Genomic DNA, 288,358 nt, shown 5'->3' with positions numbered 1-288,358 from the left:
TTAAACAGGACAATTATCTCTCTAGGCAGGTGTTCAGTATTCTGAGGATATTCTCTGTGCCTTGCTTTGCTCTTTGATAGAATGTTGACTGGGTTTTACTGGATATGTTGTGATTAGTAAGGATGTAACAATGTCATATACAAAAACTTGACACTTATTACACATTCAGACCCATTCTCTTTGGTCCCTGCAGAGTACAGAAATTCCTGTGTTGTCAATGTTGACCCAGCCTTGCTTCTAAAGCTATGGCTGCTTCTTTTAAAGAGTGATTGCTGCTGCTTGCACACCCAGGGAATCACTCACCCACAGATCTGCCCAGATTATTGACAACCAAGCATTCTCTGGCTAGTGCCAAAATAGTCCAATAAATTGTAGCTCCTTTAATGAACCCGTTTCTCCTAAATGAATGCCAGATGTTTCATAGGTGACCTGAGAGAATGCCACAATTCCCCGATTCCCATAAATAATAGGAAAGCTGTCAGGAAGAATCAGCAAAAATAGATCATTTTAAAGTCCATCAGTATCCTGCTTTTTTAACTCTTTGTCAACTAAAAAAGCCCTATTTTTTTATATTAAAAGAAAAGAAAAGCTAATAATGGATGACAATTTCCGCTTAATGATTTTATGTAGTAGAATAAATGTGGGTTTAATCTTGGCATTAAGAATATAAAGAGATCGCCCCACCCCCCGTGGAACGCTGCTGTGGGGGAGACAGAATGCACTGGTAGGCACAGGGGGTCCATGGGTGCAGTGGCTGCCCACTCAGGTACGTTTCCCTGCTTCTTCCTCTGCTTCTTGGCCTGTCTTACTCTGCCTGCTTCTCTGCATGACCCAGACTAATACATACCCCTGGCCCTATAAACTATGCATCCCCTCTCTCTACACACCTGTTTTATTTTTTCCTAGAAATTGTATGTGAATGATATCATACAATATATAGTCTTTTGTGTCTGCCGTCTTATTTTTTGCATAACGCTTTGCAATCCATCCAGGCTGCTGAATGTACTGGCAGTGTTTTTCTTAACTAGTAAATGATGTCCCATGGTAGTTACCACAGCACGATTTGTTTATTCATTTATCTCTTAGCGGACATTGAGGTTGCTTCTAGTTTTTAGCTCTTAAGGACAGTGGGGCTATGGATGGTCAGGTGCACAAGTTTGTGTACACAGGGATGACATGTATCTGGGGTACATTCCTAGGACCTGGTTGCTGGGTCGTACAGTGAGTAGATGCTTCTGTTTTTAGGATAAAATGTACTCTTTTCCATTCCCACCACAGTGTATAACAGTCCTCATCTCTCTGCCAAACTTGATAATGGTAAACTTTTGGGTTGTAGGTAGTCATTCTAGTGGGCGCTTGGGAGCACCTCATACGGTTGTTTTTGTTTCCAAAGGATATTTTCATTGGGTATAGAACTCTTGGCTGACAGGATTTTTCTTTCAGCCCTTAAGCTATCGTGTCATAATCTTCTGGCTTGCGCAGGAACTGTCAAAAAGTCTGCTGACAACCTGACCTGTGTGCCTCAATATGTGATGGTCTGCTTTTAGATTTTCTCTTTATCACTGTATTTCAGCAATTTGATTGTGATATGCCTTGGTAGGCATAGTCTGTGTGTCTGTGCATGTGTACATGTTGTTTCTTTTACTTAGGACTTACTGAGTTTCCTGCATCTGTTGATTTAAAGTTTTAATCAAATTTAGAAATATTTTTGACCACTATTTTCTCAAATGTTCTTGCCTCTGAGATTCCAATGATAAGTTTGTTATACCTCCTGATATTATTCTACAGGTTTCTGAGACTATATTTTTATTCAGCCCTCCCCCAAAGTCATTTCTCTCTATGTGCATCATTTGGGATATATTTATTGCTTTTCTTTAAATTCACTAATCTGTTTTAGAAAACATTCGGTCAAACTCAGTTTTCTACCTTAAGAGGATAGGACTTAAAGCTAAAGCCTCATCACTAAAATGGCACTTACCTAGGAAAGGTATAGACAAAGCAGGGCTAGCGGCCTGTTTTTGCTGTTGTTGTTTAACTAAAACTTTATTGAAAAAGAGCCATGCTCATTCACGTATGTGTTCTCAATGGCTCCTTGTGAGCTATAATGACAAAGCTGAGTAGCCACAATAGAAACCATGTAGCCTGCAAAAACTACCATATTTGCCAAATGATCCTTTACATAAAACATTGTAAGAACTATGATCTTGGGAATTCTGGAGGGGATGTCCTGCATTCGATACGTATATGAACAGTTTGGGCTTTGTCTACTTTCTGTCATGCTAACACCACTCTCTCCCAATTAAGTGTAAACTGGATCTTTCCAAAAAGCGTGAGGATATTTAGTACAGAACACAGTGGAGTATATACACTCTGATGGGACTTGTTTCCGTCACCACATTTCCGTTATGAACAGTCATTGCCTGGACTAACTCTGGTTCTCTACTCCTCTATGAAGCAGGCTTGGTGACATCTCCTAGTGAATTGCAGCGGAAGTGTCAAGAAGTCTCCTAACACATGCACAGTGGTTCAAGTGCTTAGAGCTCAAGTGGCACTTTAGCCTCTCGGCTGAGGCTGTCACCTTTGCAAGTTTATAGCTGCCGGCAGAGAGGGCTCCCTTACTGCTGTCAGCTGCACACAGGGCAGCTGCACACAGACCTCTTGAAGGGAAAGAGTGGGGCCTGGATGCCAGGACTGGCTTATGTCTCACGTGAGGTGAGCTGTTCTAGAAGGAGAAGCATTTAAACACCCTGTGAAATGTATCAGCAGGAGGACATGACTTTGGGGATGGCTGTTTAGCACTCTTACAGTTCCCTAGCAAAACCTTTGCATGACAGGGCATCTGTTTTCCTTGGTAACCCCCCATTAGAGTGTGGGTGGGAGACAGAGGGCGACCACGTCAGCACAGACAAACCTTATTTTTCACCTGGAGGAAACTGCTCCTCATCCACAGGCATACCTCCATGTGAAGAATCAAAGTTAATATGCTGCCCCTTATCTTTAGTGTACTCTCCGGAATGCAGTCTGTCTTCTGCCACTTTTCTAACACACACAGTGCCAGAACATTGTTAAATCTTATTAATGACGAGAAGGGCAGCTAGCCATTTTTCTCTATCTCTGTTTGAAGTATAATAATTTACACGTGTCATACGAGTGCATCTTCACTGCTGTCCTTTGGGTGGAGGATGGTATTTACTCCTGCGTATAAACATGGAAACTGAGGCCAGCAGAGGTGAACAGACCCAGCTTAGAACTGCATGTGCCGTATGTCACTCTGTTGAATGAACAGGCAGCTGTTTTCTCGTGTGTGCACAAATATTGAGAGTGGCGGGAGAACAGACAGAAAAGGGGAATTCTACGCAATTCCATACTTTATATCAAATCAATGACCTTGTTTATAGTGCTGTTTCTTAAATACTGTTTTACATTCTGTAGCTTAATTAAAAAAATAAACGTTAAGGGGCAAAGTGTCACAGTTGCATTATCCATCCTTGGGTTACATCCACTTGTGCTCAGGGAACAGAGGTTTGAGCAGGGTTGGGGGGAGCCCAGCAGATCTCCTGCGTGGAGACAGTCAGCGTCCATCCTCACCCGCCCACAGAAGAGCTGTGCTGTGAGTGAACTGCCGGCATGTGTAGTCTTGATCCAGAATGTTCCAGGCCAGAGATGGTGGTCAGTGTTCATATCCCATTAAAGAGCCTCCCCGGTCCAGTGTGTTGACAGCCACCTCGGGCTGCCGTCAGTCTGAACCCCGATTTCCTGAGGCCGGGCAAAGTTTTGGGACTGGGTCTGCCATGGCACAGGGACCAGGCCTCTCCTGCACACCCCAAAAGGCCACCAGGGTCCTCCAAACTTCTGAGAAAATGCAAAATGTTTTATCAGATACGTAAGGATGCAATTTCATGCATGGCAGCTCAATAAAGCATATTTAATGCATTCATTTCTTCAAATTTAAACCAGACACCTGGCTTGAGTGAAATTTCCAGTTGGGTTTCTGTCCCTCCAAGCCTCTGACATTTGTAACTGCTCACATGTTAACGCAAACCACTCACTCACTCACCTCAGTAAAAGCGCATTTGGGCATTTTATGTGCTGGGATAGGACATCAAAGAATTGTGCTTTACTATGGAGCGTTTACTAGCCAAGGCTGAATTTGGAACAGACCTCCCGCCCAGCACATGGACCTGGCCAGCAGCTAGCGCAGGCATGAAGCAGGTGAGCCGTGACCCGCCAGGCTCTAACCGAAACCTCCCCCACGGGGAACGTTCAGGAAACATCCCTGCACATCTTGTTCATGAATGCGTCTTCATTGCTCGGTCACCCTCCCTTTCGTTTGCTCTCAGAGGAGACTCTTCCCTAATCCCACCAGCAGTAGGACGCCCTGAGGCATCTGCAAGGTCAGAGATTCACTGTCTGTGAACTGCAGTGCACAACTGTGGCTTTGACTCACACAGAAATGGGTCGAACTCAATGGCAAAATAGAACAAAAGGCCCTTGTCCGCTGTGGACACCCTGCCCACTCTGAGGTGACCACCAGCTTTGTCCTGCAGGGCAGCTGCTCAGGTCACCTGGGAGCGAGCAGGGAGGGGCAAGGTGGCAGAAACCCAGACACATACGTTTGGTTTTGCTCTTGCTTTCCTAGTCCAAACCCCTCCAGACACCTCTGGAAACTCACAAACCGGCCGGCTCTGTTGAGATGCTGGAGGCCAGCTCCTTTGTCTCCTGGTCTGCTGGGGGAGTCTTACAGACGCTGTCATCCCACAGGGGTATCACACGGCCTCTTCTCCCCCTGGAAACAACACGTGAGGAATACTGTCTGGTTCATCTCCTAATTGTACAGAGGTGAAGCCTAAGGTTTTCCTTGAGGACAAAATTGAGGAATCTGTAAATCACAGCTAAGGTTTTGAAGCTGTTTTTCCTGAAAATTCCAACACAACATTCACTGTTAAATGTCCTGCATGACTGAATAAGAAGGGCTGCCCAGTAGCACGGAGTTGTCTGTGATGAATCATCCTGCTTTAGCCCCCAGCCCCGCTCAGCAACACCGGGAACGTCAAGTCCTCCTGGCTCCCCAAAGTCCACGGCTTCGAGAAACACTTGGACAATCGCTTTTCCTTCTTTTTTAAAAAACTGCTGTTTACAGTTAAGTGCAAAGCTGGACGTAGACCCAGCAGAAGGAATTCCGACGTGTGCATGAAGGTGAAGAGGGTGACCTGGGTGGGCGTTGCCGGTAGCTTGTTGTCGTCAAGGATGGAAAGTTTTTCATGAGGAAATGTTAGGAAGTAATTATTCTACCCACAAAGGTTAGAAAAAGAGGAAATTGACTTAAACCAAAAATAAAAGCTTTCAGTTTTACGTAAGGGAAAACTTGACTGGGAGAAAAGAACAAACGCTGGCCCTTGAGGGTGTGCCAGCGCTATGCTGGCAGTGGCCTGCACGTCAGAGTCTGCTGTGTGGGGCCCTGGGGGCACCCCGAGAGCACAGAGGAGGGGAGCGCAGGCTGGGGCTCAGCCAGCCTCGGACACTCAGTGTTAATACGTTTAACTGATGGGAAGTGATGCCAACAGGTTGGGGCAACGGGCACCTTGGTGAGGTAGACGGCAAGGTCAGGTCACCCCTGGACAGGGAGGACCTGGGGCCCCTCGTACCTGCACCTGGCAGGTGGATGGTGAGGTGACGGAAGGCTGTGCTCTGAAGACTTCCCAAGAAATGAAAGGTAAGCATTGTGTATGCGTGTTGTTCAGTGACTCACCTGCCTGATAAGACTGTTTAGGAAATGAGTGTTACCTTTGTTACACTTGACCATGTGGACTCAGAGTAACAGAATTCCTGCATGTTTACCTGGGGGGGGGGACTCACTCCTATGTGTGAGCAGAAGCCCCCAAATTGCTAAAGCTTTACCTCATAGCAGGCTTCTCTTAAGTTCTATGTCAAAATGGATACCTCATAAGTTCAAAGTGAAATATCATTCTTATAATCTCATTTATTTGAGGTCTCAACTCAAAACCCATCACTTTCTTAGGGCATATAATTTATCAGCCTTTATTTTAACGTTTATCACAATCTATGGACTTCGAAGGGGCAGAAATCTAGAGAAAATGTGGTTTCATCTACCACACCGCATCCCCAGATTTAGATAGACTTCCCATAGAAATTAGCTGCCCTTCCACAGCACCCACCTTATCGAAGCCGAATGAATGGCATCCCTGTTCCTGAGAAGAAACCTGAAGTTTAACGTCCCATGTAGGTGCTCGTGACCAGGACCCCAGTGGCACAGTGCATGGATCTTCACCAGGTCTCATTCACAAGCGTGCGTGTCCATGCTGGTCCCTGCAGTGCCAGCGGGAGGGACACACAGCTTCCATGCACACAACCGGAGTGTAAGTGTCGCACGTAGGACCCTCCATAAAGAGGCTCTCATCTCCTGAAAGGACAGATCTAGAAGGTTCTACAGGTGGCTCATCTGAGGAAGGACAGAGAGCATCTGTGATGGACACTTCTAGCCGGTCAGTCGGCAGCAAGTACCGAGAGGCCTGGCTGGCCCCCCGCAGCCACAGACTAACTGTCAAGTGGCAAACACCAAATAGGCCCATTTTATTTCCCAGGCAAGAGGCTCCTACCTGGCTCCAAACCTCCAGCCTGCTCTCAGCACCTTCTACCAGGTGAGGGCAGACAGTGACCAGTTGTCTGAGATATGGACCAACCTCAGCATTAAGGTGAGATCACTTTCAAAAACCGGAAATTGCAAAATGGTCTTTGTCCTTTGAGACACTGGCTTCCTGCCGCTCCCCCCGCCTCTAGCTCTGTGAGAGGACCCTGGTCCACTGGGCATTTGGCTCCTGAGATGGATGCCCCATGGTGGCATCTCCTTGTCACACCACGTCTGCTCGCCCCACGCAGCCTGTTCTTTCTGGGCTGGATTCATCCAGACTGTCAGGCTCCCCGACTTTACCGTCGTCTTATAAGAAGCGTCTGGAAACAGAAACATATCTAGCACTTGGTCTGGGCTGAGTTGAGCAAACTTCCCTGCGAACGCTGACCATGTACAGGGTAAGCAGGGGACTGTCCCCGAGCATTCCCCAGAGGTGAGGACAGGGTCACTGCCTGCTGACCCCTGCCTGGGACACAGGCCCTAGTGCCGGTCACCGCGCGGGCCTCCTCTCTGAGCACCTCGTCCGTGACCCTGCGATGGCTGCCTGGCCGACATTCCCCGTGGACACGCGGCTTCGCCGACGCTGGTCTCAACATCCAGCTGCCTGGGCTCCATCCTTGTTGAATGACGTAGCCTGTGACACGTTCCAGAGGCAGAGTGTGCCCTCAGTCCAGCCGCCGCCAAAGACAACGCCAGTGACTGTGACACTGTGGAAACAGCATGCTTACAGCGTCTCCTGGAGAACAAGGGACCGTCTGTGACCAGCTCTTGGCGGAAAGCATCTCTTCCCTTTGAATGACCGCGTTTGTTTAACCCGGACAGCAGGGGGCGCTATTGCTTCTCGCAAAAAACATTAACACTAAGGGTCCATGGCTGTGAAAAGCGATTTATTTCACTAGTTCTGGCGATTACAGATAAAAGCTTAATTAATGTCCAGACTTCCATTCTCACTGTACATTTTCACTTAAAAACAGCAAAGCTTTTTCAAAACCTGTTTCTGAGTTTGACACTTACTATAACCGTAGTCCGTTAGCTGGAGCTGTGCTGGGGGAAGAAAAGGGTCCGGGTCCCCAGGAGACGCCCGATGTTCCCTGCGGTGGATGGGGAGCCCCACGGGAGCCCTGCAGCCCCTCGGGGCCGCCTGTGTGTCCAGGAGTCGTCCGCACTGCGCCTGCTGCACCGGGACAAAGAAAACACGTGAAAGGAACACTGGGGAAGAGGAAAGGTCTTTGCTTTCATGCTCTTAGCAAAGGTCTGTTTTGCTGAAAGGCGTCTGAACATCTGGGCGGCCGAGCGGCGGACTCGCCTGGACAACGTCTTTCAAGCGCCTTGAGCGGCAGAGCGGGGCCTGGAGCGCAGCCAGCGGCCCGGGCAGGTGTCCGCACGCCTGGCGCTCCAGCCGCGGGGGCGTGAAAACACGCGTCCCCTTTCATGTTTGGGCAAACAGTTCCCAGTCCTTTGATTCCTTATGTATACAGCAGGGCCCGTGCTGTGTGAGGGCCCAGCGTGTGACTCCCTCTGACAGCGCCCGCCAGGTCCCCCCAGACGTGACTTCGTGGCCTTCCCCAGCGCTGACAACGGTCTCAGCGAGGTTTCTGAACATCGTCAAGTCCACTGCACTTCCGTTCAGACCCCTCGGCCTCTGCAAGTGCCGGCTGAACCCTGGAGGTGCATCTGAGAGCCGGGGAGGGAGGCACGGTGGCCTGGCCTGGGCGTCCGGGCGGTAGATGACAGCGGAAAGCGCTGCGGCGTGAGGGTGTCCGAGGGGTCTCCCGCAGGGAGCTCCCCTCGCCTCGCCCAGCTGGTCACTGTTGCTGTACGAAACCTTCTGCCTTTAATAGGAGCATGAAAGGGGCCTTTTATGTAAAATACCTGATTTCCAGTATGTTCCTTAAGCAAAACTAGCCCGTGGCTGACCACAGAGGACCCTTGGTTTGGCGATTTGCAGCTTCCTGTCTAGAGTTCTTCTTGCTTATAAACATTTTTGTAGTTGTTTCAGGTGTACACAACAATGTAATAGTTAGACATTTCACCCCTCCCAAAGTGGTAACCCCGTCGCCCAATCTACTACCCCTCTGACATCGTGTAGAGCTGTTACAATTCCATTGACTCTATTCCCTAAGCTGTGCTCCACATCCCATGTGTGTATATATATATATATACAGTTTGTAAACATTTTTCAAATGTGGAGTCTACTTTTCAAATCGAGTCATGCATGAAACCCTGAAATAAAGCTGATAGAAATACTTTCCACTGACATAAAATTATGTTTATGTTTAGCTTTATCACATTTATTTATTAGAATTGAGAAAATGATGGCACTATTCTGATAGTCATTTAAAAGTTAAAATCTTGGAGAAGAGATTGCAATGCTGTTTCACGTGGCGTCAGCTTCCAAGTTATCGCTACATTTCTTTTGGTGGCACTATAACAAGAAAACTCAGATCCACATGGAATCAGAAATACAGTTGCAAAGAGTGATTCAAAGTCTGCCTTACAGTCCGGGGGTCCTTCCGAAGGGGGCTAGGAGGAAGTGTTCACTCTGAGGCAGGCCAAGTGCGAACCAGCGCATCTCCTTTCCTCCCACAAAAACACACGGCAGCCAAGAAGACCCCAGAACTCATGGTCATAGCTGATGGATACATAGATAGATAAATACATAGATATAGAGATAGAGAGAGCGAGAACAGACAGATCATTGTCACTTGGACCTGGCTTTTTAAGAAGGAAAAGAAATGACGGTTGGGAGAGGCTGTGCCTGGATACGGAGCAATGACATTCCATGAGCCTCACTGCTTCTCAGCTGGAAGCAACTGCCAATCACTGATTGCATTGGGACTTTCAAGGTCATATCACTTGAAGGAGTTTGGCTCATGATTATGATGAAGCAGTGTTAACATCTCTATGCTTTTATGTGTTTGGTCCATGATACAGATTTGAAAGTCAAAACCAAAATGCTGACCGCTTCCACTTGTGTAAACATGTAGCTGGGTGAAGAAATAAGCACATGACCTACTTTAGTCACCTCCAGTCCGTGTTGATGTGACCCAGTCACAGGACGGTGACCAGCAGAAAATGGCCGCACCTAGAGTTGGTGTTAGCCATTCGCTGGAAAGTGTGTGAGCGGTTGGAAAACACTGGTAAATCACCCTCCGCAGGGAGAAGTCCCGTGGAGAGGAAGACAAGAGCTCCACTTGGCACGCCTTCTGCCCCACAGTCAAGAGCGTGTTTTCCTGCCAGGTGACCTCCTGGCCCTTCCCACCTTTCAGAGGGAGCATGGAAAGAGTCAGAGGTATGAGGTCTGACAATGAAGTTTGCGAACTTGCCCCCGTGCGCTTACATCGGCAGCGCTGTACACACAGCTCGGGAAGGTGTCATCACCTTGGTTTATCAGTGTCTCATAGCTGTGCCCGTGTTGACGTGTGGCGGTGTCTTGCTGAGTGGCGTTCATTATTGTTGTTGCGTGTTTTTGTGTGCTGTCACGTGAATGTCTGAGCTTGAATTAGAGCCATGGACAAACATTACATTTCTTGTTAAACTTGGCCAGAGTGGAAGTGAAATCAGGGACATGTTAGTCCAAGTTTATGGGGATAATGCCATGAAGAAAACGGCAGTCTACAAATGGATTAAATGTTTTTCTGAGGGGAGAGAATGCGTCACTGATGAAGGGAGGTCAGGGCGGCCAGTAATGAGCAGAACTGATGAAAACATTGCAAAAATTAATCGAATTGTGTGTCAGAATCATCGGCTGATGGTGGGAAGCCCAGCAGACCAAATAAACATCGATAGAGAAACAGGAAAATCTTAACTGAAAATCTTGGCATGAGAAAGGTGTGTGCAAAAATGGTCCTGAAGCAGCTCACTGATAAACAAAAGCAAAGGAGAGCTAAAGTTTGACAAGACCTTTTGGAGAGGCAAGACTATGTTTTGGGCCATGTTATCAATGGTGATGAAATATGGGTGTACCAATACGACCCTGAAATAAAGCCTCTAAGTGCACAATGAAAGTCAGCCAATTCTCCACAACCAAAAAGTTCCGTCAGTCCAAATCAAGAGTCAAAACGATGTTGCTAACCTTTTTTTGATATCAGAGGGATTATTCATTATGAATTTGTACCAACCGGATGGTTAACCAAGTTTACTATTTGGAAGTGCTGAAAAGGCTGCACGAAAAAGTTAGATGATCTGAACTTTTTACCAGCAATTCATGGCTCTTGCATCACGACAATGCACCAGCTCACACAGCACTGTCTGTGAGGGAGTTTTTAGCCAGTAAACAAATAACTGTATTGGAACACCCTCCCTACTCACCTGATCTGGCCCCCAGTGACTTCTTTCTTTACCCAAAGATAAAGTAAATATTGAAAGAAGACATTTTGATGACATTTAGGACATCAAGGGTAACACGATGACAGCTCTGATGGCCATTCCAGTAAAAGAGTTCCAAAATTGCTTTGAAGGGTGGGTTAGGTGCTGGCATCAGTGCATAGCTTCCTAAGGGGAGCACTTGGAAGGGGACCATAGTGATATTCAGCAGTGAGGTGTGTAGCACTGTTTCTAGGATGAGTTCTCGAACTTAATTGTCAGGCCTCATGTATTGCCAGCTGGAATGTACAACATTTTCGCCATTTTGGAAAACAGTTTGACGGTTTCTTAAAAAGTTAAAATTACCATTTGACCTAGTAGTTCTACTCCAAGACACTTACCTACCTGACGGAAATAAAGACATGTCCACATGAAGACTTGCACACCAGTACTCACGGTGGCTTTATCTGTAATAACCAAAACATGGAATAACCAAAACGACCATCAACTTATGAATAAAGAAATGTGTGACTTATCCACACAACACAATACTACTCAGCAAAAACAAACAATAAACCACATGCTGCAGCATAGTTGAAAGTAATGTGCTACGTTAAGGAAGCTAAATCCAGAACAAAGAAGAAAACACAAACTTACCCTGTGACATGTCCAGAAAAGGCAGATTCGTAGAGCTGCAAAGTGAGTGAGTTGTTGCCTGGGGCTTTCGGTGGAAATGAGCATGGGCTGTCACACCCACGAGCATGGGCTGTCACACCCATTACTATACTATAAGACAAGACCGGGTCTTACATTAATTTTTGCTCCAAAAGACGCATTAGAGCTGATGGTCCAGCTAGGTCTTATTTTAGGGGAAACATGGTAGGTGCACGAGAGCTTTTGGGTGACTGGCTTGTGGGAATGGTTGTACAACTGTACGTTGATTAATAAATCTTTACTTTGCACACTTAGAAGGTGTGAATTTTATGTCATGTAAATTAGACATCAAAAGCTATTCAGACAGAAGTCCAGGCACCAGCAGATGGGAAGAGCCCATCATCTGAGTCTCAAGGACGCAGAGTTTATTTGTCCTCTCCCCCCTCTGCTGTATCAGCCGCACCCACTGATGAGGTCCATACAAGGCATAGAATTAAACTGACAGCAGAAACAGAGCTCATGTTTGAGTGACGGGGCTGCACACATGTAAGGTTGCTGGAGCACCTCAAGGAGGCCGAGACTCGGGGGACACGGGGGCCTGGCCATCCTGCATCTCTGTGGTGCTCAAATGCAGCTGGGCGGGGTGGTGGGGGGTTGTCTGCCTTTCTAGGTACATATAGGAATGAATCAGGACAATGCTGGTCATCAAACACCTAAGATTCACGGCCGCAAACAGATTAAATGTAAAAGGGTGGAAAACATAAGCCATGCAAAAACAATGCCCGGAATGGAGAGAAAGCGGCTAGACCGGGTCAGAGGCAACAGACTTTGCAGACCTTCCACCTTCTAGCCTCTCTAGATTGAAAACATGAAACAGGAATGCTAGTGCCATTAAAACATATCATTGCTGAGACCATTCCAGCTCATAAAAAGCATTTGATAAACTGAGATAAGAATTCAAACTTTAGTGCAGCTTTAAAATGGGCTGAGATTGTATGTGTTTATTTCTTGCAATTTTAAGACACTTTGTCATGGGTGTGTTAAGGTTATGTGTGTTCATTTTATTTAATTTATGAAGACTTAGTGATCGTATCACATTGCCCCGTCCCCATTAACTATGTCATACTTTGTAGTTTTTAGAAATTTCTTTTTAAATGCAGTGTTTATTCTCTGCCATAAATAACTATACTAAATGGTCTTCTAAAAATCTAATTTTCAACTGCTAAGCAATAACATTGTGAAAAAGAGCCCCTGGGTAGCTACGGAAGACTCAGCCTTTTCAAGCGTCTACCAGAACACAGAACTGGGGACAGAGCCACCATCCCATTTCACAAAATCATTGCCAAGACCCTTTGTAAGAGTGATCACTCCCGGAGATATGCAATTAGTCTGGTCCCTGCACGTCTTGGGTGGCTGGAGGCTTGGGGCAGGCAGAGAGCCACATAATGTCCCCACTGCACACCTCAGCTCTCACAAAGCCTGCTGTCCTTGAGGTCTGCAAGGTCAAAGACAGCCAGGGGCGTGTCCCTGCAGCTCTCTGCGAACATCCCCAAACACTAGGAAGAGGGCGTAAGCAAAGACTAAAGGCAGCAGGACACTTCCCCGGAGCATGTGGCCTCCAACACAGCAGCACTGGGGTTTGCTGGCTGATCCCACAGAGTGGGGAGAAGAAAAGCGTTCGCCTCGAGTCTGTTTTCCTTAATGCGGACCAGCAATTTTCAGTTATTTAAACAAGATAAGTATCTCTGTAAGTGTTTATAGTAGTGCGGTTCAATGTCATCATGCCCTTCCTTACACACAGGGAAACATGGTGTAGACTCGACTCAACTGTGCTGCTCATCTCCAAGCTCGGGAAAGTGCCCACAGAGCACCTTTCTAACAGGAGATCTCAATGACCAGCTTGCTCTCACCCATTTCTTCTCGTCTGTGTGAGGACCAGCCATGAATCAATGATTCATGGGGTCACGGGTGGCCTCACCAGCAGGGCCCTGCTTGCTGCCCCCTGGCACCCTCTATCACGCCCTGCTCCCCTGTTCTCTGCAGGACAAGGACCCAGGGTGTGCTTTCACCTTGTCCACCCCCTTTTTGACCGGGACACACCCTGGCAGGAATGGCAAACCCCCTCCCCTCCCTGAGGCCTGCCTTGCCTTCGCAGTCCAGCTCCCATTCCTGTCTTCCATAAACTTGACCATTGTTCTTGCTCCATGACCTCTGTCTAGTGGGGTGTCATGGCTTGCAGGACTGGTGCCGTGGTTCTCATGCGTTGGCTGTGCGGGGATGCAGGGGCATGGCTGCCTGGTTGTCCAGCCCAGCCCTTGTGAGTCAACCAGGCCCTCTCTACATGGGAGGGTAACAGAGCCCAGCGTCTGCTCACCACAAGGTGACAAAGGGAACAGTTAAAGCTCCCAGAAGAGTGCCTGCACATAGTGCTTTCTAAGAGAAGCCAGTTGTGGAGGTGGTGGTGATGATGGAGGTAGTCGTGATGAAGAAAGTGGTGGTGATGGTGATGATGGTGGTGATGGTGGTGATGGTGGTGGTGATGGTGGTGATGGTGGTGGTGATGGTGGTGGTGATGGTGGTGGTGATGGTGGTGGTGGTGGTGGTGATGGTGGTGGTGATGGTGGTGGTGATGGTGGTGGTGATGGTGGTGATGGTGGTGATAGTAATGGTGACTGTGGTGGCAGTATTACTAACAAGACATTTTCAACTGCAGGTAACATAAAAACGCAGCACAAATGTGCTTAAATCAAAATGCAATTCCTATCTCACATACAAGAAGGGCAGCTTCCTTCTCGTCCTGGCTCTGTCCTGTTGGAAGATGACCGCCAGTCCCTTGTTCCCATTCACATAATGAAGGGGGGTCAGGGAGAAGATCACATGTCCCAGTCGTCTTGGCCACCACCACAGACATCACAGACAGGACGGCTTAAACCACAGACATTTATTCCTCACAGTTCTGGAGGCTGGAAGTCCAAGACCCAGGTGCTGCAGGGTTGGTCCCTCCTGAGGTCTCTCTCCTTGGTGTGTAGACAGCCGCTGTCTCCCTGTGTCCTCGCATGGTCCTCCCCCTGTGCATATCTGTGTCCTGACCTCCTCTGATAAGGACACAGTTGTAATGGATTAGTGGCCCACTCTCGCTGGCCCACTTATATGACCTCATTTTACCATAATTGCCTCTTTAAAGCCCATCTCCATAAACAGCCTCATTCTGAGGTCCTGGGGTTAGGGCTTCCAACTACAAGTTTTTCTTTTCTTTTGGGGGGGCACAATTCAGCTCATAACATCCCTTGTCATCAGTCACCACAAAGGAAATGGAATCATTATAAATAACAAATGGGGTCAGCTTCCTCTGAGATCAGTGACGATTGGGCAGAAGGCAGGTACTTTAATGAAACCAAGGTTATACTAAGAGGATAAAGGGATAGTGACGGGCATGAGACCATGTCGTGCGGGAGACCCTGCTCGCTGCGCCATTTGTCGTGCGCGGAGGCCTTCTCACCGCACCATCTTTCAGGCGGGGCGGCCTGCGGGGTCTCTGCTCCCGCTCCCCACACAAGAACGCAGGATATGGTGAGGCCAAAAAGGAACACCCACGGAGCCATAGGTAGGGGAGTCATACCACTATGGTCTCACTGGAGGCTGGGCCCACCGGACGCCGACCTGCCGTCCGCTTTTCCGCCAACCGACCGACCAAGGACTCTTCTCCACTCTCTCCTCTGTTCCTCCCTCTCGGCTCTCCTCTTCCGCTCTCCTCGGCTCTGCTCGGCTCCTCGGCAATCCTCGGCAATCCTCCGTAGCCGCAGCAATTATACCAGCGGCCAATTGGCTAACCGGCCACAGCCTTCGGCCAATCAGCCACAGCCGGCGGCCATTCACCACCCGAGCCAGCACCTTTCCACGTGAGGCCGAGAGCCTGTAAACTACTCTCTGGGGCTCTGTCCCCACAGACCAGAAGTATTTATTCCCTAGTTTACATTATTCCTTCCTTTATGCATTAATTCTAGCTCCTTAAACAGGGGTGTCTGCATCAGAGTTGAGGCCCCGCCATCACTGACGTGGGCAGTGACGCTGAGGGTGCCGCTTGCGGGATTTCTCACCCCACCTCCCCTCCATGGGACCCTACAGGTGTCCTGTATTAGCTGCAGGCCCAGGATTCTGGAACTTTCCTGCTGCAGCCCAGAACCTCTGGAAGTGGGGCCCACAGCCTGCATTTCATCTGCCAGGCACCGCAGGACTTAGGCCTGTCCACTGCTGATGCTTCCCACATGTACCCCAAGACCTGCAATATCAACGTCAGAGGCTGTCTGCTGTCACTCATATGTCGTGCAGCTGAAATTCATTCATTTTTACCACTTCATAGTACCCTATTGTGTTCATACACGGTAACGTATTTGTCCATCTGGTTGCTTCCAGGTGTTGTTTTTACAAACAGTGCTCCCACAACGTGGGGTATGTGCACACACACTTTCGCACACTCGTTTCTCTGAGTCCCATACTCAGGTGCAGCCGAGTCAGAGTTTGTGCGTATCTTCGAGGTTCCTCAATGAACTCACTGTGTGTTCCAGGGCAGTTGTGCTAATTTACTCTCCCTCCCACAGTGAGCAGGTGTTTCTATTGTTCCACATTCCTTCTGCCTCTCAGTATTGCCTCACATTGTACATTTTGCCAATTTGATGGATGTGAAACGGATGGATATGGATTCCAATCTATGTCCGTCACATGTGCGGTGAATACTCTGTTCCATTTTGTGCCTTGTTTACTTGACTGTCTTTCTGTTGTCTCTAAGTGAAGAGAAGTTACTAAATCCATTGGAATTGAGAACGTTGATTTTCTCTCAGTGTTACCTGCCTTATTTAATAAAACTTTCCCTTTGTATCCTAAATATAACACCCAGATTATCTTCTACGAGTGTGTTTTGTCTCTCACTTTTATTGCCTTAATTCCTGTTCATGGCGAAAGGGACGGGTTCAGTTTCACTTTATTCCCCCCGAGGGTGACCAATTGTTTCAGCGTATTTGTTGAAGTTCATCCACTTACCTGCAAAGTTAATTCTGTCTTAAGTTACACTTTCATATTCCCATAAGTCTGTTTCTGGATTTTTTTGTTCCCTTCCATGAGTTAACTTTTCTCTCCCTGTCTCAACACTGCACTGAAATCATTTTCTCCATATAAGTTCTGCACACCCGTCATATTTATTCCTAGAGACCATGTTGCTTTTGTCTTTTTAAAAAACAGTTTTTAGTGGCCTTTTATTAATGGTGAACGGTGTATAACATCACACTTGATGTTCTTCATTCTGTCAAACAAGTTCACTAATGTCCTTTTGGTTATAAGTTTATAGGTTCTGTTGAAACTTCCATGTAGACAATTATATCACTCTTAACTATAATACCTTAAAATCTTATTTTATCATCCTTACTTATCCATAAAAAATGCCTATTTCACTGGTTAAAATCTCCAGAGCAATACTAAAAGGACCTATGAGAACAGCCATGCTTACCTGACAGTGAACTCTTGACATTTCACGTTCAATAGTTGCTGTAGGTGTTTTGAGATGTGCTTTATCAAATTTTGAAAATTGCCTTCTCTTTGGGGATCACCATACAATTGTCTTAAACCCGGACACTTTTAAGTGGAAAAGGGACCCAATTATTGCACAGATAACACATTTTTAAACAGGCCAGTCCCGAATAAAGCAGAACATCTGGTTATACTTACATTTATGCTGTATTTAATAATGTTTATTTAAACTGTTAAAACACGATTTTATTTCTATATGATAATTCAAATATCTTCTGTCCTTTGACATTTGTTTTTCTCTCTTTTGCTTCTTGCCTTTATTTTATGTGTTTGTTTCATTTTTTTTTTTATTGTGAGCCATTATTGCTTCAAATATTGTGAAATTACTTTCATCTGCCCAGTGCCAGGGGCACGTGAGCCAGTCATTTTCTTCAGCATTTTTGACAGCTTTACTGACGTGTAATTTATGTACATTAAACAGTACATATTAAAAGTAAACGATTTGATGAATTTTGACAAGGAAGTACACCCAGGAAATCATCACCCCACTCAAGATAATGGGCATACTCATGACCACTAACAGTTTTCCGTGTGTGTGTGTGTGTGTGTGTGTGTGTGTGTGTGTGTAATCCATACCTTGCACTTGCTCTTATCACCACGTAACCATTAAACAGCCTTCTTAAGCTACACATCAGTGTATTTTTTTTCTAGAATTTGTTATAAATGGAGTCAGGCAAGTATGCGTTCTCCTTCTTCTCTGGCTTCTTACTCAGCAAATCACTTCCACATTTACACACAGCATTGTGTACCAAAGCTCATTCTTTTTATTGATGATTAATATTTCCTTGTATGGATGTAACTCTCTCTGGTAACCCATTTATCTGTTGATAACATTTGCATTATTTCCACATTCTATTACAAGTATTGTTGTGATAAACACTCATGTATGAGTCTTTTTACAGACATACGTACACTGTCACTTCTCTTTCACAAATGCCTTCAATTGTAAGCTCAAGGTCATCATAAGGAAGGTGTCTGTTCCTCTTTCTAAGAACAGTTGAGCTGTTTTCCCAAGTGGTGGTACTGGTTTCCATTTCCACCAGTAGTGTCTGAGAGTTTTGTCCACATCTTTACCAACACTTGTTATTGTCAGTCTTTAAATTATATTCTTATGTTTTGTGCATAGTGGAACTCATGGCAAATTGACTTTGACTTTCACTTATGACTAATGATGTTACTTGTCTTTTCTTGTGATTAATTGCATCAATATTCATTCTATTATGCAGTGTCTGTTGACATACTTGGCCTGTTTTTATGACAGCTTTGTTGAGATATAATTCACATAACATTAAACTCACCCATTTAAAGTGCATAATTCCGTGGTATTTTCATATTTTCAGATAGCTGTGTAACACCTGCATGTTCATGGCTGCGACGTTTTTTCTCTCTGACGTCTTGATTTGCATTTCTCTAATGGTGGTTGATGGTGACGGTTTTTTCATATGTTTCTTGCCATTTGTATGTCTTCTTCAGAAAAATGCTCATTTTAATCTTTTGCTCATTTTTCATTGTGTTGCCTTTTTATTTAAGTTATGAGTTGTGCGTGTATGCTGAGCACAAGCTCCTTACCAGATGTATTTTATTTTAAATATTTATTATTTATATAATTATTTTAAATATGTCCTTCCATTGTCTGCATTGCTTTACACATTCTTGATAGAGACCCTTGAAGATAAGAAGGTTTTCATTTTAATAAAGTCCAATTTATCTATATTTGCTTGGTGGAGTGTCTTATGGACGTCTGTTAGATCTAGTTGGCTTACAGCATTAAGTCTTGTGTTCACATGAACTTCAAACCTAGTTTTATCCACATTGAAAGTGATGTATTGAAGACTCAAACTTTTATTTCTTTCCAAAATATTGTGATGAGATTTTGATTTAGATTCTTTTGAAATTGTAGATTGATTTGGGAAGAATTGATATATTAATTTTTAGTCTTATAATCCATGACTATAATATATGCTCTGTTTTATTATTGTTATTATTAGTAGTAGTATCTTTTTACTACTAGTAGTAGTATCTTTTTACTATTTCAATGTATGGGCTCTGAATAACTTTTGTCAAATTAATTCCTATGTATTTCATATGTTTATTATATTTACTTTTCTCTAATTTCCAATTGTTTGTTGCTAGTATGTAGAAATACAATTGATTTTTGTGGATTGATCTAGTATCCTGAAACCATTCTATATTTATTAATTCTAGTAGCTTTTTGTAGCTCCCCTAGGACTTTCTACATAGACCATCATACTGACTATAAATAATTTTATTTTTGTCTTTCAAAATATTTTTTTCTTTCTGCCTTATTGCACTAGGCATGATAGGTACAATGCTGGTTACAAGTGGTGAAAGCACACACCCTGATTTCAGTTTTGTTTTGGGGGAAGTCATTCAGTCTTTCACCATTAAGAATGATGTTAGCTACAGATTTGTATTGGAAACATTTTATCAAGTTGAGGAAGTGATTTTTCATACCTAGTTTTAATCAGGAATGGATATTGGATTTTGTGAAAACCTCTTCTGCGTCTAGTGACATGATCATGTGATTTTTTTCCTTTTAAATCTGTTTATCTTGTGAATTATACTGACTGATTTGCAAATATGAAACCAACATTGTACTGCTAGATAAAGCCCACTTGAGCATAATATCTTATTCATTTATTGTTGGATTCATTTTGATAATGTTTTCATAACATTTTTGTTTCTATATATATGGAGGGATACTGTTCTACAAGTTGTTTTTCTGAAATGTATTTGACTATTTTTTTTTTTTTTTTGAGGACAAAGGAAGATCAATGTAAAACATCAGGATCAATTGATAATTTATGATGTTAAACAACAAAATTCAACCAAGGAAATTTGAATATCTAATTGGCTTTATTAAGAGCTCCAAGAATCAGGCAGCAACCCATCCAGCAAATACAAGGGGCTCTAAGGGGTTGTACAAAATGCAAGATTTTGTAGGGAGAAAGGTGGGGCAGGGAAGTTAGTAACAAAAGAAAAGAAAGAATTATATTTAGGACATCGTCTTTGGGGGAGAAGGGAATGGCAAGGGTTTCATTGTGCAAATTGCCTCTTCTTTCTATGGGGAATGGTAACCTCACTGGTGTAGGCCAGAGAACTCCAGACTGGTTGACTGAGATTACATTTCTGGGAGAGGTTGGATCAGTAATTAGGTCAGGTATTCAATCTAGGTTTGGTATCATGAACTTTACCACAAGGGAGGCCATTTTGGGGCCTTGTTGTTTTCTCTTTAACAATGCTAAAATAAAGTACATAAATAAAAACTAACACAAAACCACATGACACTGTAACATAAGCCAAATAATATAAGAGTTGCTATTTTAAGTACTTCATGTTTGTCCAATATTAAAACAAATTCTAGTGTCACAGAACTTGCCATGGAGCTGAGACTGTGACGTGAGTCGGAGGAAGCAAAGGGGCTGAGGAAGCCATGACAGTCCAGCATCCCCCAGTTCCTGGAGGGCAACCTTCCAGTAATTCCAGCCTCACAGAAGAGACACAACTCTAAATAGTGAAAAAGGCTTCTTCACCCTTGAAATAGAAAATCGAGTCCATATGCTGAGGCCAGTTCCATGACAGATTCCTAATTAGACTTCCCCATACATTGTGATATGCAGGTGTGACGTGTACCTCAGTTCCAGAATCTCTCAAATTATAGAAATTGTAAAACAACAAGCTAAGAGAGCGGAGGTGAGGGGCAGCCTCACTGTCAACAGTTAAGGTAATAGACAGAAACAGGAAACTGAAGAGTAAAAAAAAACCAAACAAACAGAATGTGTTATCCCATAGTGCAAGAATGGATGTTGAAAATCATGCTTATTGTCTGAAAAGAGGTTACATTGTTCTGATGGCTTAACTCTCAAAAGCATGAGAAGAGTACGTTACATTTTTGAATGATTTTAAAGCGTACAAGAGATTGGGTAGTGAAATTGTAAATGGTTCTCCAGAACTTCATTTGCCAATTTTATGAAGTCTAGTAGGAATATCGTAATACCTGTAAGCCACTGCAGACACCTATGAGTGCAAAATAACTTCAATATTTGTTGCTATTAGCTCTTTATGATGTGTGGAGTTGATGCTTCAGCGATCAAATAGGTAATTATTCCCTCCATGGAATAATGGGTACTTGTTTCCCACTGGTAGTTTACTGATGACACAGAGAGAAGAGAGAGATAACAGCCGTTTCTTTATATAAATTTAATAGATTTGATCTAGTTGCTAGATGGCAATATAACCATTAAGTAGAAAGATTATAGGTTTTTATATAATACTTGTCAAAACTTTTTCTCATTTTTTTAAAAAAATGCAGTGTTTAGCTTTTGAAAATAACAAATAAAATGCAAAGCAAATAAAATTTAAAACCATTTTCCACATGTTAAAATGTCATGATGAAGCTATAATTTGTGCTTATGCTATTTCATTACAGTCAGCGTCTCAATAAACATCATACTAAGACTTAGGAAGAAACAGAATGCCAGTCAGCTAGACTAAGAGAGACAAATGAACAGAATAAGACAGAGGCAGTTATCCAAAATTTGGCAATGGAATGATTATATCAAGACAAAATATTTGTCAAAGAGCTTAATAAACTTTAAAATATTTTGCAAACAAAGTACATGTGCATAAGAAAAATGCTAATTTCATGGATATACAATTAAGCCTAACAAATGTTTTAGTTAAAGCTGCAACCATGTCAGTAACATGTCTCGAGCAATTTATTTCAAGTATTATTTCCTCCAATGTGGATATTATAAAGGCATTTTGCAGAGCTTCAGCTGATGAGCCAATGTTTTAAACATCTCACAATATTAGTAGGCTTTGCCCCATAAAGAGGATGAAGATCTTGCAAGCAGTAGGCAGTGGTTGGAAGGTACAGTCCCACCTCCCATGTTGAGTGAAATGGGATCACAGTGACTCACACCCTATGAGAGCAACTGACGTCTTGCTCTGATCTGTGGTGTTGTGATTTATGATGTAAACAAAATTCATTTTAGACTATAATAAACGATAAAAAAAGAGCTGCAGCCAAGAGACACAGATCCACGCAACAACCTAAACTGTGTTCCACGGAGAAAAAGCGGGAGGCTGCCTTTTACAGGAAAGTTCTCAATTAGGTCCATTTTATGTAAATGAGGTATCTAAATTATGCAGTTGTGATTGGTCCAAGTTGTGCCGTTCTGATTGGTCAGTATACATGCAAATGAGGACACAGTTTGTGTAGTTGTGATTAGACAGGGCAGGTCTAGTCCTTTGGTAGAAGCGGGGAAAGCAGGTGGTGTAAACAGGAAGGAAGCTGTGAGTCCAGCCTGAGGCTCTTCCTGGGAGACAGAGCACACAAACTGACGCTAGTTACTAAATGCTCACAATATGGTAGGTACTGTCACGTATGCCATCTACACAAATCCTCACAAATGTGACAAAATATTAGTAGCCCATCTTTTTATTTTACAAATCAATGTTATTGAGGTGGAATTTACACACAATGAAATGCACTCATTTTAAGTTATAGGGTCTGATGTATTTTGACAAATGTATGCATATGTGTCAACACTTATTACAATGAAGATAGAGAAAATTTTCATTGCCTCAAAAATTATCCCTGTGCCCCTTCAGTCAGTCCCCCTACCACACCCTTGGCCTCGGAAACCACTGATACACTTTCTCTCACCATAGGTTAGAACTGACCTTTCTGGAGTTACATGAAAGTAGAAGCATATGGTGTGTGCTCGTTTGTGTCTCTTTTCTTTTAATCATCATTATAATTTGGAAATGTATCTATGTCATTCCTGTATCAATAGGTCTTTAAGGATTTTTTTTTTTTTGAGTAGTTTCCACTATGTAGATATATCACAACTTGTTTGTCCATTCAACTGCCAATGGGCTTCACTTTGTTTCTAGTTTCAGCACTGAAAATAATCACCCAGGAACATCTGGAAACAAATCTTTGTGTGGACACTATTTGATTTCTGTTGGATGAGGATCTAGAAAAGCAATTGCTGGATCATTTTTTAGGTGTGTTTTTAACAACAGGAAACTGCCAAGCTAATCTTCAAAGAGGTGACACTAGATTACGTTCCCACCAGGAGTAGATGGGAATCCTAGTTGCTCACTCTAACCTCACGATACTTAGTATTTTCATTCTTTTTTATATTAGCCATCACAGTTGATATGAGGCAGTATCTCATCATGCTTTCACAATTGTATTTTCCTGATAATAATGTTGAGTTCTATTTAATGTGCTTATTTCTCATTCTCATATCTTCTCACATAAAGAGTTTATTTAAATCTTTTCCCTCTTTACATTGGTTGGTTTGTCTTCTTTTTCTTGAGTTGTGTTTTCTTTTATCTATTTTGGATGTAAGTCTTTTATATTGATATGGTATAAGACGGAAGCAAAATAGTGTAAAGTAAGGAGCAAGCAGCTTACCATTGTTTTAAAAGAGAGAAAGAGAATATTATTTCAGAATAGACAATAGGGACAATGAATCAATATATTTCCAAATCACTTTGTGGTTCTCTAAGACAGCAGTCTATGGGGCGAAGCACTGGAGCAGGAAACCATGAGTCTAGAACCTAAATTACAGAGAAATGATGAGGTAAGACAGCAAGGATTCAGGGGACGATGAGGAAGAAACAGAGAGGGTAGGTAACCTGGAATGGAACCGATGCCACCAATTTTCACTTGGGAAAATAACTTGTCTGCATCTCAGCTTCTTCCTTTGTAAGAACGTTTTCTGGGATCAGTATAAGAAATAATATATGCGAAGCACCAAGCACTTAGTGGGTCTTTAGAAAATGGCAGCCATTCCTGTTCTGACTGTGCCATTAAATTGCCTGTAGAGATGGAACTCCAGGTAATTCCATCATGTCCTTACCACTCTAAAGCTTCACCGTTCTACAGCTGGGATTTATTGAGATGCACAAAGAGTAGGGCACTAAATGACATTTGGTCACGAGTAAACATTTTCCTGAAACAGCGGACTCAATACAAGAGAATGACTTGAGGAAACTCAAACTCAAGATACCATTTTATTCACCATATTCCTAAGTTTCTAAGACACACATGTAACATATTTGAACAGTAACTAAATATTTTATACATGCAAAAGGAGAACAAATAAAATTCTGTTTTACCACTTCAAAATAAATAGAGACTAAAATGCTTCATCTAGAAATGTCTCTTATTTCCCCTGGCACTTCTTTTGCATTTCCAATCTTTGCTCTTTCTGATGCCTTACTATTAATTTACTGAAGGTTTTGAGGCAGGCCTGTGCTTTGCTCATAAATAATTATTAAACCAGCAAAGTGAAATGTAAACTACAGTTTTCCTTCCAGGGAAATAACATACTCTAAAACAACACAAAAGAAAAGAAAAGCCAAAATAACTAGAAAGAAACCCATTTTAGGTGTTAAGTCCTAAACATTTTAGTGAATCAAAAGACGAAGCATAGAAAGTCACTGTTTAGACAAAACAGGATTCTCAGTTCAGTTTCAGCATCCCCACACCTCTTTACTATGTCAAGTCAATCACACCGAAACGTGCTAGGAGGGTAATGCTGATGCCTTCAAGGAGAATATCTCACACCTCTACCAAAACCCCAAAAAGTCTTAGCCGTAATTCTGACATAAAACACTCACTGTGAGCTTTTATAGAATTAACTTAAGTGTATTCTCCTCTCTCAGCCTTCAGGGAGCTCAGATTAACTATTATTTTTAAGAGGATGATATTGCTTAGACAGCTGCACACAAATGAATAAATGCTGTTACACTGATCGGAAGGCAAGGCCATGGCCAAAATGAAACTATCTGTTAAAGCATAAGACATGTTTTGTCCTTCAAGTGCTCACAACGTAGTTGGGGGAGAGAGCACAGAAGCAAACGGGATGTTCACACACAAGACCTTTCAATGTAAGTCCCGGAGGTGTGTGACTGGGCTTGAACGATCACAGACACGCAAGTTCTGTGAAAGACCTAGGGCTGAAAAGGCAGCAGGAGAGAAGAGGGTTCAGGAAACCCTCTGGGTCTCAGATCACAACCCAGGGCTGTCCTAAATCGTCCAAACATGGTCTCCTGCTACTGCAGGAAAGGCATAACAAAGGTGAGCTGTTTGGATCCAAGGTGGGAAAATTCCAGCAATGCGTAAAGCATTGGTGTGTGAGCCACGATTGATTCAAAGGTGTCCACAGAAACTGTCCATGATAGACCTTCAGGTACTTCCTACTCCTGTCCGCACCTATAGACAGCTAATTTGAAAGGATGTCTCAGAAGGAGGCTATGACTTCTTGGCTTGCTCCAAACTTGGCAATTGACATAGTTTAGGCCATCTATTTTTTTTTTTTTTCCATCATTTTTTATTTTATAGGAAACAGCACAGATTTCATTCAAAAAATGAAAAGGATGATGTTAGGGCTGTAAAGATTCTATTGCACTAAGATTTTCATTGTTCAAGCCACAAATTTGAAGTTTTTTTCTTGCTAAACGTAATCAAAAGCGTGGTTTCCTTTCTTTGTTTTAATTGCTCTGCTTTTCATTATGTCCTATAAGTTCTGAGTGTGGAATCTTCCAGCACTGAGTCTGAGCAATTCCATGAACTGCTGAGGTTATCCATGGTTCTCCCTTCCTCATGCATTAAATAACAGGCAAAAATAGCACTTAAAAATACTAACTGAATTAGCTATATAAAATAGTTGTACTTCACTCATTACAGTCAATATTCTGTTGTATGAGAAATAAAATATGTGTGTGTTAAAATCCTTTTAGACTATTTTATTGTGAATATGATAATCACATCTATAAAGAAGTAAGTTTTCTTGGAAGTTTACAGCATAAAATAAAAGCAAAATTTAAATGATACAAAATTCCCAGTTTTTCTATAATACATTGAGTATAATGTATACACACCATATTGGTTTCTTTTTTCTCTAATTTTTTTGTCTTTAGATTAGTAATCACAAAATACCGCTGAGAGAGACTGGCTTCTGGAATGCCAAAGTGAAGTCCTCACTGAACTTTCTTTCCCTCTAAAACAATAAAAATAGTGGCAAAACAATTAAAATAAACCATTTCAGAATTCTAGCCATTAATCAAAGTGATCAAATGAGCTGAAATTGTCCGTCCAAGAGGACTCGCTGAAGTTTGGTAGAACAGTTGGGTAGGCACAATTAACCTGTGGCTATTCCCACCCTCCCTTCCTCCCAGCTCATCGTATGGTAACCAAGGCCAGCCACTTCACAGACGACGGAGAAATCTGACCCATGACGAAATTCCATTAAAAGTACCTCCCAGCCCACCATTCGCATTTTGTACAAACTTGAAGTTCCCTGGGGAATCTCTGCTTCCGAGTGTGGTGGCTATTGGATTTGACTCAGACCAGCTTGGGGTGGTGGTGGCACAGACCCTACCCCAAGAACATTACCAAAACAACAGGAAACTTCAGGCCACCTCTCCACTGCCTGAGGCTGTGATTTCAGTTGGGGCAAACTGAGAACTTGGAGGAAAGTTAAAGGAAATTCTGGAAACGAGATGAGCATAAGGGAGCTGAAAACACTCCGACATGTCCCTGGCTATCTACATGGCGGTGCATATCTGCAGGACTGTGTGTGTGCCCAGGGAATGCTTGGGAATGAAGGCAGCAGTCACCTCTAGCTGACCTTGAGGCCTGCGCAAGGAGGAAGAGAAAGCTAAGGCTGTCATAAACTGCCTGACGTTTGAAGGCCAGCCTCTCACACAGATGCCCCGAGACACACATGATGACATGTAAGGAAACTTCTGAGTAATCATTGGTTCACCACTAAATTACACTGACCCACGTGTGACCTCTAGGAAGCTGAGTTTAAAAATAAAATCAGGAACATTAAAAAAGTGCTGACAGAACACAGTCACCAAGCGCTGTAAGGAACAGAAGATCCACAGAAGTAGTTGAAGTAAGTTACTAAACAAATAAGCAGCAAGAAGAAACACAAAATAATAATAATATACACCAACAAAAATCAGCAACAACAAATCTTGGTCAGGGGTTAGAGAAATCCGATACCAGAATTTTTACAATATATTATCTGAAATGTCCAGTTTTCAATAAAATGTTATAAAATATGTAAAAAAAAATAGGAGAATATGCTACATACAGAGAGGAAAAAGCAGCCAACAAAAGTGTTCTTGGGAGGGCCCAGATTTTGAACTAAATAGAAGCAGATTGTATGTTAGTTATTATAAGTACATTTAAGGAACTGATGGAAACTATGTCTAATTAATTAAAGGAAAGCATTACAATGATATCTCTCCAGAAAAAGCACATTAATAAATATATAGAAACTATAAGAAATAACCAAATAGAAGTTATGTAGTGAGTTATAAAGTACAGTAGTTAAAATAATTTTAAAAAATACTACAGGTTCTTAACACCAGACTTGAGTAGGTAGAATAATTGGAGAACTTGAAGGTAAGTTAATAAAAAGTTACTCAGTCCAGGAGGAGAAAGAAAAGAGTGAATCAAATGAAGAGAAACTGCGAGAGCTGTGGGACAACACCTCGTACACCAACATGGGTTTCATGGAGAGAGAGAAAGACGAGAAAGAGAGAAGGCATCAGAAACGTGAAGAGACAATGGCTGAAACTTTCCCAAATTAGATGGAAGTGTTCATATACGCATCTCAGGAGCTCAACAAACCTCAGTAGAATAAACTTAAATAGATTCACAGCTAGACACCTCACAACCAAACTAACAAAAGTGAAGGACAAAGAGAAAATATTTTTCCAGCTTTACTGAGGTATAATTTGACAGCTAAAAATTAAATATATTTAGAGTGTACCACATGACGATGTAATGGATAGTAAGTCCTCACCTAACATCGTTGGTAAGTTCTTGAAAAGCCGTGATTTTAATTGAAATGTGTAACGAAACCAGTGTCACCCTGGGCTAATTGATATAAACAAGAGGTAGGTTCCTACAACATATTTCTGGTACAAAAAAATCACCAAACTTCTAAATAAAAAGCCGAAACATTTCTAATATTAAACATTGAAAGAAATGTGAGCAATACGTACATTTAAGAAAGATGAATAAAAAACAAGTAAGATCATTATTTTCCAACCTGCTTGTTCCAGTTCAGGCTCACAGGTGGCAGGAGCCTGCAGCTCAGGGCCAAGGGGGACCCTGACCTGGACATGATGTCCTGCCACCGCAGGGCCACTCACACACACTCAGATGGGGACAATGGAGACACGCCATTCACGTCACATGCACTTTGGGATGTGGGAGGAAACCCATGTGGATGGGGAGGACGTGCACACGCCACAGAGAGTGAGCCTGGCAGGAATGATTTTGTTTCTCTCATCAACATTATAACAAGATGGTGTTGAAGAAAATGACGTTATTCAAGGACCTGCTGTATACACGACAGTAAAATCCTGTGTATTGTGAAAGCATTGCCACAACGAAGTCACCTCACACACCCATCACTTCACGTAATTCCCTTCTGTGTGTGTGTGAAAAGAACACGTGCGACCTCTCTCTCAGCCAATTTTAAGTATAAACTATTGTATTATTAATCATGACCACCATGCTGTATATTAGACTCCCCTCGAATTTATTGATCTTGACAAGAGAAACTGTAGAAGCAGGAGGAGAAAAATGACACACTGCATAGAAATGATGCTCAGTGAGATTGAGACAGGACTTCTCAACAGAAACCAGAAAGGCCAGAAGAGAATGGAGCGACAGCTCAACATGCTAAGGAAAAAAAAATGAGCCAAAGACCTTAACAGACTCCTCAGCAAAGGTGTGCAGATGGAAGCTCAGCATATGAACAGACGTTTCACACTGTGTGTCAGCAGGAAAATGCAAAGGCAGACAAGACCCCACCACACACCTACTAGAACGCCCACAATCCAGAGCACTGACAGCACCAAACGCTGACAAGGCTGTGGAGCCACAGGAACTCTCGTCCATGGCCGGTGGGAACAAAAAATGGTGCAGCCAAAATGGAAGGCAGTCTGGTTGTTTTTCACAAAATTAAACACATTCTAGCATATGATCCAGCCATTGCACGCCCTGGCATTTTCCTACCATTACCAGAAACACAGTCAATCCAGTCGGGAACTTGTCTCTTCCCTCTGCCTTGTCCTGACATCCAGTCTGCATATCTTGTCTATTCTATTTCTACTGAACGGCTTCATTTCAACGCTTAGTTTCATAACTTGTAACTCATTCACTACTTCTAGTCTTCTCTGCTCCTGCCTTTTATGTTTTTACCAGAGTTGTTTTCTAAGACCTGGGTCTCAGTGTGTTATTACCTGTTTCATAACTTCAATGACTCCTCAGTTCCAATAAAATAAATCACGAAATCTGCCAACCAACACGTAACAATAGGGGGCAACACATCTGGAGATTCAGGTCCCCAGTTTCAATCCTATTTCTCCAGGGGTCCTACTGTCATGACCTGAAGAAAGTGACCCCACGTTTTCTGAGTCTGTCTCCTTCATGCACCTGGTATAGAAACACCTAAGTAGAAGATTCAACTTAGATAATGCAAAGTACGTAACAGATTATCAATAAATTATCTAAAATATTCATATGATCATAGCATTCATAGGCTTTGGCAATTTAACCTATTTCCACTCTCACGAATTGTATTATACTTCATGAAGTGTGTTCTTTATCCATAGTTGGAGACTAACATTTTCTCAATAGTGCAAGCAAGTTTTCAGTACTCAAGTTGGGAAAAGTGTGGTTAACTGATTAGTGCGTATGATGGACATTCCATATTAATCCTGGTTTGCCTGGGAGAGTCATGGTTTAAGCCTGTTGTCCCACAGGAATACTCCTTTTTCCATTCTTGAAAGTGCCTTGGTTTGGACAAAAAAAAAATTAAAAAAAATCCTATGGTTGCTCTGGTAAAAGCACAACTGTGCTAAAGAGCTATCACCCTTCAGTCAGAAAGGAAGACCAAGCACAAAAGGCAGGTCTCACAGACGGGCTCACTTCAGGGCCTGGCGATCTGAGGCCATCTGGTTCCCCTCTTCGTTTGTTTACCACTGGAGTTTGTGAATTCCTTCACAGTAAACTTTCAAGGTCAAGGTCAAAAATACCAGAGCAGTCCCAGGCACCTGAACATCTGAATTAAAGGGCAAGAGATGCTTTTAGGGTTCTTTTTTGGTCCATTTTAACAAGAAAATGATTACGCCAGTGTGATAAATGCAGCTTAAAGCTACTTAAACCCTTAACATATTTATTGTTAAAATACCTAGACGAAGAATTTCTAGGTTATTGCCTATCATAAATTCTCCAACGCAAGCCTCTTTTATCTCATTGAAACTACGGTTTCAATAAATTAAGCTTTGTTAGAAAGTCAGCTATGCCTTCATAGCAGAGCAGACTACTTACTTTTCCCTCAGAAAACCATGCATTTTATTCCTTGTTGATTGAGTAAAAATGCTGCATTTTCTCCCATTATCAAATCCCATCCCAAGACACATGTCAGTTCTTCCAGAAAGTGTTTTCTAACATGACCTGTCCCCCCCCCCCCACGCTGTCACCTTGGTCATTGTCTATTGTGTTCTTCTAGCCACCCATTCATTCTTTCAAAAATACCCATTTGGTCTGCTGTCCGGGTCTGCTCCGTGCGGTCGCCACAGGGTGCGCTGCTGTTTCTCAGCACACCGGCTGGTGCGCAGTGGATGGTCGCCGCTGTGACTGACTCCATTGGCTGTGGAAGGGAGGCCAGGGCAGAGGAGGAAGAGTGACCCGGGACACCAAGAAGTTTGTAACCTAATTAAGGGGTTGGGAATTTAGATTCTAGGGAAGATGGTGGGAAAGGCAAAGCCATGTTCCAGAAATATAAAATGCGTAAAAAGGGCAGATGGCTGGGGCGAGAGGATGGGGTGCTCAGGGGACTTTAGCAGAGAATGGGGACAGAGCGGGCAATGGGTCAGCATCAGCCTGGGCGTGAGTGTGAAGGGGTCAGCGGGGTGCGTCTGCACACACGCTGCATCACCACGGAGATGCCTGAGCGGACTGACATGACAAAACCTGGCCCTTTAAGAGGACATCTCTCTGTGCATGTGTGTGAGTGTGTGTGTGTGTGTGTGTGTGTGTCTGTGTGTGTGTGTGACATCCTGGAGGGCTGGAGGGTAGGGAAGGGAGAGCAGGCAGAATAAATAGAACAGTTTAACCCTTGAAATGGCATTGGATTGAAATTTGCTGAGGTGATTGATCAAAGCATAAACTCAAGTATATGGACCCACACTACATTATAAAATTATTAGTAAATGCTGGGCATTGAAAACATTTTTAAACATCAATGAAATTTAGTCAGCACCTGTTTCAGCACACCAGATCCAGAGATGAGGTCGTCAACTGTTAAGTTTATTGTTTTAAGTAATGTTCAATAACAGGCAAAGTGGTAATAAAATACTGCCTAAGGAAATTAAAGTGGAGAGACATTTTATAGAAAGCGTTTAGAACACAGTATACACACATGCAAACTTTCAGGATCTCTGTATCTGCCTATTGTCTGTCTGTCTGTCTATCTATCTATCTATCTATCTATCTATCTATCTATCTATCTATCCATCCATCCATCCATCCATCCATCCATCCATCCATCCATCCATCCACCTACCTACCTACCTACCAACCATCTATCTCATCCACGTATCATCTGTTTCTATAGTTTGTCATCTCTATCTTTCATAAACGAAAGGTCACTCATTATGAAAAGGCCCCTCAGCCCTCCTTAACCCCAGCTCAACTGCCATCACATTGTCATTTGCTGTCACCCCATAACAAACTGGGCCATCTTTTCCAAAGGTCAAGTGAGGACTCAGGTGTCAGGTCTCAAGGCATCACCTGGTATTGTCAGGTAGAGGCCTTGGAAAGCTCATTGTTCACTAACAACTTGACCCATATGAAAGCCACGATGTCAAGACAGACCAAAGGGTGATTTCTAATGGGTTCAAAATAATCTACTGGAGGAGGGGCTGTGGCGGAGGTGGCAGAGGGGACAACACTGGCCTCCTGTCAATACTTGTTATGAGCACATGCTGGGTACAGGGAGGTTCATGACGCTGTTGTCTCCACTTGGACATGTGTTTGCAATTGCTGATCGTGATAAGTTTAGGTGGTGGAGGGGGCGGGGGCAGAGGCGTGGAGTGAGAGAGAGAAGGCAAACTGCCAGACTCCACAGACAAAGTGATGACTGAGACATCTTCACGGAAGGTTTGAGCAGCCGAGAAAAGTGCGTTTTCCTGATTTAGGAACAAATGACGCACACTTTGTAAGACAGCGCTGGCTAAAACTGCACTTGTGCACAGGCCTCTCCCCAGCCTCCCACCAGCTTGTGGTGGTGTCTCTGCTCCAACAATCATTGTGCCATTTCCCGCACTCAGGTGTCGCTCCTGTGCCACTGCTAATTTGTCACACAGGAATGGCCATGATAGCTATGCCTTCCGGTGTTTTCTCTTCACATACACGTCTGCATTTTCCACTTTTTCCCAAATACTCCACCAATGCCATTTCAGTATTTGTAATTTATCTGACTCATCCTACCTGTTTTTTAGCTAAGAGTGATGAAAATTAGTATCAACATTAAAAATCTTTAGCACTACACATATGTGTCAACTTACACAGTTTTATTTAAAATGCCACCCTCTTAAAAGAGTAATGCCTTTTAGGCAGTGTACGCGGCTAACACATTCTCCACACTGGGTCATACCATTCGTGGGGCCAAGCTTCTGCTTACAGAGGTCCCCTGGCTTAGCTCTGATCCAGATTCGCAGGGACTGTCCCCGAAACCGTCACTGTCTTATCCTGATCGGACCAGCATGACAAACGCCACAGACCAGGCAGTTTAAACAGCAGGCATGTATTTCCTCACAGTTCTGGAGGCCAGAAGTCCAAATCGGGGTGTGGGCAGGGGTTTGCCTCCTGGGCCTCTCTCCCTGCATGTAGACAGCTGTCATCTCCCTGTGTCCTCACATGGTTGTTGTTGTGCAGGGTGTCATGCAGGGTCTCTGGTCCCGCTCCCCGCACAAGAACGCAGGACATGGTGAGGCCAAAAAGGAACACCCACGGAGCCATAGGTAGGGGAGTCACACCACTACATTCTCACTGGCGACTGGGTTGGAGACACAGGAAGCAGGAGCCACACGATCCGCAACCTGCCATCTGCTTCTCTGCCAACCAACCAACCGCACTTGCTAGCTGCAGTCCACTGTTGCTAGCGTAGTCACGGCAGTTATATCAGTTGCCAATGGCTAACAGGTAACAGCTGATGGTCAACTAGTCTCAGCTGAGGGCCATTTACTACCTGAGCCAGCGCCGTTCCATGTGAGGCTGAGAGCCTGGAAACTGCTCTCCTGGCTCTGTCCCTACAGTTGTCCCTCAGCACATGTCTGTGTCCTGATCTCTTTTTATAAGGACACCAGTCTTACTGGATCAGGGCCCACCCTAATGGCCTCATTTTAACTTATTCACACACTTTACAGGCCTCATTTCCAAATATGGTCACCTTCTGAGGTATCAGAGGATAGGACTCCCACATGGGAATTTTGGGAGGACACAGTCCAGTCCGTAACAGTAACTGAGACATTTGCCAGAAAAGGAACCAGGAAGCAAGGCTGCCAAGCCTCTCGGAGCCATGCCCTATATGGAGTGTGAGCTCACTGCTTTCCAATCATTAAGCTATTTGCTCAGTAAAGCATAACAAATGCTCTGACAGCAAACCAAACGAGAATGAAGAAGAAAACAAAGGCCATGCGTGCACACCACCACCCGGCTACAATTACTAGTGCTATTTGCTGAATTTCCTTCTGTTAGCTGAATATTACAAATGAGGGTACGCTGTATGTGTACCTTCGTGTCTTGGCTTTTCCATTTAATATATTCATAAGAAGGTTACTACAATGTTAAAATATCTTTGTAAACATCAGCTTTAGTATTTACACTCCCCCACAATATAAATATAGTACAATTTATGTAATGTTCTCCTAATGTTAGTCATTTATATTCTTTCAAAGTTAGCTCTGCTGTAAACAATGTACTATCCATCTTAGTGCAGACACCAATTTTGCTTCATTTGTACAGCTTCCTAGAAGCAGGATTATCAGGTCACAGAATAGAACCATTGTAAAGGAAACTGGTGCATATTGTCAACTTATTGTCCAGAAAAGTATATAAATTATGTTTTCCACCGGAAACATGGAGGTGTACCTATCTCACCATCCGTTCACCCTATGAGGGACATAACTTCAATTATCTGCTAACTTCACAGGTGACAACAGTATCACATGACATTTTCCTGAACACTTGACATGAAATTGTATTTTTCAGCCACTTGAGTTTATTCGTGTTCTTTTCTGTGATTATTTTGCTGATGTCATTTGTCAACTTTTAATGTAATTTTACTATTTTTGTTGGTTGTTATATGTTACTTATTATCGAGCATTATGCGCAGTTATTGTTTGCAACTGAGCTTATAAAGTTTAAATACATACCTTTTTGTTTATAATAGTAAACGAGTCAATATTTTCTTACTGTTTCTTGAGTTTATACTTGGGACGTTCTTCTACATCTTGATTTAAGGTTATTATGTGTTCAGTTCTTAAAAGAGTTTCCTTTTGATCTTGGTCTGGAATTTATTTTGAAGAACAGTATTAAATAAATATTTAATTGTATTTTTGTATAAACAACCATTTTTTTCACAGCATGATTTATTGTAATCCTTTCCTGACTTTTCCAAGTGAAATATTATTTCTTTATGTATGAAAACATCTTGGAATCTATGAAGGACTATTCACGTTTCTGTGTATTTGTGTTCCGCGCTGTATATGTCTCAAAGTCACTACCATTGCTCATTACCACAGTGTGGACGACCAATTTAGATCCAGCTCTGTGATCATCATTAAGCCCTTGTCATGTCTTGACTGTGGGTTTAGTTATTCTGCACGTCCATTTTCATGGTGTGTTCCCTTTATTATGTAGATCGCTGTTTTCACTAGTCACATGACCACAGAACAGACTTTTTCTGCCCCACCGCCTCCCCCTGCTTCAGGGAAATGTGGACAAGCTCATGGCTGAGGGGCCGGGCAAATGGCAGACCTTCCAACACCATCTGTTCATCACTTATGGATTGGTTCTGCATTTCAAAGGCGGTGTTTTAGACATGGAGGACTCAGCAGTGAATGAAACAGACAAAAATCTCAGTTCCAGGGACCTTGAGGAAGGAAGTAAGGAAAATGCTCATGCTGTTGCAGGGTGAGGGGCAGAGGCAGAGCTGGTCTGCGGCCTAGCAGAGCTGATGGCCAAATTTCTCCCAACCTAGTAATCAGTGACATCACAGTAATAGTGTGAAATAAATTGGCCGTGGCAGGAGAATGTTTCTGCCAAAGCAATGCAAATGCTACAAATCGGCTCTCTCTTTTATTTTTTCCCCAGAAGGAAAGCTGACTTATCAGCACTGTCAGTGACAAGTGCTAAAGAGAAACTGAAGGAGGGATGGGAGCTATGGTGTGCTGGGGATGCAACTGGCATTTTAGATTTGAACACGGGGTCCAAGAGCCTACCTGAGGATGTAACATTGGAGCAAGAACCTGTGGGAAAAGAGGGAACATGCCATGCAGATATCTGGGGAAGAGGATCCAACAGAGGATGGACACGTACAGAGGCCCTGGAAGAGAGGGTCTGGCGTGTGCAAAGGGGGTCAGTGTTGCTGAAGCAGAGGTACAGGGGGCAGGAGTGGAAAACAAGGTAAGAAAACAGAGAGGACAGCTTGAAGGTCATCGTGTGACCTTGAGTTTCCACCTGAATGAGGTGGAAGCCAATGGAAGGTACCCAAGATAGCCCGTAGTCCTGTGTGCTTGTATTTATCCTTTTGTAGTTCCAGCCCCATCGGATTATTGCTGACCTGGGCCACCAAAGTGGTGGTGTGCCTTGTGAGACTAGATCAAAGGCTTGCAGTTTCCACCTGGTGCTCTGGGTCACTCTGCAGGAAGCCAGCCCCTGTGTCAGGAGGGCACTTGAGCAGCCTCAATGGGGCCATCTTCTGACCGTAGCTCCAACGTGGGGCCACGGACACAAAGACTCCCACCCTAACGTGACATTTCCCACACTTAGGATTGATGGCAAGGCATTTCTTGCCATGAGGTTAATGTCACATAAGTCTTCAATTTTCACTTAACATCATTTTAAGAGAAAACTGATAAGATCTAGAAAGAGATAAAGAGGTGTAGGCAGCCTCCCCCATAGACCCTACAGGATCCCTGACTTTTCCAGGTGGAGTTAGAGTATCCCACGAGGGGTCACTTATGGCTTCTAGACGCACCTGGGCGGCAGCGGCTGAGGCAGCAGATAGAAACCGGAACCTGGCTGTCTGATTGCATCCATGGTTATCAGATTGGAGGCTGGTAAAATGACCCGATGTTTTATAAAAACACAGCTGCTCTGGTCCTGTCCCCAGGGAGGATGCGCCAGAGCCCCCGGGGTTAAGAAGCAGGAATGTGTACTAACAAGACTTCACCGAGTCTCACGGACCTTACAGGTGACGAACATCTGGCTTAATCCATCCCAGTTCTTGATGGACGTTCCCAGCGACCTTTGTGCTGTGTGCAGGCCTTTAGTTTTGAAAGGACAAGTGTGTCGCTAGGTCACAGTAAGCATAGCAGCCCAATCCATTTTTCTGTTAAGGACGTGGGGACATGGGGAGGCCTTCAAAGCAGCGCAGCTTCCGCACACGACACCTTCTCAAACAGCCGGGGATGAGGCCTCCTTTCACGTCCCTGTCCTCACAGCCAGCACTGGGAGTGGTGTCCAAAGTCACGGGAAGCTGAGAGGGCCTGCCCCCAGGAGGGAAACTGAGGCGGCTGCCCCCGCCTTTTATCCACAGTGGCAAAGATTCGAAAACAAGTGAACAAAGACATCTGGGGAGAATTTGAACCGTAATAAATACCTCGGATTCACACGAGCCAGCCAGCGCTCTGGGAACGTTCCCTGCGTTAGATGAGCCGGAAACACGTGGCCCGACCCCGTGCAAATGCGCGTCCGGCTTTGCGGGGAGCGCACGGCTGCAGCGCGGCTGCGGGCACCGTCCTCAGCGCCCTGGACGGCGGGGGCGCAGCGCCAGAAAACTCCGAGGCTTGGAAAGAGGCTCCCGAAATAGAGCATTTCCCGTTCCCAGACTCGCAGCCGCTGGAGACCAGACGCAAAGACCCCCGAGCGAGCGCGAGCTGCGGCTGGTGCCGCCGTGGGAGAAACCCCGCTGCGCCCGCCCCACCCGCTGGGGGCGCAGCGGCTCCTGTGTGAGGTCCCTCCAGAGGCCCGGGCGCGTTTCACGCACGTGTGTGACATGTATTATAATAGGCGACTTACATCAGACGGATAGTGCGGCAGTTACTTACCCAATATGTTGTGCACCGCATTAGTGTATTGCATATAATCATTAATAATATTAGTCTATTCGTGTCTTCATACAATGTTAATATATAATATATTCATGTCCTTTATAATTATTATGATATTATACGCTATATTAATAATTAAGTAAGTAGATCATGCTTCGTGTTCCATATGGTGCATCTCTTTAGTGGAAACATGTACCTCTTAGCAATGGCCAACTCCTGTCCTTGACAAGGTAGGAAGCAGCCACATTTTGCCATTTTAACCAGTAATTTCAATGGAGAAATATTTCTTTGCTTGCCAGAGAAATGACCTTTTTTGTGTACCTTTTGCGACAAAGGACGCCGTCTCCAGTGAACAGGCCACAAGAATCACCTGTTTAGAATGACAGGGAGCCATCTGGACTTCTTCCTGATACACAGCAAACATCAAGTTTCATAACATTGCTATGGTCACTTTGGAAAATAGCTTAGTAAACAGAAAAGTCAGTAGAAGGACAGTGCCCCCAGTCCAGAAACAGTCCGTTTGGTAAACCAGAAGTCATTTTTGAATGTGCAGTTTCCAGTAAATTGCAACTAAAGCACCTACACTGTAAACACATGATTTTTTTACCTGACTGTGCTGGGGGGCCCTCCCTGTCCTCAGACACACACGACCCCTCCTCTCTGAGCTTCGCAGAAGTGCTGAACCGTGGCCCTGGAGCGTTTACAGACGGTCCGTATGCCCTGCCTTTCGGGCCTTTGCCCCCTGCGTTCCCCCGCCCCACAGAAGTCCTGCTGTTGCTGACAGTGCCCTAATGTGAGGAAGCACTGGGCTGCTGGATGTACTGTCTGCTGTGTGGTCACCGCTAACAGTGGTGGTCCTGCTAACTGGCCCGAAAGGCGGGGACATTCTTGCCGCGTGGGGGTGGAGCTCTGTCCCCAATCCTGCACTGGCCTGTCACTCACGCCTTGAGTGGCTGCCAGTGCCCAGCATCTCACAGATGGTGTCCCATCACTAATACCTTGATTGTTTCTTGTGGAGCATGAATACTGTTTGCCACTCTTTCTCCCATTACATCCCTTTTAGATATTAAAGTTGCAGTGACAGGTAAAGAAAGAGTTATGAGTCTGTAGGAGCAAAGAGAAGGCCCGGAGGAACCTTTTCCCTGATCCCCCGCTCCCTCTGCCACATGGATGGTTATGTCCCCTGCCCTCAGGAGGGACAACACACATCTAATTGCCAGCACACCTACACCTCTGCCACCTACACCTTGCCATTCTTGGAGCAACGTCTGTACCACTCAGGACAACACAGGGGAGGCCATATTAGCAGATGCTAAGTGCCCATCCTAGGCTGGCAATGGGAGTCCACTAAATCCAGTCCAATGAGGAAAAACAGACTTAAGGTAGTATCTGACGTGTCTGAGTCCTTGAGGACACACTATTGAAGAATCTGTTGAAACATTTGGTTTGAAATGAAGACGATGCTATAAAATACTGAAGCCAGCAGGAAGACCAAGTTGCCACGGTGTTGCAACTAATTTTAGGAAAAGTTGGTGCAAAGGCACGTGAGTCATGAAATCTTAGCATCAGCGTAAGAAAGACAGACTAGCCAATCAGCGCGTGCTTCTCACGCCCCACCTTTCCTCTCACTGTGTTCTCATCTCATTGTGTGATTCCTCTGGGCTTGTTTCATCTCCAGGAACCATGAAGTCAAACAGAGTTAGTTCATCTGGCCACTGAGTCTCTGGTTCTTTGCACATGACAACTACTTTATCAGAGATTTACTGATACAAATAGGCATATATCTTTGTCAATTTTGATCCACCTTTCCTGGAAGTCCTAATTAATCTTGTGAATGGAAATTTACTTACGAGTTTTTACTGTGAAGCAGGGTGGATGCGCAGAACATGGATTACAGAAAAAAAGTTGTCACACATTTGTGCTAGAAAAAAAGCAATGACTTTCCCTAGTTATGTCCATGGAATAAATCAGAAGATGCTGTGAGTCTTGTTCTGGGAGGCCTGTCAGAACCAGAGATTAATACTGCTGTGAGTCTCAGATTGGCCATGACAATGTCCTTTCTCTGTCCCCTTCAAGACACTGTTGGCCTCTGCCAGCATCAGCCTCTGTCTCCATCCTAGCCACTCCCCCACCCCATCAATGGAGGGGTTACTGAATTGCATAGCACGGCACAGATTTGGAGCTACACTTTGGCCACAAAGCTCGCACCCGTTGGCTCCCTTTGTCTTATGTTATTAGGAGGATGTAAATGTTTTCAGTCCCCACTCGCATGTATTTCCATGACTTGCTGACTCCTGGGTGCAGATAAAGAATAAATATTGTGCTTCTTCTTGAAAGACGCAGGACAAACATAACTAGCTTTTGATTTGAGCCATATATGCACCAAGGTCACTGGGAACTGTCATTGTTCACAAAACCTGCTGCACTTCTTTTTCTTCTCCAAGGGGAATCTGTGTATAAACTCAAAACTTATCTTAAAATCGATCTACAGATGAGGCAGAAGTGGAAAGGTGAGATATCCCTCTAGACAATAAGTTATTTGCACCCAGCATAAACTCTTCAAGAAGACTCGTAAATAGCAGAATGAAGTCCGTGGGGGACGGTCCCACCTGTACCAAACGCTCCGGCCATTTGTGCCAAACAAACAAACCTGTTGATGCCTCTCTCAGCACATTCTGGCCTCCAGAACTCGGCCAGTGTTTAACAGCCTGCATGTATTTTTTTAGAAAGAGTTCCAGCCTGTCATTATTTACATACTTAAGACTGTTTGATTCCTAAACCACAGCCCAAATATTTTCTTTTAAAATCTCTGTAAGTATCAAGACGTATTCCACAAAAAGGGCAGTGTGTTCTCCCTGAAAACAGTTGCATTGCAAAATACCTGCCTTGTTTTTTAGAAAAACACTTAAATCATTTCTTGAGGTCCAGCCATCAATGCATTTAGACAGAAAATGCTTTCTGAAGAAACAGTCCTTGTTAAATTGTTTTTTGAAAAAATATGGTGCCTTTGCTGGTATTAGAAATCCCCCCTTGGTGGAGGTGTACGAGCCCTTCCAAAAACCATCTTGGGTTAAAATGATTAATTATCCCTAATAGACTCTTTTAGGGCAGTGTTTATCCTGCCATGTGCAACACAGCAGGAGCCCAGAAATTGCTTCCAAACCCATCGCTTCTTCCAAGAAAATGGAGGAGAAGCAGCAGCTGGCACCCAGGCTGACACTTTCCAAGTCTGTCATGGTATCTGTTTGCGCCAGGGAGCTCTGCGGGTCAACAGGCCCTGTGTCCATACAACTCTCGTCCGCACTTGCTGGCCTCTGCCACCACTCACGTGTCTCTGAGAGACCGGATTCAGACTGGCACGTCACTCCTGTTAGAAGCCAGGTAGGCCCTGCAATGCCAGGGTACCTGGGGTCAAACGCTGGCAAGGCCTCACCAGGCAGCAGGTGCCCTGCCAGCACGGAAACACAGACGAGGCTGTTGGTGACCGCTGGCCGGGGCGGGCCCACGCCTGTTTGCATAGACCTTGGCTTGGCAGCTGTGTCACTGCCACCTAAATCCTTCAATTCAGCTTCAGCTTTCGCTTTTGCTCTTGGCTTGGATGAAACCCTCTTTGTCCGGGTAATTTAAGACCTGGAGGTGTATGTGTGGTGTTATTATTCTCGCTCTTTCACTGCATTCAATTTTCTGGGAAAGGCTCATAAACTAAGATGGCAACTAATCCACACAGAAACTTTAATTCTTTAATTTTACTTTTGGATATCCTTTCATTTATTTCCCTTTGTTCTAAAACCACAGGCCTGTGTAAGACAAAACTCTCCGTGGAACGATGCTGTTAAGACGTAGAAGCCTTTTCAGGTGAAAAACTAAGTCAGGAAAGGCAGAAGTTTCTAGAAGTCTATCATTGTGTCAGAAATCTGTAATAATCAGTAAAAGAGACACTTTTCTTCATACAATATTTTATTTTTAAGAAGAAACATGAATGTTGAGGAAAAACAAAGAAAGTAAAGAAAACATCTTACTGAATTAAAAACGGTCTTAGCTGCTACTAGTTTGGTACCAAAAATTCTACCAGATTTCCACATCCAGACGGACATAAACAGTTCTAATTGTGTGTGTGTGTGTGTGTGTATGTGTGTGCTGATTAAATGTCTACCCTCTCAAAAAGGATTTCAGTTTGCAAAAGACTAAGTTTCTTAGTCCTCTATTTATTGATTTACTTAGGCCATTAATATTTATTGAATGTCTACATTTACTAGACACTGATATTACAGGGAAGGATACAATAAAAATAGAAGATAAGTAAATGAATGCATAAATAAAATAAAAGCTCATTGAAAATGTGCAATTACGACTAACGCAGGCCTGAGAGAAAGGATGTAAGAGGGATCTGCCGTAGACTGAGATGTCAGTGAAGCCCTCAGGCAGACACAGAGGGTCGCCCCCAGCCTCAGACCTCAAGGTGAAGATGGCGTGTAAATGGCTGCATTAAAAGATCACCCCAAAACACAGTGGTTTAAAACAGCATGTAAGCTCTCACAGCTCCTGTGGGCCAGGGATCCGGGTTTGGCTGTGCAGGCCCTCTGGTCTGGGCCGTCTCACAGGCTTTAATGAAAACACTGGCAGGGGTTGTGGTGACATCTGGAGGCACGATGGGGAAGGATGTGATGCTAAGCTCACTCACGTCCGCTGGCAGGATTTGGCTCCTACAGGAAGACTGGCCAGAAGCTGCTATGAACTCCCTGCTTGGGGGCCTCTCCCCAAGACATGTCCCAAAAGAGCAGCTGGTTCTCTCAGAGGAGAGAAGTGAGAAGAGCTCTAGAAGTCACAGGTTTGGGTGACCAACTCTCAGAGGTGGCATTCCATTCTTTTTTCAATATTCTATTCAGGAGAAGTGAGGCACTAGGTCCAACCACATTTAAGGGGAGAGACCACACGGGGCAGCAAGGCCAGGAGATGGGATTCACAGCAGAGCTGCACCCAGCACAGGAAGAGCCCAGGGAAGGAGGTCGGTGGCACGAGCACCTGAGACCCTGCAGGGGAAGGGTGACAGGTCAGCTCTGAAAAGTCTGAGGGTAAACCTCGCTAGTGGTGGTTTTGGTGACGACAGGCATAGGCCCAGGAGCAGTCTCAGACAGCGACTGACTCTGAGACAAGGCCATTAATAGAAACCATTTTTCCTTACAATCCCTTTTCTTCTATTTGTTTTGGAGAGCTGTGTTTTGACACATCAGTTCATTACTCTTAAAAACACCTGCTCTAAAGCTGTAACCCAAGATATATTAAATATAGCTGATATTTGTTTAGCACTCCATAAACTCTTCATCATTTCATAACTGTTTATTAACTTTGCATTTTTAGAGTTTACAGAATCCTATAAAAGCTCTGGTTTTATTTGCAGACCCATTAATATTAGTTAACAGACATTCTGTTCCAACACCACTTTTTTTTTCCTTTTGGCATAAGGCTCTGTAATCTTCCACACGTGACAGATGCATGTACCGTCCACTGCAGCCAGGATACAAAGCACAGGCTTTGCCTTTGGAGAGGTTCTTTGTCACAGGTGCACCAGCTGTGCAGCACGGCGGTTCCCAGAGCTGCTGCAGAAAACATATGCACCATATTTGATTTGAAACCAGACAGTAGAACTTGAGGAATGGATGCATGTTGGGATAACTAAGATCACATAATCCACAACATTACCTTCTGAAGGCACGTTTTCTGGTATAAAATAATTTAGTGAGACTTAAATCTTAAAGACGTGGAATATTTCAAATAAGTAGTATTAAGTGGTAGGCAATAAATATAATTTAATGCGTACCGTGATCGTTTTTTTTAATTGAATTATTTCTATTTCTATAAATAGAGAGAATATTTCTGAATTTGGTCAAGAGAAAAATCATGTGCTCCTTTGAATGAGACAGAGATAGAAAAAAAACTGTCAGACTGAAAGCGATGAACTGCAAAGGAAGCCGGAGTGCTGCAGAGGCAGGAAGCGGCAGCGGCACAGCAGCCTGAGGCGCGGGGGGAGGAGAAGCCCGTGACACCCTGGTTTTGTGCCCTGTTCTGTGACACGAGGAGCAGAGGGGGGCATGGGCGTCCTGGGAGCCCTGTGCGGACGCTAGAATCCCCTGGTGTCGGCTTGTCGACCTGGTGAAGTGGCCTGGGTTTTCTGACGTCCTCATTGACTTCTCTGCTGCTGAAATGCCTCCTTCAGAACTTGGTTGTGAGCATAACCTGTGGCTGCAGAGGTTAAGGACCTAGGCCAGCACGCAGGCTCAACGTCACTACAGAGGTAAGGCCGGAGACCCTCCAGTGGCCTCCAAATGCCAACGCCGGCTGCCACAATGGCCCCGCTCCCTCCCCCCTTTTCCTCCAGCCATGCGGCTGACCCCTTACTGGTTCTTGAGTTTCTGCCTCAGAGACACAGCACTGCAGTACCCTCCACTTGGAGAGCTCTTGGCCCAGACAGATACCGGCCTGGTTTTCTGTCCTGTGTCCTTCAGATTCTGCTCCAATGTCATCTGTGTGGAGAGCATGTCCGTGATGGTGCCCCCGCCCCATGTTCCCGATGTCATGGCACCTGGGCTGAGGCTCCTGGGTTGGGTGTTGCTTAATTCATACATTCAATTCACGTGTGTGCTTGGGCGCGCATATGCGTTTCCAGGTCTGGGATGTGAGAAGTGGGGGAGCTGTACAAGGTCTCTCTGCACATGGTGTACTTCCCATAAACTTGCCTGAGGTTAAACTCCTCCCAGCCCAGCAAACAATCCTTTTCCCATTGTTGCCCACTGGACCCAGAAAGAACACAGACTATAAGTTGAAAGGGTTTGGGCCCCGGGGTGCAGGGTGGCTGTGCACAGACCCAGTACCCAGGGCTCTCCACTTCCTGGCGTTAAACCTGACCTGGGAAGCAGAGATGGGCCCTGGGGAAAGAGTGCATCCACGTGGGGCTGGAGGGCCGGGTGACAGAGTGTTGTCTCAGGCTCACAGGCCCAGACAGGGCCCCGGGGTGGTGTCCATCCCTGAACACCCACCGCCTGCAGCAGGTCAGCACTGCTCCCCACAAACAGGATGTACAGTGAGAGCGAAAGGACCAGAGAACCAGAAGACACATCACCGTCTGTGTGTCATCCCCAGCCAGGTCCGTGTCTCCATCTGAGCTGGACTCGGGGACGCCTTGTGACCTCATTGACAGAAGCATTTCGTGTGGGAAGATCACACTTTACCTTCAGCTCAGGGGAACGTCCATTGTTGATCACCCAGCTTCTCAGAGCCTTTCAGATGGTCACACAGGACCCACTGGCCTCCAAAAAAGCCGGAGTGTCTGTCTCACACACACACACACACACACACACACACACACACACACACACAGTGGGGTCCTGAGCTAACTGTCACGTTTAAACCTCAGAAATCACTTATGGGCTCCGTCACACAACATTAAAACCATCACCCACCCCTAAAATGACTTTCAAAAACCAGACTCAGAGTTCAACACTGTCGTGTCCACTCATGCTAACTTTATAGAGCACGGTGAGGCACAGAGAGCGCACTCGTTCAACAGCCGCAGGAGGGGACACAGTGAGGACTCCACTTCCACATGGCAGCACGGGGGCGGGGGCGGGGGGGGGCTCCGTGAACACACTCCCAGCAAAACAACCACTGCTGCTCAAAGTTGTTCTGAAAACGATTTAAAATCCTGGAAATGCCCCCACAAGGCACAGAGCAAACGCACGACTTGACTTACGGACCCTCCCTGACCTCAGTAGGAACAGTGAGATTTGATGGCCCTCATGTTCTCCCTCCAGCCCAGCCCCACAGACGCCCCATGTGGGGGGAGCAAAGAGATGGGCTCCCTCTCCCCAGCCCCCAGGCGAGGGCGAGCCACGCGTACGTGCACAGGGGGAGAGGACACATACGCATAAACAAAGTTTGCAAACCTCCCACATTTGATGAAAAATATTGATGTCAACATGCAGGAGGCTCAATAACTCCAGATAGAAGTCACGTGATGCAGAGGGACCCTCTTCAAACACGCTGCCCATCTGATCTGCACTTCCCAGGTCCGCCCCACCCCGTGTCATGCACGCACGTGTCTTGCACATAGTAGGTATTCAGTATTATTTGTTGGACAAAGGCAGGAAGCAGGGCAGTGTCTGTGGCAGACCTAGAGCGATAGCACTGTATGGCGACTTGCGTTCTGTTTCTACTCGTCTGCTATGACCCACGGACTCTCATTTCAGCCGTGGCTTTGATCACTCCCTGAGTCTGTCACCGATGGCTCTCTGCTTGCCTCCCATGCGTCTGCCCTGTGTGCCATTCTGTAGGGTCTCTCCCTGAAACGTCCCGAGAAAGATGGCTGTGTGTTCCTTCTCCCCCGGCAGGCAGAGCACTTCTCTGGGCAGAGCTGTATCACCAGGACATGTCACCGGCCACTAGGCAGAAGACCCCGGGCAGAGCGGCTGTGTCAGGTGTGGGGTCCCGTGAGACGCGTACTAGTGGATGGACCAGGGTTGCCTAGAAAGCAAGGGTACGAGTTTCAGAAACTCTTCTGAGAGGGAATCTTGCCCACGGTCGGCAGGATCCCGACAACGTATCTTAGGAAGAAGTGGAAGGAGCCTTGGAGTAAATCACACACGTGGAAGCACCACGGTCCCTGCGAGTCTCAGGTGTTCCATTAGCTACGTGAGCGCGGCTGGTCGGCGTGAACGGCCTTCCAGAGTCTGAATGCATCCAGGTAGCTTTTTCCTGCCTGTTCCTGCACTTCCGGACCCTGCCAGCTCACACACTGGAAGCAGGACCCTGTCGTGAGTCTAGCCTCTTGCTATTCGTACCTTAGCTAAAAACAGAAACGACCACAAATCTCATGAAACAGCTGCAAGATTTCCAATTTGCCACATTTTCAGGCCCAAGAAATTGAGCGGAGATTTGGATAGTATCCAGTTAGGAAGGCGTGTCCTGCCCTAATGTTTTTTGATGCTCCTCCCAGAGTTGATATGAAGAGGATTCACGAGCTAAAGTTAAGATGTCTGAGGTCAAGTATCAGCGCTTTACAAATACCGACAGATGTCCGTATATGTTGTGTCTTCAGGCTATAATTTGTATTTGGTTTATAATAATCTATAATCTAGTGTACATATGACTAATCCTATTAACTTGTTAAGAATTATTTTCATGCGTCCTGTTCTATTTGTTTCATTTCCACACTTATTCTCACAATTGACCCGATTTTTAAAAGTAAATGGCCAACCATTATGCTTAGAGAAATGAAACTTCAACAACTAAATTGGAAGAAAACATTGTATGAGTTTTTTGCCAATTTTTTTCTGTACATGTGAATATTGAGTTTCCGTTTTGCCTTCTTGCAACGGGCGTAGGAGGCAGTGCCCTTCAGGTTAGCGACACTGGGAGAGCCCGACCCCCAACCTTACCAAAGTATCGTCGGCCTATTCATACCTGAAAGGGTTTCACAGGCAGCTTTGTGTGCCTGAGTTTAACACCCAGATGCTTAGTAAGAGTCGATAGTGAGGGCTCAGATTCTGTGCTCGCGAGCTCTCAGGGCTGCTGGTTCCCCTGCCGTTCTTCTAGAAGTAGATTCCCACTGAAAGGGTGTTTTCTGGCCTGGGTTTGATCCTAATCCTACACAAAGACTTCCACTGACATTGTCAACTGAAGTGCTGCCATCTTCAAGGAAAGGTATTGTAGGGCTTTGTCTCGTGGAGAACACACCTGTATGTAGCAAAGTTTGTTCCGATCACAGACCTGTCCTGACTGTGAGCCAGACACCAGGAGCCTGTGCCCCTGGCAACCTCAAAATTAGCCCAGTAAATACTGGTTCTCAAAATGATTGTCTACGCGCGGTAAGGACAGTGCTGTGTGACGAGCCCCTCACAGCGGCTGCAAGGGAGAGCTAATTTTGGGGCGCCTACAGCACAGGCAGCCACCTGGCCAAGCACGAATGCAGGAATATAATTAATGGGAAACCAGAGCCAAGAGCAGGCTTCTTGCTCATGACATGAACCCTAGTACTTGTCACCTATCCTGTGTCCTCATGTTCCCTTCAGCCCTCCAACCTGACAACAACTCCAGCACGTGTCCCAGGGACAGCTGCTGTGCAGACAGACTCGTTCCTTGGCCATATGATGTGAAGCCATTGGTTTTAAAGAGCTGCTAAAGTCCTACAGAGCCCGGTATCTGCCAGACTGGACCCGCTGCCACCTGCCGCTGCACCTGCTGCACCTGCTCGGGGACCACACTAACCTCGTGTCCCCCTGACCTGACCATCCCTCAGCCTTGGCGTCTGTTTCCTGGATGAGCACAGCTGTTACTCTTGGGAGCACGGTCTGGTCCTGTTTGGAACTGGATGAAAGTGCAAATACATTCATAACGTCAGGGGTATGTAGCTTCCAACACAGAATGCTTTTTCTCCCAGGTTGTAAAGGTTTTGTCCCTTTGGTCCCGTCATTCAGGACAGAGCCTGTTTGTTTTCGAGTGTGGCATAGCCTCACTTTTCTTATTTCACACTGAAGTGTACTAGTATACTGGGCAAGCAGCACACACGCACATTCTCTGGGCTTTTGCTGCACAAATAAAAGTAATTACAATTGTAAGAGCATGGTCGATATGTTTAATCCATCTGTTGAGGAAGTGCTGAGCTACTTTTCTCAGAAATCACCAGAGCATAGCTCAAGGTGGGCCTTCTGCTAACACACGTCCATGAGCAAACTCACCGCACGGTTCTGGAGGCTGTTTATCCCAGTAATTCTTAGACACCGGAGAGCACATAAGTTTGCCCCTTGCCAGGCACCTGGCAGGAAGGGACAAGCATCTGCCTTCCACTCCACCTCGGCTAAGATGGCGGACACGGGAGGCGGTTGCTTTCCTCGTGGTTTTGTCTACTTATCCTGTTGGGAAGCAGGCCCCAGCCTCGCTCACTTCTTCTGTGTGCTACCCCTCCATTCTTGAAGTATCTCTCTAACTCCCAAGTGTGTTAGACAACTACTTCCAGGCAGGCATTGCTGTCTCAGCTGGGTGCACCTGGGCCAATCACGTCTCATTAATCTCTCAACATGTCCCCCCACAGGTTTTACTCGGACCCTGACTAAGCATCTCACCTCTGAGCGAGCCCCTCTGTGCTGCACAGAAAAGGCAGCCCTGTGTTCCAGACGCAGTCACATTTGGCTCTTCTACGTTCTTTCTCCAGGGCTGTTTGACATCTAAGGAGGGACGTCAGCCTGTTCCCTTCGCCCCTCCCCCAGTACAGCAGTAACGAAAGGACCCCAGCCTGGTTCTCCTGTGAGAAACCACAAGACCTTAAGTAGATTCAAACCCAAAAGAAAAACCAACACAAAAATCTTTCCCCATAACATTAGAAGTTTGTGTATCCAGTTTTAGGAGAGGGTAAGGAAATCATGTGTAAGAATGTTGTGTGCTGGAGGATTTTGTTTGCTTGAGTACGGCCTCACATTCAATAGTTTATTTAAACTAAATATCAAATAGTATTAAATAAGATTTTAAATCATAAACACACACAATATCAAAGTTTCAGAAAGCAAAATAACAGGAGAATATCTTGGTGGATATTAAGAGAGGTGAAGTTGTGAAAACACATCCAGACAAAACCCATCAACACCGAGTCATGTACACCAGCAAGTTGGGTTATGTCTCCGGCTCAACACCAACCAAGGTCTTGTCTCCAACCGTCACTTAAGGATAAAGTGCTTTCAAATCTCACAACGAAAGCATTTACATTTCTCTAAGGCCAAGCGCGTGAGCAAATTCAGCACAGATTCAGTCTTGTCTTTGCATTGGGTGTTTGGGTAGCTTGGTTGTCAAGTTCGCGATGTGTTAACATGCCGTTTTTGATACCTCTTTGAAAATGGAGCTCAGTGCTGGGTGACGGGTGGCCGAGTCACAGGAGCCCTGAGGGAGAATGCCGGGACTTCAGCCACCATTTGCTTTGCCATCTGGCAAATGGGTCATTGCGCTGTGGACAGTGGTTTGGTTCCCGACGGGCCCCTGCTGTGAGCATCACAGGAGGAACGGGTCCCTCGTCATTTCCGAGAAACACGCCATGACACATCTCACCCACAGAGTGATATTTCCCAATGAATCTCCAGGATGAGGCCGTCGGCGCCAGACCTGGCAGCCGTGCCTCTCGTTGCGGTGCTGTCCTGGATGTGGCCTCCGCCCACTGCCGACATGGTGAGGCCTCCCGGGGAAGGGCAGAACTCAATCCACATGCTGCCCACTGGGTTGTAACTGCCCTGCGGCCCAGGGAAGGGCATCATGGGTTAACCAAACCGCATCTCAGTTTTTCCCTGAGCACCAGGGTCTTTTCTCAGGCTGCGAGGTCCTGGAGGGATTGACATGTAACTCGTCACAGGCTCCACAAACTCAGAACTGTGGAGCAAAGAAGTGAAGAAAGATGTTCTCTTTTTTCACTGCTAACCGGTCCCCTAAAATGTGTCTCCAGGGCGTCCACGTTTTCCCTGAATTTTGATGATCATGAAGAATAGCCTTTCTCTTAAAACATGTTCTCAGCTGGCAGATGGCCCTGGACCGAACACCAGCCTTTGAAGCCCTTTACACAGCAGTCCAGAGCGAGACTGCCAGCCTCTGGGAGCCCCGGTGATGGGAGCCTTCCCAAAGGGACACTGTGCAGCAGGCTGAGCTGCTCGTCCAGCAGCAAACCCCGCACGCTGTGCGCTCTTGGCGACAAGCTTTGTGATGTTTCCCAAATGTGGCCTGTGTTCAAATCGTCTTTCCAGTTGAATCAGACTCACTAAGATCAGGACCAGGTTCTTGGAACGTGAGAAGCACCTGCCACTGTAGGACTGTTCAGACAGCACTTCACCAGACGGCCCCTCCTTAGTGGTCCCCAACCTGTGCCAGCTCCATCCAGACCCCCAAGTGTCTCACGTCACCTGCCCCAGACGTCTGGCCCAGGGGACCACGCTGTTCCCACATCAGCAAACTGTGCTCTTGAAAACAGCCTATTACACTTTCCCAAATAACCCACAAGCTCAATGGGTTTCCTCTTCTAGAAGTGTTCCATTCAATAGAGGAATCGTATCATTTACTTACTTCCTGGTTGTGAAATAAATGCATATTCATCATGCAAATTGTATCTGTGAGTGTGAGGGGACACTCACATTGCCTCTCCTCTCAGCCCGAGGTCCCGCATCAGTGCCATGTTCCGTGAGTACTTCTACCACACGCATGTCTGTTTGCACGCACCCTACGCTGTCTTCTTCCTGAGGGTCACCAGGTCATATTGGAAGGAGCTCCCAATCTGCTGCGTTGGTCAGCTGCTCTCTGGGACTCTGTCCCCACATTCTACATTCCAGGCTCTCGGCCTCATGTGGAAAGGTTGAGTGCTTATATCATGAAAAGGTGTAGCATTTTGTTAAATATTTTCTCTGCATGTGTTGAGATGAATATGTGCTTTGATTCCTTTATTCTATTAAAATGGTGTGTTATATTGATTTATTTTCAGGTGTTAAACCAACTCTACATTCCTGGGATGAATCCTAGTTGATCATTGTGTGTAATTCTTTTTTGCGTAATGCTGAGTTGAATTTGCTAGCATTTTGTTGAGGATTTTATATTCATAAAAGTTATCGGTCTGTAGATTTCTTTTCTTGTGATGTTTTTGTCTTGTTTGGAATCTGGGTAATATTGGTACCAAAGAATGAGACCTATTTTCTTGGATGAGTTTATAAAGAATTGGTATTAATTCTTTAAAAATATTTTATAGATGTCAATACTAAAACCATTTGGTCTTGGGCTTTTCTTTGTGAGAGAGTTTTAAAAAGTATTAAATCAATCTCTCTATTTGTTATAGAGCTGTTCAGATTTTCTATTTCTTCTTCAGTGGCCCTTAGTAGTCTGTATCTGCTCTTACCTTTGTGATTTCCTTCTTGTTCTTGCTTAGAGTTTAGTTTGCTCTGTTTTTCTAGTTTCTTAAAGTGGGTATTAGTTTATTTATTTGGAATCTTTCTTCTTTTTAATGGAATTCATTTAACTTGGATGTGTAGTTTAAAGTTTTTCATCAAATTTGGGAGACTTTTAGCCATTATTTCTTCAAATATTGTTTCTGATGAGAAATATTTTGCCATCCTTATGTTCATTCCTGTGCATATTCCTTGGCTGCTATTAAGGTTTCTTTCCCTGGCTTTCAGAGCATTGAGTATGATGTGCATTGGTAGAGTTTTCTTCATATTTTTTGTGCTTGAAATTTGTTGATCCTTTGAATGTGTGGGTGTATAGTTTCCATTAAACTTGGAAATGTTTCAGGCAGTATTTACTTAAATACCTTTTCTGACCCCTTACCGTCTTCTCTTTGGACTATTCCAGTCACAGGAGTATTCGTGTGCTTGAAATTGTCCCACAGCTCACTTATACTCTTTACATTTTTATTTTCTCTCTCTGTGGTTTGTTTTGTTTGGGGTAGTTTCTATTTCTAAGGTTTTGAGTTCACTAATATCTTTTTTTTATTTTAATTTTGATGTCTAATCTGCCATTAATCTGATTTAGTGTATTTTTCACTTCAGACATTGTATTGACCAATTCTTAATGTTTGACTTTTGTCTTATTCACATCTTTTATGTCTCTTTGTACATTTTTCAACATTCAAATTCTATTACAATAATTTATCTTATAATTCTGCCATCTGTGTCTATTCTGGGTTAGTTGTACTTGGTTGACCATTTTATCCACCGTGAATCACGTCTTTCTGCTTCCTAGCTGGCTTAGTAGTCTTTGAGTGGACACCAGAAATTGTGTATTTTACCTTATTGGGAGCTGGATATTTTTGAATTCTTGTAAATATTCTTGAGTTTTGTTCTGGTTGAAGTTAATTTACTTGCAAGCAGCATGACCCTTTCCAGTCTTTCTTCCATGATTCATTAAGTGAGTCTGGAGCTGTGTTTATTCTAAGAATAAGTATTTCCCACTATTGAAGCAAGACTTCCTGACTGTTCCAACCGACATCCCATGAATTAGGAGTTTCCCAGCATGGCTAGTAGGAAAAGGCACAATTTCGGGTCATGTGTAAGTGCCAGCCACTGTTGTCCCTAGTCCTTTTGGATGGTTCCGTCCCCAGCCTCTTGCATATGCACTAACTACTACTTGAGAGGGGATCCTCTCAGATCTCTGGGTTCTCCCTAAGAGTATTGCTGTCCTCTCCAACGCTGTGTCTGAGGAACTTCACTTGCCTTGGTCTTATCAAACTTTCAACTCTATCTTCTTGACTAAGGGATATTGCAGGTTTTGCCTAGTTTTTCTTCCCTGGGACACAGTTTAGAAACTCTCATGGCAATGACCTAAGGCAAACCCAGGTCTCAGCCAATTTGCTTTCCATTTCTAATTGATCACTATCTCTCGTTGTCTGAGATCCAGTGTTTTAAGAAAGCCATGTTTTATATATTTTGTTTGACATTTTCATGAGTATTTCAGGCAAAAGTGTAAATACTGAGTCAGTTACTCAACGTTGGCTATCAGTCTAGTAATGCTAATTTAAAAAAAAATCAGAAAATAGAGTAAAAGAGAGTACTTCTCAACTTGTTTTATGAGGATAGCATTTCCCTGATATCAAAACTAGATGGAGATATTACAGAATAAGAAGAAAATGGAGGAAGAGGAGGAGGAAGAGGAGGAGAAAAGAAAAAGCAAACAACAGGCCAATTTTATTCAGGAACATAATTGTGAAAATGTTTAACAAAATACCAGAAAACTAAATCCCATAGAACCTAAACTATATACTACATTACGACAGAGTAGAATCCATCGCAGTGAAATGTGTGCAAATGCTTACACTTGTATAACCATCACCAAGATCAGTGCAGGCAGAGTTCCTATTAAACCACACTGTTTGCGTGTCCCCATTTCCAGTCAATGCCATCACCAATGGCAGTGAGTATTACGATTTCCATGCCATAGATTAGTTAGGTCTGTTCTTGAGCTTCCTATGGGTTCTTTTGATGCAGAGTCTTTTGATCAAATATATGATCATGTCAATAGATTCAGAGAAAGCATTTGACAAAACTCAATTCATTCATGATCAAAATTTCTCAATGAGATAAAAGGCATCTGCGAAAATACTACAAGCAAACACTTTATTATTATTATTATTATTAAGGAATTTATAGACAGGAAAATTGGCTCATTCTGTGTTTTGGTAAATGCTTACTGTTGTTTTACCACCACCACAAGCAAGACATTATACAATCCTAGCATCCCTATTGAGCATCAATATTTTATCATCAAATTATAAGTCTAATCATATCAATGTATTATTTACAAGCAATCAATACTAAGGTTGATATAACATTATCATTTAATCAATATGTACCACGATAACTGATTAAACAAGTAAAACACATATGATCATATGCCAAGGAAAGCCCTTAACAAACTTCAATATTCGTACATAATAAGAAAAATCTCAGGAAACACAAACTTGAAATACAAGAAAACAAAATCAGTCTGACACAGAAAATAAACAGAGAACTTCATTACGAATGTATGTTTTGTAATGAGTTCATCACCTGTCATGACGGAATAGTGGGTGTTTCATGCCAGAAAGACAAGGACATCCTTCCTCACTATTTTTATTCAACATCGTCCTGAAAGTCCTTCCTATTGAAATAAGGCAATGAAAAAACAAAAGCACAATGATTAGAAAGAAGAAACAAATTGTTTATGTAGGAAATACAAAGACATTAACCACACAGCTACTAGAATAGAACAATTTCTAACTTCTCGATGGCTAGATATAACTGTTTTTTATGTATTAACAGTGGAACTGTTGACATAGGAAATAAAATTATTTCCATTTAAAGTACCATAAAACATAAATAATTAAGTAAAAATGCTATAAAATGCATGCAAATCCTTTATATTGAGGATTTTAAAATGTTGCTGAAAGAAATTAGAAGAGAGCTAGACAAATGGACAGAAATGCCATGCTCATGGATTTTAAGACTCAATGTTGTTAAGATTTCAATTGTCCCAAAATTGATTCATAGATTTACCACAATCCCAGTCAAATCCAAATAGGCTTTTTATAGAAATTTATGAGTTGATTTTCAAATTTATTTTGAAATTCAAAGGACATGAAATAGGCAAAGTAAACTTCAAGAAGAACTAAATTGGAAGACTCATACTATGTGATTTCATGACTTATTATTTGAGGTAATGACCAATAAAGTAGCTCAAAGGAGAAAGGCACCTTTTCAACAAATTGACTCTGTGGGTAAACATGGAAAAACAATTGCAACCCCTTCCTTAGAACTTTACATGAATTCAAAATGAGTCATAAGAACTAAAACTATAGTTTCCAGAAGAAAACAGAGAAATATCTTTTCATTGTTCAAACGGGCAGTTTTCTTAGAGTGGACAGAAAAAGCACTACATGTAAAAGGGAAAGTTGATAGATTGGACCTCATCAAAATGAGAAACTTCTTTGCATTAAATGACATAACTAAGAAAATGAAAAAGCAAGCCACAAACTGGTAAAAAATATTTGCAAAGCACGTATCTGACCAAGGTCTCATATTCAGAATATATAACGAACTTCCAAAAATAAGTAAGACAAACAATCCTATTGAAAATGGGAAAAAAACTTGGACACTTCACAGAAATATAGAAATTGTCAAAAAACACTTGAAAAAGTGTTCAACATCATTAATCATCAGAGAAATGCCAAAGAAAACCACAATGAGATACTATTTCACACTAACTTCAAAATGGCTAAAATTTAAAAGACTGCCAATGCCAAATGCTGACAAGGCTGTGGAGTAACTAGCATTTCTTTATGTTGCTGGTGGAAGCCTAATTATTGAAGTGCTTTGGAAAACTGGCAGAAATTTCACACTTATGTTTTTACCCAAATAAAATGAAAATATCCATCTATAAAAGAACTTACACAAAATGTCATTCATAACAGCTCAAAACTAGAAACAGCACAGACATCAGTGGCATGGCTCAGCAAGTTGTGGTATAGTACACAATGGAACATGACTCGGCAATAAAAAGAATGGACTGATTCACATACTAAGTTGTTTGAATCTCTAAAACATTACTGTGAGTGGAAGAAGGCAAACACGGAAGAGTTTACACCAGACGTTTTCATTTATATGACGTTCAAGAGCAAGGAAATCTAATACAAGGGCAACGAAACCAGAATAGTGGATGACCACGGAGTATGGAGGAATTAAATTTAGGAATAAGGAGCTTTCTGGGTTGATTGACACGTTCCATGTCTTGACTGGAGCAGTGATTACACAGGTGTGAGTCCTCGTGAGCCTGATGTAAATCTTAATTAAATAAATATCCATTAGTCAAGTCATCACCATCTTTGCACTTCACTGTATGCAAATTTTATCTCAAAGTATGAGCTGGAGAAAACATCTCAAGTTGGCAGGGCACGCCTACGTAAATTGAAGAAACAGTATCTGCAATGACCTGACGTAGGAAATGTAGTGGAAAAACACCAGGTGAAGAACTGTGACCTATTAGAAAAGGAAGAAAAAAGTTCACGATTTTTCAAAACAACTTGGGAGACTTATTGTGTAGGAAAAAATCATATGCCGGTGTCTGCGGTGCAATTTCTCACCAGGGCAACCTTCAGGTTGAAGCTGGGAGAGGCAATCGGTAGGAGAGGTGGGGCTCTCGCTCCTGGGCAGCACCACAGTGCATTTTTCTCACATTCCAAACTTCTCATGTCGTATCTATACACTCATTATAAACTACAGATAGGGTATGGGATGAGAAGAAGGAAGGAAGGAAGGAAGGAAGGAGAGAGGGAGGGATGGGCCGTGCCTAGGGTTTGATTCTTAAACCTCGGGGCATTGCAGGCTCTGCTTTGGGTGGGGAATGTAGGTCCCCAGCACTGAGGCCACACCCAGCCTCAGGTCTTCTCATTTAATCAATTCAACACTTTCTAATCTTTGTATTTGTTTTCTGCTTTTACAAAGCTGTATTTTGGCTTGTGTAATGGACTTAAAGATTCACTGAATGCTTATGCTGTAGATGGTGCTCAGAAAATTCACAACGAAGAGTTTGGCTCCCACACAGACGACTCTGCACATGTCTTGTACCCAGTCAAATGAGCCGTCAGCAACGGCGCGTCTCGCCATCTTCCTGAGTCTATGAATATTAGGTAAAATGAATGCTTTTGGAGTTTCTTACTTAGAAGAATTGCCATCTTTATGAGTGGGAATGTGTGTTTTATTCAATTACCACCATGGGACCCCACACAGGTATAATTTTGCTGGTTTTCATCTTATGTAATATCTTCTGTTTTTATAGAAAGGCTGCCTTTTAAAAAAACTAGAATTGAACATATTTACTAAATCTTCCATGTTCTTTGCATAGTAAAATAAAATATCTGCCTTACATAAATTTAGCTTCTGGAAAAAAATGTTGTTATATTTTATTTATTGCAGGTGAATTGAAAACGTTCACACTCTCTGGGAAGTGTTTGCACAATTAACTAGAAAACTATCCTTCCTTTACAATGGACTTTTCAGATTTGTAATTAAATAATTCATTACATTGTTATACTGATTATCATTGTCTTCCTGAGACTGATATAAATCTTAATTAAATAAATATCCATTCCATTGAATTAAAAACACTCCAAGAAGCCTATTTAGAGTATATGTGCAACACGAATTCAATTCCTAACTGTAGAGAGTGCTGTTTATATTTTTATGAAGCAGTCACTCAAAAATGTGAAAGAAGAAGGGGACATTTAATTAAGGGCTGAATAAAATAAACAGAGAAAAGTATAAGAGGCTTCAAAACTCTGGGAAGATGAGAAAATTGCAATTCTCTTTAGATTATATAAAAATGAAAATCTCCTTGTAACAAATGCTATAAACATTCATTATAACAAAACAGTAATAACAAAAGTATTTATATTTTCAACATGTAAAATTATATTTTATAATAGAAAAGAAAGATTACACAGCCAAGGTCCAATAATATAAAATTCTGACTTGATTTATAAACATAAGAGGAGGGCTTTATGGTTCAGCAAACTTTCCAATCTCATAGCTTTGTTTTGGGAACAAAAGATATTATGAAATGCTGGTTGGTACCTTTACGGTATTTATTACAAGGGCCAGGGCTGTGTGGCCCATATGCCACCCTGATCAATGAAAGTGAAGGGGAGGGGGCCCTACATTTCCTGAACACCTGCTATGTGCTGGTCACGTTGACGTACAATTTGTTTAGTTAATTTTCAAACCAAATCTATGGGGAAAAATCAAACCCAGAGACATCCAGTAACATGCCCTAGTTAGTCCTTATTTGCTAATACGTGACAGGGCCAGGATTCACATCCAATACCCAAGTTCAAAATCACTGACTTGAGCAAATGCATGGTATTTTAATTGGCCTGTGGCAAAATGAAGCAAAGAAATGCTAAATGTATGCAATGTACAGAATTATTACTGATACTCAGAATTTATCCTTCCTCCTTTTTGATAGTAAATTAGAGTAATTTCTTTATAATGTTTACTTGGCAAATAAATAAAGTCATGAAATCAGCAGCCATATGTTGGGCTTTAAACGTATCAGACAGTTCTGAGCCCAGGCGATCTCAGTGTCTGCACCTCTTGTTCTCTATGCTGTAACCTACTTCAAGTGGAGACCTATCCCAACTGACCATGTCATTTTAGTTATCAGAGTGCAAAGGTTATAATTGTTATTTCCATTGTATTCTGTGAGAGAAAAAAAAAAGAGGAAGTACAAACACCTACTCCTGTACTGTGAGCCAGAGATTTCCTATACACCCGGAGTACAAAATCATCTTCAAAACTCCCTAGAGAAAGGGCTCAAAAACACTGCATTGGGGGGTCGGCCCGGTGGCTCAGGCGGTTAGAGCTCCATGCTCCTAACTCCAAAGGCTGCCGGTTGGATTCCCACATGGGCCAGTGGGCTCTCAACCACAAGGCTGCCAGTTCAATTCCTCAAGTCCTGCAAGGGATGGTGGGCTCTGCCTCCTGCAACTAAGATTGAACACGGCACCTTGAGCTGAGCTGCTGCTGAGCTCCCGGATGGCTCAGTTGGTTGGAGTGCATCCTCTCAACCACAAGGTTGCCGGTTCGACTCCTGCAAGGGATGGTGGGCTGCACCCCCTGCAACTAGAAAACAGCAACTGGACCTGGAGCTGAGCTGCGCCCTCCACAACTAAGACTGAAAGGACAACAACTTGAAGCTGAATGGCACCCTCCACATAAGATTGAAAGGACAGCAACTTGACTTGGAAAAAAGTCCTGGAAGTACACACTGTTCCCCAATAAAGTCCTGTTCCCCTTCCCCAATAAAAAAATCTTTAAAAAAACAAAACAAAATAAAACAAAAACACTGCATTGGCTTAGAACCATTATTGTATTTTCCAGAAAAATACTTTTAGCTTACAAACGATAATGACTCCTTCCTTGGTAGAACCATCTTCTCCAGTTGTATAAATGCCATGCAACCACTGATATTCCTAGTCCAAAGATCAAAATATGAAATCCATTTGTTGATTTCTGACAAGATTTGTGATTCATTAAAATTTTTTTCCGTGACCTAGATCTGTTTCTAAGAAACAATGTGGAAAAGGCCTTGAAACAGAACATTCCTGGCTGTTCCTGTTACCCCTGACAGCTGCGCCCGTGGCCTGGGGTCTGCCATCTCTGACGCTCCAGGCAGTTTGCTCAGCTCTGAGGGCTGTTCCTGTGACACCTTGACCTTCGTCTTTGTAACTTGTTAAACACCGAGTCTCACCTCCTGCAAGGCCTTTGGGTTTTCAAAGGATGCACTCACACACCGCTTTGGTTTAAAAGTGGAAAAGTGAATTTACATTTCTATATTTTTCCAAAACTTACTCATTTTAGTTCATCCACATCCATTTTGCTTCGGGTCTTCTATGGAACGTAGATTGAACTGGAAAGTATTTGTGGTTAAGCAAGTACGATTTTGTTGGAATAATCAGTTCATCAGTGCTCCCTGGAACTAACTGTAAATACCTGAGCAGTTCTGCGCTAGGCTTTCACCTGGTGATGCTGCATCTTTTCTTCTGACCCACGTCACGTTCCAAACCCTCGTGCTCTTCCACACATTGCAGTTCCTCCTCATAGACATGTGCTCAGTTAGATTAGGTAGTTAGATCTGCAGTTACCATAGGAATCTGGGAGCTGATTTACTCTTCCGTATGTGCGGTCTTCCATTCCCGTGTGAAACATGATGCAGAATCTCTGCTCTTTCAGCACACGGCAGTGGGATCCCCACACTTCTTGGGTAGGGACTGTTTCCAGGTGGACACCTACTGGGACGCATGCTTTGTCCAGAAGGCAAGGCTCTGAGGGGCCTGAGTGTGTGGAAATGGCGCATGAGGAGGAGCAGGAACACTGGGGGAGGGAGAGGAGAGAAGAGAAGGAAAGGCAGAAACTGGCAAAGTTCTTGATACGGCTGTTTCCCGAAACCTCACAAACCTTAAAACAATTTATGAAACGGGCAGGAGATATGACAGGAGGATTTATTATGGGTGCAAAGCATGCAGAGGCTGAGCTTTGCATTGAGGTTTGATTTATAGGAGGATGCTGGAGACAGGAGTGGGGACCCACTCCACAGGGCTCAGGAATCTCACAGTGTGTGACGTTGGCTGTTGGGGCCAAATTGACATCCTTCTGTGGAGCTGGCAGGATGTGGCAAGGCTATAGTTGTTGACAATCCCTGAGATGGATGCACAGGGCATGGCTGAAGCCACCCATGGGGCCCAAGATGGTCCTCTACCAGCATGCACCGCCAATTCTCCCACTGCCATTCTTAGCCCCTCGGGAACCTCAGGGTCCCTGGGGGCACACAGCTTTTCTCTTAAAAATCTAACTTCCTGGGTTGGTAGTAGAAGCTGTTTGGAAGGGACAGACTCATCATGAGCTTGGGGACATGTTATGGGGGAATTGCGTCACCTCAAAAGATATAGTGAAGTGCTCAGACCCATAACCTGTGACTATGAGGTCGGACAATTAAGTTTGCAAACTCATCCTAGAAGAAGTGCTACATCCCTCATTGCTGAATATCAGTACAGTCACCTTCCAAGTCCTCCCCTTGGGAAGCTATGCACTGATGCCAGTGCCTAGTCCACCCTTCAAAGCAGTTTTGGAACTCTTTCTGGAATGGCCATCAGGGCTGTCGTAGTATTACCCTTGATGTCCTGAATGTCATCAAAATGTTTTCTTTTCAATATTTCCTTTATCTTCAGGTAAAGAGAGAAGTCATTGGGGGCCAGATCAGGTGAGTACGGAGGGTGTTCCAATACAGTTATTTGTTTACTGGCTGAAAACTCCCTTACAGGGGCTGGCCCGGTGGCTCAGGCGGTTAGAGCTCCGTGCTCCTAACTCCGAAGGCTGCCGGTTCGATTCCCACATGGGCCAGTGGGCTCTCAACCACAAGGTTGCCAGTTCAATTCCTCGAGTCCCGCGAGGGATGGTGGGCTCTGCCCCCTGCAAGTAGCAACGGCAACTGGACCTGGAGCTGAGCTGCACCCTCCACAACTAAGACTGAAAGGACAACAACTTGAAGCTGAACGGCACCCTCCACAACTAAGATTGAAAGAACAACAACTTGACTTGGAAAAAAGGCCTGGAAGTACACACTGTTCCCCAATAAAGTCCTGCTCCCCTTCCCCAATAAAAATCTTTAAAAACAACAACAACAACAACAACAACAAAAACTCCTTCACGGACAGTGCCGTGTGAGCTGATGCATTCTCGTGATGTAAGAGCCATGAATTGTTAGTGAGAAGTTCAGGTCATCTAACTTTTTCATGCAGCCTTTTCAGCACTTCCAAATAATAAACTTGGTTAACTGTTTGTCCAGTTGGTACAAATTCATGATGAATAATCCCTCTGATACCAAAAAAGGTGAGCAACGTCGGTGCCACAAGTTCTCGCACTTAACTGTCCGACCGCGTACGGTCTTACTTGGCAATGGAGCCCCTGCAGATGTGATCAATCTAACACGAGGTCGTACGGACCCAAACCCAGTGGTGCTGTGTCTAATAAGTAGAGGAGACTGGGACACAGACACAGACAGAGGGTGACTATGTGAGGACAGTGGCAGGAATTGGGGGACGTGGCCGCAAGCCAAGGGAAGCCTGGGGCCTCCGGAAGCTGGAAGAGGTGTAAAGCGTCCTGTCCTGAGTTGTTGAAAGGACAGTGGCCTTGGGACATCTCGATGCCAGGCGTCTGGCCTCCGGCTCTATGAGGGAATAAGTTCTGTTGTTTTAAACTACCCAGCTCACAGGATTTCATCAGAGCAGCCCCAGGAAACCAACACGGGATGCACACATCATAGCAAAGATTGGAGACAGGAGTAAAACTGCTCTGTCTTTCCTCTCTGCTCCCCCACAGAATGTCATTCCCATGGCCCATGCCCAAATCATCCTAGTCACACTTTAATAACTTTCAAATTCTCAAGTTGTGGGGAGTTGGTTGCACAAATATCCCTTTTTCAATTTAAATGTACGTAAAAAGTATGTGGTTTTTTCTCACTTGAGGGACTAAGACATGTCCTGTTAAACAGCGCTCCAGAGGGCAAGCAAGTCCCTCTGCAGCATCAAGGCCTGTGACGTGTCAGGTCAGTCACCCGAGGGGCCGTTTTCACAAACAACTTGAAATGTTTGTTGAACTCGTAGTTTTCTTTACTTTCACACGTGGAGCCCCTCTTTGACAGGGTTGGCATTTTCACTCCCACCCCCTCCACCCTGGCCCCGGGGGAGTAAATGAAACTGAGGGTTTCGTAAGTGACAGACACCCTTGGGACTCAAGTGCACACGTGAACCTGATTACTGGGGACTCGATTTCCCCTGCAGAGTTAAGACTGACAAGTGTTTCTTGTTGTCTCATATTCACTTGAAGTTACAATGAGTTTTGTCCCGTAAGCACGCCTAGATTGTGTGGGGGAATGTTGGCAGATGCCACTGGCAGCTGAGCCGTGGGCTGAGCTGAGGACACTGTCTGTCCCAGTTCTGACGGTGACCCACTGAGCTGCCTCTGTCTGCAGCCTGCAAAGGAGTAGCCATGGGCTCTGTTGCTCTCATCTCAAGAATTTGTGTGATGCCCACAGCCTTCATTAAACACCTCAGACCCTCTGGGGCCCTGGACGCGTCCCAGTACCCACAGCACAGACAGGTGAGGATTGAGTTAGTCGCTACAGGTCAGTAAGGTCTGGACCAGCTTGGACGCCAGCTCAGCTGTCCCCGGACACCCACCTCACACGTGGCTGCCATGGCCGAGCCTGTGGGCCCGGGACTGATAAATCGATAAACATCAACGCATGATGGTATTCAAACGGGTGTGGTTTATACGCACTTCTTCCCAACGCCCCCAGCTTCCTCTGCAGGACGCTGCTGCAGCCGCGGCCGTGCCCTCCCGGCTGGGCTTGCAGGAGCAGTGACCACGGCTGTCCGGACCTCAGCCTCTGCCCTTGAGCCAGAGCCCCAGCACTGGTCCCGTCCCCAGAGAAACCCACCCACCGCTCTTCAGAGTCCCAGCTGCCAGGTCCTCTGGTCCTCCAGTGTGGCCCAAACCGCCCTGCCACCTCACCCCACTCTCTGTCCCCACAAACCTTCCCCACCGTCCCCCGGAGCCCGCGCTGTTGTCTCAGTGCCGCCTCTGAGCATGTGTGGGCATGGCGCCCTGATGGCTGGGACCGTGGGCTCCTACAGCCCTTAGCTGGTGCCCAGAGCCACCCGCCCTGGGCTGAGAGGAAACAGGATTTCTCAGGATGTCCCCTGATTGTTCAACAGTCCACGTCCTGGGCTGTGCTCTCCTCTTCACCTAACGTCGTGATGCATCGTTCGTTCTCTTCCCCGGGTTTTTACTTGTCTTGCAGCAGCTTTGGTATCAGCCAGGACAAGCCCCACGACCTTCAAACGCTCATCGCGAGCCCCACTTCAGGCCAGGGGCTCAGCGAGGAAGGAAGGGTGTCTGCGTGACATGAGAGAGTGACACCAGGCTCTCTTTCAGATGTTTGTTTTTAATGAGTTCCAGTGACACTCTTAGACAGGACAATTCTCCTCTTGCGTGGAGGAGAGAGGAGCCTGGCTTCTACATTGGGTCCAGCAAGGTTCCATGTCCGAGGGTCTCCTGCCTGGCCCCCCACTCAGCCTCACGCCAGGACACCAGGTGCATGGGACCTCAACTTTCCAGGCACGACCCAGTCGGCCTTTACTGACTATAAACAAAAGAAGAAATACTAAGGGAGCGGGAGGAAAGGGCGACCAAAATGGATGTGTTTGCTTTTTTCCACTTAAATCGCACTGGGCTGAGAGGGCAATTATGGAAAACAGCAGGAGAAGAAGCTTTTTTTGAAACTGTTCCCATGATTCGCTGAAAGGCTCCCACCCCACACACAGGAACCACGTTCCCCACGGAGGCACAGAAGCTGCTAGCATCCCGGGTGGTCTGGGCCCAGCCTGGGGCCCGGCATTGGGAGAGTGGCTGCCTGTGTGGCTGGGACCGGGACAATTTGGGGTTTATGTAGTGTGGTTTAATTCACAGAAGAAAATGCTTTAATCAGGCGGCAGCGAGGACCCGCTCCGATGAGTCTGGCCGCGTCTGATGGGGGCTGGGGACCCCTTCCCTGGGCCCCGACTTTGCAGGCAGGCTCACGGCCAGGCAAGGCTCCCCGGGGCAGCCGTGCTCCCTGGCTCGGTGCAGACCAGCCACTTGGGGTGGGCACAGCCTTCCTGTGGGATCCACACCTGCTCGCACACAGGCGAAGGCAGCGTGAGCTGTCCTCGTCACATGGGGCTGCTGGCGGTGCCTGGATGCAAGCGGTCGCCTTGCCCCCCATCTGTCCCCGGGCAGCACCGTGTGGCTGGAGACCCCGCCTGGGTGCCTTCACCTGTCTGAGCTCCAGCCAAGCCTGGGAAAGGGTACCAGTGACCCTGTCCTCACAGGCAAACGTGACGGTTCAAGATGGAGACGGAGGGAGGTGCCTGGTGTGCACTCACCTCCGCCTAGGAGCAGCCATTGCGGTCAGTGCCGGCTTCCGGACACACTGGGCGGCCAGGGCTCCGACGCCACAGTCACCGGCGCTGGCTCCACCACGGCCCCCGACTGGCTCCGGCGTGGACACTCCAGTGGTGCCGTCCATGTGTGTTGTCCTGGCCTCCGGACAGAAGGCGGCCTGGCTGATTCTGGAAAGTACGCCCTTCATGTCATTCTCAGGAAGAAAACTGCTTCTACAAAACGCTTTGATTGGCAGAATGCAGGCAACGGCCTCCCTTCCTGGAAAGAGCCTGTCACCACAACAGCACTGATAAGGATGGTGCTGACAGCAAAGCACCGGAGACTGGCTTCAGGACGTGAGTCCATCCCCTCAAACGCAGCGCTGGGGACAGTGGGCTCAGGTGGACGGCAGGCTGGTCACTTCAGCCGCTGTGCGTCTGTGAAGAAACGTTTGCTCTTCGCAGCCATGTCTCCTCTGTCCTTGCACGTGCTTGTGCCCACTCAGGCTGCTGTCCTGCTGACGTGGGACCCAGCCGGGGGACACCCACGTGCTCTGCCCTGTCTGCAGAAGCCCCGAGGGGCAGGCAGTCAGCCTCTGCCCCTGGGCCTCACTCCAGGCAACAAGCCTGGGGGGCTGAAGGAACTTGAGTATATTTTGAAAGTGTAACTGAGTATTTTCTTTCTGGAAGCTTCTCAATGACTTTTCATTCTCAGAGAACAACTGTATTGCACACACGCCGTCTCTGCAAAGTCACAGCAGTTTCAGGAAAGAGACCTTAGCAGACATATTCAAAGACACCAGGTCATCCATGATCTTCAGGGGAAGTGCAGGCAGAGGAAAGTCTGCTCTCCTGGACAGGGCCTGGGATCAGGGGACGATGACGGCCCTGTGGCCTCGCTGGATGGCGGCCAGCTGAGCTTTCCTGGGCCATTGAAACAAAGCACGGCAAACCAGGAAGCTTAAAATGACAGACATTGTTCCCCTACTTCTGGAGGCCGGAAGGTCGAGCCCCTGGTGTCCCAGGGCCACCTCCCTCGGTGCCTTGGTCTGGGGTCTGCCTCGTCTCTTCCCACTCCTGGTGGGGCCAACGACCCCTCGTACGCTTGTGGACATACCCGGGTGTCCCCACCTCTGTCTTCACGTGGCTTCTCCTGTGCGTGTCTGTGTCCACATGCCATCCGGTTATAAGGGCACCACTCACACGGCATTAGGGGCAGCCGTCTGCAGTCCGACCTCACCTTAACTTGATCACATCTGCAAGGACCCTGTTCCCAAATAAGGGCCCAGTCACAGTTTCCAGAGCTTAGGACTCCACCCTCCTTCCTGGGAGACACATGCGACCCACAGCAGATGTCCTGGCGGTCCTCTCCCAGTGACAATTCCTGGGGGCCATCCTGTCTACCAGAGACCCCTAAACTCGAAGACAAAGCAAAGAAAACTATCACGGAAGAAAACATATTTTCTGAAACATATTACCCTAAAAAAACTAAAGAATTATGCAAAGTAGCTACAGTGTTAATTCAGTAGCCACCGTGCCAGGTGCTGTCAGGAGTCCAACGTTTAATGGAAAACCTAATATTTGTGATAGTTGACCCCATAGCCCCTCCAGGACTCAAAACTATTCATCAGTTCAGGCAAAGGTGCACAGAACTGCCACAGCTGCTTATAGCTTTCAAAACTAAGAAATTGTTCACGAGTTCAGCAAGAGGAAGGGGCCACCCCACTGTGGGCACCGCGGGTCGGAGCAAATCACTCACAAAGTGACACTGAGTAAAAGAACCAGAGCCTAAAAGTGTATACACAGAATAATTTCAATTATATAAATATATGAATAAAAAGCCTGAATGAGAAGGTTTGCAGTAGTTCTCTCTGGGTGGCAGAAATATAAGATACTGAAATTTCTTCTGTGTACTCTCCTGTATGTCCCTAATTCTCTGCAGTAAATAGAAATTATATTTATACGGAACAAAAAGGCAGGAAACATTATTTCAAAATAAATGCAGGTTATTTTCTGACAGCCACAAAGAAGTGGGGCCCAATCAGCACGACTCTGCCCTTTGAAGGCTCCTCTCAGCGAGCAGATTATGTGCCTGCCCAGCGGATGAAAGGCTGGGTCTACGCAATGGAAGGAAAGTGGGGAAAATCAGTGAAAAACAGGACTGCGGGGCCATCTTGAAACACTTATCTTTTCTGTTTTAAATGTTCCTGAGCAAAATGAGTCTGCGGGGTTGTGACAACGTCACCTCCTGTGGCCGTTGTGATAATGCACGTCAGCTGACACCGTCCCCTTTCTTTGTGAATAATGGCAGCACGGCAGTGGGTGACCTCGCCTGGACGTCACGGGTGCATGCGTGTTTCTCCCATGTTTCTCCCAGAATGCAGAGCCGGGGGGGGGGGGGGGGGAGTCTGGGTCTCTGTGGATGGTTCCAGAGAACAAGCCTCGGGCGTGTGAGCGGGAAGCCGGTGCCCCACGGCGTGTGCACTGGTGCAGGGGACCCCCAGCGGCCACACGTCAAGCTTTCTCTCCAGCGTGGCACCCTGTTTCCAGACCCTTCTCCCTGAGGCCCTGCTCTGTGCCTGCAGCTGTTGTTCGTGATTGTCAGGGGGTCTTGTAGCTCCTTGTGCTCCCTCCCCAGTGCCTCCCAGACCCCCAACTCAGCGACAACCTTTGCTGTCACTGGAAATGCAGAAGCCCTGGCAGCAAAGGGGCTGTGCTTCCCGAATGCTAACCCACGGAGCCCACTTTTTGATCGAAATGGAGGCGCCCCCCAGCCCTCGCCACACAGTCACCAGGCATGGAAAACCCCCAATCACCCCCTTGAGGGCCCGGTGACTCCGTGTCCTCCCCCAGCACCCACTGCCCATCGGTGGGGGGCGGTTATCTAAGCAGCATAGAGCACGTGGTAACTTACTCTATCTTTAAAAAATAAATGCTATTACCTTAAAACCGTGGCCCTGCCCTTGTCCTGTACTCCCTTTAACCACAAAAGTTATGGAAAGCGTGTGCCTGTCCCTTCCTCCACCTTCTCCACCGGCCCCCGCCCGGCCCCCGCCCGGCCCCAGGCCCTCCACCTTCCCGAGGCACAGGCTGTGCCCAGCCTGGAAATGCCCCGGGTCCCGCGCTCCCTCTGGCAGTGGGCACACACTCCCTGGTGCCCCGTCCTTCCCCGTGTCTTGTCCACACTTGTCTGGGTGATGCCACGAGCCTCCAACAGGTCCATACGGTCAAGGCCTCAGGATTCTACATCTAGTCCTGACCAGGCCCCGACTCCCAAGTTTTCTGTCAACTGCCATCTTGCTCTCTCCAGGTGGATAGCGGTCCCCAGTCAAATCCTTTGTTTCTCCCCGTCCACACCTGCCTTCCCTAGGCTGCTCCATCGCAGGCGGGTCTGTGGGGGGGAGAACATGCACACGGAGCCGGCCCCCACTCTGCGAAATGGGTAAGTGCTTCACAGAGCTGTTGTGAATAGTAAACGGAGGTAATGCATTTAGTCTCAGAGCTGTGCCTGGCATGCAGTAGGCGCTACATAGGTGCTTGCTGTTATTATTACTTATTATTATTATCCACCCAGTTCCTCAAAACCAAAGCCTAGCTGTCGTCCTGGCCTTGATCTCCTCCCGGGCCCCACCCACAGTGAGCTCATCACCAGGCGTGGTCTCCTGCCCCGAATCGCACTGCGAGCCACTCACACATGCTGGGGAGCCCCCCACCTCTCGCCGAGAGACCCCAACAGCCTCCTACGTTGTTCTTCGCTTTGTGTTTCCTCACCTGAGCGTTCATCCTGCAGACGATACCCCGGGAATTCTGGTCACATGAAGGCCAGATTCTGCAGTCAGTGAGCTAAAGCTCTGCAGGCGCTGAAGGATGGAGCGGGTGAAGCGGCCCCAAGTCCCTGCCACGGGGTCGGCACCTTTCCCACCTTCACTTTGTGCCACTGACCCTATGGCTGCCCACCCCTCCCCACTGCGTTGGCCTTCCTGCCCCGCACGTGTCACCGCTTGGTCCACACTGGGCCTTGCAGCCTCTGTTGCCTCCGCTCGGCGTGGTTTTCTTACACCATCATACAGCTCACCCCTTCCTGGAATTCAGGTGCCAGCGAAAATGTCACTGCCTCAAGAGGCCCTCACAAACCACCCTAAAATAGTCACTGCCCCAAACCCATTGCTCTGGGTTTCATTTTCATGTTAATTCCCATTGTAGCATCTGCCCTCTCTGAGACTGTGTGTTTGCTTGTGTGTTTGTTTAGTGTGTCTCATTCTGGCTCTAATGTCAACTCCTTAAGGACAAAGATCTTTGGGACTTGTACTCCTGGTGGAGCGCCTGGCTTGTAGCTGAAGACACTTGTTGGATTGTGGAGGGAGGAAGGAAGGAAGGAAGGAAGGAAGGAAGGAAGGAAGGAAGGAAGGAAGGAAGGAAGGAAGGAAGGAAGGAACAGAAAGGAGGGAGGGAGGGAAGGAGAAGGGAAGAAGTCCACTCTGCTCAGACCTGTGCTGTGTCCCTGGCCCTGACAGCCGTGCCAAGGCCCCCACGGTGCCCCCTCTGGGGTCTCGGGCCCCCCGCCCTCTCCCGTCCCTCGGCAGCCCAGCCCCAGGGCCTTTGCACTCGCCGTCCCGCTGTCGGCTGGTCAGCATCCCATCAGCTGTGTTTGCCACTGACGCCCTTGAGCGTGCCCTTGAGCAGCCGTGTGTGTCCCCACACAGAGGAGTGACTTGTGCAGGACACTGAACGAATGAACCCAGCACAGGAATGGGGTGAGTCAGCACACTCCTGTGTGGGTTTAACTTCCTGTCCAGCAGGAACATTCCTTCCTGTCTGTATCACCCTACACAAGAGGGGCGGTGGCGGGGGCGCAGTGTCAGAACTGAGACACACGCGACACCTCCATTATGAAAACGAGTTTTCTTTGTGAAAGGACAGGAATCGGGGTTGGGACGGGCAGCTACAGTGGCTGAGCTGAGGTGGCGTGGGTGCAGACGCGGTGCCCCGTCTGTCTACCCGTGAGGACGAGGACTGACTTCTTCAATGCTGGACTGTCCCGTGGGTGCTGGTCAAAGCACAGATGCAGCGTCGGGACTTTGCAGCATCCAGAACAGTCAGCCGGACACTGTTCTTTGCACTGGCCCCTTTTTAAAGCTTATTTTTATGTCAAAATTTAAAATTATTAAAAACAATTTAATTGCTTAAGTCTCATCTGAGCAAGTTCACTAAAATCTTAGACTAGCTTTTCCAGCCTCCCCGAGAGTTTTGCTTTCAAGCCCATTTGGCGCCTCTGGAAACACATGAATGTTTCCTAGACAAGGTTTTTATGGTTTCATTTTGTAACATTTAACTACATGTTTGATGAAGAAACCACAAACCTCATGAACCTACATGTAATAACGTCCTGAAATATGCTGAGTCTCTACCACGCTTCAATGTTGCCATGTGACTTCAGTCCAAACCGTGCAAATTAGGACAAAGCTGGAGTGGAGACCAGATGAACAGTTTGGAGACCACACCTACTGCAGTAGGGGTCCCCCTGCCTCCCCCAGGACCCTCGATGACATCTCTGCTGCTGGCCATGCCCTTTCTGGATAGGAACCATCCTCGGCTGCCATGAGGCCCGCTGCAGGGTCACAGGCAGTGCTTGGAGAGTACAGAAAATTAGGGTTTGATAAATGTGCCGAGAAGTATGAAAACGCAGCAGGCAGCACGTCCAGAGCCGCCAGAGACGCCCAGCACACGGCCGTTCCCAGGCCTGACCAGTGTCCCGCTAGCCCAGGTGCCGACAAGTGGAGACGCCTGCCTGGCTGTGACACCACAAGGAGACACAAATGCCCCAGTATTGTTTTCAGGACCGTCAGGTGGACACTTTCCAAATGCAGCAGCTTCCCTGAAAAGGTCAGCTTTGGTTATTACAAACCAGTGTGCCCACTGCTGTGAGGAAGTGGAATGTGGACCGGACCGTGGTCCAGCCAGCCAGCGGCTTTGAGACCCCAACTCAGGGCTGTCACACACAGTGACCAACGGTAATGCCTAAGAGCCTGTTGACTCCTTGACAGCACTGCTCACCTTTTAACTCTGTTGTCACAGGTGAGAAAAGGGGGCCTGGGACATGTATTACCAAATTAATAGGAAAGTAGATAGTCACCTCCTGCTGTGACCAGGACAATGTCACTCCCTTAAACTGGGCAGGGATGTGGCTTCAGTAGCACACAGAGCAGCTGCCCAAGCTGGTTGTGGTCCCCCCTCATCTGCGCTTCTCCCCGGGGGGCCTCTACCTGGCCTCACCTGCGGCTCCGGACGGTCCCCCAGCACTGGGCATAGGCGGCACTCAGACTGCAGCTCTCCTGGCAGTGCCGTCGCCAGCGGCACCGTCCCTCGCTGAGCTCAAATCCCTGTGCCCGCTGGTCTTCCTTTCCCACAGACCCCGCCTGCGCTGTCCTGTTGGCCACTCTGCACTCAGGGCTCAACTCTGAAAGGAGGGAGAGAGTGAGAGGGAGGTTCAGTTGGACCTGAATAAACAAGGAAGTCGCCGTGTGCTGGGCTCCTGGGCAGACGGCACATTCGGCTGCTCTTCCCTCAGCTTCTGGGGCAGCCGGTGGTGCCGTGACCCTCAGCATGTGCTGCTAGCTGGGCCTCCAGCACACACTACGACGACGTCACTGCCCAGCCAAGAGCCAGCTCCAGCTGGCGTGACGCCCTGCAGGGAACAGAAGGCAAGGGGCAGAGCAAGTCCCCTGTGGAAGGCAAGAACTCAGGGGGACCCCAGAAGGCACACAAGGAAGGAAAAACCCTCGTGGAGGTCACCAGGTCGCGTGTGTGATGGTCTGCAGGGCGAGGGGTCCGTGGGAGGGGTGAGGAGGACCGCTGGGGGGTAAGCCCACGTGCCCGAAACGGAGACGGCTCCACCATCGCCGCCTGGCACAGCCCGTCCCCTCAGGTCACCGCGGTCTGCCTCCAACTCAGAAACACTGCGTCAGATTGTCTCACTGTCCTCGGGACGTCCACGAGGCAGCCAACAGCACCGACAGTCTGTTTGCGACACTTGCTGACATTTATCGGCACGTCCGGTGGAGCAGACCTCATGGCACTTCCGCTGTGCTGCCCATGGCACTGGGAGGTGACAGATCTGTGCTTACAGAGAGCAACCCCTCACACGTCACAGCCAGCGCTCAGCCCTGTAAAGCCACACGGCCCCCAGGCCTGCATCTCTCCTCCATGCCACAGGCCCCGTCTTAAACTTCTCTACTCCTGTTTTCCATGAAAACATACGGCTCAACTCCCCATATGCTTCCCTTTGACCCCTTGTCTTAATTTGAGCTGAAATAACAGAACACCACAGACTGGGGGTTTACAAACAACAGACATTTATTTCTCACAGTTCTGGAGGCTGGAAACCCAAGACCCAGGTGCTGGAAGATTCACGTCTGATGAGAAACCCCTTCCTGGTCCTAGATGCGGTCTCCTCTCTGTGTCCTCGTGTGCAGGAAGACAAGTGGGCGTCCTCTGGGGCCCCTTAATCAGGGCCCTGGGCACATTCATGAGGCTCCATCCACATGGCCTACGCACCTCCCGACACCCCACCTCCAAATGGGTCACCTTGGGGAGCTGGGATTAGTTAACACATGGATTTGGGGGCATAGACGTTCAGTCCATGGCACCTTCATTCCCTTATCCTGCCACCTGCGTCCCCGAGCGCTGCAGCCTTGAGGTCAGTAGTCAGTGACCCACGTGTCGGTGCCTCGTGCTGTCACCTGTCCCTGGTTGATTCTACCTTACTTTCCAAACTTTTATTTGTATTTTTATTATTATTTTTTTTACTTTCCAAACTTTTATTTGTATTTTTATTATTATTTTTTTTACTTTCCAAACTTTTACTCTGCGCTCTATGGAGCCTTCATTTACCTTGTGATTTTCAACTGATTGCATTTTATTTTCTTGAAAGAGCAATTACATTTATTTATGACACAACATAAGAAGCCTAGACTTTCAAAATAATGGTGTCAAGCACATGTCCACTGTCCCAATAAGTGTCAAAAAATAAACAGCAAAGAGCAAGACACACGGGAATGTCACATGCAACTCACTCCAGGGCCGTGATTGTCCATGCTCAGGACAAAGGGACGAGGGGCCCGCGGCACAGACCCACGCACGCGGCCAGCACGGTTCCTGCAGTGGCTTGACTGCCCTGCAGAGGCCAGTGTGACTTCCTCCTCATCAGGGAAATGTCACATAATGAATGTAACTTTGGGGAGCCGGGGGCAACGTCCGGACGGGCGTGGCCAGCGAGCACGAGGAGGTCTGAAGGCGCTGACTTGCGATGACTTGCCCTCACCGTGAGCCCAGGTCCACAGGGCAGGACAAGTCTCGCTTCCACGCCAGAGGCCAAGCACGTTGTTTCTAAAGTCGCTGCCTCGGAGGCTACAAAAGGGTTAAAATCTCTGCCCTGCCTCCTGGAAGACGCTGGATAAACCTGGGAGGTTCCGGAACCTCAGTTCTTGCCTGACTGGGAATCGCTGAGTCCTCACGAGAAACTCACATAGAAACCCCGTCATCCACTCAGATCTGCAGTTCTGGGTTTTTCTAAATGACAAACAGAATCCCCTTTGTATGTATAAAATTCCATGTGCAAAGGCAACTGAAGCAAGTTGGGAGTTGCAGATATCTCATAAAAGCCCTAAATGGCCACTTCTCGCCCCAGAAGGTGACACAGCGGCTCATAATGTGCACACTGCCCGTAATCATTTGCCAGAAAACCTTGGTGCACAGCCAGCCACGGGCACAGGAGCGGATGCTGCAAAGACACGTGAATCGCTCTGCACTCCTCACTCTTGCTGCATCTGTGAAGTTATTTCCGATTTGGGCTGGAAGATCCACAGATGCAAGCACTGGCTTAGCCAGGAGCACAGCCATCGTGAAGGGACAGGCAGGGACACACAAGGCCTGAGCAGCTCCTGTCTCCTTCAGGGACCCTGGTGGGATGCACGCAGCCCTGCAGACACAGCCCTGGCCTGGAGAGACGCACCCACACGAGGACATTGTCACACGCCAGCTCTGTGCCGTGATTTGGGGAGCATGGACCCTGCACCCTTCACCTCACCCAGGGCTCAAGACATGCCAGCTGGGGATATTTGGGAACTGCCATGGCGGGCTGCTCCGTCCTCGAGCAGATGGCTGGACACAGGACAAGCAGGTCGCCCAGTCATGCGGGAAGCACCTTGCGCAGAGTCTGCTCAATTTCTCTGCCACTCTCTGTTCCTCAAGGGACACCCTGCCGGGTCACAATGGGTGACACTGCAAACTGGCCATGACCACTTGCATGCAAAGCAACTGAGAACTCATGCAACAAAAAAACAACATTTTGTCTCTTAACTTGTTCCCCACTAGACTTAGACTCTAGGCTCTAGGACAAGATTGGTGAATAAATGGCCTTCACGCAATAATTGAGGGCATAGAGTGTTCTGTGAGACCCAAATGCCCACACACTGCCAGGACATCGCTTGTAATCAGGTAGGAAAGTCTTCCCCAGAATGATAATAGAAACACAAACAGTGGCTATTCCCCGACCCCTGCACTGTTCCTGGCCCTGCCTGTGGCCCTGTCACCTAACCCACAGCTCTGCGAAGAACTGTTACCGCATGTTATGGACGGGGGAGTGGAGGTCTAGCGACGTGGAGCAACTGACCCCAGGACCCAGAGGTGATGACAGCTGACACTGACCCCGGCGAGTCCTCTCCAAACCGGCGTTCTCGCCAACGGTGCCAGCTCCGTGGCATGTGCTTAGTCGGCCATGAAAACCCTGGGACTGTGGGCTGATGCTATTTCGTGTCCGTTTGTTTGTTGGTTAATCTGTTCCTTCTAGAAACTGATCATAGTGAGAATAAAACGGTCTGAGTAGCAGCTATGAAAGTGAAGGCAGGTGGCATTGGCACCGTTCATCACGATGGAGGAGCAGCCTGGCTGTCCATACAATGTGGACGTTTGTAATAAGACAGAGACAGAGCGGCCCCCAGGGCAGTGGGGGTGTGACTGAGAGATGTGACTTTGAGGTGGGGTAGCTGGCATTTTAATGCCTGTGGCACAAAATATCTTTACGTTTCTTGGAGTTTGTTACGTTTTCCCATCTGCAAACTGTGGCCAATCATTCTGCACGTGGTGCAGGAGGTCCCTGCCGTGTCCTCCGGAGCCCTCGGTGGCCTCGCCCGCTGTCCCTGCCCCGTCTGCGCCGTCCCCAGGCCCCGGGTGTCTGTGTTGGCCTCAGCGACCTTCAGTGATTCCCACAGCAGCAGTGACCTGTCATCTTGCCTTGTTCTTGCTCTCACCCCAGACGCAGGCACTGAAATGCAGCTGAGAAGGGACACAGGTAGTCAGAGATGAACTAAGAAATCCAAGGGGACAAATGGCTGAGGCCTGTGGGTCCAGGTTATTAAGAATTAGGACCACATTACTTCGCCTTCAGAATACACCAAAACAAAGAAGAATGTGCCTCTTTCTCTCGTGCTGACGTCCCCATCTCTTCCCCTCATTGTCACCAGTCAGGGTGCGTTCCCAGGTACATATTGGCCATATACCTCGTGGCTACAGGTGGTCCCGGCTGCTTCTCCCTCTAACCACAAAACAGCACATGCTTTGCCGAGTTGCTGTGAAGGGTCCCAGAGGTGCTCTGAGCATCAGATGTTGCTGGGGGGACAGGGTGCCTTGGAGAGAAGCCATCGCTGGCCTTCAGGGCTCCTGAGAGGGTCCTCAGCAGACAGCAGCCGGCAGAGGAGACACTTAGAACCAGGTGCCTTCCTCTGGCATGAGGGCTGTGCTCAAGGGGCCATTGCACGACTGGCTACAAAGCAGCATTTGTGGTCTCTTCATGGAACTTAAAAATAGCGTCCACTCAGAGGAGCCCCAGCCGCCTCTGGAGCAGACCGCAGGCTGTCCTCACCGCTGGACTCAGCAGGCACACCACGGGTCCTGACACCACCGCCACGGTGCCACGGAGGCCCTGGCCACAGGCACAGATAGCTCCCCTGCGGCCTCCGCCCCACGAGGGTCACAGCCCCCACTCCCAATTGCTCCTAGTTGCAGCTCACACCTGGGCAGATGACCACGTGGGAAAACGAAACAGAGCACACGCCAAGTGATTGCTTTGCTGCATGGGAGAGCATGGGGGCCCACCCGTGCAGCAAGCCTGACCAGCTCCCCGGAGCCACTGTGACATGTTTAGGGGTCCTGCGAGTCGACTGGCACGTGCTGGCTTCTCCTGGCCACAGTGGGGATAGTTATAGCATGGAAATTGATAAATGCTAAAAGCAGGGGTTTCTTTTATTTTTTCCTTTCTTCTTCCCTGTGCGTACGCCTGTTGCTCAAGCTTTACCAGTCCCCCCTCCTGGAGCCCCACATGACCAGCTCAGGAACTCATTGCCTTTCAGTTTCACACCAGTGTGGAAATCCCCAGGTCCATGTGGGGCTCGCAGGACGACAGCGTGCTGCGACCTGTGCACTGTTAGGACAGGGTTCAGCTATGCATCTGAAGACTGAAGATAAATGCTTTAGACTTTATTACTAAACTAGTTAGAAAAACAAGATGTGAAATCATGGTTCTTTTATCTACATTAAAATGGCCATTTTCACGGTGGACAAAGGGGAAGTAAGTGGCCCTGGTCTATTGCACTGTCCCAGCACAGACTATCCCAGGAGTGGGGACGTCTCTTGAGCAGTGGCCTGCAGTGACCTGTGCCGGCTTCTTGAACTTTCCTGGTCCTGTGCCTTCCCCAGGTACACACGGCGACCTCCCTCTGGGGGCTGCAGCCCCAGGGCACGGCCGCCCATCACTGAGCTGCGTTCTATTGAGAGGAACACGGTGTCATGGGCGACACAACAGGTAAACGAGGTTGTGCGGTACAGGGGCTCATGGGAAAATTAGGGCTAGGCACCCAAACCAGAAAGCGCTAGGCCTGTTTCATAAAAAGGAAACATACGCTTAGTGATTGGCAACTATTATTAATAGACATGGTTTTAGAAGCACCGTGTTATCTTTTCTTTTCAATAATGCTACGTGATTATTGCATTGTGAGGATAGTACTTTACTGAACAGACCTGGCTGCAGCGGGTTAAGTAACTGCTCAAAATCATGAAAATGACAAGTGATGGAGTTCAGATTTCAATCTAGGCAGTGGCATTAAAAACAAACTCATAAAAGTTTTTATCCAAAACTTATTATAATTTGACGCATTTACCAACTAAATTATTTAAATCTCTAAGGTCCATCACTATCGTTTATCTGACAAGTATCCACCTGGATTAACAAAAGAAGCTGACTCTTTCCAGAAATGCAAGTTTCCTCTGAAGAAGCAAGCTGTGCTTTAGAGAGTCCTATCATGGACTTGAAAAAAAAAGGATATTCATTTGGAAAAAGAAACCATAGTCAAAGGAAAATTGGAAATGACACCCTGGAGGCTAAAGGCTGAATGACCCACAGGTTAGAGCCCCTCCAGCTTAGATGCGACAAGAGGCCACCAGCCTGAGCACAGCGCACAGCGACCCCAGTGGGCATCTCAGAAGTGCAAGTCCGAATGGTCCATCCTGGCACAAAATGGGAAAGGAAGTCTTCCCGTAACTGAAAGCGTGAGGGAGGTGTGAGGCGTCGCTATGAAGCATGCATCTACTTTTCACGACTTTTAAAATCAGAAGTTATTACAGGCTCACGGGAAGACACACAGGCACAGAGGGCACCCCGCTCCCCTCTCTCAAACCTCACAGTGGAGACGTCTTACGTGACTCAAGTACCTCACGTCAGTGCGGTGCAACCAGCTGGACCCCTCACCTTCCTTGGTTTCTCCCGTTTGGGCAGGTATTCTTTTCTTTCTTTCTTTTTCTTCTTTTTTTTTTTTTTTTTTTTTTTTTTGGCGGGGGGGGGCGGACGGGGGAGTGTATTTGTATTTAATTCTAGAACATTTTATCACATGTGTGGATTCATATCAACACCACCATAACCGAGACACAGAATGTTTCCATTACAACAAAGAACCCAGTTCACCTTTAGATGGGTTGTATCTACATTTTTAAACTAAGAAGACGTCGAAAACAAAACAAAACGAAACAAAAAACAAATCTGAGTAATGCACCTATTTGATCCCATGTGAAAAAGCAAGAACTGGTTCATATTTCTCAGACACCAGAGAGCAGTGGGGACGGAGGGAACACATGGGGGCTGAGAGGAGGTGTTTAACTTCTCTGTGTGCATTATGTTATCTAACTTACAATAAGCATATTTCATTTTTATTATTTAAAAATACTAAAATCCAGCAAATAAGGAAAAAGTAAACAAAACACAAGGCATTTACTGGGGAATAAAAACTTCCACGTAAAATTTCAAACGGCAGGGATGGACAGAAGCATCAGACGTACCTAGCTCCTCTCTGGAACACACCACTCACCGGCTTCTTCCATAAAAGAGCTGCTCCACATGGCATTTCCCACAGAAAGTTGCTCTGTGCTCTGAGTTTTGCCTGTTCTGGAAGGCTCCAGAAAGGCATCCGTGCCCCAGAGGAAAACAGAAACTCAGAGAAGGTTGCCGGACAGCATGTGTCTCAGTTAAGGAAACTGGGGGCTGTCTTCCCACCAGACAGCTCTGAAGACTCAGGCGGGGCAGGGCCCCACCCAGGACACGAGCCCCGCTGTCCCTCCAGCCGGGTCTGAGTGTCACCCCACCTGAGCCACAGCAGATTCTGTCTCTCCTGAGTTCTGAGACCTGGCTCACATCTGGCGTGTCCTCACAGTTTGCATATTTTGTCTGATTGCACAGAGGAAGCTATTGTTCTGTTATTTTCTGACTTTGCCATTTATTTAGTTTTTGATCTTTCAGTTAGTTGAATAGTTGTCTGTTTGTTTGTTTGTTTATGTGCAATTTTAAATTTAAGCAAACCCTTTGTCCTGCTCCTCTTTAACTTCCAGGATCCTCTCTCTCTTTCCCGAACCTTACTGACCACAGGACGCTAGGGAGCAAGCGTTCACGAAACAGAAGACGTTGTCTGGCAGCTGCTGAGCCTGCATGTGTAGCATTTGGGGTGTTAAACTTAACGCATGAGAAATCATTTCGCTTTCAGAGTGACACATGATCAACACCGTGACCCACTCATTAGTGGCAGAAATGAGACTCGCTGCCCTCCCCACCCTTCATTTTCCTCTGCAATACACTTCCACAGACGGCCGTGGGGTGACCATAGAGCTTAAGTGAAGCAACAGAACAGGGAAATGTATTGTAAAAAATAACTTTTTGCAGGTCACAGAATGAAAACATTTTGTGAATAATAAAAAAAATTTACAAAAATATGTAATCATTTACGAAACTTCATATTAATACTCGTAAACGGTACAGTAGCTCTTAAAATCCTTGTCATGAGATTTATTTTAAATTCTATCCAAAATGTTCCCAATGTTACCACTCGAGTTGGTCCTTTCAGTTCCCTTTACTCTTCAGCTTTAAACTCTATTTCTTTGCCCTTTTTCCACATAGACAGAGGGGCCAGAAAACTATACACACATTTTACGAAAGGAAAACTGTATTAAAATTGTAATACTCAATATATACCGATAACAAAAGATGAATAAAGTCACGTGTGACTTCTGCAATTACAAGAGGTGCTCAGAGTGGTTACTACAGCGTAATTTTAATACAGCTTTTTCCTTTCTTAAAATGTGTGTACATGTTTTTGGCCCCCTCTGTGTGTGTGTGTGTGTGTGTGTGTGTGTGTGTGTGTGTTTGGGGGGACCAGCTGGAGGACAGCATCTGGGAGGGGACTAGCAGCCACCAAGGGAGTATAGAAAGCTGCGGCCAGGCCCCTGAGGTAAGAAGTCGGCCACCCAATGCTTCGGAGTGAAGTGCACACATTCTACAGGACAACTGCCTCCATGGTCATGTGTGGAGGGAAGGAAGAATCCCTCTCTGAGCCCAGATGGCGAGCGGTTTAGAACCCTGAGCTCAAGGGTTCCACCTGCCATAGGCCCTGTCATAGGACAATGAGGGTCATTGAGAAGGTTCCTGTCATGGACAGGTAACGTCATACAATACGTGCAGAGCCAGTACGTCCACTCAGGGCACCTGTCAATCCTGATCTTATGAGATGTGTTAGCCACATCTGACACCGACTAATCCCTGGAGAGAGAGGGTCTTTGATGCCTCGTTCTAATAGTTTGAACATTCAGTGTGAAGACAAAAGCTTATGAGATCTGCTGAGTGCATTTACATAACACTATTTCATTAACACCCAATCCATCAATGGCTCCCCATTCTTTCATTAGTTTCAAAGTGTTTTGCAAGACTGTTCTGCAATCCTATGAATTTACAAAGGCACAGAAGTCTTAAGAAATGAAGAAAAAGCAAAATAAAGAAAAGAAAATGCATACATAAAAAGATGTTTTGAGCTATGTGAGCTAAAGACTACTAAGGGGTTTCATAAGAGTGAATGTGTCTATTGAATTGCTCCTTTTTCAGGAAACACTTTTTAAACAATGATAAAGGAAATTCCTTCATTGCAACTGAATGGCAACTAAGAGCCAACAGAAAACATCCCCTCACCGTCTGCGAGGACAGCCACGTGTCCCGTGTGCACCTCCAGCACGTTTGATCTTTATTTCATTAGTGAAAGTATGTAACACAACTGGTGAAGATGGTCGGCATTTTCCCCTATTTCCCTTCCTTTATGGAAGAGTTAAAAATGAACATTTCTAAAACCAGAAGACAAAAGGAATTCTAACTTTAAAATTGCATTCTATATATCATCTATCTATCTATCATCTATCTAAATATATATTAAAATATCATTTATTTTTATCTTGGTAAAAAGATGTTCATTATCTTTAAAATGTAAAGAAATTTCCCCTTTCCTTTCCTCCCCTCAAGTCAACTTTTCTGCTCCAGAAAATACTCTGTAATAAAGAAAACCACCCCCTGCCCTGCATCTACTTCTGGTGAACTGATGAACCCCATCCCGTGGGAGGAGAGCAGCGTGCCATGTGCTGACAGACAGTAAGTTAGGTGGACTCCGATCCCGCAGCCGTGACTTTCACAGCACCTACCCAGTCGTTTTTGGTAGCACGTGACACTAGACTCTGTGACAGCCTGACTCCCAGCCAACGCCCACGTCCCATGGACTGGCAGAGGCCTCCCTCCTCAGGTCTGGGGCCTGGAGCTCTGGGGAGCTCAAGGGTCCAGCAAGGCGACCGACCATGTGAAATGGGAGAAGCAGCCATTCCGTCAGGGACTCCAGAGAATGGGACACACACCAGGGGGTGTGCAGATGGACCCTGCGGTGGCTTCAGGAGCAGTGGCCCTCCATCCATCAGCACAAGGCCATGCAGACCAAGGGGCTGAGTGACAGGCGGGGCCCAGAGTGGTGGCGGGGAGACGGACTAAGCAGAGGAGACACAGACGTCTCAGAGCACACATTCAGGACAATGTCGTGAGGTCACCTCGCAGACACTCAATGCCTTGTCAAGTTCACTCAGAAGGTTATACAAGAACAAAAAAGATCTGGAAAGGATTTTAAAATATATGTTTCAGATCCTCCAAGAGGCCCAGTAGGAAGAGGGAGCATGTGCACAGAGGTCAGGAGACAAGGAGCATGTTCACGTCTGGTCGTTACCCACCTGAGAAATAAACGTTTGCCAGAGGCCAGTGGGCTGTTTCCAAGTGCCCAGGAAAGATGGCCTCCAGCCTCAAGTTCAATGCCCACCGAAACTATCTTCCATTTTCAGAGGGAGAAAAACAGAGTTTACTGCTCTCAAGCCACTGATGAAGCAATGATCAATTTACATGCCTCAGCGAGAAGAAATCTTAACCCAGATGGAGTGCGACACCAGAAGGAAGCAATTCTGAGCAAAATGATGGTGCAAACCTCTGGGTACAGTGATTGGTGTAACTTTTTATCTCAAAGGTGGAAATTAAATTCCAGGCATCACGAACACGGATGATGGAGAGAGGTATTTTAGAGCACGATTAAACTGTGCTCAGATCCTTTTCTGAGAAGAGAACAGAGATACAGAATAACTGAAAACTTGTTAGGTATCATTACGGTAAGTACGCTAAAATGTTTAGTGACCCTTCGTAGGATGCGGACACTGTCTCTGAGCAGCCAAGGGGAGAGGGGCTCAGAAATGCCATGAAGCTCGGCCGTTCGGATGCCTGAGCAGGAGGCAAGAGAGGAAGGAAGGGTAAGTAGAAAGTGCAAAGTAAAATTATTCTTCTCGCACCCGCAGTCACCATAAATATAAGTGGAGCTGTCTTACCACATACAACACAGAAAAAGTTTAATTGAAGAATTGAATTACATTTTTAGTAAAATTTGAATTAAAAACCCAGCTATATAATGCTCACGAGTAGTATTATTAAGATAAAGAAACACAAAACAATTGGAAACTGAGAGGCAAGAAATCTGTAAAAATCTCCAACACAGCAACAAATAATATTAGCGAAAGTAAAACATACGGCAAAAACATTAAGTGGATAAAGAGGGTGTTAGGAGTTGACTTGTGTCCCCAGAAAGATGTTAAAAGCCTAACCACATGACCTCAGAAGGTGGAAAGATTGCATTAAATTACGATTTGTAAATATTTTATTATTTGGAAATAGTGCTTTTACAAATGTGATGAGGGTGGCCCTAATCCAATGTGACTGGGTCCTTATAAAAGGGGACATTTGGACACAGGCAGACACAGAGGGGGTGACGGAGGATGCGGAAGGAGCTCCATGTGGGGACAGAAGAATGCCCGAGGCCACCAGAACCTGGAGCCAGCCGGGGACAGACGCACCGCTGGGGCCTTCAGGGCGCAGCCTGCCCTCACCTCCGTTTCCACTCTGGCCTCCAGAAGTGGGACAGAACAAATCCAGGTTGTTTTATGCCACCTGGTTTGGGAACCAGGTCACAGCAGGCCCGGGAAGCTGACACAGAGGGACCGGTGCTTAGCAGGTAAAGAAACGCTGAAGAACTAGTAACCACCTTACCGCACGGCCTCTGTGTGTGTGTGAGTAAAACTGGGAGATGACAGAGTGGAGACGGGACATAGTGAAAAATCTTTCATAAAACTTTCACAAAAACACTCATTGCAGGTTAAGCAACAACAATAAAAAATAAGGATACAGAAGTTTTAAAGAGCACAGTTACAAACGTCACTAAGTGACTGTGTCTGGAGAGCAAGCCTCTGCATAAATGGAGAATGCACGTTCTTCTCACGCTCACAGGTGCAGTTGAAAGAAACTTGGGGACACAGGTGGACCTCAGAGAGACACTGTGGTTCAGTTCCAGGCGCCCGCAATACAGCAAACACGGCAATACAGCGAGTCACACGACTTGAAGTTTCTCAGTCACCGGAAGTCACGTTTACACTACGCTGCCGCCTGCTAAGTGCAAGAACAGCGTGTCTGTCAAACAACCACGCACCGCCATTCAAATGCTGTGTTGCTAGGAAGTGCTGACTGTCATCTGAGCCGTTAGTGGACCGTGATCTTCTTGTTGGTGGAGGGTCTGCCTCGATGTTGACGACTGCCTGTCCGGAGGGGAGGCTGCTAAGGGCCGGGGTGGCCGCGGCAATTTCTTAAAATAAGACAACAATGAAGCTTGTCACATCAATTGACTCTTCTTTTCATGAACAATTCCTCTGTGGCGTGTGATGCTGTTTGATAGCATTTTACTCACGTAGAACGTGTCAAACTTGGAGTCAATCTCCTCAAACCCTCCTGCTACTTTATCAGCTAAGTGTATGCAATATTCTAAGTCTTTGGTTGTTATTTCAACAATCTTCACAGCATCTTCACCAGGAGTGGATTGCATCTCAAGAAACCACTGTTTGCCCGTCCTAAGAAGCATCTCCTCCTCCGTCCAGGTTCTCTCAGACATGGCAGCAGCTCAGTCCCCTTCAGGCCCCCTCCCAGTTCTAGCTCTCTGCAATTTCCACCACGTCTGCAGTGACTTCCTCCACTGAAGTTGTGGACCCATCAAAGTCACCCGTGAGCATTGGAAGCAGCGTCTTCCAGACTCCTGTAATGATATTCTGGCCTCTTCCCATGAGTCATTAATGTTCTTAATGGCAGCTAGCTTTGGTGGATCCTTTCCAGAAGGTTCTCAATTCTCTTTGCCCAGATCCATCAGGGGAATCGCTGTCTATGGCAGCCAGAGCCTTATGAAATGTGTTTCTTAAATAACAAGACTTGAAAGTCAAAACGGCTCCCTGACCCATGAGCTGCAGAAGGGATGCTGTGTTAGTGGCATGAAAACATCAGTGTCATTGTCCGTCTCCATCAGAGCTTGGGTGACCAGGTGCATCGTCACTGAGCAGTCACGTGGTTAAAGGAATCTTTTCTTCTGAGCAGTAGGTCTCAACAGTGGGCTTAAAATAGCAGTAAACCGTGTTATAAACAGATGTGCTGTCATCCAGGCTTTGTGTTTCCATCTGCAGCGCACAGGCAGAGTAGATTTCACAGAACTCTTAAGGGCCTAGGATTTTCAGAACAGTGAGCGAGCATTGGCTTCTACGTAAAGTCTCCAGCTGCATGAGCCCCTCACAGGAGAGCCAGCCTGTCCTCTGAAGCTTTGACACCAGTCACTGACTCTCCTCTCTAGCTGTGAAGGTCCTAGATGGCACCTTCTTCCAATATGAGGCTGTTTTGTCTGCATTGAAAATGTGGGGTTTAGTGCAGCCCCTTCGTGAATTATCTTAGCTGGACCTTCTGGGTAACTGGCTGCTCTGCTTCACACTTTTATGTTACGGTGACAGCATCTTGTCTTAAGCCTCATCACCCAACCTCTGTGAGCTTCACACTTTTCTCTGCAGCTTCCTCCCCGCTCAGCCTTCATGGAACTGAAGAGAGTGGGCCTTGCTCTGGATGAGGCTGTGGCTTAAGGGAACGTGGTGGCTGCTTTGATCTTCTATCCAGACCACTAAAACTTTCTCCACGTAGCAATAAGGCTGTTTCTCTTTCTTCTCATCCGTGTGTTCACTGCAGCAGCACTTTTAATTTCCTTCCAGAACTTTCCTTTCATTCACAACTTGGCTCATTGTTTGGCACGAGAGGCCCCGCTTTCGGCTCATCTCAGCTTTCGGCGTGGCTTCCTCACTCAGCTTAATCCTCCCTAGCTTTTGATTTAAAGTGGGAGACGTGTGACTCTTCCTTTCACTTGAACATTTAGAGGCCACTGCAGGGTTATTAACTGTCCTGATTTCAATATTGTTGTGACTCAGGGAATGGGAGGCCTGAGGATAGGGGCCGAGATGGGACATGGCCGGTCGGTGGAGCAGTCAGAACACACACAGCGTTTATCATTAAGTTTGCCTTCTTCTGTGGGTGCGGTGTTACCATAGTAACATCCAAGAGCACTGAGCACAGATCGCCACACAAACATCATAATAATGGGAGAGTTTGAGACATCGTGAGGATTACCCAAATGCAGCACAGAGACACGAAGGAGCCAATGCTTTTGGAAAAATGGCGTGTCCTGGACACAACGGAAGTCTTGACAAATTCCGAAGCTGTCACACAAGCTGTGGGTATTGGTCAGTGAAGCTGTATTACAAATGAACATTTTACCATAACAGCATCCAGTGTTTGGGAACTAAAAACCCAACCCAGTTCTGACTTAATCATTAGTTAAAAAGAAATTTCACAGTGAATTATAAATTATTTGTAACTGAGTGGTCACGAAAACACTAGTTATCAAGATTTGTGAGATGCCAGTAAAAAGGCAATTATGGGAAAACACGCAGCCCGCGGTGCTTATAGCAGAAAAGAAGGAGGTGGGGAAATGAACGCCCTAAATGTCCGTCTTGCTGTATGAGAAGAAGAGCTGGGTGCCCGCAGCCATCTGACTTGCTTCTCACAGCAATCCTGAGCAGAAACAGGCTCAGGAGCAGGTCAGGGTTGTCCCTCTGTGGGGAGGGGGCTCCAGGACCGGCCGCAGAGCCCACGGCTGAGCTGCCCCCTTCTCCAGCTCTCGGCTCTGGCCAGTGGCCGCTCCCCTAACCCAGCCGGGATTTCTCTTGTCAAACAGCCTTTGCCACGAGTCTCTGTTTGCCTACGTTGCCAGGAAGGCCATGTTGTCAGCCTGCTTTCTCAGGAGGGCAGTTCGCCCTACACACATTGTTCACCACCTTCATCTTAAGCTTTGATTTGAGTTTTTTTAAATGTATGGTCTATTTGCACTGATTTTCTCGCTTAATCCCTTTTATCTTCATATGCTTGATATAGTTTTATGTGGGGCTGCCACTGACTGTGAAAAAAAATGTGCCTTTGACAGAAGGAAAATTACCCCATAAATATTTATTAAATCTAAATTAGCCACACTAATTTGTCAGGAAATGATAAAAGAGCATGCCACCTTATTTTTCATTCTTTAGCTATCAGCACCTTGAATCACTCCTGAGACTCGTAGTATAACTCTTCTAACTGGAGAGATGGAGGGTAGTGCAAAGGTGGCATATGTGTCCACAGATGAAGTTTTTGTGATTCATTCTGGCCCGAGTGCATAAACGCTAAGCCATGAAGAATTTTTAAGACCTCTCTAAACACTGCTTTATTCGCGTGCCCTAAATGACGCTGAGTAGCTGTAGCAACTATGTTTCTCCCTAAATGTCTTCAGTATGTTTTAAATATTTTGGATTTACTAAGCCCTTGAACACATTCGGTTAATCAGTACCTCTCTGCCCCTTAATCTTTAAATGCAAGTGGTTTTAAAGGAAATTAGGCCTCATGTGTTTCTAATTCCTTTATTCTTACTGAAACGTATCTAAATGTTGCTTTGTAATAGTTATCTGATGCCCAAAAGTTTTTGAACTTTTAACTGTTTTCTCAAAGTCAGGCCCTTACGTTTGGAATAACAATTAGCTCAAAACCCTACATATTTCAACTCTGAACTCATGAGGTTTGACATGACTTTTATACATGAGCAAATGTTATTCTCTACAAATAGCTGAGGATTAAATCATTGAATTCATTTTTCCTGGTGGCAGTAGGCAAAGAACAGGAGATATGCAGGAGAGGCGGCATCGCAGCTTTGTGTTAAGACTCTGCGACCGAATTGGAGTGAGAAGACATGAAGGCTGAGCTGGCGCCTCAGCCTGTGTCAGGCAGGGGTGGTGACGGGGGCCCAGGAGGGGCTGGGAAAGGGAGGGGCATTGACTGTCCTTCTGTGCCAGCTTGAAGGCGAGATGCTGTTCTTCTGAAGTGAGAAGCTGGCACAGACAAAGGCCGCTGAGATATTCTGGGGGCTGAGGGGCCTGTGCTTCTCCTCCTTACAGGGGGAGCCAGAAATTCTCCTCCGAGGTGCAGTCAGAGAAGCAACCTCGGGAGCCACAAGTACGTGAAAGGCTTCTTTTTCAGGTGCCTGTAAACTAGAATGTCTCAGGGACAACTGGCCTTCGAAGCAGAAAATTCATGTAGTAAGTGACGCACGTAAAGCTGCCTGGAGAGAGCCTTTTTCTTTTCCTCTTTGTCTCTTTTGCAAACAAGACAATTTTCCTTCAAATCAAGGATCTGGTTTGCTTACTTTTCTGATCCGCACAGAGGCCTCTCCACTGCAGACTCGGTCCTCAGTGTTGTTTCCCAGGTGAGCAATAAAATCGCTGGGGAGCTGCAGAAGCACCTGCAAAGATGGAAATATCTAAGCGACCCAGCACACCAGCTTCTGGGTCTGGATTAAGCAGGGCACCCAGAAGCAGAGGGTCTCAAGAACTCAGACATGGGGCTGAGTCCTGGATACCACCATTTTTATCTCTGTAACCATGGACAGGTTCATCACACTTACAAGCCTCTTTGTAACATTTTCAAATGTCTCCCCATTTGAAAAACACAGAGAATAATGCTTATCCAGTGTGCTTCCAGATTGAATTTGCTGAGTATTCAAAAAAGGAAGGAATAGTCCTGGGTGCTCTGCAAATGCGTTATGTTTGTCATCTGCATACGTCAGTCCCATCTCTGGGTCCCTGTCGTGCGGGGCGTCCGGCAGGGTCTCAGCTCCCGCTCCCCACACAAGAACGCAGGACATGGTGAGGCCAAAAAGGAACACCCACGGAGCCATAGGTAGGGGAGTCACACCACTATACTCTCACTGGTGCCTGGGTTGGAGACACAGGAAACAGGAGCCACACAATTCTCAACCCTCACTGCTCCGCTTGCAGGCTCAGCCACCATCTTCCTGCTAGCCCCCATTTGCTGCTAGCGTAGCCACAGCAGTTATATTAGTGGCCAATGGCTCACTGGTTACAGCTGACAGCCAACTAGCCACAGCTGATGGCCATGCAATCACAGTTGATGGCCATTTACTACCTGAGCCAGCACCTGTCTATGTGAGGCCGAGAGCCTGGAAACCACTTTCTGGGGCTCTGCCCCCACAGTCCCCCACCCACCTGCCCACCAATGTCGTCCCATTGCTCTGCAGGCAGAAGTTCATGTCAGTTAGACTGAGGGTCCGAAAGGTGCCCTGAGTCAGAGCTGTTGATGAAACCACGTGCTACCATGTCTGTCATTGAATCATTCACTCCTTGGTTTTTTTTTATTGTTGTTGTTGTTGTTTTTTTTTTTTTTTTTTTTTTTTTTTTTGTGTGTGTGTGTGTGTGTGTCTGTTTAAATGTATTGTTTTACAGCACTATGTTAAGCCCTCACCAGCAAGAACGTGGCCATGGTGCTTAGTGGCCGCCATACTCGACAAAGACCTTTGCATGAGAACTTTCCTGCCAGCCACTGTTTTTGAGCCAACTGCTACTCACTTTTCAAGTCTACACAGCGGGCACTCCCCCCTGAGACACCCCGGGAACCGAGGACAAGGATGCTTGGCTGTCCCTCCCCATCAGAGTCAGAGGTGCAAACTCCATGTGGTGCACACTGTGCCTTTCCTTTTGTGCAGCAACCTCGGGACTTGTAAGATGACCACAAAAGTCGACGGATCCGTGAGGTCGAACAGACGTTTCAATCATGATGTTTTCGCAGCACAGCCACATTCTCTGAGAAGCAGTACAGACTTTAATGCAACACCCAAATTTTACCTTTTAGGTAATTTCCAAGTGACAATCAAAATTATTCTACTATGAATGAGTACAAGGAACCAGGTTGACGCCTGGAGCGGCAGAGACTAATGGAGGCTTCCTCGGACGCCAGTGGCTTCTCTTCATGAAATAGAGGCTTAGAGGCTTAGAGCTGGTTGGGTAGAGTAGCAAGTGTTTATAAAGTACTTACAAGGGTTCATTTCCATCCCCACCCACTCAACCCCCAGCCGTAAATGGGACAACCTTCAATGCTTTTAAAGAACCCGCAGATACACCAGAGTCGGAATTGGAAAACTCCTGGGCGGTTAGAGGGATGTGCTCACCTTACGAGGTGCTGAGTGACTGTGGAATGAGCAGCTAATGGACAGGCCAACTTGGGCTGTGGTCGCTTTTCGGAAGACGCTCACAATTAAAACAGTCGTCTAACCTGGGGTCTGCATGTTTCCAATGGGGAAGCTCATGAGTGAGCCCTAGGATTCACCTGTGAACGATGGTGATTTTAGGGTCATTAAGGCTTTTTTCAAGTCCCTGTGTTCACGTCGGAGGAAATCCTTAGAGCATTATTCTCACCTTGCTGATATGCCCTCTGTGGAAGCGAGCGTGATTGTGCAAACTATTCAGAGCACTTTTGTGTTAAAAGTCCTTTCTCTCTACAAGACTCTGAAAGGAGTTTTGGAGGAAGAAAGGGGCAAAAAAAGGGAGTCTGGACTCGTTTCTTCGGGGAGTGTGTTTCCTCCACATCGAGCATCTTTGTCTCACGGGCCATGCCCCGCCTCCCCTGTGGGTGATGACCTCATCGGAGGCCAAAGAAGGCGGTGAAGCTGAAATGATGGAGAAATCAGCCAACACGCAGCTCAGAGACTCACCCGGACCTGTGAGTGTCCCACGCCTCAGCGGACAGACACCAACTCCAAATCTCAGGGTGGAGAAGCCACAGGTGGCACAAGTCGTATTACTCCAGTGACACGTAGGGTCCAGAGGCACGTGCATCGCTAGTTTGTGCACTGCCACCAAGGGCAGGTGCCCAAGCCCAGGTACTCCACGGTAAACTGACACCTACGCAAGGGGACAAAAAGTCCTGCCAAAGTTCCATGAAAGCAGCCTCCAAAATCACTGTGCAAGTGTGACGTGCCTGAAACAGTCCTGCTCTTCAGACCCCAGACAGAGGGTCTTCCATAAGAGATTGGGGCTGGCAGTGCCCCCTGGGCATGCCACATGTCACCTCGGGGCCTCAGTCCCCTCGCTGGCGAGTGGAACGCAGCAGCTGCACAAACCCCTGCCTCCTCCAGCTCTGACTCTGGGGCTCTGTCGGCAACACGGAGACATCAGTGTGGCCGTGCTTTCAGCCAGGAGAAGCCCACGGAGGAAAGTAGAAACAGGGAGGCGCTTTTCTGGCAATGCCGATCTTTTGTTCTTTTTGCGGCACCTACGTAGTCAGTGCCCAATGTCTAATAAACTCACAAACAAAGGTGGTCGCTTCACATGTCAACTAGGCCAGGACGTGGTGCCTGTTTTTGGTCAAATGCGAGTCTAGGTGTCCAAGCGAAGGCATTTTTAGATGAGATTACCATTTAAGCCTGGAGACTGATAAAGCAGACGACCCTCCGTCACGTGGGCAGGTAGCGTGCAATCAGTTGAAGACACTAAGAGAAAGGACTGAGGTTCCCTGAGGAGGAGGGATTCTCATCAGCAAACAGCCTCCAGACACTCAGCCCTTCTGGGTCTCCAGTTATAGACACACAGACACACACTGTGGGGACAGAGTCCTAGAGAACATTTCCAGGCTCTAGGCCTCACATGGAAAGGTGCTGGCTCAGTTATTGGCCATCAGCTGTTACTGGTTAGCCATTAGCCACTGAAATAACTGCAGTGGCTACGCAGGGGATTGGCTGGTTGGTTGGTTGGTTGGTTGGCAGAGAAGCAGATGGCGGATTGCGGGTCGTGTGGCTCCTGCTTCCTGTGTCTCCAACCCAGCCGCCAGCGAGATTATAGTGGTGTGACTCCCCTACCTATGGCTCCATGGGTGTTCCTTTTTGGCCTCACCATGTCCTGTGTTCTTATGCGGGGAGTGGGACCAGAGACCCTGCATGACACACACACACACACACAGAGACACACATACAGACACACACACGTACACACACACAGACACACACACATCCTATCAGCTCTGTGTCTCTGCAGAACTGTGACTCATACAATGAGTAAGAACAGATGACAATCTCCACTAAAGGATGACTGTGACAATTCTCAGACTGGACGAGGCGTTGGCCCACCACGGTGACAGTCGCCTGGAAGTGTTTGAAATGCTGACATCTGAGTCCCTTCCTAGCTCAACTGTCAGGGACCACGTCGTACACAACCAGTTCCCTAGTTCTCATGCTGTGCGGGCGTCACAGCACCCTAGCTCTCCCTGCGTGCCACTTTAACTTTCCAGCACACACGTGCACACGGCTTTAGTGCTTGTATCCCTTATTCCATTGGAACTCTATGAGAAAGATACCAGAGCTGTCTTGTCTCTCTCCCACCCCCAACTCCGAGCACCCAGTGTCTGGCACACAGCAGGCACTTGATGGAAATTTGCTGATTGTGTAAATGTGTAAAGTATGCATTTGGCCACCTCAACTTGTGTTTCCTGAGGCCGACTGTGAAACAAGGATGTGAGTGCAGGTAGTCTATTGGGGACTGATTCCAGTTACCCTGCGACAATGCAGGAAAACGGACAAGCGGAAAGAGGAGAGCCAGAGTGTGTTAATTCTGAGGGCCTCCGAGGAACCTTGTGGAATGGTCCTCACAATCACCCCGCTTTATTCTGAGGAAGTTGGGCACCCCTCCACCCACCCCTGCCTGACAGGGTTTCAGGGTCACCCGGAGCCTCTTGCGACCCGGGACATTCCCATGGCAGAAGGCCCCCCTCTGCGTGCGGGAGCTGTGAGTGTTCGTGGGGCCCAGCCCAGCCCAGAGGACCTCAGTGGGTGGCCAGGGGCCCACAGGACATGGGCCAGGCGTCAAGACCTGCTGACTGTGAGAGACCAGTGCCTGGCATCGTGAAGCAGAAAGGACCTTCTCTGGGATGTGAAGTAACGTGACACGAACATATCCATGAGTCCCAAGCAGCAGGACATGAATGGAATCAGAAAGTTAGGGGCAGACGTGAATTTTATCAGACAGTGCCTGACATTGTCATATGTGAAGGGCAGGTGAGCGAGGTTCTGCTCACTTCTATATCGTTGAAGGAGTGGCAGGCCTGGAATGTTCTCCACTTGCACCAAGCTGACAGCCTCGGGGGCAGCAAACGCACGCCTGCCTCAGCCCTGGCTCAGCCCGGCCACGCCGGCGAGGTTGGAGTCCCTCCCAGCTCACGGTGACGTGCATTGATCTCCTTCCTGTATCCATGAAGACCTTGGAAAGTTATTCCATCGCTTCTATTCTGAACACACTTTTCTGATGAATATGTGATTGTCTTATACATCACTACACTAACCACATGTATCCTAACCCTGGCTTAAGTATACGACAGATCCAAGACATTCTTTCTGGGTAAATACCACAACTCCAGAAGAATGGATACAATTACCTAAGAGATCCTTTCCATCACTGATTCCTTTCATCTACGCAAAAGAAACTAATTGTAAGTTCTGCTCTTGCCACCTGCTGAGAATGCCATGTCCTGAACCATAGAGAGCGTGCAGACAAAAGCTGAAGAAAACCCGGAAGTTCCAGCTGAGTTTCACTTGCCATCAGCCGACCTTACTTCCTTCACTGCTCAACTTATGTTCTTTTTCTTTTTTCTTTTACAACATTTGTGCTCTGCTTTCCACTTGCATGTTTCAACAAAACGTCAAGGCCATAAGGAGGCCGTCGTTATTATTGCACGTCTGGATCTTCAGCAGGACGTGAAGAGTTTTCTGAGAGCATTTAAACATGAAAATAGACCTAAGAAAAATGCACATTCGCGCCGCTGTGATAATTCAAGCCGTGTGCCTCAGTGCTGTCCATGTACGAGTGAACGCTGAGCAAAGACAACGTACGTTTCTTGCAAAGCAGTCGCAGCTGTCGCTGACGCTCATCGCACACTTGCATGTTTTAACGAATTCCAGGGCATGAAGTATGGGACTCATTGTCTGTTAACCATTTTCTCCTGTGGTCCCAGAATTCTGCGTAGCTTTGATATGACCCACATGAGGCTGTGCGCTCTGCTCTGTCTCACGCTCAAATGATTGTTTCTCATTAGAGCACCGAGTCACAATGGCATTACCTCAGGGGAGTCTCTTAGGACCACGAGGACGCAAAAGCCTGACCTGACTGCTGCCTCCAGAGCGGACAGAAGGAACAGCCTGTTAGAGACCCATCGTGCACGATACTCTCGGTGACCTTCCCGTCTCACTGGGCTCCCGGGGGTCAGAACAATGGACATCGGCCTTGCCAGATGCTGCGGGCAACGCTACAAGCCTCAGCGAAGGTGGGCAGAGGGGTAGGGAGAGGCGCGGGCAGCGCTTCGGCTGTGCAGCCCAGGGACACAGGCAACTCGGAGACGCACGTGGGCCGCCAGGCGGGCGGTGCCTCTGATTGCTCCTCGCAACAGGGCAACCCTCACTGGGAGCATCGTGTCAGTTCTCGCTTCTCTGCCCCAATTCTCCTGGTGTAGCTCTGCCCGGCTTTTCTAAACGCTTCAGAGAGATGAAGCAAGGCAGGACCTGCAGTGTCCCTGATTTAACAGGAACAAGAAACAGTGAATACAGTAAGTAAATGTACTCACACGTGTCTTACTAGGAAACGCCTTGCATTTCATTAGGAAAAAGGGCTGATGCACAATGGCTCAAACACTCAGGAGAAACGAGAAGCACGGGGCCACACAGACGCCGTGTCCAGGAACTGGCGTGAAGCAATATGAAGTGAGACTTCAAAATGCTTCTTTTCAGGATGGTTGTCTAACTCAAACACAGAAATCGCTCTGCCTTTGAACTGTTTCTGCCACAATAATAAGACATGTGCTCCCATCCAACATGAGCGGATGGTCAGCTAAGTTTCCCACTATGAGTGAGGCACAATCGGACAACTAGGGACAGGTGCCGAGCGCGAGGCAGGCAGGGACAGCTTGGCAGCCGAGCCGCCACCGTTCGTCCCTTGGCCCTGCCTAGCTCATGGGACAAGCAGCAGTTGGAGAACTGGTGTGACGCCAGGGCCCCATGCAGACACTGGCTGAGGTGTGACAAAGCAGGCCATCAGCTTGGGAAGAGAGAAGCGGTGTGGCCTTGGGGGTCTTAGAACAAGTGAGGTGAGAAGCGAAACACGGAGACAGGTTCGAGCCAATCAGAGAAAGAGGGGACAAGGCACAGCCCCCAGGAAGCCCAGCTGGGAGTCTACAGGGCGATGTCACGTTAAAAGGTCTGATTTCCACAAGCAGGGTCTCAGGAGACGTGCATGGAAACAGCGTCTTCTGCGTGTGTGGAAGTCCCTAAACTGGAGGGCAGGAGAAGGGGACCAAACAACTGCAAAGCTGAAACTCTGCAAAGAGAAAAGGAAACCGGTCGGCAATAACTTGCCTGTGTCTCCATCGCCTTTCCCTGTTTCCTCGATTCCAGGCTTCTCTAGGCTCCTCCCATCCGTCCCCTTCCCCTTGGCCCGTCCCCCACCTCTTCCCTCCTTTCTTTCCTTGGTTTGTTTCTTACTTGGGACACAAAGGTTTCCATGGGACCAGACACCATCACCACTGGGGGGGACAGATACTGCTCCCACAAGTCCATGCTCGCTGGGTCGCTCCAGTTCTTCTCTAGAGCAGGTGCAGTTAGCTGTGACCCTCAGGGAGCCTTGGAAGGAGCACGAATGAAACTGGGTCTCCTCTGAAGGGCCTTGCAGTTAAGGTGACCTGTGACACTAGCCCCTCGCAGCTGCCGTGTCCTGGTAAGCAGTCACAGCCCGCTGACCTGCACATTTGGGGTGCACGCTCCCGAGAGGCAGGCAGGCACTCTCTTAACACGTTTAGTGTTTCTGATGCAGCTGGCGAGATCCTAGCTCATCATGGGCATTTTTGTCAGACAGACTGGACTTGAACTCCATTTCTGCCTTTTAAGAGCCATGTGACTTACGGATGTCCCCACCCCGTGCACTGCCATCTCCTTGGGAACCAGGGCCTGCAGAGCAAGTTTCCTCATTGTCTGAAAACCAGTGAGCCGGCAGGTAGTTGGCATAAACATAACAGCGATTCTTAATCGAGTAGTTGCTAGGGGCCCGTTATGTTCCTAAACGCTCTCCGTACCATATTCCATTTCATCCCCAGCACCACGCTGATCGGGCCTGTTTACAGAGGTAGGAGCTGAAGCCAGACTCTTACAGCAACGGGGCTCCAGGACAGGACGGAGCCGCCAGGACTGACCCGTGTGGTGCCGGCGTTGAAGGAAGGCAGGGACGAAATGATCAGGGACAGCACACGGGCGCAGATCTATCTTCTCCCACAGCTGCTGAGTCTGGGCGTCACAGGGGTGAGCAATGTGCCCGTCTAGCTCCAACGAGGCTTCTCTTTGATACAGGGAGTTGTGCTTTTATTTTAAGCAATCGTTGTTTTTTAAGCTACTACAGACCCCAAACTTCTGGCAACCTCAAAACAAAACAAAACAAAAAAAAAAACACGTGAAAGTGAAAACAACAGTTATTTGCTTTAGCATTCACTGTGTTTCGACATAAAATAAAACTTACTTTATCAGCCAAGTCTTCAAAGGGCTATTGTTTTAGGGAATAAAATAACAAGTATTACGGAATTAGGTTTTGCTTAGAGCCTTGTTGTATAAAACTTACAAAGAGAAATTAATATCTGCTGTGGTTCTGATTTCCTCCTTCTGTTGAAAGCTGCTATTAATTTGGAAATATATGTTGGTTTCCCCTTTAATTTTTCATTAAATGTTACCTACCCATCCCATGGGGACTAGTAGCTGGTCTTGAGTGTATGTGGCACATCCCTGTAAAGGGCAGCTGGGAGCCCCGGCCTCCCAGGAACGCCTGAGGGGCTGTGAACGGCACTTACTCCAGGCGGCCGGCTCTGTCCACACGTGCGACGTCACCTGCTCTGTGCTGCTCCCTCTTCCCCTGCCCATTGCTGTCCAGCATCCCGCCTACTCCCTCTGTCCATGTACCTGTGGCAAAGTCCATTCACCTGCCTTCATCATTGTGTATCTGCTTTGCCTACAATCTCTTACCCAAAGGTCTCACCTGGCCCTCCCAACTTAGCATTTTCCAATTCTGGGTGAGCTGACATCCAAATGGAGAACCTGCTATGGACTGAATTGTGTCCCCTCCAAACGTATGTGTTGAAGCCCAACCCCCAGCGGGATGGTGTGCGGAGGCGGGGCCTTTGGGAGGTGATTAGCCTTACACGAGGTCGTAACTGCGGGGTCCCTGTGATGGCAGTAGTGCCCCAAGAAGCGGAGACCCTGCGCTCCCACGCTCTCTGCCATGTGAGGACACAGCGAGATGATGGTCTGCAAACCAGGAAGAGAACCGTCACCAGAACCCAACCGCGCTGACACCCTGACCTTGAACTCTCTAGAACTGTGAGAAAATGCATTTCTGCCCGTTAAGCCCCTATCGGCGATGATCTGTGGCGGCCGAGCAGGCGACACAGAATCTAAGGTTAGAACAAGTACGTAATCAGGCACCCTGAGAACCCACGTCAGTGCATTGCAGTTTGGAAGGCGAGAGCAAAGCAAGGGGACCAACTGTGTCTGATTTAAGTGCCTGCGCACCTGAGGGCTTATCATGTGTGCGCGTGTGTGTACGCGCATGTGAGCTCACACCTGTCACATGTGGAAGACGGCTTTTCTGGAGGTCACTCAAATTTGTATGTGACAAAATCATCAGAGCAGAGGGAAAAGTCCTTTCTAACAGAAACAATTCTGACTTTCTGAGAATGTCACACATGCCACCGCTGTTTGAAAAGCCTATGCCTCCAGCTCTGAGGGGCTGTGGTCTCCTAGTCTCAGTCTCAGAAAACACACTGAGAAATTGGGGTGGGAGCCAAGGAAGTCAGCACTTCCTGGTTTTGAATATGTACAAAAACTGAGACACTAAGACATTAAAATTGTGTTATTTTGCTGTTTAAATGGAAATGTCTGACTCCTTAAGTAGACCTAAAATCCATGTGTAGACAACTGCTTCTGGACTAGTGGTATGGTGTCATGTTCACAAAGCACATGCCAAGCACCAGCTCATATGGACTTTTTGCATTTAATTGTCCACATAACTGCCTGGGCACCACAAGGATCAGAGAACGGGTGTCTGTGCCACGCGGACGGCCCCAGAGGCTGCCCCAGGAGCTCAGCCCTGGGTGCCGTTAGGTCCCGCCCTCTGTCAGGTGTGTTTGGACACTGACGCATGTCAGAAACTCTAATCCCACGGAAAGTGTCTCAGAAGCACCTGGAACATTTGGTGCATTCTCCTTTTCTGCCGTTTACCAAGCTGATGGATTTGACTCTGTGGTGGCTCTTTAAATGCCACCTGTGCGAGGATGCTGGCAGCCCAGAAACAGCCCACACCACTGGCGAGGGTCAGACAGCCAGGTCAGCCTGCTACCCTCTGGTCAGCCCAGACCTCTCACTAATAAGGAGTCCCCAGGCAGGACACGGAGAGTTACAGAGTCTTAACCTTGAGAAGAAGGATAACAGGTAAAGAGAAGAATTGGTTTGGTTTGGTTTCCGTTTTCAGCTGGGAGACCTGAGAGCAGAATGGGCAGATGGTGGGGATGCGAGGAGGTGACCCTGAGACGAGGCGGCAGGGGTGAAGTGGGGCGGGGTGATAGAGGCATGAAGAGGCAAGGACATTCCGGCACTTCCACTGAAACCTGGTCGCTGGTAATCCTGTGAGACACACACGAATGTTCTCATCTTCCAGGAAGGACACTGAAATCCAGACAGGCTAAATATCCCGCCCAATTTCACAAACTAATGGAACAGACCATCACACACTCCCTCGCCCAAATCCAGCAGCAGCAGCAGGAAAGACTGCCTTCTTGGTGGCAATGGCCTCGTTCGTTCATTAGCCTTCCACACACACGAGTGAACCCGGTACCGGCCACATCGCTGTTCTAGAAAAGTGGTTCCCACACCTCCCCTCTGGTGCCTGGTGCTGCATCCAAGATATAACGATTTTTACAGCAATGTTCTTCAGTCTTTCGTGCTGAAAAAAAAAAAGTAGAAGAACGTATCTTTTTGTTAAATGCTAAACACACACAGGTTTTGCAGAGCTCGCTTCTGTGGAGAATGAGGCATGGAGGCTGTGCTCCATCTTGATGAAATGCACACTGACTATGAAAAGGAAAGTCGTTCATGTAAATGAAACTTGGAAAGGAAGACCTTGTAACAATCCCAGCTGGTTACCTTTAGGGCGCTGAAAAGCCCCACAGATTAATATCCTCTGGCAGCAAGCCCAAAGGATTCTTATTTGATTATAAATTGGATGCATTTTCAATCAATAAAAGCATGTTCCGTTTGGAAGTGTTCTGTCCTGAGACAGTCACATGTGCTGAAAGCCAGGGGGACGCCCCACGCAGTCTCTGGACGCCTCTCCTGGCTGCTGTCCCAAGGGTTCACTGCCATCGTCCCCTGGGTGTACCCAGGACACTGTGTACACATTGCTGTACTAGAAAAGTGTCAAAAAAAATTTTATAACCACAAAAGAGAGAGACAGGCAGGAGCGCACCCTCTGCCTTACCAACACGACTCCCCTTTTGTCCTGGGCAGCAAATGTCCTCTGAAAAGTATGAAGCTACAGATGCAAAGGGGAGGTGTCGGTGGCCAATGAGATGTGAAAGAAGGGCTCTCGAAAGGGCTCAGGAATCTGAGACGCGTGAGATGTGCTGCCGTCAGCGGGCAGACACCCTTCACCTTTGCTCTGTGCTCCCTGGCATGTCTGTCACATCGGTGGGGACGTGCAAGCCTGGCTCCACAGAGGGCAGGATGCCCAAGGGGCCTCGGAGGTCGATGGTTCTGCTGGCTGGTTGTCTTCTCTTTCTTATAAATGAAGTCCATCCCCCAAGATGGACGCTCTGGGTAAAACCTCATCCCCTTTAGGGTTTTCTTGTTCCAGTCCTGCCAATCTTTAGCCCCAGACCCTGCATTCAGGATTTGGATTCAAGTTTCCCCTCCCTACACTCTTTTAGAGGATGGTTTGGAACCACCGGGTACAGAACAGCTGTGACACACACATGGCTGCACGCTGTCACCTGGGGAGTGCTTGGCATGTAAGCTTTCTGGATGCATCACCTCATTCTACTCACAGTAGCTCTGAGAAGCAGAAAAGAAAACCCGTCTGCAGATGGGAGGCTGAGCGTCTGCACAGGTCACGCCACCAGGCATGGCGACGCCCACAGTCTACTCGCATTCCACTCCTGTCTCTGCTTTCTGTGCTTGAGGCAGCCCACAGACACGCCTTCCCCTGCAGTTCGGGCAGGGGTCAGCAAGCAGCATCTGCACTCACATGTTGCCGTGGCAACGCGGGGGCAGCATGCCCTTCCCTGTCCATGACTTGCTCTGAACCATGTGATGGGCTCTGGCCAGTGGACGTGAGCAGACGGGTCACAAGCTGAGGCTTAAAATGTGCTTGTGAAGGCTGCCTTGTCACCCTGTGCTTCAGGCACAGCCATGCAGAGAACGTGCCAGACAGCCCCTACATCCTAAGCGGATGGGGCACTAGAGCACACCTGTGCCCAGCCAAGCCCGGATGGGGCTGACCAACCCCGTCAACACACAGGCTTGAACAAGAATAAACAAGCGTTGTTCAAAGCCATGGAGTCTGGAGGTGGCTAGTTACAGCCCTACAGTAAAAGATGGCTAGCATCACTATGTAGAATGAAGAAATACCAAAAATGTCTAAATAGCTAATTAGTCAAAAATGTTTTACACTTTTTGGTCTATGTGGTAATATGTGTTATTATGGAGAAAACCATCACCACCATCACCACCACCACCACCACCACCATCACCATCACCATCATCACCATCACCATCACCACCACCACCACCATCACCACCGTCACCACCATCACCACCATCACCACCATCATCACCACCATCATCATCATCACTATCGCCATGTCCATTTCCACCCTCGCCGTCATCACAAGCGCCTTAGTATAGTGCCACATACATCCTACTTTATTTCTGGAGCAGCTCTGTTGTTTGCATGACTTGGTTGTCCACTTGGCAGTTTATGATTATGTCACTCCTTTCTGCACATTGATTACAAAAAAGCTGACACCTTTCACCTTGGTAACTTAAAAAAAAAAGCTTGGTGTCACACTCATGGGAATGATTTATGAGCCGGTCAGTACACTTCTAAATAATCTCCAACTTGGAGATTTTTGACAAGGATGCAGGAGAACCTTTTTAAACATGAGAAGGAGGGTGAGGGAGGATTCGGGGAGGGAGGCATCTATCACTAGAAACAGCTGTGCCAGGTACGTAAGGGAAACAGATTTCTGCTTTAGATTTGCAGTCTTAATACTTTGCAATAAGAACCATCTGCTCCAGCCCGGGCGCACTGGCTCCCTGCCCACCGACTCCACGCCAGCCCTCCCACCCGCCTGCCTTTGTTCCAGGCCTTTCTGCCTCCTTGGACACTTTTCCTCTCCTACCTGACAGAACCCAAGCCCTGCCCCACCTCCCAGCGGTGCTTCCGCACAGCTGCCTTTCTTCCAACTCCATTTCCAGTATCTTCTTTACTGCACAATTGACATGCTATGGTTGAGTTTTACAAAGATGACTTTTCCGAATCGAGGAAAAATGTGCAGGAGGGGACTTAACAGGAAAGGGTCCCAGAGGAGGCGTGACCAGCTGAGAAGCTGCAGCAGTGCAGTGTGGCACGGTGACCGTGGCAGCACTGCCATGTGCTGTACCTGACAACAGCTAAGACAGCAGACCCTCAGCGTTCTCACCACTGGGAAGACAACATTTTTGTATCCGTTCTCTGTCATGGTGATCACGTCACAGCAGAAGTCAAGTCTTCTCAGCTGCACACAGTGCGACATGTCAATTACAGCAATAAAACTGGAAGAATAAGAAGAAAAAAGCCAGTGCGGTGGCCCAAGTGGAATGCACTGAGGGGCTCACCACGTATGGACACTGGGCCTGGGGAAGGAGAGTGGCCCCTGAAGTCTTCTCGCTGTGGGACTGGGGGAACAGCATCGCCTTTCATCACAGTGAGACCCTTCCTTGCTTCTCCTACATTCTGCCATGGCCCTGGCAGCATGGGAGGTTTCCACAGTGCTCGGTTGGCACTGACTGTTTCACACCATCAAGGCAAGTCCCCTGTGCTTCGTGCCAGGTCCCAAGCCCTTCACAATGAGCGCCCACCTTCACCCGCAGGTGTACACCACCCCAGCCCTGGTTCACAGAGCAGGAAACGGAAGCAGGAAAAGGTTTGGGAACTTGTGCAAAGTCACACCGCACCGGGGACCAGGGCCAGGATTCGAATGCAATGTCACACTGAGTCTGTGTCCTGGCCCCGCTGATGGCAGACACCCCTAAGATTGAGCAGCTATGAAACTCTGTGTTTAGCCGGAAAGAAAAGACCAAGGACAGTTTCGATAGCACATTTTATTTTAATCTAAGAAAAATGATTAAATTCAAAGTTCAGAAATATAAAAGGTTATCCGATAAATTTAGGGTCATAACTTTCTGAAGCAACGGTGACGCACACTTGAGCGGGTTTTGTGGCTCCAAAGTTTCAGTTTTCACTTTGCACAGTTTAAATACGTAAGAAGCCTCCTAAAATATCTTCATGCATATTCACAGAGATCATTTTACATGACATACGTGGGAAGATTTGGGGCCATGAGGGTTGTTTTCCAGCCAAAAGTCTATCCCAGGGGGCCACGCGCCGCTCTCGGCCCGGCCTCCAGGTGGCGCCATAGAGCCAGGCCGCTCGCTGGGGCTCCTAGTGGCCGCTGGCTGGGCCGGATCTGGGACTCACAGTGGGGCCTTGGGTTCCCGACCCTTCCCTCACAAGTGCCACTCGGGCGAACTTCCCACCGGCACGTCCTCATGCCATTGAGGCATTTGGAGAAGGATAAGGAGAAGCAGGGCACTGCCAGCCAACACCAACACCACCCAAGGCACAGCATATGCTGCTGTACCTTCTTTAAGGAAACCGTTGTCATTTGTTCAAGTGACACTTTACAGTGGGTCCCAGTGGCCACAGTAGGGTGGACAAGGCCAGGTGTAAGGGGAAACGGGGGTGGGGGTGGGGTGCCAGGATTCCACTCCTTTCTGACCTTCCAAGCAGTGTGAACAGCACGATGAGGACAGCAGGTGACAGTTCTACGGAATCATGAGGCTTCGACGCAACTCACGAAGGCTGCGAGTGCGGGCAGTTGGCATGTGTGGGAGGTGCTGGAGGGGAAGGCTCGGGGCTGGGGCTGGGGCTGGGGCAGGGCCTGCGGTTACGTGTGCGCCACCCCCAGAGGAGCCCAGGTCCCCTCAAAACGCAGCTGCACCAAGCACAGACCCCAAGGTCAAAAGAGGACACATACATTGTATGTGCTCAGTCTTCTGAAGCCAGCCCCGCCCTTTTCACAGATCAAAGCCGTCTGTTTAAATATCTCATTTCTACAGAGTGAATTTACATTTAAAGTACAAAGTGCAAATACTATGTGTTTTTGTTTCTGTTTTTTTAATTGCTTTTTGGTGAGGGAGCCTCCCACACGTCTAGGAACCGCCCTGGATGTGTCAGCCACTCAGCCTCGCTTCCTTGGCTGAAAAAGAAAAGACGAGAAAAGAGATGTCATTACGAAGTTCGTGTTCCTCATCGGTGAGGCGAAGGCTTGCCTTCCAGGAATGAGATAAACCTACCGCTGCCACCAGGGGACGGGCACTTTTTAAAACAGATGTGGGAAGAAAGCATGCTGGGCTGATCATTGGGGTGTGAGGATGAACATAGAACAGTGAAAGCATCCTGCACACATCTTCACTTCCAACACTTCCTCCTCAATGTCAGGACTGCCAGGAGAAATGTCCTCGGTGAGAAAATTAGCATCTACTCCTAACACTGTAAGCGGACTGCACGTCTAAGTGTTCAGCAGAAGCTCCCAGCAGCTCAGATTTGTCTGCAGAAACAATCCCAGGGACCTAAGGCAGCCTTCGGGTTTGACAAGCCGTTGCTGGGTTTTCCTTTTCATCCTTTGCAGTCACTACTCTACCTGGCTAAGAAACACAACTTGAAAAGTTTGCTTAAATTGTTTGAATTTTACATCTGACCAGCGATCCAAAGTCACTTCGAAGGAAAGGAAAAGCTATGTGCAATCTTCTAGATTTATTTTTCCAAGTGTGCCAATTCCTACTAGTCTGAGGGGCTCCATGCTTCTATTTCAGTAGCAATTAACTGTTAACGCCTGGGAGGTTTCTGGGGTGGCTTAGTCCCCAGTGAGCATGAGTTGGAGGTGACGGAAGAGCAAGGAAGGCATCTCTGCGTTAAGCTAATGACAAGTTTGCTCTAAGGAGTTGAGGAGAAAGGTCAGCCATTGATGTGAGAATCGGGGGAGGAGAAAGTGGACTAATGTGCAACTTATATCAACACCAGCTTCCCACTTCTGCTCTGGTCACTTCCGAAGCATGAGAGAAGCTAGAGAAGAAACCAGGTGACAGCTCACTGATTAAATTCTAGTTCCCGCATCCTCCCCTCTCTCCTTCATTACTAGTTCTAGCCTGTGGTTGTTCATATAGCGGAAGATTCTGGTGGTTGGTGCTCTTTTATTCTTCAGGGAAATATTTATGAACTTGTTATTTTAGCCAATGCAAACCACAGCTGGCTTATGCTAGAGACTTCACTCCAGGGTCGTCACTTGCAGGGACAGGCACTGCAATTGTGGCATGGAGGTCTGTACACTCTGTCACGCGGGGTGTCACGTGGGGTCTCTGCTCCCGCTCCCCACATAAGAACACAGGACATGGTGAGGCCAAAAACGAACACCCATGGAGCCATAGATAGGGGAGTCACTATATTCTTGCTGGCGGCTGGGTTGGAGACACAGGAAGCAGGAGCCACATGATCTGCAACCTGCCATCTGCTTCTCTGCCAACCAACCAACTCCACTTGCTGCCTGCAATGCGCTCTTGCTAGCTCAGCCACCATTCACTCCTAGCTCAGCCACGGCAGTTATATCAGAGGCCAATGGCTAACCAGTAACCGCTGATGGCTAACCAGTCACAGCTGATGGCCATCTACTACCGGAGCCAGCACCTTTCCTCGTAAGCCCGAGAGCCTAGAAACTGCTCTCTGGGACTCTGTCCCTACACACTCCCTCAGACATCACAGAAAGAGCTGGAGACAGTGCTCCAGTTTCTTTTCCTGGGAAAAAGCTGAGGTTCTGAATTGAGTGCGCCCCAGTGCCAATCATCACCATCATCTAATGAAAACAACCCTTGGCTGTCCTGGAGCTCAGCGGGGTAATTGCTTTCAGACCAACCCTGCTCTAAAGTGTAAGTGATTTGCGGTGGGATTTAAAAAGTTAAAACCATAAACATTTGCTAAACAAAAGAAAACCGTATCACACATCTTTCTAATGAAAAGGTTTTAAATGACATCCAAGGTGTGCGTTGGAGGTCTCCACTTAAAACCCACAGCAAATACAGGGCTTGCCTAAGGAAATGTCGACCTAACATCAAACACGTGAAGACAAAATAAATAACACATTGACGAGTGGTCCTAGGAAGGGAGGATTAGCCTGGCTTCCCGGCTGGGAGAAACGAGTCCGCTCATGTTTGCCTTCTGGAGAATGTTCTAGGCTTTGGCTGCGTTGTGCATGGGTGCTGGGCCGAGGTACGTGCCTCTGACTGCGCATGTAGAGGTGCAGACTCACAGACACAGAACGTGTTTATAAGCACAACAGCAGGAAACTGAAAATCCCTTTCGGAGGTGCACACGTGTCTCCTTAGGTTCCCTGATGACAAGGGCATATTCACCTGAAGGCCCAGAGGGTGTCCTGTCCCTCCAGCTCCTTAGTAAAATGTAAGAAACACAGTACAGATCTCTGGACAATGGTTTTAAAACAACCGTGTATTTCCACAGAACAAAAAGACGCAGACATTTTTCTAAAAATAATAAAATAATGGAAATTTCAAATACTGAAAAAAATTAAGGCCAAACCTTTGAGTTGATTATTTAACAAGTTAATTGTTCGTAGAATCTTGCAAGGCACTTTTGGGTGCATTCAGAGGGGAGTAGATAGGATATGTTACCTCTCCTGGATATTTTCGTCTTTTCTTGGAAGTTTCTTTATTTTCAAAATCTACAGGACCCTGAATTTTTATTGCCTATAACTAAACCAGCAAATTATTCAAGCTAAACTACAGATATACTCACCTGTCTATTAGAAGTGCTCTCAGCATTACCTTTAGGGGCTAGCATGGGAAAAAAAAAAGAAAAGATATTATTAAAAACTGCATACTCTCCATTTACTGAAAGGTTCTAGATAATTTTTTCAGCAAGGGATCAACATAATTTTAGGAAAGTGCCAACAACTGGCAAAGGTATTTACATGAGAAAAAGAGAGAGCATAGATTATGAATCGTGGATTGTAAAAGTCACGATGCAAACATTTTCTAACAAGGTAAACGCTCTAGTCCAACTTTAATGGTTTTTTTTTACCCCAAATCCCAAGGGTCTGTCCAGCAACTATGCAAACCTTTCTTCCATGTTTCTCAGACTTTCCTGGGAGGCTGGACTCAGTTGCTGGGAGTCTGGGACTGAGGCCCCGGCAGTGTGCCAACACCAGGTCTTTGAAATCTTTTGGTTTTATACTTAAATCATGAGAAATGAACATGTTTGGCTCAAAATAATTTTTCCCCAACCCTCAAGGGAAATGGAAGCTCCAGGGAGACGCACGCGCATGGTTTGTTTTGAGGCTTCACCTGGCACCTGGTGGGACGGCAGGTGGCTCAGAAGTTACCAGCACCATCTCAGGCACCTTCCTGGCCTGAGCGCAGCCTCTGCTCCCTGCAGAACCCACCCCCTAGGAATTCCTCAGCGCTCCTCCTGGGCACCTGTCAGCAGACCCCTCCCTGCGTGGGGGCTCCAGGATGGCCTCCCCCCTCCTCCCTGCCCACCCAAAGTCACCATCCCCCATGGCCGCAGGCCTCTCGCCTCCCACCCACTCTCTCTCACTGGCGGGCTCAGTCAGCCTCGTGGTTTCAAATAATATCTAATTCCTGATGGCTCCCAAGTCTGCGGGGTGGATCTCTCCTCAGTCAGACTCCCAGGTCCAGTGACACTGCCTCCATTTGGACTGGCAACAGGCAACACAAAGGAAACAGGGCCAAACTGACCTGCGTATCTTCCCACCGAAGCCTGCGTCCTCAACCGTCTTCCATTCCCAGCGTACAATCCATCACCCTACTCTAGAGCTTCCGGGGGCAAAGGACTGGTGTCACCCATCACTCCCCCTTCTCCTATGCCCCCATCTGATCTGACCTTCACAACCTATCCAGAGGCCAAGTCCAAACGCTTCCCCCCACCCCACTGCACCCAGGCCCATGTCACCACCTTCTCCCACGGACCCCGTGGTAACCCTCTTGCCACTGTCCCTGCTTCAGCCCGTCCCATCTGCAAACTCCATCAGCTCAGCAACCAGGGGTCCCTGTAAGATGAGTCAGAGCTCCTCACTCCTGCTCAAACCTCCCATGACCTCTGATGCAGAGCAGCCCCCCTCCCCCGCCGCTCCATGGTCTGGGCTCTGCCCACAGCGCTTCCCTGGCCTCTGCCACCTGCTCACGCCCCCCCTGCCCAACTTCTCTCCACTCAGTGCCCCACTGTCCCCCGGCAGGCTGCTCCCCACCCAATACCTGCATGGCTCCCACTGCCCCCCCTTGCCCCCACTGGAAGTTCACCTGTGGAGATGCCTTTCCTGCCCGTCCCTTCACTCAGATCTCAGCCCTCGCTCCCCTCTCTCCTCACCACCTCCACACGTCACATCCCACCAGATTTTTCTTATTTATCTTATTTCTTGCTTCCACACTAAAAGGTAAGCTCTGGAAGGATGTGGATTTTTGTCTGTGTTATTTACTGTTATTTTGCCAACGTTTAGAGCAGGGAGCACTCAATAAATACCTTTTGAACGAATCAATAGACAGAGGGCAGCATGTTTTTATCCCAATGGCTGACTGACTATTGACTGCTACGTACACGATAAAACAATGCTGAGTAAAGAGCAAAATCGTTCTATTTTTAACCCCCTTCTCTTTCTGTATTAAAGCAAACAGAATCACATTAGAAGTTGAAACACAAAGGTACTAAGTAAATTGCAAAAATAGTACATAAATAGTAGATAAATGGATTATTTTTTCAATCATAGGTGTGAATGATTCAAGTGTTGCGGTAACTGTAGCCGTTCTTTGCTTTGGCTGAAATGACTACTTTACTGAAAAAGTAGGCCCTGGGCCCAGTGGTTCGAATTTAAAGAATATTAGAGTGATACTTCGAATCTATTCTAAGCCAATTTGGCTATTCAAAAATTGCTGTGTTTTTCTTGGTTTCTTTTATGACAAATAGTCTCCCTGGTAATAGGAGGAAGCTACAGATTAAAGGCAAGTTACAATGAGAAATGTTCATATTCTTAAGTGTTAAGAAGAAAAAGAAAGCCTTGCAATATAGAAGAAGATAAATTTCATTAATGATTCCTGGAGGGATTTCATTCAAGGTACATACAGTAAGGAAAATCACTATTTAAAATATGTCAAGAGCAAGAAAATAACGCACTGTTAATTAATTATTTTCAGTGGAACAGAATGGACATTATCAAAATAAATAGGAAACAAAGCCACGTCCATTGAGAACACAGGGCTGAGACGAGGCCGTTTCCCAGGCACCTACCCTGCGCTCAGGAGCAGTTGGAGAGGTTACATCATGGGTGTCACATGATGCTGATTGTTTCCAGGTGACCTGGCAGACAACACTGTGGCTCTGAGGCAGTTTGCCCCCAAACAGTGTAGCTAATACGGCAATTTGGTTGAAAAAGATAAATTGGTCAAAATGGATATTTCCTAATTGCTGAGTTTCTGTGTAATGGTCACTTTGGAGACTCATGAGGGCATGATGTAATCTCTTGTGATTCTGTTTCTGGATTCTTCAGAAATATTTTATCTTTGACTTTATCGTTTCTTAATAGTTTTCAGTTGTTTTACTTTTTTGTATTTTTAATAGTCCAAATTTAGATCAAACTTTCCAATAATATGTCCTAGATGCAATCATTTGAATGCAAAATTTTGTGTAGCTGCTTAAAATAAGTGTGATTAGAAAGTAAATATATGATCTCATTTTGTAGTGAACATCGCAGTACAGAGATATATGCATGTACGTATGCGTAGAAATATTTTTTGGATAAATATGGAACTAGGTTTCACTATGTCTGAGAATAAAAAAGCCACATGTTATTTATGTTCTTTACTTGATTTCTTACATTTTTAGAATTAAAAAATGCATTGTGAAGTAGTGAGCAAACATAAAGGTAACAGTTTGGATATTTAGACAATCCCAACGAATCCTCCCTGAATATTCAGGTTTTCTGACTTCACTAATTCTAACTATACTGGGTGGGAAAAAAAGAACTGAAAATCAAATAAAATCGAATCAAACTGGTAATCAAATCAAATCAAAGTAGGAAAAAACTTAGAGAAATTCTGCAGGGAAAACGCAAGGGCTCCCGAATCAACTCGTTATGCATCCAAATTCCTGATGCTCATTTTTGACAAAATCGCCACTTCTAACAAATTCTAGCTTATGTTTTGGGGGAAGTGTCACATACTATCTTCCCCATTACTAATAAGACCACACAACTCAGACACCTCAGTTTCTGAGTTTGGGACCCAGAGAAGGTAACTGAAGAGTCTGCCGTCATTTAAATATTCCCAGTAAGTGACAATCACATAGGCAGAGACCACGTTGTCCCTTACTTGCCCCCTCCTCCCGGTAATGGGGTTGTACACTCCCTTCTCTCTCTATGCCCCGCATGGGGTGTGCAGACGTCCCTGCGTAGTTTTCAGGATTCGGCCAGTGAAGCTGAGAGGGTGGAGGACGCACCCCGTCACCTCCGGACACCTGCCTGACCGCGCACGTGCACGCATGGTCCCTGGGCCCTTGCACTCCACCGCCCTCCATGGCTTCTCCTCAGCTCAGGCCCCAGAGAGAGAACAAGGAGCTGCCCCAGTGGCAGCACCACGGCCCACGTGGCACGGTGCGAGAGCCGAAGGAAACGCATTCTGTCTATGCCCTTTCAGAGGCAGCACGAGCCCTGGCCGAGGCCGGTGACGTCCGACGCAGGCTACCAAGACATGTGGTAGCAGCATGTCCTCACAAGACCTTTCCCATCGCTGTCAGGACCCCGTGTCACCTCCACGTCCAAGGGTGGGCAGCACTGGCCCAGAACCCTTTCCTGCCCTCTCTTCTCAAGGGCGGCCCGCTCCGGCCTCAGCTGCCCACAGACACAGCCACACACCTGCATCTCCCCAACCACGGGGTCCTACGTCTACCCCCAAGCAGAGAGCGGAGGACAGGCCCACACCCAGGGCAAAGGTGAGGAAGTGTCCCACTGTGGGGAAATGTCAGCACCCTGCGTGAGCTCAAAGCGGGCGGCCCCAGATGTTTGCCACGGGTCTCCGTCCAGACATTTGCAGGACAACATGGAGTCCAGCCAGCTGCACAGACCCTGCTCAGGAGTCATCGAAACAAAGTAATGCTGCCAGGATTAACTTCTCACTCAGACAGTAGCACAAAACCTTTCACAGTTACACGGTCCTGCCTGGACCCAATTCAATGCAACAATGTTGAGTGACTATTATGACAAGTCTGGGGGACAGAGAAACAAATAGCACCATTGCCACCCCTCGCCTTCCAGAAACCATGGCCTACACGGGCAGCGAGGGTTCTTGTCACCTTGGAGGTGATAATACAGGAGGGACGTGAAGCGCTCAGTACACAGGGCTCCAGAATCTACCCTCAAGCGTGTTTTCTTTCTCAAATGTGCTACCAAAGGTGACACAGAGTAACTGATAAACAACCCTGCCGTGAGGGACCTCTGCACACCCTGGCCAGCACCACTGGTTGGCACAAATGAGAAAAGCAAGGCCCCACCCCAGGCTGAAGCGGCTTTCCCGGCACCTACTGGAGCAGCAGGCGAGCATGTCCCACATGTCCCCGCTGAGGATGTTTGGGACCAGCTCCCGAAGGTTTTCTCTCTGGGTGACAGGTGGTTAGTTAGGTGACACCCACATAGAACGATATACTCAACTTAGCAAGACAGCCATGGAGATAACCGGGTGGGTGGTGGAAGTGACCGCACTGCTTTTGGACTGGCCGAGTCCGTGTGCAGGGCTAGCAACCTAACGCCAGTGGGTCCCAGATTTTCATGTCAGACACTGGTAGGGAACAGTCGGCCTCATGCTGCCGACCCGAGGCTCGCCCAGCCCCCACCCCCTCCCAACTCTCTGCCTCTTGACCGAGCAGGTCACTAGGGCCACCATCACTTCTATGGGCAGACGGGATCTTTCCTGTCCCTTCTCCCTCAGACCACAGGGCAGCTACAAACTAGGGGCAGCCTGATGGCAGATTGCGGCAGCCGTGGGGCACTGCCCAGGGGTCCTTACTGTGTCGCTTGCGTGTGCTGGCTCTCCCCTCCTCCTTGGTCACCCCCAGGCAGCCCATTAGCTCGTGCACAGACAGGGACTTGTCATTATTTGCGTCACAGTACTCCACAAACTTCTTCACACACTTCTTGGGTTTCGATTTCTTCCGAAGGAACCTCTTGAAGGGCTTGATCTCCTTTTTGCCAATGTCCCCACTGGAATTTTTATCAAGCAGTTTGAAGTACCAGTGGACCACTCTCTCCTCCAGCGTGTGGCTGGGGTCGGGCTCAGAAAGCCTGGGAGAACACAGAGAAGAACACAGACGTCCTCAGGGACACCCTGCCAGCTGCCTCTGCCCGCGTCCATCCATCACTGCCCTCCCCCCCTCCCAGTGAGCGTCCCAGAAAGAACACCTAGCTCGTGGCTCTCACCATCCTGACACCTCAGCCTGCCTGGATTTGCCATTCGACGTAATGTTTATTTAACAATAAATTAGAGAAAGGGATTTAGTTTGCTTCAAAATCGCAATGACAGGGACTGTGTGTGCCGACCATGCATTTGGCACTGGCCACGCCCAGGGGAAAGCGCCCTTGACCCCAGTTCCGTGCTCCCTGAGTTGGCAGGCGGCTCTCACATCAAGGCCCACCTACGAGACACTGGAACTCCGAGGCTCTCTCCTTTAAAGGGGGTTCACTGGCGTATCAATTGTGTCATAGGTACACTGAGAGATGCAAGTAAAAGTGTGTCTTAAAGTGGTAGCTAGGCATTTTCTCTTGGGTTAAACAATTCTATTTTTAAGATACAAATAAATAAACCCTCTCCTAGAAGGCCTGGATTTGAGTCGGGTCTTTGAAACTGTCCCAGATGGTAGCACGTGCCCTGTCACGAAGCAGAAGATGAGGGACAGTGTGGTGGAATGTTACTAGCTGTCCTTCATGCCTGCTGGCCTGGGGGAGTCCTGGGCACCCTGATGCTCCTGGAGGCTGTCAGGCTCCCAGGGGACCTTCTCAGAAGCAATTCACCCACAGCTCGCAGTCTTAGTTTTTCAGGTAAGAGCAATCTTTCCAAGAATAAGTCCATTTGAAATTTATGTGTCTATTTTTTTGCTTCATAAGTTTAAATTACTACCCAATTGAAACCATTTTCATTAGCACTGCTTTTTTTTTCTTTCCTCGAATATTACTCTTCAGCAAAGAGACAGAGAGAGGAGACCCTTTTGGTGAAGGAGACCAGAAAGCTTAGATCATCTAGGCGAGATTACACCATCAAGGAGAGGAAGGCCAGAGCTCTAAGGAAATAAAGGTAACAAGACTCCCCATCAGAAAAAGTTTCTTAAAATAAAGAGATAAATTATTGCTCATTCTTGGGGGTCTGATGCCTGCAGCACCACAGCCACGGGAGTCTGGGAGCGGCCCTCACACGGGCACTTAGTGACAGAAGCACTCTGGACACGGACGGTCGGCTCTCAGGAAGCAGAGAAGCTCAGTGAGTCCGCCACACAACCCAGAAAGCGTGTCCTGTCCCAGACGTCAGAGTCTGACAGCATCAGAGTAATTAGTGCCACTGAATGGCATATTCAAAAATAATTAAGAGAGTAAATTTTGTTGTATATATTTTCCCACAATAAATACATCATCTTCTGAGAACTGTAAATTGAACATTTTAATGCACAGTATTTCAAATCCAGTCAATAAGCTCTGAAATGCAATTCCAAGACAGAAAACCATCTGAACTAGGGCTGTCCCTCCTTTCCTCTCCCCTTCTCCCCATTAGGACAAAATCTCTGCTAACAAATCACCTCACACCCACGAAGCACCTTCCTGTCTCGGGACAGGACCCCTTCCTTGTACGCCCTGCCCTGCCCAGAGAGCTGAGCAGGACTGACATCTAACGGCTCGACTCTGACATCCGCTGATCAGCTTTCCTCCAGTGACTGGGGCTTCTTCCCAGCGGCTGGCTCTCTGGTCAGAGGCAACGTACCTGCTGGAGGAGGAGGGGTCGGACACGGCGTGGACCATGTCAGTGGAGAGCGCATCCAGGACACTCGTCAGAAACTCATTCTTTTTGGCACCAGGGCAACCTGAAAAAACCAAACATGTTGTTTTTCTACTTCACAGACCTCACAGGGAGTAACAGGTTTTCTCTGTAATGGGGAGAAATGTTGCTTTAATATTTGGAAATTAGTACGTCGGGGTGTCTTACTACGCATGAGCTCGTTTGAACACTCACAGAGGCACATGAATAGCTATATCTTGAGCCACACTTATTGTATTCTACCCCTGAGTTATTGCACGAGACTGAGATTCATGGGCATTGCCAGCTCACTGACCTTCAAGCGTCAGCCCCAGGGAGGCGTGTCATCCTCCCATATGACCTAGGAGGCACACAGTGCTTGGGGACATCCAGAAATGCCCCAAGGTCACAGTCCTGGAGGATGGCAGGCTGGAGGTCCATCCAGCTGAAGGTGTTTCCACAGGCAGAACGAGGCCAAAGAGTCACTGAGTTTGTACGAAGCTGAGCGCCCCACAGCAAACTGCAGCTACATAGCACCACTGGGCCCACCTTTCCCTCACTCACACCCACGTGCAAGTCCCTGGACTCCTGTCCCCCCTCCCCACCTGCCCCAGAGTGACCAGGTGCTTGTCTCATCTGGACTCTGGAGCAGAAGTAAGGGCATCCTGTGTGGATCACGTCACGTGCTGTTGTGACATGCTTAACCGGTTCAGGACACTGGTTTTCACAAGATGCTTCTTGGCACTTGACTTTCTTGTTATTATGAGTCAAGTACATGTCAGTTGCCTATAGCAGGAACCTACTTATGCCGGTTTCCACTTCATTAAATTCACACAGACACCAGTCCTCATGGGGGTGGCAGCTGAGTGTGAAAAGAGCCGTGTTACCTGCTTTGAAATATGACTGAACAAGGAGGTTAGAATTGACGGTGGAAGCCATAACCACCGGGACAATGTTACTTTTCAAGAAAAAAGAATCTCACTAAGAATCCCCTCGAGAACAATAGAAGATTTGAGGCTGCAGGTGTGTGGTGGTAACCAGGGTGCCTCGGGGACATCCTGCGATGTCCCTCACTCCGGCCTGGAGAGGACGGAGGCCTCTGTGAGGACCAGGCAGTTCTGCAGTGTGCCTGGTCTCCAGCCGGACCAGGAAGGACCACGTGCCTAGGAACCTGCTGGCGGCAAGCACCAGGCGGCCGGCTGACCCAGGAGGACGTCCCCAGCCCAAAGGCAGGCGCCAAAGGCAGGTGTGTCCTGGGGGTGTACACAACCCCCACCAACGGCGCAGGGAACCAGCCAGGGCACAGCTGTTGCCTGTGAATTTCCACACCCCCGTTGTCCTCAAGACACGGCCGGGCGGAAGCGGAGTCGGTGTCTGCAGAAAGGCGTCACGTGCCAAGTGGTCGGCAGCACTGAGCAGCTGCAGGAAAGGCAGGTGCTTGTGTGCGTGGTGAGGAGGACCCGTTTCCACGGGCCGGGACCTGGCTGCTTGTGTGCTGTTACGTGACCACAACCCCAAACGCGGCAGAGCAGCGTGTAATGAACGCTTCATTAGAAAATGACCTATCGTCACCGTGGAACACAGGGCTGGCGGCATCGGAAGCTTCGAAAGCCTTGAAGCCAGAGGTTACATTACAGTGTGATTTACTTCCTAGCGAGAGGCAGCAAATAAGTCCACCTGCCACAGTATTGTTACCATGGTGCAGATCACAGACTGACGTGCACAGATCTTCCTGCGAAGGAGTTTATTTCTCGCAGGTGAGAGGCACTTGGGTCCAAAAAAGAATACTTCCCATTTTTATTTGCAAAGACTCTGGGCTGGGGTTGGATTCAGAGCTGAAGGTCAACTGGACTTCAGTGGAGGTGTTGAAAGGCGCCAGAGAAAGGAGCCTGACCTATGTCCGTGTGTCTGTCTCCCCTGAGCTTACAGGACACAGTGCACCATGCCCTCTGACAGGACCCTCCCCTGACAGGGATATGACGTTCCCACCACAGCCATCCTCGTCCAATGCCTGTCACTGCACAACAGGTGACTGTCGTTCAAAGCTATTTCTAAGGAAAAAAAGATGCGAAATGAGAAGACATCAGAAGGAATAATAGAGAACTCATTATTAAGAAGTCAAGTTTCATTGTATGAGAAATGACAGAAGTGCCAGGAAATCAGAACCATGAAAGGGACCGGGTTTCCAAATGCTCAAAAGGTGTCGTGGCTTGAGGTAAAAGGGAGCCCCCAATTCCCTGGGTTTGCACTGTGGGGTGCAGAGAAACCCAGCCTGTCCCCACGGTCGCTCCGTCAGGCAGGCCCCATCGCCAGAGGAAAGCAGGTGGCCCTGTCAAAGGGAGGACAGACCCAGTACAACAACTTCCTCACAAATCTGTGGCGAGAGAAAGCCCCAGCTGAGCCTGAAGACGCTCGCTCCACCCTGTTTATGTCCGAATCCAAGTGAAACACTTGCATCCTATCCCATTTCCCTGAAAACACTCGGCCACTGCTGACTGTCGAGAAGGGTCCGTGTGTGCGACAAACGAAGGGCGTTTTCCCTGGTTGGAGACTCTTCTGGTCCAGGAGGAAGGAAGTGAGGCATCATCCACTTAGCTGATCATTCATAGACACCAGGAATGAAATCTCTTTGGAACCCGTTATTACAGTTTAAAACCCAAAATCTAGCAGAGAAAAGAAAAGGAGACGACCAATGGTGGCCCACAGGGCTGCTGCTGCCAAAAGGCTGCGCACACAGAGGCGAGGCAGAGACACCCTTACACCACCTCTGCCCCCACAGGTCACAGGGTTTGCACTTCGGGCATGTTGACCTTTGCTGAACTGGGAACCCCCATTAAATCATGACACGGCCCCCAGTTAAAAAGTACTGTGATCTCACAGTTTTTTGTACCAGCCAAAATACCGGGGGTGCCAAAAAAGTGTATACAAGTGGACACTTTGGTCAACGTTGCTCAAGCAGTAGTTCGCCACAATCAGAAGTGTCTGGACGCTGATGGGAACCACTCTGAGCACCTCTTGTAATTGCAGACGTCGCACGTGACTTGTATTCATCTTTCGTTATCGGTGTATTTTGAGTGTTACAAGTTTAATAGGTTTTTCCTTTCTTAGAATGTGCACACATTTTTTGGCCCCCTCTCCTCTGTATTTGGCTCTTCCTAAGTCACCGATTCTCGCTCATTAAACGTGGAGCTTAATTAACGTCCCCCAAGCACGATTCATCCTGAAACATCGTCTCCAGGCACATCCCTGTCCTGGGGTCTTCCGTGTCCCACCAGGTGCTCAGGTTTACAAGGCGGCTCGTGCACTTGGTGTGTGTGCACTTCCTAACATGTACCCCCGTACCCCACCACACCCACACTGCCCCCCACGGCAATCTGGCAGGTCTGAGAATCAAGTCTGAGACCAGTAAGGAAGAGAAAGGCGGGAGGGGACAGAGGCCCCGGTCACACATCACTTAGTGGAGAAGTGAAGTCTGGGCTACACTTGGGAACTGGGAGGCACTGGGTGCAGAGGGCAGCGGACGGCTCCATGGACTGTCTGCTGAGCTGCGGCCAGCCTGTAGCCACTGCAGGGTGCCACCATGCCGGGGCACAAGCAGGCCGGTTCTGCTCCAGTCCCGGCGTGTACATAGTGACGCACATGACTCAAAATCTCTTACTGATAAGACTGGCCGTGAAGAACAGAGAAAACCTTTCCAAACAGGCGGGAGGAAAGTCACACGCAAAGGCCCTGAGTTGAGGGGCCGCTTGGCATCCCTAAGAGGCATTTGGGACCAAACAAACGGAGAACAGAACAGAGCAGGAAAAACAGTGCAGGCACCAGGATCTCCCAAGCCTGTGGGGTCCCGTGGGCCACACAGGGGATCGTTTGTTTGTTCCTTTACCTGAAAGGACATCAGAAGCCCTTGGAAGATCTGCAGGAGTGACACAGTGTGATTCATGTTCTTCAGGTGTCACCGTGCCCCCTCTGTGGGTCTTAGACAGTGAGGGCCCAAGTGTCGTTTGGGGCCGTTGCCTGTGGTCCCGGGATCGGGTCACTGAGACCAAGATCAGGGAGGCGATGGAGACCGTGAGATGCAGTTTCCAGAGAAATCGTGGAATGAGAGGGCGCAGTGGCCTGGACATGTGGTCTGGGGTTGAATCGGGCCTCTGGAGCACAGCGAGGACTCAGAGAGCGTCCCCAGCAGCACGTCGGCTAGGTGACAGTCCCCAGAGCCACGCCTGCAAGCTCACGCACACGTGCACCCACAGCCACAGAGAGAAGCAAAGGCTGACGGGTCCCACGTACTCCGATTCCTCCACGACACGTGTTCTCGTCACTCCAGTCGACGTGCACCTTCCTTCTGAATGTCTGACTTCATGTGCAATTTAAGCGTAAAAAATGATGATAAACAGAGATAGTGAGAAGGTTTCCTCAGGCACGTTTATGGTCAGATGCATAACGTAGCTGCAGCTGACACAGGTGCAGAAAGTGTGTCTCCATAAACCCCTCCAGCTGGGAACGGGGTCTGAGTGTCATCCCGAGACCCTGCGGCTGGAATCCAGACCCCCACTGCAGAGGCGCACAGGACTTAGGGTTTCCGGAGGCTTCTGCGTGTACAGTTCCACATGTCCGCGGGGAGAGCACGAGTGAGGTTCATTCTCAAGTAAAGGCCACAACGACAAAGCGCAAACTTTCCGATCTTAAGGTGAAAACAAAGTCACTACTCTTGTGTATTAACCCCAGTTTTTCTATATTTACATATTTGTTTTCATATTCTATATTTTCTACGTGTTTTTCATCATTCTAAACAAACAAGTTCACAGGTTTGAGAAACACTGATACAAACCAGTGTTTGGAGAACAGTTGGCACCTAACAGAACCCGGAGATTCTGCATGTTGCAGCTGTGGTCAGAGGACGCCCCGGCTTGGAGGGAAATTGTGTCGGCTCCCGGCCTTGGTTCCTGCCCAAGAAGCAGGACTGGGACTGGGACACCCTCAGCATCCCTCTGTGTGTGACAGACGTTCCAGAAATTCTTTGCCTTGGATTTTAACTTTCAGTTAGGTCACCCGAGCAGGGCATGGCCTAGGGATTTGTAGCAGCTGCTACGGTAACTGACTATTTCTCTCAGAGACAGGCGTTTGTGTTCCTGCCTGTCTTCCCACAGCACTCAGGGACGATGACAACACCATGTCTCTCAAACGTTCATACGAGGACGACTTGGTAACCGTGTGTTTGGTGGACAGCACCATCTTCACCCTCGAGGAGCTTCTGGGGGAGCTCGCTGGTGAGGGTGTGGAGGGTGTGGTGAGAGCGAAGTCCGTGAGGTCGGATGCCTCCACGTGCTGCCGGTCCTGAGCTTGGGGACTGTCACACTGCCAGCCGTGGAGCAGGAAGCATTTAGGGGCACGTGTCTATGTTTTCATGAGGCATTTGAGCAATCCATATTTTTGCCAGGTATTGGGATGGTCTCTGATCTCCTTTCAAGGCGTGTCTGACTCGCATGCTCCCCCCTCCCTGTCCTGCCGCTCGGTGGAGCAAAGCAGGGCTTTGCTTTGTGTTTTCTCCTCAGGACACGTGGGCACTGACAGCCCTTCAGAAGCCACTCTTACTCCAGTGCGACATGGAGCTGAGCTGTACAAGTGCTGCCCGCCCTCCCCTCTGACTCATGAAGAGAATGACGGAGCCGAGAAAGGGTAGAGAGAGTGTGGTCTCTACTCAAAGATCAGGCCACTGAGAAGACGAGCCAGCGGGGGTCAGTGTCCAGCAAGAAAGGACTCTGACCACACACACGCTCATGGGTCTGGTGTCATTTGGGACTCTGAGTCGTTTGTTTACAAGGAGCCTGTGTCCCTACACAAGCCCAGTGCGTGCGCCTCAGCTCCCGTCCTGCTTTTGGTTTTGCTCACTGACCCGCCCACCACTAATGGACCCGGCAGCGTGGCCTCACATTTCTGAGGCTATTTCTGAAATTTCTCTTGAGACACAGCGACCTCCCTATAGGAGCTAAGCCAGTGGCTGTCACTATAGATACAGCCACCAATGACAAAGCTTTTGGGTCTGTGAAAACAATACTAGCGATAGCACCATGACAACTACAACCTCGCGATGGTAACAGCGCAGCCAGTGGTGTGAGCGTTTCCAGGGGAGAGCCCCTACCTGAGTGCCCGTCCATGTCACGTGACCCGATGCCCGAGGGACGACAGATGACACAGGCTCCTAGGGCGGCACAGACACAGACCTGGCCCAGGAAAGGGTGCCCTGGAGGGTGGAGCGAGCTGCCTGTGTTCCAGGAGCTCCGCGTGCAAACACCCACTGGGAGCAGTCCCTCGTCATGTCACAGCCCAGCGTCCTCGTGGTCCTGGGCTGGGGGAAGGAGCAAGCTGGTTGCTGTGGGTCTGGTGACAGCAGCAAGCACTCACCAACAACTGCCCAGAAGAAGTGGACTCTCCTTGCCCAGGGGCTCAGGCCGCTGCTTGTTCTAACAGATGTAATTTAGGGAGTGCTTGTCATTCAAATGGAGAAAGCTTTCTTCCCAAACTCCTAGCTCATTTCTTTTCACTTTGATAGTTTGCCTTAGGACGTTGCCTCTCTTCTGTCCTTTCTGAGGAATTTAAGGAAGCACATAAAGCTTAGCCACAGGACAGGCCACCTATATATTGTAAAACCACAGACCTGTAAAAACTCATTCATCGTTGTTGTAAAAAATAAGCTTCTCCTCTACAATGTGCTTGTAAATTAGGTTTACAGCACCTATGGCCCAGATTTCACTCAAGTGAAGTTACAGGTTACTAAACTCTTAGAATATTAAGAGTGAACAAGTGGTTTCTGGAGCGTCCCAGAATGCTCAGTGAAAGGTGACTTCTGTCACCTTCTTAACTGCTGATCAGCGTGAGTCACTGCTGTCACCACTGGGATGGGCCCAGCGTTGCTGTGGTGACAGCCCTGGAGCAGGTGCCCTCGGCCCAGCTGAGGTACCAGGCTTGCTGGCTCGCCGTCCCTCACTCCCTCATAACACACCTGCCCTGGAAAAGGTACACAGATGCCTCTGAGGGTGGGCAGCCAGCGGCGGCTGCAGCAACAAAAGTCCGCCCATTAGAGAAATCAGGAGGCAGGATATGCCTGATGATGACAATGACCCCTCAGCGAATCTCACCAAAACACGCGTCAGATCACCTGGGGTTCTAACTACACGGGCACATGCACACCTCACCAGTTCAGAGCCCCTGCCCGACGCAAACAAAGCAAAGCACAGTGCGGCAAATGCAAAGGCAAAAACCAACCCGGCCTCGGCCTCGGGTGGTGACGTGGAGAAAGCTGGCTCTGTGTTACATCTCGTAAGGAGAACGACCTAGGAGACAGCTGAGGGCCCCTGCAGACGGAGGCGGTGCCCCCTCTAATTTCCGGGGATCCTGCCAGGCACCCAAGTAGCACAGGGGACTGGGGCATCTCTGCAATCTGTCATCATATGACTTGGGGGGCGGGGGCGACGGTGAAACAGAAATGAGGGACAGGAGGTGGAAGTGAGCCCACCTTTCAGAAAAATGCCGCCTGGGCCAGTTAACTGCCCGACAGACTCTACTCAGCAGAACAGAAAGCTGGACTTATTCTGGATATTCGCCAGAACATCTGCACCTTAAGAACAATTCCCAATTTTAATCAATTTTCAATGCAAAGGTAATGTAAACTTCAATGGGTAAATACAATAAGAAATATGTGTCTGAATGATTTTTGGATTGAAGGCAGCAATATACTTGCAGAATTTGGGCAACTCACAAAAGGTTGGGTCTGACAGAAGCATAAGGTCTGGCCACATTTTGGAAGCAACTCAAGCAACATGTTTTCATTTTTTTTTTTTTTTCTCTACATCTAGACATGCCACCCAGAGCCAAAAATGGCAGACTCGGTTGACAATTTGATGAATGAGATGAGAAGCTATGGCCGAATCCAAACAAAGAGCACTCTATACTGAGAATTTAAACGCTCTGAAACCTTTCTGGGTAATGAAACCAAGCCCTTAGAATCCTCAGGTCTGTTCTATTAATTTTTCTCCATCCATATTTGTAAGTGAACCAGGCCTTACACAAAGTAATGCATGTGAACAAAAGCACAAAGCAACCATTTTCCCCTTTAAAAACCTAAGTTCGTGTTTCTCTCATATCATTTCAAGTCTTTGCCAAAATTCTAAATTCTTGGAGTCACAAATAGAATGATTAGTAAGAAAACAAGACTGAGGAGTTAAATCCATTCTTATGTTAGAGACCAGACAGTATTTCCAGACCCTACGCAGTCCCGGCCTCCACCTGCACACTCAGGGCCCCGCTCTCCGCACCGAAGGAGAGGGGGTGGGCAGGCACACCCCAGGCTGCTTCCCGGTTGCCCCTCCTGACAGAAACTCGCCCTTCTCAGCAGCAGCATGCGCTTTCCCCCTCTGAGAACCCAGAGGTCCTCCAAGCCTGCTGCCCCCACCCCAGGACCCCCCACACGCAGCTCCTCCCAGGACCCCCCACAGCTGGGGCTCCCAACAGCAGCAGCAACAAAAGTAGAGCTAATTACAATAAACAAAGCTGCTTCAATGCCCCTGCCACAAGAAACACCAGGAAAAACATATTTACCTTCGGTCCAAATCAATGACACTCACTTTTTAAAGTTATGGTTCTAGCAAAATGGAGTTTGCTCAGTTTTGAAAGGTGATAAAGTGGGGTCTTGATAGTGAGGACCAAAGTCAAAAGAAGTCTGTGCAGGGGCAGCTGGTTAGCCCAGTGGTTAGAGCGTGGTGCTGACAACACCAAGCTTGCCGGTTTGATCCCCACATGGGCCACTGTGCGCTGTGCCCTCCTTAAAAACAAAAACAAAAACAAAAACAAAAACAAAAACAAAAACAAAAACAAAAACAAAAAAGTCTGTGCCCTGAGACGGTTGCTGGGTTTATCATGGCGATGGCTTCGTTACAAACATAAATGTCCAAACACTGTGGTGTACCCCTGAGACTAATGTAACGTTGCATGCTAGCTATATTTTAATAAAAATCTTTTTAAAAGAAAAAAGAAAGAAGTCGGTGTTTCTACGTTTTGTTTTTGCCATGCAATGCCTAACAATGTCATTCAAAGGCAGCAGCGTTTCTCCTGGGACTGAAGCTTGTGACGGCTGGAAGTGTGCACGTGGCCAGTCAGGTAGAGGGTCTTTGTCAGCGGGACCGGGTGGACCAGGCACACAGATGCTGAGCTGGAGAAACCCCATCCATTCTGGGCAGACACAGCCCGGCCCCGCTCAGTGTCCTTTGAAACTGCACAGGCAGCCCCTGCAGCCTCCAGCCCCCCGAAGACAGGGGGGTACTTCTGGCGGTGTGAGGCGTGCAGAGGTTGGCTCTGCCCAGTTTTGATTAGGAGAAGCAGCTGTTACATGAAGGAGACTCTGCTGGTGTTTCACAATCATGCTCACGCTTAACTTAGAGACCAGATGGAGTCCACGGATGCTGAGTGAGGTCCCAAGCCTGGCAGAGACAGACAGCTGACATGTTGTAAGCCAAATGCCTGTGTCCCGCAGCTCAGCTGGTGTGGGCCCATTATGCTCTATGCAGCACGATGTGCTACAGAAATGCACACCATTCACTGCGTGCGTCGCTGTTGTGCGAGACGCAGGCGACGGAGACACCATCCATGAAACGTGCCTGCCCCACAACGTGGTGGGAACATCCCGCACGTCCGTGCTCTCGGTAACGCTACGACCCGTTTTCAGCCTGCGACGCGGACTGTAATCTCTGGGACAAACTCCTCCCCAAACACGTGGTCCCGTCCCATCCAGCCACCGAGGAGCACATGGCCCCCTGACGAGGAAGTCGTCTGGACTTTTGGTGGCCCTCACCCATTCCACCCTGATGTTTCATTCATACATTTGTCATTCTTTGTCAGACATGCCCCCACCCTCACCACATTAGCTCTAAAATCACCACGTGTTAGATGCTCCATGCCAACCTCTCATTGGAAAGACCAAGAAGTGAAAATCCACATTGGCTGCCCCCTCGCATCTAAGGAGACTGAATGGAGTGGCTTCAAGTCCCGGATGCAGGGACACTGTGAGGCACAGGGAGGTGGTGGCCGTTGTGCTGGCACGGGCGCGGGGTGTGTGTTTCTGAGGGCACGATACCCATAGCGATCAGACGGTGTCCTGTCTCGGCCTCCCGGAGGGAGTTGCTGTGCCAGGCAGCGGGGCAGCAGGATCAAGTTTCCTGACTTGGAAACAAGTGACAAAGATGTGACTTGATGGTCATAGATTAGCAGCAGCCCTGACCTCTGTTACGTGGGTCTGTCCAGTGATTTGATGAGTATGTCATCCTTTGCATTGACCCCTTTATTCCCGAAACACCCACAGGGCTTCCTAGCTCTCGAACGACTGCCCATTGCACCCTTCAGCACATAAACTTGCCCAAAACAATTATGACATATGTGCTTGGCCATTTGTTACAGAACCGGCCTCAGCAACAGAACATGTGGCCGGCACATCTTATCAGGAAAAGGAAGGCATTTAGGTAAAGGCTGATCACAGCCTCTTAACATATTATATGCCTGACAGAAAAGCTTGTTTTTAAGACACAGACTCAGGAATGAAAGAGTTATTCTCCAGGGCCCAAAGAGCTGCTGAGCTGTCACGATCCAGTGGGTGTTTCCCATCTACGCTGGGCTCCGGGAAGCTCGTCCTGAACTGAATCACTGACTTAACCATTGAGGCTCGACTCCCCGACACTGGGTGTCACTGCACAGGTCGCAGGCAGCTGTGTTGAAACTTGGGTGGGACAATTCCTGCTGACACAGCTGCTCTGAGAGCACAGCCATTTCTGTCACACGATGGGTGGGTCTTCATTCGTCTTCATCCGACACACAATAGGCTTTTCATGCCCACTGTTTCATTGCCAAATTCCATTTTATGTAAAACTGCTTTCAATTAGAAGGATATAAATTAATTAGGGAGGAAATGTTTATGTTTATTTTTATATACCTCCTGGAATGATTGGAAGTGAAATTCCTCTACACATCTGCCAAAAAAACTGTTAAACCAGTAAGCTTTCTATGGAGCAAGGTTTGTGCTCTCAGAACTACCTTTGGACAGAGGGACTTACAAGATAACTGCCTCCCAAAATAGGGTTGTTTTTAAAAAAACACACAAAACACTGATGAACACAAAGCCTTCAAAAGCAAACATGCTGACAGGGAGGGTAGACAGCCCCAGGGAGCGGGCCGGGGCCTCTGACCGCCGAGCCCTGCGGAGGGGTGAAGCCTTCCTCCCCGCCTGCCCACTCCACCTGCCACACTGCACACACCTACTCTGCTCTGGGGGCTGGGCTAGCTCCACGCCTAGCGTGTGGTAACCCCAGGGCATTTGTAATTAAATCCTCTCCCGGTGCCTCTTTAATGTTCATCACTGAGGGCATGGACCACCTGGGAGGTAGGAAAATGCCCAAGACTTCCACTCACCACCAGTGCACCTGAGGAAAGAGGTGTAAGGTGGAAATGTCAGGAACTCCCGAAGATCTCACGGAGGAGTGGGGAGGGGTCGGCCCCCGCCCAGGCCATGCTCTCCAGTGGGTTACTTCTCCTCGGCTGATTCCTTCAGTTCAAGGTCCTGGAAGGAGGGGCCAGTGCCGCTGAGTTCTCCTCAAATGGGCATCCAAAACTCCGAAAGGAATGGACCCGAGTTGAATGTGATACAGTCTATTTTATAAAACCATGAGACTTGTGGAAGTGATGCTTAGAATTGGACTAAAAGCCACACCGAGTTTCTGAAGAGTGAAGAGGACAGTGCCTGAATGTGTGCTGTGCCCGGACTCAGCCAGAAGGCAGGACAGACGGCCGGAGGCCAGCACCTCCACTGTGGGAGGGCAGTGTGCGTGGTGTTTCGTACAGCCAGCCATCGCCGACCAAAACACTCAGGGAAGGCCACAGGCTCCGCTATCTCACCCCCTGTCTGGAGCGGACCGGCTTTGGGATTCAGCGAGGAACACAGGACGTGGGTAGGAATGACCGATCCCTTCCACACTTGGCTTCGGGGCTTGTGCTTCTAAAAACAATGGCACACATGTGAATTGCCACGGATAGAAAAGTTACTGATGTCTGACACAAACGTATTGTGAAAAATCTCTTCTCTGACTATCTGGCTAGAAATAGTTTCTGGAAATTCATCTAATTAGGAAGGGCTGGCTGTTGGTTTGGAACGTGAATATGGGGTGGCATTTCTCATATTTCTGACTTTAGTCACTAACTCAAGCAATTCAACCAATCATTAATCAACGAGGTGCCAAAACGCCTCCTGTCTTTAAAGACGTCAGATAAAGATGTTTTTAAGACTCTGGAATTACCATTCGGTTGCATATTTATAACACAACACGCCTGGAAACGCTGAATAAAAGGAATGGTATCCATTCGCGATTGTTACGACACACATGATCACTGCAACCCGGATTCCGTCTCGGTAACGGCTTGACAGCAGCTCCACCTTCTGCGAGACTGTCATCCTTACCCAGCCAGGACAGACGCCTGAGCCAGGAGGCCGAGGTGCCAGGAGGACTGCAGGTAAGGGGCGGAATCCTGAAGCAAGTGTGACCAATGGGCTTCTCACTTGGACCCACACCAGTGACGATCACTGGAGGGCCTATGTTCCTTAGAAAAGCATAACAATGCGATGAAACGTGAAAACAAAACCAAAGAACCCACGTCAATGTCTGCCGTCCTTGGAGAGAAGACCTTCCCGTCCTTAAGTGTGTGAATTGCTGAGTTCTTCCTTCTGCTTTGCTGCCCAAGGTGTTCACCCCACTTGGAACATCTATTCTCGGCGCACCCCTGTCTTTCCCGTTCTTAATAAAATAGCTCAAAGCCTGTTTCCTCCGAGAACACTTGTTGCCCAGCGTTACATGAACCCTCTTCTCCCCTGAGTCCCCGAGGCCAACACAACCTTGTATCTGCTGGAGCCAAGCTGAGGCCAAATGCTCCACATTGGTCTCTCCTTGCTCTTTGCCTTGGTTTTGCTGGGACAGATTTCTGTTGACTTTAGGGAACCACAGCACGCTACGAATGTGTGGGTTGCTGCTGCCCTGCAAATCCTGGCAAGAAGGGGCCATCGTAGGAAACAGAGCCCTGGGCTGGAGACGGATGGGGCCCTGTGACCACCAAGCGCTGTAGTCAGGTTCCTGGCCCAGGGGATCCTGAGAAGCGAGGCCTTGCGTGGAACAGGCAGAAACTCATGAACATTCGCACAGAACAACTGTGCTTCTTCCCAAAGGGACCTCCGCCAGGGCACCCGCCCGCTTCAAGCGAGTCATTGGGCTTTGTGTGGGAGTATGAGCCGGGGGCCCAGCGAAGTCAGCTCCACACACACGCCACAGCTCTGCTTCAACAGGGCTTTAAAAATGTATCAAACTGCAGAACGGTGAACATGGGAACGCAGTGCCTTAAACACGTTCAAGGACATTAAAACATGAAACACTGAGGCCCAGCTCGTGGGCCTAACGTGCCCCCCCTCTGCTGCACCCATGAGTCTGTCCACACATTCAGCGCCCCCTTAGACTATGTCTGTTTAACAAAAGGTCTGAGCAATGGGCTCCATCTCCTGAATGCATCTCGGGCCCCCCAAGGCTGTAGCACTAGGAGGGATGGTAAACAGAAAAGCAATTCCTTCTTGTGGTAACTCAGGCCAAATGATTTATGTATCGTCATCTCAGCTCGATTAAAATTTCCCAGAGAACAAAACACTGATTTGATTAAATCCTCAGAAACCAGACCTCAACAGCTGAGTGTGGACGCTTCTCCATGGGATTTGCCCTGGGCCCTCACTGACCTTCACCCTGGGCCCTTGCTGACCTTCACCCTAGACCCTTGCTGACCTTCACCCTGGCCCTCACTGACCTTCACCCTGGACCCTTGCTGACATTCACCCTGGCCCTCGCTGACCTTCACCCTAGACCCTTGCTGACCTTCACCCTGGCCCTCACTGACCTTCACCCTGGCCCTCGCTGACCTTCACCCTGGGCCCTCGCTGACCTTCACCCTGGGCCCTTGCTGACCTTCACCCTGGGCCCTCGCTGACCTTCACCCTGGCCCTCGCTGACATTCACCCTGGCCCTCGCTGACCTTCACCCTGGGCCCTCGCTGACGTTCACCCTGGGCCCTCGCTGACATTCACCCTGGGCCCTCGCTGACCTTCACCCTGGGCCCTCGCTGACATTCACCCTGGCCCTCGCTGACCTTCACCCTGGCCCCTCGCTGACCTTCACCCTGGCCCTCGCTGACCTTCACCCTGGCCCCTCGCTGACATTCACCCTGGCCCTCGCTGACCTTCACCCTGGGCCCTCGCTGACCTTCACCCTGGGCCCTCGCTGACCTTCACCCTGGCCCCTCGCTGATGGCCCTGCTTCCTACCCACCACACACGCCTCTGCGCCCAAGGTCAGGAAACCATGCCCTCCACCCAGAACGGCCTCTCTGAAGCAAACGCTCGGATAAACTCATTCTCCAACAGGAGCTCCCCTACGAAGAGCCACGAGAGCAACCCACTCAGTACTCTCCTTGTAGCCCAGACATCTGTCAGTGAAGCCTCTGGAAGCCCAACTGGATAAACAAACCAGAGTGAAGAAGGGAGGATTCATGGAAAGGAATCCAGTACAAGTGCAAGTGTGATTTATATTGGACACACACTGCTAGTTTCACATTTTCAGACTCAGACCCCTTCTCTAAATCACACACTCAACTTATTAATATTGAAACTGTGTTTATTATCTCCTACAGATTTTCCATTGGTCTGCCCCGCAGACTCTTTTAAACAGACTGTCACAAAGTGTTACTGACATGGAGAAACAGAAATCCAGTTTCATTTTGGAATGAAATGCTTTCACTCAATGCTTCAGGGTTTGTTTATATTTTTTCAGGTTACATTAATTTAAGGCAGAAATCTTTTCTACCATCCAATATTTGTATTTGGGAGGCAGCCACACAATGGTGAACGTTTCTCCCCAGAGGGTAACTGGATTTTATTGTTTTGTTTCCAAGAACTTTTGTAAGGTCTTCCTCTCCTCAATATAATGGTGACGCAGCCTCAACAGGCCCCGGGCATGGTCACCTCGTGGCCAGTGACACACACCCTCAGGGCTGACGAATGACAATGGTCTCCACACACAGTGCGGCCCTCAGACTAGAACCACAGGCTGTACAGAGCTGGGGGCTGTCACCAAGCAAGGCAGGACCAAGCCACCAACCAACTCAGTGGGAGAAATAAAATTGAATTCCTCGTGTGGGTGTGATCACATCACTGGGTTCTATGCCTTTCAGTTGTTTGGCCACTAAAAACACACATTTTCCTTCTCAATATTCTGCCCACAAATTGTAACACAACCAACTACCTCTGGGCGGAAACGAACTTTCCTGTGACTGCACTGTAATCTCAGCCTGTGCTCTTCACACCTTCGCTCTGAAAATGCGTAAAGCCAGCAGATAATGGTTGCAGCTCTTTCAGGGACAGTGCAGATGAAAGGCGTTTTGTGATTTTAAGTATTGTGTGTGGGATTTGCTCTCTCAACTCCAGGGAGGTGTGAAGCTGTTTGCTCAAGTACACACACTGTGTCACAATAAAATGAAATTTAAAATAAATAAGAAGAAAAACAACATAGAGAAAGGATACAGGTGAAGAGGACGGGCAGAAAGAGGGTGGTGTGTAAAATGCCCACGTGGTGAAGCTGGGGCCACGTTTCCACTTCTGCAGCCAACAGAAGGAAAGGGATCAAAAGCAAAAGCACAACGTGAATTGAACAACGCGGAGGTAAAGCACACGTCCTGACACTCAGACAAGAGAGAAGCCTCCATGTGGCTCTAACGCATCAGCCAGGACCTGAGGCTGACAAGACACCAACCCCAACAAACACACAACCTTCCGAGGGCTGTCCTTACATGGAGCCTGCGTCCAAAGCCCACCGTGCCCCAGACTCACGAAAATCAGTCTTAGTACAGGAGGAATGGCTGGTCTGTGTATTTACCTGCTGCCAGCTCAGAGTTAACGTGCAGGAAGATCATGTCTTTCATGCAAATTTTCTGTTTTTCTCAGATTTTGATAAATACCAAGGTCCCCTGACACTGGGGTCTGGGTGCCTCTCTTCTCTGAAGTTGGCTTGGTGAGGATGTGCCTGCCCTGAGGATCCGTCAGTTCGCAGGTGTAACAGTAGCACACACTGGGTAGAAGAATATCCCTTTCTCACAGACGTGGCGGCCAAGGGTCTTCTTGGGGAGAGACCTGCGGTCCACTTGAGCACAGAGAAATGGGAAACTGAGGTGCTCAGTCTCCGCACCCTTGTCTCCAGCCTAACAGAATTTTAAGCAGGTGTGTCACATGTCTCCAGTCCCAGTGGAGACAACGTCCTGGTCAACCCACCAAGATAAAGAGGTTTATGCCACAGGAACAGAATGAGTTACGTTGCGATGTAAGATTGCTAAGTGCACACCAGTAAACGGTAAGTTTTAGTTTTGGAATGATTGACATATAGCTCTCTTTTGGGGTGATAATTAGTGGCCCCAAATGCTGAAGATGGCAGTAGAATGTTATTGTCCACACAGATGCAATCTGTGTGGCCACAGGCATGTTTGTGGAGATGCTATGGGCAAATGTTCCTATTAACTTTGTCTACTCTGAGCCTTTAATAGGACGGATATAAAAATGCAGCTGGACCCCAGACTTCTCTGGGCGACCTCAGGTAATCTGAGCTCTGCCTGCAGAAACCCTGCACACATGGCCGATTACTTCTACACAGGAAGAAATGCAGAGGCAAGCGCAGGAACTCACGTTATCCTGGCCCCGGTTACACGCCCCAAGCCGCAGTGCCGCCTCGGCACACGTGGGGCTGAGATGGTGACTCTACACAAGCCGTGAGCTCCTTCCCTGGACCAGCACCTGAGGAGAACCATGTCCGCTGCATTCAGACCTGTCCCTCTAACCGGTGTGAGCAGCTCGCCCGTCCAGTGCGACAGGACTTGCCCCTGCCGAGCATGTGCTCTCACCTGCAGGGCCGTTTGAAGGATCTCTCCCATTGCCCAAGTCCCAGGTTGTTGACTTCCTGTTTTTTCAGAGGGTAGCGCCTGCCCTAAGAACAACCGCAGAACACGGAGGCCAGCTCTGTCTTCCCACCAGTGTCCGAGGAGGGTGCAGGCCGTCAGTGTCCACACAGACCTCACTGCCCTCAGCGCTGAGAAAGCCCCAAGCTCTTGTTTCCTCCAGGCCAAACGCAGCCGTCCTGATGGAGTGGAACGGGCAGGGGGGCTCGGTGTGCGCTGAGTACGGGCTATCCTTTGCCGCAGGGCCCAGTGGACAGGGGGACTCGGCTCTCAGGCCTGCCTTCACCATGTGTACACCGTCCCAGAGTCCAAAAGAGAACGTGACCTTCCAGGAGTTGGGCACAGAACCCACCAGCAAGCGGATGGCTAGTAACTGCTTCCTGGGTGTCTGAGCCTCTGCTACTTATTTTTAAGAAGTGAAGAAGAAAGAGTGTGAAAATCTAAAACCGCCAAAACCAAATGCTGAGAGGAAAAGACACTGAAAGGCTAAGAACAGTGGGGTGAGGGGAGGCTGACTGTCAGTCCTCGTCCCCAGACCGGCTGTGTGGCCTTGTGCATGTCATCGACACTCTCAGATTCCTCAACCGGAACCCTGGGCGTTCTTCTGTGGCCAGGAAGCCCCAAGTGTATCACTACATCTAGGAACCAATCTTAGGCAGGCACCCCTGGGAAGAAAAGTGGGGGCGCCCTCACAGACCTGAAGGACCGTGGAGAGGCAGAGAGGGATTAAGTCATGCGCATTAACTTGGGTGGTGGGGCGTGTGAGTGTGAGTGTGAGTGTGAGTGTGTGTGTGTGTGTGAGTGTGAGTGCATTCCACGACACCGACAACACTTCATGACAACATGTGTCTGGTTCCTTTAACAATAAATCACAGAAGACAGCCCACTTTGTAACGAGTGCCGCGCTATGAAGCACTGTTCTGGAAGGATTCACGTTCATAGCTGTGTGTTCATATGCAAGTCTGACTGGCTCCCACGTGATGTAGGGCGCGTGCAACACCAGCTACGTTATCCAGTGGTGACATCAAATTACATGACTGGGGCTATTTAATATCAACATACTTGTCTCTAAAACACAGATCTCATGACAGTGCTCATGGGGTTGCTGTGAAGATTGGATGAGTTAATATGTGCCAAGCTTCTAGAGTGACACCAGCCAGTGGCTCGGTGACATGCACAAGGACATCCACTGCCACTTGTCTTGGGCACCTCTGACCCACCAGCCACAGCCCAGTCAGCGAATTTTAACCAAATCCTCCTTACCCACTTTTCAGACAGAATTCCTACAGGACACAGTGCAAATCCCTTCCGGACCTCGAGCCTGGGTTCCTCGTGTTAGAGCAGCACACAGACCTGATAGGCATCGTCCACTGAAAGCACAGCTATGCGGTGGACGGTGGAGCCACAGCCAATTGAAAAGGCCATTCCATCCATATTCGTTTACTGAAAATAGAGCTAAGTGACTGTGCAGACAAATGAGTCATGAAAGTGAAAGTCGTCCCTATACAGAGGCTTCCGAACAAGATGGTTCTGCCCACGATGGCCGAGGCTGACGCAGGCAGCCCCGTGTCACACCTGGACCGGGCGCACCTGCTCTCTGCAGCGGGTCTTGTCCTCAGGTGCAGGGGTGTTGCCAAGAGACTCGGAGTGAATGCCTGTCCCATCCTCGCCTTTCCCTGCTGTGGACGACACACACCGGGGCACAAACGGGACCTAACTGGCTGTGACACACTGTGTCTCCGCTAAGCCTTTGTGAAGGATGCTGTCTGTGGAGGTGCTGGCATGAGAAACAACATCACTCCGTGGAAGGGCTTTGAATGAATGGTGGGGAGCCAGGGGCTGCGCAGCAGCTGCGGCCTGACACCTAGCCAGCTCCCGGACACAGTGGCCTTCTTCACGTCCACTGAGTCGGGTGTCAGGGGGCCCCCAACGTCATGCAGGACTGAGCTCTAGGGCTGGTGCATGCTGGGAAAATAGGACGTGCAAGAACTGGTTCACTAACAGCAAAGAGCGACGTCAACAAATGACACATGAGGACTGGAAAATGGCGGGGGTTACAGGGCACGGGGTCTGCACAGGTGTCTTTCTGTTACCCATTTGGTTCCTTCCACTGCTTAAAGGAGATTTGTCTGTCAGAGAAAAGACAGACAAAACTCCTACCCTGTTGTACTTGAATAGACACTTTTGCCCTGTACAGGTAACAGGTGGGTTATTATTTAACAATCTGAAGGGTTAACTAAAACACTGACTCAGCCACACGTTTTGGAGCCCATCACAAGGTGCTCCAGAAAGCGCTGCTCCGTGGCAGACAATGCATATTTCTCAGGAGATGAAAACAATCAGAAATCTAATACTTCGTGAATTGAAGGGCTGGCTATCTGATGACAATGCCATTCGACATCAGTCGCTCCGATTCTGAGATGTCTGACTTGGAACACAGAGACCTGCCTCTGAGTCCCCCTGGAAAGCAGGGCATTGTACATGTGAAACAAGTTCCTTAATCTAGTGAGTAAAAGCACAGAGGAGAGATGGATACGTGGGATGAGAGCTCAAAACTCTGAAACTGCTCTGCTGGAAACGACTCGACCAATTTACCTCAGGAATTTCTGAAACAGCATTAACAACCTAAGAACAGTTGACGCGGCCCCTTCTGTCATAGGGGAAAACCACTGATTCTTCTGAAAAACTGTTCTTGATTTGACAAGTCGAATGAGAGCTAAGAAAAAAACTGAAATTGTTCTGCCAGGGATATCATTCTAGAAGTTTCCATGGCCTCCTGTTATCCATTATAAACCAGGTTTTGCAAAGTTTCCTACCATCCTTGGTCATCAGGGTGTGTCCAAGTGGCCTGACACACAGCTTATGTGTTGAGGTCTCGCTTTGTCCATTTAACGTCTTAAAGAATGAAGAATATAAACTCCATTTCTACAATCAGCTGTGCCATTTTATTAGTCCTGCCTCCTGCATGGGATAAGTAGATTTCACCTGTCTCATTCCCTTGGAATTTCTGCTGGAGAAGTGACTTTTCACTCTCCCTCCGCAGCACTGCTCAGTGTCGGCTACTAACCCAAGCCCACAGAGTCCTAACTCAGCGCTATCCGGGCCACGGGAAACAGCCCTGACATTGGCACAAAACCTGGGAAAGAGTGTTTAAGGATGATGCCACGCCATGTTCAGACACAGAGGGAAAGTATTCTTGCGCACTGGTCTCCATTTCCCTGAGTTTTCTAATGGCTGATAATGTTGCTTTCGTATTCAGCAGCATGGGTCCTGGGGTTCTAAAACTGCAATCATTGCCCCCCAATATAGGAGCTGGGGTCCCACAAAGCCCTGCCCCCCAAAGCATCCGGCTTGGGCCACCTGCACAATGGGCACGTGATACACACCTACTGCCAAGTTAAAAAGAAGGGGATTCTTCCTTGTAAAGGAAGCTAAGATGGAGAAGCGCAGGGCAGTGCTGGCATGCTGACCGGTCCCGGGTCAAAGGCAGGAGAACGCGGAGGCTACGCTAGGACAACCAAAGGGATTCATGGAGACTGGGAGGGACAACAGCGAAGGCAGCTGCTGGGGTCTGAGCAGCTCCATCGGGTGGAGAGGAGAGAGCAGAGCGAAGAGCAGAAGCGCAGACAGCATTTCACTAGAGGCTGCGAGCCTGACAGCCTGGGGGTCTGACAGCAGACGGCTGTCATCACCGACCTGTCGAGCGGCAGCCTGTCTGAGGGGCAAGACCCATAGCAGCGACTGTCAGAGCACGTTTAGGAAACACAGTGGGCGCAACTCCCACGGTCGGTCGGTCGGTCGGTCGGTCGTTATAATGGAAGGAATAAAGATGTAGAAAATGAAACCTTAAAGCTGCAGCTCTGATGTGACCTGAGAAGGTTCCAACCATGGCAGGTGGGTGCCCCGTTGTGTGTGGACAGCTTATGCTCAGGGAACTGGCTCCTGGTGGGACTGACCGTGAAACTCAGGGCCCCTCAGACATGTCGCTCTGGGACGCTGTGCCTCCGTCATGTACTGAAGTAAACGACTGAAATGGTCTGTTGTAGGACTTCAGTTTGGTTATGGTAGAGTCTCAATAAATCCAGATTAACTATGAAGGGAGCCCAACTTAATAAAAGGGAGCTGGAGTCCAATTAGAGGCACATTTGTCATTTCCAAGTGTGTGTGTTACTTGGAAGTTTTTCAGACAGTATTTTCAACAAACTCCTTTAATAAAGAGATGGGAATTATGTGTCATAGAATAACAATTGTTCAACAAGAAATGTAACATTTAATGGTGTTTGAGAACAGTTTGTCCTCTTCAGTTATTTAAACTGTCTCTGAAATATTGCTTACTATTAATTTATGATTAATATAGATTAAAGTCTATTCCAGCTCTCTTCTGTATACTCATAACTTTTGGCCAAACTGACCAAACGCCGTGCTGACACACCGGCATTTTCCCTGCTGTGTTCCAGAAGCAGCAGGCCCGTGAGGTCAATGGCGTCTGGAATCACGCTGGGTGCTGTGCCGGGCTCCACGTTCGCTGTGACACCCCCTCACTAAGATTTCCTGTGCAAATTGTTTCATGTCAGGCGTTCTGTTTACCCACCACCTGGTTCTCTGCTGTTTCAGCAAACGCCTGGATATTTTGAGATTAAGGTATTTACTGTATTCTTATGTCGGGAAACAAGAAATCGAACTGTGAATTTTACAAACTAACAGCTTTTTAAAACGCTGTCCTATTTTGACCGTTTGTCAATGTAATGTTACCTCACTCCCCCTAGGTTCCGGTGTCCGTCTCTGTGGCTGCCGCGCATTTTCCTCCCGCTGTCACCTCCTCCCACAGGACTCCTGAGGGACCGCTGGGAAGGGCCCTAATTTACCAGAGTGGAAGTCAGCACTTCATAAGCCCGGAGACTGTCCAGCTGACGCCCCTAAACGCTCCTGTGGTTTCCACACCATTTCTCACCCTCTTGGTGAGGCCTCTCCATTGCTGGTCCCGCATCCACAGACACCACCCCCACCCTGCCTGCCCTCTGGGGGTCGGTTTTCACGATCGCAAGCCAGACAAATTGCCACAGGTGTGTTACCGCCAACTACCAGCAGCTGACTTGTGGGGCTCCGCGCAAAATCAAAAACCTGGGCCGCCAACTCAAAAATGACGGAGCAGCGGGTGAGGGTGAAAGCAGACCGCCAAGGCAGGTGCTGCCGTCTGAGTGCAGGGCCCGGGGCACCTCCCCGCCGCCCCCATGGGGCCGGCTGCCAAGACTTACTTCCATTAACACCCACACCAGACCCTCCAGGAGTGGGGCCGGTCCGTCTTCTCAGGTGAGGAGTGAGTGGGTGCATCCCCTGTGCACAGGGCTCAGGGTCCTTCATCTCTGCTGCCCCTTTCACCTGTCCACCCCAGAGGGCATGTCCAGTGGACACTTGGCCTTGTGGGACAGGGAAACGGCCTCACTGGGTCACTCACAGATGGAGACGCACGCAGCTCCCCTTGGAGCAGCTAGTCCATTAGGTGAGGTGCGGCTGCTGGGGGTTACAGGGAAGCTGTGGGGTCCCCACGGGCCTCCGCAGTGGCATGTGGCCGGGACGTCACCTGGTAGCGGGGCCATGGCCGTTTGTGTCTCCCCCCGTGTTGCTGCTGCCGGTGTGGACAGTGGACCAGAAATCCTTCGAGTCTCTTTGGGAGCTCGAGTGGAGGAAGCTGAGTGCAGCGGGTCACCCCGAGCACACTGCCAGGGGACAGGACTGTCCCTGTACTGGGGGGGGGTGCAGGCCCAGGGGAGCCTGCTGCTTCTTCATTAGCGTCGCAACATTCATTCAAAAGGACGCTAAAGAAATAACATGTCTACTCTCCTGCCTCTTTTTAAAAAACTACATTTTCACCCGGTACTGAAGATTTTCATGAATGCAGATCTCTGAGCTCCCCTTTGAGGTGAATCCTGCTGTATAAGAAAGCTTCCCATTACATCCAGCCAAACGGGGCAAGAGGTGCCCTTGACACGCTTTTGTGTCATTCACCCGTCAAAGTGCTAACAGGACAACTGCCCAGCACCTTCTTGTAAGTAACTTAAAATTTCCCGTTGACCTTCATTTTTCTTTTCTCTGCATGTTAAGAAAAAGCAAACAAAAAAAACCTTTGCTACTTTAACTTGTCATTACTTGTTCTTATTTTATCGTGAATGAGCAATTTCCACAGTTTTCCCCCAAGCTTTATCCAATTTCTTGTCATTCTCTTAAACGTGAAGAAGAGAATCAACAGAAATAAATATTCTAATTAAGACGTCACTGAGACCTCTGCCAAGTGTAGTGCAATCATTACTTTTAGTTCTTGTCTTTTGTGTACTTTCTGCAACATCTTAGCATTCTGCCACCTTTTTTTATTTTGTAAGAAACAGTAAGTACTAAATAAAAGATTCATTTAAGACATGTTCCTTCGTGTCTGTTCAGGCTTTTTCCAGGTCCTATGAGTGGTTCCCTGGAACTCATGTGAGACCTGGACCCAGCGTGTCAGGGTGTCCCCTGGGGACCACAGAGCATCTGCTGCAGAGGCCTGAGCTCCCTCCTGGGACCCTGGGCTTCTGAGAACGGTAGGATGGAAACTGCCTGTGTGGGTTTTTATTCCTGCATCGTTCTCTCAATAAAATTGGATTTGATGGTCACTTCTTCGTTGCGCTTCCTATAAAACGCGATTTTCTTCTAACGTTTAGCAATCTTACTGTCTACACATTTAATTTCATATTCAATCACCAACTCACTGGTCAAAACATAAGCTACTGTAGGTCAGCCCTCTCCCCCAAGCAGAGGTGTTCAGAATGGTCACCTCCACAGCCAGACACCCAAACCCAGACCGTGACCCTGAGGGAACGAGCAACGTCCTTCCGTTGTGTGAATGTCAGCAATGACCCACGGTGGTGAACGTCTTCTCTGACACATGGCGCATCTTTTGTCACATGTGCACGTCCCGGCCGGGCCTTACGGGAGGCAGGTGCCAGGGAGCCTCTCCCAGGGGCTGAACGCCCACAGGGGCACCGAGCATGCCCGCCCCAGTTCGCCACAGGCACAGGGGACGGGGCTGCTGCCTGAACCTAAGACGTCCTCCCGGCTCAGCTACAATTTAGCAGATCCTTGGCTATGAGCCAGTACTGGATTCGACACAGGTGACACTGACGGGTGAGACGCCGACATCTCACATTGTCTTTGAAAGAGCACGGGAGGCTGAGGCCACATCGGAGGAGCGTCCGTAAGTGCTCTGCGATGCTCGGCACACATGTGGGGCTCAGGCACAAGCTACCTTTTGGAAAACAGCGTAAGCTATGCTGAGGGCAAAGGGAGGATCTTTATGCTGCCTCAGAAAATCGTCATTAGGGGCGGCCGGTTAGCTCAGTGGGTCAGAGCGAGGTGCTCTTAACAACAAGGTCGCCAGTTTGATCCCCGCATGGGCCACTGTGAGCTGCGCCCTCCACAACTAGATTGAAACAATTACTTGACTTGGAGCTGATGGGTCCTGGAAAAACACACTTAAATAAGTAAAAGTTTAAAAAAGAAAATCATCAATAGCTCTGAAAAAACTTTAGAATAGTGCTGAAATATTACTAGAAAAATTCAGGGCACGCTCTTAGGATTTCTGAATGAACCAGGATTTGCTCCACCTGCAGTCACTGGGGCCTAAGCACAGGGATTCTCACACGGGGGCCTGGAAAAGGCCGTGTTGCGGCTTGACGCGCTCTCATTGACGTCCAGGGACAAGGGTGACGGCTGCCAGAGACGCTGCGGAGAGGACTCTGACCAAAATGAGTGCTGCTCTGCAGCACTGAGGAGGGGGAGAGGTGCCAGTTCTGGTTTGGGGGACGGGTTTACCAGAAAACCGAAGCTGCTTCTCTCACTGGCTCACTGTCCCCATGTTGGTTTAGTGCCAGGAGCCCCGCGGGAAGACACCAGCTTTCCCCAGGATGATGGAGGAGTGAAAGGACGGGGACGGGACAAAGGCTTCTCCTGTGGCGCCTTGGCGCTCAGCACTCTGCATCCCTAGCCGCCAATCTCCGTTCCTTTATATGAAATGCCTACAAGTATTATTTGACTGCATAGCACCATAATTAATAACTAATCATGAAAACAAGCAACCCCTGAGCATCTGTTGCAGCAGAGTGTGGAGGAAGGCTTGTTAATCCAGTTAAAACTGCGCCTGAGGGTAAGAATCAGCCAAAACTTGTACGTAAGCACAGAAGACACAAACCGTGTGATCTGTACACGTTAGACGGAAGCATAAAATAACTGCGTTAGACGTCACTTGTAAGAAAGTCTCCCTTGCAGCCTTTCACGCCAGCATCACTCAGAGCCGACTCTCTGCCTGGTGGGTGACGTGGGTCCAAGGCGGTGGTGGCACGGTGGTGGCACTGTGTGAGCCCAGCAGGAGCTTCTGCCAACCCCACCCCTTCCTCTCCTCTGACACAGGAGCAGATCTTCTGGCTGGTCTCTAAGTCTGTGGGTGACAATGCCACCTGCAGCACCACCAAGAAAGAGGGAGGATATTCACGGTCACTTCTTCTTGTCACTTGGCAAGAAGAACTCTGAGGCCTGACAGGAACGAGGAACTCTACCTGTGGGTCAGGGTACCCTCCCCCACGTGACAACGCCTGTTTACTTAGCTCATGCTATGTGCCCCTAAAATCAGCCTGACCCCTGGGTGGCTCAGTGTCCGTCAACCGTCACCAGTCGGTCCAGAGTCATCAGGTGGTGCAGAGTAAGGCAGGACACACGGCCCAGGGTCCGTAACTACAACCTCTTTCCCGTGCATGGAGTGTGTCCTGGGTGCCCATTTGTCCTACCTGTGGGGGCCCTGCAAGGCTCAGCCCCCCCTGTCAGGAGGCGCGTATGAGGTGGGCGTGCAGCCAACGGCCAGGAGCGTCCCCGGGAAGCCCGGTCCTGGGGGTGCACGAGGGGGGTGTGAGCAGGGCTGGAGTGGAGAGGCACCCCTCACCCTAGTTCTTCTTCAGCAGGGACAAGACGAAGCAGGGACGGGATATCTGAGGGGACACCCTGCAGACACAGTCCTTCAAAATGCCCCCTAGACCAAGAGATGCAATTACGAGACGCCAGGGCAACAATTTGTAGAGGGAGGAGGCTGTGGTTTAATGTTGTTTAAAATCTCCACCACACTGGTTTTTGGTTTCTCTCGAGATGACCTGACAGTCCTGCAAGGGAACTTACAGAAAAAAGAAGCTACAGGAGCCAAAACACTGACCCAGGGCTCAGTAAGGGGCCTGTCCGCTGGGTCTGACCTCCTCTTCGTGTGGTAAAGTGCCGGCCTCCAAAGATGACATGGCCATTTACCGTCACTGGTGTAAGCGGGAAGGCTGCTAACTGCCCTAAACAGGAGGCCGCTAAATACCTGCAGGCAATGCCCCCCTAAAAAGCGAGTTGTGTGTGACATTACCAGCTTGACTGGAACATGAAGGCCCTTGTTGGCTGAAATGGAGAAAAGCTACCTCAAATGAAAGCAGCACCTTTCCAGCAGGAAACGTGTTGGCCCAGCTGTGCTGTTTTATTTCGGGAACAGGTGTCTCCTCTCCACCCAGGACAGCCCCATCCTGCAGTCATTTTAGGACCTACTTGTTTTTCCCTAATGAGGATAATTCTCTCCCAAACGCCCAGTGACGACGTGGCCCTGAGCTGCACACGCCCACACACCACGCTGCACAACTGGCTGCTCCTTCACAGTCTGCATGAGACGCCTGGTGCCTGAGGACACAGGGGCTTGTGGTGACGGCGGGGCTGTCCTCTGGACTTCGGGGCGCGACGTGCCCGCCTCCCAACACTGCCCCAAATCACGCCAAGACCTGAGATGGTGGGATGTTGTCTGAGGGCACATCTGACACTCAAACAAGCCATCAAGGACGTCACTTCGTGTTTCTCAATGCCTATGGTCCGAGTCGCACAAGATGAATGACCACGCCTGTCACTGAGCCAACAACCCCGTCTCGTGCTCAGTGTACTGGATTCCATGACGAAAAGAGCCCCCACCCAGGGCGCCTCCACAAAGGACACAGGCGGTGCTGCGTCCCCGACCGTCTCTGGGCTGACGGGACAGTGGCCTGTCACACCACGTCCCCACGGATATGCTGATCGTCTCTGCTCTTGCTTCTAAGCAGAAAAACATCTTACGTTTCAGAATTTAAAGCCTCTTTATCAATAACAGTTCAAATCATACAGAACTACAGCAGTTTTCTAAACAGGAATTTATCCAGACTTTGTACAAAACCCAGATCAAACGTGCACTCAGGACATTGCAGAATGACTCTCATGGGCTCCGAGGCTTTGGCTAAAGTTACACAATCTGGAGATATTTAAAGAAAAAAGGAGATCCAAATGCAACAAATCAGTAACAAGCTTTGAAGCATCTGACTGAGGCCACCAAGTTCTCCACGCGACGCCTGCCTTCAAGCTCCTGCTCTCACAGGACGCCTGAGCGGCTGAGCGCCACTGGCCCGCGTGCTATGTCTGTGCCCTGTGCCCTGTGCCCACCTTACACAGCTACTTTTCATGTCACATCGATTCCTGGAAGGATGTCGGGTCTCTGAGAGGCTTAACCAATGAAATAATCACATTGGGTGCATCACAAACACTTACGGGCTTTTTGAGAACGAGAACATCCATAAACATTCTTTGTGAATGGATTTTTAATAATTATGAGGTTAAACTCACTGCCTCTGTTTAATTTCAAATAGATCTTTGCAATTAAACTCGCTTGATACAAAGACTGAACTCGTGTTTTATTGAAACCTAAACCTTAGCTTCTTGAACACGCCTTTCACTTCAAAAGGAAAGTCAGAAAATGACAGTTGAATTCCTGCTTTCTTTTCGGTGAAACAAATCAAGGACCCTTTGGTGCAGAAGTTAAGCCGTAGGATATTCTGACTAGATGATATCGCTGTCCTCTCTGAAACGGTAGGTCTCAGACATGGCCCTTCCAACTGGCCGGGCCACAGGTGAAACCAACCTGTGATGCGTCAGCGGGCGCGGCCTGGGGGCTGCTGGCAGCCCCTGGACTCAGGCCCCTGGGGAGCGGCCAGGAGCCGCGTCTGGTTGTGTGCTTTGAGCCCCCTGCCCTCCCCACCAGTGGGCAACAGAACTGCAGAAATTCTTTGTTACCCCAAGTCTGCAAGAAAGCCCAAGCAGTGCTGGGCGCCTTCCCACACACCCTCGCCCGACTCACCTTGGAGCTGGCGGCCCTTGTACAGGTCCCTCGCTTTGGTGGGGTGTGCCCGGGCCGTGTTGTCACATTTCGGCTGCTCATACCTACGAGTCGAGGAAGGAAAGAGAAGAGCTGGGTCAAGACTTAGAAATGGTGTTTTCCTGAATTTCTCGCACAGCCATCCAGCAGTGGGGGCACACACGTGGCCTCGTCCTCACATCACAGCACCATGGCAATGGCCCTTTGTCACCTTTGTGACCTCCCACTGCCGTAAGGTGCTTCGCTCCAGTGAGTAGGAAGAAGCAGACTGCGTCAGCGCTGTCTCTCCATCCAGGCGTGAGGCCACCCGTCTCTGCAGTGACTGCGGGACAGGACGCCTCATCTGTCACCCGATCTGATACAGTCACGAGACGGGGTGGGGGAGGAAGGGTAGGAAACCACCTGTCCCGCGTGCCGTGAGGGCAGTGGGTCTGGCCACCCAGTTACTCCTCCCGGGAGAGAACACAGAGTCTCTGAACGAACCTCAGGATTTTGGATCTGTACATTACTCAGACTAATTCTCAATCCAGTTCATGAAGCTACAAGTGTGCCTCAGTGTAAAACAAACAAACAAACAAACAAAAAAACAGGGAAAGGAAACACTACATTCTGGCCCCACGCAGATTCAACAGGAAACCACAGAAAGCTCTGCAGGTGGGGTCCTGACATCCCAACAGGCAGGTGGCAGCCGATGACGGCAGGGACTTCAGCAGTGACAGAACTACTGGGAAGCAGGCACCTCTCCCTGGCAGGGGGACAGCCTGCAGCTCACCTGGGTGCTCTGTGCACAGCACACGCAGCTGCTTATGTTCCAGGGGAACCAGGTGAGGGGCGGGGAGACTCATACCAGGCAGAGAGTGGCTCAGTGTGATGGGGACGTCTGCATGCGGGTTGGAGAGCCTGCCTCCTGCAGAACCGGGCAGGGTCAGAGAGGTCGGGAAAACTCTTGAAATGTGAATGACAAATCTGAACTGTCGTGGGGGGCGGGTGCAGGCAGAATGTTCTGGACCCAGAGGCCGACGGATTTGCAGGAAGTGAACAAAGTCTGCTGCTTTTCATCCTCTCTTCCTGCCCTGTTGTCATGTTTGTCTCTTTAAGAAAGAGATGTGAGAGCGTATATGCTTCCTGGGGATCATGTCAGCCCCTCATTGTCCATCGTTTCTTGTTCCCACCTTGGAAAACAAAAGAAATGGCATTTCTCTCCAAAGGGGCACGATTAGTGTCCTTCCACTGGTGTCAGAGAGCGGGGCCAGCGCGAGCGGGGGGGGGGTCTGGCCAGGACACAGAGCGGGTAACCTCGGGCTCCCGCTGTCCCCTCACACCTGCGTGCCCTCTGCGATACCAGAAAACCTAACACTCGCACCAACTTAACGCGTCTTTTTGAAATGAAAGTGTCCCGGACGCACTCCAGCAAACAGTTAAGTGACCACGTTTTAACCAAAAGCCATTGACTCATATTCTTTTGCAATGCAGTGCGGTTCAGTACAGATGGCAGAGATGTGAACACGGGGCAAAGGGCCTGTTACCCACCCAGGGCCTCTCCCCTCCTGGGGGCTGCGACAGGGCCACAAGGGCCACAGAATCGGCAGCAGCGACAGGACAGGAAACCAGCTAGCTGAGGGACAGCCAGCTCGTACTGCACTCACGCATGCGACATCTGGAGGACTTGGGCAGTGTCACAGCTGAAAAATCCTGGTTTTGGGCTGCAGGTCAGTTTCTATGGGGTTGGGATATGTGGGAACTGACCTGCACAGCCAGAGCCCACAAAAGCTGTGCTGTAAAACCACAGACAACCGTCCCAGGTCCTAACACATCGGGGGGAGCCTCGCGTTGGGATTCCCCATGGAAACCAGGGGCCCCAGCCATCCTCGGGGGACCTAGCTTCTGGGCATGTCAGAGAGCTGGCCCCGCGTGGTGTCAGATGGTGAGCTCCTAGCATGAAGTGTGTGGGGCCTCCAAACACTCGGGAGTCCATGCTCGTGTCCGTGTCCTTCCTGTGGGTGAGGAGAGGGCACAGCTCCCATAAACCCCTGGTTCTGAGTCTTTTAACTTTGAAGCAGCCTGGACGCAGGCCACATGGGATGGTCGTTCTGGCTTTGTTCCAAATTTAGGCTGGAATCTTAGCACTGATGCTGATAAAAATATATATGTTTAAATGATGGTATGCGGCTCCTCCTGAAGAATTCTGTGACAGGCCCAGAACCGGCAGACGTGGCAGTCAGGAAATAGAGACAGTACCTTTGAGTCTCAAATAAAAAATTCAGATCCAGTGTTGATATCCACTGCCATTCTTTTCAATAGTGTTTATTTTAACTTTTCTTTGTATAAGAAAAAAATGAGCACCTCTGACTGTCTGGCTGCCCATCAGATAGCAGGCTCTCTGCCAGGAGAAAGGTGGTGACACGATCGCGTGGCCACGGGCAGCCACCTGGGGGAACAGGCTCTGCAGTCGGGTGCAGGGCTGTGGCTCAGGTAAGAACAGCCGCAGTCTGGTGGCCAATGGACAGCCTGTCACAGCCAGCAGGACAGCAGAAAGCTCTCCGCTCCGGGCGCTCACGTAGAAGCTGGCCACCGGCCCGAGCCACACTGGTCCCAGGGCCCCCACCACGCTCGGTGGCCAGCCGGAAGCCTGCCCGTCCCCACGCATGGTGTGGGCTCGCACAGGGGTCTGGCTCTGGCCTGCAGGGGCTCTGCCAACCAAGGCCAGATGTCAAATGTGACACAAAAGGCAGGACCCGCAGGAGGCGCCCCGGTGACCCATCCACCCCATCTTTCTACCTGGATGACCATCCCAACGGGGACGCTGTGTTGGAGGGAGCTGCTGCGCCTCGCTCAGGCAGAACCGTGTGGGGGACTGTCGTTGGCACAAGTCTGTAACGATACTTGCGCTTCCTAATCGTCTTGCTCGGAGATACGAGGAAAAGAGAACTAGCTTATCACGACCATGCGTTTGATGTCGAGGCTTCCGACTGTTGTTCGCTTTTCAAATTCGTCTTCCCCATCAGGAAACAGAAGTAGAGACAATGAGCAAGGAAAACAAAACCTTTAAGCGTCCACCCAAATACAAATCAAAAGTATAAAGTCTCTCCCTGGAACCGCTCATTTCAGAAAATCATAAGAAAATGGCATTTATGCACCAGCAACGCAGAGGACTTTCCTGCAGCCCAGTCAGGGGAGAACGTGGAAAGCGAAGCTGGGAAGCCAGACTTCGCCTCGATCTGACAGTTTTCCCAACATCCACGCCTCCCTGAAGATCCGCGTAAGCCAGAGCCGTTTTCCATGCCAGCGAGGGCTTTAGCCATGGTCATGTGACCCACTTCTGGCTGACAATCCGTGAATTAAATCTGCTGCAGGGACTTTTAGGAGGGATTTTTGGCTCCTGAGAAAGAGCAGGACGGGCCCTGTGTCCTCCGAGCACCATGACGTATGGGTGAGACGCCCGGATCTCAGCAGCCACCGTGTGATCTTGGGGACAGATGTCCGAGGATGAAGGCGACACAGGGAGGAACCAGAGGGACGATCGGGAGACTGTCTCCAGCGACAGCACCAAGTCAGTTTCAACCAAAGCGCAACTGCCTCCACCTCTGGACGTCTGACCCGAGCGAACCTGTCACCTCACTGTTTAATCCTGTCAGGACGGCTTGTCACCACTGGAAACCAAAAGCTTCCTGACTGCTCAAAGCTGAACGAGGTTCCAGCTCTGTGCCGGCAGCCGCTCCCCATGCTGGACCGCCCTTCCGCAGACACGGTCTGTGTGCTCCCCAACTTCTGCAGGACCTGCCCAGGGAGTCCCCCCGCCGCTCTGCTGCAGGTGCAGCCCCCAATGCTCCGCGCCCATTGCTTCTCTTCCTGCAGAGCGTCTAAGGACGGGGTCCTCAGCCAGCCCACTTGCTTCTGTGTTTTGTCCCCTTGTGTTCTGCTTGTTGTCTGTTTCCTCCCACCGAGCACCACCTCTGTGGAGGCACAGACTTCTGTGTGTTCTATCCTGGCCCCAGCGCCTACAACAGCAGCAGAAACACTGAGGGCATCCAAAGGCTTATTGCGTAAAAGCAAACAACCGCGTGCATGAGACAGCGAAAGGTCTTCAGAATTATTCAGAGATCATGTCGCTTCTATGCTGAACGATGCAAACTGTGTCACCCAGAGAACATGCTCTGTATGGTCACAGGGGCCGAGAGGGGGCCCCATCGCAGACCTGGGTGCTGAGTGGGGGCCCCCGTGGCCCTTCCTCCACCAGCAAAGGACATGTCACAGGGTGACATTCTGGCCAATCAGAGCAAGAGGAAGTGCAGGGAAGGTCAAAGGGCGGTGGGAGCACTTGCCCTGCTGTGGCAAAGAGGCACGTAAGGGCTGTCACGCTGCACAGGATGCTTCTAGAAACCAAAGCAGGCAGGAACCCCAGAGCAAGCCAGAAACGGATGGCGAGAACACAGACGGCTTACTACAATTATGCCCTTGAACTACTGAAATAACCCGCACTTCCCGTGTCCTTAGAGCTGTGTGAGTTGGTAAATGCTGAGGTGGCCTGAGTGTGAGGACCCACTTGCTGCCGTGAAGTGTAGCCCCAGGTACGCGTGCTCCCTGTCTGACGCGCCGAGAGACGGGGCTGCGTTTGCTCTTTGCAGCTCTTTCCTCTGTCCCGGGCGCAGTGTGTGGACATTGCTGACAGGCAGCCTTTGTGATAAGCATGTGTGAATGAATGAACGAACAAATGAGACACAAATGCAGCAGGAGTCTAAGGGGTCTCTTCCTCTGGGTTTAATTTAATGCTGTTTCTTGAAACTCAAAGGAGAGGGACGTACCCTCTCCTGTCAGCAAAACAGGGATGCTGAGAACTCTCCTCCCTGGCAGGATACCCGGTACTCTGGGCAGAGCGGTGGGGATGGTACGAGGGAAGAGCGGTGAGTACGTTTCCTGTCTGATCCGAGTGTAAAACCGTTTATAGGTTCTGCAGGGATGACATTGTAATGCTGATCACATCCTTTCAGAGCCAGTGTCAGGCTCTGGTTTTGACAGCTTAGGGGTTTTGCTTGGCCGGTGCTAAGAAAACGTCTGCCAGGGACACTCCCCCTTCTGGAGGGGCAGCTCAGGGACTCGCAGGGCTGTGGCTCAACGCCGCTGGGGAACCAAGGCCCCACTTAAATGAACAAGCCTGTCATTAATATGCAGAAACACTTTCCTGACTCTTCCCTTTACACCTGTGCACAGGAACCAGAAACAACCTCACACCAAAACCGTGAAAGGGGTCCCGTTCTCTTCCTGCCTGCACCACACGTGCGACTGTAACAGCCCCCACAGACGCTGAGCCCGTCCTGGGCCAACAGCCCCCTGTGCTGGCCACGTGGTGAGTGTAGACTGTGTGGCTGGGATGGGTGACGTGCTGGCCACCCAGGACCAGCTTTCCCACTGTCCTGCTCTTCCGGCTTCCAGGGCACACTGCCCGAGGACACTGGTTTTACTGAGAGCCAGACGAGGGCTGGGTGACTTTGTCCTGAGGAAACGTTTACGAGCCAGTCACTGTGCTTCAGCTCGTGGGTCTGCATTCCTGCGTTTCCTCCTCTTGAGGCGGAATAGTCACACGACCCCTTGGGGGAAATGACTTGGGACGGTTAGAATGCTCCTGGCTCGGCTCCAGAGGTGAAGCTGATGGATTAATTTGATAACATTGGAGAGATATTTTGATATATTTGTAAACTACTTTTGTACAAATCTGAAAAACCAGAGCTCAGGTCATCTAACCAAGAGAGCCAGTCACCTTCCCTCACGCTCCCACCGTTTCCACACCCACCAGCACGTGTGTCCCAGCCGCCGCTCTGCTGAGCCACACAGAACAGGAGGAGGCCTTTGGTATCCCAGACCCCGGACCACCTGCTGTCCTTGCCGTCAGCACATGCTCTTTTATAAGCGGTAATTTCAGGGTTTCCATGTGTTTATACCATAGAAATCCATCCGGGGCAGTCTGGCCCTGCTGCGGTGAAATGCTTGGCTCCCTCTCCCAACACCAGGGACAAAGGGACCTGCGGTTGACACTCAACACAGTGTAAGTGCCGGCATGGCCCGGACAGCCTGCCAAAGGCAAACACTGCCGGCACGTTTCTGGATGGTCTCCTCTCGTCTCTGACGGCCAGAACCACAGTTTCTGCAGGCACCCTGCACCAGGAAGTGGGGGCGCAGTGGAAACCAGGGGCCTCCGCCCTTCCTAGTTCCCGACCCCACACCTCGCAGCCCCCTGAGAATGACGTTACCTGGTGGACGTGCCAGGGATGGGGCGCCCGGTGTCCACCAGGACACACCAGCAGTAGCCCGTGGAGGGGTGGCACTGGACGGGCTTGTACAGGCCGCCGTGGGCACACTCGGGGATCACCACATTGTCATTCTTGGGCTGCCGGGCCTCCTCCAGGGCCGACTGCTGCTCCTGGTCACACGAGGACACTAGAGAGAGGAAGAGACAGGCGTGAACAGGCAGCCTGTGTCCAGTCAGTCACAGGGGAGGAAGGGGGTGGAAGACGGAGGCCATTTGTCAGCATTTTTCAAACATTTTTATTGCAGTTGGTACTGGACCAATAATCATTTTCTACTTCTTTCAATTTTGTCACTAACTTTATTTAAGATGACGCTGAACCACAGGGGACGACAATGCACTGCACCCACCCATTTTTGAGCTTATCAGTCTTAGGCAAACTGTGGCCACAGGGCTGTATGGTCTGTGGCAGGGACAACAGGTTGAAGTGCCACAGAACGACACAAGTGACCAAGCATCAGTCACTGACAATGACAATGACCAGCTGCTCTTCACTCTGTGCTGTGTGCTAGCTCTGCACAGTGTCCCCCATGCCCCAGTCAGGTTTTTAGGGCGTATTGTTTCTGTGTGTGTCCTGGAAGAACACAGAAGTGCATGTCACCTTGTACGTCCTCTGCCATGTTCCTACCCAGGATGCTCACACATTGACTTCCCTGCTGTGACCGCAGAGGCTGATCACAGCTCCTGACATGGATTAAATAAAAACGCTCAGGCTAAACCACAGTCTCTCCGGGACACATCGTGTGGGGTGATCTCAGAGCCCATCCCATGGGTCATTCAGTCCTCACAGGAGATGCTAAAATCATTTCCACGAGTGAGAGAGGAAGGAAGACATCAGCCCTGAGGGTCCAGCAGGCAATCCCCTTCCTATAGGGTGCGCAGGCTCCTGTGATGGAGACCGTGGACGTCCCGACTCTGCCTGCAGGGGACCACGCACTGGACCCACGTGTCCACTTGGACGCTCTCGCCCTGAGACCTGGAGGTTGAGGACACTGGAGTTCCATTCTTCCTGAGTCTCGGGGCTGCAGGAGCCCCCAGGGCCCTGGGAAGCAGCCATCTGAGCTTCCCTCTTCTGGGGGGGGGGCTCCATGGGTCTCCCACAAACTCCCTGCGGCTTTAGAATCAGATCTTTTTTATCTATAACTTGAGAACTTTAAATAACAAAGTTCTAACAGCAAAGCCGTCCAGCATTGGAATTGAGCGTGTGCTTCCATCAGCACAAACGCTCCACGGACCCCAGCACTCTGCAGGTACTGGATTAAGTCCTCTATAACGTCAGGCACCGTGCTAGGTGGCGGCGAGACAACTGTGGGGAGATTCCTACACACAGCTCACGTCTAACACACACACCCAACGGCCATGGCGTTTTAAGGCATCACCACTCCCTCGCGTTCAATTTCGTATTGACTGTTTCCTGTAAGTTGGGTGCTTTATAGTGTGCTCAGGATTTTGCTCAGCACTTGGGGAGATAATAAAGAAACCTACTCCTGTGTTGACGATTGTCTTAAAGAATGAGGCTTCCCTCCCGCTGTAACTTGGAAACTGGCGTGCAGTGCAAATGACAATGATCAGATTTCTCTCCGAGTTGCAGTAAGTCCCTTTGCCTCATGTTTAGAAAGCAGGGAAGATGTCTTGAGCTCCTGTTGTCAGCTCCTTAGAATCCCTCAGCGTCCTCAGTCCGGGAGAGGCTGGCTTGGGCCGAGACCAGGCCGCCAATGGGCCCCCCCGGGAAACACACCACTCGCTCTAATGCCGCCTTGGCTCCTGTTCAGAAATGTTATTAGTGAACAGGATTTATGGTGCTGTTATCTGGCACAAACACGTTTCCTGCATCGTCCAAGGACATGCTGTATCTATAGCAGTCGTTCCGGAAAACCCCTGAAACGTCCCTTTGGAGGACAGCATATCATATTTGAAGGCTCATCAGTAAAGTCGGCTTGACTGAGTCAACGACCTCCTAGAATTTGCTGAGAACGTTGCAAAATGGTGAAGGCGTTATGGCTGAGTCAGGAGAAACGCCGTGTTTGTCTGTGCAAACATCCTGACGGAGGAGCGTTGCTCACTTATGCAATTTAAGGTGGTAAGTCCACCCCACGTGGGCACTCAAGCGTGCTGGAGAAATGCAATATATTTTTCTTAGTAGGGGCTGTAATGCAGGAAGAAGGTCGTCTGTAGACAAACTAACGATGACCCCTGGGAACAGAGGCTGAGAGAAGCAGGATCAAACACTGGAAAAGTGCTCTCGCTCCTAAATCAGCTCAGCTCCCTGGGGAGCGACCGCCAGATCTGCACCAGGGCTCGCTCAGGCCACGTGACATGAGCAAAGCAAAGAAACCCCTTCAGCGTGGGTCTCTGGGGCACAGACGCCCCACACTCAATAAAGACATCAATCACACCTGCAAAAAGAGATGGATCGGGACAAAGCCACATAAACAAGTCACATTTCCCCACCATACCAGAAGCTTTCAATCACTGAGACACACAGGAACGTGACTTCAAAAAGAAATCCAAGGAGACAAGTCTCAAGGACGTATTAGAAAAATGTCAAGGAGACCTCATAACGCATCAGAAAAGGGGACAAGAAAAAGGGGGAATTTTCAGTGACTCTAAAAACGGAGACAACCAGAATGAGGGTGGTGGAAATAAGAAAGCGCAGAAGGAGAGACCGTTTAAAGGAATGTGTGACGCTCACATCATGCCCAGCTGAGGGCCAGATAGAAGCATGATATGCAAGTAGGAAAGTCTGGAACTGGCCGGAGCTGTCAGGATGGCAGAGGCGTCAAAACCGAACTTTTAAAATAGGTATATTATTCACAGTTAGGTTTGAGTCCATTCCAGAAGAACGGCCATGGGTATCTGTGCTCCTGCCACAGCTAACTGACCTACTGGCACTCTGAGCCCACAAGGAAACGTGCCCACTTGTCATATGATGCGTGCACTGTACTTTCTTCCACAGCTAACTCTACCTGTGTGCGTCTCGGGCCCCGTGAGCTTGTCTTGCTTACGGCTCAGGTACCCAGCCGCCACGGCTGCACTCCCCCGGTGAGCGGACTCCCGAGAAGTAGTAATCAGAGAATTTAGATGAAAACAAATGGCTGTCAGACATTTATGAATTTGAAGGGGGAAAAAACCTCTTAAATGATGAGCTCACTAAATGTAGGCTACTTGATCTGAGTCTGATGACATCTGAAGCAATAACAAATCACATCCATTCTACCAAAAAAAAAAAAAAAAGATCTTTAGATCTGGCCGTATTTCAAGAAGACACATGCTGAATATGTCATTTTTTCTGGCTAGCTCATGTCTTAATAGCCTCACATTAATATTTAGGGCTTTACTGTTCACTTTCCTACAGTGTACCTGTTGGAAGCGTCTCAGTGGACCCTGGGAAGCATTCTTATACAGCAGGATACTTGAAACCATTTATTTTTCCATCCCCATGGCCACCGCCATAGACAGAACGCTGACACCAGCAGCAAGTCTCGGGTTCCAGTCACTTGTGGATTCAGATTTTCTTGGTTCCACTCTCACTTATGTGCTCACCTTGAAAGGACTCCCTCCTGGCCCCCAATTCTCCACCACAGCTTCGCTTCTGTTCACGTTGCTGGGAGACCATCGTCTGCTGTCGGCTGGTTGCCTGGTTGGTTGTTGTTATTTGCTGAGGGACAACCTGGTCCTTGAGCCACATAACAATCCATTCTTGGAACATTTTGTTTTCCCAGACGTACCTCATTTTGAAAGAATGGCACAACATTGCTGTTCAGCTGTACCCAATACCTCCTGAGTTCTTCGGAAAGGACCGCAGGAACTGACAGCATCCATGCATCACCCCACTAGCTCCTGCCAGCAAACGTACCTCCACTCACTTCTAAGTTGTACTGATGGAGTCTGTTTCCTATTCACTCCCATCTTCTTATTTCTTTCTGTGTTGAGTCATCAAGCGGCATCAAACAAATGTAATGTTCAAAGTTACAGCATTTTTATTTAATCCTTTGGCAGTCCTTCCGAAAATATGGCGGCAGCACAGGGCGACGTGGACAAGATGACATGGGATGTGAAGGAACAGAGTGGAGGCCGAGTCGTCAGACCCAGCGCATGGCTCCAGGGAAGTCACGGAAATGGGGGCACTCACGCCAGACGGTGTCACACCCACCTAATGGCCTCAGGCGATGGTCAGGAGGGACAAACGGCATAACACACAAGTGTCCTTAAAAGGAAGGATAAAATGCCTGGCAAAACTGAGGCAACCGTTTAAAAGGCTAGAAATAATACTCAATGACCTTTTTAGGCATTGTAATAACATTATACTCTAAATGAAAATTCTTTCAGTTGCAGAAAAACTACCACTTTTCTGGCAAAGAAAATTTAAGTGTTCATTTTTATTAAGGTGAACTAGGTCATTAATCAAATGACAAAACTCTCAGAAAAGTGGAAACAGAAGATAACCTCTATCTTCCAAAGAGCATATTAAAAGAAAAACCTACAGCTAACATCATACTTAATGATAAAACAACGATGACTTTCACTCTAATATTAGAAGACGCTCACCAATTGTATTTATCTTTATACTGTGGGGCCTACACAATGCAAAAAAGTTTTAAAAAGCCTAAAAATTAGAAGGAAAACAATTCAAAATTGTCCTTGATCACACATGATAGGACTATGTATGTGAAAAAAATTCTAAAACATCTACAAAGAAAAAGCTGTTATAATTCATGAATGAATATAGCAAATTTTCAAGATATAAATATATAAAAATCACCTGTATTTCTATTTCTACAACAAAAATCAACTGAAAGATAATTTTTTAAAATCTCATTTGCAATAACATCAAAAACAGAGATAGAAATAAATTTATAAAAGTATATGTAAGACATTGAAAATTAAAAAGCATGGCAAAGAAAAATTAAATGAAACCATGAATAAAACAAAGGCAACCAACCAAATAGGAGAAGATATTTGCAAACAACACCTCCAATAAGGGGCTAATATCTAAAATACATAAATAATTCATACAACCCAACAACAAAAAAACAAATGATCTAATCAAAAAACGTGCATAGGACCTGAACACTTTTCCCAAGAAGACATACAAATGGCCAACAGATGTATGAGAAAATGCTCAACATCACTAATCATCAGAGGAATGCAAATAAAAACCACAATGAGATATCACCTCACCCCAGTCAGAATGGCTATCATCAACAAGACAAATAGTAACAAGTGTTGGAGAGGCTGTGGAGAAAAAGGAACCCTCATGCACTGTTGGTGGGAATGCAGACTGGTGCAGCCGTTATGGAAGGCAGTGTGGAGGCTCCTCAAAAAATTACGAACAGAATTACCATATGACCCAGCAATCCCTCTCCTGGGTATCTACCCAAAAATCTGAAAACATTTAGAGATAAAGACACGTGTGCTCCAATGTTCATCGCAGCTTTGTTTACGGTGGCCAAGACATGGAAACAAGCAAAATGTCCTTCGATAAATGAATGGATAAAGAAGTTGTGGTCTATATACACAATGGAATACTACTCTGCCATAAGAGAAGATGAAATATTGTCATTTGCAACAACCTGGATGGATCTTGAGATTATCATAAGTGAAATAAATCAGACAGAAAATGTCAAGAACCATATTATTTCACTCACATGTGGGATATAAAACAGAAAGCAACAAATGAACAAGACAAACAAACAAGCAAAAACTCATAGACACAGACAACAGTATAGTGGTTACCAGAGAGTAAGGGGGCTGGGGAGGAGACAGAAAAATGTAAAGGGGGTCAAATATATGGTGACAAAGGGGGACTAGGCTTTGGGTGGTGAGCACATCATGCAATACACAGATGATGGATTACAGAATTGTATACCTGAAACCTATATAATCTTATTCATCAATGGCATCCCGATAAATTTAAAAAAACAATTAAAACATTTTAAATAAAGAAATCTATGTAAATGGAGAGAGATAGGCACCATGTTAGTAGATTAGAAGATGCAGTAATATTTGATGCTAACTCTCCCCAAGTCTGTCAATGGATTCAACACAACATCCATCAAAATCTTAGGCTGTTCTTTTGTAGAAACTGACACTCTGCTTCTAGAATGTCCATGGAAATGCACTCTTCCAAAAGAGCAAAGTTGAGGAAGACCTGGAATGCTCGGCCCGAGGCTAGCATCACCTGACTTGAAAAGTTATTATACGGCTACTAATCCAGACAGTATGAGATTGGAGTGAGAACAGCTGAACAGATTAATCAGAAGAATAAAGAGTTCATAAACAGGCCTAAAAATCTATGTTCAATTGATAATTAACGAGGCACCAAAGCAACTCAGTAAGAGGGGCAAATCTTTTCAACAAATGATTCTAGAACAATGGGGTATTTATCTGAGAATAAAAAAATAAAGTCTAACATACTATGCACAAACATTTTTTTGAGATGGATTAGAGATCTAAACTGGAAAGCTGAAAATACAAAGCCTGTAAAGAAAATATGGGAAACTATCTTTGTGATGTGCGGTTAGACAAATGCTTTTAGGACAGCGCAGCAAACAGTAACCACAAAAAACTATTTGGTAAATTGGGCTCTATTAAAACTTAAAACTTATGCTCACCAAAGACACCATTAAGACAGTAAAAAAGGCAAGTGTCACACGGGGAGAAAATGTTCCTAATGCATGTACCTGACAAAGATTCAGGTTATATAAATAACCCTACAAATCAATAGAAAGGACAAATAATCCCATTTAAATTGGGCAAAGATTTGGACGGACTCTTCAAAATGAAAGATACATGACTGGACAAATGCTTGGCATTGTTATTCATCAGGAAAATACAAATGAAAACCACAAGATGCCACTGTGTGCCTGCTAGAGTGACACAGATCAAACACCACCAAGGACGAATGCTGGCAAGGTTATGGTACACACAGCTGGGGTCCTCACGCATCGATCACACGAAGGTGAGATGATAAGGCCACCTGGGAAGTCGACTCTTAGGTATTCATCCAAGAGTACGTAAAACAGAGGTCCCCGAAATGACCAGTTCAGTGGGTACAAGGCAGCTTTATTTATAATAGCCCTGGGAACAACTCACACATCCATTAACTCGAAAATGCACAGATCATGGTCAATGCATACGACATACAATTACACACACACCTTACAGAAAATAAGTGGGCAATGCGTGCAACCACCAAGGATGGATCTCAAAACCACCATAATAAGCCAAGAAGGCTTATTCCACTTACAGGAAACTCCAGCCCAAGTGAAAGTGAGACTGATGGAAACAGAAGAGGCAGCTGCCTCTGAGAAGGTGTCGCTTGGGAAGCACGTGGGAAGCGTGTGAGGGCGCTGCCACGCATGTGGGCACGTGCTCTGTGTTAGGGTGGAGCCATGTGGGCACACCCTCTTACCAGAGCACGTCTCACGACATGTAAGTAGTCCCAAGAAGCAAATCTCTATCCAAATGCATCCGCAAAAGCTTTTCTTTAGTGAGAATAAAATGGGAATTCTAAGAGAAGAGAAAATATTGGGCACATCTGAACTGGCCACGTTTCCTCTCTTCTCTGGTCTGTCTTCCAATGGACAGTGTCTCAGACTCAGCACTACGTGAAAGTCCACAGTCAGGTCCCAGGAAAGCGTGCATGTTCAGTGCTTAGTCCAGGCTCGTTTTTCCCAGCAGGACTTGGGGACCCATTACTGACACGCTCTACTGAACAGCAAGCTCTCACCGGTAAGTGGTGTAAAGCGTGGGGCGGGAGCCCCACATGCCACGTCTGACTGTGCACCTGTAAGGTCAGCTGTGCTTAGAGTGACGTCCTCGAGTGATGACTGAATTGGCTGATGATGGTTTCATTAGGAGGTGTGACTAAGACAACCACAGCCGGTCCAAAGTGTTCATGCCCCACGTCCAGAGGACTCCGACGAATACCGGGGTCAGCCGGCCTCCCATGACACCTAACATAGACACATCTCCACGTACAGTCCAATGTGTTACAGAAAAGTCCCAGGAGTCTGCCCGTCCCCTTGTGTCCCCTCAGCATCCCTGGAGGGATCTCAGTGTTCTACTTACATTTTCTCTGCTGCCCCCGGCTGGCCTGACCCCTCATTTCTGTAAGCACCATCGTGACACGCAGGGACTGAATGTGTTTACCTCTGATGGCCTCTGCCAAGTCCCATCACTGCTGCAAGCACAGCCTGCGAGGCTCGGAAACACGTGCTTCACCGACACTCACGTCCCTGAACATGTCCCCGTGGGCCCTTCCCCACTTTCTCCGACTCGGGATAACCACACGCTCCCCTCCAGGAATGAACAGATGACATTGTTGGCCCCACCCTCCCTCACCCGGTCACCAGGGTGTCTGCGGCTCTCCCACACTGGCAGGGTGTCTTCCTGGTTCTGCGACTCTGGGCTCACACCTGACGTACATGGCTCCCGGAAGGACCGCAGGCAGCCGGCAAGGTGGGGCTGCTCTCCTGAGCCTCTGCTGTCACCATGAGACAGTCCTGTCCTGTCTCTCACAAGGACAACGAGACATACAGAGCAGACCCAGACCCCCACGCAGCTCAGAGGCCCCAGCAAAGCCCAGCCAGATCGGCGGATGAGGCCAAAGGAACACTTTTTCTTGACTACGGCTGACAGTCTGGGGTCAACTGCTATGACAGCGGCTGTGCGATGCACTTGTCACCCCGGTGTGAGCTGCAGAGGCAAACTGACATCCATTTCAGTGCATCTCCTCATGTTTCCAGAACTCTCTCTGAAAGCACTCTCTCAAACCACCGAACATCGTGCTTCCCAAGGCACGTTGTAACAGCCCGCTACTGTGAGTGGCCCCTGCCTTCTGTGTGCACACGATCTGTCACCTGCTCCCTGAACAGACAGACTGTGCTCATCAGACACCGTGAGCACAGCAGAGGGCTTGTCAGGAAGCTGCACAGGGACGTCCCTGCAGGACGTGGGGCAGGCGGCGGGCCCGATGGGCTCTGAAGCTTGGGGGCGGGGGGCGGCCCACGGGTGTGGAAGCCACAGAGGACTTCAGAGCACGGTGATCACATCTGCACTTTCAGCTCAAGGTCAAGGCCCCGGTGAGGACCATGTGTCCAGTCCCTTCAAGGGACGATAAGGTCTGAATGACCTCAGACCACAAGACATGTGTAATGTAAGGTGAGAGCCCTGCAAACACCTGCAAACCCAGAAAAACGGCAGAGGTGCTTGAGCATGAGCGAACGGCTGAGTATCACAGCGCAGCGGCAACGCTCTCCTCCAGGGCGCCCCATCCTGTGACCTGCTGAGGCGCCAGCTGAGGGCGCACAGGTCAGCCTGCTCGGACCCTGAAGCGTGGATGAGCCTCACACCTCCGCTCTGAAAGTGACAGCTGCCCGGGCGTGTGGAGGGCGCACGCCCCCGCTGGTGTGGGGCACACACTGAGGATGCCGGCTGCCTCGCTGAGGGCGCTAAGAGGCACCACCACGTGTGGGGCAGGGAGGACCGTGCAGTGTTCTCAGGTTTAGCCAGGGCTTCACATACGAGAGAGGCTTCAGGAACAACAGTTCGTTCAGTAGGATCCACACTACAAAGCACACGTGCCTTGTACACACACAGAGATTCGAGATCAATGATCGATAGCACTTAGTGGGTATTATAACTACGTGCTTTTCACACACTAGCGTACGTGCCAAGAATTCTGTGTGGTTGGGCCCTGGTCCTCATTCTACACACTCGGTGACCGGATCAGAGAAGGTCAGTGGGTCCCCCAGTCTAGGCCGGGCTGAGGAGGCCAGACACAGGGTCTGAGTGGGGCCATCAGGCCCCCAACGCCTGGTCTGCGTGTGGCCCAGAAATGTGCGCTTCTAACAATGGCAAAGCCAAACCGTACTGTCACAGGTCTCAACATATGGGCTTTCATCTGTTCCTTAGACCTGATGACTTAATTCTTACACATGTTTTCTTCATCAGTCATGGAATTTTCTGTGGTTTTCTTTTTAATTACACAACTTAGATGATCAAAGACAAAACGTGAAATAAAAAGAAGTGTCCCCTTAGAATCCAATTTTCTGGAAATGGTAGGTTGGGAGGAGGAGACCCTGAAATGTGTAGTTTGAATGGAGTGTAATTACCTGTGCGTCCCCTTCAGTAAAAGAGCAAAGCAGGACCCCTGGGGCGAAGGCCCCCCTCACAGGCAGCACGTACTCCTGAGGGGCCCCTCGTCCAAGTGCAGGGGAGGCTCCCTAGGCTGAGGGCTCACCCGGGATTCCTGCCACATTTGCAGGCACTGTGGGCACCACATGAAGCCTCCTGCACACGTCAATCCTGGTAGAAAAGCCTGTGGCGTGTACAGCACCAGCGAGGAAACAGAGGCTGTAGAGCTTCGTGTCTTCCTCAAGGTCACAGAGCCAGGAAAACTGAGTGAGAACCCAACCCGCGTGAGGGACTCATGGCCGCGATCGACCCACCGTGCCTCCGCCTCTCAGGGCCGTGGGCCACTGAGCACCAGACCCGCTAAGAACACTCGCAAAATGGTGGACAGATAACATGGGACTCTCACTGTCAAACTCATATTTCAAAATAATAATAATTGTAATAAAGATTTGGATGTAACTCACAGACCTGGCTCGTTCGGAAAGAAAGGAGTGACCATGGGGGTCTGTTCACATCTATTGCTTCCTGTGTGGGTTTCCTGTGACCCAGAGTTAGAGAAACTGTGGTTGATTCTAATCTGAAACCTGAGTCATGCACCCCAACAGAGGAGGGAAGTGGGGTACCACCAGCCACGACACACACGAACCACCCTGGGAGGGTCCCGGAGCCCCTGACGGTGAGTGGTCCCAAATCACATCCTCTCCCACCCTGACCTCTTTGTATCATCCCTGTGTCCCCAACAACTACTCAGGGACCATCCGTGTTGAAAGTCAACTCTCCAAATTTTTTGTGTCAATGACAATTGCACCAACCTCACTCTTGAAAACCCCAAACCGATTCTTCCTTTATTCGATTCTTCCCTTCACCTCACATTGAGCCTCATGCTCCACAGGGCTTCCGAGATGCCCGCTCCTCATTCCACAGTCTGCCCCCCGCCCAGGGCCTCGAGCGTCAGGAGCCCCACATGGGGCTGCCCCTGCCCCCCCATCATCAATGCATGGGACCAGCAGGGCTCACCAAGCAACACCCCCCGCCCCGCAGACACTCCTGGCTGCTGCTCATGAGACCTCCAGGAACCCTCCTCAACGGTGACCCCCACACCCCCACCTGCTCTCTGAGTACCTGGCTGTGCCCAGTGTTTGCTTTGTGTGCGGAAGCTTTAGTGGGTATTGACACATACAGGCCCTACCATGCTGCGAAGATGCTAGAGAAATGTTTCCCCATTAGTCCGCAGAATTAGGGGACCAATTCTATTAAAAGGAAGTGAGAAAAGTTTCCGAGTTTTTATTGGACACCTTACAAAGAGAATCAGAATATTTCCCATTTTCCAGAAAAGCCCCACCTTAAGAGCAGTGATTTCATCTAATACAGTTGATCACAAATAACAGTGACACCAGCATCTTATTTTAAACGTACTGGGTCTACTCCAGCCAAGAGCCAGAAGTAGCCAAATGTCCCCAAAACAATTTTCCTTACATGTGGATAAAGCAAAGAATAGTGTTTTGTTTTTAAATGGACTGCTGTCTGTCACCAGGTACCAAAGTTAATTCGAAATGGATCAAAGACCTAAGCATAAGACCTGACACAATAAACTGCATAGAGGAAAACATAGGTACTAAACTTATGGACCTTGGGTTCAAAGAGGAATTTATGAATTTGACTCCAAAGGCAATGGAAGAAAAAGCTAAAATAAATGAATGGGACTGTATGAAACGTAAAAGCTTCTGCACAGCAAAAGAAACCATTGACAAAATAAAGAGGCCACCAACTAAACGGGAAAATATTTTTGTAACTAGCACCTCCGATTAGGGGCTAATATCCAAATATAAAAGAAACCCATATAAGTCAACACCAAAAATCAAACAAGCCAATTGAAAAATGGGCAGAGGACCTGAAGAGACATTTCTCCAAAGAGGACATACAAATGGCAAATAGACATATGAAAAAATGCTCAACATCATTAATCATCAGAGAAATGCAAATAAAAAACATGATGAGCTATCACCTCACCCCAGTCAGAATGGCTATCATCAACAAGACAAATAGTAACAAGTGTTGGAGAGGCTGTGGAGAAAAAGGAACCCTCGTACACTGTTGGTGGGAATGCAGACTGGTGCAGCCATTATGGAAGGCAGTGTGGAGGTTCCTCAAAGAATTACGAATAGAATTGCCGTATGACCCAGCAATCCCTCTCCTGGGTATCTACCCAAAAAATCTGAAAACATTTATACATAAAGACACGTGTCTCCAGTGTTCACTGCAGCTTTGTTTACGGTGGCCAAGACATGGAAACAACCAAAATGTCCTTCGATAGATGAATGGATGAAGAAGTTGTGGTATAGATACACAATGGAATACTATTCGGCAGTAAGAAAAGATGATATAGGACCATTTGTGACAACATGGATGGATCTTGAGAGTGTAATGCTGAGCGAAATAAGTCAGACAGAAAAAGCAGAGAACCATGTGATTTCACTGACATGTGGTATATAAACCAAAAGCAACAAAAGAACAAGACAAACAAATGAGAAACAGAAACTCATAGACCCAGACAATAGTTTAGTGGTTACCAGAGGGTAAGGGGGGTGGGAGATGAGGGTAAAGGGGATCAAATATATGGTGATGGAAGGAAAACTGACTCTGGGTGGTGAGCACACAATGTGAGATATAGATGATGTAATACAGAATTGTACACCTGAAATCTATGTAACTTTACTAACCAATGTCACCCCAATAAACTTTAATTAAAAACAAAAAAAAAAGAGAGAGAGGAAAGAAAGAAAAAGAAAAAGCAGCACTTTGACCCAAATGGCAGATGTTTGGGAACCGTTCTGCCACACTGGCCGGTGCACTGGACACGTCATAGCCCAGAAACCGTGCACACCCAGGCTGAATGCTCGTTGAGCCCACATTCTGGAGCTGACCCTTCCGAGTTTGTCTCTGAATCTCCAAGGTGAGAACAGCCCGCTCACATCACCACTGTGAGTGTCAGAAGACACAGGACCCCATCCTGTCACACGCTGGATGACATGCTCACCCTCCTTCTCCAGGGTGCAGGCCCCGCGAGGTGAGGACCCGACAGCCGTCAGGAGAGGACGCCCGCCCCAGAGACGGCCATCTGCAGGACGCGTCATTTCAGGATGAGACCCTCAGCCCGCTCCGCCAGGAGGAATGATGCCACAGGCAGTGACGTCACGCCCTCAACCACCGGCTGTGGCGCTGGTGCTGTGGCCGAGACAACGGCAGGCATGACGGTGGGCAGCCGGTGGCTGCGGCTGTTACAAGACGCCACTCCATGCACAAGCCCCCCTGGGGAGAACACCTCCATGGGCCCTCTGTGCCTGGAGAAGGGCTTCTGGAGGCAGCACTGACAGTCTCCCCAAGCCTGCTGGTCGCTTCTGTCAGAGGAGAAGGGAGGAGGGCGTGTGCTGGACCTGCCTGGAAATCCCCAGAGGACAGGCTGTGTCCGACCGTAGCAGGAAGGACCTGAGACACCTCGCTGGTCTCACGAGTATACAGAACTGGGAGAAAACCAACGCACGTTTCTGCAGCCCTTTTCAGCATCGTCACTCCCAGTCGTGTGCTCCCCCGTCACACTGCCAAAAACTCTGAGCTCGGTATGGGGGGCATTGCCCCAGCCTCTGACCGTGGACTCGGCCCTCAGCTCAGAAGTGCCCACTCCCGTCTGGCAGGTGTGGACACGAGGCACGGGGCCCACACCCCACACACGCCCTCAGCTGCAGGCTGCGGGGCGGGCATCCCCCCCCCATGACACTGTGACCACAACTCGCTCCTAGGGACCTGTGTGGGGATATTATCACTGCACATACATTACTGCTCTGGATGCCAGTGTGGACAGTCCAGCGACTTTCCCACGATCAGGACACAAGCCACGTTTTCCAACCTGTGGGCTGATGCTACATCCATTCTCTCAGGAGGCCAGAGTCCGGCGGTCAGCTGTGGCCTGGGCTGGCCCTGCAGAAGCCCAGCTCCCAGGCCCGGGCTCAGCTCACAGCACAAGTAGGGAGCAGGCTGTGCCAGGCCCGTCCACACGCCTGTGAGTTTGGACCCCGCTGCCTGCTGCTCAGCCGAGGAAACAAATGCCAGAGCTCCCAGCCTGACCTGGACACAGGACACAGCTGTGTGGCCAGTTGGTGACTAACTACCCTTGGTCCATGTGTCACTAGCAAATGGAGATGCACTGGCTTTGCACTGGACTGTGTGACAGCATGAAAAGGGGACACAAAAATGCTCCGTGTGATCCCGAGACGAGGGCCCTGACCCTGCAAATGGCGTAATCAAAGGGCAGTGGCGTCCTAATTACAGAGGCGGGTGGGTGAAGCTCCAGATTACAGAGGAGCCGCAGCCCTGGCTGAGCTGTGTCCCCGACCCAGCCCAGGGCCGGTCCTCGTGACCTGGATGGCCTGGCACTGCAGCCAGGCTGCCCAGCAGAGGTCACTTCTCGCATGTTTTGCTTTCCCCAGTCAAACCAGACTCTTGGCTTGGCTCTGCCTTCCTTTGTGAAGACACCCCAACCCCGGAAGGCGTTCTTGTCCCCTCCTCAGGGAAACAAAGGGACTTGTCCTGCGTCCTTCCGCACCTCAGCGGCTGTTGGCACAACCCCGCCTGGCTTGTTCCAAGGATGCCCTGGGACCCCTGACACTGCCGTGAAGTGAGGCACAGGAAGGCAGGGCCCGCAGGATGTTAATGGCCGTGCTGGGTGAGACTTAGAAGCAGCAAGGAGAAAAACGGAGGAAAGGACTATTAAGGACGCATGGAATGCGCATGTCTAATACCCATTTTATAACCCAATATCTACTGTAATCTGCAATCCACAGAATAACTGCTTTTAAAACTGTAGCTGCAAAAATAAGCAGCTCGGCGGGAGCCCCACCCTGTGCCATCAGCCTTGCGGTGGCTGGCGGGGCCTCCGAGGTCAGCCGGCCGCACCCTGCGCCTGGCTGAGCGCACTTCCCACGGCCCCACCACCCTCCCGCCAGACCTGAGCTTCTTAAGTTTCTTCAAAGCCCCTCCTCCTGACGAGGGGAGAAAACTACAGACACATTTTGGCAGAAGTATTCAAACAGAACAGATTCTAAATATTTAACTCTGCAGATATCCAGAGCCCACGACACAGCAAGTCTGGCCCCAAGACACCTAATAAGGCAACGTCTTGTCCTCGTTTATGCAAAGGGCAGCCTGGTCCTGCTCGCACCGCACACGCACAGACACTCAGGGCGCTGCAGGGACGTGCAAGCAGGAACCCTCCTGCTGCCTGGGGCAAGAGGCCGGGGCTGTGCGACCTGCCCAGGTCGGTCGGGGCTGCGACCCCGGGCTCAGCAGAGACCCCGCCTCCTGCTGTCACGCAGCAGTGCGACATGTGGATGCCAACACCACGCACACCACTGCCCCAGCACGACGGGGAGGCTCAGGAGCGAGCTGCACGCCACACGCCACGCGCCACACGCCACACTCCACCCGAACGTCCCAGGAGAGCAGCTCTGCGTACCTTCCCCCTCTGTGACGTCACTGCTCCCTCTCCGTGGGTTCCCACCATTTAGGGTCGTCTGTCACCCCTGACACAGGACCTGGGCTGCACATGTGTCGTCTTCACACTGCAGGGTCCTGCTGTTCGCATCTAATCTCCCCACCCCTGCTGCTCCACCTGGGCTCTACTGGGTCCCCAAACCGTCCCCACACCAGCCCCACCATGACCATGCCCAGGGCTGGGCCGTCATCCAGCAGGCTTCACCTGCTCTTCCCCCTCCTTCACCTGCGCTGGGGTGCCAGGCACACTGGTCACCCCCGAACCAGGGTTTGTAGCTACAGAGGCCATGCATCCACGGAGAAGTGGCTGCAGGGACATCGGTTATGGGTTGTGTCTTCGCAGCATTCCTTCTTTCTTTGTCTTCGGGGTGGGGGAGCCAGTCTTCCAACAGCCTGTGCTGAGCGTGAGGTCTCGGGCTCCTGGGAGGGACCCTGGCATGGCAGTCAGAGTGTCCCCTTCTCTGACCCAGGACAGTCTGCTGAAGATAACTTCTGGGATTTTCATTTAAAAAGTTAGTAATAATCCACCAGATTGCTAGTGGCAGGGAGAAAAAAGCCTGGAGCTCCAGGGCTCCACATGGCCCCAGGATAAGCCGATGCAGAGAGGGCTGGGCCAGGGTCCTGATGACCTGGTGTGGACCCTGGGGCCCCTGGGCTGGGAGGCAGGACATGACGCTGATGTCACAGACTTTCTTCTTTCTGTCAGTTATTTTTCTGTGGTGTCACAGGCGCTCGCCGCTGACACAGTTGAGACCAATGCTTCTCACACGTCCCCGGCATGGCCATGTACCCTGTCCCAGGACGCAGGTGCTCCTTCCCCAATGTGTCAGAAACTGTATGGTAACCAGGCCCAGGGGCTCGTGCACCCACGTATATAAGCAGCCCCATGAGGCACTGAGGGGTGACAGGGACATGTGATGCTTAATGAGTGAACAGACGGCTCCCAGACATGCGAACGGGCACCTGCCAATGCGTCCCCCAGCCCAGCAATTCTGGCAGTCCTCAGGAAACGCACACCAGGACATGAGTATAAAGTGTAGAAAATTATATCAGCACATTATCCCTTCAAGAATTGTAAATAATACCAAAATATTGAAATCACTAGAAAAATCTAGGCTTTTTAAGCAATCGATTCAGTGAAGTACATCACGTCATACAATGGTGTGAAATGCAGCCATAAAAACAACACTGTGAAAGTGTCCTAAAGAGGCGGTCCGTGCATATGGTGGAATACTGCTCGGCCGTAAGAAAAGATGAAACTGCCATTTGTGACAGCGAGGATGGATCTGGAGAGTATTATGCTAAGAGAAATAAGTCAGACAGAAAAAGTCGAGAACCACATGACTTCACTCATATGTGGGACATAAAACTGAAGGCAACAAAGGAACAAACAAACAAAAGAAACTGATAGACACGGATGAAAGATGGTGGTCGCCAGAGGGGGAGGCGGTGGGGGAGGACAAAGAGGGTGAAGGGGGTCAGACACACTGTGACAGGGAGACCTGACTCTGGGTGGTGAGCACACACACAGTAAACAGATGATAGATTATAGAACCGTACACACAAAACTTATAGAGCCTTATTAACCACTGTCGCCCCAATAAACTTAATAAAGAAGAGTGCCTCACAAATGTTGCTCTGCAGAAGAATCATTCTGAGAAGTCATTAAAATCTACACTCCTGGACCCCACCTGCCAGGTGCAGTCAACAGGCGGTGCCTGGAGGGGGCCTGCACCCCCTCCCAACCTGAGACAGTCTGTGGACCAGGCTTTAGGAGCACCCTGTGCGGACGTGCTCGGTGATGTGGGCAGGCTGCGATGTGCAAAGGGACAGGACACGTCTGGGGCACATGCCGACCGGGGTGTGTTACACTTGCAGCGGGGCCACCACAGTTACCTCTGGCCTGTGAATTTACCAACGTACTTTATTTATGTTCCTTGTTTGCTAATATTTCCTACAATAAGCATTTGTAAATCTGTATTAAGGAAAAACTGTCTTCACCTGCTCGTCTAAACACAGGTGCATTTGATGCCAGTCAGCCGCTTCACAGGTGACAGAAAGGGCAGCCGATCGGGATGACAATAAAAATGAGCTGCTGGAGCACGTGCTTGGTGCTACCGCCTCTGCCAAGGAACTGTGAACCCCAAGCTTCCCACCCTCGTTCAGAGGCGGACCTGGGTCCCTTGTCCCTCAGCGCCCGTGAGCTTCACGGCACCTGACATGCTCTTGGAAAAGATGAAGGAATGAAGAGGGAAAAGAAGAGACTTTCATAAAAAAAACCAAAAACAACATGGCCAAAAATCAATGAATAAAGCCGAAATGCGTGAAAGGGACGATTAGAGCTTTCCCCGCCAGCAATGAAGTGTCACCCTTCCTAGAAATTAGACCTTGGTTGTCTTCATTGCTTCCTGTCCTCAGATTTTCTTTGCAAACCTTTCTCCTGGGTTTGTAAACATCCAGAACGTGCTGGGGTGACAGGCCTGTGACACATGTTGCTCCGAGCTACCATCTCCTGGGATGCCTTTTGGGGTCTTTTCCTTTCGAGGTGGGCACTTCTGGAGAAGCAGAAATGTAACCCTCAGCCAGTGAAAGTGCAGGGAACGCTGGGAAAGCTGGGAAGCTGGTTCCTCTCAGCCAGGACGTGATGCCCACGGCAGTGGCCTGGCCGTGGGGGACAGGACGCTTCCAGGACCAGGTCTCACAGCACCGAGAGGTCCCTCTGCTTCTGCTGAAGACACCGGAGCCAGAGCCAGCCTCTGTGCGGCCTCTTGCACAACAGCTGAGCTCGCCTCTCTCGGCTCCTCACACCTTCCTGCCACTCACAGTGCATTCCCTCCGCAGTCATCTACTCACCCCGTGGCCAATGCTGACCATCTTTAAGTCTCAACCTGTTCCACTGTCCCACAGGCCGAAACAGACCCACACCAATGCAGGCAACGGGCATTTGACACAGGAGAGAACGCGCTTCAACGGGGCAAAGACAGGCTGTTCAACAAATGGTCCTGGGACAACGGGGCACACACACACTCACAGTCACACTCACACACTCACACCACACACATACAATCACACCACACACCACACACACACACACACACACACACACTCAAATGATTATGGCTACTTATTTCTGCTCATAAAACTGGTCTTTGACCCAATCAAGACCTCCAGTCCCTTAAATCATTCTGGTTTCTCCCTGTCATTTTATTTGCCCAAAACTCTAAATCTTCACTTTATGTCATATCTAAAAATGGCTGAAAAGATACCATAAGAAACTTACAGGCATTTGACATGTTATTAAGCCTGTCTTTGTCCCCCATGGCTTTACAGATTCATGAAAAAGCACAGAGAGGAAATGGAGGCATTAATTTTTAAACACAGAGACAAGACAAGAAACAAAGAGAAATATTGTAAGCAATTTGTTAACACCTGCTTCAACCCATCACTCTACCTCATCAGCAATTGGGTTGTAGCACGTTGTTATTTTAAAAACTGAAGCAATGGCTTTAGATAAAATAGTTCAGCAATCTTGAGAACACGTAAAGATCAAAACAATCTTAAATTAAAAAGAAAATCTTGAGCTAATAAAAACTCTCTTCTTAACCAAGCACTTTAGAGATTCACTTCTAAATTTTCAGCTTTAAAAAATGACTTCTAAAACGGAAAAAGTGTAATTGTTTTTCCTGATGCAAAATCACACCAAAACAGAAAACAAACCTATTTCCAAGTTTACAAACAAAAGAGAAAACATGCCCTTTTATTAAGACTAATCTTGAGAAAATTTATTTCTCAAGTGAAGTTCAAAAGTTGCAAACAGTAGAAACATAGGGTTGGAGAGAGAGTTTTTTTTCATTCTTAATCAAGAATTAATTGTAAATAAAGATACTGACCTCCCCTATTTGATGGTATATTGCCAAGCCTTCTTGCAATATCTTCCCAACAAGGCATCCAATAGCAGTGTGTGTCTTCCAATATGACCAAATACGCCACACACTTAAAGTTTTGTAAAATCTAACCCCGCGTATAAGTGTTAAGTGTTAATAGTAAAGGTTGAAAATTCCTTGGATTCTTTCTGGCTTAGCTAAATTTTCAGTTCTTCCCAGACAAGGAAAAGCAGAGGACTTCATCACCATCAATCCGTCATTCCAAGGGATGCTAGAGACTCTCTCAGAAGAAGGGGGTGTGGGGAAGAACGTAAATGTGAGCGATAAATGGCAATAACTACACACCTATCAGTAATTACTGTCAATGTAAGTAGAGTAAATGCTCCAATCAAAAGACGTAGGAGGCAGAATGGATAAGAAAACAAGACCCGAACATATGCTGCCTGTAAGAGACTCACTTCAGAGTGTAAGACACACACAGATGGAAAGCAAAGGGATGGAAAAAGATATTTCATGCAAATGGAAAAAAAAAAAAGCTGGGGTAGCATTTCTTATACCAGACAAAATAGACTTTAAAATAAAGGCTATACATAATAAGAGACAAAGGACATTTCATAATGATAAAGGGATCAACCTACCAAGAGGACACAACCCTTGTAAACATTTATGCACCCAGCATAGAATATATAAAGCAAACACTGACCGACACAGAGGGAGAGATTGACAGCAACAGTCACAGTGGGGGACTTAACACCCACTCGCATCAAGGAACAGATCTTCCAGACAGAAAATCAACAAGGAAACTGCGGCCTTAAATGACACATTAGGCCAGATGGATTTCATTGATATTTTTAGAGCGTTTCACCCCAAAGCAGCTAAAAAAAACAAACAATCCAATTAAAAAATGGGCAGAGGACCTGAATAGACATTTCTCCAAAGAGGACATACTGATGGCCAACAGAGATATGAAAAGATGCTCAACATCACTAATCATCAGAGAAATGCAAATTAAAACCACAATGAGATATCACCTTATTCCTGTGAAAATGGCCATCATCAATAAATCAATAAACAACAAGTGCTGGCGTGGATGTGGAGAAAAGGGAACGCTCGTGCACTGTTTGTTGGTGGGATTGCAGATTGGTGCAGCCACTATGGAAATCAGTATGGAGGTTCCTCAAAAAATTAAAAACAGAATTACCTTATGACCCAGTAATTCTACTTCTGGGTATTTATACAAAGAAATTCAAAACACTAATTCAAAAAGACATTTGAACCCCTATGTTCATTGCAGCGTTGTTTACAATAACCAAGCTATAGAAGCAACCTCAGTGTCCATCAATAGATGACTGGATAAAGACGAGGTGGTACATTTACACAATGGAGTATTACTCAGCCATAAAAAGGAATGAAATCTTACCATTTGCAACAACATGGATGGACCCAAAGGGTATTATGCTGAGTGAAATAAGTCAGAGAAAGACAAATACCATATGATTTCACTTATATGTGGAATCTAAAAAACAAAAAAAACACACAAAAAAAACAAAACAGAAACAGACTCATAGATACAAAGAACATTTTGATGGTGGCCAAGTGGGAGGGGGCCGAGGGCAGGGTGAAAAAGATGAATGGATGAAGAAGTACAGATTGGCAGTTATGAAGCAGTCACGGGGATGTGCGTACAGCAAAGGGAACACAGTCAGTAACGTGATACTCGCTGTATGGTACCAGGTGGGGACTAGACCACCGTGTTTCCCAGAAAACAAGACCTCACCGGAGAATAAGCCCTAGCAGAGTTTTCAGGATGACATCCCCTGAACATAAGAACTAATGAGTCTTTTGGAGCAAAAATTAATATAAGATCCGGTCTTATTTTCAGGGAAACACGGTAGTCAGAATGATCACCGCCTAAATTACGCAAATGTCTAACTACAGTGCTGTACACCTGACACACAATATAATATTGAAAGTCAACTGTCATTGAAAAATTTTTTTTAAAATCAGTTCTGAAGTATTCTCTACCCACAAATGTACACAAAAAAGGCAAATCATCTATTATAAGAACGTGTTATAAAATCTTAAAGGTTACACTTTCCTGACAATTGCACCAGAGGCATGCACTTCACCAAAAGCAGTACAGCTGTGCATAGACACACAGGGCAGGCGTGGGGCACAGGGGGCGTTGAGAAGGGGCACCCTTGCTGGCGGACACATTTCAGTGGCCTCATAAGATACATGAAATATTTTTCTTAGTTATCATGAACTGTACTTGGCTGGTTTTCAAATAAATAGGAAAAAAGAATCACTGATTGAAAATAAGTATTTTGTAGAAAATATCTGTGGTGGTAAAAGCAATAGCTAAATCTGGGGGAAATTCTCAATTTCACCTTTAGCCAGCATTTAATACACTGGAATACATTTCATCCTCGTTCAAAATAGAAACTTGCACCAAAGGTGGATGAGAATTTACCCAAACAGCTTTCCTGAGTATTACTTTTCTTTATTGAGTACAAAATTATTCCTGCTAGAAAGGGACTTTTCAGTAAAAAGATTCTTGGAATGTAGGGTGACCACAGAGGAAAAATGAGGATGGGTGAGGGCATACGCAGACGAGGGAACATACCGATGCTTAATGTGACCTCCGTGCTGGGCTTTTCTACTGAAAGGTTTTGCTTTCAGTGCAAAACACCCAACTCAACATAACTAAAATAATTCTATTCTGCATATCATGAACTAAGTTGGACCCCTCCATTCATATGCTAATGCTGCACCCCCAATGTGACTTATTTGGAGATTGGGCTTTGAATATCGTCACCTTTCCAGAGGAGATGAAGGTTAAATGAGGCTGTGAGGTGGGGCTGACCCAGTATGACTGGTGTTCTTACAAGAAGAAGGCACCCAGCACCAGGAATGTGCACCCACAGAGCAAAAGCCACGGGAGAACTTGGAGAAAAGGAGGTCGTCGGCCACAGAGGAAGTGTTTCCGCCAGAAACCCACACTGCCGGCACCTTGATCTTCGCCTTGCAGCCTCCAGAGCTGCGAGAAGTGCATTCCTGTGTGTAAGCTGCCAGCCGTCCTGCATGCTGTGTTATGACAGCCTTAGCATATACTGGATTAACACTTGATTTTTGACAAAAGCCCGAGACACCTTTCTCTATTGAAGAGCTAAACAAAGGCTGTGAACCGGGCAGTGTATTTACCAATAGGCAGGGTCCCTGGATAAAATACAAGATACCCACTTAAATAGGAATGCCAGATCAGTGGGGAACTGTTTTAGTGTAAGCATGTCCCACGCAAATCTTATATTTGTTCTTTCATAACATTTCCTCATATTTTTTCCCCATTCAGAGTTGCTGCTGATATAATTTTTGGCTAAATTAACCAGCTTAAAGAAAAAAGGTCCAGGTAGAGAGAGGAAATTACCCAATGTCTGTCGCTGCACCTGTGCTCAGGGTCCAGCTAACCTGTAAGAAGAAAGCAGGAAGGACAATTTTGCCCATGAGGCCACTGCTTTGTGGGGTGTAAAGACCTGTGTGACGTCCCCATGGTGGTGGAGGCGGCAGCTCCCATCCGCCCCGCAAGGGGCTCAACTCTGGCTGACACAGGCACCTCGGTTAGGAAACAGTTTTTTAGACACAGCAGGAAAAGCACAGGCAACAAAACAGAAATAGATACAGTGGACTTCATCAAAATCAAAACCCTTGGGATTCAAAGGCCACCATCAGCCAAGTGAAAAGACAACTAGCAGAAAGGGACAAAGTCGGGGCAAGTCACAGTCTGAAGGAAGCTCTGCATCTAGAATAAAGAAGGCTAACGACCAATGACAAAACATCAGCTAACGCCTTTTCAAATGCACGCACGTTGTGAACAGACATTTCTCCAAGGAAGACATGCACATGAATGGCCTACGAGTCCAGGAAAAGGTGCTCAACAGCGTTACTCCTAGGGAGACACAAATCAGTGACACAAAGCTTCACACCTAACAGGACGACTGGAGTTTAAAAACAAAACAAAACAACACACACACACACACACACACACACACACACACAAAATGTAACAAGTGTGGAGAGGCTGACGGGAAATTAGAGTCCCTCTCATTGCTGATGGGGATGCAAGTTGGAGCCTCCACTTTGGCAATTCCAAAAAATGTTAAACCCGGAAACTGTAGGCCTAGGTATGTAACCAAGAGAAAACATACATCCACACAAAGACAGAACGTATTATTCCTAACAGCCAAAAAGTGGAAACACTGCGGATGTCCTTCAGCTGATGAAAGGGCACAGAACACGTGGACCATCATGCAAGAGAGTAGGACCCGGACATAAAGAACCCTGGGCAACCTTTGGAAACGCTGAGGGCAGAAGCCAGGCACAGAAGACCACACGCGGTACGACCTACCCACGTGACGTGCACAGAGACCGACATGGACAGTGGTCGCCGGGGCTGGGAGCTGGCAGGGGGCACGACTGCCAGCGCGTGGGTCTGGCAGCTTCCTTGAGTGAGGACAACATCCAGAAATTAGATTGTGGGGAAGGCGCACAGCGAGGTGACCGTAGCTAGAATCCGAGTTGTACACTTGGAACCGGAAACGCGCGTGTGTGTAACCATCTGAATGTTGCAAAACGGAAAAGAAACAACTGACGGATGTGACTAAACACAGACCCTAGTCCCTGTGGAGAGGTTGTGGTCACATTTGGTTTCTTCCTGAAGACGACACCCCAGGCTCACTCAGTGCCCGATGTGGCAGAGATCTCTACCTGTTCGTGTAAAACGGAGGTGACAGAAGCACAGCAGGTACGCGGAGACCAAACTCCCAGCTTCCTCCCGGCAGTGTGGCTGCGTGGCCACGAGAGAGGCCGGCAGGTCCACCCAGCAGGCCTTTCAGGATCAGGGTTTGTTCCCTCCATGTGCTCCTCCCTCCTGAAACTGACATCCTGGAAATCAGGTCTGGAGGGACCGAGAGCCATGGGCTGAGGGCACCGGGGCCTGCATGCCCGCCTGGAGACCCCGTGCTCACCCAGGACTTGACCTGAGCGAAACAGTAAACTTCCGGCTTGTGCAGACACTGCGAGGGTGCTTTCCCTTCAGCACGGTTGCCTACCCGCCCTGATAAACCCTGGCGTGGGATTTGGAAACGTCTGCCTAATGACAAACACACAGCAATGTGAAGCACAGCGAATCACCGGGACGTGTTGTGCGGGTGAATTGGCACCTGTTTCCTACGTGAAGCAGGCCCACCCTGAGGGCTGCACGGCCACAACCCTCCCTTAGAGATGCTGCCGTTGGCAAAACGCACTCTCGCCACTTGTGCAACGACCTGAGTAGTTGGAGAAAATGTTCATACTTTCCTCACGTCTCTGGTCAGGACGCAGAACCTTTGCGTTACTTAAATACTCTGTGTTTAGATGCAGATATTTTGCTAGACATACAACTTAAATTAGATCGTTTTAAATGGCTTCTTACTCTCGTTTTTCATCTGAAAATCAATAGTCTGTTATATTCTGGCTTTAGCCACCAGTGAGATTTTTCAGGCAAAAACATGGAGAAACATTTCCATATGACTATTGCCTGAGACACAAACGTAGGATGCAGGTTAATTAAAGGAGAAATATGATAAAGACGAGCAAAGGTAGGAAAAGTTTGCATTTATGAACAAAGGCATTGTTTTAGATCAAAATAGTTAGCACATGTTTGGTTATACACAAGCCCTTGCATATGTACATGTCATGTCATTCCCAGGGGTGAATCAAGTTCATTGGCCACAGTTATAGCTTTTCAACTTGCTACACGGTGACCGTTCAGCTCACTATGCTGGCATAGCTCAGCAGGTGAGCATTTCATCAGCTGTATGAAGTCTGTCCCACTGGAAGGAAGATGGACTGCAAGAAAGAGTTTGGGGCTGGCAAGATTCTCTGTTATTCAGCCAACAGACATTGTGAATTGCCCACACCGTAGAGGGCGTGGCCACTGCCAAGACAAGACGAGACACCCGTAGGCCAGGGCCCCACTGGCAGAAGCCCCTCGGGCCACCCTCGGGGGTGAGGGCAGAAGGTCTAACAACTTCAGTTGTGTGCGTCATTTCTAAAGACCCCAGTTGTTCATGAGCTGGTCGGCTCCATTTAGTCCTTAGTCTGATGGGAAGATGGAGAAACAGAATCGCAGTCATGCTGTTCTGTTAGGTTTCTATCAAGTGTGAACAGCAAGAACAGATACATCCAGTTTATGCTTCAAACCAACTCAGTATTGGAGACAACCCCAGGAACTTCATCACAACAAGCAGACTCCTCAGTGATTTAGGTTCTATGTCCTGTCATTACCACATAGCACCTATGTTCTCCCAAAGTGGTACCTAGTGACTTCTGTGATGGGCACACGCACTCACACACATATGCACATACACTCACGCACCCATACTCATGCACACACACACTCACTCATGCACACACTCATACGTACACACACACAGACACACTCCCGTGCACACACACTCATGCACCTATTCACACACACACGAGATTCTCAGGAGGTGTCCTTTTGTTATTTGCAAAGCCTGGGGTTGATCTTGCCCACGACAGCGGAAGGTAATTCCGTCCCCATTCACTGACTGGACACAGATGGACCCGACTGGCTAAGCCGGGGCTGTCACCGACGGGATGGGATTCTGTGAGGGCTCATTGCTACCACTTTAAAGATGAGACACTCAGAGCTGCAAACGGCGTGCCTAGGACCCACAGTGGGAACCTCAAGCCAGCCCGGTGCCCTCACCCCTGCACTTCCCGAGGCCCCGGGAGGCCATAAGCAGCCAGGATCCCAACCCCTGTGAGATGCACCTAGACTCACAGCCACTCGGGGAAAGGGACAGTCACAGATCCACGACCCCGTTCCGTCTTCCTGCTTGCGGCCGTGTGTGCATGGTGCTCTGAAGCATCTGGGCCAGGCACTGCATGCGTCTCTCTCATCCCTGTCCTCTCAACGTGCCCCTTCCCACGTAAACAATGACGGAGAGGCTTTGTTTGGGGTCGAGACTGGAGAGGCTGCCGCCTTCCTCAGTCTCACTCCTGAGGCCATACAGGCTTCTGTCCAGGGTCCTTGCCATCACGCACTTCTGGACCTCCCCACCCCCGCCCAGGGTGCAGGCCTGGTTACAGACACGCACTGGCCAAGACCTGGCATCCCGATCCAGTCAACGCCTTCACAAGAGCTGGACCAAAGGAGCTTCATGGCGCCCCAAGCTCCGTGCAGGACACGTGTCTGCAGAACCAGCGAGGGCGGAACCACAGCTCTGGGGATCCCAGCCCAGCCGCGTGGGGGCAGGAAGTAGGTGACACTGCACGCGGAAGTGCATGGGGGGTCTGTGCAGCGTAGCTACGGATCCACAAAGGACACCATTGACTTCCAGACCTATTGACTCCATGAAATACCCTTGTTTACTTGGTGTCAGCCAAAGGCCCGTACGTACACACAGCCGGTGTGTTTTCCAGCTTGCGGGTGGGACATGCTTGCTCTCAGCACTACTTTGCTTAGGTTGAAATGTTGTATCCTGATTCTATAACCACAGTCTGGACACTGAAATCTAAGAATTAAATATGACTACAATGAAAACCCCCTTTTACAATTAGGAAAATTGCATAAATTCACATATGCACATTTTTAGATAGATTAACTAATATTTTTAAAGTAATACTTCCACATATGAAAGGAGCCATTTGATTTATTTTAATATTTTAATCTCTTCAAATGGCCCAAACTTCATAACTTAAGAATGTAGCCAGTATCTTGATATTTTTGCAATCTCATATTTGAAAAATGAAATTTAAAAGGAGAGAAATAATACTTTAAAACTTAGAAACACGGAAAGAGAACATAATTTGTGTTATTTTCCCCTAGGGAATGCAATTTACCATGATTTAAAGCAGAATCAAAAGATGATTATCTTTTGGCACTAATTTTAATATGTGCAATAAAACAAAAATTATCAGCTCTGTAGAAAGCAGAGAAACGTTTCCACCAATGGTCCCATAAAACTGTGGAACATCATAAGCATAAAGGACGTCTGCTGGATGGAAAACAGAGCTGTTTTAATGGTTTGGGAGGAAGCAATATTTTTCTCCCAAGTGGGAGGAGGGTTTCAGAGATGACAAAAGTGGGGCCGCTATGTATTTTTCAACTCACACGCAAAACTTACAGAGACAGTAAATGAAAAGGCCAGGAAACCAGAGACTCGTCAGAGCTGTGCCCGGTGGGTCAGGGGCCCTGTGTGTGTCCTGAGCTCTGCAGTCCCAGCCACGCTCCTATGGAGGTCTCAGAAGGGGCATCTCCGTGGCCCCATGCTCACATTTTGGAAGAGTAATGGGCAGGGAGAGAAAACAGACATGTCCCATCAGCAACTTCAGATTTGGAACAAAGGAGACAAAATGCCCAGGCCCCACGTCCAGCACTGTCTGCAAAGCTGTGCTTCTCTGTGAAGCAACTGGACAAGTTTGTGGTGCCTGGGGACAGGTGTTTGTGCCGGGACCAGGCAGACCAGGCCCCCAGGGCTGGACGAGACCCCCGCTTAGGTGGCCAGGGCTGTGACAGCCCAGTGTCGAGAGCACCGTGACCCTGGGAGGGGTGACAGCATAAGTGCATGAGGTGGGAAGAAGAAACCTCAGCCACCCAAACCCGGCCAATTTTTAAAGTTGATAACCGTGAGGGTATTCCCAGACACGTGTTTCCAGTGGGAAAACGTCACACAGCACACGTCACAGGGACCGACCCACTGAAGGTCAACATGGCCGACATCATGGAGGCAGCAGTGGGAATGTCAACATGTCCTCAACACAGAGAAGTCACGGGGCCTCAGCTGCCGGGAGCAGGCAGCACACACTGGACACCAGACCACACATGGCACCGACCACCCGGCGGTGCAGGCGGGCCTGGGCCCCAACTCCCTGCCTCCCTCGGAGCATCGCACACTTGGGAGCACGGAGGGTCCATCTGTGGGAGCGAAGGGCTTAACTCACAAATGGGGGCCAAGAAAGCAGGCAGCAGGTCTCCCAGTTATCTCCTGACTCAAAAGATAAGTAGTGCCCTGCCCAACGGGGGCACACCCACCACCCCACCCCCATGCCAGACCCAGGTGACATCATGGGGTCCCCTGAGTCCTGGGGGACCTGGGATGAGCCCCGCATTAGGGAGGGTCAGAGTGCACTGATTTAACATAATCTTGTCTACAGACACCTCCACAGGGACGTGCAGTGCTTGACGCTCAGGGCAGCCAGGCACGTGGCCTGGCCCGTGGGTGGAAGAGCTGACTGTCACGCCAGTTGTAGGGGACATTCTGGATGGAACGTGACCATGGCTCAGGAAGGGCAAGCAGGAGAATCAGACTGTGCAGGACTCTAGGCCTTTCTCTAGAAGTGACACGTCGGTCAGCCATGGTCAGTCCCCAGTCCCTGGAGGACACAGGAGGCAGGACTTGGTGTCCACGCCCCACAACCCACCCTCGGGGCCACTGAGAGCAGAGCGCAGCTGTGGGGGTCTCGCAGGCAGGACCGGAGGGGCCACCAGACATCCACCTGATGGAACCTCTGAGGACCTCTGCTCCCCTGTGCGCCCTTGAGGGGACACGAGGATCCATCATGGCCGGAGAGTCTGAGCTGCCGGGACTACCTGCTGAAACACTGGGCTGTCCCAGCTCTGCAAACACTGCACCGGGTGACATGGGCGGGCACAGAACAGAGGCTGAGTCTCTGATGTGTTTCACAGCTCCCAGCATGTATTTTTCTGTCTAACGTGATGTAACCATGGGCCACTTGGTGTCTTCCTCCCGGGGAGCGAGTATAGGTCATGTAGAGGCAGCAGAAAGAAACCTCATCAGAGCAGGAGTATCCCAGATCTGAAGGACAGAGGCTTTGCAGGCGAAGCAGAGAGGGGCTGCGGCTGGACCAGGAGGGCTGAGGGCACCGAGCAGAGCCTGCGTCCTCATCGCAGTGCAAACAGACACTGATTCTACAAAATCCCTCTGTTCTCTGCTCGGCTTTAGTGTGGTTTCCACAACTTTGCAGTAAAGGTCCTTTAAAGACGCCCACAGAGCTAATGCCCAAGGGAGCACACACCCCCCGTGCCTGGAGGGGACAGGAGCACAGCCCTGACTGCACCAGCTTCTGCATCTACCTGGGGCGCCACAGAGGCGGGATGCGAGGAGAAGTATCCATTTACTTCTCCCACCTGACGGAGCGTTCTCACGGATGCAGCCGGTCCAGGCACAGAGCGGTCGCTGGTGAGGCCCGCAGAGCAGCTCTGCATCACCCTGAGGTCACCTTACTTCAGGTCGAGACTCAAGGTCTTTCCACGTTCAGCCTCCGTCTGCCTCGGTTCCCGGGTGAGCACCTTAACGCTGAACTTCAGAGAGGTTTCCACGGCTCACAGCTGGGAGCTGCTGACGTGCTCCCTCCCTGAGGCAAGGTACGTGCAGCCTGCACCCCCAGACCAGGGGGACCCCAGGCCCTGCCCTTCTTCCAGGGCCAGGACGGCTGGAGCCCAACAGAATGCCCTCCAGCCTCTGACAAGAACCTCTGAAGGAACGTGAGACTTTCATCTGTGTCACCTTCAGGGCCCCCTTTGGGTAACGATGTCCTGGCATCCCTGGATCCCTGGTGACAGACGCTTCTTCACTGACTCACGGTGCCTCTGTCTGCATCTCCTCCCTCGCCTCCTTCCTGCCTCTCCTGATAACTCTGGACCCCATGTGTTTATGTAGACAGCCTCTCTCTTCATGGGGCCACGGAGGCTCGCCCAGGGCAGGTGGTATCTTCACTCTGACAGTCGTCAGGAGCATGGCTTCGGCAGGTCAGACGGCGTTTCAGTCCCATCTGCAGACATGGCTCCATGTGTCATCTGGGCTTGGTTGTAGCCATCATGTCCCCTTCTGATGGAGGCAGGAACTATGCCAACCCCACTGTTACGAGGGCCAGCGGGACAGTGGGGCAATAGCACACGTGATGCACTCGGTGCACAGTAAGTGAAGAAATGTCAGCTCTCCTACTGTCATCACCACCTTTCCAAAGAAGGAAGGACAGGGCGAAGGTGCCCCATGGCCGTTGTTTAGTCCCCCGTAACTTCCAATGCACAGCACTTACTAGCAGCCACTGGTGCGAGACCCAGCTGCGTGTGGGGCGCCGCGTGGACGGCTCGGATGCCGTGCAGCCAAGTGTGGTATGAGGGGAGGGATGGCCAGTGACCGCGACTTGTCCCAGTTGTGTCCTTAGTGCTAAAGAAAAGCCTTTGATGGCAGTCAGGACCTTCACTGCACTAAAAGTTGTATTTCCTTTGGTAAAAATATTTTCAGAAGAAGAGCTGAAGTAAATACCTAAAACAACACTGATGTTGAAGCAAGAAAAAAGGTGTATCTAGGTTCAAAGAGTCTCAGGGCAGAAGGCACTCCTCTGCCCCGATATGGACGCACGTGGTGGGGATCAGGACGCACGTTCGCAGTCAGAGGCCAAGGCCGCAGCCCGCCCTCTGCACCTGTGACCTCAGGTGTAAAACCGCATCAGCACGTGGCGGCCGGGGCTCAGGGGGGCGCCGATGAATGCACTCTGTTAACAAAACACACACCAAATCTGAGACTGAAACATGTAAGGAGCCCAGACCTGTGACGGGACAGGCAGGAGCCGTGATGCGTTAACTGTGGTGGAGGCAGTGAGGGTCTCAAGGCTGGCGCTCAGGGCACTGCAGTGACAGCAGGGGCAAGTTCGGAAGAAGTCGTGGGCAGCGGGAGCAGTGTGTGTGCCCAGAAGACAGCGTGTCGGTGGACACGGGATGGGGACGGGGAGGAGACTCAGGTCGCCGTCAGAGCTCTGAAGAGGAACAGCACAGAGACGCAGTGACAACTGGGAATGACCGCACAGGACACAGAGTCCTTTACACCTGGTGTAGGCGTCAGGTCCATAACGGGGAGTTGCTCCTCCTTCACCCATGAACGAGGCTCTCCGGTCACTAGGAACATTCTGAGTGAAGATGTGTGTGCAGCGTGGCTTCTCCTGTGTGGGCAGAACGTTCCAACATCACATCTACACCTGTGCGCTCCCTGAGCGAATCACTGCCTCTTTCGGTGTCTGTGTCTTCACTTGTTCAGTTAAAGGTTTAATGAGATGGTTTCTGTGGCTTCTGCAGTTTTAAGATCCTATAACACCATTAAATCCAGTCCGTTGTGCAAGGCTGTTCTGAAAGCCTGACTTCTCCATGCAACTTCCCCAATCACTTGAAGAAACCATGGAAACAACACCAAGAAGAGTTGTGACAATGAACAAGGCTCTCAATTCCTCTGAGCTGCAGAACTTTGTTTGTTTTTTCCTTTAATCTGTAAAATGCTGAGGCTGGGCTGAACCTTTAGGATCCACTGTAGCTCTAAAATCACAAAATTCACATCCATCTAAATCTGCCCGTTTCATCCTCTCTTCCCTCAACTCTTCTTGTCATAATCAGCGCCACATATGTCAAACACTACTGACTTTTTACTTCCTCATACAAGCATATTTTACAGAAATTTCTTAAGTCAGGCACCTGCTTCTTACTCCTTTTCCATTCTGTGCAGTGTTACTTGTAATAATAGACCCACAGTAAGATCCCCAAAATACTCAGTAATTGATGGAAACTGAGACAACTGTTTTGGGATGAATGTAACACAAATATCTGCGTACTTAGAGAAAAAATAACATGACGATGGTACTCTAGTTCTTAGCTTTTGTAAAAGATGATGGCACCTGAAAATAGTGTGACGGTAATCTGTTTTCCAATTTTTTTTCTTATAAAAATAATGAAATCTGAAAAAAATTAACACAAAAATGTGAACATGATCATTTAGGATTATTTTTCAATTGATCTTCCCATTGAATATTCTTTCCACCTAAATGTTGCATGCTGGCCTTTCATGGGTGACACTTCCTCTCAAGCTCTGAGTCCTTTCTGTAAACGCGCCCTCGTGAGCGATCGCAAAGGGTACCCATAATGACGCTGTTCCGTGAGCCTCAGCGCCTTCTTGCCCTCCATGTGATGGCCCCTCAGTTTAGTGTTACACACTTATGCTTTTACTCTATGAAATGTTATTTTTATTACTCATGGGTTATAAAACCCTAAGCATACTGGGATTTGTAATTCACAAATAGCACTTATAATTTTGTGATGATTGAACAGCTTGTTCAACTAACAAAAAAATTTGCACTCCCTTTTTTAATATCCAAGGTTGGTTTTAAAGGAAATCAGACAGAAATATAGGAAGTATTTAAGGTAGCACAGGACAAGACCATTGGTTTAATAAATATGTGAATGAATTTTATATAAGAAAAAGACAATTTGTCCCAAAACCTCTTATCTGATGAAGTGTTATAATCTAATTTTATATCTTCTATGAATAGAATAATAAAACTGAATATAATAACTCAACAAAGTAAAAAAAAATAATTGATGCTCAATTATATTTTCATAGGAAAAACTGGATAATGCATTATTAAGTAAAATGCAATTTCAGATTGGACTCATTTTTCAATGTACGAGGTCTGGCAATTAAGTTTGCAAACTTGCCACCGTGCGCTTACATTGGCAGCACTGTACACACAGCTCAGGAAGGTTTTATCACCTTGGTATATCAGTGTCTCACAGCTGTGTCTGTGTTGACATGTGGCGGTGTCTTGCTGAGTGGCGTTCATTATTGTTGTTATGTTTTTATGTGCTATCACGAGAATGTCTGAGCTTGAATTAGAACAACGAACAAACATTAAATTTCTTGTTAAACTTGGCCAGAGTGGAAGTGAAATCAGGGACACGTTCATCCAAGTTCATGGGGACAATGCCATGAAGAAAACGGCAGTGTACAAATGGATTAAATGTTTTTCTGAGGGGAGCGAATACGTCACTGATGAAGAGAGGTCAAGGCGGCCAGTAATGAGCAGAACTGATGAAAACATTGCAAAAATTCATTGAATTGTGCGTCAGAATCATCAGCTAACTATGAGAAGTAAACATCGACAGAGAAACAGTTAGGAAAATCTTAACTGAAAATCTTGGCATGACAAAAGTGTGTGCAAAAATGGTCCTGAAGCAGCTCACTGATGAACAAAAGCAAAGGAGAGTCAAAGTTTGCCAAGACCTTTTGGAGAGGCAGACGATGTTTTGGGCCATGTTATCACTGGTGATGAAATATGGGTGTACCAATATGACTCTGAAACAAGGCATCAAAGTACACAATGGAAGTCAGCCAATTCTCCACGACCAAAAAAGTTTCATCATTCCAAATCAAGAGTCAAAACAATGTTGCTAACCTTTTTTGATATCAGAGGGATTATTCATTATGAATTTGGACCAACTGGACAAACAGTTAACCAAGTTGACTATTTGGCAGTGCTGAAAAGGCTGCGTGAAAAAGTGACATGAAAACGACCTGAACTTTTCGCCAACAATTCATGGCTCTTGCATCATGACAATGCACCAGCTCACACTGCACTGTCTGTGAGGGAGTTTTTAGCCAGTAAACAAATAACTGTATTGGAACACCCTCCCTACTCACCTGATCTGGCCCCCAATGACTTCTTTCTTTACCCGAAGAGAAAGGAAATATTGAAAGGAAGACATTTGGATGACATTCAGGACATCAAGGGTAATACGATGACAGCTCTGATGGCCATTCCAGAAAGATTTCCAAAACTGCTTTGACGGGTGGCCTAGGTGTTGGCATCGCTGCGTAGCTTCCCAAGGGGAGCACTTCGAAGGTGACCATAGTGATATTCAGCAATGAGGTACGTAGCAGTTTTTCTAGGATGAGTTCATGAACATAATTGTCAGACCTCGTATATTGATTCAGATAATGAAAGTGATGCTTTTCTCGCTTAATGAACCAACAGGAGAATATTTTCTTTATGTTTAGATTGAATTTCAATTAATAAAAGTCCAGCAGTCAAACCAGTAGTGGTGCACAGATGAGCTCTCTTTTCTAGTTATTTATCTATTTTTTTGTTTGTTTTAGGAAAAAGAAGTTATGATACCATCAAAGTGCCCATGGCACATATGATAGTAAAACTCTATTAATTTAGTAAATAAATAGTTATTGTTGTTATTGCCTATTACATATACATTTTCATAGACTGGGATTACTTTATTTTCCTTTGCAAGAATAGTCTCTTCGCCAGCCCGGTGGCTCAGGTGGTTGGCGTGCCGTGCTCCTAACGCCAAAGGCCATGAGCTGCGCCCTCTACAGCTAAGAATGTGAACAACGGCTCTCTCTGGAGCTGGGCTGCCGTGAGCAACCGGAGGTTGGCAGGAGGTTAGCATGAGCTGCTGTGTGCTGCAGTGGTCAGCCGTGGGCTGCTGTGTGCTGCCATGAGCTGCTGAGTGCTTCCGCGGGCTACTATGTGCCGCCGTGAGCAGCCGGTGGCCAGCATGAGTGGCCGGCAGCCATCGTGAGATGCCGTGAGCTGCTGTGCGCAAGCAACCGACGACTGGCAACTGACTGCCTCAGCCAGGGGGAGCGCAAGGCTCATAACACCAGCATGGGCCAGGTATTATGTTGTGTCCTACACAACTAGACAGAGAAAAAATGTCTTGAACCAGAAGGTGGGGGGAGGTGGAAGAAGAGGGAAAAGAAAAACAACAACAACAAAAGAACAGTCCTTCTGAAAAACTGCTACCATTACACGCTCCAAAACACATTTGATCACATCCGCACATGGCAATCACATTCCATGAATTTGGTAAAATAAGTGATATCATATACTGCAGTATAAATTCCTAGGGAAAATAGTAATTTTAACTGATATAAAGACACATCAGAGAAAAGCAATCTATGCTTAGTTTGGCCTGTTCTATAAAAAGACATGAAAGAGCACAGGTGGCCTTCTGCATCTGTGGGTTTTGATTCAACCAACTGCAGACTGAAAACAGTGTCTTTGATCCTCAGTTGGGAAATGGGGACACAGTGTGCTGACTATATGCGTGGTTCTAGGCCATTTTATATAAGCACCTTGAGAAACCGCGGAGTTTGGTGTCTGCGGGGGTCCTGGAACCCACCTCCTTCAGCTACTGATGGTACTAACACATAAGGTACATTTTAAAAAAATACAGAATAATAAATAGGTCAAATTATTTATGTTTTGTTAAATGAATATGTCTACTTCTACCAAAGAAAATTATTAGTAAAAGTATCTTTTAAAAATAAAAATTAAATACAAATGAAACTCCTTTGACATTTGAAATCTTAATGAAACAGTGGTTGTTATATAAACCCCATGACCATTTACCATTTCACTGTTAACTTAATAAATTTAATACTATTTTTAACATCCTAAAATACCAACTAGGTCTGACTCTTTTCAGACCCTCAAAAGAACATGTGTCTGGACAACTGGTATTAAGCACAGATATAATCAGGTAATTTCATGCCCCATGTCTATAAATCAATTCAATGTCATCTTTTTGTGATCTACTCATTTGAGCTGATTTAATCAAATTATAGTGTAGGCTAACTTATGTAAACTGGAACTTCCTGAAACATTATTTTCAGTCCCACTAAATACTTAAAGCCTGCACTGTTTTCATTGGTTAATTATAACTGACAGGCCACCTAAGGCCTGAAAATCTGGTAACAGCAAGTGATGGCTGAAACACAAAAATGTATTTGTTTCATGAGTGCATCAGGAACTTACTGTCAAAACCTGAAATAGCTTTATACTGACAATTAAAATTGCTTTAAAAAATGCAAATGTCCAGTGACCTTCTTTACAATAATTTTACATTTGTGTCTCAAATTAAGTTTAAGTACTGCCATGTTACTCTCCCATGAGACGCTTTCAAGACCCACCAGTAAATGTGAAACATACAATGTTTTCATTAATTTCCCATGCACTAATCTATATAATACACAAGCAAATCAAATAAGGTAACTTTTGAGAATACAGTGAAAATATTGAACAAAACTACCTCTGTTTCTAAAGTTCATAGGAGAAGTACACAGGTTAATATCTTTAAGCACTAGGGAAACTTGTCCATAATAGTAATTACTGAGAAAAAAATTGTACATCCCGTAAATAAGTTTTTAATTTCCCTGCAATCTGTACACAGATATCCAATAGTCGAGCCTTTGGATTTGCCCTTTATTAACTCAACCCACAGGCGCGCAGCCACAGCAGACGCAGGCCCATCCTGGGCAGAAAAACCCTGAAACCCTGTCTTATGCAGATAAGACACCGAGGTTCGAGGCAGTGGTAAGAAAGCCACAGGGCAGGAACCGAGCAAGAAGAAGGCACTGGCTTGTCCCTCCCAGCACCTACCCTGCGCTCATGGGTCATTCTCTGGTCAGTCAGAGCATTTCCCCCCCACAGCCTGCCCTGGTGCCCTGAGCTGGCGGCTGAAGTATCCAGACTCGGGTACTGCCTCAGGAGTCCCTTTCAGGGTGCAGAGGAGGGTGAAGACAGAAACCAGCTGCTCTTCCTATCGGAACGTGCATGAACCTTTTGACCTCGTTAGGTAAATGGGTGTTGAAAACACACATTGAAGAAACGTCGGTAAGCATGGCTAACCGGCCCTAAGTGAGGCCGCCTTTGGGAAGGTCTGCAATTTTTCCCTCGAGGCCGAGCATGGAAAACCCATGTTCTTAGAAGTCTGTGTCCCTGGCAGCTGAGCGCTGGCCCTGGGGTGGCGGCTCTCCTTCAATAACAACGCACGGAAACCTCACTTGAGAGCCGAGGACGTGCACACAGAATCAACTGAGCACGAACGAGAATTACAGACGGCGTCAGTTTTCAAGAAAACAGTGAAAGTCACTAACCAGGCACAGCAACCCATGACCTGTCTGCAAAACGTCACATAGTCAGTTTTCAAAGGTAAAAGTTCTGTCAAACACTGGTTGGTAGCAAAGCCATCCACACGGTTTCAAGGATTTTGAACTAAATTAGCCAAGTGCTTTGACATCTCTGGAATTAGCTCAAAAGCAAATACCTGTGATCAATATTTCCATTTTCATATCTAAAACTACAGTCTTCTTTGCATATGCAGTGAAATATTGCAAATAACTTAGAAAATTTAATAAAAACACCAAAATTTGAACTACGTTTTGGTGGCCAAGTTGTAACGATTATTTGCACGACGGATGGGTAACCAAGGGAGAAGGTGCACTATACACTCAAGTTCAAGAAAACAAAGCCAGCGACAGGAGGCCCTTTTTACCTGAATTCTTATTGGTTTTGTTCTGTCGGCTTTTAACTTGTTCAGTCCAGAGTGTGGGGTAACGTGATGCAATATCTAATAAACCAAAAGAAAATGATAATTATTTTTAATTCACCGTGAAAACAAAAAGTGTCTCAATTAAAGATTTCAGCAGGTAGCCTAAAAGCCAAAAGAAAAAACCCCAATATAATAAATAAATCCATATTGTACATTTAAAAAAAGAGTTAAATAATTATGTGCATGAGACAACAGGAAATAATAATATACATTTAACATTTTTTAGCATATTTTTTTCTTTCTTTCTTCATCCAAAAGTGTAGATAAAAGTTATATGAGTCCAGACAGGCTCCACCTGACAGAAGCAGGATTTAGCCGAAAGCCCCAACGTCCAGAAACATCCCTGTGTGGTCAAGATGGACATTCACAGAACATACAGGGTTTCACTCAGTTGAAAGAGTCAACACAAAGTGTAACATGCAAGACAGAACTTCTCGCGCATCTTTTCAGTGACTTGTGCAATGGACATAACTGGATATTAACAGTGTGGTGTCATCACACTCTGTGCCTGAGAGCTGCACTGATGCAGACTGGCCGGGTCCAGCCCACCTCTGCCACTTGCTGGTCTTATGACCTGGGACAGGTTACCCCCGTTTCTCACCTGTGAGGCAAGAGTCTCAGGACCCAGCCAGCAGCACAGCAGAGTGTACGCTGGGTAGCGTGTAGCAGTACGCCAGGTGGTCACTAGTGTTGCTGTTATTATTGTTGTTATTATTGTTTTATTAGCAAAGCACGATGTAATTCTGCGTCACGGATGATTTGTGATGTGCGTTCCTTATATTCTGCCTTCAACCCCTCATGCCTTTTGACCAGAAAACTGGTGCTACATTGGCGGATACCTAAGACAGCTCCCCAAGGCTGAGAGTAAGAAACCCACCTGTCATGACTACAGAATTCAGTAAACTTGGGAAGCACCTTTTGTGCACATGACTGTACGCAGCTTATGTGTGCCTGATGTGACAGCTGTGACACAGGACCAGGCAAAATGGCATACGCCATGGCACTCTTCTGAAGTATGTATTCTATATTACAGAAACTATGAAGTGCCAGCCCGGAGAGCTTGATTTAAAGCACCACCTTTGTGTCACACTATATGAAAGCACATGGCGACATTCACAGCCCTCAGGAAAGACAGGGCGGCTCGCGCAGTAGGAAACGGCTGCGTGGGGTCACACAAGGTGATGTGCCCCCGCCCAGGCCCAGGACCACACTTGCTCTGCTCCCCCCAAGCCCCAGTTCCCCAGAGCTCACCTTCTTCATCTCCTTGAGGCTGAGTCTCCAGCGCTGGAGCTGAGGCATCTGAATTCAGAACGGAAAAGATTTGCAAGGAGACTACAATTGTGAGAGTAAGTTAAGTAAGTGCATACGGGATGAGGCGAAGGATTTGCAGCCGCCCCCACAGATTAATGCAAACAACACCCCAGCATGCGCAGCGACCTGGGCGTCCAGGCCGGGGCTTGTCTGAAAGCCCCAGCGAAGCCCCGGAGCTGCTGTTCACTGTTCCGCCCATGGCTGGAAACACCGGTCCATGAAGGAAGAGTTAGACGTGGTTTCCAGCCACCAGCAGAGCCAGCAGAGGCCGCAGGATGGACACGAGGAAGAGACACATGTGAGCAGGACTCGAGCAGCAGGGAGAAACTCAGCTCAGAAATCAGTGAGTCCCGGTCAATCAATGTTGCGGGGAGCGAGGCTGGCAGGAGTGAGGGCTGCAGTGGGGAGCCAGGTACCCCGCACGTGCCCCATGTTCCTGAGTGGAAAGGCAGGGGTGAACGACTCATGGACTGAACTGCCCCGGGCACCTCTGTCCCCCTGAGGCCCCTCTGTCCCCTTGTGCAGGGGAATAATCCACGTGAGAGGCTAAGGTACGGGGGTGGGGAGGCGGGACGAGTGAAGGAGACCAGAGAAGGGAGGAGTGGGCGTGTGGGTGAGGAGAGGACTCCGGGTCATTTCACTGAAGACGCATATTCCAAATGAATAATCTGTATTTAATTTGTTGGAAACAGTCTTGGGGTTCCCTGGGAAAGCACAAAGTTTACAGGGTCCTGAAACCTAGCAGGATGACATGGCAAGTGACCTTTTGGATCCTCCTTGTAACGAGCGGGCCCCTGCTAGGGACGCGGTCACAGGGCCATTCGTGGGGGCTCTGAGAACCGGCCTAGTGTGTTCCACTCATGCACTTTTGTTATATAATAACTTCAGGCTCAAAATACAATAAACGTGGCACAGACAAGGACCGGCACACAGCTTGTCTAGTCACTGTGATCCACTACTTTACCCGTCGTCTGAAGAATAATGCAGTTTCTCAGAAGTTCTTTTCAGGGGGGAACCAAAAAGAAGTTTTCCAAAGCTCTTTCTCATTAAATAATCTCTTAAAAATAGTTTCCTATTTGTCAAAATACTGACAACATGTAAGACCATTTACTTGAAATATCCAAGCCTGATATTGACAGCAACCCTAAACTGAGCATTTTGCTATTGAATGTTTTGTAATCTTCTTCCAAGAAACTGAAATACTGGGATCACACTTAGAACATATTTAGAAGCCCTAAAAGCACAGAGTGAGAACAAGCCTTGGCATATTTAAAGGTCTTTTTAAACGACAACCGTCCAACACATCACCCGAGTTGTGCACGTCTGCTGAGGCCTAAGCAGGTCACATTTGGGGGCTACCAGCCTGTCCCCAGAATCACTGGGCTGAGCTAACCTTGGCGAGTGACGCCGGTGAGGGACATCCCTGAGGGGACGATGACTATGAGTGAGATGCCCCAACCTGTGCTCCCTCCCACCCCCGGTTCCAGCAGGAGCAGCACTTCCGTCTCCTGCCTGTGGCCTCCCTCTCCTGTCAGCATGACTCTTCCAGGGCCATCGTCCATGCTTGTCCCTTGAATACTTGCATCCAATATAACCAACCCACTGGCACCCACTGGGCTTGGCTTTGAGAAAATGAATTAAAGCGCATGGAGAGCTGTGTGCTTTCCGTTTTGCCCCTAGTAGAGTTTGCTGTCTCATTTCAATCTCCACGCATGTCTGAGACCGAGGGGCCTCCACAGGAAGTTTTCTTCCCTTAAACACACCGGTTCCCCCGGGATCTTTTGTCTTTGTTTTCTATTTTATTTTTAATACAGTGGACTCAACAGGTATCACAATGCATGAGATCAGGGAGCAGCCTCTGAAACAGTGTTTCCTTCCTTCCAGCTCGTCCTTTCAGCGCCTGATTAACCTTGCTGATCACTTCCTCTTTTCTGCAAAAGATCACTATGCCCATCCACGCGGCTTCGAATCTCACAGACGCCAGTCTGAGCCATTGGCTCTGCCATAGGCGGCTTCATCTGGTTCCCTTGCAAATGCGAGTCCTGTCGCAGTGTCCTGACCACGCCTGCCTGCCGCTGTCTTTCAGCTGGAAAACGGGCCATTTTCCCCAACTATGAGGAAACGTTTACACCTGTCTCAACTGCCACACCATCTGTCCATTCAAATGCCTCTTCTGTCCTAAAAAAACCCTTCCATCAACTGCTCCCTCCCCCAGCCCTCACTGAGCGCTCTCACAGGCTAGTAGCTGCTCCTGTGTCAATGTGCGTGTTTGTCTTTCTAATACAGACAGACTCTGCAATCCCCCCAGGGCAGGACCATGCCACCAGAGTGTCCTTGTTTAAGGGAGGTAGGTCCAACACAACTCAGGTCTACTTGGCTGTGGGTCACTTTTCTTTAGTACTGGTCAAACACTGCCTCTCTCACAAAAACAGTGACTTAGATTCAGTACTAAAATATGATTGTTATTCCATTTTGAAAATAACTTCTGACCTTAAAGGCTGATATAAGATAAAGGCAGAAAATATGTCAAAGGGTCTAAAGGGTGACAGTGGAGGAAAGGACACAGGGACAGGTGGGACTCAGCCATGATGGGCATGCAGCCCTCCAGACATGGGCTCGGATGCTACAGAGTGGTTTCTAAAGGAACGGATAACTGCCCCCTCTGGTTCCTGTTGGTACCCATCCCACAGGAAGTGGCTGCCCCAGGTGGATATAGTATTCTTCTCTCTTCCAAGGAAGACTTGAGACGACTCCACCTGCGGTACTCAATGATTTCCGTGCTTTAGCATCATACAGACCACAGCCAGAATACTGAACCTGCGTCCTCGCACAGGTATGGACTCCAGGGGACACCTAACAACATAAGCCAACATCAGGGCTTCTCAGACTTGGCTTGTGTTGGGGCCTGGCAATCCTAAGGGCTGCACAGATGTTCACTGAATTCGTAAGTAACAAACCACTTCAGCTCCCTTTATCATCACTGGCGCATGTTTAAATTTTAACTTGAGAACTTATTTTAAGGCATAAATTGGATAAGATGTAATATATCATCATGTAAATTCATTTTAAGATAGTTACCTGTTTTTCCTGTGCCTTCCCGTTGGGGTAACTTTTCATTTATGGAACCTAGAGGGGGAAAATAAGGAATGAGTTTACTTTGGCTCTCACGTGGCCATCAGTGGTTGTTACATAAATATTTTACCCCATTTTGATGAATGCCCAGCACTTTGTCGCTCCCTGGTTCAATTATACAAGCTGTCTAGAACCCTGAGGCGGCACGGTCGTCTGAAACCACAACTCCTAACGTGGGGAACATACTCGTAAGAGTAGGTTTTATCTCTGTTGCCTTCTTAACATACGTGTCTCCCCGAAAATAAGACCTAACTGGACAATCAGCTCTAATGCATCTTCTGGAGTAAAAATTAACATAAGACCCCGTCTTATTTTACTATAAGATTAGGTCTTATAATATAATATAATAAATATATAATATAATATAATATAATATAATATAATATAATATAATATAATAAGACCGGAAGGAAGTGTTTTCCTTTCTCCCCCATTACATGGAAACTGCTACAGGCACCAACATGTTTCCTCATCATTATCACACATACCCAAAGAAATAAAATAAATTCTGTTCAAAATTACTCTGGAGTTTATCTGCCAGTTCAGTGCAGAACACCCTATCCAGGGTTCGGGTAGAATTTCCCCGCTCAAATGCTAGGGGATACTTCTTAGCAAAAGCATTTCATGAACTAGAACTTGAAATTTATTGTTGGTTATTTCAACTTTGAATCTGATAATGAAATACAAACCAACACTTATGCTAAAGATAGAAACTACGCGCCATTCTGACAGTGCTGGACATTTAACAGCACTGGAGCAGGAGACACACAGCACCTCGTAGTGGAAAGGGGTCTCAAAGGACAGAGAAGGTGACAGAGCCTCCTGGCACGAGGACTCCCTCAAACACTGGCAGAAACTACCTGGTGGTGACGGGTTCTCCCACGCTTCCCAAACCACTTACAGGAACACGTCACGGCCATCCCCGACACCTCTCTCTGATAAACACGCGGTATCGCCAGCCTCCCAGCAGCTGAGCAGGAGACACCCCTTCTCCCCAGCTGCCTGCCTGGGCCGTAAGGGAGGATGTACATTTGCAAACTGAGTTTCGCCAGTGGATAAAAAGGACCCTATTCCCCACTTTATCTATTTGCACCATTTCCAGTGCTTGCCGAGGCCCCTGGTTATCTCCAGTCGCTGCTGTTACCATTTGATAGACCGTTACGTGGTCTCCAGGCATCAGAACCTGGGGTTAAACTCCTGCCTGGTATGAGTCCCCGGGACGTAAAACGGCCTCCCTGTGTGGCCTTCTCACAACGCTTTCAGGATCCCACTTTTCTGGTTTCTCCCTTTTGTACCATCTCTTTACAAATCCAGATTTCTTAAGAGCTTAAGTTTCTTAGTCATCGGTTTATTTTTATCATGTGATTCCGCAATGAGTCAAAAACCGTTTTCCACTTTTGGCTGGAAGTTATAATAGTTTGGTAATATTTCTGAATAGAACTACATAGGTTTTAATATCCTGAGCTAAATGTAAATGCCCTAAATAATAGTCAGATGCCCCCACGAGACTTTCCCAACCAAACGGAGACAATATTTTGTAACCTAAGGATGGAAGAGGCCAAACTGCTCGGTCATGATTTGATGAGAGGCTAAAAGCCGAAGACGGAATTCAGAAATGTTCTTTTCTCTCTGAATCAACCAACATTTCAGTTTTCTCATCAACCCCTAAATTCAGCCAGCACTTACTGGAATAAATCCATACAAAAATAATTCCATCTTGCCCTTCACATGTAAGAAATAATCTTAAAGCAGAAGCCAGGCTCCCTCGAGAGGCAGCTCCATGGTCCAAACATTAAAGGAGGTCCTGAGAGGGCCTTTGCTTCATCTTCCAACCACCTCTGGACAAGAAGACTCCCCCAAACTTCCTGCAACACCCCATCCCCAGGGACGTGGAAACGGCTGAGCCCCACCGTCCTCATGGCTAAACAACAATGCAAACGGGACCCACAGGTCCAGAATGAAAAGGCAGCTCCTTCTGTAATTACTTTGTTCCGGAAATAAGGATTTGCTGAAGAATTCCCGAGAGTTTGGAGCTTGCAAGATTCTAGGACGAGGGTGCAGGAAGGGGACCTGGAGGTGGGAATTGAAGACAGTGAAGAGATGCAAGCTGTGCACAGGGCGGGCGGCTGCACTGTCACGATCCAACCTCTGTTCTGTGACATGAGACTGCTCACCACTGCACCTCACCCAGATTCCAAAGGACATGGACCCTCCCACCAGTGAGAGTTCATTCCAGTCAAACACTCTTTTAAAAGGTCATCCTTTTTAGCAAGTAGGGCATGCGTTTCTGGTGAAGGAAACCACAAAAACACCATGTGAGCATGTCTACGGCTTAAGGGCGGAGTCCTGTCTCTCTGAGCACTTGGTGCAAACCCAGCTCCACTCAGCAATGCTGCCTTGGTGCCAAGCTGCCCGAAGGAGGGCACAGGCTCTGCTGGCAGAGCTGGTGGCCCCAGACAAGCCCCGTTCTCAAGTGCTACGTGCTCTGTAACAGTAGCTAAGGCGAGGAAGGCTGCCCTGCCTGCCAGAGGACGAGCACCGGCCTGAGGTCAGCCCACCGTGTGGCATGGGGTGCGGGTCAGCCACGAGCCCACACCTCCTTCAGAGGCGGGAACCAAGCCAGGGCCTCAGCCCTTTCCGGAAATCTCCTGGCCAATGGCACATGGACAAACAACACCACGTGGCTCTGCTTCCGCAAAAAAGACAGAGAGAGGCCAGAACAAAGGAAGGCAGGAACGAGAGTGGAAGGGACAGCGAGGGCCATGCTTGCCCCACTTTCTGGACCAGCATTTCCCTGTGCTGTGACCTCGCGTCACCTCGCTGACACACGGCTCCCTGAGGACAGAGTCCCATAAAGCCCTGCCCTGAACGTCAGTCTCTTCATCGCTCGGGGTGCTTCCCCACGGAAGCATCTCCAGGCTTTTCTCAGGAGCCACTGGTTGCCTCTCCCCTTGCCCCGCATCAGGACATGTGCGGTGACACACGACTGGGTGACTACCGGAAGGCAAGGCGTTGTGGGCAGAAAGCAGAACGTGGACTGCAGAACAGACGTACTCCCCACCGCTCCGTGGCCCTGGCACGAGCCTAGAGCCGTCCACACTCAGCGGCCTCGTCTGTACAGTGGGCAGGATATTCCTGCCTCAGGCTGAAGGGAGCTTGTCGCTGAAGGAACACACCAGAGGTGCCTGTGAGCGCTCACGCAAACATCCGGGTCACGTGATTCTATGCGTGTCTGTGTCACATATGACACGTATAGCCTCTCTGCACACAGCTATGTTTTACACGTGGAGAGGGCGACAACCCACTCACAAGGAGAATGCTGTCTCCACTCGGAGCAACGAGACAAAAATGTACAGCTACTGGCAGGGCACCGACAGGCCTGCACGAGCTCAGCCTCCCTCTGTGACAACTTTCACTCATTCATTCACTCATTCACCCATTCATTCATTCACTCATTCATTCACTCATTCACTCATTTACTCATTCATTCACTCACTCACTCATTCATTCATTGAACACATGCTCAGTGTGTTCCCACAGGTAAACCATGCAAGGGACACAGCATTAAAAAGTTTCATCTACTTTGGGGAGATGGGCATTAAACAGAAACTATCAAAATAACGTATGTCACAGTTGTGCACATAGCTGATGTCTACACAATCCCACTGTGTGTTGATCCTTTTAGTACCTCATATACATTGTCACTCACTGCGGATACAACCCAGTGATATGGCACTTTACTCATCGCACCCATGATACAGATGAGGAAATGGAGGTCCAGAGGCAAGTGGCCAGCCCAGGTCCCTTAGCCAGTAAGTGGCAGAGCCGCTTAGGGGAGCTCACTCTGTCAGAGCCATCAGGGCGGCCCCTCTGAGGAAGCCGGGAGGGAAGAGGCACGAGGCAGAGAGGACCTGGTGGGAAGGGGCACAGCATGTCCAGAGCACAGTGAGGGCTCAGGCCCCTCCAGGCCCCAGAAGTGTCCCCTGTGACGTGTCACCCATCCATGCCGCTCTGTGCACGTGGCCTGCCCCAAGTGACACCTCTGTCTTACCCTCTCGGCTTCTGCACAGCCCGCTGCGATGACCCTGTGCAGAAGGCCCTGAATAAGAGCGGGACGCCTGAGCATGACCTGAGAAGGCTCACGAGACGCTGGTTACGTGCAGGGGCCACTGTCGGAGTTCAGACACACATCCGTGCTCCGAGCTGTGAAGAGGCTTGGGCGGGGAACAAGGTGAAAAACAGTTGTGCACGACATGGCAGAGTGGGGCAGGGGGCCTGGCGCCGAGCGCCCCAGGAGAGAGGACGTGACACTGACACCAGAGTTCTTGATAAGCAGCCATCCCGTGTTGCTCTCCTGAGGAAGGCCCGCCCTAGCATGGGCGCCAGGGTAGCCAGCGCTGGATGCAGCCTGCACAACGCAGCTGTCCGAGCTCAGCTGCCGGTCAGTCAGTGCGGTCCCGTGCCTGCCCGGCTTACCTCCCAGGGTGGCTGCATACAAACCCAGTAATGTCTGCCACAGTGGGTGGGGAGCCGGCCTCCCAGAGCATAACACACCATCCGCAGGCCACTCCATCTGTCCGAGCAGTGTCACGCGGCCCTGCCTAGCTGGCCCCGTGCGTGAGGCTGTGCACTCTCTGCTCCTGTCCCCACGGCAGGCCTGAGTCTGAGCACGTTGCACTCATCAGGGCGAGGCAGGAAATGCTTCTTGTACCCACTGATCTGACTCAAACCCACCCACCGTGGTGCCGGCTGGGTATCCCACTGCGTGGGGCAGCCTTAGTGAGCCCCACATCCGGAGGCACATAGCAGAAGACACAGTATGTCTGTCATGTGACACTGTACACCAGACAAGCAACGTTTCCCAGACACCGTGACTCTCATGACCATAGACTATCCCTGAGTGTGTGACTCGGGAATACTGGCTTCACAGTAATCCGGGAGGAGACAGAGGAAGCCGCCGCCTTCGCACCTTCTGTGTCCATCAATGTGACAACAGGACATACAGACATGCCAGGTGGCCTCCAACATCCTGTGCATGAGCAGCTGGAAGGACCAACTTCACATCAGTGAGCGTTTCCAGCACGGAGCTGGACTTGCAGGTATCACTGTGGGCCGTGACACGGCTCGGAATGAATGGCCAGGCTCCAGAGGACGGAGCAAGCAGCCAGCCTTGGCCAGGTGGTGGTAAGGCTGGGACCCTGGATGAGGCAGCGGCCCCCACAGGCTGGGGGGCCACATTTGCCCCATCGCAGAATGAAGGGGTGCCTCCCGGTGGTGCTGACACCCATCGGTGGACAGGCCGTGAACCCACTGCACACAGGCGTCTCGTGTGAGGTCTTTCCCTTCCACCTGACATGGGCCCGTCTCACTTGCTCTCAGGACCACTGATGGCTGCAGCATCCCGGCACCTTCAGTGGCCCCGGCTCGGTCCCGGAGGTCCAAGTGCAGCTTGCAGTGCCCGTGAGCAGCCAGGGCCGCTGGCCACTGGAGCGCCTGCCAGGGGAGCCAACCACTCTCCTCCTGCAACAGCAGCACCGAAGAACAGGACAGTCCTGTGGGAACCGGAAGCACAGTTTCCTGCAACACAGCTGTGGTCCCAAACACGACGGCGCTCACAGAAGTGGAACTGGCCTTTGCAGCAGCTGGCGGCCTTGCCAGCAGAGCCAGCAGCCACACTGCCTTACTGAGTACGGGGAGCCCGGCACGCCCTGAATTCTGAGCCTGCCTTCCTTTCGCACTTGTTCTCACCAGCTTTCCCTCAGAGCCAGTGTTACACCTGCCCGCTTCAGACACCACACCCTCTTTCCAGGAACCTGGGGAGAGACTGGTGGCCTGGCCTTGACCTAGGCCAGGGCCAGAGGCCAGACGTGCTGACCACGGGGGCAGTCTCCAGGAGGGTGGGCACATCATGGGACCGTCTTACCTACTGGGTAGCAAGAGCAGGATCAGCTGGAGCCAGTGCCCGGTGCCCCTGTCCCTCAGGTGGCCCAGTAGACCAGCAAGGGTCCCTCTGAACGGATGAGCCCACCTGAACCACAGCCACACTGGGGAATGGTCAGTATCTTACATGGAGGTGAGATGAAAGGCCGTATCGTCTGGGTCCCATGGCCAGGGCTCTCAGGACAGCTGCCCACAGGACCACCCATCCCGCCTGCCGCAGGGAGGGTCACAGGGACCTTTCCCTGAGCCTCAGCTCTCTCCATCAGTTACCTGAAGGGTTCAGACCAAATGGACCCCAGCAGGTCGTTCAGGACACTTGGAAGAGAGACCAAGGAGGTACTATTTCCCTCCCTGCTGGACAGCGAGAGGCACTGACACAGGTGAGGACGGCCAGCAGGCCCAGGAGATGCAAGTCATGGTACATAGAGGTGACCAACCCTCCACCACAGGTCCTCTGAGCAGGGGCCACCCAGGAGCATCATGTCACCTGGAAACTTGTCCAAAAGGCGAGACCTCGGCCTCCCTCAGACCCACTAAGTCAGGAGCCGGGACTAGGCCACAGCAGTGTTATCACGCCCCCCTGCAGATTCTGAAGAAACGCAAGAGGCGGAGCTCTGAAGAAACAGCGTGGCCCTGTGCTTCCCGTGGCTCTTCTTAGGGTCCTGCACTGTGCAGGGCAGTGTCACGGTGATCACGCCAGTCTCCGGCAGGCTGCAGAGGGGACCCTGGCGAGCATGGTCTCTAGCACTCCTGGACATCTCCTGTTCTGCCATTTATTGTTCCATTTCTGTGCACGCCCAGAGAAACCAAACAAAATCCACTTGTTTCCGCTCGGACCTGTGTGGTGCCTGGGGGGTAAGACCTGCGGGCACCCCCTGTGTGCAGGCTTCCTGGGTTTTTGTTTCCATCCAGCGGGTCTGGCTCTGAGCAGTCGGGATTCCTGGTTAGCAGGGCATCAGAGAAAAGCAGCTTCTCAATGTGCCAACTGCTGAGCTGGGCACCTGATTATCCCACATCTGAGAATTTCCTCCTCGAAAATGGTGAAGGAAGGAATTACGTAAATCAAAATTTTTCGTTTCAAAATGAGAGATTACTTCTGGATTTACTTTCCATTAGTATCCACTTTAATGTCACTGTTTCATATACTTCCATTTCCTACGTGAGCATCTGATTTCACATGCTTCAATGGCAGGAGCAAATAAATGTGTGCAGCTGCCTCGCTCTTGCAGAAAGGTCAGGCAGCGTGTGGCTGGTTTCATAAATCTTCCCAACATTTGACTATTGTAGTTGCACATAAAAAAAGGTGCTGGGAAAAATGTACCATTTGTTTAAAAAAGTAAGAAGGAAAATCCATACACTTGTTTTTACATCTCTGCACATCTCGGGTACAGCACACCCCGTGTTCTTTAAATGGGGTTCCACAAATCAGGACCATTTGCTTCTAAAAGACTTCTTAATCACTTTTATAGTTTTATTAAATATTAGGAAATATGGAAAAAAGCCATTTGTGGAACAGGTGTGGAAAAGGGTGTTTTTGAAGTAATGAAAAATTCAATTAGAAATTAGCCAGCACAGTAAACAATGAAGTAATAAAAAGGAAAGTGCTAGCCATCTGAAAGCACTTTTTCTTCCTGAAAGGAAAAGTAATAATAAAAGTAATAAGCATTTTTCCTAAAAGGAAAAATAACAACACCAAAACACTGTTCAGCAAGTAGTTGAATAATTCAAAACCAAGTCCAAATTGAAACCGGCCCCATGAGGGTCTGGGGACAGGTGTGCACCAGGCAGAATGGGTCAGCGTGAGTCACGAGTCACTCACAGGTCCGCAGGCTGATTCTCACACAGGCAGTGACGTCGTGTTTGGCATAATAGCCACAACCTGTGGCCTTTCCTTTGAATATTTGACTTAATTTTTCTAACTTGCAGTATGAATCCAAAACCTTTAGAAACTCCCACGACCTGGAACTTTCATTGGAAATTTTGCACATGCTGTGTCGGTGTCGTGCGGGAGACCCTGCTCGCCGCGCCATTTTTCAGGCGGGGCGGCCTGCGGGGTCTCTGCTCCCACTCCCCACACAAGAACGCAGGACATGGTGAGGCCAACAAGGAACACCCACGGAGCCATAGGTAGGGGAGTCATACCACTACGGTCTCACTGGAGGCTGGGCCCACCGGACACGTGACCTGCCGTCCGCCTTTCCGCCGACCGACCACGACTCTCCTCCACTCTCTCGACTCTGTTCCTCTCTCCCGGCTCTCCTCTTCCGCTCTCCTCGGCTCTTCTCTTCCCCTCTCCTCAGCTCTGCTTGGCTCTGCTCGGCTCCTCGGCAATCCTCGGCTCTCCTCCGTAGCCGCAGCAGTTATACCAGCGGCCAATTGGCTAACCGGCCACAGCCGACGGCCGATCAGCCACAGCCGACGGCCATTCGCCACCCGAGCCAGCACCCTTCCACGTGAGGCCGAGAGCCTGTAAACTACTTTCTGGGGCTCTGTCCCCACAGTCGGCTACATCGAATTACCGTTTTATCTCATCACAGGTAAGATGCATTTCTTCAACATTTCAAAAATTGCCATAATGCTTTGTGTTAGAGAGTAATACATTTTATATTTTTCTCTAAAAAAATCACTTCTTTAGTGCTGTCTATACAGCAGGCCTCCTATCCATGGGGCCTACGTTCCATGAACCCCAGTGGATGCCTGAAATTGCAGGTTGTACCAAACCCTATATATAAAATGTTTTCCCTAGACATACAAACCTATGATAGTCTAATTTATAAATTAGGAACAATAAGAGATCAACACCAATACAATAAAATAGAACAATTGTAACAATATACGGTAATAAAAGTTATGCGAATGTGTCCTCTCTCTTGCTGTCAAAATATCTGGAATCTCCCATTTAATATTTTCGGACTGTGGTTGACCACACATAACTGAAACGGCAGAAAGTGAAACCATGGACGGGGTCGGCAGCATAAAGTTTGGCAGCCAAAGTTAGTACCTCACTGGTCTCCGTGTCCATATGAAAAATGGGCTCCATTTTCATGCATTTTCTACCTCTTTACATTTCCTTGGCAAGATATATTGACTATATTAATAACTATCTTTTTTCAGGAAGATAATTTGTAAGCCTAAAGAAAAAGGCACTTTGAAGGGAGAATAAAAAAGTTCCTCTGATCTGTAACCTTTCCAATTCAAGGGAACGATTTTGAATTTGAATTTGCATTTCAATAATTTTCATGAAGAAATACTTCAGGGACATGAGAAACCAACCGCAGCTGTGCTGTTGATTTCAGTCTTTGGGAATTCAGCTCTTCCGGGTGTTTTCATCAAGTCCCTCACTTTGTGGGGCACTAGGGAGACTCACTGGGGAAAAGTGAAAAACAAAACAGCTTCTCTGTATCAAGTTAACATTTTTCGGAAATCATTTAGGATATTGATAAGTACATGGAGTTCCACTATTCCGAGTGGAGGCTGAGACTTTAGTCATCGGAGGGAAATGCAAGGATCATGGTCAAATGCCTGTAAATAACATGCAGAGCGGTTATTTAATCTGACCCAAGGTCCTCTGTCGTTTATAACTGGGCCTCTGAGAACCCACACGAGCAGAGCGAACCCGGAACATGACCACGGGCTTCCTCATTCCTGTCGCGGGATTGCAGAGCCTTCAGTAACTAATGTTATCGAAGCATAGCTCATACTGATCTTATGAAAGTTGCCAGGAGATAAACAGAGATTCCTGCACTGTGAGCGAGGCCTCCTGACCGTTTGGCATGGCTGCCAGGTGAGGAAGGCTCCCACCCCTTCCCCAGCACCTCCCTACACCTGACCTTGTGGGGGGTGAATGTCTGCAGCCCCCTGCCTGTGGGGCATGTCCCCTCCTGTCGTCTGGAACTCGAAGGAAGTCCGCAGCTTCCTCCAGACATACCCCTCAAACTGAGGTACATGTGACCATTCTTTGGCTATTGTAACACCAAGAATTCTTGCACGTAGGTTCAGTTTACAGTGTGTCAAGCCGCTTTGTACTCAGGCCAGGATAAGCTCTTGGCCAGGGTGGGGGCTGAGATGAGGGAGATGAGATTAGAAAGCCTGAGGCTACTTCCAAATAATAGAGAAGAGGCAGCTGCAAAATCCTCCCTTGGAAAAAAGTCCTTTGTGCTGAAGCTGTGCTCCCTCCCCAGCGATGTCACTCTTCAAGTCTTTAAAACAAGATGAAAAAGAGAAAATCTCTCCAGAAAAAAACAGCCATCAGCTGTGTGCAGAGGGAGGCAGGCCTAGAGGACCGAGGGCTGCTCGGCGGCCCCGGCAGGTCCAGTATCTCCTGAAAGTCACCACTGCAAGAGCCTGAGCAGAACGGCATCTGCAGACGCAGGGGTTTGAGCCAACAGGGCAGGGGGCGTATACAAATCTCCTGGCCGCTAGCAGGCAGGGCAGCCGAATGCACCGGGACTGAGCTCAGAGCAGCCCTGGTCCTAAATCCCTGCTGGTAGCGACGGTTGCCATGGACACGCCCCTCTCTCTGGCAGTCTTGCTCACTGCCCTGGCGGACTTGGGGCAAACAACAGAGGGGCAAACCGAGGAGCAGGGTACTCTCAGGAACAAAGGGTGGGAACGAGACCATCTGCCCCATTCCTGGGCCCGGCTAACTTGTCCCTCTCTCAGGACCCGTGTCCCCAAGGAGGCCTCTGGGGATTGTCCTGGACAGAGCGTCGGGGCTGGGTGTGTCTGTGTGGCTCTCCCAGGCCACCAGCACCTTGCCTGGCAGATGCTTTATGAGCATTGCCCGTGAGTAAATTAATCAACAGTAAACGGTGATCTTCTTGGGATGGAGGTCATGTGTGGAAGTCCCCACGTGTACTAGGTGGACAGGACGCAGACACTGTCGCTTGCTACAGCAGAGGGCTGGGGCTTTCTGAGGCTCTCACATGTGTCAGCCATTCAAACACCAGCAAGCAGGTGTCCATAGGGGCAAAGTGGCCTCTCGTCCTGAAGCTCCCTGCCTCACTCTGAGTCGCAACGCACATGGCTGACCGTCACCAGTGGTGAAAATCTGTGCTGCTCGCTCCCCGTTTCCCGACCATAGCCGTCAAGGAGGGGGTGACTGTGACGAGAGCTCATTAAAGCAGAGGGTGGTTTTCAGACTCAGGACGGGGAGTAGCTTGGAGCTTCTGGTCCTCGAAGCAGCTTCTGGGGCCACGCGGCCCTGGATCTCAGGGCCAGGCCTCACACACATCCTAACTCATTCCATCTCTGATGAGGACGTCGAGGCCCGTGATCTTACGTCATGGGAACTAGGGGGACTGTGGGCTATGAGACAAAGCTATAGATTGACATCCGAGCTCTGTCACGAGCACAGAGGCCTTGGGTACAGCTCCTGCCTGTGAAGCAGAAGGTAACACCACCCCAGCCCAGGCTGCTGTGACACCCAACATGTCTGTCCCCATGATGCGGCCAAGGGCGCCCAAGCCACGCCCGCTGTCTCCACCCCAGGGCATCACTGCTGGCTCCCCTTACCACTGGTCTTCCCACGTCCTCATTCACGTCTTTTCCGACCCTCCCCTAGAGCCGCCGGGGCCTCCGTTCCTTAACTGCCTCCAGCCAGCTCCCAAGCACCTGTCCCCTTCCCTGCTTCAAACCCCCCAGGGAAGGGGGTCCAACCCATGAACACGCTTTGGGAGAAGTCAGTCTGTGTGTTTCCTCTCCTGACATATTTGCACTTTTACCTTCTTAAACCCGTGAAATGTTGCACGACCTCCTCATCAGTGCACGGCACCTCATCCCCACACACAGGTGGAGGCCCTGGGCTCCAGAGCAGGGGACCGAGTCCCTACACCTTCCCCTTCGCAAGCACAGGTGTCACGCTGCATGCCACCTGCCGTGCCCACTGTGTGACCCCGGGCCCGTGTCCGACCCTCAGGCTGCCCTAAGAGCCAGGCTGACCTCCGAGCTCTGGGCTCTCGTCCTTCCACTCAGGACTGTACTGGAACCACCTGTCATTGTCACCGACGGCAGCTGCTCTCACTTTCCTCACTGCTTAGCTTTCCGCTGTGTGAATCGAGCAAAGCACCCTCAACCCTAATAGAAGCAGATCCCCACGCCCAGCGTGGGCCCCAGGTGGCTGTGTCACTTCCAGGTCTACTGAGTGATAAGCAGCATCGTACAAGCTTCCTGGCGGTTACTGCTGAGGACAGATGTCTTGCCGTCATAGCAAGAACCACGAGGGCTGGTTAAGGACAGGCTGAGACCGGCACCAACACTACCTCATTCTTCCTGCTGATGAATAGGAATTGGGGTGCTTCGCACTAATGCCATAAAAAAGGCATAAATCCTCCCCTTTGGAAGGTCTTTCTGGGAGCCCTGAGGAGGTGGGGGTGGGCAGGGGCTCCCCCTCCAAGCACACGTGGGTGTGCTTCCTGCCGGGTCTGCGCGGGCGATAAACACACGTGTGCACCATCTGAGTGACAGCCACTGTGTATGGCTCAGCTCGAAATCCCTCTCTGATTTCCAAGTGGCTACAGCATGTACCTACATGGTGAATTTGGTATAAATTCCAGGACAAAAGGTAACTACTGAATGCTGATGTCTCCCCAGTTCTGATAAGCGGGATGGGAACCGTTCCCTTCCTGACAGATAGTGGGTGACGCGCCCTCACAAGTGCCAGCTCAGGGGGGAACGCACCTGGACACTGAGGCCCTGCAGTCTGCAGATGGAGCCTCCGGGCAGCTGTGACTTGTCAGTCATCACTGAGGCCTGCAAAGGGACGTCCCATCGTCCCACTTTGCTGCAGTTTCTGTGAGGTTGTGTCTACATCTGGGAAAACTTAAATTACATGATGCCAGAGTCTATCATAAACTTCACACGTGTGTGTGTGTGTGTGTCTGTGTGTGTGTGTCTGTGTGTGTGTCTGTGTGTGTGTGTCTGTGTGTGTCTGTATGTCTGTGTATGTGTGAGTGTGTGTGTGTGTGTGTGTCTGTGTGTGTGTGTGTTTGGTGTGTGATCCTCCCAACTTCAAAGTTTTCTCAAACTCCCCACAACTCTACAAAGTTTCACACATGTCCTAACCCAGGCACCTGCTCTCCCAGGCCCAAGGTTTTGCTAAATCAATACGTGAATATATATGACTTGGGACTAACAAGTTTTTTCCATAACTCTGTGGGAGTGATGGAATAAATTAGCACCAACAGGTGAGAGGCGACCGTGGCCACGCCAGCAGGCAGCTCACAGCCACCAGATGCTGCCACGACAGCGAACGAGCCCACTCACGGAGAGCGGGGCTGAGAAGTTGGCCAGCTTACCCCGCGCTGCACGTTTAATATGAAATCTGTCGCCCCCACCCCCCAGAGGCTCCCCACATGGTAAACACCAGACCTTCACAAAAGGACACAAGGCCCTTTCTCCCATAACCCATCATTGGGACCAAAAGCTCCAGATGGGTGTGAACAGAATGGGGCATTTCTAGGTAGTAAAGTGTTACTAATACCTGGTTAGAAAAAAGAGTGTGTGTGAATAGCACAGTGGTTTGAGCCCAAAAGCAAAGTATTACTTGGAGAATCTAAGAATTGCAGCAGATTTTGCACATGGTTTTCTCAGAAAGTTCTCTGGGATCCTACGGAATGCTTCCAAAGAGCTCACTGGAACCACAGACACAGCTATCACCCCACTTCTTCCTTTGTAAAGTGAGTCCGGACTCCAAAGGCTGCGATGTGGGTGGAGGGCGTGCGTGAAGGCGTCTTTCAGGGAGGGAAACACGCGGACCCAACTTCATGTGTTCTGTTCTTTTTTCATTTACTCCATGCGTTTGTAAAAGAATTATTAGGTGCAATGTTAGCTCACTAAAAATATTTCTACAGCCATTTTTAGGTCTTGCTGGAAAAATAGTTTTTAAAAATAAATATATTTTAATTCCACATCATGTGCACCCCACGGTTTTTAAGTGGGGACCAGTCACTGGCAATATAAGCTTTCGTGTTACTGTTAATTACACATGTCACCATTCTGAGGCGTGGCTCCTGCTATACATGTCTGAGTCATGCCAGAATTTCTAATTATAAAACGCCCTCCTTTAAATAGAAAATAAATCTCAAAGAAAACTCGAAATGCCAATGTTTCAATATTGACAAATCAGGAAGGTGTTTTGTACTTTCTTATTGTTATGCGATGACGTTTTGCCTATTTTCGTAAGTCTCATCTAGAAACTGACACACAGACCATGAAATTTCTTCATAGATGATCTGACAGTTCTCCCCAAACAATTAATCAAAACTCAGGCCGCAGACCATTTTCAAATGCAAATGATCCGAATCATTTCTAATGTTTTTGGTAAAATCTTACTGGAACACAGACTATTTTATAGATTGTTCTCCTGCCAGTGTTATTACCTCCGTACATCGTGCCCTCTTCTGAGTAATAACACAAATAAACCATCTGGAGATGGAGCTATAAAGAATGATCCAGTTTTCCTGCAAACACATACATACAAAACCAGAATTTGTTGCTTTTCTCGCCAAAGAAAACATTGGGTCCTTTCCACCGTTGACTGGAGCCCTGGCAGTTATTTCTGAACATCAAGAATCACGAGTCCCTGTGACCTGTCCCGGTTCAGCCCCAGCCTTTTGTTGGTTTTGCTGCATTTAAAATACAGTTTCATCATATGTTAGGGTTTGTCCAGCAACACAAACCCCTTCCCCTAGCTCCTCACGAGGCCACCAAAGCTGAGTTTCTTTTGAATCATGAGCCAACGTGGGTAAGAAGATCAGGAGATCAGCCCCCTGATGGCAGCGGAAGGCGCCCCCATAAGTGAAATCCGACCTACCAGGGCACCGGGGTGTCTTGTGGGCCACGGCGGTGCCACTGATGGGCCTCCCGTTGGGCGTGACACACCAGCAGTATCCCGTGTAGCTGTGACACTGGACCTGGAGAGGCGACAGGACAGTGGTCAGTACTCACAGTGCCTCAGTGGTGGTGAGGCCCCGTCCTTCCCTTAGGAGGCCCACTGCATCGCAATACTCGGCTGAGAGAGTGTGATGGCCTGGACTGAGCATTTGACAGAAAAACGCAACCGAGGGCGTTTACCGACAGCTGGCGTGTGCTGCCACCCGAACTATTATCTACTCCTCACCATCTCTGAGATGGAGCCCAAGCCCTCATCTGACACACGAGGCCCCAAGGTTCCAGCTGTTCAGGGTCTCTCAGGTGGCCCAGGGCAGAGTCAAGGAGAAGACACTGGTCAGCCCGTTAGCGGACAGTCTTTCCATCACACGCCTGGGTCCCTTGGCATCTGTCCGACTAGGCAGTGACACTGCCTGCAGTGCTAACCTGTCTCCATTGCTCTCTCTCGCTCCTTAATCTTCCAAAGGTGAAACGATGAATTAAAAAATGTGTGGGGCTCCCGTTAGTATCAGAGAGCCCACAGCAGATGCCGTGTTGTTTTTCCACCCAAAGCTACGTAGTCAGCGTCAGGAATTGCTCTTAACCAGGAGGGACAGTATGTGTGACGACAATGTTGGCGTGCCTGGGAGAGGGGCCTGGGTCACTGACCAAGGTGTCAGAGCAAAGCGAGACGCTTCAGGGGCCACGGCCTCCGTGTCTGGAGTCTTGCGAGCTCATGGCTGGCACTGACGTTCTGATTCTAGTGCGAGCTCCACCGGAACTAAAATTACACTGAAAGCAGGTTCTCATCAGGTCAGCACACTGGACAGACTCACTGAGGAAGCTGCCCCGTTCCCACCACACGGTAATGAAGGTGACTGGGGGGCAATGACACGAATACCTGCCCCAGGAAGGAATTCACATACGCCTGCTCGTGAAGGTGAGGCCGGGGGTGGGGGGTCTCACGCTCCACTGTGTGAAGGGTGGTTTCCCGCTGCGACCCTGGCTGTCTCCTCCCTCTAGCTCTGGTCCCCACCGCTGGCCCTCCCACGGCTCAGGCGCAGTCTTAACCTGACTGTAGGTGCCGTCGTCGTTGCATTCCGGAATGAAGACCTGCTGGAGCTCCTTCCGGGCCTGCTCCTGGGTGTACTTCCTCTCGGCCACACACCTGGACACGTCTGCAGGAAAACACAGAGCAGAGACGGCTGTCATGGCACAGGAAGATGGAAGACGCGAACGCGTGAGTCACAGAGGAGCGTCCCGATGGCCGAGGCTGGCGGGTCCCCTGGGCGAGCAAGCCCGAGCAGAATGGCAGGCCTCGAGCTACGCGCACACTGTGTGTCACGCAGTAACAGGCTCGCGTGGTCAGGGAGCGGGGTCACCTGTGTACAGAGGGGAGCAGAGGCCCAGGAAAGGTTCTGGTTTAGCCTGGTGCAACGTGGGCAATGGTGACCCAGCAGCTGCAGTGCAGGCCAGGCCGACTCTTTAGGCTCAAGGACGGGCGTCTAAGTACATGGGGTCCAGTCCACACACCATGAAGGACTGGGTCTCAAACCACAGTTAGAATCAGACCAAACACACTGGTCCAGACGGAGGGAGTGTTAGGGCGCCTCGGAGGGCAGGTGACATCCTGGCCCTCAGCTGGGGGCCCAGGGGACCTGCCCGTCTGCAGACCACCGTTGTGAGGAAACAAGCCATGGTGGCCTCTTCTCTCGGCAGCTATGTTTCCTAGGACCTCAGAGTGACACTAAGCTGCCAACGTTAAGTGTGACGATGCAGTAGATAAAAGGGTCCAATCTGCTTAGCACTCCTCTCATCCGTCCCGACTTTTCACACACTCGTGTTAAAATTACAACATAATTTGACGTAAAGTACGGTCGTCCTTCTGCTTCTTAGGAAGATACCCCTCAGAACTCAAGAAAGTAGAGGAAAAGTCTAACAACACTGAAGCGTAACAGGTTCCGCTGTGGACACCACGGCCGTCCATGGGCACCGTGCGTGTGTAAGTGACGGCCCTGAGCAGCCCAGCCCGGAAGCTTCTCCCCTTGGCCGTGCAGTCCGCACTGCGCCCACACTGCCTGGGAACCAGAAAGGGCGCTGGGTGCGACTCCCCGTGAAAGGTTGACGGTGCAACTACCATGGCCAGGCCCCCTCTCTGCCTGACCCCAGCCAGGGGGGCTGGCTCTAAGGAGTGCCCGTGCCCAGCTGACAAGAGGCTGTGCGGTCCCCACCCCCGGCCACAGGCCCTGGGACACAACCGCAAGGACAACGCCCACTGCATTCAGCCTTGTATAATGCAGCTCATTTGAATGTTAAACCGTGCAAGGAATGGCTTTCCCAACTTTTCTTAAACATTTCCAGATTTAAATAACAAGTTATCCAGATCTTCACGGCCCTCTGGATGTGGCCACCGCCCAGCGTCTTTAGTTGGTGACTTTCTGATTGCCTGGTAGTAAAAGCTGCTGGCTACACAGTGCCATCTGGGCAGCAGCCCCCAGGCTCCGGGCCGCTGGCGACAGCTCCGGGCGTCAGTGTGCTGACACAGCCCCTGCTGGTGGAGGCCCCGAGCCCGGGCTGTGGGGTGCCGTGGGCAGGCTGCCTGCCGCACAGACCCTCACGGGCTCAGGGCCTGCCATCCGCATGGACGCTTGGCCTGCCAACCCACTCAGCAACGTGGTTTTAATGCAGTCTGTGTTTAGCTGACGAGGAATCACTGTTTGCTGGACCTCTGTCCCGTGTTTGGAAGACAACCTGTGGTTTGACTGTCTAAAGAGAAAGTATGACATGCAGGGTCTCTGCACGGTGCAGACGGAGGTGCAAATTACATCTAATGCTTGAGCTGTCGTGGAACTTGTCAGAAAGCGCACATTTTCCAAACCCTGCACGGGCCCTGTTCCCGGCTTGGATGCCTTCTTTTAAAGACGTCACATCTGCCTTTGGCCGGACGGTTCTGGAACCTGCACCCTCGTGTTTGATAGAGTACGAATCCTAGGTCTGTGCCTGCGTGTTGCTAACCATTTAATCAGAGGAAACTGTGGGCCTGTGCCCACCGTCCCTTGGAAGAAAGTCTGTCACCACCTGAGGTGGCTTGCCTCACCTGAGGTGGCTTTTCCCCATTCCAGGTCCTCTGAGTCAGGTGCAAGGGCTTTACCACTGAGAAGAGTCTGAACAGCAGCCCCCAAACCAGGTGTGCTGAAACTCACAAAAGCTTGAGGGGTTTCCTCCAAAACTGATGCCACCACCCCGTGATATTTTTGTTTTGTTATTTACTTTGTTGTGGTGAGAACCCGGAACCTGGGATCCACCCTCTCAGACAACACACTGTGGTGAGTGAGTGTCACATCACAGACCTCCCCCGGCCTGTCCTCAGCTCATCTGCTATGGTCCCCAGAGTCCTGAATGTCACTTCACACCATTGCCTGACTAATGTCTACACACTGTCCGCGAAATGCAATGCCCCCCTGACAGAAATCACAGCACGAAGTTATATTAGCCCCAGCTTCCCCTTTTACGTCACCTCTGAAAGAACACAGCGAAAAGGCTCACGCTTTCCCTCGAGGCTCTAGGTGCAGGTCCGAACCTGTCCCCTGGCTGTAGATTAACTATTTGTGCATTCATGCTTAGATTGAAAATTAAACAGGTCCTGAACTGTTCAGTGCCTTGTTGAGGTTTCACTCTGGACAATTTACTTTTAACTGTTTGAAAATTAAATCCTCAGAACCCAAGCACCATAATTTTTTTATTATGACGCAACTACACAAAACGTAAAATTCATCATTTTAACCATTTTAAAGTGTATGATTCAGCGGCATTTAGCTTGCCCACAATGTTGTGTAACCACCTCCTCCATCGGGTTCCAGAACATTTTCTCCACCCCGAAAGGAAACCCAGGCCACTGAGGAGCCACTCCCACCCCTCCCCCAACTGCCCAGCTGCTCTTCGTCTCTATGGCTTTGCCTGTTCTGGGCATTTCATAGACGTGGACTCAGAAGACGTGGCCTTTTGTGACTGGATTCTCTCAGCTGGCATATTTCGAGGTCATCCACATTGAAGTGTGTGCCAGCAAGCACACCATCCCTTCTTACGGCAGAATGACGCGTCTTTGTGTGGATAAACCACCATTCGCCTGTTCACCTGTAGACGGACACCTGGGTGTTCCCACCTTTTGGCCACTGAGCGTAATGCTGCTGTGGACACCCACAGACACGTTTCTGTGTGGACAGGTTTTCAAGTCTTTTGGATCTGGACCTAGGATGGCAATATCTGCTCCTATGATGATTCTGTGTTTACCTGCCAGACAAACCACTAACCCATTTTCCACAGCAGCTGAACCATTTTACATCCCTGTCAAACGGGACAAAGCTTTCCTTCTACATCCTCACCGCTATTTATGTCTTGTCTTTTTCACTCCTTATTGTTAATAGCCAGGAAGTGGTATCACGTAACTTTTTGGCTCACAGTGATTTGTCAACTCTATGCTCAGTGTTTACCTCGTAGGAAAAATCCCTCACAAGTGAAAATTATAATATTAATATCTTCATGCAATAAAATACTATTTTAATCTTCTTCTAAGGAAAGATAACCACTGTACTAGACCAAAGGAAAACCATCTGATGCACAGTTGCTCCCCTATCTTTAGAGAGCTTTGTTCTTACCCAAAACAGCAGGCGCTTCAGAAGGAGCCACTGTGCTCAGCAAGCTTCCCCACCAACAGGTTTTCTGTAGGAAGCATTGTGAGGAGTGGTGGGTTAGTAACAAGGAGCTTAGCAAGCAGCTTATTTACCTGGTTAGTAATCTGCTCTCTCAGTTGAGCAGTAAAATAGATTCCTTTTCCAGTGTGATCACAAAACTTGTTTAGACATCAAGAGGCATCAGAAGCTATCAGAATGCAATGCTCGCTATAAACCAGAAATAAACGACGATGCTTTACAATGGCTGTTTCTAACGACGTTTTTCAATTAATCAGGAAGCAAATAATTTCCTTCTTTGCTAAAATCACTCCAAACAGGATTAAGCAACACTTGGAAGAGAACTTTGCTGAGGAATTTGGAAAGCGGCCGTCAGATGGGACTGCGCGCTTGACCAGAATGAGGTCAGCAGACATGATGCTCGCATGTGACCCTGGACTCAACACTCTCTCAGCGCTCCTTGTGGGGTCACCTGTCCGGCACGCCGCAGTGCCGAGGTGACGGGAACGTGAGCCAGCATTCCTTGAGCCCCTGCGTTTGTCTCCCACGGTGTGGAGCTAACACAGGTGGAGCATGACAAGTTCCTTGTGTGCGGCAGGAACCCCCGGGAACGCGGAACGGCTGCAGCGTCCCATTGTGTTAACACACAGTGAAAGTTCTGCCAGATAGTTTTCCGGTCAGCAGACGCACTGACTCTGGGTCTAGGCTGGCACTGAGTGGGCATTAAGTGGGCACAGTGCTGGAAGCCCCAGGGTCAGCTCAGCTGTCACGGCTGTGCCCTCGTGGCCCAGTTTGGGGCCTGGCACAGGCGAGCCCAGCGTTAGAAAGTGGGAGCTGGGCCGGCGAGAGCAGCCAGATGAAGGGAGCCCTGCTCGGTAGTGGGCACAGAAAGAGCCCCAGGCGGGCATGCCTTTCGTTTCAGTTGGCACCTAATGATGACAGACGCTGTGTTTCAAAAGTTGTGATACTTTTCCCACCTATCATTTTGAAGGTCAGACTCAGAAAAATTAAGAATTCTGTGTTGCAATGTTCTTTGGCATAAATGAAATATCTTTTCCCTTCTTAATACAGACAGACGTGCTTTGATAAATGGGCAGAACGCCCCACAAGCCCGTCCCCCACCAACGTGCAGGCGCTCAGTGAAGTTTGTAACATTTCACTGGAGAGAAAAGGAACTTAGTTTTCATTTTTAGTAAGTATTATAGCTATAAATGCTTGAAGACAGAAACAAACTATAATAGGAACACCCTGAATACTAATGGGGGTTGCCAAGTCATGAAGGAAAAAATGAAAATAAACTGCAAACTATTGCAAGAATACATTATTCAGATGGTTTTTTATGGCATTCCGACAGGAAACAACCGATCCTATGATCTCTCTGATAACTGATAACCACAACCATCAAAGCATCAAAGTAGGTCGTTATACAAGAGGTCAGCAAACCTTCCCTGGGAAGTCTGGCTATGACCTCCAGGGGGGAGCCGAGCCGATCTAAGGCCGCACTGCAATGAACTCGGACTCCAGGGATTGCTACAGCCAGCAGAAAACTGGTCACTAATATTCTTAAAAAGTCTGTGTGTTTCTGATCGTTGCTGGACCATGGGAGCGATGATGCCACCTCTTGTTATGATGCCTTCAATCTATAAAGAGGGACATTTCCAACATCAGACCTGCTAGCACACCATGAAGGTGCCAACGGACACTGGTTTGGGTAAGATTCCTGCAAGAGACGGGCTCAGAGCGAGCACCACCACGCTTGACGGTTGTCCAGACAGCAGGCCTGCAGAAGGAAGACGTCGAATAGACATAGCCTGAGGCAGGGCCAAAGACCCGGCCTAGAGGCCTGGGGAGAAAGAGAGTCACACACACAGGCACACACACACACAGGCACACACACACAGGCACCCACACACGCGCACACACACACAGGCACACACACACGCGCACACACACACAGGCACACACACACGCGCACACACACACAGGCACACACGCACACACACAGGCACACACACACACGCACACACACGCACACACACAGGCACAGCCCACATAGACTTTTTTCATGAAATACCTGTTTCACTGAACAAAACAACAGCAGGCTAACAACTGATTTATAGGAACTAAGTGCCCTTTTGGGCTTCCGCCAGCCCCCAGACGCAGCTACAGGCGACAGCCGTCCCCACAGACGACATCATCCCACGCTTAAGCAGAGTGGCAGGTGATGAAGCATCTGATGTAAAGGCTTGTTAGGCACATTTTTCTGATCAGAAAAATCACCGAACAGAAGGGATTCTCAGTGCTCTCTGGTCCAACTACCTACTTTAAAGACGAGACGACAGGGCCGAATGTGGCCCCCAGGCAGTCAGAGGCCCAGCAAGCATCTTCTCACAGGCTCTGTGATCCTGACCTTGGCAGCACCAGAAAACCCGGCAGCACCAGAAAACCCGGCAGCACCAGAAAACCCGGCAGCTGGCAAGATGCGGGCGCAGCTCCTCGCCCGCTGCTCCTGGTCCCCTGGGCCCCAGCTGGCGTGCTCCTGCTCCAAGCACCACGTGGAGAGCCACGCGGGTGGGGCTCCTGTCAGGCTGGGCGGGAAGGTGACGCCACCTGTCTTCAGTGACGAGTGCGAAGAGGCCTGAGCAGGTCACAGGACAGTCACTACACTTAGGTTTTTATCATTGTTTAATAAAAAGTAGGTAAAAGCTACATAGAGGACACACTGTGGCAACACTGTGGAGAATGGCCATGACGGGCTCCTTGGGCCTTAAAGAAAGGACACCTGACAACCCCATTCGTTTCAGGAATGACAAGCCCTGCTGACCGTCAGTGGGTTACCGCCTTCCACTGAATTTCTAAAACAGGCGTGCACAGCAGCGTAAGCTGTCTTTTCCCACAGGACTTGGCAGAAGGCACACTGAGCCCAGCATCCCGAGATGCCGATCCGTGGGCCGCCCTTGGAGCACACGTCCCCAAGAGGAAGGTGCTGCTGCTGACGGCTGACACGGCCCTGGTCCCCAGGTAGGACAGTCAGGGCTGTCCTGAGACCCACGCGCCCTTGCTGTCCCTCGCCTCAGGGGAGCCCCTGAGAGAAGGTGTGACACCAAACGACTGCTCTGACCGCCACCAACAGGACAGAGCTGCAGAGACGGTTCCAGGCGGTGGCCGTGGTGTGAGGGCTCAGCACACAGTCCCAGGGTCACGAGGCCACGGGTTTCCTCAGGGAACGCCAAGGTCAACGCTTGTCTGAGCAGGTCGGACCAGTGGGAAGGCCCTGGGTCAATGCAGACACTGAGATTTCTGTGCAGTGGCGGCTACTTGGCCAGACTGACTCTGCCTGTCCCCCTGGGGTCCTCACAGGGAGAGAGCAGGGCTCTGCAAACGCGTCACAATGCTGGCACTGGTCACTGTGCCCCCCACGCTGTGGGGTGCCATCTGCCTCCATCACGACCCTGCTGGCTCCTGCAGCCCTGTCCCACGTGCCGGCTTGCTGGTCACAGGGTCCACCACTGCCATGGTGGCCAGGACAGCGACCAGGAGCCACTGGCAGCCGACCCGGAAAGTGGAAAACGTTCTGGAACAACATTCCTTTCCTTACACATTGGCCCATGTTAGGCTCTCGGTCTCGGAAAACTCCTAGGACGCTGCCTGGTCAGGTGTCTGTTATGGCTTCAGTTCCAGAAATCTCAGCATCGTTCCAGCATCTCCTGGCACTTGACTCTCCTCCTCCGTCTCCTTCTTTTTCAGCTATTTTAATTTAACGCCAGACATTTTGTTGAAAAGAAAGACAGCCCCAATGGTCTCAGATTAAAAGAAAACAGTAATGTGTTTGCTGAGTTCTAAAAACACAAATTCCACACATTTCTCAAAAAGTATGAGAAACCTCTTCCATATGAAGCCCTCAGTCCACTCAGGGTCAATGGCCATCGTCACGTGAAATGCATAAAACGTTTCAATCCAACTTAGTTAAATAGGGACGGAAATATTTAAATCATTGTTTCCACACCAGTGCTTCCCGAAGGACAGGCGTACGGGACTGTCCCCCCCCAGACATGTGACCAGCCCTCAAAACATGCAGCTCAGCACTCGCCAAGTCGATCCCACGAAACACACACCAAGTCCCGCACGGGGATCGGCAGAGGAACATGGGCGGTTACTCGTGTCACCTGAGGGACATCAGGGCACGTCATCTCCTCTTTCACATTCAGAGCAGAAAGCTCTCCCCTGGGTGTGCTGTGAATGTCAGTGTTTGTGCCCTTAGAGAACAGAGCAGGTGGCAGCGGGGACACCTGTCTTCAGGTCCCGTCAGCAGCAGGGCTCACATTGCCTCCCATTCACTGTGAACTGGTTCTGCCACACTGGCTCAGGCAGGCCAGGGGGTGTCAAGTGCTGGACCTGGGGGGCTGGGCTGGTAAGTGACCGGCAGCGTACTGCAGCCTGGGTGAAGGACAGTCCCCTGTGATGAGGTCCTATTTCTGCCATGAGCCCCAGTCCAAGCGAAAGGCTGCTTCTGGAGGGTAACGCTGGTTAGAGCCTGGAATCCCTTTCCAGGGCCACCCCCAAGATGAGGGCTAAAAGCAGGACCTCAGAGTCCCAGCGCTTCACCCAAACCTGGCACGTCCCAGGTGCATATGGCCCTCTTATTTGAAAACCTACCGCCTGGCCAACAATCTCTCGTTAAAGGGGCTTTAACATCTGCTGCCCATGGCAGTTGAAGCACCAAACGAACATGACTTTGAAGTCTGTGGGTACCTGTGCATTCTTTCATTTCAGTCCTTTTGATTTAAATTAAACTTGCTTTTACGAGGTAAGTTGTATTTTTCCCTACTTCTCCCTTACTGCATTTTTTTTGAGTTACAAATTTATGGTATGAAATTTGCTTAATGAAGTAAGTGAGAATGCCCACCAAGGGAATTATCCAGAAAACTTAGGCTGGATCCAAACACACATAAGGTAACAAAGGTATTACCTACGGAGACATCTGTGTTTAACACGAATTCACGCCCTGTCCAGTAGCAGCCGGTCTTGACCCTGCAGGTGGGCGTGGCAGAGGGCCGAGGTGGAAGGCCATGGGGACAGGCCACCTCCACCAGCCGTGGGACACGGACGCTCTGGCCTTGGATTTCCAGCCGGAGACCTGGACTGCAGTCTAGGTCCCACTAACGCTCACAGATGCCAAACGCAGATGCTCAATGTGGTGCCAAACTGGCCGCTGCGGCAGGACACAGGATTGGGGGTATCCAATGGGACGTGGTCGGAAAAGGAACACACAACTCACCACTTCCACAGCTCTTGTGCTCACAGGCTCCGCTGGCGTAGGCGATGGCTTCTAGAAGCTTCTCTAAAGAGATCGCCTGATATTTGAATGTACTCTTAAATCGCTCCCTGTTTGTCAGCACAGGTGACTGGGGTGCGTAACCACAGCCGAGGCCTGAGGCTCCGTGCCAAGCGGCCTGTGATCGATGTGTTTGGTGTCATGAAGCAGATGCAGAGGGACAGGGCCCAGTCCCTTCCAGGTGTGCTTGCTGGCTGCCATCTTCCCGACCCTGTGGCCATGCTGTGCCCACGGTGAGGCTGCAAATCGTCCCCGTCCCGGACCACCAACCAGGCACACTGTCCTTCCTGTCAGAGGTGCGAGAACTCCGAGAGCGGAGCTGTCTAGGGCCGAAAGGCCAAGTGTGGACAGAGACACCGTTCCCGCTGGGAGTGTGTCCCGGCGAGAAAATTGCTTCTTCCGTGAGGCTGGGCTCCCAGGGCCCCGGCTCACTCGGTCTTTGTTGAAGTCACAGCAAGCACATTGCAGCGTCTGGGCAGCTCAAGAGGTTTTGGGGGCCCCTGTTTTCGTGGCCCCTGTGATGGGGGTACCACTGGGAACGGGATGAGCCCCATTACTGAGCCTGGAGGCCCCTCTGCCACCTCACCTTGGCAGTGTGGGCTGTTCTGTCACTGCAGGACCCCGAAATCCACTGAAGGACGGTCGGAAGAGAGCTGGGTGTGCCGGCACTGAGGTTCCCCTGGAAAGGCTGACACGGCCATCTCAGCACACAGGGGAGGCAGTTCCCGGTTGGGTGGCTCTGTCCTGAGGTACCTCTGAACCAGAACTGGGTCAGATGCAGAGGGAATAAAACCTACCTGTCCTCATTCAGGTGACTCTTCAGGGAGCCATTCAGTAAGAAATAATGCTAAGTATTAAGTTCATTAATCCTAAGGAACATATCAGAATCCACTGGAAAAAACCTGATTGGAGCTAATTAATCACATAATTTTAGAATCACATAGAATGACGCTGCCTCAGGATTACCAGGCATCCCCCTGAACAAACTAAGATTGTGTGTGTGTGTGTGTGTGTGTGTGTGTGTGTGTATCTCCATTAAATGAATCTGAGAATTTCCACTTACGTTTTCTCCAAGGAAATTAAAAATAGCGTACAGTTTACTAAAACCCAAATGACCACTGAGAAAACAGCTACAAGGACAAAATAATCGTATCAAACAATAGGACACCAGGTGGTTGAGATTTGGGCTGGTATTTTCTGCTGTTTTCTAAGGATGGAAATGGATGGTTAGGGAGACTAAGGAATTTTTCATGCACAAAGGACCATCTTTAAAGCTGCGTCCTGCTTTTCCCCACCACCACAGCAGAGCTCAAGCAAACGTCCTTTAGCTGACAAAGCGCCCAGCTTGCTGCCGCTAAATTCAGAGTTTCAGTATGTTTTGTACTGTAGCTAGTACATGTCATTTAAAGAAATAATTTCAAATGCAGCTAATTTGAATGATTATCATCTTTACTTTTATGAAAATTTTCTATAGAAAGACATTCCTATCTGTGTTTTGACATTTTAAAACTATTTCCCTACTAAAATTTAATTTGTGAACCACATTGGTTTTGTTCAACAAAAGCTATAGCTCTTTACCTTCCAAATTAACACTATTTCCAGTTTGGGCCAGAGGTAGGCGAAAGCTCCTCCCACAGGTTCAGGTCCTGGGTGACCAGGAACGCTTGGTGGCCCTATCATCACAGACCAGCTGTTCCCAACGGGCTGGAGCCCCAACCCCGCCCCGAAGGTCAGGGTCGGGGTGCTGCCGAAATGCATAACCTCAGCCCCAATCTCTGAGGCTGATTTTCAGGTCTGGGGGTGGCCCCAAAGACTAGACCCTCCAAGTAGCCCCAAGCTGATGCCATGTGGCCCGTCACAGGGCCACACCTTGCCTGGCGGGCCCTGCCTGGCTCAGGAGGCTCACGTCAGTAGGACAAGCCTCGTGTTTTTGGACTCAGGATGCTAGTCCGTCTCACTGCAGTACATTCCTTCAAGTATGAAGGAACTCTGCCCGCTGCGTGTTTCCCTTGCAAGTCCACCTGCATAGTGAAATGGAATTACATTTTCATTGGGCAGAAGCTGATTCCTTTACTCTGCCGGTCCCGTTTGGAGCAGGCCAGGCCTTGGGCACACCGAGGCTGACCCAAGGTACACTCGTCACCTGAGGGCCTGGAAACCCTGGTCAAAGGCCCAGTGGAGGTATGCAAGGGTCATGTGAGCTGAGCTGGGCACACAGGCCCGACACAGGGCCACCTCCACCCAGCCACCCTCTTTCTGCCTCAGCTACCTAAGGCTTCCCTTCCGCCTGCCAGGACAGAACAAATTACAGATCTAATGTTCCAGCTCCCACAGTCTGCTTGCCTGCTGTCCTAGCCCCTCCGGTAATGTCCTCACGTGTGCCAGCCTTGTGCTGGGACCCTCATGACGCATGTGGTGTGGGGGGAGGCGCAACCCCACCAGTGGCATCCGACCGCAGGGCAGGCGTGGCCTGAGTCCCACAAGCCCTTCTCCACCACACCCTCATACAGAGCAACGTGCCAGGCTCTCTGCCTGCAGAACCACTGTCGCTTCAGCTCAGGCCCTGGCCCTCAAGTACTCTGATGATGAACAAACCACAGCAGCAGAAAATATCCTCAGAACTTGTAACCGCCGGTTACAGGCAGAGCTACAGGCATAAGCAAAGAGGAAAGAGGACGTCAGGTCCTGTCCAGTGCCCACGGAGCTGCAGCAAACACATATGGGGACAGGGCTTGTCCCACATCAAGATCTCAGCCCTGGTCAAGATCTCAGCGCTGAGATCAGAGCATTCCCTAGGGGGTCTACAGGAGCGACACCAAGGCCGAAGGGACAGGTGAAATGCTATCTTTGTCATGTCAGGGTGTGACTCAAATTCATCACCTAGGGCATGGCATTAGGACAGGACGAAAGAGCAAATCACCCCAACGTGGCCAAGCTTGGGGATGGGACAGGAGGACCCTGTGGCCAGCAGACCTGTGCTCTGCTTCCCCAGATCTAACCACAGACCATCACCCCAGAGCCCTGTGTGCTCTTCTCTCCTAGAACAGGGTTTCCGGGTGGGAATTCCCGCCCATTCTTGGGAATTATTTTTGCTTTTCTGTTCCCGAATCCCAAGAAAAGTTGGTTGGGAAATTGGGAAAATCAGTTCCTTGAACCTAGGTGGTTGGTAGTATCGGCCGTCACTTTGTGGAAACGATTCATTGTGGAGAACAGAAAACAGCTTATATCTCGGTATTCGAGAACGGGAAAGTGAAAAAAATTCCTGAGAACAGGTAAAATTCCCGCCCAGAAAACCTATCCTAGAGAATAAGGTAAAGAAGTTACATCTCTTTCTGAGCAGAACTGTTTACATTTGAAACATCAACCTGTTTTTCTGAGTCAAACCTCTCATCAGTGTGGGAAGCATTTCACTGCTGTGTTCTAAGCAAGCTGCTTAATTCTAAGTCTGATTCTCAAAGCAGGAAAATCAGAAATTACACATATAAAATTAGCACCAAAAAAAAATCACTGGCAACGGTCCAGGTGAATTGTACACGTCCCATTTGCTAAACGGTGAAATAAGAAAGAGCTGAAACAACCAACAACAAACTTCAGTGACAACAACTTTAGAAGACTCTGGAAACATTCTGTGAAACTCTCGGATAAATGTGTGTCGTGATGTCATAAAACATTCTAAGAAAAGAGAGCACTAATGGAGTGAGAAATCACTCTCCTGCCTTATGTGCTCTGAAAAAACTTCACAGACAGAAAAGTTCTTACTTACACAACGTTAGCAAAGGCGGAGGTAAAACCCACGCCGGCCCGTTGTAGCGGCCGACCTACCTCCCGGCCTTCGGGCGACGACACAGAGCTTACCTTTGCAGTTTCCACGATGAGCAATTTCTAACTGAGGGTCCTTGCACTTGGCGCGCTGGAACTCGCAGCGGGACAGGAAGGTCCTCCCGTCGGACGCACAGAGCGGTCTCTGCGGGGAGCCCCCGCAGTCCAGGCTGCAGTCCTGGTCCTTGTCTTGATCGACTCGCAAAAACTGCAGGGAGGAAAAAGAAAAGAAGCCAAACAAATTTAAAGAAATGCCCTGCAGAGCAGCAGAAAACAGACGGCCATCTAGGACCACTTCACATCAGGGGAGGGAGGAGCTGCCAGAAACGGCACCCAAACCCCTGAACTTCTGTGCCCTCATCAGCTGCCAATCATCTGAATGATGGTAATTCTCTAGGTGAGAATCTCTGAATGCCGAACGTGTGTGAAACCTCACGCCTGCGGGGGCGTGGGCTCTGCTTCACCTTCAATAGTCTGAGCAGCCATGTTGTCCTCTGAGGGTGTAACCCGTCTGCGAGCTTGCTCCCACCGTGTCTGCACCCCTCTGGATCTCAGGAGTGTCAGCTTGGATCAGAGGGGGCCCCTCTCTAAATGGCTCCACCACCTCATGTCCCATCCATGTGCCCTTGTTTGAACTGGATTATCACTTTCCAAATAAATGCCCACGCCCTGAAGGAAACTTATTTCTACGAAATGCCTGCTAGCTCTTCACACTTGGCACACGTCACCCACAGCATGGAGTGGACCTGGCGTCAGGGGCCCGCCCTCCCCGGGGACTGAGCCTGCGGAGACCATGCCAGTGGCCTTTCACGCACAGCAGTGCCCAGGTTTCCCATCCTTGCCTTGGCTCCTCTAATATCCTTGACACATCGCTTGGGGACAGCAGTGTCTCCCAGTGACACCTGCGACCTGGCCGCCCGCTCCCATGCCTGCCCTCCTAGGACAATGCACGGCGCTCCCTGCCCACGCCGGACCCCCAGTCCCACCCTTGTGCTCCAGCCGCAGCCCTGCCTGGTCCTCCTGATGCCACATGGGCCAGCGCACAAGAGGGCGGATCTCAGAAAGCTCGTAGGAAGGCTTCACGTGACAGGACACATGGAACCATCGTAAGGCTGTGGTGACTGGAATGTCACCTGCCCCACAGACGTGCTGTCTCCGACTTCTGGGGCATTAACAATGCATTAAGGGAAAGAAAGAAAGGGGGAAAGGAGACAACCAGAGCTGTGGTTCTCACTATTGCTCTCAGGGCATTTGGGCCGCTGGGTCCCTGTGGATTTGAACAGGTTTACCTGCCGTCATTTGCCCCAGTAACATTATGAGATGGAGACAGCTCTGCTCAGAGGACCCAGCCCGTCCTCCAGTCTGAGCTGGAGAATCAGGAATAGGCTCAGCAAAGGTCCAGGGACCCTCCTCCACGGGTCGTAAATAAGAGGGAAAAGGAAATTCTCAAACTCAGGCTCCTTCATTCCTTGCAAAGACGCCCACGCCCTCCCCGAATGCCCTGAGGGTCCCAGTGGCACCGCTTAGAAATTACCCAAGAGCTGAAGCTGAGAGGAATCCCTGGAGGGAAGAATGACCCTGGAGGGCAGACTGCCAGGGCCATGTCCCTCACACAGGCGGCAGGTCCCCACAGCCCACACCCTGGGGCCCTGGCCAGGAAGGTCAGGGGCGCTCTGTGGCAGGGCAGGTGCACGTGCCATCTCAGAGCATTCGCTTGCGAGAGGGAGAAACTGCTCAGCAGTGGTCGTTTCCCCATTTCTGGATGAAGGTGTCAATCAAGTGACTGGTAACCAGCACCTGGAGGAGACGGACTTTCATTCAGTGGGGCCCCGGGGCACAGGGGACCTACTTCTCAAATCGGTCAAGGTCAAACAGCATGCTCACACTTCTCACTTGCTGAAACGAGCTGTGCTCAAGTGAAAACAGATCACTGCCTTCTCTGGGTTCTTTGAAACTTTGGTTTTTTTACTTAAAAATGGGCAGAGCAAGTACATAAGTACGTGGGATTGAACTGTCACTAAGGAGTTTCAACCCCATTTTTCACTTCACCCGAAACTGTATTTCAACTTTCCAGCCGTTGAGGTGCCCTGGAGGCTTACAGCTTCTGGGGCAGTGTCCCCTATGAGTCTCTTCAGTCTTCTGTGCTAGGAGTCCGCCAGCCCTGACACGCCACTTCTGTCCTACAAAGTTCTCGCCACTGCTCATTCCTCTCCTCACAAGCCCTGGAGAGTCCGGGTGGACTGTTCTCATAACACACAGCTGGCCCCACAGTGCGTCACTGGGGAGCGGGGGACAGAGAGACAGGGACAGAGAGACAGGGACAGAGAGACAGGGACAGAGACAGATGGAGACAGAGAGAGCTAGAGAAAGAGAGACAGAGACAAGGAGAGGGAGAGAAACAGAGAGAGACAGGGAGAGAGAGAGAGAGAGAAAGAAACAATAGTGAACAAATCTGAACGTGTAACATGCTCAGGACCCAGCCTCACATAGGAACCCATCCAATATTCTCTTTTAAATTAAAAAAAAAAAGGAATAAACCTAAATCCTGCTAATGTTTATGTGGAAGAGATGGTCTATTTCCTGGAACCCTAAGTGAGGACATGCTGATGACTTAGGCTAAGACCTCGTAATTATCACTTTCTCTAAATGGGAAGAGAGAAACTGTATCTCTCCTAACACTAACACACACACACACACACACACACACACACACACACACACACAGGCCTAGCATTCAGGCATTTGGAATTTGTCCATAATTCTTGATAATTTAATGGTGTAGAACTAACAATGGCACTATTCTTTCTCGGAAATAAGAGAACACATACTCTATGCACATGTGTCTCCCTCCCCACTTTCAGTAGCAGTTACATTCCAAGGGAGACAGCGCATAGAGGAAAACGAGCTTTTAACTGTTTTCTTCAACAAACAAGGCCCTTCAAGGAAAACAAAACATTCCTAATCTGAAGAGTTCACTCTCTATTAGAACTTGGTTGAGGGTTTTCAAACTATTAATAGTTAAGATAAAAGGCACTTTGCCAAATTTCCGGGGAAACCAACTGGATCCCGAGCAACACGGTGAAAACAAGCACCACCGACTCGCAGGGGCTCCCAATCCCACTGCCAGGACCGGTGCTGTTTGCGCAGGCGCCGGAGGCCTGGGGGACACACGCGATGTCCCGTGCGCACCGCCGTGGCTCCCGCCTGAGAAGATAAGTGGGTCAGACGCAAATGGATCGAAACATGACCAACGTTTTGCTTAATAAATGCATGGGTTTAAGCCAGAAAAAGTTGGAGCAAAATCAAACATTTAAGAAACAGGTTAAAACACTCTTCAAACCTTAATGGATAGGTTTTCCCACCGTAATATTGACGGAGGACTTTTTTTTTAACTCATGATGATATGGGATAACATACAGAATGGGTAAACAGGAAGAAAAATGCCTCTGAAATGTCTAATTCTGTAGCTGTACGATTCACAAAAGCAAGAACTTTCTAAATAACAGGCCATGGGGAGGAGGTATGGGCCCCAAGTGCCTGTGCTTCGTCCAAGGACAAGCCTCACTCATGCTGGGAATAAGGTGGGACCATGGGGACAGCTAAGGGGCAGGTGGCAGTGTGCTTGTAAATCAGGCCTGCTTTAAAGGGTAACTTCGGCAGTGCAAAGCCTGAATTTTCTCAGATTTGGGAAAAGACTTACCTACTTTACAGTTTAATAGAAAACCTGAATTTGATGCAAACGTGGAAACTGTCTAGAGCCTCTTACGTGCAGCTTCAAGGCTAACATGAAACAGCTCTTTCTGTGGGGTGTTTCTTCCCAGAGAGATATGGTGGTATCATTCATTCATTCCTTCATTCATTCATTCAATATTTCATTCATTCATTCACTCATTCACTCATTCTCTCATTCACTCATTCCTTCATTCACTCATTCATTCATTCATTCACTAATTCTCTCATTCACTCATTCATTCATTCATTCACTCATTCCTTCATTCACTCATTCAATCTCTCATTCACTCATTCACTCATTCATTCACTCATTCCTTCATTCGCTCATTCACTCATTCCTTCATTCACTCACTTACTCATTCATTCATTCATTTGCTGGCAGTGATATAAGCCAATTTGTGCTTTAAAAACACGCACTTCGACATTCTACTGTCTTTGCCTCCTTTTCTGTAACTGAGGACAAAGCCTCATCTTTCTAAGGTAACTCAAAAGTCAGATCCAGCTAGAATTAAACTTATTAAACAATTCTGAGTGACCACTCTCTGCCAGGCATTGTATCCAACTCCAGGACAGTGGAAACTCAAAAGGGATCCACCCTGCAGGAGCTTAAAATCCAGAAGGCAGAAAATCTGGACCACACATGATCCCCACGCCATCTGTGACCACACACGATCACATCAGCTGGGAGCCACACATGATTGTCATGTGATCTGGGAGCCACACATGATTGTCATGTGATCTGGGAGCCACACATGATTGTCATGTGATCTGGGAGCCACACATGATTGTCATGTGATCTGGGAGCCACACATGATTGTCATGTGATCTGGGAGCCACACATGATTGTCATGTGATCTGGGAGCCACACATGATTGTCATGTGATCTGGGAGCCACACGATTGTCATGTGATCTGGGAGCCACACATGATTGTCATGTGATCTGGGAGCCACACATGATTGTCATGTGATCTGGGAGCCACACATGATCACCAGGTCAGGAGATGACAGCAGGTTTTTCAAGGAAGATGCAGGAAGAAAATGAGGACTTAATCCTACACTCAGGGTCAATGGAGGTGGGGTGCCTGTGACAGGAGAGGGGGGCCCAACAGATGGGGTGACTGATGTTGGACAGGGTGACACCGGAGTTGGAGCAATGCCTCCAAGTACCACACACCAGGAAAAGTGTCTACCTAGCGTGGGGAACCACGACAGTCCCCTCAGGACTGAGATGCAACCGAGAGAAACGCAGTCCCCACAGCCTTGCCGAGACGCTCAGGCACGCACACCCTGGACGCTTCTTGGGGGCCGTGATGATATGGAAACGCACAGTGCAGAACCGCCGAGGTGAAAACAGGAGACATACCAGCCATTGCTGTCTTCCTGTTTTTACCATGTGGCCTTCACTGTTTTATCTGAATGGACAAAAGCCTTTTCTAAGTGTCTTACAGATGGTTTCCTGCTTCTGGTCCCCTGACCCAACTTTCCCCAGAATTCTTCCAGTTCCTTCTTTGACGTCACACTCTGCACACAAGCTTTCGGTTCCTGGCCCCACAGCTAGGGGCGGCCATGCGTTGTACCTCCTGCTCACAAACCTCTTCTTTTCCACAACGTTTAATTTATTTTCCTTCCCTCACTCCACATTAGTATTAATTTCAATGATGAAAACATAGTTTTGCTTCTTGTCAGTACTTCCTTAAGTCAAGAAATCTCTTGAGTTATTAATTTTTACAAATATATATTTATTTAAATTCAGTAAGGCTTCATTGTTTTTAAAATTCTTCTCAATAAAATATCATGCGGGCAGTGTTGCATTAATGCAAGAATTATGTTTGGCAATGAGAAAAATCCCCATGGTCGATATCCGGTCATTATTCCTACAGATCAGAGGTGACTGGTCTGCACGAGGCGGAGTTTATAAATACCCCATAAAATACTGCAGGGGCGCTGACCTTACGCTGTCAAGGTCATACGCACTCTAGCAGAGGACTCCTCACACTTAGATCCCCTAAGAATTCACAGAGGCCCCGGGGCCTGGGCAGGCAATGTCTTCATCAGTTCAGCAATTATTAAGTGCCAGTTTCTTATGCAGGATCCCAGTAAGAAATCAGGGACTGGCCAAGTGAGTATGTAACAACTTACATGTTTTCCGCAGGCCACAGCTCTATGAGAAACAATACAGTTTGGGAAATGGGAGAACATTATACTGGACACTCGACCAGCTGCTTCAGAGCCCATGGGACCGGAACTCTTGCAGGGTAGAGATGACCTGCGTTTTCCTATGTGGCCTCGGCGTCCCAGTACAGTGCCGGGTGTACAGTCGGTGCTCAGTACATGCTTACTGCCTGCAGTGCTGTGTTAACATAACCCCGTGGGACTCACTACGAAATTACTAGGGCACGTGGCGGGGGCAAGAGAAGGCATCTGGGAAACTGATGTGGGAACGTGGGCGAGGCCACGGGTACCCTCGGCCCTGAACAGAGCAGACCTGCCTCCCGCCCAGGAAGCCCAGCACTCTCTCCAGGGCCTCTTTGCAGTGCCTTCTGACGCCATGTGTATTCATCCATCTCTAGGCTGAAACACACCAAAGAGCACACATAAGCTCTGCCCTTCAGTGACACCAAAAACAGACATTCTACCTGGGCAGTGAGTCCCGCGATGCATCGAATAGGTTAAACGAGAAGTGTCTAAAAATAACAGGGCACATCAAGCTTGAGCATGTGTCTCAGCGCGTGTCAGACTCTGCTTCCTGCACCGCCCGCTCTGCACACCCACGGAATCCCAGTGGGCCAGGCTTCGCAAGCGGCACTGTCGGTGGCACTGCTGGTCCACCAGGCACTTCCCGGGGCTCCAGCCCGGACGCTGGTGGGAGACCAGTGGAACCCAGGAATTCCATGCGGAGTAAACAGGACATACCACCTGGGCCCTGGGCCGTGCTGCCTGCACTGTGCTCTGAGCTGCTGCTGACAGTGGACACGGTGACACCTGACCTGACGGATGGCAGGGAGTAAAGCTGCGGCATCCATGTGTCCAGCGGTGGCGCCATATACCCTGGTCGCCCTCTATTTGTGTTTAGAAAGCAGCTGTTTTACTAAATACGTTGTCCATAAATTCCCTAACAGCTTCACATTTTCTGGGACAGCTGAACGGCAGGACAGACTGCCACCATCTTCCCTGCGTCCTTACTCCCCTCAGAATATCAAATGCATCCGCCGATGAACAGCATCTCCACAGGCGTGCAGCGAGAATTTCTTTCTTAAGCCTCCTGCTCATTGCAAGGCATTTAGAGCCAATTGCTCTAACACGCTTTGGAGACTAGAAGAATAATCTGCAAAGCAGGGGAAGTGCACCCAAAGCCGACACACCAGATACGTTGTTTCTCAGCCAAACCTCAGTGGAGACTACGTGCTCTGGGGTGAAATCACTTCCACTGAAGCCATAACAAAAGGATTAGAAACAGGAAACAGAGACAGAGCCTGCTGGAAACAACGTGCCATGATGCCGCAGCGAGACGGCCTCGTCCGCCAGGCAGCAGGTGAGCGAGCCCACTCCATGGGCCACACACGGCAGTAGCCATGGGGTCTCACGTACGCGCACCTCCACTGGTACCTTAAGAAAGTGCCAAAGCATGATCACATCGTATGAAGACCAGGGGCTTCTGAGCTCTGAATAGAGGCCAGTTCCATGTCTGCATCCAAGCTCCAGGGAGACCCGCGGGGCATCCGAAATATCGCGTACATCCCACCCGCATGTTTCTTCCTATGTTCATGAACTTTCCTGTCTGGGGCAAGATGTGTGCCCAGTAAAGACCTTGGAAGTGCAGATGTTTAGCTGCTAAGCAGGGTCACGTGATCGAGGGGTCACGGACTCCTTGGCGCAGTGCCTCCCCGACAAGTCCATGCACAAAGCATGTTCTCGGCAAGGGTTTGCCGCATGAGCGAGCCAGACAACGGAACGCCCCCGTGACAGCCGTCCTGTATTCAGAGTCAACAGGAACCCCCCTCACCCCACCACTGAAGGACCTGCACACGCAGAGGCTGGGGTAAGCAGAGAGAGTTCCCGGGGAAAGGAGGGGATGGACGAGGCCCTCATGTCCCCATACTCATCTCCTCCAAACTCCACCACAACCACCACCCAAAGTGAGAGAAACCTGAAGGAAGCCCGGGTCCCTTCTGCTGTGACAGTAAGAGCCAAGGGCCTTGCTCACGTGCCCTGGGGACAAGTGCAGAAGCTGCCCTTTCAGCTGGAATGCTGACAGAGCCCAAAGCTTAGGCAGGCAAAGCTCACAGGGGCACGGATGAAGAGGAGGCCCCCAGAGGAGGTCACCCAGCGAGGGTGATGCAGCCAGAACCGACCCAAGGATTCTGGGCTGGTCCCACTGACCGCTCCCTCATGCATGGCAGGGCCCAAAGGTCCAGGGCTGGCTCCTCTTCCTCCAAGACACAGACGCCACAGTCCGTCACCTCAGCTCGCGCAGGACTGACTGCAGAGCAGAAGGCTTGGGAGGCGCCCAGATGGGGCGTGAGGGAAGGGTCACAGCACCCCTGTCCTGCTCTCCCCGTTCTCCCTCGGGTTTCTGTCCCCTGCTGGAGGAGATGCAGTGCGGGCTCGCATGCGGCACCATCAGAGGTGCAAATGGCTCTCCCCGTGCCCTGGGCTTACAGGGGAATCACATTCTGCACATGCTTAAACACCTGTTTACGCTGGGAGACAGCCCAGGCCTGGGGTCCTCGGCAGAGACACCTCTTCACAGTTCTCTGAAACGCAGACGCCACAGCTCCCCGGGTCCTCACAACATGATTCACCATTGTCACCATTACTGAAACGCACACGCACAATCTCAGAGACAGGCAGGGGTCTGGAAGCACACCCTGCACACACACACACACATACACACACACACATACACACACATACACACACATACACACACATAGACACACACACACATACACACACATACACGCACACACACGCACACACACGCATACACACATACACACATACATACACACACATACACACACATACACACATGCACACATGCACACACACATACACACACATGCACACACATACACACATACACACACATACAGACACAGACACACATGCACACATGCACACATGCACACACATACACACACATGCACACACATACACACATACACACATACACACATGCACACATACACACACATACACATACACACATACACACATGCACGCACACACACACACACACTGGCTGCTGGCCGCCTCTGTGGTCCATCAGAGGCTCCTCTCGCTGGGGCATCGGCCTCCCTGCCTCAGGGACCAACACAGGCAGAGCCAGTCCCCTGATCTGTGTGTTTCACCACCTGACGTGTTTTGTGGAAGAGCCTGAAGGCTGGCCCGGTGGCCTGGATCCCTTTCACCTGCCGCCCAGGCAAAGCCTTGGAGCACGGAGCACACTGTCCTCTAGACCCGCTCCCCCCAACAGAAACCCTTGGCCACAACAGCCATTCACGTTTAAATCAATCAGAACTAAATAAAGCTGAAATTCGGTCGTCCTGCTGTTGATCCAACCACATTTATGTTCTGAAGCCCCTGTGTCTGGAGCCCCCCGCCCACCCAGGCCACGGGAGCACGTGTGTCCTGCCAGCAGCTGGCGGCGGACACTACCCAGAAGCAGGAGAAGCGGTTAATGCCCAAGCTCCCTAAACTCCGGTTTTAAAGGAACAGTTGCAAAGGACCTGTAGAGGTCAATGCCATGGCTAGAGTACTAATGAAACAAACCCAAAACGCTGAGAAAAAAAATCATTTTTTGAAAAGAATCTCTTGAAATTCACACCTTTAATTACAGAGAAAAGAGAAATACTTTAATTACAAGAGGAAGAGAGACATGAAGATTTTTGTGGCGGGAATAAAGAGGATTTTGAGGGCCTTCGCAGGTATTTTCGGATTGGTACTAGAAAGTGGGAGAAGCGGGTTGGGGAGTGGGGACAGGCGGGACCCAGGGCAGAGGACAGGAAAAGCACGGTCCCAGGGCAGGTGACCCACTGTCTCAGCCATGCCAACGGGGACAGTGCCACTAAGCGCAGCAAGGTGAAAGGGATGGTGTGTGTGTGCAGGTGGGGGCAGTGCCGGCTCCCGTGGTCAGCGATGGATGCAGGTGAGCGCAGGGCGTGAGGACGCAAAGCCCCGGCTGCCCTGTCCACGTGGCTTCTCCAAACAGCAGTGTCACCACACGCTGCTTGGGTCCTCGTGCACCACGGACATCTTACCACACTGTAAACGTTCTCATTACTTTGCAGGATGTGCTCAAAGCATCACACACACATTATCTGTATTTTACAGAGAGAGCAAACGTTTCAAAGAGACCCCGTAACAGCTGTGGCTTCCTGAGGAAAATGTCAGCCCCCTGGAAGTCGCCCCGACGGTGAAGTCTGCAGTCAGCTAAAGGCGGTCATCCTGGGTCAGCATCAGGCAGTGTCAGAGACAGAAGGTTGTGGAGGTCAGACTGGCCACCGTCGGTTTCCCAGAGGCCCCTGCAGTGGGTCTCAGTGCACAGCCCCCTCAGGGACTGCAGGGGAACAGGGCAGAGCAGGGCTGTCCCCGACATATGGTGTCCCCACTGCCAAGGGTTCATTTAGAGAAACAGAAGCCCCTGCCCAAGGGCCAGCTCGTGCTGCTGGCACAGGTCTTAACCACCCTGGCTGGTCAGCTCTGGGACCCAGGGAGCCCGCAGCCCTCCCCCAACTCCTGGAGAAGACGCAGGGAGCTGTTCTGTGGGGTCTCCGCCCCCCCTCCATCTGGGTCCTGGGTCAGGCTGCTCCAGCCCGGCTCTACCCTCATGGGGAGAGACTCGAGAGAGTGGACACAGGGAAACCTGCATCGCCCCATGTGCGTCTGCTCCACACCCCAGGGCTCCCGGGCCCACAACACCAAGGCTTCCTACGCTGGTACATCAGAGACAAGTTGCTGCTAATTCCCAGGGGATGTCTGACATTTCTGTCTCCTTGACAGTGACCAGGTCCCGTGTGCTCATTACAAAGGGCTGAGATGGGCTCTTGGAACAGCAAAGCACAGATAACTGGCAGGCATGAAGTTCAGAGAAACTCAGCAGGAAGAGAGGACGCCCAGGGACCCATCTGATTTATTTGCTGAGGGGATTAGCATTTTGTTGCCAAGAACTAATGAGAGTGAAAGGCACAGTGACACGGTGCCTCCGCACACGTGGCCAGCGGCCTGGCTCCACGCCCTGTATGCTGCCGCTTCTTACAGAATAAGTTCATTCACAATGCCTCTCGTAACATCTGGTAAAAGTGTCTAACAGACTCGCCAACTTTTAGCGCAACATGCTGGGAGAATGTTGCAGCAAGGACACGGTGGGGTTCACAGTGGAGACACAGACAGCACTGAATTCAGGTGTGTCCCAGTGGCATCAGGATAATGCCACGCTTGTGACAGTCTGATCTTCCTGAATCCACAGCCACGGACATGCAAAACTCTCCGAAAGTGGCTTCCACAAGAATTAAATTATGTTTTTTGAACAGCGATTCCTTTAGGGGTTCATGTCAAAAAACAGCGAACGGCAAGAATCACTGAACACAGCACCGACCGCCAAGCCAGTCAAACACCAGAAAACACGCCTGATGAAATGGAGACACTTGAAACGGATTTTCTTAGCTGTCACGTCACTGAGAAAAGAAAGTGAGGAGGTATATACTTTCCTGGAAAAAAGGACATCATCAACTTGCTCGTCTAACACCAGTTTAACTAACCAGTATTTAGTACAATACCTAAAACTGTGATATCGACATAGCAAATAACCTAATTTGAAATTGTGCCACCGTCAGGACCAGCGCTATGACAGTGGTGCCACCCTGCATACACCGTGGCCTTGATACTCCTGACTGTCGGTTTCTGAACCGCTGTTGGCTTTGGCTCCGGAAACCTGCTCAGTGTGTTCAGAGCATCCGTGAAACACTCGCCCCATCGGTGTACAAAGCCTCACAGCGTCGTGCTCAAGGCTACGAGTACAAAGCAGTGGGAATGGGCTTTCAACAAACTGTACTTCAAAGACCAACGTTCAGGTCAGAGCCCTGCAGAGAGCGCCCTTCGGAGCACAGCTCCCAGCACAGCACGTTTGGAGGACTCGAGAACGATCCATGTTGCCATGTCATGGGCGGTGCTGAAGCACGCGAATCCCTGCCATGTAACGGCAGTGAGTGCGGGCAAGCCACAGCCGGGAACACTGAGAAGCGCCTCCGCTGTGCAGACGGCAGGACGGAGGCCACAGAAACACCAGGCCTGGCGCCAAGCGGGAGCTCTACTTCCGGGGGTCCGGGGGTCGGGGGGGGGGGGGCAAACACACAGGTGCCTCTTGCCACTGTCCACGTTTTGTCGCACAAGACAGGGCTGTCTCTCAAGGTGTCACTCATCCCATGGTCACTGTCACCTCATCACCAAGAGAAGTCCGTTCAGATAAACCAGCCTCACTCTGTGGTAAGTGTAATGTGATCTGTGCTTGTGACCATGACATTTGTAACTGAGGCTCAAGTTTGTACTTTCTGCCGGGCTATTTCACCTCCAGCACCGCCCTGTGTCACTCACTCCGACACACCTACAACAGGGAGTCTGCCCGGTTTGGATGAATCAGATTGGATCAGCCAATAGCTGTGACATTTGTGTGGGGACTGATGGTGGGGTGCTGGCTTCCTTCGTGCCTCTAAAATACAAGGAAAACTGGAAGGGATGCAAAGTAGGGAAAGTGGAAAATCTTGTGAATTAAAACTACACTTCAGGCTTTCGTGTGTGCACGTGAGTCTTTAAATCTTTAAGAGAATAGGTTCAAGGCCAAGAGTATTCTCATGTGAATGGCAAGCTGAAACTTGCATTTCAAATACAACTGAGTTTTTCAATTTAGGTAGATAGGGCCCATATTTTTGCCTCCACAAGAAATTTTCCCTTCAAATACAATCTGTAATTTTCTATGCATGAGTGAAAAATGGGGGAGACATAAGCCTGTTTAAAAAAAAAAATTCACTGGTAATTCCAGAAGTGAATTCAATATTAGAATCAATATTAGAGACTGGTTAATGTAAAGGGATTCAATATTAGAAGATACTCCTAACGTGAGGAAGTCAGGTCCATCAAAGAAGAAATGAGTCAAAACGTGTGGGTGGCCCTAAAATGGTTAAAAATAGCGTTTCAACCAAGGCAGTGCTGTCTCAGTTTATTTCAGGGAAGACTTACGACACCAGACAACACAGTTCACCCTCCATTGGGCTTGTAATGTTCTGCAAAGCTGCCACTTGGTTTTTGTGCGTATAATATGGCCAACGGGGCAGTATCTCTTTGAAAATAGCGAAATAAAATCACAGTTAAGTAAACTCAGAAGGCTTTTCTGCATCCGTGTCTCACGAGAACAAAACATTCCTACAGCTCACACGCACAGATATTTTAATGCCAAGTATCAAATTAACACTTCAAGTTTTCATTCAATGTTTTCCCATTGTTGGTAATCATTTTGATCTTTACGTGAGCACGTGCAGTGCTGCCTGACTCTGGCAGAAGTCGTCATGAGGACGCAGGGTTCACTGACCCCAAATCCTTGCTTTAAAGGATGGATGTGTGGTGACATCATGTCAAGACTCTAAGCCAGGGGGCATCCTCACTGCGGCCCAGCGCCTTCCGCACCCACCCTGCGGTCCTGCAAGCGCCTTCCGCACCCACCCTGCGGCCCAGCGAGCGCCTTTCTCAGCTCTTCCCTTCACTCTCATGCTACCCTTCGGTGTTTTGGCCATGAACGTGTCCACGCTATCTGAGCATCCATAATTTCACATGCAGAACATGTGATTTTAATAAAATGCAATCAGTTTTCTGTCGGGCCCTGTCTGTCTCTGGCCTCTTCAGAATTCAGATTCATCCAGGTTCAAGTAGACCCAGAGCCAAACACTGCACGGCTCAGACACACCCCAGGGGGGTGGACAGGAGAAAGGTTTGCAGTGATCCGGGCTGACCCATTGGGAATCACATACAACGACCCAGAAATAGCTCCTGTGGTCCAAACGACCTGGCCAGTTATGCAGGGTCAGCTTTCTAAGGGAGCTGCCCCGCCAGCCCCTGACATATTGTGAGTGACACGTGAACCTGCTCAAGCACACGCTGCTCGTGACCCTCCACGTCCTACACACTGTGTGAGCCCAGAGGTCAGGTCCCAAATGCAGCCTCAGCCTGTGGCCACGGCCAGTGGCACTGAGGCACAGGGACATGCCAGGTGAGGTGCTGAGCCAGGACAAGCCTGAGGCTGGGTCCGTGTTCACCGCCTGCAGTCTCAGAAGCCCCCCGGGCTGGAGCCTGTGCTACCACATGACAGCTTTCCCCTTAACAGAACTGGGGGCTTGCATCACGGGATTTCTCGGATCCCCAAGGTTTAAAATCCGAAACCTCCTTTGGCGGAAGCCACGCGTCCCAGGGTCCCGCCACGGACTTTGGCGGGAGGTCGGCCTGTGGACTCCAGAGTGCGAGTGAGGCGGCCTCAGGCTGTGAGGGGGTGACTGCCACGCTGGGGCCCAGTCCTCCTGGCACGCAACGTGTTTTATTCGTGTCCAGTTTCCTCACTGTCAGGGGAGCTTCCCGCCCCCTCACCCGCCCGATGTTTTTCTCGACACACAGCCGTGCGGTGGAGGGAGGGGTGGCCTGGCTGGAACCTGGGTCCGCCACCTTCCTCCCAGAGAACAGCAGGACGTGAAGGCCAGCTCAGTGCCTGACACACGTTGATGCATCCAGGCCACACGGAAGCAAGGCCAAGGGGCTCTGGGCTGAGGGAGGGTCAGGTCAGGCACGCCTTACGACACCGTTGCAGGTCGACTGTGTCCCCCCACAAAAGTATGTGATTTCCCTCAGAAAAGGGCTGCAGTGGACGTAATCAGTTAAGTTCCACCGATCATGGTGAAGAAAGGTGAGCACTGAGCCCGGTGTGCCTGGCGTGGACACAGGTGTGCACGTGGGGAGGACGCCCTGAAAATGAGGCAGAGGTCGGGCTGCCCCACAAGCCCAGGGGGGACAGACCTTGCCAGGAAAAATACCACACCCCCGAGGGGCTCAGGGAGCAGACTCCCCCACGGCCTGCGAAGGGTCCGCACCGCCCACACCGTGATCTGGGACTTCCAGCCTCCCGGCCTGGGACGCCTGAGGTTCTGTTCCAGCGACTGAGTTCACGTGATTTGCGAGGAAAGGCTGAGGGCACCAGTGACGAGGCTGCCTGGTAATAACAGAGAACCAGTCATAAAAGACTGGAACTGCCGATGTCACCACATGAAAGCAGTCCCCAATCCAACGGGTTGTTAAATGTCACTGCTTTACATATTAAAACGCATAGAAGTTACCCCAAGAAACACTCCAAAGCGGACAGAGACACATCTAAGCACGCAGACTGAGGCCACGTGCATTGTGATATTTTAGCAGATGGAAACTTCTAAGTTCAGCCTGCACTCACTGCTTTTCCCCGCGTTGTGCTGGCAGGTTCGCAAGGCAGCCCGCTCAGTGAGAGCTGAAACGCAGCACAGAAGCAAACGCACAGAAACTCCTCCACATCTTGTTTGTTCTAAAAGGAAAACCACCTTTGCCATCGGCCTGATGAGAGGTAAGTGGGTCGACTCAGTTGCAAGCCAATGACGGTCACTTCAGACTGCAAGGGGTTAATTTAAACTTTTGCCCTCGTCCCAGCTGAGATCTGAATAGTGTAGAAAGGGGGTGAAGGAGGGAGGTGACAGGATCAGGGAGGTGTGGCTTGGCTGCAAAGAGACTTGTCTGGAGCCCAAGGTGTCAACGCAGCAGAAATTCCTGAGGTGTGAGGTGCTGGGGGGCAGGGGGCCGAGGCAGTGGGGTCGCTGAGGGTGCATATTCTGTGACTGCTAGGAGCAGGGAGAATGTGACCCAAAGGACAGGTTCATGCTGAGGGCTCCACCAGTGAGGGAAAGAGAAGTCAGAGACAAAGGGGAGGGACATGGGAGCAGCTGACAGGGACAGGAGGAGGGCAGGGGCGCCTGGGACAGGCAAAGTGGCCGGGGGCAGGACGTTTCGTCTCAGGGACCACTCTGCCACCCCATGCATCTCCGTCACAAGCGAGGCAAACGTGATGCTTACAGCAGAAGCCAGATGTGCGAGCTGGCGCCGGGAGCCCTGGTCTAAGGGTGCAGCTGGGCTCTGCTTCTCAGGGTTCTGCCACCTTCTCAGCCTCCAGCCCCAGCTGCCTGCCTTCCATCTGCTCATGCGGGGACACGAAGGGTTACCCAAAAGTGAGGGAGTGAAATGGTCAGGAAACAGCCAAAAGGCAGAGCCCACGTTGCCCCTTCTGCACCCTGTGCCTGCGCTGGGGACACGGCTGGCTGTGTGGCTGGCTGTGTCTGAGGTGCGCTGCGGCCTGAGCACCGGGCTGAGCCAGGCTGCGCCCTGCGGGGCGCTGGGGCTGGGGCTTGTTTACCATCCCTTCCCGGAAGGCGAGGCCGTGAAGGCTGAGGTCTCAGCCTGGACGAGTACTCTGTAATGAAGAGTTACAAGATGTGGCTTTGGATGGCAGCGGCTTGGAACCAGGACTGTTTGTTTTGTCAAACACTGGAGAACCACAGTAGAATGTGAACACACTAAAGAGGCAGTCAGATAGGTTTTCCCAAATCGGCCTCCACAACCCTGTTTGTGATTCAGCGGTGAGTCACGATGGGTTTGGACATGCCTGCAGCCAAGCCGGCTTAGAAAAAGGAAGGCCGGGAGCCCCTCAGAGACTGAGTTCACGAAGGGCGCCGTCGGACCTGCAATCGGCCAGGAACACATCCTGCTCCAGCTGCAGCGCCTGCGGCTGAGCTCCGGAGGAAGTGGCCCAGAAACGGCAGAGGCGGTGGGCTCCTCCTTCGTCTGCCTCCTTCCCTTTTGCTCACGTGCACAGGGCACAGTGCCTGCAAGTCTCCCGTCTGGCGACGACAGGAACCAGGAGGGCGGCGTGAGTGTGAGACCCACACAGGAACCAGGAGGGTGGCATGTGAGACCCACACGTGGAGGGGCCGGCCCTAGTGCTGCTCCCAGAAGCCCCGGCACCCTGTCCTGTATCCCCTGCGCTAGATTTTCCCACGACCTGGGGGTGCATCCATTCACTCGTGTGTTCCTCCATCCACATGAGGTGACCTCTCCTGCCTGCTGGAAGCCGGGCTGGACCGGGGACACTAAGACGAAGGGCCCGCATTGCCCAGAGACCTGCTTCTAGATTACATGTGCCCAGGAGAAACCTGGGGGGCAGGGGTTCCTGACTCTGGCCCAGCTTCAGGTGCATCCTGTGGCTCAGAGCTGAGGGCTTCGCGTCACACCGAGCAAAACAAGTTGTTCATGCAGCGCGCTGGTGAAGTGACAGAGAGCCATGGGACTTTCCAACCTTATTGCTAACACGACATAGAAACTACCAGCACCTCTAATTCCCTGATTCTCTTTCTGTTTTAGAACAGAGATGCCTGATACATGGACGTTATTAATACATTTTAATAATTTAGGAAAGAGTGCCAACCCACGCACAGATACAGTAAGTACTGTACCCTGAAGGCCGTCTCTACCAGCCCCGGCTCCTTCCTCTGAGCTCAGACAACGGACAAGCACACCCAGCGGACCCTCCTCCAAGCACGGCTCTGGGACCGAGGACAGCTGAACGCTTCAGACGAGTCCCCTCCTGTCGCCTCAGCTGCCACATCACTGGACGTGAGGACACTGTTTCAGCACATCCGTCACTCTGTTCTCCAGAAACACTCATTCTTAGGCCACTTTCCTACCTGGGTGGCAATGCTCCCCTACCCATGTGACCTCCTGTACAGGTCGGCCCCACGCTTCTCTGAAGACCCACCTGGCCCCCGGCGCCCGGCCCCTGGCCCTCGGCCCCCAGACCACCCAGCCACATCCTCCTACAGCCACACCAGGATGCACAGAGATTCTGGACCGTTCCCTTGTCCCTCAGCGTCAGCTCCCACCTGGACTGAAGGTCTCCAAGGCCAGGACTTCCGCTTATGCCCCTGGCCTCACCCCTAAGGGCTGGGGACGGGCCCACAGAAGGTACATGGCGCCGCTCTGCTTCCCGGAACTAGAGCCAGCAAGAGTATGGCAGCTTTGGGTCCTGATAACAGACCAACGAATGTGCCACAGTCCCCGTTCTTCCTCAGGGGAGAAAATGAGACGAGTGGGGCAAGGACAGGGTGTCTCACAGGGACGGGGACACGGACGCCATCTTCACGGGTGTCAGAACCACGAGGGTTGCAGAAGGAGAAAACACTTTGTAGAGAACTCTAAAGAAGTTCTGCTATGTAATTTGGGTTTCATCTCACGTAAATCCCGAAAAAGCAAGCGTATTTGGGAAGAGCACTTGAGAACGTCACATCAAAGTAGTTCCCCCCTTCCCTGTCTCTGTGTCTCTCTCTCCTCCCCCAATTCACACACACGCACTCGCACACAAACAAACACACTGTACCACGGAGCTGCTACCCAACAGCAAACTTCAGGGGCTCACAGACAATGAGCAAAACCCTCTTCACCACCCGTGTTTCTGCTCCATCATCTGTCTCCATTCAGGCCTTGACATGCCCACAAAAGAGAAAGGGCTCTGACATGCCCAGAGCTTCCAACTGCACGTGTCAGTTCTCCAGCAGGGAAAGGGAGTTATAAAAACACAAGCTGGTCAGATGTTGCAGGGGAGAGAAATAAGACTGGAAGCCTGTGTGAACGTGCATGCCTGCTGAGCGCCGTACGACAAGCCCAGGCACACATGCCACGCTCTGCATACGGGAGCTCTGAGGCGCAGAGGCTGGCGGGCTGCCGCTCAGCGGCCCTGGCGGCTCCCTGCTCACACGTGTGCAAGGTCCCACTCTGTGCGCTGACGCAGGTGGGGCGCCCACAGGAAGACCTCCCAGCCCAGCGCCTGCTAGCAGACATCACAATTTGAGAAGTGGGGAACCCCATGAAAACGAAACTGCAGAGACTGCAGCTTTTCAAGTGAACCACTTAACGGAGACTCAAAAGTGTCATCTGGTTCAACTGTGGGTACAGGTTTGGGGTCATTGATGTGATTGCACACAAAGGTCTACTGAACACAGATTCTTAGACTAAAAACCGAGGACACTAAATTCACTGATTCTGGACTCTACATGGTGACTGGCTGCAAACACTTCCAAATGCTGCGTCAGCACTGACGTCCCAACCAACTCCATGTGTCAGAAGCCTGTGAAATCTTGCAGCCCAACAACTCCACACAAAATACATGTGAGAAGCCAACAGAGCAGAACGCATCTGTAGGCACAGTGGTACTCACTGCACCATTATCATAAACAGTAAAATAAATCGGAGAGAAATTAAATACCCAGCAATAGAGTTTGGCTAAATTAACTACTGGAAATCCATGTTTCAGACACATAGTCATTAAAATCATATAAAACATATAGAAAATATTTCGAACAAAAAAATTGACAATGTAGAACCTGACCCTAATTTCACACACACACACACACACACACACACACACGCTGCACAGCTGTATCAGTATTTAATCTCCAGGTAATGACATCTCAGGACATTTCCGCTCTCGCCGTGGGTTTTTCCATTTCCAAATTTCTACAGGGGCTGAGCTACTTTTAACTTAAAAAATACTTCAAGCCACTGAAAATGCATAACTATGTGCCCAAATGTAAATGTATCAACAGTGAAGCAAGAAAAAGCCTCAGTTATTACAAACAAGGGCAAAACGTTGGTACCCCATAAGTCAATGAAGCACATGTCACACATGTGCTAGCGCCCCTCAAACATTTAGATGTCAATTTGTCACCTGATGAAAGATCACATATCATGAAGACTGAAGGTCAAACCATACTTCCATCACTACTATTGCCGCCATATCCGTGTTGACTCCCCAAAACCTGGTGCACAGCCAAGACACCTTTCTGTGTCCAGGAGCTGTGGACACAGCTTGGGACAGCCAAAAGCAACAGCACAGACTCGGCACTAATATTCTAGTCCCCCTTTCCACCTGTGTCTTTGGCATCTGGGGCTCTGGGATCGCCACTCCTTCCACGGTGCTGCTGAGAGGTTGGTGACACAGAGCATGTGAAGAGCTTGAGACACGCTGTCACTCTGCAGACACATCGCAAGACGCCTCAGAGTCACCTCATCCCAACCTCCTCCTCCTGTGTGTCCTACCTGGTCAAGGGCCCCAGCCCACCTGCTGATGGCGTCTAGACGCTTACAGGGACCCGTTTCCTGCCGCCTTCACCCCTCCCATGTCCACACTTTCCCACCTGTGTGCAGGTCACACCTCTGCTTGGCTTTCATGGCCTCCCAGCCAGGTGAGTGTCCCTCCCTCAGTGAGCCCCCAGCCGGGCCCGGGGGCTGCGGCTCTCGTCCCCTCCATCCCCAAGTTAACCTTAACCTCCTGTCCCTCATCCTTGGGGCCATGTACCCCGTCGGTCCCAGGCAGCTCCATAGCCCTCTGTCTTGTCCCCACAGCTCCCATGGACCCCCCATGGCACTGAGCTCGGCTTGCACATCAGAATCACACACCTGAGACAGTGTGAGTGGAGCGAGGGGGTTTGGGGGAGAGTTTTATTCAGCCGGTATTTCTGCATGTGCCTGTCACGTGGGCCATTTCACAAGTGCCTCAGGAATAGTACACAGGTGATCTCATGCCCCTCCGTAGGGGACACGAAAGGAGGCAGTGACGGCTGGCCTTGTGCCCAGGCCAGGCCCTGTCTCGCCGCCTCTCCCGGCGTTGTTGACTTTGAAGCTCCCCCAGACGTACAAGGGAAGCACCTTTCTCTACTGGAGGAGACCAAGGCTTAAGACATTAACAGTACAGAATCGCCCTTTGGGTGGCAAACCCAGCCCAAAGCTTTCGGGTTTCAATCTGGCCACGTGTCCCCAAAATGAGAAACTACAAGTCTGTATTGTGAGTGTCAACTTACGATAATCTAATCCGAAATTACAATCAAATCTTACTTCTTTTTCTTTTCTTTCCTTTAAAAATGTATCTGAAGCCTTCATCCTGGGATAGAAGCCAGTTTTCCACAGAGTTAGCAGCACAGTATCATTTAAAAGTAAAATGAATCATGATGCCCCACTAACTCCGGAACCAGTGTGCCGTCAGAACCTCTGCACGCGCTCCCCTGTCCAAACGTTGGAAAACTGAAGTACCTCGGCCAGCTGAGGAGACAGATGCTTAGCTGAGAACTCGGCCCTTGGCTCGCACCTTCTAAATGGGACCGCCCTGAGCGCCGCTGGGCTGGTCACGGTCTTCGTCCCGTATGTGCGTGACGCGCCTGGAGCTGTGCAGCCTGCAGCCTATGAGCCGCGCTCAGGGAGGCAGCCGCGGGGCATCTGGACTCTGGCTGAGAAGATGAATGTGGACGCCATCGGAGGGCAGATGGCATTTAGTGACCCAGACACAGTGGTCTTACCAGCAGAGACAGGTGGGAGAGGGCTGGGGGGAGGACCACGCAGCAGACAGACCGACAGAAGCACTCAGCACAGGAGCACCAGCCTGGGCAGGAGGCTGGGGACCTGTCAGCACTGGGACAATCCACAGAGCAGGTGGCCGCAGAGCTGGGGGGACTTTCACAAGGAGAAAACCCCAACGCCGCATCCTAACTTGGGAGCTAGGGCCCAGGGGACCGTCAGCATCACCCACCTGGTGCACAAACACACAGCTCAGACCCCCGAGATGCCCTGCATGAACGACGGGCAGGGCCAGCCTGCCCCCCTCACGGGTCAGCGCGCCTGTCTCGCAAGGAAGGAAGCGACCCCTCACTGGGGTAGGAACAGCGGGAAGAACACACAGGACCACCTGCCACTCTGACACATGCATGTGGGCTGCTGTGCTGTTACACTAGATCACAGGCTCACTCAGACACACACGGCCCCTCGCTCTCATACACTCACACACCAACACTCACACTCACTCACTCATACACTCACACACTCACTATCACACTCACACACTTAGACACACACTCACTCAGATACTTGGAAACACACTGACACACTCACATTCAGACACAACTCACACACTCAGGCTCACTCTCACACACTCACTCACTCTTACACACTCGCTATTCACTCTCATCCGTACACTCACTCACACTTTCTCAAACACTCGGACACACACACTCACACCTTGTCCAACACACACACTCCCACACACATTCACACACTCACACGCACACACAACACTGACATCAGAAGAGCCATTCGGGTTAGGAGACAGCCTTCCTCTCCAGCATCACCTGAGGAACAACGTCAGTTAGGGGGACCCATTTAAGTCCTTCACTAGCCACCTCCCAAGTGACAGGATGGGACACCCTGCGATTGTTTCTCAAGAGTGCTCTGCCTTCGACCAAGCAGCAGGGTCCCCACCCTCCCGTTTGCCTGAGCCCACGGCTCCATGCACTCAGACGGGTCCGGGCCACCCGTCCCCTAGAGCCACGTCCGGCAGTCAGGATCTGTGCCCCTCCTCCCCCGCGAGGAGAACCGGGTGTCCTGGGTCGTCTTCACCACCTTGGAGAAAGGTGAGGAAGGCTGGCGCTAAGTGCCCCAGACTCAGGGCAGGGCAACCGAAGTAGCAGGAAGGGCGGTGGGGACAGGAGAGGGCCCATCAGGTCCATACCGGGGACACCTGGCTGAGCTCTCCCCCTGCTGTCCTGGAGCCCTGACCTGGAACTCGCCGTCTCATACCCTGCCCAGCACCAGCTCCGGCCACCTCCCCAAACCCTTCCCAGGTAGGCCGCGGTGGCCCTGGTGCTTCTCCAAGCCTCCAAAGCTTTGGGGTGGCATCTGGCTGTCAATCACATTCAGGGGTAAGGACTGGTCGACGCCTCACACGCAGGAACACATTCCCGCCAGACCACAGGCTCCTGCATGTTGGGCAACAGCCAGCGGGGAGTTGAAGGGTATTTGTGTGCGCGAGTCATAGCCTGTCCCACGCGCCCTGAAACCACCAACGACCACTGGGGACCTCACCAGGGAGAGAAGACATCCTGGGGCAAAGTGGCGAAGGACTCAGCTTTCCAACACACCCACCCACCACACGTCTTCCAGGCTACACCTCTGAACTGGGCATGAGCATTTCCTCATCGCCCCAGAGGATCAGTGAAACACGAAACGCCGCCAATAATCCCGATTTTCAGACACCGGCCTCTTTCTGCCACGTGGCCTCATTCACACCTTGGAGGGAAAGACACCAACACTTCCATCGATTTGCCTGAGGACGGTAGCCAACATCTAATTTGGCAAAGTCATATCCTGCGGTTGCTGGAGAATCAAGACACCGAAAGGCGACAGCAGTTCAATAGCCCAGCAACGTGGGGAGTCCCACCCAGGTAAACTGAGCCGGGGTCACCTCCAGCCCATATCCAGAACGCAAGGTGGCAGCCCACTGCCTTCCTACAAGCTACATCACTGTCTTATGCTTTAAAGGAGCACTTACAAAATATTTACAAAATGACCTGCACATATGGAAATCCCAGTACTATAAAATTAGATAGATACAGCAGAAAATATATGTGTAATAAACTTTCAACATCTCACATTTGTTTTTTGTTTTGTTTTTTATGTTTTGGGAAGAATTATCCTGGAAGTGCCTCAAATAGCAATGGAGAGAATCCAGACATCCCTTAATCTTCAGTGTTTTGGGATTTGTGGCCTTAGATGCATCTCAGATGGCTTCATCGAGAAATAAAATATCAGAGAAACACTATAGGATCTTGGAATAGAAATCCTTTTCAAAAAGTTGGTTGTTCAACCTAGAATAAGTCATGTCTCAGGTAACCAAATTTAAAAATGGGATTTTTAAAAAGCAATAAACTCATGTGGTGAAATAGCTTAACTGGCAGGTCTTTTTCACACAAAGGGAAGAGTGGAGACTTGTTTCTGAAAGGCTTTCTAGAGAAAGACAAAGACAAAGTGGCTAATTCTGAAACTCGGCAGAAGGGTCTCCAGGAGACCCCACGGTACGAGGAGGCTGTTTCGGCTCCATCCTGCTGACCTCACGTCCGGAACCCACGGTAGAGGTGACTTGGCATTTTTATCCAGCACAGTGGATGGTTCTGACCGACGTTAGCCTGAGTCACGATGAGAAATTCTGCACTAAATCACACACACAGTTACTTAGGAAACCAACTTTGAGAAAATGAGTATATTTCAAGTTATGTATGTATTTTCTATGAGCAGATTGAGCTTAGAGAAAAGAAAGTATTGTTTCTAATTTAGTCCTCCGGCCCAAAGACAAGGAAGAAAACACATGCACCATTCCACTGAATAAACTGGAAATTTCCACTCAATTTTCTTGAAGAAATGAGAAAGCATTTCCAAGGAGACTGCAAATGGGGGACAGAGGCAACACTCATCAGGGGGTGAACTGCTTCGTCTTCCTATGTCATCCACACTGACCAGTGGCTGGCGGGGGTCCAACGAATCCTCCAATTTTTACCACAAAGGTGTTTGGTTTGGCTTTTGGTGCCGGCCTGAATTTGCACGATGCTCTGAGTTGCTAGAGTGTATTGATTTCAGGACACCATTTACAAACAGAAAGATTTAGAAAACAGCTTCCGTATTCAAACCCTGACCCTTTAATTCTGTTACTCTCCTCCACTAACCAACTAAATCTTCATGTTTATATAAACTAGTGAATCCACATCTGTTTACAAAACACACTCAATTAGCCCAGCAGCGCCCACCCACCATCAGTTTGCCAAATTTCCCTCACTGAGAGATGCACTGCTCAGTTAGGAATTTCCACGAGAACAAGACATTTCAGGAGGTTCTACTGAAATCACGCCCCTTCTGATGTTCAATCGGGAAACAGAGCCAAGACCCTGGAGGTCAGGGCTCTGATCGAGGGATAAAGATGCGTTAGTGGTTGTGGGCCACAGAAGACCACCCCACAGTTGGGGAAAGGAGCCTCTGGAGGCCAGGAGCTCAGCCCAGTCCAGGGGGCGCCAGCAGAGCACACTCCCACGAGAGCAGCTCAGACCCATCACGGGAGGTTGGCCAGACCTGCCTTACACAAGACACCCAAAATGCTCACGCAGATGACCTAACTGTTAGTTACACTATAACTACAGCTTCCTTTAGACCCAGGGAAAGTGGAATTATCAATAAAACTACTTAACTTAAAATATTAATGGAGCACTTTAGAAACATTCACCGCATGACACAGAAATGAGCTTTGCACTCAAAACACTTCATTATCAACCTCAACACTCAGAACGGTTTTCACATGAGCCCCATCCCAGGGGTGGGGAAGAGGGTGGGGTGGTTATAGGTGTTTCCTGTCTGGCATCTGCACATTTGAAAGAAGGGCTTTGAAAATCACTAACCTGCAAAGTCTGCCAACACTTTACAACGTGTGCCGGGGGAACTACAGCAAGACTGAAGTCCTGACTCACAGATTCCTCACCTGCTCTAACCACGTGGGAAACGAGAAACCCGGAGGTCTCCGTTGTCCGCCTGATACAAATGGGGCAAACATACTGGCACTTTGTCTGCAGCGACTCGTGTTGTTCCCTGCCATTGACACTGATTCAACAAGAGTGTCTTAGGTAAGCCAAGGAATGGCCAGAATGTAAACTTAAATGCTTTCTGGAGTGGCTTTTAAAGGATAATTATGAATGAAATGTACCCATTGTTTTTTTAAAAAGGACCTCAGCGTTTATGGTCAGGATGGCAGAGTGGGTCAATGCTGAGCTCTCTCCTCTCATGACCACATCAAAATTATAACTAAACTGCAGAACAACCATCCCTGAGCATCACCCGAAGTCTGGCTGAACAGAAGTCGTACCTCAAACAACATACAGAAGAAGCCACCTTGAGACTGGCAGGAGGGTCAGAGACATGGAATAGCCTGGTCCCACACCCACGTGGTTAAAATCAGGAGGGATATCTTGGCTGCCAGGTACCCCCTGAGGAGCAAGGGGTCACAGCCCCACACCAGGCTCCCCAGCCCAGGGTTTCAGTACCACGGAGAGAAGTTCCCATTTCTTCTGGCTGTGAAAATCAGTGGAGATGCTGGCTAAGTGAGCAGGGACTGCTGGAGTCCCAGGCATTTCTCTTAAAGGGACCATGCACAGACTTACTCACTGACGGAATCACTGGCTCTGAGCTCCAGCACTGGGGCAGCAGCTGGAGAGATGACAGGGACATAGGGTATGTGTGTGTGTGGTGAGGGGGTGGGGGAGGGTGACTGAGTTGTCTGGCTGCAGAGTGAGGACTGGAGGGGCAGCTTTCTCCTGGACAGAAGCTATTGTTCTTTTGTTGAGCCTTCCCCTCTACCAGTGTACAGATGCAGGTGGGCACTATGTCTTAGTCTCCATCAATCTGGCTAATACCATGAGCCCTGCCCTGGTGATTTCCTGAGAACCCACCCCACCCAATTTGTTGGCCCACCTAAGCTGTGTCCAGTGGCTTTTCCATACAAATGGCCTGTCTTGACTCATGCTACAAACTTTCCCAAAATTTCTCAAAAGTTCACAAGCCCCAAACAAGCAGCATCTGGCTTGAGCATGTCCCACATCTCTCGCTGAGCAGCCCTGAGCCCAGCATTAGGGGCAGTTGGCTTCAGTTCACAACTTAGCCTTCGAAGCCAGCACAAATGGCACCCATCTGCAGATCACTTTGTAGCTCATACCAACTTGCGCTGGGCAGGGCACAGACAGCTCCTGATGTTGGCTTGTAACAGAGCCCTTCCCAAGAGGTCCCAGAACTAACACACCTGGTGGCCAGCTTCAGACCACACAAGAGCACCACCCAACCACCCACAAATGACACACCCACAGGGCAGACTGGGCAGGCACCAGAGCCACAATAAAGTGAGTCCTGCTCTGTAGGGTCAGACCCTGCACTACAGCTCCTCCACTGTAGTCATGGACAGTCCTCACAACCAATCAGCCTGAGGGTCAATCCCACCTACTGATGTGCCCATAGCAATTAAGGCTCAACTACAAGAGGAGGGCACACACAACCCACACAAGGGACACACCTGGAGTACATAGCTCAGGTGACCAGACAGACTGCACCACTGGGCCCCACAGGACACCTACTACATAAGTCCACTCTATTAAGACCAGGAGACATAGCAGCTCTACCTGATACATAGAAACAAACACAGGAAGCAGCCAAAATGCAGAGACAAAGGAACATGTCCCAAATAAAAGATCAAAACAAAGCTCCAGATAAAGAACTGAACAAAATGGAGACAAGCAGTCTACCAGACACAGAGTTCAAAACACTGGTTATGAGGATGCTCAATGATCTCAGGGAGAACTTCAACAAAGAGATAGGAAGAATAAAAATCGAGATAGAAAACATAAAAAAGAACCACTCAGAAATGAAGAATACATTAGAGGGAATCAACAGAAGATCAGATGAATCAGAGGACTGAGTCAGAAATTTAGAAGATAAGGTAGCAGAAAACACCTAAGCAAAACAGCAAAAAGAAAACCCCCCAAATGAGGATGGTTTAAGGGACCTCTGGGACAACATCAAGTGTACCAACACTTGTACTTTAGGGATACCCAAGGAGGAGAGAACAAGGAATTAAAAACCTCTTTGAAGAAAAAATGATGAAAAACTTTCTTAACCTTGCAAAAGAAATAGACATACAAGCCAGGAAGTGGAGAGAGTCCCAAACAAGATGAACCCAAACAGGCCCACTTCAAGACACATCATAATTAGAATGGCAAAGGTTAAAGACACAGAGAATCTTAAAAGCAGCAAGAGAAAAGCAGTCAGTTCTCTATAAGGGAGCTCTCATAAGACTGTCAGCTGATCTTTCAACAGAAACTTTGCAGGCCAGAAGGGATTGGCAGGAAATATTCAACATGATAAAAAGCAAGGACCTATAACCAAGACTAGTCTCCCCAGCAAGACTAACACTTAAAATTGAAGGACAGATAAAGAGCTTCCCAGACAAGAAAAAGTTAAAGAAGTTCATCACCACTAAACCAATATTACAAGGAATCTTAAAGGGACTTCTTTAAGAAGAAGAAAAAGATAAAAAATCTGAATAATAAAATAGCAATAACTACATATCTATCAACAATTACTTTCAATGTAAGTGGATCAAGTGCTCCAATCAAAAGATAGGGAGGCTGAATAGATAAGCACACAAGACCCTTACATATGCTGCCTAGAAGAGACTCACTTCAGATCAAAAGACACACACAACCTGAAAGTAACAGGATGCAAAAAGATAGTCCATTAAAATGAAAATTAGAAAAAAAAAGAATCTGTGGTAGCAATACTTATACCAGATAAAATAGACTTTAAAACAAAGGCTATAAGAAGAGACAAAGAAGGACCCAGTAATCCCACTTCTGAGTATTTAGCCAAAGAAACCCAACACACTAATTTAAAAAGACATATGCATCTGTATGTTCATTGCAGAATTATGTACAACAGCCGAGATATGGAAGCAGCCTAAGTGCCCATCATGGAAGAACGGACAAAGCGGAGGTGGCATATTTATACAATGGAATATTGCTCAGCCATAAAAAAGAATGAAATCTTACTATTTGTGACAACATGGATGGAATTAGAGGGTATTGTGCTAAGTGAAATAAGTCAGGCAGAGAAAGACAAATACCATATGATTTCACTTATACGTGGAATCTAAAGGACAAAATAAATGAACAAGCAAAACAGAAACAGACTCATAGATACAGAGAACAAACTGATGGTTGCCAGATGGGAGGAGAGTTGGGGGCTGGTTGAAAAAAGTGAATGGATTAAGAAGTACAAATTAGTAGCTACAAAATAGTCATGGGGATGTAAAGTAAAGCATAGGGAATATAGTCAATGATATGGTAATAACCATGCCAGATGGGTAGTGGACTAACTGGGGTGATCACCTCATAGATTATATAAATGCCTAACCACCGAGCTACACATCTGAAACTAGCATAATATTGTATGTCAACTGTAATTGAAAAATAAAGAGTTATTAAAAAACAAAGACAATGGTTGGTGCTTCCTCTGAAATGTAGATGACTTTGCTACCTTTTGCCATAGATTATATATGTAGTAAATCTTTTCACCTAACAGATATTACTTTGAATTTAAGAAAATTCTAAGAATAACCCATGCCAGGAACAGCCCAAGAAAACTGATCTTTGAGCAACAAGAAAAGAGTCTAATAAACTCAGTAAACATGTAAAATACAGCTGATATGTGGAAGCAAGCAGAATACAGGTTTCCACAGCTTACCGAGATACATTTCCCATCCACACGACGTTCGTGGACGCCCACCTGCCATTTGCATTTAGTTTGAATGCTTTGCTCTGGTTGTTGACTGTATACCCAGGGCCTTGGTGGGCAGCTTGGAGCGCTGAAACAAGCCCAGGCCACAGGGGTGTCAGAGGAGCGGGGAGGTCAGCTCAGCAGGCCTCGGCCCAGGAAGCAGCCCTGGGGATGGGAATGAGTGGGCCGACGCTCTGGCCTCAGGCCCACCCGCCTCCTTCCCACAGCCCAGCCTTGGCTGCCATGGAAGTAAACACATGGCAGGTGCGCCCTGTATCCAGCGGCGGCTGAGGAATCTGACCTCTGGGACAAATGCCGAGAGACAGGCAAAGCCTGTGCACAAATACTATGGAAAATATGCTTTCTTCTGTAGACTTCTGGAAACTCACTACAACTGGGAAATCAAAGGACAAGGCTGAGCGACGCCCTTGTGTACAGATCCAGCAGGCAGTGACCTGACCTCTCATCACGTCCTCCCTCCTGGACCGGATGCCGCCCAGACCGTCTGCGGAATCTCCCCAGCGACCAACTCCACCGGCCCCGAGCTTGGCCCCAGAGTGTTCTTGAAGCCCTCGATTCCATCTGGAGTCACATCAGCCTTTCACAAAATGTGTCATCTGAACAAAGAATGTCACAGTGAAAAAACAATCCACTATGAAAAAATCACAAACCAACACAAGCATGTGTCCACATGCAACCCTGCGTGAGTCACTCTTCCTGAGGTGGGACTTTCTACAAATCTTGTTTCAGCCGATGGCCCATCAATCTAGAACTTCGGGTCCCTAAGTAGCATTTAACTCTTGACAATAGAGAACATCCCTCCACACTGAGGCCAGAAGGGCTGGGGGGACACAACTGTCCCTAGTTGGCTCTCTCACTATCGGAAGTTCAAAGCAAGGCTGGCCTTGTACTTGTAACCAACAGAAGTTAAAAATAAAATCTACAGAAGGTGCGAGCTGGAAGACCGATGACTATTTTGGGGTTGAGCAAAGAATATACAAACCAACAGGGAAATTCATTTTCATTTTTAAAAACAGGAGTGTGTTGGAGCTTTGGAGAAAGTGGCAGATTAAATAGAGGCAAGAAATTGAAAAGGTTCCCTTCTGTGATGGAAGGGGGGCCAGGGCTATAAACACAGTCGGGTTTGGGGGGAATATCTCCCAGAAGGAAGGAGCCCACGATCCAGGGCAGGGCTCTGAGAGACGTGGGGAGCCCCGGCCCCCTCACAGCACTGGCCCCTCAGCCCACCTATGGCGACAATTGGGCACCGTGGTGTCCTGGGGACACAAGGGCGTTTACTTTATCTTGGGCTTGTGAGGTGTGTTCAAGCACCTGGGCATGTCACACACTATTTGATCTGGAATTTCCCTCTCTGGTATTTTATGCTTTTTATTCCTCTCCCAAATGGTTGTCTTTACTACAATATCCATCGTCCCAGAAATACGTTTCTATGATGGTAGAATAGAGTTAACAGGTACAATCCTGAGACACATCTGGACACTGTCAGAATACTACTACCTACAAGTTCAATAATGAAATGTCTAGTCCGTGGCACATGAGAGCTTCAAGTTGGTCTCTGTGGCTTGTGAGACTATTACAATAGTCGCATCTAGCACTTTGGCTTCTGAACCTTAGATGCAGAGGGTATGTTAAAAAAACAATGGAAAAAAACTAACTGAACACTCATGAAACTGGTTATATCTGAGCCAATCACTTGCTAATAAACCCAAAGGGTTTTTCCCTTCCTGGAGACCTTGTCTGTTCCTACGTGGTGAAAACAATACACCAGCAACGGCATTGGACCAGCTTCCCATCCGGCACATCTGGGAAGCGTGACAGTGGGGCCGTTAGTCGCTGTGGGAAGGATCATTACAGGGCCAGCCCCAGAGCGGTTATCAACAAGGAGGGCGATTTGAAATGCTAGAAAGCCTGTGATAGAGTGCAGAAGCCATCCCACTTCATTCCAGCGGGTCTCTCCTCCAGGACGCCCCCTCACCACGTGCTCCACTGCCCCCGAGGACACTGTGCCCCGCCCCGCCCTGCCGGGACCGGCGGCCATCTCCTGCGGTCATCCAAAGCGCTAGGAAAGAGATATGTGTGCAGGTCCACGCTTTCTGTACGCACAGGACGCTGACCAGAAATGCCCTGATCTCCTTTCTTCACTCTCCACACACCTCCCTGAACTTCACATTTTACCTCATTTCTGGGGCCAGGCTGCCTCCCCACATCTTCACATTTCTTCACGTTCTCATCTCAAATTCCTTCACTGTCTACCTGCATTACGTGGAAAAATCACAGCGGCTGACTTCAGTACCTCTCAAGACACACAGAGTAACTGCTTTTGCCTCCATATTGTTAGGGAACAATCTTTGAGGGAGTTTGAACAGACACCTTGGAACTTTCTAGAACTATAAACTTCCCCCAGCTCTGAGGTCCCCACCACCGATGTTCCTATTTACCACAATGAGACTATCCTTAAGGTAAAGAGGAAAAAGTGGGATGTGACTGAACATTATGCAGATAATTCTCATCCTGAAAGTTAATATTTTGGTTTTCAAGTTTGCCTCAGTGGTGTTTCAAGACAGAGATCCTGAGACCTGGGTGGTGGGGCAGGGCTGGCTGGCCTGGTGACACAGTCACGCTCAGCAAGCTGTCGCAAGAGCCTGCTTCCGATTTCCTGCAGGAACGGGACCGTTTTAATCCAGTGTCCTCAAACTCACATGGGACCTTCCTTTTAGAAGACTTTTCCGTGTAATTTCCAGCACTGATAAAGGTCACGTGAGTCTCAGACCCTGGGGGAGTGTCAGTCCCTCTGCCTGCCCTCTAGTAGATGTAAAACAATGGCAGAAACAGAGCCACTGCCTCAGTCCTCTGGGTGTTCAAACAGGGCCAAGTGACCTGTGGCCTGGGCCTAAGCAACACTGTGCCCCAAAGAGCTGTTTGTGAGGGTGACAAGAAAGCAGATAGTATGACAACCGGACTGAAGATGACAGCACTGAAAACTAAAACACTGTTTACAATCAGCGTCACTATGTCATGTTATCCATACGGAGAGCAGCGCCTTCCATCTGTGGATGTCACTGTCCCCTTCCCCTTCTCATACACACCATCGCCTTTGTCTCCTCATCGGAACATTATTTGGGCTCCTGCCTGAATCAGCGCTTCCTGAATCGCTGTTCTGATTGAGCTCAAATAAACACTGTCGCCTCTCACTTTGAAAGGCCTCTTGTTTCAGGTTCACACAGACATGAGTACCAGGTAACACGTGAGGAGTCAGTGTTGCAGGAGTGACAGGGGACTGTCCCTAACCCACGGCCTCATTCCCCCCTGGTGAGTGTTTAGTTTGCCGACTTTCCAAATCCTATTACAGACTGTCTATCTCCATGTACGTCAGAGAGCTTGTGTGTATTCACACGTTTCTACCAAAATCTGTTCTTCATAATAATGGACGTGTGACACCACAAAGGTTTGGAGGCTGAAATCGTTCTTCTTGAAATCTGACCTGAAATGTCCTGTTAAACACTGAGCCAACAGACGAGTGTGGCAGAAAGTTGGGGAAGCTGAGCCCCCCAATGGGCTGCACATCTGACGAGATTCCTGGTCCACGAATCCAGGAGACCCTGTGACCCCGACCAAAATGAGGCTGGAGCCCGTGGCTGAGTTTCTCAGTTGCAAATCTGCATCCACTGTATCTTCCATCTGATCCATCGTGTCAGGAAGTCACCCGGCCCCAGCCCATCAGCCATGTGACCCTGGCACTTTGCTTTATCTCTGCGTCTGATTTCCTCATCTGCAGAGTGGGACCACCAGGGCCCCCCCTGCAGGGGGGTCGTGAGGCCACAGAAGTTTCACCACAAGCCCTCAGGGCAGCAAGTATCATGTTAACTACCATTCCCACATTGTTAATTATCAACAACTTCCACACATTAACCTGCTAATTATGCTGCTTTCCAAGACATACTTAATAAATTGGCACTTAAGTATTGAAAGTGAGACTAAAAATATGCCCCAGCTTTCTGTGTCCTTCAGACAGAGTTGGCATTTACACCAACGCAGGGGTCAGGAGGCTTCCTGGAGGAAGAGCTGGTGTGAGCGGAGGGTAAGGGGCAAACAAATCCCGGGAGAGCCCTGCCAGGCTGTGCCAAAGCAAGCACTTGGCATCACCAGGCAGTGGGCCGCAGGGAGGCGTCCTCCGCACGGGAGCCGCGCAGCCCTGTCTCTGGGCCACGCCTGCAGGATTCCCCCATTGCCAGGTAGGTCCCTGTGGTCTTTCTGGAACAAGCCCAGGACGCCTGGCTTTGCTAATGCCACCTCAGAGTCTGTCCCACATGGGCTGACAATGACGCTTCCTAACTGCACTGCAAAGGGCTGCCACACGCTGTGCAGGCAACAGCACCAGAGAAAGGCAGCAGAGATGAGGTGAGGGAGCAAAGAAACAAGAGAAAAAGGAAACAGCAGGGGAATGTTCCTGGTAGAGTGGGAAAGAGAAGACAGGGAATAAAACTTGGAAAAAACAGTGTCTCCTGTCCACTGGCCGACTGTCCCCCCACTGGGGCCACACTGGCTTCCAGCAGGACCCTCAGACAGTGGAGGGCTGTGCTGCCGGGAGGGCAGCCTGAGCACCGGTGCAGCCCCACGCCCACTCACAAAGGTGTCCTGTCCCCGGGGGTTCTGTCTGCGAGATGACTCCAGCCATGCATGTCTGGTTAGAACCTGGCACCCTGCATGTTTGCAAGCCATGTGTCCAAGTCACTTTATAATTACAAGGCGCCCAGAGGCAAAACATGGGATGAAGTAATTACAGCTTCATGTAGATGGCACGAGCACCATTTGTCACCGCTCCACTGTCACCCACTCCCGAGGTGGCATCCGCACCAGGCACTGTGGTTGCTTTGAAGTCTGTTGGGTTCTTACAGTGCAGAGGGGACACGCATTTCCACTCAAAGTGTTTGAGCACAGCCGACCGGACACCCTCCGGTGAGAGTCCAGAAACTCAGGGACCCCGCCAGGTTATGACAAATAAGACGGAGCGAGGGTGGGGCATGTGGCTATGGCGGTGTCTCGGGGGACTGAGCACAGCAGGTTGGGCCCTGCTCTTCCAAATTCTGTACTGTTGGCCGGAATGAGCAAAACCAGGTGTGATGCAGAAAAGCAGCCACTTCACATTCACGTGTGTGCCCCTGGCGGTCAGGTCTCACCTGTTTCTGTTTTGTTTTCCGAGCGCACCTCCAGCAGGCAGAGATGGGGGGCCATGCTCCCTAACCTGCTGCCTGACAGCCGACCCCACGCCCTCATCCTCACCCCTCCAGGCCGCCCCGCACCATGCAAGCTCCTCCACGCTCAGCGGCGGGCGTGCCCTTTGCCCGTCACCTGAGGACTCTTCTCCTGGGACCCATCGTGGACACTCCTTAGCAGCGCTCGCCTTAGCAGCGCTTTCTGTCTCGTGGACCACCACCAGGACCCAGAGCGTTTTGAAACCCTAGCACTAACGGGAGAATTCACTCATAAAGGAAACGTGCACCCCGAAGCTTTGATGCCACAGCTGCCAAAAAGGAAGCGGCACTTCCAAAAGTCGCACGTCACCAGCAGCATCAAGACCCGTGTCCTGGAGGCCCTGCTAAGGAAGATCAGGGGCGTGGGAAGGACGCCCACGATGCCCGCCCGCCAGAGGGTGGCACCAGGGAGCCACCACCAGGAACGGCTTCAGCCACAGCGGTCGGGCCACACCCGCATGCCCGTCCACGCTGCCGCCCACGGCTAACAGCACAGAAATTCTCCCCGGTGACAACTGTGACAGCATCCAGGTCACCGCATGCAGGAGTGACGTGTATGGGACACATGGTCTGTAGTGACTTAGCAGTGCTCAGAAACTATCCCCCGCATCTGACACCCCAAAAGCAGGTGGGGGCTCCGGCTACGCCCTGGCTGGGGTCCGGGAAAGCAGGACCGCGTGCCCCTGCCATAAAAAGAGGCAGCGAGCAAAGCCACTACCGAGGGCTGTGCACAGCGTCGTGCTGCCCCAGGAGCCAGCCTGGCCCCGCTCTGACGCCCTGCGGGGCTCCCCTTGGCTGCCTGGCCCACCTCTGCCAGTGGCTCTTCATGCCCCCCACACCGAACCCGCCCCGCCCTCGGGAGCCTCCTCACTCCTCCAGGTGGCTCCCTGCCCAGGACGCTTCGGGTCCCCACCCAATACCCAGGGGACACTGCACGGCCCTCACGAGAAGTCCCTTCGTCCCTTCGAACACACCCAGACACACTGTGAATGCTGTGTGATGATTTTATTTACCTGCTTCACTGGTGTTTTTTACCTTTTCTCCATCGAAGCCCCTTTTTCCACAGGATGGGCATGAAGAAAACCCCGAAAGCAAACTGGCGGAGGAGGCAGCAGTGACCTGCGTCCCGCCCTGGGGCACCGCTGGGCCAGTGTCCCCACCTGCAGAACTGCAGCTGGACTTCCCCCCACCCCCTGGGCCATGCTGTCCCGCGGGGCATTCCGGGAGGCGAGGGCCATCACCTGAGAGCTGGGAACTCGCTGCTACAGACCCACACAGGACCACTCTGTACACAAATAGTTCCCAGCAAAACTGGGAAAGCCAGAAAGCGTTTGGAGTAGAAAGGTGGAAACAAACAAAATTGGGGATTTCTTTTAAAAGGCTGGTTAGAGTTTGGCTCTCAGTCAAGTTCTGGCTTAGTTCACGTGCTCTCCTCAGATGTTTCAGCTGAGGGAGCCCCAGACCCCCTGGGCCTCTCGTCTGCCCTGCCAACAGGCGACCTGCCTCCCCGGTGTGGGAACAGGCTGCTACGGCCGGGGGCCTGCGGGAGGGGTCCCAGGTGCTGCAGGACGGACTGTGGCCAGCCGGGTCACAGGCACAGGAGGGCTGGGAGTGACCACAAGCACACTGGACACAGGGCAGGAGGCCAGACGGCGAGAGGGAGAGGGGCAGAGATAGAGAGATGCAGAGACAGAGACACAGAGACAGAGAGACAGAGGCAGAGAGAGACAAAGACAGATAAATATTTGTCTCTAATTTTCTACCTTTGTCAATGAAATGCTTTGTCATTTTTTGTTAAATTTGGGGATACAGTAAGAAGAGCAAGGTAGGGATCTGGGTGGAAGGACTGACGTGACAACACACCCCAAGAAGGGACCGCAGGGCCTGGGGGCGCCGTGCGTAACCCACATGCTCTGCACACATGCCCTGCTGTCCCTGCTCCTCAGTACACACCTCAGTACACACACGTAGACACGTGGACATGCGCCTGCCACTGAAGAGACACGGGACTCAAAGCAGCTGGCCTGATTTCCCAGGACCCAAGCGTCCAGGGCCCAGCCGTGGGGCATTGGCGGCGCAGGGCCTCTCACTGCCTGTGTCACAGCCCAGGACCCCAGGAGGCCCAGCAGAAGCCCCTACCCCAGCATCAACCTGCTGGCTGCCCAAGTCTGCAGGTAACGGCAGGGACAACGAGACAGGCTTGGCTGAGCCTGGACACACTCCTGGCTCTGAAGTCATGGCTGCCTGATGGAAAACTCAGGACCACAGGCATGGTTCCCCGACCCCCAATCACCTTTACAAATCAGAACCTGGGGGACAACCTGCAGCTATTGCCAGAAATGCATTTTTCTTTGTCACCTGAATAAGAACACAGAAAAAGATGGCAGAAGTGAAGGAGGGTAAAGGAAAGGTGATGTAAATTTGAATGGGGGCCACTAATGATTCTCAAAACTGTCCTTCAGATTTTGGGATGCAAAGAAAAGTGGATGGTTATGAGGCTAACGCCAGCCAGAGGCCAGTCAGAATGTGGCTGAGGCAGCCGGGAGCTGGCATGTCGCCCTCCCAGAGCCCTCCTTCCGTGACACATGTCTGAAGACTTCCTGGGGCAAAGCCTGGATCAGAAAGCACACTGCGATCTGCGATAGTCAGTTGTTCTTGGGGGGAAACCCCACCGTGAAACGGACATGTTTGTGCACCTCCGTCCTGGGGAACACTGAAACGGAATGTCACTTTGGCAGCTAGGATAGGTCAGCCACTGCTGCCGTGGAATCGCTTCGCCAAGCGAGACCTGGCAGCTGGAAGCAGAGGGTGTCCTGGCCGGACAGCCCCACCGAGCTCTGCAGACCTCAGTACGCAAAACCAAAGCTCCACTTCAGTGACACAGCACTCCTGTCCCACAGCTGAGCAATAGCACTGAATTTAACATGCACGGCCCAGACTTCCAAATTAATTGCTAGAACATCAAGAAAACAAAAGTCCTCGTTATTTTTAACTCCCTAATTTAGCATCTCTGCATCATGAGTCAGATCTTTAAAACTGGAAAGTGGAATGTGGTGCCTGAACTCATGAGAAGTGGCAGACCTGGGGCGCTCTCTGTCACCAAGGCAGCCAAAGCTTTGCTGGTGGCCCTAACCCCAAGCCCCGCCTCCCTGCCCACCGACCCGGTTCCCAGCCCTGGGCCAGGCTGCTCTCGGGCTCCCCCCTGTGGTCGACGGGTGGAACGTGGAAAGTTAGGACCCACAGCTTCCACTGGGTACCTGCCTAGGGCCCCACCTGTGCTCAGGCAGCACCACAGGCAGGAGCGATGCCAAGAGTGTGAAAAAGGGACCCAGGACTCCACCTGGATTATATCTCTGAATGAAAAGGAAGATCTGTCTTTGGCAACTCCCTGCATGAGATCAATCTTTTAAGAGTGAAGACCTGATGGGCACCAGCACACGTGGGGAGCCAGCCCAGCGAGAACGGAAGGACGTGTATGTTCAGGTCAGAGCTGTTACTCACTTTCCTCACCCCGAGGGGCTTCCAGAAACCCAAAGCACATACGCCCATGAAGCACAGACAGCTGCCTGGCAAGGATACCAGAGGACAAATAAGACACACAAAGCCGGTGCATTCTGCTTGGGGAGCAGAGCACCGAGTGCAAAGACAGTTTAGTTTTTACACAGACGTCTTTATCCCGCCCCAGATGCAGCCACCTTGTCACTTGGGAGGACGTGTGTGTCCAGGAGACGGCCTGTGCTCATGGCGCTGAGAACGGGCCTCACTCACCAGGTGTCAATTACTGCCTTAGCATAAACTTTCTGGAGTATGATTCACAGTAACGTGTACTTGGGAGTCAATATAGCATTTTATGGATGATTTTTGAGTCATTAACTCTGGGGAGCGTGCAAGGAGGGGGGCAGACGTAAGCAGGTCTCCTGGGGAGTTTTCACCGGGCAGTCCTCTCACCCTGCGTGTCCTCTCCTCGGAGTGAGGCCTGGCCTGTCCCTCAGGTGTATTTGGGCCACGCAGGCCCAGGAACGCGGAGCAGGCTCAGACAATGTGCACAAACCGGAAGGGACTGTTCCAGCCTGGGGTCATGGCCTCAGGACACAGATCCAGTCCTAACAGCAATAATACACACAGTCCCACTGTGGGTTCACAGACTTCAGACAACTGCCTGCAGAGACTGGCTTGGCGGGGCCTCCAGTTGGAAAGCTACTGAGGAACGTCAGCCGAGCACACTGGTGCCGTCGTGCAGAGTCAACTCCACATGTGGGACCACTGCTTCTGAGCTCCTGTGTCTGGGCCTGGGGGCCACATTCGTCCAAGGGCGTTGACCAAGCAGCACCCAAGCGGAGCAGGTTCAGAGCGGGGAGGGGGAGCCGGAGGGCCTGCAACGGTTCCTTCAGACATGGGGCTTAGGTGCTGATAACTCACTCACCCCCCACCCCCAGAGTCCTCCAAACACTGGAAAAGAACCCGGGCCTGAGAATAAAGGGGAGGGGGACAAAGGAGGGGCCTGTCTTCAGACAACCTAGTCGTCTTCTTTAAATACCTAAATAAGTGGTCCATGGAAACACACAATGTCAATTCTTACTGACTCATCAATAGCTGAAGTTTTCAGTTACGTGAATCTCTGTCTGCATTGAAACCAGTCCCTGCAGAGAAGTACTCGGCAGCATCTTCCGTAGGGACCGAGAAGACCCTCCTGTGACACGTCTTCTTCCCCAGTGAACGGCCCTAGAGCCAGGCACGAGGATGGTCCAAGCATCTGTCTTTTAATGCTCAGAACTGCATCTCCCCATTTTCCAAAGATGCGAGCCCCCGGCCCAGACTTCTCTTGGCGTGGGCAGGAGGCAGGGCCGTCCCCTCGCTCTCCTCCTCTCCCTCCCCCTCCCCCTGCTTACAGACAAGCACATCTAGTGAAAGCAGCAGCGACAGCATGTTGACTGGGGCTCGTGCCTGTGGGGTGACGGGGAGGAAACAGGGGGACTTGTGCTGAGAGTGGGGTCCCGGCCAGGACTCAACAGGTACCCCCTGTGTCTGCTTTTGACCCATCCGTTCCACCGCAAAGCACGTAACGGTCCCTCGTGAAACAGGTCTATTAAAACACTCACCTGTGAGATGACAGTGTGACGGGACAGCGAGAGACAGCACACACTGCGTTAGAGTTGCTGGCACTTCGCAGAAGGCAGCGGCCAGCGCTGTCCTTACCCGGAACACACCCTGTCTGGACCCTGAAGCCCCCAAACCGGCTACAAACTTCCAAACGCCATCATTTGACAGTCTTGACCTTGCCACCACAATATGGCAGGACACGACCTTCTTTTTTCAAAGATCATTATTTTAAAATTACTCCTAAGCGTACTGTTTGTTTGTTTTTAATTCTTCATTGCACAGACCCAAGGCCTATGTGGAATGAATGAATATACAAATGAAAAAAGACAATGCACTAAATTCTGCTCTAATACCTTCATTCAAATCTCTAGAATTGTTTTTAAAATTATTAATATGAGAATATATGGAATGTATTTCTTATTTTGTAATTTCTATTTCATATTTTAAAGTGATTCGTTCTTATCAATGGGGCAGCTGTGTCTTATGAAGCCTTTTTCATTTCAATTTGATTTCCAGTATACGGAAGGGTACAAGCGTGACTTCAGAAACTGAGGAAAGTCACAGAGTGGTTCTGTGACATTTCTTCTGATCTGTATATTTTCCCTCAATTTTCTAACACAATTATGGTAGCATAAGAAAAGCGCGGGTGTGTGAATGCAATTCACATACATAGAGATTAATCTGTGCCTCAGTTAATGTTAGTCTCAGAAAACCGGAACAAGCTCCAGTGAAGAAAATGCAAGTCCATGTTCACTTCTGAAGATGGGCAAAAACGTGATTATATGTGAGCAAAGAGAGGGGGGAAGGGTAATTAGGGGGAAGAGACTGAACGCTGGGGCTAGATTTTGAGCTGTCATTAGAGCAACACCACCAAACCCAATCGGAGTTCTAATGGGGCTGGAAGAGCTGGGGAGTGTGTCTGCCCAACGCAGAGCCTTGGTTAAAGGAATCACACATCTTGCCATCCTAGAACTGAAATGTACCCTGAAAAATTAAGATCATCAGCCTACGCACTAGTAATGCACCTTCCATTACTGCCCAGACGGCCAGAAAATCCTTTCTCCGTCAACATCAACATGTAGCTCCCTCGTCGGAAGCGGTCACTGCTTATGGGACAGCTCGTGGGGCCTCGGCCACACAAGAAGAGCCAGCACGAGTCTCGTCCTGGCCCCACGGCGGCAGGTGCCTCCTCGCCTGCTGCTCCTGAAAGATGGGGTGGGGGGCACTCCCAGTCACCAAGAGGGTCCCCAAGTTCATCTCCACGTGGTCTTCATGGGAGAGAATCCACAGGAGTCTGCAGGTGTGATGTTTCATGCATCACAAAGGGCCTCCACGCCATTTTCTGGGCACGAAGCTTCTTCCCAGGAAATCACGTCTTGGCCTGGTCTGGGAAACGCCCACCTTCTGTTTCGCTCTGCTGGGGGCTGGGCTGGGCTGGACCTGCCCAGGGCCGGCAAAGTGACGGGAAGTCCCAGCAAGGATATCCGCTGTCTCCAACCGCGCTCATCTCATGGCGGTGGGGGGGACACTTCATGACCGGACAGAGCAGAAGATAAACAAAAACACCCAATTTGGACAAGGTCAACCTATGTACTGTGGCACTTGGGGCCAAGAAACTGATGAACTTGTCCTTTAAGAAACCCAGCCACATTGAGGACGTCCAGAATGGGGTGGGCCTCACAGACTGTGGCCACTCACTCAAGTGTTTGAGCGGTGATCACACAGACCACAGACCACTGTTTACCTAACACCCTCCACGCTATGGTAACTGCTTTATCACTGACGACTGCCAGCAACCTCAAATGTTAAGAGTTGGCTTACCCCTAAATAGAATAATCTGCCATAGGCACGGGGCTTGCTTGTGGAGGGGTCAGTCACACGATGCTGGAGATACAGTGACAGCAGTGGCCCACCCACCACAGCAAGAGGCCACCAGGACAGGGCTCGGCAGAGGGGGACCGACGGACGCTTTGAGAGGAAAGGCTATGGGGAACAGAAACTACAAAAACCCCTTCCGGAATTTCAGCCATTCCTAACCTGGAAAGGGCAGCATCCACGGTCAGTGTGCTGGTGAGGGAATGACTGTAATGGGAGTGGGCAGAGTATAAACGAGAAAGAAAACAGATGACCAGGGAATAGACAAAGGAAAAGAAGGAAGATATGTATCCAAGGAAGAGCGTTCACTTACTCTACTGACATTTCACCTTCCTTTAAATGCCAGCTTCATCGGTTACGTGCCACATTATGTCACATAATAAAACACTGAATATAATTGGTTTCAGTAGTCATTCGGAGACTGCCTCCATGTTGAAAATTCTAATTAAATTGGGCCAGATATTACAGTATACAAGTTTCCATTTATACTTTCTTCTTTTTAATCCTGACAATATAAATGTGAGTTGACATTTTTCTTGGTTCTATTCATTAGTGCTTTATTGCAAACCTTTGTTCTTTGATTTTCAGCCTGGAACTACAAAACCACATAATAACGTCTGGTTTTTTTTTCTGTTTTTTTTCTTTTTCACTTTTAAAATAATTTCTTCTTAGCCCCTATGAAATTAGAAATTCATTTTCTGAAATCTTTCCTCTTGTGGGCTTCAGTAAAATATTCAACAGATTGTTATTCAAATTCTAAAGACGAACAAACATTAATAGTGAAATCTTGTCCCATTTCCCACTGCATCAATTGGGGAAACAAAAGTGACAATTCTAGTTTTCTATAAATTAACTCAGGTGGTTTTTTTTTCTTAGTGTTTTCCCTCTAATTCCAAGATCCTACTGGAAATTCATCATTCTTAGTCAGCCTTGAATGTGTGGAATAGGGTATTTTTTAATTCAAAAAGATATAACGGTTTTCCTTGCCTAAAGGGTAACACTGGCAATCTTAATAGCAGCCCCATTCTAAAACCCTGGCTTATTGTGAAGGCTGATTTTGATATAGAATTACTTAGAAATCCATCATCTTCTGAACCATGCAACCTATGACACATCCGTGCCCATTTTCTGCACAAGCCTGTTAGCGCCTAAAGTGGCTCAGAGTTTTACTCATGGTCTTGACTTCAAATCAAAATGAATTGTGAGTCCCCCAGATGTTTGGGTTTTAGTTGCCACGTAAATGGGTTTCTGGGTTGGAAAATCTTGACTGTGTTTGGTGTCCTCCCCGTCACCCCCTCAGGGCCCATCTCGTGCTGATAAGTGAACGGCTGCCTTCCAGGACGTCCAACAGTGGGAGAGGAGAACCCATAATTGCTCCTCAGACACCCGACACTGAGTGAGAACAGCAGCCACACAGGACGGAACACACTCGCACACAGTCGCCCCAGAAAGGGAAGAGCCCGTTGATGTGTGTGTTTCGGCAGAATCACCATGAGCTCTTCTCGTGGACATGCCAACAGGGGAACGTTCTAAACTGTATCTGAGCAAACACTGTTTTCCCATCTCCTCCCCTCTCTTTCAAAGCAAATGAATACATACAGGGTGGAAAACAGCCATTTCTATGCTGTGGTTCCACGGTCCCCAGACCAGCAAGTCCTAGGACCCCCTCCCACCCCCCCACCCCCCCAGTCAGACCCTCGTGGGAAAGCGCTGACAGTCAAGCAGTCTGGGCAAAGGTGGTACAGACTATAAAGTCCCTAAAAGTGACACAAAAACCTGTGCTGGGACCCCCCCAGCCCACTTCACCCCAAAGGAAGAAAAGAGTTCAGGTTGAGTTTGGAAGCATCTCGATCAGCTTTGTGTACAGGGCTCTTACAGGGTTTTGGGAATCTCCCGTTTCCTCTCCTCTTAAACGTGGACACAAGAAACGTTTCTGGTTAAGCTGTTATGAGGGTTAAAGGTTGTTGTGAAGCGACATGAAGTGCCGAGTACGCACAGCACAGCCAGGGCTCACTGGGGCGACATAGGCGTGAGCCCAGGACGGCACCGTCCCTGGCCAGGAGAAAAGGCACGAGAAGGGAAGTGGCTTCACTCTGTGTTTAAGGATGAGCACAGAGCCATTTAGTCAGCTCCAAAAGGAGGCAATGGCTCCATCTCAAAGACTTCTGGGAAAGGGGTCTGGCTCACCCCATTCCTCAGGGCCCCTAAAGAAAGCACTCAGGTGTAGGTTTATTGACTGTCGGTCAAAATCCATATGACGGCATCTCTGACAGAGTGGAAAAGTCGTGATCTGCCTGCCCCAGTGATGTATACTGAAATTATTCCCCAGGCTCAGCCATTCTCAGAAATCAAAATTAAGAAGTCAACCATTCTCACGAAGAATGTGGATGGGCTGGCCTTAGAATGCACCCACTTCCTCCAGGAAGAAGTACCGTGGGTCCAAACTGGAGTGGGTTACACACGCTTCACACTTAGCAACACCCCCTGCTAACACTGAGGTCTGATCCGTGGCCAGGTTGTGCAAAGCCGTCAGAGAGTCACAGGAGAAAACACAAAGGGTCCGATGGTGCCATTTCTGAAGAATGATTGTGGTGAAAGTTGGAAAAAAATGATTGTCAAGCAAAGTAGATTTTTTTGTTTCAAACACAAAGTAATGGGGAGATCAAATCCAGTGACACCTTCTGGCAACGCTGTGCCCCAAGGACAGGTATGACAAACATCTAAGCCCCAAAGAGACAGTAACACTGCCTGTTTCTTGGTGAGAAGAACTGCAGGGAACAAAGGAGGCAGAGAATCACATCTTTCTCATCGGCGTGTCCGCTCTACACCACTTAGCTCGGCCAGGCTCATCCACACACCAGGAGCGAAGCGGTGGCTCTCAGCATCGTGACAGGTGGCAAGACCACAGAGCCAATACCACATGCACCTGATGACACAGCAGCAGGCAGGTTGACACTCCCGGGATTTAGGACCGTCTCACACAGACCGGTCCGTAGGTGCCTCAGAGATGATGCTGATCGGAGAACTGACGTGCACCGGGCATATTGAGACTTAGCTTTAATCCTCACATGTGCTAAACAGATATGGTTACTTTCTGCCCACTCGCTATAGAAGACACCCAGCCATCACTCCAGCCTCTTACCCACTCACGCTGCCTCTCTGGTTTATTCAAGAGCACATGTGAATCCTGCAGAGAGAAAGCCATTCCTGTCAACACCAGGGTTCCCAAATACTCCAAAGTGATCTGAAGAGGCATGAGTAGCACGGAAAGACCCAGCACCACTCACGTTTCCTCAAGGCCCTTCAGAAAGACTCCTGATGTCCTAGAGTGGGGGCGGGGTGGGAAGCAGTCTGCCAAAATATTTTATGGCTTTAAACTTTTCTCCTGGATGCAAAAGTAACACAGCATTTTATTTGCAAATGTGGTTTTCAGGCCAAAAGTTTTCTGGAGCAGTGCAGTGCAAGACATACCAGAAGTGTCACACTTCCAGTCCCTTCCCCACAGAAGTCCCATGTGTGGCTGGCAGCCCCGGAGACCCTGAGAGTCAGCTCGGGAAGGCACAGGACCAGAGGTTTAAAGCAAATGGTTAAATTAGAAGAGGGGAGGGGAGAGAAGAAAAGAATCTACAGAGATTTAAATTGTTCCAATAACTAACCACACGGATTCTGCTTTTCCTCAGAGGGACCACCCGGCTGAGGCTCCCCCAAGGACAGCGAGCAGATGACAGTCTGCTTTTTGCACTTCCAGAAAATCTGTGGCAGCTGTGGAAGGAAACACGAGGGTCTCATTCTGAGAATTGGTCTGTCCCTAGATCGCCTTTATTGCACTGTAGGGGCAAGTGTGTGCATGTGTGTGTGTGCTGTGTGCGTGCGTGCCTGAGTGTGTGTGTGTGTGCACGCACGTGTGTCTCTGAGTGTGTCTGTGTGCGTGCGCGCACGTGCGCCTGAGTGTGTGCGCACGTGCGCCTCTGAGTGTGTGCACACGTGTGCCTCTGTGTGTGTGTGTGTGCACACCTGTGTGTGTATGTAGAGATGGGTACACATATGAACACACACCGTAAATGTCGGATGGGCCCCTCTGGGGAGATAACAGTTCTGCAGGGAAAGCTGCGCCTGCGAAAGTTAGCAGTTTCTAATCTACAAGTCATTGCAGACACAAGGCAGGGACCCCAGGACGGCTCCAGAAGAATTTTAAGTATGAACCATGAACTCACCAACTCCTTCCCCCTCTTACTGCTTTAAAAAAAAAAAAAAAGGAAGAAAGAAAAGACTCAAAGGAGTGCTTCAAATTTGCTGAAAAGCAGAACCGGACCACAGCTCATTTCACCCGTCTATTTTCGATACAATAAACGCCTTCAGGACAAGTCCCTGGCCACTTAAAAGCGTCTCTCCACCAGAGGTGTTCGCTCTACCTTCGTGTTTTCTCAAGCACTTGTTCAAAAACACATTTAAGTGGAATGTTTTCGTTTCTACAGATTGCATTAATTATGGGTTTGCAAACACTGCAAGCCCACGAGGTCTGCCCGAGCTGGGGGCTGCAGACGCGGCCTGGGCCAGCGGCCGGTGGCTTGGCGCGGCCCCTGGACATAGCTGCGCGCTTGGCACCGTGCGCCTCGCCGGCCAAGGCCGTCCTCTAGAAGTCGCAGCTAGAAAAACACACAGCGGTCAACCGCAGTGACCCACGCGCTGGGGCGCGCGCCGGCCTGCGCGCAGCACGGGTCCGGGAGAGGACCCGGAGGGCAAAGCGGCCACAGGACCAGGAGGCGCCTCCGCCCTCCCATTGCTGCCCGCTTACAGGAGTGACAAATGATCCTTATTTGTAATGTCATCTGCTTTCCCTAACTCTGCTTAGGGAGGGTCTCGGGGGAAGTCAGGCGAAACTTGTGGGCCCTGAGCCGGTCCCACAACTTCAGCCCCTTCGCCCAGCGAGCGCACGCGTGGAGAGCCGGCGGGTCAGCGGTCAGTGGGTACCAAGTCCCCGGTGGGTCCGCCTCGGACGGTCCGCAGAGACGTGCAGGCGTTCCCAGACCTTGTCTCCGCGCGGGGGCTGCCCACCCGCGAGGAGGGCAGGGCAGCCCAACTCCCGCCCACCCGCGGCGGTAGGACCCCAGGCGCCCGCCGCAGCGAGGCCGTCCGGCCTGGCTGGCACAGCACGTACCCGCCCGGGTCCCACCTGCCCGGGCCTCGCCAGGGAGGAGGCGCGAGCTCCTCGCGGATCACCTGCTCTCTCTCCGCACCTGGCGCAGGGACCGGATCGGACTCACCGTGAGAGCCGAGAACTTCTGCGCGGGCGCCGGTGGGAGCAGCCCCGCAAGCAGCGGCAGCCAGCAGAGCTGGGGCAGCAGCATGGTGCCGGCGGGGCGCGCGGCAACACGGAGCAGCGGCGGGAGCCGGGCGGAGGGGCTACCCGCGGTCCTCACCCCACGACCCCGGGCGGCCGGACTCGACCAGCTGCCCTCCCTGCGCGGAGCGCTCCTCCGCGTCCCTCGCGGCTCGCTGGCTGCTGTCAAGTCGTAACTGCAGAGCGTCCCGGAGCCGCCTCCCTCCGCCCTCCTCCCTCCCTCCCCGCTCCTCCCGAGCCCCACCTCCCGCGCCCGCCGCCGCGCCCGCTCGGCTCGGATGCCTGCTTGGGCCCAAGGGCCGCCCCGGGCGTGGGTCTGCTGGAGCGAAGGCTCCACGGGGGCCGCCAGGCCCTGCTGTGACTTGCTGGTGCTTGTGCGTGGCTCCTTCCCGGCGACGGCGCACACGCGCGCGTACACACGCGTATGCACACACGAGAACACTCGTGCACACACGCGTGCGCACAAACACTGGCGCGCCCTGGGAGAGCTTGGCAAAACCGCAGATGCTCTGCACCCTTCTGTCCCAAGGCACCAGACAGGGCCACCCACCAGCGTTAACGTGTCACCGAGGTCAGTCCCCAGCACCCCCTCCTGACTCTAATGGAACGTGGCCTCTCCAACTTGCTGATTGATTAGTTGGCCCCCAACAGGACAACATGCAACACATCATCCACCAGAAAATGCACGGAGGGTTGTTTGGGCATCTTTGCGCGGGTTAATCCACTTGGGCATGTGTTTTAAACCCACAGATCCGGGCTCTGACACGCATGCAGGGGTAGCCCCTGCAAGTGTGGCAGGAATGTGCCTGCTTTTGAGTGGCTCTGGCAGAGCTGTTGGGGTGTTTACGCAGCGCGCACAAAGTTGTGGGGGCTGCACTCCTCGGTGGAGACTGGTTGGAAACCAGGAGAATTTTGCACACCCAGACTCTGGATAGTATCCATTGCAGACAACATTGCTGAAATAGTTTAGCCTTGGCTTACAACTTCACAGGAAAAAGCCCTAATTCTGGCTCACACGGAAAACCAAGAGTGAAGATTTTCAAGAACAATGGATCGATTGACTTGTCAGGGGCACTGGAAAAAAAGGACAAAACAGAAAATCCAAATCTGGTTTTTAATCTGGTGTTTAATCCGGAGTTTAGCTCTGAGTGGGGGTGGGGGCTGTAGCAGCAAATTCTGGGAAGGCTGCTGAGCCAAGGCAGTGCTATCCCCACCACTGGGTCCCAGCTGCAGAGGGAGCAGGCTTCCCATTTCCATCAGGAAAGTCATGGACTTGGGTCCGGGGAAGATGGGGTAGAAATGCATCATCCTGAAAGCAGACTGCTCTAAGAATTCGCCTTCAAATTCCAGGGCCCAGAGAATCTATTAAGTACTTTAAACACATTCCTTCTGGCTTGAGGGCTCAGGAGGAAATTATAATAAAACTCTGGGGACTGCTCTAGGTTCCTGAGAAACAGGTGAGCAAAGCAGCTGCGAATGATTAAGGAAATAAGGAATGCTATTAGGGAACGTTAATAAAAATTAAGGTAAAAATACAAAAGTAAATACTGCATACAGCCCATTCTAAGATCATCCAAAGAGGAAAATTTGCATCCCACACTGACATAAATCCTTTAAAGAGCATTTGCTACTAACAATTCTGTTTTTACTCTCTACTTTGGGGAGGGGAGTGCAAGCCGCCAGCTGAAGGATTTGTCTGACTCTGCACATCTCTCTGGAACTTGGAAGAGTGAAAGCATGTTCCATCAGCTTCAGGGACAGAGAAGGAGAAGAATGATCGCTCCCATCGGACAGGTGAGGAGGGAAAGCAGCAACGTGCACGCTTTGCCAGGTCTCCTGAGCAGCAGAACTGGGACCAGAGCCCAGAAGCCCAAAGGTGCAGTGCCCGCCCTTCCCCTGCATTTCCTGCAAAGGTCTGGAGAAAGAACAGGGGCCAGAAGAAGACTCAGGGGCCCTCCAGGCCTTTTATTCAAGAATCTCAACCGGCTTTCGCATCAACTGCAGGACCCACTGCAGACTCCTCAGAGACCACTGCAGTGTTTGCCCAGGACACCGACATGAGGCCGGTGGGTCCTTCAAAGACCCCTGGACGACACAGGCCCAGTCCTAGGTTCTATAGATACTAAAAGTGGACTTTGGAGACATAATCAGTTTCCATTTTCATGAAGAACATCAATACTTATTAAAAACACCCAGATGTTATCATGTCTGTCTGTTATTCTTAAGCTGTCAAACTTTCTTGTCTGTCAAACCTTCCGAGAAACTTATTGCTGCCTTGAATGCCCCGTGAGTGCCTCGTTAGAAAGGATATACAAGTAAATTCACTTAGTTCAACAATAAGACAGGGAATAATCAGTTAATATTTTCCAAAAAGTTCCTCTAGGACAGACAAGCCCACAGAAGAAGTTCCCTCGAAATGTGTAGGATTTTCACTTAGTAAGTGATAAGAGCCCATTCTAAATCATGGCTTATGGATCCAGAATTTGAGTTTCTGGGACTGATGACAGTTACAATACAGACGAATCAGCCTGTGCTGTAGCCACCCTCGTGTTTCCAAATGACTTTCCTGCCTCCGGCCGTTACAAAAAGGCTTCATCCAGCTGACTGGCTTACTTTTTCATTTATTCCACTGTGCTAAAACTGCAAAAGGATTTTATTCTTGTGTGGGCGTGATATCATTTAGTTATTATGTCTGGCTAATTCATGTTTGGCTAGAAATCTTTTCGTCAGCTCACTTTCCTAGCTCAGGGTGCTAAGTGTAAGACCGTTAACCACATGCCTCTGCTGATTCAGTGTCTGTGACACAAAACTCACGGTCATCGTCCTGAGTGTCAGCCGAGTGGGACGGAAGGCGCCCTGACTGCCGCGTCCACCCTGGGCCGCTGTCACTAGTCACTTCCGGCACTACTATCTTCTCCTGCTTTCTGCCTAACCCTGGCAAGAAGAATCTTGGCAGTTCCCTCGGTTTTCCTTAGGTCAATTCTAGGTAACTGTCCTCTCGTCTGGTCAGGCCCCTCTCCACTCAAGGAACTGCTCTGGACTTTACCTCTGGACAAGAGAATTGTCTCTTTCTGGTAGTTCTGGGGGCTTCTGGCCCCTTCTTCAGCTCTGCCACTGTGTCCTCCCTTTCATTCTTCCTTCTGGTCCATGGTTGAAGGATGTGTGACCCTCACAGCCGTCCTGGGCTTTAGCACAAGCCCCAAGTCCGGACACCTGCCTGCCACGGAAGGTTGAAGACAGACAGGGGTCTGACAGTCAGACAGCACTGGAGCGCTGGCCGCCTCAGGACAGCAGGACGAGGTGGGCGCGCGTGGGGGTCGGAGTGGACTGGGTGGGCGTGTGCATTTGAATCCTCAGCCTGCGTCAGACGGCCCCGCTCTGTTTTCATGCGTAAGTAACAAGTCATTTGAATTGTTTGAAATTTGTCCTTGTGGACAAGTGTCTGCTTCCTCCTCAAGATGCCGTGCAAGTTTCATGCCAACACCTTTCTGGCCCCTGATGGAAATGTTTAATAACTGAAATGTGTGTAAAATGTGCTGTTTTACACACTTTCCCTGACTGAATCTCTGTGTTACAGGGGACAACAGTGCAGGACGCTAAGGAGTGGTGGGAGTGGGACGCTGCCTCAGTTTCCCCCAGGATCCAGGACCTTCCTCCACAATGGTCAGCAGCTGGGAGAGCTCCAGCATAGACACCATCACTGACTCGCAGTTTTGCATCTTGCAGGAGATTCACCACCAAACAAGGAAAAAAATACATAAATACACTGGTTTTTGACTTACTGGTAATGCTTCAAACCCACAGCAGTGTCTTCCAAGTTAAGTTTCAGTGTTTCTACAGAAAGTTCTGTTTCCCAAAGCCAGATACAAAACTGCTGCTTCCATGGCAGGAACATTCCCTCTACGATGGACAGGAGACCTGCATGGTTCTGAGAGGAGCATCTCTTGCCAACGGACCCTGGGTCTCATGAACCCATCTCACATCTGGTCACAACCTGCTGTACAGCCAGGAGGCTCAGCACAGGTTTGCTGAAACCTGTGACATAACATCCAGAAGCTATTTTTGCCTTTCCATTCATGAAGCTATGTTTACTAGTACACGAAGCTTACAGAATACATCAGTTGCTGAGCTAAAAATAACAGTAGTTTCACAAGCCCATCATTACCAAGACCAGTGGCGACAGGAGACGCGTGCATGGCGAGACCCAGAGCTAAGGAAACGAGCAGCAGCCAAGTCTTCCTAAGTTGGCCGAACTGAATGGCTTTGGGTTCTCCATACTTCTTAACCACAATCTAGGAGTCCCTTCCTCTTTTTCATATGAGACCTGCCTTTAGGAGGAAAAAAGTTTAAAGTGACAACAGAAATACAGCTTTCCAGGAATACAGAGACATGTGTACCCCAGACCCGAGCTGTCCCAACAGAATGCAGAGTGAGCAGATGCCCCAACAGACAAGGCTTCCAGTCACCCTCAGCACCCCTCCCCCACCGGCCCAGCACCCAGCCCGATGGCGGTCAGAACCCTCGTCCAGAACCCTCGTCTGCCTGTTCTCGTCTGAAAATGCTTCCTTGGGTGACTTAGCACCCACTCCATGGCCATGGACACAGTGCAGGCAATACTGGCCCCTTGACCTTACACCACCTTACACCACCTTTCCCACCTGCAGGAACAGCCCATTTTTGCCACAGAATTTTGGCCACATCATCTACCTGGCTTTGCTCTGTCTGCACCACCAGGAGCCCTCTCTGACTTCCTGGGGAGGCCACGGTCTGCTGGTCTGGCTCTGAGTTTTGCCTCAATCCTCTGTTCCTAGGAAAGTGTGCCGCAAAGTAGAGACCTGCTTTCCTGATGTAGGACATTTAATTCACAGTTCTCCGTCTGGATGCTTGCCTAAAGAAACCAGGTGTTTCCTTTAATACCTGTAAAGTAACTAAAGCATGGGGAGCAGAGAAGCATGGATTTCTTGGTGGCACTCAGATGCGTCTCCTCGGGCTTGCAAAGGGGAGCACTGCATTCCAGGAAGGTGCCCAAATGTGTTCCAGGCACACAGCGGCAGGCGGGCAGGGGCAGCTGTGTGCAGCTGGGTGCCATCTCCGGGACAGAAGTGCACGTGCGCGCTGGGCCTGGCACCCGGGCAGGCGGGGCATGACCAGCACCTGCCCTGCTTCCTGGCGTCCCTGTGCTTGGTGTGTCCCTCGCTTCTTCAAGCCCTTGAACCTCTCTGCTCCATGTCCTAAGCAGTCATTCCTCCTTCTAGATGCTTCAGCGACATCATGTGCTTTTCCGCACAGTAAGGCCAGGGTTAACGGTCACCTCACGTGTGGCACATTGACGTGGCGAGGTGTCATCCAGCCGTCACACAGGACGTACAGATAGCCAGGTAAGGGGCACTGATTTAAAAAGTCAAAAATGAGTTCCATCGAGACATGCCGATTGACTAGGAGAGAAGGGAATCCTGACTGCGGATGCGCCTGCTTCCTACAGAGGCGGCTGCAGCCAAGGCGCCAGGACAACTCCTGCAACAGACAACACAACTGTGATTGCAGTTCAGTAAAAACCCACTTAGGTTTGGTTAAGGGGCACTTCGTAAGTCTCGGAGCTTCTGACGGGGGCAATTTGGAATGACAGTCACCATGAAAGTGTGGGTGAAATTATTTAGTCAAAAGAGAATGTTCTGGTTTTTATTTGTTCATTGTTTTGTGTTGGGGATTGGGACCATCACAGGCAATTTTCAGCCCTTTACTTGTTTTCACAACTTTTTTGTCATTTTAACTTGTGTCAGGTTAGTTTGTAACTATTTTATTTTTATTTCTTACGTTTCTAGTGTATGTCTCACTAGTAGAATGTTGGCGTATGGGGAACGGCGTCAGCAGGAAGGATGCCATGAGTTTGTCTATTGCTGCGAAAGGAAATGTGCTTCCCGTGGAGTCATGACAACTCTCTCACACGCAGCTGAGGGCCCGTGGCCTCGGAGACGCTTCCTGGGGCACAGCGTGTGTTAACATGTAAACTTGGTGTGTGTGCTCTGCTGTTGGAGCCCTGACAAGAGCTACTGATGGGCCTGTGCTGTATTTCGGTTTATCATTTTTGTTCACAGTACGAGAAATACACACCCACTAGAGAAGGAAGCAAGAAAGAGGGGAGGGCGGGGAGGGACCGGGAAGGAAAGGAGGGGAAAAGGAGGGAAGAAAGAAATAAAGAAAGAAGCACCCAGCGTTCTCTGGTTAAAGACCGTGTTAGGAGAAAGCTTTCGTCCCTCTGCTCTGCAGAAGCACCTCCCGAGCCCAGGAGCAGAGTGTTCAAAGCCATAAATCTATGAGGACAAACAGAGCAGAAGTGGGGACAAGCAGGTGAACACAAGAGCTGACAGCAGAGGCACGAGGGGAAACAGAGGGAAGATACACGACGGAAACGACATACGGAACCGAGAGAAGGCTGAGAAAGCAAGTGGCACGGAGACCTTTGGAAGCAGGAACGAAAGCCACCCGTGTCTGACCCAGGGGAGCAGAGGACTGATAGGTATTCCTCTGAGAGGCTACAGCAGAGCGTGGCCCGATCGATGGCCGCCTGGGCCTGTCTCGGGCAGGCCCGGTACTGCCCATGGGAAGCAGTGCAGGCTCACGTAATCAGTGTTGGAAAACTGCCTCTTCCCACTCGGGCTCCTGACAGACTGCCTTCAGGCTCACATGCTCCAGGATGGAGGCCTGGTCTGGAAGGGTCTTCCCCAGGGAGGCCGGGAAGATCCTGATTGGGGTTCCGTCGGGGGAAGGGCTGCCAGTCCCCTCCAGTCAGAACCACTGCTCTCAGAACACAAAGCACATAAGTGTCATCGTCAATATGAGCAGACACCAGGCCCACCAGGAAAAGCCTGTCCCCACGCACAGGCCGAGCCCAAAACCACGGGAAGGGACAAGTGCCTGGAGGACAGGCGAGGGCGGGTGTGGGGCCGGGGGACACAGGCTCCCGCCCTCGGTCACACGGGAACCTCCACGTCCAAGAAACAGCACGAGGTGCTTTGTGTGTTTTTTTCAAAATAACTTCACTAGGGTAAAAACAAACAAATCACCTCTTAGTACATGGGAAACGGAAAATGCAATGGAATGCTTGAAAGATGCAGGTGAAAAGACCTCCCTGGAAAGGGCAAACCTGTGCAAACTGGGAAACCAGGAGAGAACGCCTGGGACATGGAGGTCACACGGACAGGTCCAGAAAAGCCTGTAACTGAGAGAAGACACAGCGTTTCCAGCCCACCGGCTCCCACTGCGAACGCAGCACTCAGATCTGGGACAGACGTGGCCGGGGACCCCGGCTGACAGCCCTGGGGACGAAGCCCAGGTGGAGGAAGAGGAGGTGGGAAGACCAACCCCCAACTGCCTCTTTCCCGGCCTGGGAGGCAGGCACATGTGGACCGCTCCCTGCGGAATCCCTTCCTGGTCTGGAGAGGTCGGACAAGGTGACCGCAGCACCAGCAGCTGGGGGCAGAACCCTGGGACTGTCACACTCTGTCACACTCAGGCCAGTGACAGGCCACGGGTCGAGTCAGGCTTTCTGAAACTAACTGCCCCCTAGTGAACCACAGTTCCCGCGGTCCTGAGGTCGGGAGGTGGGTCAGGGATGAGGTCAAAAGCCTTTCTTCATCCTCTTCTGGGAAAGAAGGTGGTGAAGGGTCTGCTGGTCTCCTGTCACAGCCTCCTGGGAGGGACAGTCTAAGGACAGGACGTGACAGCCTCCGGGAAAGCAGCTTCCGGAACCCACACCCCTCAAGATTCGGGGAAAGGAGGGAGCTGTGAGAAAAAGGAGCTGGAAGGACACTCCCGTGTCCTCGAGCCCCAAGCAAGGCTGGGGAGGGGGCGGAGTCCAGGACGCTCTCTCCAACCTCCCGAATTCTCGAATCCTCGGAGTGAGCCCCAGACTATCCAGGTGCTACCTCCCCACACGCTGTCACTCCCCCCCCAAGTCAGCCCCTCTATTGCATTCATGGGGAGCACGCTGGTGTCTGAAGTGCAGTAACCGGTACACTCAAGTCTGACTTGCTTGCTAAATATCTACAGATACACAATTAGGTCCCGCACTGATTGGGACAAGAAGATTGTCACTGTCAAACATACTTTTGTAAAAGGAACACACAGGTTGTCTCCTTCCTGCTCTTCCTCCAGTTGCGCCCTCACTAGACCCACTCGGGAGGTGGGGGGCAGGGACAAGGGGACACACAAGGGCCAACACTGTGACCTGGACAGAGAGGGAATGGGGTGGAAGGAAAGAAGAGTGGGGACGGCTCGGGGCTCCGGGGTCCTCGAGAGCTGGGGTCCCGGCTGAGGCCACTCAGACACACAATCAGCCACAGGCTTTCAGGACGCGACACAACGTCAGGCACCTGAGCCGAGCGCAGCCGGCTCCCCGCCCCATCGTGCTGCACCCCCTCCCGTGACCCTGAGGGGAGGAGACGACCCACTGCAGGGTTAGCACAGCAGGCGCTTCCAGCCCTGCTGGGAGTCCTCCCGGGGCACCCAGTTTTCGGCACTTTAGGTTCTATTCCCACACGGCGGCCACATGGTGCCACTAAGCTTCCTGCCACCTGTTGACAAGGCCCGTCTCTCTCCAGGTGTTGACAACATTTTCCAGATCTTCTCATGCTTCCGCCTGCCGCCTCCTCGAGGCCCAAATCCGAGGCCCAGGCAGCAGGCACTAGCAGCCCCCCTAGTCCCAGCTCCCGTCTGGCTCCCGCCCCTCCCCACGGGCGGGCGGCCTCCAACTTGCTCCCCAGGAGGAGGGAGGCAAGGACCACGAGCCAGCAGAAGAGTCACCAAGGACAGAGCACAGTCTGGCAGCCTAATGCCAGACAGGAAAGGGCGAGTGCATGAGGCCTGCCCACACCAAGGGGTGGGGCTGCGAGGGTCACAAGGGACAGGGACCCCTGGGGTCACCCTGGAGGCTGCCGACGGCAGGGGAACCCTCAGAAACACTTGCGGATCATTTCACAGACACGGAGACATGTCTCGAGATTGGAAGGGTCTCCACATGCTCAGAAAAGTGAAGGGAATCGTCTGACACGCAGGTACAGCCTCAGGAGCCAGCAAGGGGATGGGGGGAGCAAGACACAGCCTTCAAACCTGGAAGGAAAGGAGACTCGGGCACAGGAAGCGAGTCAGGCCGGCCGCAGCCGCTAGCAGTTCAAGGGAAAGGAGCAACCAGGTGGCACACATGCACGCACACATGCACACACACATGCACGCACACATGCACGCACACACGCACGCACACACACGCACACACACATGCACGCACACGTGCACACACACGTGCACGCACACATGCACACACATGCACACACACGTGCACACACACGTGCACACACACATGCACGCACACATGCACACACATGCACGCACACATGCACGCACACATGCACACACATGCACGCACACATGCACGCACACATGCACGCACACATGCACGCACATGCACGCACACATGCACGCGCACATGCACGCACACATGCACGCACACGCACGCACATGCACGCACACATGCACGCACACATGCACACACACATGCATACACATGCACGCGCACACACACGCACACATGCACGCGCACATGCACGCACACATGCACGCACACATGCATACACATGCACGCGCACATGCACGCACACATGCACACACACATGCACGCACACATGCACGCGCACATGCACGCGCACATGCACGCACACATGCATACACATGCACGCGCACATGCACGCGCACATGCACGCACACATGCACACACACATGCACGCATATGCACACACATGTGCAAGACCCATGTGGATATTCGCACACACATGTGCAACAGACCCGAGCACACATGTGCATGTACACGTGCACACACATATACATGTCTCCGTGCACACAAATACACATGTACAAACATGCAAACACATATGCAGAGAAACATGCGAACACATGCACAGACGTGTACACGTACAAACGCACACAAACACACCAAATGGCTTTCAGCTCAGTCACCTGGGCAGTGGGATGGTCCGCGTGCTGGCCAGGCCGCAGTGCCCGTCCCTGTGTCCCTGACCCGGGGCTGTCCTTCATCCCACAGGCTCCCTGTCAAACATACCAACTACACAGCAAGCAGAAAAGGAAACGTAAGAGGCGCCAATCTTGCAGGTCACAAGTTTTCAGGAAAAAAAAGAAATGTAAATAAGTTTCCACAGAATTGGGGGCACCATAAAAGGTCCTGGTTAAAAATAGAGTCTGACAGAGACGCTGAGGGATAAAAATCACCAGCCGGCTAGTCCTGGCAGGAACGAAGCTGGGCCGCCAGATGCATGGTCACCCAGCGAGGACATGCCGTGAAAGTGCCGTGCTGTGTGCACTTTAACTCAGCCTGGCGTCTCGGAGATGCCACTTGGGCCTGGGCTCCCTCAGGTCTGGACCTTCCCTCCTCGCCACCTCCACAAGGCTCACGGCCCGAAAGGCCCCTTTACAGGAAGGCTTGTGCGGTGAGCAGCAGCTCTTCCGCCCGCTTTCCGTAGCCATCGCCAGCTCGGTGCCCCTCATGGCGTCCTCAGAGGACCTGCGTGCTGTGTCTCCGTCTGCTCCCAGCTGCAGAGCAGCACGTGCTCTCTGAGTGCCAGGCGGGGCACCGGGCACAGTTTGCACCCCAGAGGCCAATCTTGTGACAGGATCAAGCTCCACTCTGCAGGGTGCTGGCCGGCACAGGGACAATGTGTGTGGGTGGCCGCGCTGGCCCTGCTCACGGTGACTCAGGCACGGGTGTCGGACGCACAGTGAACCCAGCATAAGAACTGCAGCGCAGGTGACTTACAGCTGATATAAATCACAAATCCTATCCCAGGGGCAGTTTTGCACACGTCTAGCATTTATACCTCCCCCTGGGGCTTGGGCTTCTGGCTCTCAGCATCCATCCACAGCCCAAGTCCAAGGACAGCAGCCCTTCGGGGGGCCCCCACTCCCACTCTTGGCCCCGACTCAAGTCCTCAGGCACCGCATTCCTGGGGAGGGGTCTTTTGTGCACCAAGTGGAAGACCACACTGTTTGTTTGTTTTCGGTTGTCTAGGCACCACCGAACTCGGGCCTGGCTGCATTTCCCCAGAGTTTGGCTCCCTGAAAACCTGTGACTAACGTGTCTGCTATTTGGTTCCTTGAGCCGATCCTGTGCTTCTCGCTGGAGACTGAGAGCCTGCCCTCCAGAGCACCTTCCTCCCTCCTCCTACCTGCTGCTCTGCCGCACCGCATGGTGACGAGTGGTGAGCCTGTGCGTGATGGGACCACATGACACACACTGCATCACGGTGTCCCCAGCACCAGGCACGTACCCGGTCGGTCACACGTGAGGTTTTTCTGGGGAGTGGAAACTGAGTTATGAATGGGGGCTCTGAAGGCATGCGCATTGTGGAGTGAGTTAGACGTGAGCACAGAGGATGGGGACTCGGACTAACTCTTGAAGGATGAACAGGAGTGAGGTAAGAAAAGGGAGACAGAGGCATGTCACACGCGGGACACTGGTTTGTGAGCTGTGAACTGAACGGAGTTCCATGAAAACACTGTATGACCAGAACGGGAGTTTTACACAGGGGGACAATTAACACAGTCACACGTGTAAGGTCAAACCCAACTGTGGTGAGACTTACACTTCAGGAAAAAGACAATTCTGTTTTATGGCAAGCAATAGAGAGTCGCTGCATTAATCAGGGTGAGAGAGAGAAGGGGAGGGAGAGATTCTAAGGAATGGGCCCACAGGGTTGTGGGAGTTGACACGTTTGAAATTGCAGAGCCGGCCGGCAGCCTGGAGACTCAGGAGAAGTACATGCTGCAGTCTTGAGTCCAAAGGCCGCATGGAAGAAAATTTCCATCTTCTCCGGGAACCGTAGTCTTTTTCCTCTTAGCATCTTCAACTGATTGGACGAGGCCCACCCATGTTATGAAGAGTAAGCTGCTTTGCCCAGAGTCGACCGATTTAAGTGTTCATGTCTTCTAGAAATCGCTTCACAGCAAACAAACAGACTGCTGTTTGCTCGAAACACTGGGCACCAGGGACTGGCCCCTGAGCCATGAAGTCACCACCCCCATCACGGGCTGTCCGTGAGGAGTGATGGCTTCCGCAGAAGCTCCTAGAACCGGAGCACGCCGACGGTGGCTCTGCAGGGCGAGTCCTCTGGCAGCGCAGGCCTCTATCGCAGCAACACGAGCACACACAGAAACGAGCGCTGCACATTTGGCACCTCACTAGGTCCCTGTTACAACGGAGATCCTGCCTTCAAAGAAATGACAAAGCAGATAAGAAATAGAGTCACTATAAGTCGTGGGTTATCTGCGTCCTTTGCCTTGGCCTCCTTTTGACGCTTCCTGTCCCTTAATAGCTTCAAGGACAGGAGGACTGAAGAGCAAGGTTTCACCAGGGCAGCATGGCCACTGGCCGCTCAGGGGCTGCGCTCAGGGAAGCCCGATGAGAAGACAGCACTTGCGTCCCGTCAGTTCTTCAGTAACCACCGCGTCTACTTCCCATCATGGCTCGCGTGTCGGGAAGGACTGATGTGCAAGTAAAGAACAACAGCTCTGGGCACCAGCTGACATGTTCTACGTGTGTAAAGATGGAGCACGACACGCAGCTGTAACGCGGGGTGTCAGCTCCCACTCCCTGCACAAGAACGCAGGGTATGGTGAGGCCAGAAAGGAACCCCCAAGGAGCCATGGACAGGGGGTTCTTACCACTATATTCTCCATGGCAGCTGGTTGAGGCACAAATGCAAACATCTGCCTGCACCCCAACGAGGGGTCTTCCTGCACCCCATCTCACTGGCGGCTCAGCGAGACACGGGAAGTGGGATCCACATGGTCTGCAATCCGCCATCCGCTTGCTGACCCCACTTGCCAAATGCAGTCCGCGCTTGCTAGCGTAGCCACGGCAGCTATATCAGTGGCTAATGGCTAAGTGGTTACAGCTGATGGCCAACCAGTCACAGCTGATGGCCTCTACTACCCGAGCCAGCACCTCCCCACATGAGGCTGAGAATCTGGAAACTTCTCTCTGGGACTCCATCCGTACAGAAGCTGCAATGCACCAGGACACATTAGAGGAGAACGGGGAACACTGACCAGAGATGGCAGTCACCTCTTCCCACGGGGACAGGGATGAGCAGGCGGGCGGTGTCCCCGGGCTGGATGCTGTGTCCCCACCTGGACTCTGGCTGCGCACACGTCCGTTTGGTCATATTTGCAACGGTGTGAATATGGGCGTCATTTTTAACAATGCTTTATCCTGTAACCTTCCCTGCACAGGTCCGGCTGCAGCCCCAGTGTGGCCTGCGAGTCGTCAGACGCCCCCGTGCACACTCCAACGAAACGGTTGTCTGAGCCGTTTCACATGTGAACGCTCCGTGGTGGACACTTTCGGCTAGACAGCCACAAATGTTAGGTGTGTGATCCATAGAGACTCCACTCACGGCCACGTTCAACTCTTCACCCAGGAGGACACGGGTTTTTTTCTTGAAATGAATAGTGACCAGGACATTGCCTGGTGGCCGTTATCATGGGGCATTTTGAGTTAACTTGAGCTCCCCAAAATATTTACAGATGACATGTCTGACAAAGGAAAGGACTTGCAACCAGAATATACTAAGAAACTGTAAAACTCAATAGTTAAAAAAAAAAAAAAATCCACTTAAAAAATGGGCAAAAGCCACAAGCAGTCATTTCACCAAAGAGGACAGACCGATGAGAATAAGCACACAGAACGACGCCCGAGGTCCTGAGACACCGGGAAATGCCTGTGAAAACCCCGGCAGATGTCAGTGCACCATCGGGAGGGTAAGAAACCAAGACAATGTCCACGCACGGGCTGCTCACTCACACTCGGCCGGAGAGAGTGGAGGGAGTCACCATGGAAAGCACTCGGCAGGGGACATGTCACCAGCTCATCTCTCCCAAGCTTCCCCACCCTGACTTTGCAGGGAACCGGGATCATATCTGACGTCCTTGTCACCCAAATATTTTGAATTCTCCATCATCTCTACAGCTATCAATTCCACTGAACCACAAATGTCCCCTTCTGGATGCTCTACTGCCACAAGTCAACATGTCAAAGACCAAACTCACCACCACCCTCACCAGTTTTCCCTGACTGTCCCCTCAGGGTCACCTGCTGGCACCATCGTTTAGCATTCTGGGTAACGTGCTGCGCGCCAGCTTCCCTGTCTGTACCACTGTCCAAATGTACCCTCTGCCAGGCGCTTACTTCTCTGAGCTGGGTCACCTCCTTCCCCACTGAGGCCAAAGCAACTCCGTCAGGTTTGCACCATGGTGGAGGGCACATCACGGCCCCGCCAGTTACACCACTGGTGCAGGAGCTGAACTAGGAGGGCAGAGACGCGCCCCACCGCTCAGCCGTTGTGTCTCTTTAAGATCTGTGCTATGCATGTATTGCCTGTTGGAAAATAAAAAGAAATCGACTTCATATCAAATGGTGATGCAGCAATCAGTGATTTTTCTGACCCGGTGTGTCATGGGGACTGAAGACCTTTTGACCCAACGAGGCAGCTTCCTGGGTTTTCTGTCCCAGGGGCATCTGTCCCCTTCTGTGCACGTGGTTGTCCACCCTTCCATGGCATCACAACCACAGTCATGTCGTCACCACTGTGGGAGAAGCCATTTTTATACAAGTGTATCTGCCCTTCAGTACCCCCCCTTCTTTCCCTGACTCCTCAGACCTGTGCCCTCAACCTGGAGTCTGGACAGCTGGCTGCGATCCGACTCCTGGGAACCTTCCACAGAGACAGCTCTTCTTCATCAGGTCTGGGCTGAGTGAGGCTACGTCACCTGCAATGAGCAAACCAGGGACACAGGAGCAGACCACCCTGTGCATCACCGGGCGTCCCAGATGGGAACAGACCTCCCTGTGCATCACCGGGCGTCCCAGATGGGAGCAGACCTCCCTGTGCAGCACCGGGCGTCCCAGATGGGAGCAGACCACCCTGTGCAGCACCGGGCGTCCCAGATGGGAGCAGACCTCCCTGTGCATCACCGGGCGTCCCACCTGGGAGCAGACCACCCTGTGCATCACCGGGGGTCCCACCTGGGAGCAGACCACCCTGTGCATCACCGGGCGTCCCAGATGGGAGCAGACCACCCTGTGCATCACCGGGCGTCCCAGATGGGAGCAGACCTCCCTATGCAGCACCGGGCGTCCCACCTGGGAGCAGACCACCCTGTGCAGCACCGGGCGTCCCAGATGGGAGCAGACCTCCCTGTGCATCACCGGGCGTCCCAGATGGGAGCAGACCACCCTGTGCATCACCGGGCGTCCCACCTGGGAGCAGACCACCCTGTGCAGCACCGGGCGTCCCCAGCAGACGTGCCTGTACATTTCTGAGCAGTGTGGGTAACGGCATCAGAACCCCGTGGGTGTCAGGGCAAACAGTGATGTGAGGTGGCAGCAGAGCTGAAGGCTGGGGAAAAGCCGGAGCTGCCGGGGGGACAAAGTGGGGAAGAACAACATGTGGGCTTGTTGTCCGTGAATAGATTGGACTACTGTGACAAAGTCACACACACCTAACAACCAGAAGCCACCGTGCCCCTCCTGGGACTGGGCTACTCGGGAACCCCCCTTCCAAGTGGACTGTGGCTGTGAGGTCACCACGAAGGGGCCAGTACTTGGAGACGCCCCCAGCTGGCCTCTGAGCAAAACAACCCTGCTGCCCCTTCACAAACATGGCACACGTTGTCATAAAGTCACTCAGAGCGAGGGGACATGGAGGAGGGGAGGCCAACTGGGTGGTGGGCCTCTCATGTACTGAACAAGCCCCCATTGAGACCCGCCCCCCGCCCCACGTGACGGTGTTAGGAGGGGCCTGGGGTGATTAGGTCTTGAGGGTGGAGCCCCCGGGATGGGATCAGTGCCCTGATGAAAGGGACCCACAGAGCTCCCGCCCTTCCTCCATGAGGACACAGGGAAAGAGGACCGTCTGCAAACCCGGAAGTGGGGCTGCCCCGGAACGGCCACGCCCACGCCCTGAGCTCCAGCTTCCGGTCTCCAGACCTGGGGGACACACATGTCTGCTGTTTAAGCCACCCCACGGGGGCTTCTGTGTCAGCAGCCTGCACAGACTGAGACACCCCTTTTCTTGCAAAACAAGAGTCCTGGACTGACGGGGACATTTGCCTCTTCCTGTGTCCTGTGTCACTTTGTATTGCTCCTTTCTGACCTGGTGTTTTTTGGACTGAGTTTGTTGTGAAGGGGAGAAAACGCTCTCTCTGCTACACCATGTGACATTCATTCGTCCAAGCAATCGCACGTTTTTCTCTTTAAAACACACACCTACATGCACATCAGAGCAGAAATGCCCTGGGTTTACCTCCACATGCCTGTAGGGTCCCTGCTTACAATCTCCTGCTCTGTCTTCCTCTCGGGGGCCGCACAGGCCAACTCAGATGCCAAAGGAACCGTGCCAGCTGTGAGGCTGACAGTTAAATTTCAGGAATTTCATGAGCCAACCCTTAAGCTGAGGGAGGGGCGCTGCCACCTGGTCCCCAAGCCACGTGGAGCCATCAGTATGTAATCCAGGCCCCAGAGGAGCGCATGTATTCGGGGAGTCATAGTCCAGAGCACGGACGTGCCCCCCGGGAACTGCCCTGCTAGGGAGACCTTCATGTCTGCCGTGGTCCTGGGGGCCTTCCTGATGTCCTTCCTTTTCTCCGCGGTTTGTGGTCACTCGCGGCGTCCTGCCTGCCTCTCCTGCGCCCCTTCCTCTTCGTCCACTCAGAAGGCTCAAGTGCATTTCTTGGCTGCAGACAACAGAAGACTTCAGAAGATGTTTACTGCCTCCCAAATATCAGCAGTGTCGTCGGAATCTGAGGGAGCGTGGGTCCCGAGCCGCCCTCTCCGACAGCCCAGGCCGAGCACACCCGGAGAAGGTGGAGTGGGGCTGCCGGCCACAGGTGAATGGCGTTTCTGTTCAAGCCACACAGCAAACGCATTGAGGAGAAGCCGAGCACAGCATCTCCTCACAGGCTGGGCAGCACCGTGTGCCAGGTGTGTAATTTTACCTTTCATCAACACATGGAAATTCTTGGCTCGTTTTACACCCATTTTGCCTCTTCTTTGGCCCACCTGGGACGCGCACAGCTTTTGACATGTCTTAAAGAAAGTTGGCTTCATAAAGTAGGTGGGGTTCAGGAGGTGAAAGCCGGATTTATGAGGGCTGGCTGCACGGCTGGAGCTCCGTGTCCCCACGTCCACACAGCTGAACGCCGGAAGTCAGAGCCGTGGAGGGCTGGCCCTCGGCCAGGCTGGGCCTGCTGTCTGCCCTGCAGCGGCCTCCACGTGAGCACAAGGCTCTAGGATGGGCTGAAGCCGCCCTTTGTGTCTGCGCCACGCGAGGCCTGGCCGCAGGGCCTGGCTGCCTGGGATTCTCAAGCCGGCTCAAAGCATTTGGCCTCGCCCAGCCTCCATGTTTTCATGGGGCCTTTCAAAAATCAGTGTTGAATTAATCCTTAGCACTGGCATGACATCCCTCTGTCTCTAAAGGCAGACAGATGAATGAGAGAGAGAGAGAGAGAGAGAGAGAGAGAGAGAGAGAGAGAGAGAGGATGAGAATGGAGAAATCTACTTAAATGGTAAGACGACGCGTTAACACTTTCAGTGTGACATCAGCACTTAATTTTCGTTTCTGTCAAGCTATTGGGCGTAATGACAATCGGCTGCCTCGTTGCCAGCTTAGAGACCCCCCTTCCCGACACACAGAGAATCCATCCCGTCATCCTGCCGACCACGTTTGCTTCTCGGCACACGTGAGACAGACCCAGGGATCGCTGATCTGGGCAGAGGCCCTGGCATTTGTTGGAATAAATGTCGTTAGACTGAAGTCACATGCGGGCAAGTGTGTGGCTCTAGCGAAGCCACTTGCCTGCAACAAGAGGCCGGGAAATTGCTCTCAGACCTTGCATCCCTTGCCTCGAGAGTCCTCTCAGCTGGCTGGGCTGTAAGGAAGCTGTGCGTCAGCCACTCACTGCCTCAAGCTGATCTTTCAGAAATCTGACAAATGTCTAATGGCGAGTCCATGTGCCAAAGCACCGTTTGTGTTTGTGTTATAGGGATGCATTTCTTCTTCCCTGGGAGCTTGTGATGGAATTCCAAAGCAGGGCTTCTGCATGTGTGCTGCATAGGCGGCTGGTGGTCTGCCAGCCACAGTTGGGGCCCAGGAGCTGGTGCAAAGGGGAGCGAGGGCATCTGGGGCAGACTCCCCGCCAATGCAGGGAGCAGAGGCCGAGGGTGAGGAGGGAGAGGCGGGGCTGCCTCTGGAGCTGCAGGTCGCAGACCCCTGAGGCCGGGGGCCACAGCATCACAGAGCTGGTTTTTCTAGGACAGTGGGAGAGTGGAGGGAAAGATGTCTGTGATTTTCAGGCAGCTTGCAGGAGCCATTTGAGGCCAAGTACATTTCCCCCCAGGCTTGGTGCTTGCATGTGACACCAGGCCAGCTGAGGCTCCGTTTCCCCACGTAAACTACAGGTGCCACAGCGACCCAGAGTGTCCTTGTCAGGATGCAGTGTGAGCCCTGCAGTCTCAGGGATAGTCCTTGCTGAAGAAATCCTCCTTCCCTGCTGGCCGCACATGTTCCTCCAGCTGGAAGCCTCCCCTTCAGAGCGGTCGTGCCGGCCTCTGGATGTCACCACCTGTCTGCTGCTCCCGGCAGGGCCACCGCTTAGACCAGACAAGGTGGAGTGTGTGACCCACACACACTGAGGGACCAGAGCCCCCAGTGAAAGGACAGGCAGGGAACACGGGTTGGACTCCCGTTCCTGGCTACTTTCTCATCAGGCTTTTGAAACCCTACAAGCAGCGGGAGGGTACCCGCCCTGGGGTTTCCTGATCTCTGCTTGGGGGTCAGCACTCACACACACAGGGCTACACACTGGCCCTCGACCCAACCCGAGGCATCCACGCCTCCCCAGGAGAAGCGACCTCAGGGCCGTCCTATCCTCCCGGGGCCCACTGGGGGCGAGCCCGGAAAAGGTGGTTCTCCCCTTTGGCTTCAGACAGTGTTGTCACACTGAGCTGCTTCTCACTCACATGACCCATGAGGTGCCCGGCCCTCCTGGCCTTCTGCCCACCTGTGCAGCCAGGGGAGCACACGCGCGTCATGCCCACTAAGTGACAGCAAGGGAGCTTTCACATTGGCCAAATGCCCCAGCGTGACAGTTTGCTAAGCTTGTCATTCAGAGGACCGCACACCCGCTTTGCCCTGTGTGGAACTTAAGTTGGCATCTGACTATGTACGTAACAGAGCAATGTCATCAGCCCCGTGGGACATACACAGGCAACAGACAGAAGTCTGAGAGTGACAAGAGTTCTGAACACCTGTGGACCTAGGAGACAGTATTTACATGACAATATGTCAGCAGCTGCAACATGATCGGAAATGGAAACATCCTTTCTCAGGTGTGTGGGGACACGGAGACCTGGGTGAGGCTGCTTAGGCTGGGAGCTTCTGAGAGATGTGGACTGGAGGTGGGGTCCAAGGGGCAGATCGGCCTGGCCGAGTCGGGAGAGCGATGTCCGACTGGCCACGACAAGCACCGCCCTGCTCCATGGGTCCTGTGCAGCCCTGTGTGCACGGCTCCCCGTACAGAGCAGAGCACCGCTTCCCACAGGGCCACTCAGACTTGTGTTAGACCTCTGCACGGACTCACACAGCGCACTCGCTCCAAAGCTTTGGGCTGAAACGATTTCATCTTGTTTTTCCCCCAAAGAGGTGATTTTTGGTGAATGTTTAAGACTGAATGAAACTGTGTTTCATTTCGGAGTCACAGGAGAGAGTATTTTAAGAAACAGTCTTCTTCGCTCTCCAACATAATTTCTCATTGGTGGAACCCAAGTAGACGCCATGTGCATCTGAGAATGTCGGGGTATTCCTACCACTGGCCGAGTTCATGTGTGGACATGCTCTTAGTTATATCTACCAGGCAGCTACTGATTTATCGTTGCTCACCCCCAAACACTGAAGCCGCTCCTCAAGTATCAAAGCCTGTTCGAGTCTACAGAGTGAACAGTCCTCGTGGTCACAAACGTCAGCTGACCCGGGAGTTTAGGGGTCTGAGCTAAGTCAGGTAGACAGGCCTGCCCCTAAGAGCAGCTGCTATCGGCCAGAGGTCAGGGAGGTGGCCACCTGAAGGGGTTCCCAGAACTTTCCGCAACCTGGCATGGGGTTTGTCCATCCTTCCCTTTCCCAACAAGTGCACAGGGAAGAGCACAGGGAAGAACAAAGGTGGGAAACTAGATAAAGTGTGACCCACATAAAGAAACGCCAGTGTCTGAGACAAGTCCCCCACCATCGTGCGATGGCTGATGGTCCTGAGGGCTCAGTGCGGGCATTCAGCCCTCCTGGCATGGCTGCCCCTCCCAGGGTCCATGAAAGAGGACTGTGTATGTGAGACTCCTGTGGACAAGGACACAACTAAGAACGGGAAGTGTGATGAGGTTTGTCCTGCAAAGACAATTCGGGCCACACCCGGGGCCAGCACCCAGGTCTGCAGTTTCCCACTCAAGGACTATGATTAGAGACTTTACAAAAGAAAAAAAGGTGCTACAGCAAGTCCTCTCTACAAACCACTGGTGTTTAAAAAAGGAAAGTGTCACAACAATGTGAATACACTTGACACTTCTGAATTGTGCAGTTAAAAATGGTCAAGATGGTGAATTCTGTTGTGTATTTTCTACTACAATTAAACATGAAAAAGGAAAGGAAAATGAACTGAGGCCCCAAACCCAGTTCTTTCCTCCTCCCCACTCCCAGGGCGCTGAGTCCCTCTCCTGCTGGTGGCGGCCACCCATGACACCTGAGGCGGCCCCCCCACGACAGCTGAGGCGGCCCCCCATGACCACTGAGGTGGCCCCCCCACGACAGCTGAGATGGTCCCCCCATGACACCTGAGGCAGCCCCCCCACGACAGCTGAGGCGGTCCCCCATGACCACTGAGGTGGCCCCCCCACGACAGCTGAGGCGGTCCCCCATGACCACTGAGGTGGCCCCCCCACGACAGCTGAGATGGTCCCCCATGACACCTGAGGCAGCCCCCACGACAGCTGAGGTGGTCCCCATGACCACTGAGGTGGCCCCCACGACAGCTGAGATGGTCCCCCATGACACCTGAGGCAGCCCCCACGACAGCTGAGGCGGCCCCCACAACAGCTGAGGCGGCCCCCACAACAGCTGAGGCGGCCCCCATGACAGCTGAGGTGGCCCCCACGACAGCTGAGGCGGCCCCCACGACAGCTGAGGCGGCCCCCCACGACAGCTGAGGCGGCCCCCCCACGACAGCTGAGATGGCCCCCCATGACACCTGAGGCGGCCCCCCCATGATACCTGAGGTGGCCCCCCAGGACCTAGTGTGCGTCACTGCTCTGTGAACGTGCTGTTACCTAACTCTGTCACACAGCTTCTTTCCTACCCAGTCCATCTAAACAGTGGTGACTTCACTGAGGCAGAGACCTGCCTATTTCTCCTGCAGCACTCACCGCACCTGTGAACACACTCACGTGCCCCAGAAATAGGAGCGAAACCAAGCAGCATGCATGGGAAACTGGGGTCTGTGAGCAAAGAGTCAGCAACTTTACATAACACACAGCTTTTACCTGATAACACGGTTGCTCTTACAAAGATGTTCACATTTCTGGTCAAAATGCAGAGCAAGTAAAACTGTGCTCACTTCTTCCCATAACATCAATTACAACTAAACCACAGAACAACGATCATTGAGAATCCCCTGAAATCCTACTGAACTGAAGCCCTGCAACTAAGGGGGACACACAGGAGAAGCCACCTGGACACTGGTAGGAGGGGGAGACGCGGAACAGGCTGGCCCACACCCGTGTGTGACCATTACAAATTGGGAGGGGTATCTTGGCTATGGAGGCCTCCCAGGAGGAGCAAGAGGTCCCAGGCCATCCCCAGCCCAGGGCTCCGGTGCTGGGGAGAGAAGTCCCCATCATAATTTCTGTTGTGAAAACCAGCGGAAACTGTGGCTGACAGGGACCGAGGGTGGCTGCAGTCCCAGGCGCTCCTCCCAAAGGGACTGTGCACAGACTTACCTGCTGACAGACTCATTCTCTCAGCTCCAACGCTGGGGCAGCAGCTGGAGAGGCGGCCGGACATACGGGGGAACTGAGTTGTCTGACTTCAAGACGGGGCTGAAGGGGCAGCTTTCTCCTGGACAGAGGGGCTGGCAGAAGCCACTGCTTCCCTGCTGAGTCCTTCCTCTCGCTACATGCAGACGCACGTACACACATACGCACAACATGCAGACGTCACACCTGAGTCTCCATCACACTAGCTATCACCTTGCATCTGCCCTGCCCTGATTCCCTGAGACCTCGCCCCACCAAACTTTCAGGCACTCCCAAAGCGCTTCCAATGGCTTTCCCATACAACCTCTTAGCTCGTGCTGAGGACTTTCATAAAATCTCTCGAAGTTTCACAAAACCCAAACAAGCAGCATCTGTCTTCAGCATATCCCGTACTTCTGGCTGAGCAGCCCTAAGACCAGCATTAGCAGCAGCTGGTCTTGGTTCACAGATAGGCCTCTTGAGGCACCTCTGAGCCCACTGTGGGTTGCGGCCATGTGCAGATTGCTTTGTGGCTCATACCAAGTGGCCAGGGACAGGGCAAAGGCTGCATCTCAACTTGGCCTGCAGTGGGTCCCCTCCCAGGAGACCCATGGCTGGCATGCCCAGCAGCCAGCTTTGAAACAAGCCAAAGCATCACCCAGCAGCCTCCAAGGATGACACACCCACAGGGCAGACTGGGCAGGCACCAGAGCCCTGCTAAAGTGAGTCCTGCTTTGTAGGATCAGCCCCTGCCCTACAGCTCCTCCACTGTCGTCATGGCCAGTCCTCACAGCCAATCAGCCTGAGGGTCAATCCCACCTATTGAAGTGCTAACAGCAATTAAGGCTCAACTACAAGAGAAGGGCACACACAAGCCATGCAAGGGAAACACCTGGAGCATCTGGCTCAGGTGACCAGGGAGGCTGCACCGCTGAGCCCCACAGCACACCCACTACATAAGGCCACTCTATTAAGACCGGGAGACATAGCAGCTCTACCTGATACATAGAAACAAACACATGGATGCAGCCAAAATGCAGAGACAAAGAAACATGTCCCAAATGAAAGAACAGAACAAAGCTCAAAAAAAAGAACTAAACAAAATGGAGACAAGCAATCCAAAAGATGCAGAGTTCAAAATACTGGTTATAAGGATGCTCAATGATCTCAGGGAGAACTCAACAAAGAGATAGGACACATAAAAATGGAGACAGAAAACATAAAAAAAAAACATTCTTCAGAAGAGAATACAATAACTGAAATGAAGAATACACTACAGGGAATCAACAGTAGATTAGATGAAGCAGAGGATCCAACCAGCGAAGCAGAAGGTAAGGTAGCAGAAAACACCCAACCAGAACAGCAAAAGAAAAAAGAATCCAAAAAAATGAGCGTTTAAGGGGCCTCTGGGACAATATCAAGCACACAAACATTCGCATCATAGAGGTGCCAGAAGGAGAAGAGAGAAAGCAAGGGATTGAGAACCTATTTGAAGAAACAGTGATGGAAAACTAACCTAATCTGGTGAAGGAAATAGACATATAAGCCCAGGAAGCACAGAGAGTCTCAAACAGGATGAACCCAAACAGGCCCACACCAAAATATATTATACTTAAAATGGCAAAGGTTAAAGACAAAGAGAGAATCCTAAAAGCAGCAAGAGAAAAGCAGTTAGTCACCTACAAGGGAGCTCCCATAAGACTGTCAGCTGCTTTCTCAACAGAAACTTTGCAGGTCAAAGAGACTGGCAGGAAATATTCAAAGTGATGAAAAACATACCTACAACCAACATTAGTCTACCCAGCAAGGCTATCATTTAAAATCAAAGGACAGATAAAGAGCTTCCCAGACGAGAAAAAGCTAAATGAAATCAGTATTACAAGGAATATTAGAGGAA

At 49.7% G+C, this 288,358-nt stretch overlaps 1 protein-coding gene and 1 long non-coding RNA gene across 3 annotated transcripts; both read right to left on the bottom strand.

Moving 5' to 3' along the window:
• Positions 1-101,191: 101,191 nt before the first annotated feature.
• SMOC2 (SPARC related modular calcium binding 2) lies at positions 101,192-264,563 on the bottom strand. Of its 2 annotated transcripts, none has more exons than XM_074333859.1 (13): positions 264,271-264,563; positions 217,776-217,947; positions 204,969-205,075; positions 203,842-203,941; positions 189,036-189,083; positions 185,898-185,978; positions 184,590-184,664; positions 146,761-146,947; positions 140,498-140,580; positions 112,202-112,301; positions 110,243-110,517; positions 104,970-105,007; positions 101,192-102,363 (listed from the first exon to the last, which is right to left on the bottom strand). In XM_074333859.1, the coding sequence occupies exons 1-13, from the start codon at positions 264,352-264,354 to the stop codon at positions 102,346-102,348; spliced, it is 1,368 nt and encodes a 455-aa protein (XP_074189960.1). In that variant the 5' UTR covers positions 264,355-264,563; the 3' UTR covers positions 101,192-102,345. The 2 variants fall into 2 exon arrangements, with proteins under 2 accessions (XP_074189960.1, XP_074189959.1); XM_074333858.1 differs by having other exon boundaries at positions 185,898-185,945; positions 264,271-264,537.
• A 405-nt stretch (positions 264,564-264,968) lies between these two features.
• LOC109434928 (uncharacterized) lies at positions 264,969-273,550 on the bottom strand. Its single transcript, XR_002135898.2, has 3 exons — positions 269,055-273,550; positions 268,513-268,675; positions 264,969-268,066 (listed from the first exon to the last, which is right to left on the bottom strand). It is a non-coding gene; the product is annotated as an uncharacterized LOC109434928 (long non-coding RNA).
• Positions 273,551-288,358: the final 14,808 nt, after the last annotated feature.

This window comes from Rhinolophus sinicus, linkage group LG05 (assembly GCF_036562045.2).
Source record: "Rhinolophus sinicus isolate RSC01 linkage group LG05, ASM3656204v1, whole genome shotgun sequence".
NCBI classification, from domain to species: Eukaryota; Metazoa; Chordata; class Mammalia; order Chiroptera; family Rhinolophidae; genus Rhinolophus; species Rhinolophus sinicus.
This window is presented reverse-complemented; position numbering and strand designations above follow the sequence as displayed.

Coding starts and splice junctions, on each gene's coding strand:
- SMOC2 (XM_074333859.1), bottom strand. CDS start 264,354: ATGCTGCTGCCCCAGCTCTGCTGGCTGCCGCTGCTTGCGGGGCTGCTC. Junction 203,942..204,968: donor ACGACGGCACCTACAGTCAG/GTTAAGACTGCG, acceptor TCGCCTCTCCAG/GTCCAGTGTCACAGCTACAC. Junction 110,518..112,201: donor GACCCCTCCTCCTCCAGCAG/GTACGTTGCCTC, acceptor GTGTTCTCCCAG/GCTTTCTGAGCCCGACCCCA.